This window comes from Xenopus laevis, chromosome 6S (genome assembly GCF_017654675.1).
Source record: "Xenopus laevis strain J_2021 chromosome 6S, Xenopus_laevis_v10.1, whole genome shotgun sequence".
Taxonomy (NCBI): domain Eukaryota; kingdom Metazoa; phylum Chordata; class Amphibia; order Anura; family Pipidae; genus Xenopus; species Xenopus laevis.
The window spans coordinates 59,600,191-59,888,548 of NC_054382.1; the positions used below are offsets into that span (position 1 = coordinate 59,600,191).

General features: G+C 39.6%; 2 protein-coding genes and 3 long non-coding RNA genes across 5 annotated transcripts; 1 reads left to right on the plus strand and 4 right to left on the minus strand.

Annotated features, from left to right (window-relative positions):
* Nucleotides 1–18,323: 18,323 nt before the first annotated feature.
* Nucleotides 18,324–78,399, minus strand: sdha.S (succinate dehydrogenase complex subunit A, flavoprotein (Fp) S homeolog). Its single transcript, NM_001087301.1, is given in 15 exon segments — nucleotides 18,324–18,714; nucleotides 22,426–22,536; nucleotides 24,681–24,811; nucleotides 25,921–26,032; nucleotides 27,395–27,513; nucleotides 30,770–30,941; nucleotides 33,541–33,736; nucleotides 33,850–34,018; nucleotides 59,051–59,175; nucleotides 60,363–60,511; nucleotides 60,704–60,868; nucleotides 61,718–61,861; nucleotides 63,801–63,962; nucleotides 71,711–71,800; nucleotides 78,299–78,399. Coding segments are annotated over 15 exon segments (1,998 nt in total). The 5' UTR covers nucleotides 78,368–78,399; the 3' UTR covers nucleotides 18,324–18,630.
* On the minus strand, nucleotides 54,708–57,928 carry LOC121395077. Its single transcript, XR_005962235.1, has 2 exons — nucleotides 56,342–57,928; nucleotides 54,708–56,306 (listed from the first exon to the last, which is right to left on the minus strand). It is a non-coding gene; the product is annotated as an uncharacterized LOC121395077 (long non-coding RNA).
* A 65-nt stretch (nucleotides 78,400–78,464) lies between the features above and the next one.
* On the plus strand, nucleotides 78,465–110,467 carry ccdc127.S (coiled-coil domain containing 127 S homeolog). Its single transcript, XM_018269375.2, has 3 exons — nucleotides 78,465–78,598; nucleotides 103,979–104,095; nucleotides 109,625–110,467. Exons 2-3 carry the CDS (start codon nucleotides 103,981–103,983, stop codon nucleotides 110,308–110,310), a joined length of 801 nt encoding a protein of 266 aa, XP_018124864.1. The 5' UTR covers nucleotides 78,465–78,598; nucleotides 103,979–103,980; the 3' UTR covers nucleotides 110,311–110,467.
* A 14,562-nt stretch (nucleotides 110,468–125,029) lies between these two features.
* Nucleotides 125,030–152,617, minus strand: LOC121395078. Its single transcript, XR_005962236.1, has 4 exons — nucleotides 152,069–152,617; nucleotides 150,231–150,362; nucleotides 126,444–126,598; nucleotides 125,030–125,300 (listed from the first exon to the last, which is right to left on the minus strand). It is a non-coding gene; the product is annotated as an uncharacterized LOC121395078 (long non-coding RNA).
* Nucleotides 152,618–166,217: 13,600 nt separating this feature from the next.
* On the minus strand, nucleotides 166,218–227,662 carry LOC121395079. Its single transcript, XR_005962237.1, has 5 exons — nucleotides 227,474–227,662; nucleotides 173,214–173,367; nucleotides 168,724–168,823; nucleotides 167,807–167,836; nucleotides 166,218–166,825 (listed from the first exon to the last, which is right to left on the minus strand). It is a non-coding gene; the product is annotated as an uncharacterized LOC121395079 (long non-coding RNA).
* Between the last annotated feature and the right edge of the window lie 60,696 nt (nucleotides 227,663–288,358).

The following is a 288,358-nucleotide window of genomic DNA, read 5'->3' on the forward strand; positions in this document are numbered from 1 at the left end:
AAACAGCATTTATAAGGTTATAATTTAAAGGATATTCACAGCTCTCTTGTATTATAACTTAATATTTTATAACTGTTTAAAAAACCTGTACCTGACCAGAATACCAGCTGCTGCTTAAAAAACTGTAATGTGATTTTTGTAAAAAATATACTGCACAATAACTTCTGGGGGGCGCAGTATTTTTCTGATATTGATACATTCCTGTGGAAATATATATATAAACAGACCATTATTACTTAAAACACAGAGGCACAATATTCTTTCCATACTCCGTTTTCTCCAATATTGCCAGTCATGCTGAGTTGGAGGCAGCACAATCATTTCATAGGCTGCAGTATACTCCCAGCCTGTGGAAGGTTTGCACTCCCTCCAGACTAGTGTGACGAGGTAGGAGAACGTTTTGCTGCTCTTTTTTGAAAGGAGACTTCAGGTACTGGTGAACTAAAGGTGACCATAGGCCAATTCCTGTGCGATCCAACAAATCCATCAAATTATTTTGAGGTTAGTGGGCACCGAACAATTGTGCATCTTATGATTTTTCATCCAACATCGGTCAAATAATCGATCGATCAGGATACAAAATTTTCATAATTCACATTGAAATGTATCCATTGTCCAATTGTTTGCAGGGCCAAGCAGGCAGTTACCCACCGTTTTCCTAGCATTAACTAGACTATATCTCTTCAAATGGTCTATTTAGATGATGGACTAATCATATATTCAAAAGCTTGGTCTTACGATAACAAAAGATCTTTTAAAAATCTTAATTTCTATGGCCACCTTAAGGGGCAGCCACCTTAAGGGGCAGCTTGATGGTAAAGAATATTATGCCTTTACTTTTATGGTAATACACATTTATATCCATTTTAATAGGAATGCTTCAATATAACTGCTCTACATACACAAATAATCTCTCTAAATTTTCCATTTTGCCATTAGTTTATATCTTAAACTAAGCACTAAATCTCTATACCAAGGAGAAACAGGGTTCAGCATTTTAATAATTTCATGTTACCATGGTCATTCCTCCATTTCTATATGAGAACAAGAGACGAGATGGACAGAAGAATAGTATGTAATGCAATACATTTTTTTCCACTTCCTTAAAGGACCAGTAACACCATTTTTAATTCTTAAAAAAAAAAGACTTACCTCCAATATGCTGATCTTTCCTGCTGTTTGGATAAGACATAGGAAAAAACTAAAACCTGCATTGTCCCACGGCATCCAAGGGGTCTCCGCCATCTTCTTGCTTGTTCTCCTTCTTCTCCCCCTACGTGCACACTGCTATGTCTCTCTTCTGGGATCCGACTTCCGGGTTTGTGACATCACTTCCGGAAGTTTCCCCTTCACAAACAGCCTCTCTCTAAGCATCATCTCTTGTCCTGGTTGCGCAGCCGTACTGTTACATTCCCTCCCCCCAGCATTTCACTCTCTCCCCGTTCTTTTGCCCAGATGTTCTGTTCCATTCCCTCCCCCCAGCATGTCTCTCTGTCCCCACAGAATCTCTTGTCAAGCCTTTCCGTTCCAGAATTTATTTCCCTCCCCTCAGCCTCTCTGCTGACAGCCTGTCACCTCAGCCTTTCTCTCCCCACAGCCTTTCCCTCCCTTCAGCCTCTCTGCCGGCAGCCTGTCACCTCAGACTTTCTCTCCCCACAGCGTTTCCTTCCCTCAGCCTTTCCCTCCCTCAGCCTTTCCCTCCCTTCAGCCTCTCTGCCGGCAGCCTGTCACCTCAACCTTTCTCTCCCCACAGCATTTCTGTCCCCGCAGCCTTTACCTCCCCTCAGCCTCTCTGTTGGCAGCCTTTCTGTCCCCTCAGCCTTTCTCTCCCTGCAGCGTTTCAGTCCCCGCAGCGTTTCTGTCCCCTCAGCCTCTCTCCCCATAGCAGTTTACTCACCACTGCCTGTTCAGATGCTCTGCCTCGCACGACCTTACTTAGCTCCTGGTCTGCTCTGTGTTCTGACTTCTGGTTCCTTACTTCCTGGAACATCATCTGGAGCGCGCAAGATGTGGTGAACTGGTCACCCTATCGCCGTTTTCCAATGTATGGCAAAAACGCTATATTAATGTTTTAGGGTATGGCTATTATTTTTAGCATATAGAATGAATTTTTTTTATATAAACATTATTGATGTTACTGGTCATCTAAGGACCTAATGTTGTGTAGGGGCAGAAAGAGACTTCCACAATGGTGCTGTCAAGAGTGTGGCAACAAATAGGACATAGTGAGTAGTGGAAGCTTTCCCCATCTCTAGGTCTGGTGGCAACACATAGAGAAGAACTAGTGCTGGAGAAAATGTATGAAAAATATCCAGTTTAATATGCAGAACATGGCAGAGCTCCAGCCACAATATGATATAGTGAATTCCTGAGCCAGAGTCCCACATGTAAAAACATTACCATTCTGCTGGGAGGCTCTTATTCTTGTTACACCTGTGTCACCCAATCCCTTAAAAGAGACAGGAGACCTCTCTGATTATCACCCCTCTGGCTGGCAGTTTAGAGCAGGAGGTAAGCTGGCCTGCCAGGTTGATGTGCATGCACCGGGAGGTACCTGAGTTAGGAGGGTGTGGGGGAATTCGAATTGGTTAGTCACAGACAGGACGAATTTTGGGTTGAAACGTTGTATATAGTTGTATATGTCAGAAATTGAGCGCTGCAGGATGGTTAGTCGTCCTGTCGCCTTTTCTGAAGAGGAGCAGAAGTGGAGTTTCTGTAAGTTCTTTCTTAATAAAGGCTTTGCTATTTTAAATCTTAATTTGTCTTGGTGTTTTTTTTTCCGTTCTATTCTAACGTTGATGTTACTGGTCCTTTAAGGAAATAAAGGAGATGTGGGGCTCTAACATCAGTAGTGAGAGTAAGGGAGAGAGATTGAAGTGAAAGGTGTAAAAGTAAGTCTCCCATCATCTGAAAATGTGTGATACATTTAGAGGTGTGACCCATAGGATTGCCCCAAAGAAAGATACCCAGGTCATATGGGGTAATGCCTTTCCATCCTGACCAAATACTTCTCAGAGTTCGCAATGGTACAGTGAGTGCGTAATTGTTTTTAGAATGGCCGTTGTGAGATTAAGGACTTCCAAACTTTATTACAAGGTGCATGAAAAATATTGTTGGCAGTCTATATGGCTGTCCGCTCCCAGTCATGTAAATCATGTCTGAAGTGGAAAGTATGCCTGCAATGGTGGTGGCATGGGAGCAGTTATTCAGATAAAGATTTTGGCCCTTCATTCCTGTACTGACATGTTCCATTGATAATTAAATTGTGGCAGTGGCAGTTTAAATGCTTTTTAGTAAACTTATTACAAATTCCCTATTTCAGTCTTTAGCAGAGTAGGAAGGTCTGGGCAGACAGTGGCATAGATATTATCAACCACAGATCATACATAATCTTGTCTGCCAAAATAATTCTACTTCACCTACAATGTGTTGCACCTGACTATCCATTCTGACTAACCAGGAAAATACCCACTGGCCTCTTCCCCCTTTCTGAAACATTATTATTATTTCCCCATGTTCTAGTTCTAGACTCTGATTACGGTCGGGGAAAAGGCAGAGAGAGTTTTTCTAAATACAATCAGATAATAGTTGCCTATACTTCCTTTGCCCTCCAGAGTCACCCTCCACAACCCTCTCCATCATGGCAGTCCTCCTTCAGATCCAGGTATAATCCTTCATCTCCAGCCTACCTACCATCCTGCTTGCCTTGCCAAGTAAGTGTCTCTCAGACACTTTTTACACTGACACACTTATTTTTAAATATACATTATAGGAGTTTTCCCATAATAGTGCCTGTTCTTTAGATACAGGTGTGTTTTAGCCTCTCCAGCCTGCTTGCTCTGCCAAGTAAGTGCCTCACACTGTTTTTACTCCATCACACACTTATATTTACACTTAAACACGCATTCATTTGGGGGTTGTTTTGCATGCTTACAGCGCTGATAATTGTACACTCACCTAAATTTAATTTGCTGTAGGGCCCAGTAACATCTAGTTAAAACATGTATCCACTAGGTAAATTATGGGGTCTCTACTGGATACATATTCTGTAATTCAAAACCTAACATCAAGGGAGATAAAATGTTGTAAATTGCAAATTGGAGGGGATTTTCATACACTGCATATCATTTAAACCGCTAATTAGCAGTAGAAAAGCTTGATGGTTTGGTAACTTGGCCTTGAAAGAAATATTTACTCATTTTGTGTTCAGCTGAATATGTAGTTTGTTTCTCACCCTCTTAAAATGCAGTAAAGTGTTTGTTTTCCAATAGCTAATGACTTCCATGCCAATTTGTATGTGCCATTTTGATTTTTAGGTCTCTATATGCCAAATTCTTTGGTAATCCTATGCTTACTGGGCATCAAACTGTTTGGTGTCCATATTTATGATGTTTATTTTGGTGCATAATGACATATGGGAAACACTTTACTGTAAAATGCAAGGATTGAGTCAATTTAAAGTTTGCCAATTTCTCTAGTAGTGGTTTGTGAATTTGGTAATGTACTGCTGGAAGACAGAAACCTCCATAAAACTATACATATTCAGTATTGACCTGTGTGAGAGACACAGGATGTTCCACATTAGTCACATTTTCAAGTATAACATGTTTGATTTGTATCGCTATATAATGAAAAATATATTTTTAAAAATTTTCAGTATCTTGTTACAGAAGTGAATTACTCTAAAACTCAGATTTAGAAAACTGATAAAATCGATCTATATTTTTTCTTTGTAAACAAAGTCCCCCAAGAGAGTGCCCCACGATTTGTTCAACAATTTTCATGAGTGCAAATTTGATTCAAAATTCTGCTGGCCATTAAGAGTTAAATGAGCTATAAGTTAGTGCTAGGGGTTTCAATTGAATGAGATCCCCTCAGAACTTCTAATCTACGAGGAAATTGGATATAAAGCATATTAACCCCAGAAATGCCAGTATAATCACTAAAGAAGGTCGATAAGAAGCAGGTTAACCCCAGATGAGCCAGTTTAATAACTACAGAAAATATGCATATTAACCCTAGACCTTCCAGTAAGAACACTGTAGAAATGACCAATGAGCACCCAATTATCCTCAGACATATTATAAGATCACCGCAAAAATGGGCAGTGAGAACAAACCCACACATGCCAGAAAGATCACTGCATAATTTGATAGCTTGAAAATATTTCACACTTACCATAAACTTTTCTTTGCCAGTGCTCCCACACTGCTCTCTCACCCCTCCCACTGCCTAGCAAAATCTCCCATAGCAAAAAAAAGACTGTTCCACAGTGAAATGCACAGCCATCTTTGATTTTATAGCCCCTCCTTTTCCAATGCTGATCCTGGAGCAGACAAGCATGTAGGTGGGACAAAGATCTGCTTGTCTGGGGACCTTCCCAGTCAAGCAGATCTTAATGTCTATGGCCAGTTTTAGTATGGGAACTTGTCTGATAGAAATAGAAAAAGTGTTTGGTGATACCTTTTATTGGCTAACTGAATAAGTAACAATTGAAAGCTTTCACAGCACACAGGCCCCTTCCTCAGGCAAAATACAAATGAAAGCTGGAAAGGCACTTTATATATACTGTTAGATCACTGAAAAAGAGTTTGTGGGCAATAAATTAGAAAGTTACAGATAGAGAGAACTTGTAGAGATAATAAAAGTAATTAGAGTGGGTTGTAAATAGTCCAGGGGTCTGGATTCAGTCAGGTCACATAGTTTGAACTAGACCGAGACAGAATAGGGTTAACCTTACACAACAGTGCACAATTAGAAATTAGATAAGAAAAAAGTGAAGATACAGGTAAGGGTTCCACTGGGTGGGATAACATATGGAACCAGAACTTATCCACTTCACACGTCCATACCAGACTGTAACAAGCCCCCAAGGTTGAGCACTTTAGCTTTAGTCAAAGAAGTAAACACTAGTACAGTCAGCACCTTATTGTGTTTTTTCTAGGTGTCAAAATGTTCTGAAAGCTTGCAATGATTATATTAGTAAGCCAATAAAGGTATCACCTTTATACCACTTTTGTTATTTTTTTTTTTATTCCAAAAGGGTTGCCCTGTATCTGGCCATATTCTAGGGTGTGCTGCCACTGGGTCATCTGTGTTGCCATGCTTGATGTTAAACCTGTGGGAGTTCATCTGTTGGCACAGTGTTTGTCCTGTTTCTCCCACATAGAGTCTTGTAGTGGGGCATTTCAAACACATTATTAGGTAAACCACGTTGTCTGATTTGCTGGTAAATTAACCTTTTATCTAGTGTTCCTGTTGTGCAGTATTGGTACCGGTCTACTGCGTGTATATGTGCACAGGTTTCACACCTTTTTTGCAGGCAAGGAGATGTGCCATTTTCTGCAGGGCCTTGTAGAGAGCTATGTACAGTACTATAATGTCTTTTAGATTGGAGGGCTGTAATGTGCCTTTCCAGCTTTCATTTGTATTTTACCTGACGAAGGTGCCTGTGTGCTCTGAAAGCTTGCAATTGTTACTTACTATTCAGTTAGCCAATAAAAGGTATCACCAAACAACATTTTCTGCATTTTTTCAATGGCTAACACGATACAACATCTTAAAACTAGGAAATGGTAGAACATTTTAGAGGCATGGAGCAATCAGGGAGAATGCTTTTAAATTTCACACTGCTCTTGAGATAAATTATATAGACAGATCTTAGTGTAAATATTGGGTGGGAGATGAGGGCAGATTTATAGAGAGGAGCAGTGGAAAGAAGGACTTTGAAGGACAGGATGTGAATGTTGCACTGTATGTAGCGAGGAGAAAAGTTTAGATGCAGATGAGATTATACTGGCAGCAGCAGTAGGGATCCATTACAGTAGGTGGGGATGATATTCTAGGAGACTAGCTAGTAATAGTCTATACTGGAGAGAATAAGAAATTGCATAATTATTTTAGTAGGACAGGAGGATAGAGAAACAACATGTCTTGGTCAGGGATGCAATGTTGGCTGAGGTGAGGGAGGGATATAAATTAACACCTGTCTTGGGAAACTGAATGTAAGGTGATGTTTTGACCAGAATGTTAAAAAAATATGAGGCCCTAAGACAGACGTCAGTGGCATAACTAGAGGTCCTGATGATTAGTTACAAAAACCAAGATAAAGCAGAGGGGGAAATATACCCATCCTTTTTAAAAACCTGAACTTTCAGAATGTGTTTTTAGCCAGGCATATCTGATTCCATACATTTTAAGTAAGCCATGATAGTCTGTCTGTATTTGCTTGGACCTGATGTTTCTTTTTTTACATAAACAAGGTTTTACATTTAAATCTGTTTCAGTGGAGTGACCTGTGCTGAAACCAGACTGAAAGGGTTTAAGAAGATGGTTGCAATTCAGGAAGATTTGAAACGGTTACATAAAATACAGGAAGCTTTGATGGGAATGGGAAAACTGAAAACTGGCTTGTAGTTATCAAGGAGGGGGGTTCTTAAGGACTGGGAAAAATTGGAGTATTCTAGATAAATATAAGGATCACAAATAACTTGTATTAGAAGTATCTAGAAGATACCTGTTAAAGTCTAGCTTGACAAGGAGTTATGGTGTAAACGCTATGCTATCCTAAATATTCTCAAATTCCAGGTAAGTGTGTTGCACAGTGTTAGCTAATGAAAATTTTATAGTTAATTGATTTACTTTGCTGTAATTATAATCTTAGATATACAACAAAGACATTACTTTTACAATGCTTTTATGTTTCATATCAAGTTTTACCCTTTAAATATCCTCAAAGGGAGGCTTTAACAAAAAAAAAATGCAACTGTCAATCTAATATGGGACACTGCAGCCAACATCGTTTGGTTGCACATTCCTTCTGTGATGGTACTTGGTCCCAGCAAAACTGCATAAGATTAACCCTTCCTATAGTTCATTTTGCTTTTGGGGGTGAGGTGGGAAGGGTTTATGGGCTGATATTCTCAGTTACCACTATTTACTTACAAAGAGACCCAAAACAACTTCTAATAGGGAAATATATTTTCAACATAACATAAAATCAAGAATTCTAGATCCCTTATTCTCTGCATCTTTTCACCAGTGAAGGAAATGGTTGCTAAATCTTTAAATACTTCATTGATTTCAAACTTAAACACAAAATAAACTAGATTCTTGTGAATAAAAAACACAGAATAGTCAAAACAAATTTCAGAGGAACTGTCTGTGCCCTCGTATTTAAAATCACTATAATGCAATGTTAGAGGAGGTGAGACTCCTGCATGTGCCGAGAATTCTTATCAATAAAGACACAGACTATTAACTCACCACTTCAAGACTTCTTTCTATTTAACCTATCTATATAGAAATATTCTATGGAAAGTCTTTTATCAGATATGCACTGATAAAACCCAGGAGATCTGGAAAATTATAGAAGGCATTACCAGTTATGATGTTCTTGTTTATATACCTGTATTCTATAATTCACAATATTTCCTTTTTCTTGTTTACCTTGCTTGATCTCAAGACAATTAGTATTTTGCAAATGGTACCATACTGTATTCATTGTCCTATACTTTCTTTTTCCTTTCCTCCTCCCCATTCCCCTTTAATACAGCACGTCACTTAATTGCTTTGATATATGTACCAGTTCATTTAGCATGAATTTGATGTCTGTATTATTCTTGTGTCTGGAAAACTACTAATAAAAAGAAAATTAAAAAAAGGCATTAGTTCATCAAGTTGAACCACTCCAAATCATCATCAGAACTGGTATATTGTTTATAACTCATTGTATAACTTTAAGCAATATACAGCAGTATTATTATTGCTAGTATGTTTAAATATTGGAATCTAAATTGCAGAATCTAAAATAGATTTACAGATTATATTCTAATTTGCAAGAAAGCAAACGGTAGCACCCCAAGATTAGTTCAACACAGAAATGGGAACAATCGCTTAAACACAACATAAATGGTTGTTTTGACTTTTTTTTTTAGAACATTGATTTTCAATTTATTTTCTATGGGGGGGCAGATGCTTATTAAGTAGTATTGTACATTCAAAGAGTCCATCTGTTGTGTGGCACTTTTGTTGAATGGAGGGTGTTAATGGTTATATTTTACTGGCTATTATCTTTTTCAATTTTTTATACCTATAGTAAAAAGGTATGGCTCAAGAGCGGCTGCTCCTATTCTGAGTGAAAGGAGAGCAAGTGAAGCTGTGAACTCACAACATGCAACAAGGTGTTGTTTGGCACAAGGCTTTTTGCTGGACCATTGAGGAAATTTATTCACTAGGAGGCAAGTTTCCTGGTAGCAAGGACTGGCTTCTAGCTGTTGCCCTAAAGTCTTGTGAGTGATAGGCAAGACTGGGAACTCCAAAGGACTGTGAGTGAAATTTGCTTATTGGATTAACTTGCCCAAGTGGGACTGTGGGTCCATTGTGAAGGATGGTTTGCTTCATTAGCAAGGCTGTTAATATGTTGCTGTATTGAGACCTCAGATGTTATGAAACAACATTTCTTGTTTAAGCTTCTGGGTGAAAACCCTATTGGGTTTATTGAGTTATTAAATGATTTTTACCAGACAAATTACAGAACAACCTCTTATATATGGTTATGTAACACTCTGTTCTTGTACATTCAAATTTTTTATATTATACACAAAATTTAAATGGAGACAACTATTTGTCATCAAGCTTGTGTGTAAAGAAGGATAAAAGAGGGTCAGCAAAGTAAAGTTAGCTACATTATATGATCAGTAATGTTTCAGGGGCTGCTGCTGCCCTCCCTCCTGCCCCGCGGTTTTAACTTTTAGCAAGGCAGGAGCGGCCCTATGTATGATTACAGATCCAATCGTTTTTAATCTGCACAGTGGGTTAAATTTGTTGGCTATATGCATCAAGATCAAACTGGAGTAAAACTAAAAGAATAATGAAATGTAGTATTTGGGAACAATGCACATTTCATTCTAAATAAAAACAGGAATAATCAAATTTGTGTTATTCCTTTACAGAAAGTGAAGAAAAGGAAATATTAGACTGTTCCAAAAAATAGCAGTGGACGAATTCCTCTTTACAAACTCAAACATTCACTGTATAAACTGTAAAAATGTTTCAAGATGTTGCTTTCCTTTGAATCACTGAACTAATATTAGATGAGATGTATAACCACTTTCTGAGAACTGCTGCACATCTGTGCTGCATGGAGTCGACCAACTTCTGCATTTCTTGGTTTTGCCACAGAAACAGCATTTTTGTCACCCCACAAGTCTTCTATTGGATTTGACACTAAAAAACTACTTTTTAAGATATGAATGTACATTAAAAGTTACCTATAGGTCATGTTGATCATTTTTTGCTGAAAGTTATTGTTAGTTACATTTTTCTAAACCTGACTGTCCCATCTCAGCCTGTCTCTGTCCTGTTTCTACGGTCTCCTGCTGCACAAATATGGCAGCCCTTTCATATAATTGGAATGGTAGCTTCCATTTTCTTCCACATCATTCAGGTTTTGGTTGCCATTTGAAAGCGTGTGAGATAATTTTCGCCACTCCTTATATGTTTTCCCCTCTCCAATCTTTTTTCAATTTTAATCAAAGTACACTGTTCTTCTGAACAATGTCTGGAATAACCTCTATTTTTCAGAGAGAAATGCACTATAACCAGCATGCACAACATTTGCTGCCGTCCTTCCTTAAATAAGGGCCATAATGGACATCTGTTTTTTCACAGAATGGTTGACCTCACTAATTGAACTAGACACTGCTATTATTTGGAACAAGCCTCAATTAATGATTCAATTACACACAATCAGTAGCATGCATGTCATGACTATTGGGTCTGTTGGTTTTTTATTACTCTACATCTATATAGAAATATAATTTAGATAAAAAATGCCTCAATCCTCTTCCAGGGAACTCAACTCAACTTGAGAAAGGGCACGAAAGGCCCGAAACATGTCGTGTATGAAATTAAATCAAATGTGAAAAACTGGCGGTGCAAATATTTGGGTACCCTTGTAATTTTGCTAATTTGAATGCATGTAACTGCTCAATACTGTGTGTCTGAAACTAATTATACTTTATTGTTTTCTTATCTACATGTTCCAAGAGTGACTTTGTATCTAATTATACTTCCCTTTAGAGCTGAAGGATACATTTTCAATTTATAGTGTAACTGAATACCAAACTCTGCCATTGGAGGTCACTGTGGGATCTAGCTATCTAAACAGATGTACTTACCGTTGTTTCGTTGTGCTTATGATTAAGGGCAGCTGTGCCCAAAACGCACCAAGCTAACCATACAGCGTGTTTTTAATATAGACTAATAAAGATTTTGGCTTTTAACAAACAGTCCGATGTGCGGAACCTCACCCTTTTTCCTCTTACTACTCAATACTGATTACTGGCAACATCAAATTGATTGGATTAGCACGTTAAGCCTTGAACTTCATAAGCAGGTGTGTCCAATCATGAGCAAAGTTTATTTAAGGTGGCCAATTGAAAGTTGTGCTTCTGTTTGACTCTCCTCTGACATGTGACATAGGATCCTCAAAGCAACTCTCAAACGATCTGAAAACAGATTGTTCAGTATCATGGTTTAGAGGAAGGGTACAAAAAGCTATGTCAGAGGTTTAAACTGTCCGTTTCAACTGTAAGTAATGTAAAAAGTAAAAAGCCCTTTCTGCACTCACGCAAACACAAAGGTCGCTTGTTGTATGTAAAAGCTCATTTCGAAAAGCCACAGTCATTTTGGAACAAAGTGCTTTGGACTAATGAGACAAAAATGTAGTTATTTGGTCATAATTAGGGATGGGCGAATTTGACCCATTTTGTTTCGGCAAAAATTTGCCGTCGGCAAAATCTCGCTGCCGGCCATTAAAGTCTATGGGTGTCAAAAAAATGTTGTCACGCTTTTTTTTTTTTTGACGCAATACGATATACAAGTCTATGGGCGAAAAAATTCGCCCATCCCTAGTCATAATAAAAAGCGTTTTGCATGGCGGAAGAAGAACACCGCATTCCAAGAAAAACACCGCTACCTACTGTCAAATTTGGTGAAGGTTTGCCGTCGGATGCAACCCAATATCAACAAATTCTTCAGGATAATGTTCAAGCATCAGTCACAAAGCTGAAGTTATGCAGGGGTTGGATATTCCAACAAGACAATGATCCTAAACACGAAATCTACAAAGGCATTTATGTAGAGGGAGAAGTACAATATTCTGGAATGGCCATCACAGTCCCCAGACTTGAATATCATCGAAAATCTATGGGATGACTTGAAGCAGGGTTCTATGCTCGGCAGCTATTAAATCTAACTAAACTGGAGAGATTTTGTATGGACGAATGGTCAAAAACACCACCATCCGGAATCCACACACTCATCAAAGGCTATAGGAAGCGTCTAGATGCTATTACGTTTGCAAAAGGAGGCTCAACTAAGTATTGATGTAATATCTCTGTTGTGGTGCCCAAATGTATGCACCTTTTCTAATTTTGATATGATGCATATTTTCTGTTAATCCAACAAACTTTGTCACTGCTGTTATACTACTGTTTCCATAAGGCAGGGATCTCCAACCTTTAGTACCCGTGAGCAATATTCAGAAGTAAAAGGAGTTGCGGAGCAACACTAGCATGAAAAATGTTCCTGGGATGCCAAATAAGGGATGTGATTGGCCATTTAGTAGCCCCTATGTGGATTATCAACATACATTGAGGCTCTATTTGACAGTACATCTGGTTTTTATACAACCAAAACGTGCCTTCAAGCCTGGAATTCAAAAATAAGCACCTGGTTTGAGGACATGGAGAGCAACATTCAAGGGGTTGGAGAGCAACATGTTGCTCACGCGCTACTGGTTGGGGATCACTGCCATAAGGCATATTATATATTAAAAAGAAGTTGCTACTTTGAAAGCTCAACCAATGATAAACAAAACTCCAATGAATTAAGAGGGGTTTCCAAAATTTTCATATGACTGTATATTAACTGCTAACTTTAGGACATTTTGGATTTGCCCAAATGTGTGCTTTTGAAAAATATATGGTTGTTTTGGTGTGAAATGTATTTTGTGAATTTACCCGATATAAAATGCAGCAAAAGTGCTGATTTTCCAATAGCAGAAGTGACCTCCAGCACTATTTGTATGCACAAACTTCATTTGACAATGTACTTTGGTGATTCTATGCACAAAAAGTTAGATGGACCCCAGACATTTTATCTCGGTGCAGGGTACCAAAAAACAAGACTGTTCTAATTTCTGAAAGTTGTATCAAAGCTTGAACATATGGAGGCACATTTAACAAGGGTCAAATTTCAAATTCATGAGTTTTTTAAAACTCCCATAAACTCCTATGAACTCAAAATTTGACCAAGCGACATTTTTTATAAAAATCTAATTTTTCAAACTCCTGTGAATAGGATTGACCCGAAAACTCTATTAGAATTTTAAAAACTGGATTACAATTTTAAAAACTTGGTTCTAGTTTTTTTTCTCTGAAAAATGATACTCGGCTCACCCAGATAACGGATTCCTCCAGTGGGTCAGAGGGTAGATCTGCTGCCTGCATACCCTAGGTTGGAGTAACACTTTTTACACACACACACAGTTACACAAAGGAGGAACTGGACACATGCATACAAACTCTATGAACACAGCCTTGGTTATGACCATACCTTTGTATGTTATCAAAGTGTTCAGCAGACCCCTGCTGTGCTTATTTAGAAAGTTTTCTCTTGGTACCTCATAAAATCTGCGGTAAATTGTAAGCTTTTCAGAAATTTCATAAAAACCTCTATGTTTAACATGGCCTTGCAGTTTGCAGTAGAGAGACGTACTTACCCATTTTGGAGTCGTCAGAATGTGAAAAAAATTGTTTTGTAGGGCCTCCCTACTGTTAAAGGAAAAATAATCCCCCCTACCGAATACCCTAGATAGTCCCCCCCCACATAGTTCATTACCCCTGAAAGTGCCCTAACTTTGCTCTCGTATCCCTGCAAAATAGCTCATGGGCGCCATATTCCAGATCTCCGGTCTTCTTCGGGTCTCTTCCTTCCCTTCGGCAATTTCCGGCACTTGGCGCATGAGCAGTTGCTAGAACCGCATGCTCCAACATGGCGCTTCCTTACAGAAGACAACGAAGATACGGAAGATGGTATCCATGAGCTCTGCTGTGCTTACTCTGCAGATTTAGATTAATCTAATCTCAGGATCTCCTGATAAAAAAAAAAAACCTTGCACCAAGTGCAAATTAATTACTGCTGGGTTAAAAAACTGCCATGAAATAATGTATGTGTGTATATATATATATATATATATATATATATGTATATGTATGTATGTGTGTGTGTACACTTGACAAATATGTTTTGTGCACGAGGATGTGTTGAGGGAACAACAAATTGCACAAGTCTCAAATAATATCTGCATGACAACTGCACTGGGTCGCCTTGATAAAGCTATTAAGCGAAATGCGCATTGGCGAGTCGCTATCTTCTTTTAATTTAAAATTTATCTCTTTGGGTTACTACGAGTGGTTTGGGTCATCCATTGCTGCTACTATCTATCTTATATCTTTCAATACTCTTCCTTACATTCTAAGGGGACGATGATTTGTGGCTTTCCAGGTATAGCATAGCCTCTTACAAGATCAGGGTGAGCTAATTACAAGGTTACAGTCTCGGTTTACCTGTCCTGCCTTCATCTTTGTGGTGTCCAAGCCTTAGAAAAACGAACAGGCAGTTAGATTTGGGACAGTTCAACCCTCTAATTTTTTCATTATATCCTCTACTTTACTGTATGATAGTGGCACTTTCTTTGATCCCGATCCTAACTACTGGTCATAATTTAATTTAAATTGGATCTCCTTTTTAGGCAATTATCTATTTAATAATTGACTCTTATTGCAGTGCACTTTATATTTATTCTATCTGAATTAATCAATTTCTTTTTAGAACATCAACTTCTTAAACTCACACTATTTTGTATAATTAATTGGTATTTACCTATGAACTGTTGACATCCTGTATTACACCTGAGCCTAATCATGAATTTCAAATGAATTGATTGTTAATTTTTTAAACTTTCTTAACCTGACTATCTTCCCATTTGATATACGCACTAAAAGCACTTTATAATTATAATTAATTTATGAATTGGCCTGGGAATTGATTGGGTTACATAAAACTGCTGATGAGTTAAAAGACCGGCACTGATTGTACTTTAATTTATGTATTGCTATTATTATTCATATAATACTGAAGTAATTTATAACTAGATAGAAAATTAGAGGTTACCAACGGGGTACTTTTCTATTCGAATTTCTTGGGTCCTGTGTTGTCATGTAATCTAATGTGGATTTTATAGTTTTTGTATTGCTTAATACAAACTTTCTCCAACTCTGCAGAATAAATAATCCTCCAAATAGAATCCCAGTTTATCTGTTTAAATCTAGCTCCATGATCTTTGTTTCTGCAGCTGGAGTTGTTAACAGTAAAGGGGATGTAAAGGCAAAAATAAAATCCAATACAAATCTCTACACAGTTGCCGACTGCTCTACATGGAAACAAACAAAGCTGCTTGAGTTCTGCATGGCTGGAAAGTAAGGTGGGGGCTTCCCCTGCTGTTCATAAGTATGATTGTTTCCCTGCAAAGCAGTTAGGGACTGTCTGACAATTCCTATCCACAGCAGTAAATGAAGGGAGAATTTCACTGCATACAGTTACATTTTTTATAAGAAACCTATTTTTTGCCTTTACATGCCCGATAAGGAAAGTCTCCTTTATAAAGACTGGCAAAGCTAGCATTATTCACACTGGAAAATAGGCACTTTAAAGGGATACTGTCATGGGAAAAAAAAAGTTTTTTTCAAAATGAATCAGTTAATAGTGCTGCTCCAGCAGAATTCTGCACTGAAATCCATTTCTCAAAAGAGCGAACAGATTTTTTTATATTCAATTTTGAAATCTGACATGGGGCTAGACATATTGTCAATTTCCCAGCTGCCCCAAGTCATGTGACTTGTGCTCTGATAAACTTCAATCACTCTTTACTGCTGTACTGCAAGTTGGAGTGATATCACCCCCTCCCTTTCTCCCCCCCCAGCAGCCAAACAAAAGAACAATGGGAAGGTAACCAGATAGCAGCTCCCTAACACAAGATAAGATCTAAGAACAACACTCAATAGTAAAAACCCATGTCCCACTGAGACACATTCAGTTACATTGAGAAGGGAAAAGCAGCAGCCAGCCAGAAAGCATTTCTCTCCTAAAGTGCAGGCACAAGTCACATGACCAGGGTCAGCTGGGAAATTGACAAAATGTCTAGCACCATGTCAGATTTCAAAATTTAATATAAAAAAAATCTGTTTGCTCTTTTGAGAAATGGATTTCAGTGCAGAAGTCTGCTGGAGTAGCACCATTAACTGATGCGTTTTGAAAAAAACATGTTTTCTGATGACAGTATCCCTTTAAGGAGAGATATGACTATATAAGGAAACCAGATAATACTAATGCTTTTCAAGAAAAGGTTGAATGGCAATTTAGCAAGGTTAAAATCACAGGGTTACTTAAAATAGCTTAGTACAAAGTCCTGGTTAGCAGCGTCAGATTTCAAATCAGTGCACCCTTAGGCCAGACTGCGATCGCACCCCCAGCTGGTGATTGCATCTAACCAGCCGTGCACATGCACTAGGACCACTGACGATCAACCTGTGCATGCGTCCCATCACCCTCTCCCTAAAAAATAGGAGCCATAACGAAGATACAGGGATTTTTAAAGCTGGAGCAATCCCTGATATGATTCTACCAATATGGCAAGTGTGTGGCATGCTGTCCCTGAAATTTTGCCGCTATAGGCCCGGGCCTTTGTGGCCTTGCCACAAATCCAGTTCTGTTGGTTAGATTGCCAATTCAGGAGACAGTAAAAAATTGCTCCTCCCTAAAGCAAATTGGGGAAGATTCAAACAGAGTGTTTTGCCTTCCTCTGCATAAACTAGCAGTTAGGGCAAGGGTACACCGTGTGGATCCTCCTCCCTACATTTTGTACACAAGCATATGCACTATAATTCACCATTAAACAGGCACGGTGTCGGCCTGTGGGGAGCTACACTAAATGGATATTGACGAGAAAATGTAAGCATTTGCGTTTCCATGCCAATATCCTCTCAGAGTAGCTCCACACAGGAAAAACACCATCCCTGTTAATGGAGCAATAAGAAGGAGTGCATTATAGTGCATCCTCTTTGCTCTGCCTGTGTACAAAACACATGTGGAGAGTCTGCTGTATTCCCTTTACCCTAAAGCTGGCCATAGACGCAAAGATCCAATCGTACGAATCGAGGATTCGTACAATATTCGGACTGTGTGAAGAGTCCCGACATTTTTCGTTTGGCGGAGATCGGTCGTTCGGACAGGTTAGAAAATTTCTGTCGGCTGCGGGTAATATCTCTGCATGTATTGCCTATTGTACGATTTTCAGAGGGAGAAGGTCACTAGCTTTGTCGGACATACTTTGATCTTTATGGTTAGTGGCTGGTCGGGAGATGGGAAAGTCCGATCGTACGTTGATTCGTACGATCAGATCTTTGCGTCTGTGGCCAGCTTTAGGTTATATTTTTAGATAGATAGGGTTAAACTTGTTACTATGAATGTGTCATATTTACCTTGGGGCAATAGGTGTTTGCCTTATGGATGATTTCCTTTAAGGCTACACTAGGTCTTTTCCTTCATAATGTGTTGTGGATATAGTGTGAGGAAGATATCCTGTCCTGAATCATTGAAAAATTACACACACACCCCCCCCCCCCCACCATTGAGGTACATGGCCTCTGCCAAAAGAGATCATCCTCAAAGTGAAAGTATTTTTCACACACTATTTTCAAACAATCCATTAGAAAATAAAAGTGGTGCATTTTGGATATATTTTCCTCTCACTGTGGGGGTATGGCTATGTACAGGCTCTGTATGTCTTTTATACATAGTTAATTATTTACCTGCTATCTAAATATGTTTCAGCTCACATATTACAGGTATGGGACATATTATCCTGAATGCTAAGGACCTGGGGTTTTCCAGATAAGGGGACTTTCCATTATTTGGATCTCCGTACCTTAAATCTACTTAAAAATTATTTAAACATTAAATAAACCCAATAAGATTATTTTGCCTCCAATAAGCATTGATTATATCTTAGTTGGGATCAGTTACAAGGCACTGTTTTATTATTACAGAGAAAAAAGCAATCATTTCTAAAAATGTGAAATATTTGATTAAAATGTAGTCTATGTGCAATGGCCCTCCCGTAATTTGGCGCATTTTGGATAATTGATCCCCTACCTGTAAATCTTTGGTATCTAATAGACATCCTGCAAGTCTGCATATTGTCATAATGGTTTTATTAGTGGTATTCTTTTTCTGAGTTTTAAGTTTATTGTTCCAGTTTTGCGACAGCAGATTTTTTAAGTGCATATTTATTTTTACATTTACAATAGACACAAACAAAAGATCTGTATCAGCAAGGTGTCTAATGTACAATAGCCATGCAAAATCCACAATATTAAAAAGAAACTTTGCAGAATTGAATGCATTTTAATGCCAATACTGACTGGATTCCTCAGCATCAAAGTTTCTGCAATGCAAGATTGTGTTCAAAATAAATGATTTCATATTAAATGGATTAAAAGTAATTTAGTAGGAACGAATTGCCGGCGGGACAGATGCACAGTCTTCATTTAAAGTTGCATCGATTACAGGTCTGTATTCCAAGCTAACCTGTAACAAGGTGAATAACATAGATTAGAAACAGCGGTGTTTCAACTGAAATCACTAACAAATAAAGCTTTCTGCATTTATTTATTTATCTTGTGAAACAGGGCTGTTGAGTCGTTCTACAGTCATGTTCAGAATAATAGTGTGTATAAAAAGTGAATAAAGCTTAAACTCCTTATAATAGCTTTTATCTCCATAAATGCAAATGCATTGGGAACACTGCACATTCTATTTCAAATCAAAATATGAAGAAAATGGATAAATTTGTGTTATTCCTTTACAGAAAGTGAAGAAAAGGGATTATTTGGCTGTTCCAAAAAATAGCAGTGTCTGTATTCTTCTTTAAAAAAATCAAACATTCACAGTATAAACTGAAACATGTATCAAGATTTTGCTTTACTTTGAATCACTGAACTAATATTTAGTTTTATAATATTTAGTTGTATAACCACTGTTTCTGAGAACTGCTGCACATCTCTGTTGCATAAGGTTGACTAACTTCTGACACCTTTTACATTCCACAATTCTTCTGCATTTCTTGCTGTTGCCTCAAACAGCTTTTTTGATGTCACCCCACAAGTTATCTATGGGATTAAGGTCTGGTGACTGGGCTGGCCACTCCATAAAATCAATTTTGTGGGTCATTGTCTTGTTGAAACACCCATTTCAAGGGCATTTCCTCTTCAGCATAAGGCAACATGACCTCTTCAAGTATTTTGATGTATTGAAACTGATCCATGATCCCTGGTATGTGATAAATAGGCAGTATGAGAAACATCACCATACCATGATGCTTGTGCCACCATGTCTTCATAGTATAATGTGGCTTGAATTCAGTATTTGGGGGTTGTCTGACAAATTGTCTGAGGCCCTTAGACCCAAAAAGAAAAATATTTCTTTCATCAGTCAATAAAATGTTGCACCATTACTCTTTAAGCCAGTCAATGTGTTTTTTGGCAAATTGTAACCTTTTCGGCACGTCTTTATCAACAATGGGACTTTGCCAGGGCTTCTTGCTGATAGCTTGGCTTTACATAGGCTTCTTCTAATTGTAAAATTACTCACAGGTAACTTTAGACCTTCTTTGATCTTCCTGGAGCTGATCATTGGCTGAGAGTTTCAGGTTTTGGTTACCATTTTAATGCATTTAAGATAATTTTAGCTGAGCAGCATATCATTTTCTACACTTGTTTATACGTGTTCTGCTCTCCAAATCAACATTTTAATCAAAGTACTCTGTTCTTCTAAACAATGTCTGAAATGACCCATTTTACTCAAATTTTCGGAGAAAAGGCACTATAACCAGCATGCAGAACATTTGCTGCCTTCCTTCCTTAAATAAGGGCCCGTAAATGAAACCTGTTTTTTCACAGAATGAAGGACATCACTAATTGAACTCACTTAACACTATTTAGAACAAGCTAATATTATTATGAACACTGCTATTATTTGGATCAATTAATGATTCAATTACACAGAATCAGCAGCATACATGTCATGACTGTTGAGTCTGTTGGTTTTCCATTACTCTACTACACATACTAGTCAATGTTCCCTCTTAATCTTGGCCGTGTGCACAAAAAATTACATTTGCGCACACTTTTTAGAATCTGATGTGTGCACATCAATTTATTGTGTGTGCTGGCCTCAATTTATGTATGCATGCAAAAGTGCACAGCTTAGAGGGAACACTGTTACTAGTAATTTGTCATGTACAAATATAATTTCTACCAAAAACAGTGATTGATCAGGTTAGTGATGTTGCACTGCTATTATTCTGAACACAACTGTATATTCAGCAGCTCTATGTCTTACAAGATAAAGCGGATGTGTTAAGACAGAATCAGGACAGACACACTGAAAATACAGGGGTCCCCAACCTTTCTTACTCGTGAGCCACAGTCAAATTTGTTGGGAAGCAATACAACCTTCATAAAAGTTCCTGGAGGTGCCAAAAAAAGATGTGACTGGCTATTTGGTATTTTGGTTCTGTTTGGCAGTATATCTTGTTTTTATTCAACCAAAACTTGCCAAAAAGCCAGGAAAAATAAGAATCTGATTTGGGGACACTTGGAGCAACATCCAAGGGGATGGTGAGCAACATGCGGCTCACAAGCCACTGGTTGGGGATCACCAGTCTAGATATTAAAAAACAGATTGCAGAATCTGACTTATATGGCATAGAGCTGTTCAACATGGGAAGTGAAAAAGTAACTAAATGGGAAAAAGGACTTATGCCTTAAAAACTTAATAAAGTTAAAGTTATACCAATAGGTGATCTAAGTAACATATGGAAGTGCCATTGGCCACTATGTATCAGGTGTGCAGCACCACATCTATATATAAAAAGTACATCCATAACAGAACAAAATGTACCTCTCTTTGCCATGGGCTTTAATTACTAATGTTAGAACAAGGCCCTATTGCACATACCATGAGAGATGGAATTGTGAATAGGAGTGGGTCTGCATTAAAAGATAAGTAAAAACACAAAAGCTGAAATAGGCAGGCTGAGAATCATCCCGTGTGGGCATTAGCCTCCTGTCCTATTGGCACCAAGCAGACACAATGGTTCTGGGTGCAGGCAGGCCAACTTCATCACCTGTATGGTATTAGCCTAAAACTCCCTAGAACAATAGTTTTTGTCTGCAGTGGTCAGTGAACCCCATTTGAAAGCAGAAGGAAGGCAAATTAATTAAAAACTAATATAATTAATGAAAACCAAATACAAAGTTAAGCTAGGAAGAGGGCATTCTGTAACATACTAAAAGTTGAAGGTCACCGCCCCTTTAATGATTGTCCTTGTGCTGAACATATCCTTTACCTATTGTTTTAATCATGTAAAATGTATAGTTTATTACTTATTGAACTAACAGGAAAATTGAAGTAACATTATGTTTGCTCTTTGCAAAGGGAGACCAATATATAACCCTTTGCTTTGTTGTGAACAGCCTGCACACCTTTTCCAAGTACTAGTATTGGGTGCTGAGAAACTAATGGCACATTCATGTGAATAGAAATCTAGGGTGAATATAAACATTATAATCACTACTACCTGTGCCAATATTCAAAATTATGTTTATGCAATTACCATGATAGCAACCCTGCACAATGATACGTGTGCACGAAAATGTTGGGGAGATAAATACGACGTTTTTAATTTCTCTATCAAACCCTAAAATAGTCACAAATGATTTAGAAATAAAGCACTCATCATGTGTAATTTTCTGGTCTACAAACAATAGACTATGACTGAACATTGAAACTAGAAAAAGTGGCTAATAGCACATTCTGTGTTTGTTTACCTATGCGATTTCTGCTTGTTCAAGTGAATGACAGCAAAACCCTTTATACAGGCTATTGTGGTAATCATTTTGACCATGTCGGCCAGATGAGAATTGTCTCACTGCCTCCCCTGCGACTGCACCAGATGGAGTTTGTGATTAACAACATTAGCCTATGGAAGGGTATTTGTGTGAGGCACCGGCAACAAAATAAAGAATATTCTTAAAAATGAACAAACATACATCACAGGCTGCTTTCAAATGTAAAGTGTGCAGCAATGTACTATCCATTAACAAGAGGCTATACTAATGGCCTGGCATGATTTATATGTAACTCAGCCTTTGCTGAGAAGATACAAAATGGGGAGAGAGAAAAGCAAACCTAACAACAGATTCCAGAAACTGTTTATACATATTGTTCACAACATACCTTTCCTTTACTATCAACATATGATAGTGTGTGCTTCCTCCAGTGCTCGCTAAAACTTTTCTTCTGTTGACCTTGAATTGGTTTTGAATAATCATACTCATCAATCCTCGTCTATGAAACATTGCAAAAAAAAGATAAGCAGAAAATAAGATATTGTTTGTAACCACAATTATATTTGCGTACTGACTGGATTAAAACAAAATAAAGTATTCCAAGAAAACAAAAGCAGGAATCTTGGGAAGGAATCTATATTCCTTGTGAGTTTGCCATTTTCAAGGCTAAAGCTCAAGCAATGGATTCCTACTGTTTTCAGTACAAATGAGAGAAGGGTCTCTTCAATCAAAATATGCAGCTGGTGGACTTCCTCAAAAAAAAAAACCCATTCAGAAAAAATCTGCACTGCTATGTAAAGACCCAAGAATGGTAAAATGTCTGCAGTCTAGACCTTACACCATTATCATAATAAAAATGTTTGGTATTGAATGCAGCTCACAGGTGGTTTTGGAGGTCCCTTGTTGTCCTTACAGCAAAAGCCCCTTTTTCTAAAAGTGTTGACTGTGAAAGTTTTGCCCTGAGGAACCATCCATTTTAAGGCTGAGCCATCCACTTACTGAGAAGCTTATTCAGTCTCGTTAATGGATGATCTATATGCTCATCAATACACTGGACACCTTACATTGCAATGTTTTGCTTGTGCTTAAATGTTGGTTTTTAAGGGTGTACACATATTTCTGTATGAACTTAAAGGGATTCTGTCATGTGAAAACATGTTTTTACAAATATGCACCAGTCAACAGTGCACCTGAAATAGTGCACTGAAATCTGATTTTTTAAAAGAGCAAACAGATTTTGTGTTTTATTTGCATTATAAGGGACAGTATACCTCCCCTTACCCCACATTCAAGTTCAATGAAAAGTTTTTCAAATTTTGAAATCTTTCTTTTTTGGTCAAAACTCAGTAGAATTTAAAACCACAAACTCGAATTTGGATGTGAGATTTAGCACATCTTGACCCTGGAAACAGTTCTAAATAGACTATTCTCCACCTAAAACCTGCCGAGTTCATATAGAAGTCAATGACAGAGGTCCCTTGAACTATTTGAAGATCTTAATAGTAGTGATGAGCCAATTATTTTTGATAAGTTTAGAAAACTTAGAAAGCTTAGAAAACTTAGAAAGCTTAGAAAACTACGCCCCTTAGAATAGACTCCAACTCCAAAAAATGTCACTCGTCAAAAAAAAAATAAACACCATTCAATGTTTCGAATTTTTTCATAAATAACACCATTCGAATTGTGAATAAAATCTAATTTATTAAGAGTTAAACAGAGCAACCATTTTTGGTCCTTGCGAGTTAGATGATACCTTTACTCTGTTATGTTAACAGAAATCCATTATGCAGGGAGATTATCTACACACTGGTAATCTAATTATCTACCTTACGAGGACCAAACATGGAGTAGCTTCAATTTACCTTTTAGCTCTATTTAGCTCAAGAAATAGCAAAATATATATATTTGTACTGGCCATTACTATGAGCTTTCCCATCATTTTGCATACTTTCATTTTAGGGATATTTCCATGGGAAGCTTTTCTTTTACCTAGGACAGTTCTTATTTAAGGACAATCTGAGATTTTAAAATTACACTTATGTAAAAACATAAGATTTGAAATACCCACAATTAGTGCAGAGCAAAATTTCTCACCAGGTATAGATTGCATGAATAAAAGCCCACTGACTTCACTGTATTGTGTAAAGAAAAAGTTGCAGTTGAATGAAAAAAACTGCGTAATGCGTTTCACTACCTTTTTGTGAAGCAAAATGGGACAGATTTGTTAATTACTACCCACAATCTAAACAAAATTAATAATTTTCATTGTGCTTTTGAGGGTGTGGAGTGGTATGCACGAATGAAATGTAATCTTATTACTATTCATAAACAGATTACATTTCAGCAAATATGGGAAACACCTATTCTGTACATTAGCCCCCAAGACCATGGCTGAGCGCTTCTCTCTATACAACAGCATGCAAATTGAATAAATCAGGAAAATACTGTGTAGGCTATATTGAGGCATTTTATAATTTTTGGTGAAAATAAAATATGATTTGCTTATTCATTCAGTAGTATGTGGTAATTATTCTGCATTATTTATTATATTATTATTGCCTATATGACAAAGGAGATTTAAAGAAATATTCTATATATGTCCCATCCAGTAAATGTTTCCCATCTCAAAGTATATACTCCTACCTTGTAATCTTCTCTTGCATGGGCACCACGACTTTCTTTGCGTGCCTCAGCACTATTAATTGTTTGCAGTGCACATAGCATTAAGTTTTGTAGCTCTAGTGTCTCCACTACATCAGTGTTCCAAACAATACCTTTATAGAAAAATCATAAATAAGTATGTTACATTTAGCATATGTTATGTTCATCTTTTTCTGTCATCGTATATTTTTTGTACGTTAATCTTAAATTATTTGTACAATAAGCAAAATGTACAATAGACAAAATACAATACATGAATTTTGATTTAAAAAAAAAAAAAAAATGAATAAAAACCCCTAATCTACATAGCCATATGATGGCGACTGTGAGCTCCTCTGTGCTGACTCTGCAATGAGAGGTAAATAAAGGATTAGAGGCACTTACAGGTGTTATCACCTGTGTGGGGGGAGGGGGAGCAGAGGACTATGTAGGGTAGGGATTTTTATTAGTGGGGGGGGGTTGAATTCTCCTTTAAGGTATATTAGAAGAAAATATAATATACTTTACTCTGTAATAGTAATGCCTACTGAAAACATTTGTATTTATCATTATACTTTCTATGGTCAAAAGAATCTGCACATACTATATTGCCAGAGGTATGTCAACACCCATTCTAAAATCTTATGTCCTCAGTCTGAAGTCTCACTTCTGAGTTTGACGTCTCTGCACGTAAGCATTGCTTTAGCTGGAGTGCTCTAAAGGTTAGTAAATGTATTGCAGAGAAGCAGAAATGTGTCCTCTATAGAGTTATAAATCTGGAATGGAAGAACGGAATGCAGAACTGAATACAGCCATGACCTCAGCTCAACAACTTTGATGAATTGAACAGTGAACTACAAGCAGATGAAAACTAGTTAACTGCAGGAGGGGTCAACCACTGGTATAAGATGAAAGGAAACTATTGCCCATTTACACAATATTTGAACTCATTTTGCACATGTTGCAGTATTAACCAAACTATACATGAGAACAAGGCTAGAACCCTTAGAATGTAACCTTTTGTTAGGTATGCACTCTTCCAGGCCTGTCAGACAGATTATGTGAACACCCTGCAGTAAAAGTCCCCAATTACATCAGGTCTATTATGCAGCATGAAGGAAATAAGTGATCCAAGAAATCTGTCAGACTAGCAGCATCAGGAGTCAGGAAGGAATCTTTTCAGTTTAAAAAAATACAACTGCTTTGAATGCAGTTTTTCAATACCAAATATACATTTGGTTACCTCTATCAAATGTCTTTAAGTCATCCATTGCAGAATTGATGACACTCAGTTTTTCACAACCTTCCTTCAACACAGAACCTGTTCGGAAAACTGCAGCATGAGTCTGCATGGTCTAGAAAAGAAAGCGGGGAAACATGTAAGTCTGTGGTAAAGTACTGGCAATTTAGAGATGATTTATGAAGAACAAGTTATGAAAGAATTTCATACAGTGGGTGAGTTAATCACCTTTACTGGCGATGACCCTGTATCAAATTTTCAATCAAAATCTGACACCTTGCAAGAAGAAACAGGTGCAGAGAGGGTGAGTAACTTGATTTCAGAAACAGAAGCATAGAATTCTTGATTAATTATTCTTCGAATGTCTCTTATTTACCTATGAAAGTTACATTACATTTTCCTTTTGTCATAGTGCCCTTTTAAATTAATTACATTTCACATATGCAGTTGCTGAAAGAATGATAGACTATGGCTGCCATAAACATAGCATAAGCAAAAGAGCATCTTGTCTAGTGTAAGCATTGCGCCTTATAATTCTGTAGTGAATCACTCTTCTACGACGCTAAAAAAAAAATATACAATATCCTCAAAGTAATGCCAAACGAGACAATTTAACTGTTTGTACAATTCATTCTTAAAATGAATATGAAAAAGAAGTGATTTTTTCCAAATGACTTTCAAGCCTAAGAAATCCTCTTGTTTGGAACATTTTCTTGGTTCTTCTATGAACACCAGGGAAACTTCAGCTAAAAGAGAAACATTTCTATGGCTTTAACAAAGTTTAGGTCCATAACTGGGGAGGACTTGCAGATTTATGTGGCCAAAAGTACAATGGTAATAGCAAAAAAGAGCTGGGTGGCTTTACCCGTCTTGGCTACCTTGCCAAGGAAGGGAGAGTAAATCCCACTGAGATCCACACCAAAACTGAAAGCTTTCGATTAATCAGTGGATGCAATAACTTGAGATCCAATATTTCAGTTTAGGATTTTGTTGAAGAGGGAAGAGCCTTTGAAGATAGACACAAGGGATCCTTCATGACAAAAAACAACCAGAAATGGCCACTCAAGGTCTTCACCTGGACCAAGCACTGTTTCTAGTAATACATTTTGTAGCCTGAGGGCAAAACAGTATTTTATCGCTCATCTGTCTGTTATCTCTCTTTTTTTTGTACAGGTATGGGATCCATTATCCGGAAAGCACTATATTTTCAAGCACTCAGATTCTGCAGATACAGATAAATGGTTACATGTGGTACATTGTCCAGGCATCTAGCGAATATTATGGTAGGCAATTAACGTGCATTGTGCAATATGGGAAGTTACTTTTACCTTACTCATCTATACACCTATCCTTCCCTCATGAAATACACTCAACCTCACAACTAGTTTCTTCTCACTGGAAGTGCAAGAGTTAGTACTTCCAACTGTTTCTTAGAATGCTTTGTGAATAGCAACAAGTACCTTCAACGTAAACCTACCTTCTGCATGTTGAGTCTAAGTTCTGAAGTTCTAGTGCTTCCATTAGCAAAGCGTAATTTGTCCAGATTTGCAACGGATTCCTCTCCTGCATTTTCCTTAATTGATGGCAACGCTTCACCTAAAAATAAAAATCCCAAATCCCATTAATAGACATAACATATTTATGACTGATGCATTTAACTTGTTATTCATGAATTGATAAAACTGGTAAGTTTGCTACATCATTCGTTGTCATGCCCCAAGGCTGTCACAGAGGCAATCAATCATTTACAGCTTACTGTCTCACTCACAGTGTTTTAAATTAATAAAGCTATGAATTAATGCTATCTGAATTTCATGCTTTAAAAGCAAATAAAGGGATTATTTTGCATATATTGTGTTGGAGGCCATGAGCACTGACAAGGTTTCAGCACTAACTTCATGTTCAGAAACATAATTGGTTAATAGAATCTGCAACTACAGTTCAAAGCAAAAGCTTGAGCACCACTAGGAAATTATTATATTAAGCAATGTTGAAGTGCCACATTCTGGATAATTTGATTACTTGGCTTTCATAGATTCCCCCCCACCTTGCTTCCCTGACCTCAAGCAGCTTTGTTTGCTTCCCTATAAAGCAGCCAGCGATTGTGTAGAGATTTGTATCTGCAGACCCAGTGCAATCTGCATATTCTGATTATTAATCAATCTTGCTGTATCCGCTTCTATGGCAGATATTATTTGATTTGTGCTGTTTTGATAATTTATGACGATCGCTCAGCTTAGCCTCCCTCTTGATCTTGCAAATATGTTTAACATTTTATGTTTCACAAATAAATCATTTAAATTAGGCTTCTGGTGCAGTAAGTTCATGTTTATCTTTAGTATACAAAATACAGCATTTCTACATTATTCTATTTAGACTTTAGTTCCCCTTTAAAAGATAGACCACAAATTAGACATAAGGAGGAATGTCAGACAAAGCCGATGCCATTTAGTTGATGCAGGCCACACAGTGACTTAAAGGGGTGGTTCACCTTCAAAACAACTAGTTCGTTTCAGATAGATCACCAGAAATAGCTTTTTTCAATGACTTTCTATTTTCCTCTTGTGACCGTTTTTTCTAATATTGTACTATAAAGTGTCATTTTTTACCTTATCTAGCAGCTCTGGGAGCAGGGGTCACCGACCCTGTATACGGTTATAAATTGATACATTTACTTGATATATTTGTTATCTTTGTCCCTGCTGAGCAGAATCTCTGGGTTTCATTACAGGCAGCTGTTAGAATTGATACAATAGTTGCTAATACACCAGAGATGCTGCTGAGAAATGTATCAACTAAATGTTGCAAAATTGTAACAGTTTAGAATTTCCACCTGAATTACTTAACTGACAGACTCAAACACCAGATTTAGATTTTGGAAAAACAGTAAAAAATAAATGGAAAGTATTTGAAAAAAAGTCTTTATTTCTCAGAAAAATCTAAAAACAACTGAATTGAAAAAAGTGTTTGGAAGGTGAACAACCCCTTTAAGCTGGCCATACATGGGCCGATAAAAGCTGCGGACAGACCGAGCCGGCAGCTTATCGCTATGTGCATGTGGCCCTCCGACGGGATTCCCTGATTGATATCTGGCCTAAAGTCGGCCAGATGTCAATCGGGCAGGATAAAAAAAATTCAGTTGGATCGTGGCCGCATCTGTTCGTAGATGCGGCGTCGCGATCCGACTGCCTATATTGGCAGCATTATGATCTGATCGTTGGGCCCTGTGGCACACAATCGGATCTGCCCGATATCGCCCACCTTGATCTCTACGTATATGGCCACCTTGAGTTAAGTTTTCAGGTTTTACAACAGGAGCCTAAAGCCAGGAGTGGTGTAGGTAGGATTAAAAAGCTATTTAAATGTAAAGCAGTTTGGATAAAATGACCAAGGACTTTAATGCCCAGGGGTTTAAATAAGGAATATAAAAGTAGGCAAATAGATATATTTTTGGTTCTGGTTTTAACTTCTACTTTTATTCTTTAGTGGCCACCAAAATCTAGTGGAGCAACAGAGTCAAGTAAGCAGTTTCATTACAAATTATTCAAGTAAAAGGGATGTGCCATGACTTTTGGTGGAATCATGTGATATGGATTTTTACTACTATAAATATAATTCTATAATTACCAGTACAGGACAATGTTGTATACAATATAGAAGGAAGCTTTGGGTGTATCAAATGATATATCAGCTGAGAAAGGATCAGTAAGATCTGAAAAGTTGCTATGTCTGTGCTATGTGTCAAAATAAAGGCGGTTTTACTACTACAGAATGGGAGTTCTGCAATCCTAGATGTGGTTTCTGTAGGTTACTGGTAACCAGGTGCAAATTTGCCAGGTGTTAAATTAATCCCACTTCCTAAATAGTGGCTTAATCCAGTACTACCAGAATATACTGGCGCTGTCTAGTTGATGTCATCAATGCCCAATTAAACCCACATCCATTGTATCAAAAGGAACCGCTATGATGGGCAGGGGCAGTAGTGGGCTCAGAAAATGTGGCATAGGAGCAGTTAATGGACACTCTGGGTCAGATTTACGATACATTCTACCTCAGCATGAAACTAGGCCCAAAATACTTCTGCCTTGCAGTGATGGGGTCATTTGTTAATTCCAGCATGGAATTGAACTCTGGTTTCCTTCAACACATAAAAGCAGGTAAATTGGCTCCTGACAAAATCGCCCCTACTGTGTAAATGTGATAAGGACCTCTGACTGTAAGCTCCATTATATCTCTGTAAAGTGTGCTGGCGCTGTATAAATAACAGGTAACAAAAAAAAAAAAAAATATGCAACAGGGAAATCAAAGTTCATTCTTCTGAAACCAAAAAGTATTAGAGCATTTTTCCGATATGCAAACTTAAAGTGAACTTTGACTCCACTATTGGGGCATATTATTTTATACAACACATTCATTCCTACCTCTATTACAGGTATTTATAGAGCATTCTGGAAGAGACAAATTGCATGAAGCTACTTTCCAGCTTTACAAACAAGACCCTCTAGCTAAAAGATAGAAGAAGTGCTATCTAGGGGTGACCTAGTCAATACATCAATATAGTGAGCTGTGAAATGCAGATGTGTGTCTTTAGTCGACATGGCTGTCCAACTGAAAGCCCTCTGTCTAGCCATTGTATAAAACAAGCTACACAGAACTACCATAAGAAATAATTTTAGTATTCAAATGGTGTAGATAATACTAAAAGCAACAAAAAGGAATAACTTGCATGAAACATCATGTTTACATGGTTACAAAACATACAAGACATGCTGCTACCATGTGAATCAATTGTACAGGATAATTAGCTGCACCTCATATAATTCACCATATCAATTATGATTCTTATACTTACCAGGCTTGCACTCCTCTGCAATGCTAAGAGCACATGCACGACCAAAGACCACCAGATCCAGAAGAGAGTTTGCGCCCAATCTGTTGGCTCCATGTACTGAAGCAGATGCAGCCTCTCCACAAGCATAAAGCCCTGGCACCACTCTATCTTCACCATTTACATGGGTAATCACCTGGAAGAAACCTCATATCACTGAATATTTAGCTATTATACCATTATACTATTATAAGAACCCTTATTCAAAAAAATCCCTGGTCCCAAGGGTATCTGAATTTGGCTTAGAGAAAGAATAGTAAAAACTGTAGAGGGGTTTAAAATCAGTCTGGTGAAGTATAGCTTCAGTTCTTTTAGCTGATGTGTCAGTGTATGCACTGCCAAACTGGTCTAGAGAAAGAATAGTAACCGCAGAGGGGTTTAAGAAGGTCCATCTGGTAAATCATACCTTTAGATCTTTTAGGTGATGTGTCAATGTATGCACTGCAAAATTGAGCAGCAAAGCAGTGTTTCAGTTGTATATATCTTTAAAAAACATGTTAAAAGGAAGGTTATATTTTTCACGAAGAGCCACAAAAGGCATGAGTGTCCCAGGGTCAACTATGTTACAAATATACTTGATCTTATTTGCAAGCCAGAGCTAGGCCCAGAGATGGGTAAATTTCTAATTGAACCTCAAGGGAGAATATAGAAAGTATTGAGTACTTGAGTATGTATACCATCAGAACCTAGCCGCATGAATAGGGTGATATTATGGGTGGATAAAAAATACTGTGAAACCAAAGTGTAAAAAGAAATATCCTTTGTCACTAACTAATAGAAGTGACTTGACAAAATGACTTTCAGAAGCACATTTTTCCTATATTCATTTTTCTTAATAAAAGTTTAAGTTACAGAAAAAAGACCCAGAGCTGCTAATCTAGAAGGGCAATGATGCACTGTGTGATAGCATGCATTTTTTCTGTATGCAAGATTTTTTAGGTTGGTTGGTATCAAAATGGTGCAATTTGCCCTGCACAGAGTCTCATGGTAATTGCCCATCTGAAAAAAAATAATCTCCTAGTGCTTCATGTGCATATTATGCATATGCAGCAAGACAAAGAAAAGTCTAGCAAAAAGTATAAGTGGGAGCACTTACCGGTCCGGGCACAGCTCCAATGTGCTGCACAAACACTGCAATCCCACACAGTCCAGTTCAGTACAAAGTTCATAGAAAACAGAGCACCAATGAGGCCGATGTTGGTCCATTAAAAGGTAAAATGTATTAAAAAATCTTTACAAAATGACAAATGAATGCCTACGACATTCGTAGGCTGCTCGCTTAACGTGTTTTGTGGCTACCAGTCACCAACATCGGCCTCTTTGGTGCTCTGTTTTCTATGAACTTTGTACTAAGACAAAAAAAGGTCAGGTTCGGGCCATATGCAGCTAACCTTTTATTGAGCATCCCTAACTAAATTGTTATACATATTTGGGGATTAGCTCTGCTTTAATCAATACAGAAAAACAGAACACCATTTATGATACCTTGAATATGAACACCTGTCACTCTGGCATAAGGCTGAAGCAATGTATAGTAGAAAGTAGTCAGCACAACGATTGTCGGATTCAATCAAGGCAGTGCACGTCACTTCAATGGCCACTTTCCATTAGAATCATCATGGGTAGAAGAAATTTGAGACAGCACCATCGTATTTTTCTTGTTTCTTAAAAGCCTTTAATTGTGCATAGGGGCATCACAGCAACGTTTCAGGCCTTGCAACCTTTTATCAAGCTTGATTTTCTTCTTCTTCTTCTACCCATAAGAAGGCTGAAGCATCCACTTAATAATCACTCAGAATTCCTTCTCCGCCTCTAACCCACTTGACCCCCTCCCTCAGGAATATTTTTTGGCTGTTCCAAGCTAAGGCAGTGGACATTCTCATCTTAGATTACAAAGTGAACACAGTCCAGTCTAGCGACCAATGAATAGATGACATTTCTGGTTGCCATAGAAACTTTGCTGTAGATACCTGCTATTTTTTCTCCTATCTTTCTCTCTTGAGCTCAGCTTAGCCATTACAACCCAAGCAGAGCTTTTTATCAAAGTTCATGATGTGCATGAACTTTACATAGCATGTGTGCCGTTTGCAGAAATAAAGTCACTGTCAAAAGGAAAATGTGACAGTGCTGGCAAACAGAGGGGATATATGGATATATGCAGTATATATACACAATGGGGGAGATGTGCCCAACTTTATATATATATATATATATATATATATATATATATATATATATATATATATATATATATATATATATATATATTATTCTTTATAGTTTTGTTTATTTGCCCTTTTCTTCTGACTCTTTCCCACTTTGAAATGACCCCATCTACAAAACAAATGTTCTGTAAAGCTACAAATGTATTGATAATGCTACTTATTACTTTTATTTCTATTCAGGCCTCTGCTATTCATATTACAGTTTCTCATTCAAATCAATGCCTGGTTGTTATGCCTAGCAACCAGATTGAACGAAATTGCAAACTGGAGAGCTGCTGAATAAAAAAAACTAAACTCAAAAACCACAAATAATAAAAAATAAAAACCAATTGCAAATTGTCTCAGAATATCATACAAAAAGTTAATTTAAAGATAAAAAACCCCTTTAAATGTACTAGCATGTCAATCAGACATGCCGGTACTGTGTCCTATACCAAAGACGCAGAAGTTCTCCAGAAGAGACACAAATTTAAGACTAAATTTTTTAAAATATTTTTCCATTCACTTTACCTGCCCTTTGTAATTGGTGGGGATACCCCCCATGTTATAATGAACTGTTGGCAGGACAGGAATGGGTTCCTTTGTTACATCAACACCTGCAAATATCATTGCTGTCTCAGAAATTCCTGGGAGTCGGGATGACAGCTGACTGGGTGGAAGGTGGTGAAGCTGAAGATAAACATGGTCTTTGTCCTTCCCACAGCCTCTGTCATGTAAGCAAAAATATTTGGTATAAAAATATCAGAACAATACTTGGTTACAAAACAAAGTTGTAACCATTATGTTTTTAGAAGAAAAATCAATATTGATTATTGGTACCTTCCTTCTCGCATTTCTATAGTCATAGAACGGGAAACCACATCTCGTGAAGCCAAGTCCTTTGCTACAGGGGCATATCTTTCCATGAACCTTTCACCTTCACTGTTGATAAGGATTCCTCCTTCCCCACGGCAACCTTCTGTTATTAAACATCCCGCCCCATAGATTCCTGCAAAGAAATGAAATGTATGAAACAAACCAGCCTCAACTAACTATCCCACTAGACAAATACAAGAGGTCCTCTGCACTCAACCCTTTATCGATATATTTAGGACATTGAAACATTTTGTGTCTTAAGCTACTAAAGATGACACCCTTTAAACAAAACAGGGATTGTTTGTCCATATATTGCAACTTACTTGCTGCTTTCAAAGTAAAACTCCCAAACTTGGTTGCCCTTTTATTAGCCACCAGTGGGATACTGTGCCCCACAAACGACTGCTTTCTAAACGAAGGTCTGTTGGGCTTAATGAAGTCGTTTGCACATAGATAGGAAACTGGCTACAGGATTGGATACAGAGGGTGGTTGTTAATGGTACATTCTCTACTTGGAGTAAGGTTCTTAGTGGGGCCCTCAGGGCTCTGTATTGGGTCCACTTTTATTTAACTTCTTCATTAATGACTTAGGGGTGGGTGTTGTAAGTAACATATCAGTGTTTGCAGATGACACACAACTATCCAGCCTAATTAATTCCATCCAGGATGCGGCATCTTTGCAACAAAATCTTGACAAACTGGCAATCTGGGCAGCTAAGTGGCAAATGAGATTCAATGTTGATAAATGTAAAGTCATGCACCTGGGATGTAAAAGTATCCAAGCCACTTATACCCTTAATGGGACTGCACTAGGCAAATCCATTATTGAAAAGGACTGGAGTCCGTGTAGATGATATACTTGGCTGTAGCAAGCAATGCCAGTCAGCAGCATCAAGGGCAAATAAGGTCTTGAGCTGTATTAAAAGGGGCATAAAGAATTAGTTAAGGGATCAGAGACCTGTCAAGTTAGATGGCAGGTAGGGAAAGTTAAAGGGACTGTTAATAGTTTAACTTCAGACCCTCCCCTAACCCCACACCCACCCCCCAAAGCAGGTACAATAATTCCATATCTAATAGACCCTTTATGGGTCTCCTATTTCAGCAAGACGGCTAATGGAATCACTTAATATCATGTCCTGGAATGTCAGGGGATTAAATACAAGGTTCAAACGTGCACTGGTGTTTGATTATGTTAAGCGTTTTAATCCACACATTCTTATGTTACAAGAGACCCACTTAGTGGGCCAAAGGCTACTGGCTCTAAAAAGACCTTGGGTAGCCCACACATACAATGCAACCTTCTCCTCACATGCCAGAGGCACCTCTATACTGATAAGACGGAACATTCCAGCTGAGTTAATCAAGCTCACGACAGACCATTATGGCAGATTTGTAGTAGTATCGCTACTGATAGGAAATCAGCCCATAAACCTAATCAACTTTTATGCTCCCCCGCCCCTTACTTCATCACTGCTTGACACCCTTATGAGGAAACTGGCCAAACACCCAGTGGCACCCACCTGTATAATGGGGGACTTTAATGCCACAATGGATGCTGTGAAAGATAGGCTCAATATTGTCTCAACCCACAACAACAAACTGGCACAATGGGCAGAGGCCATGCAGCTAACTGATGTTTGGCGCTGGAAACACCCTGAGGAATCAGTGTTCTCCTGCTATTCCCCCACACATAACACCATGACCCGAATAGACCTGGCACTAGCCACAGGGGACTTACTGCAACAAGTCCGCACAACCCAATACCTGCCCCGAGGCATATCTGACCATGCCCCACTGCTTGTCACACTAGGCATGCTTTCGCCCAGAGCACCAAAACCTTGGAGACTAAGCCCACTATGGTTGGCCAATGACACGGTTGCCGAGTCGGCAGCGGGGGCCATTACAGAATATTGGGAAATAAACGCTGAATCAGCAGAACCCCCCATTTTATGGGATGCATTTAAAGCCACAACAAGAGGCACACTTATTGGTGTGATAGCAGGGGCTAGGGTCAAAGCCGCAGAAGAGATCCAACGTGCACAAAATAATCTCTATAAGGCGGAAACACTATACACTGCCGACCCATCAGTGTCTAATTTAGGGAAATTTAAAACAGCACAAGCTGACATAGAGCGAGCTAGAACCAAAGCAACCCGCAAAAAACTACTCTATGCTACCCAGCGAACTTTTGATAAAGGGGAAAAAAACGGGAAACTATTGGCCTATCTAGCCCGCACACAAAGCACCTCAAATGCAATACCCAGAATACAGACGGAAGCAGGAGACATAGTAACAGACCCCAAAGACATAGCTGAGGTGTTCTCAAAGTACTATCGGGAATTATATACTTCGCAGGCCAACTATGACCGGCATCAACTGAGAGCCTATCTAGACAGAATCCCTATCCCACGACTCCCAAAGGAAATGAGGCAAATGCTAAATACCACAATAACTGTGGAAGAAGTTTCACTAGCCATAAATTCAATGCCAGCAAACAAAGCCCCGGGGCCAGACGGGTACCCGGCAGAATGGTACAAAAAGTATGCTGATGAAATACTTCCACATATGCATAAGACAATTATAAGTGCTACAGAGCAAGGGATCCTTCCGCAATCCTGTCGGGAAGCTACAATAATAGTCATCCCTAAGGAAGGCAAAGACCCACTGTCCCCGGGATCATATAGACCAATATCCCTATTAAACGTAGACACCAAAATAATGGCAAAGATACTGGCAAACAGAGTAAAACAAGTGATAACAGAAATTGTACATGCCGACCAATCGGGCTTCATGCCAGAGAAATCTACAGACATAAATATAAGAAGGCTGTATACTAACATACTAGCTACCCATACGGAGACAGGGGGCAGAGTAGTGGTGTCTCTGGACGCAGCTAAGGCCTTCGATTCAATTGAGTGGGCATATCTGTGGGAGGTCTTAACGAGGTTCGGATTTGGCAGCCAATTCATCAAATGGGTAGGTCTTTTATACCAAAACCCTACGGCACGTATTAATGTCAATAATATGATGTCAGGCAGTTTCCAGCTGAGCCGGGGCACCCGGCAGGGTTGCCCCCTCTCACCACTATTATTTGCACTGGCAATAGAGCCGTTAGCCATCCTAGTACGCACGGCCCACAATATTATGGGAATGCAATTGGGGAGAGTGGAGGAACGTATTTCCCTATATGCGGACGACGTGCTGCTATATTTGAATGATCCTGGGCCCTCCCTACAGGCTGTACTAGCAATAACAAAAGAATTTGGAAGATACTCAGGATTACAAATAAATTGGGAGAAATCGAATGTTTTCCCAGTAGATGAAAGTTTGGTGCCTGGTAATCACCAGGCACCAAACTTTCATCTACTGGGAAAACATTATCCCCCAACACCACTGAAGTGGGTAAATGAATTCAAGTACCTGGGTATTAAAATCACAAAGGATAGCTCCAAGTATGAGGAACTAAACCTCACCCCGATCACCGAAAACATGACAACTAAACTGAAGCAATGGGTAAACCTACCCCTAACAATATGGGGCAGAATAAACCTCATAAAGATGGTTTTTCTGCCCAAATATTTATATATACTCCACAACTCTCCCATATATTTACCCAAAGCAGTATTTACTAAAATAGAGCAGATTCAGACATCTTTCATATGGGGGAACAAGTCACCGAGATTTGCGAAATCCAAATTGAAAACTCCGATAAATGAAGGAGGACTGGGATTTCCAGATCTACAAGGCTACTTCCTAGCTTCCCAACTTTTCTATATTGGCTGGTGGCTAACACCAGACCCAAACAATCCCAACCTACAGCTACAAGCCACCCTAGCGGGTTCAGTAGAGTCGTTAAGACATATACCATATCGGAAATTGAAGGATCTGCAAGTAAAACACCCAATATTAGCTACTCCCCATAAGGTCTGGACAGCGGTAATGCGAGCTAGCCATCTCAGCAACCCGCTGCTCTCACCTGACTTACCACTATGGGGCAACTCACACCTACCCCATTTCCGGCAACTTCTACAATATATGAGATGGCCGAGCATAGGGATAAAGACACTTGGAGAGGCAGCACCGGAGGGACAGCTGCTTAATAGAGACCAAATGCTACAGACTAGGCCCGGGATACAAATTAGCCAAATAAACTACTTACAATTCAGACACGCATTTGTAGCGCAATTCTTATCCACTAAAGTGGAAATAGAGGTGCCCCCTGTGCTGGAGACCCTCAAATCCCCAATCCAAAAAAAGATGGTGACTAAAGTGTATGGGAACCTGCTCTCCACATTCCCTTCCCCATTTGCTCAGGCATATACAGTCTGGCAACAAGATATCCCTAGCTTAACCTTGGAAGAATGGGAAGAAGGTACCTCTAAAGCATATCAATATCTAATCGCAACAAGGGACAGACTTATCCAGTTTAAGGTGTTACACCGGTTGCACATAACACCTCTTAGACTAAGCCGAATGGGAGATATGGAGAGGGCACACTGCCCCAAATGTCAACTGAGGGAGGCGGGATACTTACATATGATGTGGGATTGTCCGAAAATCCATAAGTATTGGGACAAAATAATGACATATGTACAAGAGAAAACTACTTTCCCCAAAATAATGTCGCCACAGGTGTGCCTCCTAGGTATAATCGATGAGACTATTCCCTTAAATGCAAAAAGGGACTTATGGAGATCCTTGTTATTCTATGCTAGGAAAGCAATACTTATGAAATGGCTGACACCAAACGCCCCATCCCGCCAGTTTTGGCTAGACATAATTAATAAACAACTCCCACTAATACAGATGACCTACCTTGCTAGGGGCTGCCCAGGAAAATATGAGAAAATATGGGACGAGTGGACAGAGGCTACTTCCTGAGACCCATTACAGAAAGTTTGTGTACCCCTGACATTGAGGTTCTTCCTGATAGTTAAGTTACCCAGATGCATTACCAAACAGGGTAAATGAACATAAAGTGTACCGGCTGTGAAGTTTATGTGACAGATATAATGTAATAAATGGTAATTGTCTTTTGAAGATGTACCTGACAACCCCCCCCCCCCTCTTTCTTCTGTACCCCCCCTATTTTTCTTTTGGTTTGGAAATCAATAAAACAAAAACTGTTAAAAAAAAAAAAAAAAAAAAAAAAAGGGGCATAAAGTCACGGGAGGAGAGGGCTATTTTTCCTCTGTATAGAGCACTTGTAAGGCCCCATCTAGAAAACGTGTACAGTTTTGGTCTCCATCACTCAGTAACTACAGGACATTACTGTATTAGAGAGGGTACAGAGAAGGGCAACTAAGCTGGTAAAAGGTATGGGAAATCTTACCTATGAGGAAAGACTGGCCAAATTGGGCATGTTCAAGCTGGAGAAGAGGCTCTTAAAGGACATTGAAAGGTTAATAAACATGCTTTCTGGGCAGAGTTAATCCAGAATCTCTGTCCCAGAGTTGGGTGACGTCACCAATATTCCTTCTCCTTCTCTCCCCACTGCCTCAGGCACACATTGAACATTCTGCACATGCTTCTAATTTTAATAGATCTTCCTTCTGTGCCTCAGCTCAATTTGTAAGCTTTTCTTCCTGGTCCTGTGCAGCCCGCCCACTAGCCAATAGGAATCAACGTGTCTGGTCTCCATGACAATGCTCAAGTCCTTTCAGTGCTACACAGAGCTGCAGGCTAGCAGAGAGCAGGGAGCTCTATATTATCACGAGAGCTGCGAGGTGGGTAACATGTAGCGCTGCAAGGAGCCAATATTACTCATATTTCTTTGCAAATCTTCTGTAAGACATATACTAAATAATAAGGAGGGGGTTTTGCACATGCGCAGTAACTGAAGACGGAAGGGAAACCTTTATTAAGATGGCAGATCTGTTACCTTCAATAGCCTGCAACTTCAGGGTTTAGTTTTATTAAAAAAATTAACATGATTTTATAAATTAACATAGCAATTCTGGAGGGCTTTACGAGGACTACAAAATGAGACAAGAAGTAATTTTTGCCTTTCATTCTCCTTTAAGGGGAGATATGATAACTATGCATAAATATATAAGGGATCATATAATAATCTCTCATGCTTTATTTACCAGTAGGTCTTTCCAGTTGACACAAGGTCACCCATTCCGATCAGAAGAAAAGAGGTTTTGCCTAAATATTCGGAATGGGTTTTTTACAGTGAGAGCTGTAAAGGCTACTCAGCCTGTACTAAAGGTACAGGCTGATACATTAGATAGCTTTAAGAAGGGGTTGGATGGCTTTTTAGCAAGTGAGGGAATACAAGGTTGTGGGAGATAGCTCATAGTACAAGTTGATCCAGGGGCTAGTCCGATTGCCATTTTGGAGTCCGGAAGGAATTTTTTCCCCTCTGAGGCAAATCGGAGAGGCTTCAGATTTTGCCTTCCTCTGTATCAGCAGTTAGGCAGATTAAAAAAAACAAAAAAAAAAAACTAAAAGGTTGAACTTGATGGATGTGTGTCTTTTTTCAACCTTACTTACTATGTTACAACTATGTAAATATGTCTGCCGTTGGGGATGATAATTATGGACTTCCAGTGCCGCCCCTTGTCCCTGAGCTGCAGGCAGCCACTGGCAAGTACCTGGATCCCTGTGGAGCTGAGCAGAGGCTTCTCCCCCTACCCTCTGAGCCATCAGATTGCATGCCAGATGACCCCACTACATAACCATGTGTTTGCTACTTTGAAATGTGAGTGCAACAACCCCCTTCCTGTTGAGCTGCTCCTGGAGTGTCTGGATGTCCGCCTGCTGATTTATCTGCCTAGCCTGCTCCCAGGTTTGAAATTTGCACTATTCTACACGCACATTGCACACTCCACACACATATTTTTTTTTTAAAAGGTTTTATTTATTGGTTTGTACAACAAGGTATTCGCCGATGGGCGCAATACAACATTCCTTCTCCACACTGGAGACCGAACCATAGTTTTGCATTATTCCAACAAGGCAGAGTGAATGAATGAACAAACCGTTTTTTTTACCCTTTTAACTTATAACAAACACACAACAAATAGGGGGGGGGGAGAGGCCGTGTAGTTTACCCAGTGTATTCAGCCATACCTGTCCTGAGTGCTAATTTACCTGTTGCTTTGTGCTGTAGCAGAGTCCATAGTGTCTGCCCACGGGCCCCAGATTCTGTCAAATTTGTCTGGACAGCCTCGACCTAAATAGGTCAGCTTATAGAGTGGGAGGGCCTCATTTATCAAAGATTTCCAACCTTTCAAGGTAGGCGGGTTAGGTAGCTTCCATGCCAAAATAATGGATTTCCTAGCATAGAAGTACAGAAGTCTCAACAGGGAGCGCCTGTGCTTGTCTGGCTCTATGTGTTCCACCAGACCCAGGAGACACGCCTCTGGCGAGCGCACCTTAGGCAGGTCTAGAGTTTGTTCAATGAACGTTGTTACTTTTGCCCAAAATGTATCAATTATCGGACAGGTCCAGAAGGCGTGTATAAATGTGCCCGGACTGGCTCCACATTTGAAACAAAGGTTATTTGGCATAAGGCCCATTGAGTGCAACCTCGCCGGTGTGAGGTAAGTTCTGTGTATTGTGCGGTACTGTATCAGTGTATCATTACTACTAATAACGGAAGGCAAGTATGAGTGGGTGATGTCGTCCCAGTCTTCTAGGTCTAACTGCGGCATATCAGTTACCCACTTAGCGTAGCTATGTGCAAAGGGATTTCCCCTTTGCTTGTTGAGAATAGAATAGATCCGGGAGGTTAGCCCTTTCTTGACAGGTGCCCTGAGCCCTTCCTCAAGTGTTGAGAGGGATACCCTGGGAGGAGCAGGGAACTGGCTATTTGCTGCATGTCGGAGCTGTAGGTATCTGAACCACATATGTCTAGGAAGATTAAATTCCGTTGCTAAAGTTTCGTAAGATTTAAAGTTTTGGTTTTGGTACAGTTGTCCCACATATTTAATTTTGTACTTTGCCCACAGTGCTGGGTCCGGAATGGACATAAAATGACTCATGCGGGGGTTACACCATATAGGTGTGAAGGGAGAAACAAGGTTTCGTGCCTCTGTGTCATACTTGAGGGCCGTTTCCCATATCTTCGGCAACATACTTATAGTAGAAGGGGGGCACCCCCTTTGAGTGGACCCCCGTAGGGGAACGTTAGCAAGTGATTCAATTGATCCAGCTGCCTCCGCTGATATGAAAAAGGCTGCATTGTCGGCCGGGGAGGAAAACCACCACGCTACATAAACCAGCTGTGTGGCTAAGTAATACAGGAAAAAGTGTGGCATTGATAATCCACCTTTGTTTTTGGGGGCAGTTAATGTCTTGAGGCTTATGCGTGGTTGTTTATTGGCCCATATGAAGGAGCGAGCCATCGAATCTAGCTTGGCAAACATATGAGCTGGAAGAGGGATTGGGGAATTATGAAATAGATATAGTAATTTGGGCAATACAACCATTTTTATAAGATTAATTCGACCCAATAAATTGAGTGGGAGGCCTGCCCAATGAGTGAAGTTGATGCATAACTGCCGTATAGTTGGGTCTATATTCAGTTCTCTGAATTTGTATGGATCCTGACTGACCCAAATTCCCAAATACTTGAACACTTCTACCTGTTTTAGAGGTACATTAAGTAAGAGTGGGGATGGTATTGGCTTATTTAGAGCCATGTAAGTGGATTTTTGCCAGTTGACTCGGAGCCCTGAGGCCTCCCCAAATTGATTCACAAGTTTAAGCAGTTCCGTAATGGATTGCCCAGAGTCTGCCAAGTACACCAATGCATCATCTGCATAGAGGGATATACGCTCCTCCATCTCCCCAAAGCGCAGACCCTTGATTTGTGGGCTTGTTCGGATTACCGTTGCTAGAGGTTCTATGGCCAGCGCAAAAAGGTAAGGGGAAAGCGGACACCCTTGCCTCGTTCCCCTTTCCAGAGCAAAGGGCCCTGACACAAGCTTGTTAGTTCGAATTCTTGCTACTGGGCTGGTGTATAGCAGTTGAACCCACTGTTTAAATTTAGGCCCAAAGCCCATAGCTGTCATCACCTCCCACAAGTATCTCCATTCTACTGAATCAAATGCCTTCCTGATATCCAGAGAGACCACTGTCCCAGGATAACCCCCCAACCGGGCTAGGTCCAGGTTAGTGTATAATCTGCGTATGTTAATGTCAGTAGCCCGGCCTGGCATGAACCCCGACTGATCAGGATGTACCACTGACAATATTACCTTAGTAAGTCGGTTAGCTAGCACCTTTGCCAGAATTTTAACATCATTCGATAGAAGTGAGATGGGCCGATAGTCAGCACAGTCCGCTGAGTCCCCCCCCTTTTTGGGTATCAGGACTATTAAGGCTTCTCTAAGAGATGGTGGTAAAATTCCCATATCCAGAGTTGTCTCGTACAAATGAAGCAGCCTAGGAGCCAGTGAGTCCTTATTTAGTTTGTACCATTCCATAGGAATGCCATCTAGCCCTGGTGTTTTCCCAGTAGGGAATCGGGATATTGCATCTTTAATTTCAGTTAACGACAGTGGTTCTTCCAGAAATTGCCTGTCCTGTATTGACAATCTTTCCAGGGGGACGTTTTTAAGGTACTCCCCTGGATCTAACGTGTGCTCATTTTGTGTAGATTGGTAGAGTGTTTGATAGAATTGGGCAAATGTGTCATTAATGCTCTTAGGGTTGTCACACAGATCCCCTGTAGGGGAGCGTATCTGCGTGATAGGGACTGGAGCTGTGGTTTCCCGTAAGAGGAACGCCAATAGCTTCCCCCCCTTGTTTCCTTTCTCAAACAAGAGATGGTTTGAGTAGAGGAGTTTCTTTTTAGTTTTATCAATCCAGTGTAGTTGATGGTTTCTATGGGCCTGAGATACCTGTTGGAAATTACGGGGTGAGGGGGTCCTAGCAAACTCCCCTTCTGCAAGTTCAATATCCCCTTCTAGCCGTACGGTTTTTGTGTTAAGTTTCTTCCTATAAGTGGCTATCGCTGACATACAGGTGCCTCTCAGAAAGGCCTTAGATGTCTCCCAGACAATAGGTGAGGATGTAGAGTCCTCATTCAATGGCCAGAATTGAGCTAGTTCAGTTATCATTTGATCCCGAACCTCTTTGACTTGGAGCCATCTAGGGTGTAGTCTCCACAGTGGGGAGCAAGTGTCACCTTGGGAGCATAGGCTAATCATTAAGGGGGCGTGGTCTGAAATACCACCCGGGAGGTATTTGGATTCGGCCACCTCTGCTAAAAGGGGTCTGGATATGAGCGCCATGTCTATTCTGGAGGCGGCCTTGTGAGAAGCAGAGTAGCAAGAGTATGTTTTGTGGCTGGGGAATTTGTGCCTCCAGGGGTCTATGAGGTTGTAAGTCGCACACCAGTCAGCTAGGGGACTTACAGCTGTATCTGTTGAAGCATGTCTATCTAGAGCAGGGGACAGAACTAGGTTGAGGTCTCCCATTAGTATCAGCGGGGCGGGGTCCCAGTTGCTAAGTTTGGCCAAAATTTCAGACAGAACGGCTAGATTAGCTGGAGGGGGTAGGTATACACAGGCTATTATGTATGCGTTGCTGTCCCATAGACATCGTATAAGTACATATCTGCCTTGTGGGTCTGTACAGATTTGCTGAATACTGAGGTTGGCCGATTTACCTATAAGGATGGCCGCCCCGCGAGAGTAAGTAGAGTATGAGGCATGTAATACCTTGGCGACCCATGCTTTTTTAAGAGCCAGGACTCTACTACCAACCAAATGCGTTTCTTGTAACATGACAACATCCGGGACATATTTTTTAAGGTATTGAAAGACAAGACCACGCTTAATTTTAGAGTTTAAACCCCTGACATTCCAGGAGATACGAGATAAGAGACGCCATGGCAGTTCATGTGACTCTTTGTTGCCTTACAGGGTGTCTTCAACCCAACACACCCTGTTCTAATCTTGCATTTACTCATCCCAGTTACAAAAAAACGCATACAAAGTTGTATAGCCCACGGCCTCTGTGGGGGGAGGTGAAGGGGGGAGGAAACATTGAAGTGTAAAACTAGCAAGTAATAGAAATAACATTGCATAATAACATTGACAATCCCAAACCCACCCTGCCCAACCTTGTAACTTGGCGGGCTTTTTCCCTTAACTGTAACGGTAGCGTGGAGACTTCTCCACTCAAAGGTACCCATGAACTAAACAAAAGGTGTAACATTGGCATTGCCATCAGGAGGTGTCATACTGTTCCTATATGCATGCTTGCCAGTTGTAACTTAGCCCACCTACTCCCTCCTGCAGAAATGACCAGACATCTGAATGACCTTGTACAGTACAGCATTCTGAGATACATTCCAGAGTCTTACCAAGAGGAGCTCCTATCCCCCTTCAACACTACCCAGTCACCGGGTCGGGTTTAGGTCCACCCGTCTCCATATTTGTCAAATCAATAAAAAGTCTGCCCGGTGTGGGAATCGAGGATGCTCTGACCATGACATTCAAAAAAAAAAAAAAAACAGAAGGGAGACACCCCAAACAGCTTTGGTATCTGTGCCAGGACAATTACTGTCGCGGAGGAGAGCAGTCATGTTGTGCAAGCTTCGTGAACTAGTGCGAAGGGCTGGCCCGAGGAGACTGGTGTGGACGGTTGTCCAACCACTTATTGGCTTCCTCCACAGAAGTAAAGAAGAGGGCCTGCGCTCCATCTGTGATCCGAAGCTTTGCTGGATACATCATCGCATATTTTATTTGTAATTCCCTTAATCTTCTCTTGACACCCATAAAAGTGTTGCGTTTCTTTTGTAGACCGGACGAGTAGTCAGGGTATATTGCAATCCTGCTGCCTTCATGAAACAGGTCCCGTTTGTCTCTTGCCAAAGCTAGAATTTTGTCCCGGTCTCTATAATTCAATAGACGCAACAAAAAGGGTCTGGGGGGAGCCCCCGGAATGGGGGGCCTCCCTGGGACTCGATGAGCCCGCTCCACCACAAAGAAGGAGGACAAATTATTCTCTCCCAATGTGTCCTTTATCCAGCTCTCAATGAATGCCACTGGGCTGCTTCCCTCTGTTCTTTCAGGAAGACCAATGATTCTCAGATTGTTTCTCCGCTGGCGATTCTCGTAATCCTCGAGGAGATCTGCCTGACTGCGTACCTGCTGGGCAAGTTGCTGAATCTGGTTAGGTATTGGGTCACACCTGTCCTCCAGCCCAGATATTCGCCCCTCTGCATTAGTCACTCTTTCTCGAACTGTCTGCAGATCCGCTCTGAGTAGTGAAACATCCACTTTCAATTCTTCAATTTGTGTGGAGAGGGCTGTTCTGGACTCTGCTATGGCAGTGAGCAGAATCTGTATTCCAGGGTCCTGCTGTGAGGAAGATTCAGGTTCCCTTGATCCGTCGTCCATATCCCTGGGTGGGGAGCCCGGCCCTTTGTCTGACTTCTTGGTATAATGTTCAAGAGTTTTCTGTTTAGGGCCGTTTTTGCCCATATTAAGATCGCGATGTGTTACGCTAGGGATCCCTCTGTGTAAGACCGGTCTGTAATTTGCGTGCAATGCCTTGAACACCAAGTTATGTGAACATCAGTGCATCATGCCTGCTGTAGTTTAGAGTCCTCCAGAGCCCAAATGGGCGGTATTCCAGCAGATAGCCAAAACAAAGCTACTCAGACCTGCATAGCAGCCAGATTATGCGGCAGGATGGTACTCATTAGCAATGAAAAGGGTGGTTGCTAGCAGCATTAACAGTGGCTATCTGGTAAACTTAGACTGTCCAGACCTTTGTATCAGGTTGGGGAACCAATAAATCTGCTGTGCTATGTATGCAATCGCTGGACAGAGTCCTAGAGTGTGAGAGCCCTCTATAAAGCAGGGAATTGTAGGAGCTCTTATGCTGGAGTCTTGCCTTGTACTGGCTGGGCGGGTGGGACCTGAGAGCTGCAGCTGGCTTGGCTCTATGCGTGCATGGTATGCTGCTGAATCTCCTGCACAGTTATCACGCGCGTTGGGGGGAGGGAGGGCGCCCCTGTGGGCCCAGTTGGTATTTCCCTAGGGCAGGGGAGTATGGAAAGACTTCTCCCCCTTACCTGAAGCTTTGTCACCGAGCCCAGTGAACTGCCGTACTGTGCGCGATCCGATTGGGCCCGCCGTCGGGTAGCCGAAACTCGAGTCCCCGGCTTCCGGTAGTTTGTAGGCCGCAATTGCGTCTCGGCCGTCCAGAGCCTCAGAGAGCTGCTGCCTGCGGGATTTAGGGTAAGGAGGGTGTCGGAACCCTAGCGGAGGCAGTTTGGGTAGTTTGCACCCACTAAGACACCTGGATGGCAGCAGGTTTACCACTTTGGGCCAGGAGCGCCCTCCAGATACGTGTTGCTGCTTATGCGGCTAGCCACGCCCCTCTCCACACACATATTTAACATTCTTTTATTATATTAGATTTCGACTTACACAAACACACACCTACACCCTAGTCTTATAAGTACACATGCACATACATACACACCCTCTCACATAAATACACACACTTTTTTCCCCAAGTATCTGTCTTTTTCTCATTTTCCATTTTGGTTATTGGTTTTGCTTTATATGTTTTTAGCATAGCTTTGCAGTTTGTTTGTGTGTGTGTTTGTAGAAAGACATGTTTGCCCAGTTTTGATTCATCTGAATGTGTACTCTCCAAAAATATATTGCTTTCTGGGGTCTTTTTGCTTTTAGGGGGTCTTACGATGCATAATACGCAAGTAGAGAGTTTGTTTGCAGAAGCCAAATTTGCAGTGGAGAAAACTCTAATGCACAATTATATTTTTGGGCCCCTACATGCCACATACTTTGATGCATCTAAGAATATTGGGCATCAACGGTTCAGTAGACCTCTGTAAAACATATGTAGGATGTTTTACCTCTGTATGCAAGAAACTGTGCAAAATAAATTTGCAACATTTTGTAGGCGATTTTCACAAATGTCATAAATATGGGAAACTTTAGGAAAGCTTGAAGTTTGGTAAAGAAATATGTACCCATTTTGGATTTATCAGAATGTGTAATTTCCAAAAATATATGGCTTTCTTTATGTTTTTAGGGGGATCTAATGATGCATAATATGCAGGCAGAGTGGTTTGTTTGCAGAAGTCGAATTGGCAGCCGAGCAAATTTATATGCACTATTTTCATTTGGGGTCCGCACATGCCAGCTGCTTTGGTATATCTATGCATATTGGGCATCAAACTGTTCAGTAGACCCTTGGTGTTCATATTTAGGGTGTTTTACCATTGAATGTAAGAAATTGGGTGAGATAAATGTGGCCAATTGCAATATTTTTATTTTTCGGAAATGTCATTAAAAACCGCTGCATTTAGTGTAGCTTTGCAGTATGGTAGTTTGGAGTAGAAAGACATAATTAATTACCTATTTGGATTTGTCAGAATGTGTACTTTCCAACTTTCCATATCTATGCATATTGGGCGTCAAACTGTTCAGTAGACCCTTGGTCTCAATATTAAGGGTGTTTTCCAATTGTATGTAAGAAATTGGGTGAAATAAATGTGCCCAATTGCAATATTTTAGCGTAGCTTTGCAAATGAGTAATTTGGAGTAGAAAGATAACCATTTTGAATTCGTCAGAATGCGCACTTTCCAAAAATATATGGTTTTTAGGGGTCACCATAACTTTTTGCAGCTTTTATCCCAGATTTAGGAAAGGTGTGCAGCTTGGTGCTTTGGAGTAGAAAGGAATGCAGACCCAATTTGGATTCAGGGGAATGTGTACTTTCTGAAAATATATAGTTTTCTAGGGTGAACCTACATTTTCTACCTTCCCTCCAAAAATGATGTAAATGTGTTGATTTTGCAGTATCTGGAATTACATAAATGCTGGCTCGAATGGAGTGTCTACATTTTGGGGCCCCTATAAGCCACATGCTTAGGTGAACCTATACATATTATACATGAAACTGTTAAGCAGACCATAGGCTTTCATATTTAGGGTGATTTATCTTGATACCTAATAGTATGTGGAAAATTAGATGCTGCAGAATGGAAGTTTTGAGGTAATTTTTGGAAATATCACCAAAATCACCAAATTTAGGAAAGGTTTGCGGCTTGGTGCTTTGGAGTAGATAGACATGCATACCCAACATACTTTTTTCTACCTTTGCCCCCCCCAAAAAATGATGTAAATGTGTTGATCTTGCAGTACCTAAAATGACAGACCATATGAGGGGTTCTTCATTTTTGGGTCCCTATATGCCACTTGCTTAGAGAGATTATATATATATATATATATATATATATATATATATATATATATATATACACACACACACACACATACATATATATATATATATATATATATATATATATATATATACACACACACATATATATATATATATATATATATATATATATATATATATATATATATATATATATATATATATATATATATATACACACACACATATATTATATATACATATATATATATATATATATATATATACACACACACACACACACACACATATACATATATATATATATATACATATACATATCTTATTTCACACATACTATTAGGTATCAAGATAAATCACACACACATATACGTGTGTGTGTGTGTGTGTGTGTGTGAGATTTATCTTGATACCTAATGTTTCTGATATATGTGATTGTTCTTTGTGAAACATGATTTTTTTCATTTTACTAGACACTTAGAAGCCTATATCTTTTTGCAGTAGTGGAATTACGCCAAAATTCTAGCATATTTTGAAAGCTCAGGCTGTCCTGAAAATTTGTTTTCCTGGGTAAACGAAAATACCCCCCCCCCCCCAGGAAAGGCCCTAAAAGTGAAATGTTCAAAAATGGTCTGGCAATAAAAGTACCAAATCAGCCAAATTGGCTGGCAGCGAAAGGGTAAGGCATTTTTAGTAGCTTTAGACACAAAATGTTCCAATGTCCTAAATATATTGATAATGGATTGAGTGCAGAGGATCTCTTGTATTTGTCTTATGAGAATTTTGTGGTCACAATCTAATTGCATCCTCGCTTTTAAAAATTAGTGGTGAGCACAACTCAAAAGTTATACAGGAGCAGTGGCCAGCTCCATGTTGTAGCTCCCACCCTTTCCAGCTAAAGTCAGGTGATCCCACTGGAGGCTAATAAAAGGGCAACCAAGTTTGGGAGTTTTACTTTGAAAGCAGCAAGTTGTGGGTAAAACTTAGTTCCTTTATAAAATGTATAATTAAGCAATAGAATTCTTAATGAATCAGATGCAAGTTGAGTGTAGGAACTGGCCACACCTGGAATGACTGACGTAGTTGGCCAGCTTAAATATAATGAAATATATGGACAAACAAACCCTGTTTTGTTCAAAGGGTAAGGCATATTTAGTAGCTTAAGGCACAAAATGTTTTAATGTCCTTAATATATTGATAATGGGTTGAGTGCAGAGGACCACTCATTGTACCCCCGCTTAATGTTTTAAAAAATTAGTGTGAGCACTAGCTATCTCCACTAGACATAGATACATACAGGTCATATTTCTCAATAGAGCATTTATCACCCCTCAAAGACTAGCCAGGTTATATCCTGGTGTCTCTGACCAAGGTCCGAAGTGCCTCAATGCTGTGGGGGCACCCTCTATGTTCTGAGAATGCCCAATGATACAGGGATTCTGGCAAGAAAAGCTAAACTATGCTAACTATATTATATAATCACCCAACCTATGCCTTCTGGGTATTACAGGAACTTTCCCCATACCTAAAATGAATCTCTTATACAAAGTCTATGGATGCCGTGGATTTTTTGTTGTTGCCCCTGTAAAGCTGGTCATAGACGCAATGATCCGATCGTACGAATCGAGGATTCGTACGATATTCGGACCGTGTGTGGAGAGTCCCGACATTTTTAGTCTGGCGGAGATCGGTCGTTTGGTCGATCGGACAGGTTAGAAAATTTCTGTCAGCTGCGGGTAATATCTCTGTGTGTATTGCCGATCGTACGATTTTCAGAGGGAGACTGTCACTAGCTTTGTCGGACATAACTATCATACGATTGCTGTCAGGGGCAGAACATCAGCTGATCTGTTCTTATTTGAGCTGAATGGTAATACTTTGATCTTTATGGTTAGTGGCAGGTCGGGAGATAGGAAAGTCCGATCGTACGTTGATTCGTACGATCGGATCTTTGCGTCTGTGGCCAGCTTGAGGGTTGTGTCTTTCCTATCTGCCTTTTCTTTTTTCCCCTTCTTCTTAAACGCTTGCATTTTGATACATTATGAATATGGAAATGTTTTATTTCCATTTACTAAACCCCTACTGACAGACATCTAGTAGGCCCTTCTGGCACAATCTCTCAAAAAAACATTCAAAATCCAATAATGGCAGCAATAAGGGTCAACTTAGTTAAGAAATGCATGCAAAAATTTAATACTCATTGTGAGGTCATTTATAGACATAGAACAGACCAATAACAAACAGAATTTCTTATACATATCCCTTGACTATGTAGGGGAAAAGTCTTGCAGGCCTTGCTTGGCCCCCCTTAATGGAGTGAACAGTTTCTAGGTGCCCATGAGGCCCTTCTAGAAACTGTTCAAGGTTATGTGTAACATCTGTGAGAAGGTTCGTATTACTGTTACAGTATGTTTTTGTTCTCAGTAACAAGGTGCAATATCTTTGAAGCTCGCACATAGTGTTACTCCCTTTATTTTCACATAACTAGCTAATCACACTGACTTGTACTCCTCCTCACTCCCTTCCGTACTCCTTTCACATACCATTCCCATGAAGTTCCCCACCAGAGGGTATATAATGTGTGGTCAATCTTTTGTTTCTCAGTTCTGACCTACTTGTGTATCAGAACCCACGGAGCTCGTGTATGTTTATTATATAAATAATAAACTTGGATTATTCCTTTTACCTCGGTGATCTCCGGTTTTTGGATTATTCCCTATCAAATGGTGGAGATAATGCGGGCAGGCTCAAGACGCTGACTTCACCCATCCACAGTGAGGACCCGGAGAACTAACGGGACAGGAGTGGCCACACAGGGTAAGCATACCTTGTTCTGTCTCCTTTCTTCTCCGGTTCCAAACGGACAGGGTGTTGCTGTGCAAGCAGCCTAACCCAAGGTGATCACTCGAGGTATCTATGTTTGTCTTAACCATGTGTCCTGTATGAATGTGCATGTGATTGGGGACTAATTGCAAAGTGAAAAAGTTCTAACTTTTCTATACTCTTGCTGCTTATAAGAATTGTACTAACTTACCTGGTCAGACCCCAGTATACCCCAAGATAGTATGCGTACTTGAGGGAAGAGGGCATTTTTTTTTTTGTTGAGATGAAATAGGCTCACTAAGGCATTTGGCCAGAATGAGTGTAAGACTCCGTTAGGAGCATCTCGCCCTAGCGGGGAGGATTGTGAACAGAGGCTGATCACCTCTGCGCGTTCACCAAGGAGAGTGAGCGCAAGACAGTCGCTAGGCAGAGTGACCGTAGAGCATTCACCAGGTAGTGTGATTGCTGTTGAATATGGCAAAGATGTAGTGGCTTACTTGCCTAAGTGGAGTACACTTACAGAGAGTTAGTCATTTGCCATTCCTCCCAACGATACATGGGATCACCAGACAAGAGTACAAGCATTTAAGTACATACACAGCACAGCAGTGATATATCAGAAGCTTTAGCCCCACAGACTTGAGTGGTTGTAACTCATAAGGCATACATAGAGCCGTCAGCCTCCCCACTCTATGATGGGTTGTTTTCCCGTAATAGCTAAGAGCAAGAGAGAGGCAGCAAAAGAGGTAAAGGGTCAAGTATGTGTCCTAGAAAGTCAGGAAAGTGCCTAAGAATCAAAGGAAGCTAGAAAGCAAAGAGAGGAACAAGAAAAGTTGATAGCAGAAGGGTTAAGTTAGATAATAGAGAACAGTGAAAAAAAATTGACACCAAAAAGACAAACAGCTCAGAGATAAGTTCTCTGAAAGTTATAGCTCAGATACAGACAAGCAGGCTGTCCCCAGCCCCACAGCTAAGCTCTACCCCGCCCGTACAATACAAAGTAGAGAAAAAGGGGGGCGACGGGGGACGCTGCAGAAGTGCGTCTAACTAAAAACACACAGATCTTAGAAGGATTTTTCAAGATGTTCCACAGCCCCATACTAATCCACACAAATTTGCACAGGAACTCTTGTGTGTCAATGGTGCTCATAAGCCTAATTAGACCAATATATTATTTGTACTCAAAGTGTGTGGTCCAGGGGATTACCAAATGTTAGACAAAATGTATTGAGATACTAACCCTGTTGACCCAGCCCAAGTCGGAGTCTGTTTACATGCTCTGAAAAGTACAGTAAGCACCAATTTTTTTCTTTCAGAAGCTTCTTGGGAAATAGTTTTCAAATTTAACCAAGATGCCAAAGAGTCTGCTGTCCAGTATGCTATTACCTTTGTGGTAGGACTACTAAATGATCCTCAAAGTAACCTCAGCATACATAGTCTTGCCTGGAAGCATAAGAAGTTAGAAAAGATAATTGTCGTTGCCACAAGTTGAGAACTCCTGTCTTAAGCCCCAGCAGGTGTTACTCGTTCAGCAACAGTCTAACAACTTCCAGGATAATTCCCAAAACTCCAGAAACAATAACTAACAGACAGCAGAACAGGTCAGATAACCGTGACAAAAAGACAGTTGTTTGTGTTAATTGTAATAATCCAGGGCATTATGCATATAAGTGCATATCCCCAAAGAAAGCCCTTTCCCTGCAGGAGATGCAGCCCCTTCACATTCCAATGCATCCCTCATAAATCCTGCTTGAAGGTGCGACGCAGCCCCGGTACCAGTATTTCCAAACACTTCTAATCACCATCCAGACCTCCTAATTGAAGTGTTTATTAATTAAAAGACCCTAACTTTGTTTACTGAATACTGGTGCTGCCCGCTCAGTTTTAAAGACTCACTCAAACCTGCCATTATCTGGTAATGTAGTCACGGCAGTGTGAGTTGGAGGAAATCCTCTCCCTATGGCAGAAACAAGCCCATCGCTAGTGTCCATTGGTCCTGTATCCACAAAAGCTGCCTTTCTTTTAAGTGCCTCCATCCCTGACAGTTTCATAGGTAGGGACATCCTTTCTAAACCAGTGTGCACCATATACTGTAATCCGGATGTATTTGTGCCTGTCCTGCCTCCATAAGTGTCTGAGATGACCAATGCACTAGATACTACTAATCTTCTGTCACTAAAGGAAATTTCTGAGGAGGAAGATTCTGTACCTCCTAAATTACAATGTGTTTCAAGTGATTTGTGGGCTTTCTCACCAACAGATGTTGGGTTCATGTCATCCATCCCACCAGTGTCCATACAAGTAGACCCAAAGGGCCCCCCCCCAAAATCTCACAGTACCCACTGTCCAGGGCAAAGGTATAGGGGATTTGCCCTGTAATTCAAGGGTTACTTGATAAGGGAGTGTTCAACCATAGGATTGGCCCTGTAAATATGCCCATCTTGCCAATTAAAAAGCCCGGCAAGAATGAGTGGCGGTTTGTTCAGGATCTCAGAGCAGTTAACGAAGTTGTTATTGCAGCCCATCCGGTAGGGCCAAATCCGACTAACAAAACAGGTTGCAGTCATTAAGTACTAAGCCCACACTGGGTCCTCTGACCCTGTAGCACAAGATAATGCCTATGCTGATGTAGCTGCAAAGCAAGCAGCATTGTGTTATAAAATGTTTAAAGCATGTGTTGTAAAAGAACCTTCTCTTCCTGTTCCCTCTAGCGCTGTATTAGCTGCCCTTCAGGACCAAGCAGAGCCTGAGGAGAAGGAACGTTGGCTTAAAGCCGGATGCACACAAACTCCAAGTGGTGATGTTTTTGTTTGGCATTTAGGTGATTGCCCTGTTGCACCCCGTGCTCTGTTACCATATTTGGTTGCTGCCTCACATGATCTCACCCACACTTTTTATGGGGGGATATGTGATGTAGTGTCAGGAATGTGGTTTGCCCCCGGGTTCTCATCTATTGCAGCCAAGTATGTATAATTATGTTTTATTTGTTTGCAATATAATCTAGGTAAGACGATTCCAACACCTATCAAACACTGACCTAAACCAATGTAACAATTTCAGATATTGCAGATAGATTTCCTACAGTTACCTACATGTTGTACCTATGAATATGTAATTGTTTGTGTTGACCAATTCCCTGGGTCCATTGTAAAAGCTTCAGATGAAGCTATAGCTAATGAGTTAATTGCAGAGATTGTTGGCAGTTATGGACTGCCTGAGGTATTATCCTCTGATCAAGGTACACGTTTCACGGGACAGGTGATGTAATTAATCTGCACAAAGACATTGGGATTCATCAAATGTTACACACCATTTCATCCCCAAGCTAGTGGGAAAGTCTAAAGGGTGTTATTAAAAGCAGGCTAAGTAAAGTATGTGCAGAGACTAAACTTGTGTGGCCAGATGCCCTTGATATAGTGCTTATGTCTGTCATGCACACTCCCCAAAGGCTAAGTAAACTCTCCCCATATGAAATATTGTTTGGGAGACAAGCACGCTTGGCTCAGTACTTTCCTTCTACTCATCTTCTTTGCATGAACTATGGACGAATGACTGAATATGTTTCTCAGTTACATAAGGAACTGACCAAATTGTGTTCTCGAGTTTATTCTTCATTACCAGATCCAGCGGATGTTCTGGAACCACATGATCTCATTCCAGGAGATTGGATCCTCATAAGGAGACACAGTGCCAAAGATCTTCAACCTCGCTGAAAATGACCATTCCAGGTACTCCTAGTCACAGAAACAGCTGTAAAGGTTGAAGGGAAACCGAAATCTCAACTTCCACCTGCGGTGTAAGTGGGGGGGAATTGTAGGACATAATAACGCCTCTTTCCCTCCACCACCTAAGTCCCAGGGACCCTAACGTGCAGTGCAAAAGACGTAGGTCCCCATCGGGTGAAGATCCTCAGCAGCACCATCATGTCTCTGTGTGCCAGATGCTTTGGCCCAAAGCCAGATAAAAGACTTATCATCTGTGTCTCCGTACTGCACATCATTATCTTCGTTGCTGTGCTGACGATAGCACTCATAAAGCCTGCAGGCAACGACAACTCACAAATAAACAAACAGCAGCCTCACCAACTTCGGAGGCTAATATGTCGTCAACCGATCAGGTTAAGGTTGTCAAAAGAGACTTTTCATAACTGTTTGAGCCTAATGATAATGCTTTTGTTAAAATGTATGTTATAGCAGCATCCACACTATTACTGATTGATGGATATGTACACATTATCCTTTGTCAGCTCGCAGTATAACATACGTAGCAGAATCTCTATCCTGTCAGGATATAGTTAACAGGCCTTGGGGTAATTTGACACTTCTCCAGTTTCATAAAACGGTGTCGCCCAAGGATATTGGTAAGTTGGTACACTTATGTTCTGATGGCCTTTGTATCAACAGTTCCGCTAATCATCTATACCTCCTTACACTTTACCTTCACCTTATTACTTTGTTTGTGGTGAATGTGCCTATCCGTGGCTACCAAAAGGCTCCCATGGGGTATGTATGATTGCTAAATTGCTTCATCCCACCTGGTATATGGAAGCTAAAGATATTAAGATAGCTCAGATTCCAGCACACTTCCTAATGAAGCGTGCATCTTTAAAGGTAAGGCAAGAGCTCTCTTTAACTTCCCCTGAGGTAAATGGATGTTGCATTAAGAAAGCCTTTAGCCTTATGTCTAGTATGTTGTTGCTTGATAACATTACTAATGAATATGACAACAGTTTGAAGATAGTAAGTCATGAACTCCAACAATTGAAGAAGGAAGTTCTGCCGCATTGTTTAGTGTTATATTATCTTCCAGCTAGTCAAGGAGGGTTAGGTACAGTTGTAATTACATTGATGACAAGCACCTGGTAAAGGTTTAGCAGAGGAAGGACACCTTTTTAACCAATCACAAGGAACAATCCATCTTCCCCTGGTTGGACCCATCCACATGGTTCCACGATATCAGTGCTAAGATTTTCCATACCATTCTGTATGTCCTCGTTTGTGTTGGTGGCCTTATCCTAATCATCTATTGTCTTCCTAACATCATTTGTTGCTGTTGTTCTTGCTGTACCTCCTTATTGTCTTACTCTTTTCTAAAGGCAAGTTCTTCTAAACCTGTTCTGTTCTATCCTAAGAACACTAAAAGTCTAAAATTGACTTCAATGAACCACCACAGTGTATGAACACTATATACCAGATGTATTCTCATATAGGTTGTATGCATTGCATTTATAAGGTATGCTATGTTTAATTGTTTGTTTTGTATTATTGTTGTCAGAAATACTGACAAAAGGGAGGTGTTGTAGGGGAAAAGTCTTGCAGGCCTTGCTTGGCCCCCCTTAATGGAGTGAACAGTTTCTAGGTGCCCATGAGGCCCTTCTAGAAACTGTTCAAGGTTATGTGTAACATCTGTGAGAAGGTTCGTATTACTGTTATGTTTTTGTTCTCAGTAACAAGGTGCAATATCTTTGAAGCTCGCACATAGTGTTACTCCCTTTATTTTCACATAACTAGCTAATCACACTGACTTGTACTCCTCCTCACTCCCTTCCGTACTCCTTTCACATACCATTCCCATGAAGTTCCCCACCAGAGGGTATATAATGTGTGGTCAATCTTTTGTTTCTCAGTTCTGACCTACTTGTGTATCAGAACCCACGGAGCTCGTGTATGTTTATTATATAAATAATAAACTTGGATTATTCCTTTTACCTCGGTGATCTCCGGTCTTTGGATTATTCCCTATCAACTATATTGGACCCACTTCACCAGTTTAAAATATCCCTTTATTCCATAATTTATTATTCTCATTGTCACACATAAATAATATGTGATTAATGAAGTAACCTAATGAAGTTTCTTTATACTTGTTTTTAAGAAATCCAAAAATAGAAATCACACAAAAAATAAGTTAACATAACAAAAAGGAATAGAAGAGAGTACATATTTCTGGTGTACAACTTTAAAGGAAGATTTATCAAGGGTCGAATTGAAAATTTGAATTCTAAATTCGAATTTTCTTATGGTCAAAACTGTCAAATTCGACTACGGAGTTATTGTAAGTCGAATTTGATTTTTGAGATTTAGCATACTCTGGCCCTTTAAGAACTCAAATTCGACTATTTGCCACCTAAAACATGGCGAATTGCTGTTTAAGTCAATAGACGAGGTCCATGGATCAATTTGGAATTGTTTGCAGCCTTCCTGACATTTGAGTTGAAATTCGAATTCGATTTGATCTGAGTTTTAAAAATCAGATTTTTTTTTTTTAATACATTTCAATTGGTCACATTTAGAATTTATGGGAGTTTAGGGAAGTTTTTAAAAACATGAAATCGAAATTCGACCTTTGATAAATATATATATCTGGAAGGTGTACTACCTCATTTAACAGAAGCAACTTCTGCAATTATGCATCAATAGTCAACCAATATAGCGAAACACTTAAGGGATAATCAGCAACTAGTGATGGGATGGGTAAATCTCTCCACATTAAGCGGATAAAGAAGAAGCCTCAGAACAGGAAAAAATATTTTAACCAACGCCTTCCTTGTCTCACGTCTAGTGAGTATAATATACCACTGGGGGCACTAGGACTCTAGGTCGGTTGCTATACCACCACCTCCCTAGTTACGAGCTCACACTGTGGGAATCACTGCACACATCACCTTATGCTCATAGAGCTAATGGGATTGGTGGGGATTTTACGATTTGACTGTTCTAAATGTGTGTTATATTTAATCACGGATTGTTTTGTTAAATAACCAACAAATTGAAGTCAATGGGCGCTTTTTCTCTCAACATTTTCTTTACTATACATTAAAGTTTATGGGCTTTTTTTTTTTTTTGCAATATTTCGCACATCTCAGCAACCTAACTTATTAAGAGACACCTGCTTTGCCAATACAGGTAATACATGTTTATTTCTCTACTGCACCAACATATTCAAGCACAGTTTTAAAAACAGACTGCTGTCATTCACTCTGTCATACTTCAGAGTTGTTAGAAGTTTAAATTCCCTAACACTGGCACACAAACACGAAGATTTCATCTGAAGTCAGGTTATCTAAGAGTATGCTAACCACTGTATTGATCCCTATTTACGATTGCCGACTGTAGAAATACTGATGTTACATGATTATGTAATGGACAGTACCTGTAGGGTGAAACTGTACAAATTCTAAATCCTGGCATGGAAGCCCAGCTCTAGTAACCATTGCAGTACCATCTCCAGTGCAGGTATGAGCAGAGGTACAGCTGAAATATGTACGTCCATATCCCCTGAGAAAGAAATGGCAAATATAGTGATTTGTTTACAAGATATCAAGATGAGTTTAACAAGGAAAGCTGAGTGCTGCACCACTCAGAAAAATTGACGTAGTGGGGAACTGCAATTCTCCTTTTGAGGTCACTTCAAACATTTTCCTTTCGCTCCATTTTTATCTCCTCTTTTTGACGTACATGACCTTTCGTTTTTTTGGACATTTTCTGTATCTCCTTCCCCCATTGTCTTATTTGGAATACATGTGCTATAGACTTTCCAGCCCAATCTCTGTCCAGGCTCATCTCCTTAATCAGAATGGAGACTAAAATCTCTGCCTCCTATGAAACTCCACCTGGATGAACCAATGCTACCTTAAACTGAACCTAAGAAAAACTGAACTGATCATCTCCACATAAACCTGGTCCAGCTCCCCCTTTACTATTTTGAAAGATGTCATGCATTTCAACCTGGTCAGCTTTGACTCCAAGCTCTCTTTTGTGGACTGTATTAGCACTTATTATTGGTCACTTTCTTACTTTTTCCATTTCAGCTAAGATGCCAATGGTGCTCTCATCCTATCTGGCTTAGACTACTGTAAAGCTGCTACTTACTGGCCCCCCTATCTCCCACCTCTCCCCTCTAGTGGCTGTATTAAATTCAACTGCTTGAATTATTCTCCTCTCATCCAATAGAGAGCAGGCCCAGTGACTGCTGAAATTATCAACTTCCAATAAGAATACAAAGAACATCTTGTAAATGCCTTATTATTAGCCCTTTATGCCACTGAACCACTATACCTCTTCTCTTGTGTCGCCTTACATTTCTGGCCACTTAATCTGTACCTCCCCTCTTAAACCCAGTTCTGGAACTGGAAATGCAGTTCTGGAAATACAGCGATAACCACTGTAAACTGTAGCAGTTAATATCCTCCTATTTGTGTCTAACCCACTTTGATTATAAGCTCTATGTGGCAGGTACTTCCATCCTATGTCTCTAACACTTGAAATTCATCATGAAATACCTATGGTTTTTAAATATAAGGATATACTGTATGTCACATCAGAGCTTTTTTTTTACTTTTGTCACCTTGTGCCTTATGGTTATGGAACTCCTTAGCGAATTTGAACATCCTTATAATTTACATTGGGAAGAACATTATAGTGTAAAGAACTGACAAATTCAGCAGTTAGGATTTGTACTTTACCCAGTGGCTATAACAGTGTTCTTGGCCCTGAAGCGATGTATGGATCCATCTTCCATACAGAGGGCGATCACACCACGACATTCACCATTTTCCATCAAAAGATCCAGGGCAAAGTATTCCACAAAATAACTGGTGTCATACCTAAGAGACTAAGAGATGATACAAAAAAAAAAAATAAACAATCCATCCTCTGAACAGTATGCATATCCTTTCCATTAAATCCCACCCATGGTTAAAGTTAAAATATACATAACCCAATTAGTTTCACAAAAATCAATTGTTTTTTTTTTTTTATAAATCCTTTAATGTTTTTTTTCTTCATAAAACTATGATTACCTTACCCTTCCATAGAGTGTGTGCAGCAAGGAATGCCCTGTTCTGTCTGCCACACAACAACAACGGTGAGCCTGTCCTCCTTTTCCATATTTAAGACTCTGTCCTCCAAATGCACGCTGGTAAATTTTCCCCTGTTCAGTTCTGCTGAAAGGCATTCCGTAATTTTCCAGCTGAGCCACGCAAAAGAATACAAAACAATATTAATATTACTTAATTTAATGGTGTATTGGCTATTATTACTATTATTGATGTAAAAGTCCATGTAAGTAATATCAATAGATAATGTCAAAAAGAACATTGTAGTGGCACAACAATCCATTTTTAATGTGCAGACACTGATAATATTGCTTGCATTTTTTTTATGTCCCCACCTATAAAACATTTAACTTTAGTTTACATACAATCTTCTATTAAAAACATATACACACATAAACGTAACTAAATTAACTAATTAACTAAAGCTGAAAAATTAGGCAAAAAATACTACAAATAATATTGCATGAACAAGAGAGACCTAATTAGTACAATATAAAATGGTCAACATGGGTACAATATGAAGAACTGATATGCCAAAGCACACCAAAAACACATGAAACATGAAAAGGAGATTGACAGAATTACACTGTAGGAGATGACCAAGGAATGCAGCTGCCAGTACGAAACAGATTAAAAGAACATAAAGAGCAATGCCTCAGCATAGACTGCAGTAATGATCACCCATGCAGCAAGTAGGCATACTGTGGCTGTGTCACATGTTCTAAAGTTCAGTAAGTGGTAGAGGCAACTTTGGAAAACAAAATGCTGCGTATGTTTTACCATCAGTGATTTACTTTACTTTACTGCCAATGGGAAAGCATTTTGGGGAGCTTTGTTGCCCACCGTAGTGCAAACTTAAACCCAGTGAGAAATCTCTGTGTGCCATTACCCTAAGAGATATGTGCTTGGCATGCAAATAGTAGTGCACCGTGATGTTCTACATAAGGAACATTCATTTCGAAAGACTTTGCATTGGTACTCACCTCGATAACAGAGGCTGGTGCTTGTTCGGTCATATAATGGATGGCATCTTGATCACCAAGCCAGTCTGATCCCTTAACTGTGTCATAGAAGTGCCACCTCCAGTCATCATCTTCCATATTACCCAGGGCAGCATTAATTCCACCCTTTATGATGTTAAAAAAAAAAACATTATTGGAGCAGTTAACCTTGACACAACTTTCTTCAATTGGTTTCACAATATTTTACTACAATTTATTGTAGATGAAGATACAATAGCCTATCAAGTTCAAGCCCAGTGCTTAAATCCTTAGATTCCCTATCACAGATCTGTATTATTAAAGAGGCTGATCTTTACTAGCAAAATCTGTAGTGTGCCAGATGACATACACACATAGGGGCAAATTTAGTAAAAAGGGCGAAGTGACTAACGCTGGCAAAAATTCACTAGCGTGACGTCATTTCGTTACTTCACCCATTTACGAACGTGTGCTGGCGTAAATTCGCTAGCGAAGTGGACCTACTCTAGCGCTACTTCGCACCCTTACGACCAGGCACAGTTGTGCTATGGCGAAGGGACGTAACTATGCTAATTCACTAACTTGCGCATTTTATTGAACGTTACCTCTTGCGCCAGACTTGCCTTCGCCACCTCAGACCAGGTGAAGTGCAATAGAGTAGATGGGGCTTGCTTCAAAAAAAGTTGAAATTTTTTCAAAGTCCCAAAAAACGCAGGCGTCTTACTTTTTTAAGGATGATAAGCTAAAAAAGATCGTAAATTTTTTTGGGGGTACCCTCCTTCCCCCTACATTTCCTAACATATGGCACCTAAACTATACAGTGGGCACATGTATATGGCAAAATAACAACTCTATTTTAATTTATGAAGGTTTCCCAGGCTTGTGTAGTATAATGTATTTGCTGCTACATATATGTCTATTGTACTTTAACTTGACGCGTATGCAAATTAGGCATCGCAAGTGTAACTTCGCTTTGCTTGGAAGTATACCTAAAGTATACCTACAGGGTTTGTAGCTCTTTAAAAATATGTTTGTGTTTTAATCAACAACCAAAGTTACTAAAATTGGATTGGGAAATGTTTGAGCGATGTGCAGTACCTATGTTATGAACCCAAATAAAGTCAGTGTGCTTAAGTTCCCTCCTTCTCATAGCTTAGGAAAATAAATGGAAAAGATCGAACAGAGCAACATGAAAATACTATTAAGCCGGAACTTCCAGTTTTTAGCAAGAAAGACAGCTAGCAGGAGACTGCAACAAACATGTAAGAGGCTGTCGAGTACACTTTGTCCTTTTCTCCTCTTTAAAACACAGTACACAACCAGAAGAGGGATTCTACCTCACTACTATGGATAAAACATTAAAGATTATTAACTTTGTCTGGGATTGAATGGTTATTTACTTAAAGGAAAATTATACCCACAGAACAATGTAGGTCTCTATAAAACTATATTGAATAAAACAGCTCATATGTAAAACCCTGATTCATGTAAATAAACAATTTTCATAATGATATATTTTTTTTAGTAGTATGTGCAATTGGGTAATCATAAATGAAAATTGAGATTTAAAAAAAATAAGGCCCCTCCCCTGGGATCCTAGGATTCGAGGTGCACAGAAATAAACCAAACAAACCATACATGTTAGGTCACATGTCTTTTGCTTCCACACTTCTTCCTGTTACAATTAGAGTTGCAGTATTTCTGGTCAGGTGATCTCTGAGGCAGCACAGAGAATATCATAAAATGGTGGTTCAAGGCAATATTTACTTAAATTAAACCAGCTTGGTAAGATTCTTTAAAACACCACTTAATTTGATATAAACTATATGTTGCTTAAATCTTCATTTTGATGGTATAGTTTTCCTTTACAAAATGTTACTATTCCTAATTAACTAATGAATTGTATGACATAATACATGCACGTTAAGTATTGTTACTTATCAGAACCACGAGGAAAGTTGTCATTCATTGTGATAGTAGTTCTACTACACACTCAGTGGTACTCCGCAAATTAATTTCTCCTTATCCCTGTAACAGCAATACATTTTAACACTATTTTATTCAGTTTCCTCAATATATCACTTACCTGTGCGGCAACAGTGTGAGATCTTGTAGGAAACAGCTTCGTAATGCAAGCTGTATTAAAGCCAGCTTCAGACAATCCAAACGCAGCCCGTAATCCAGCACCACCAGCACCAACAACAACTGCATCAAAATCATGATCAACTACAGGATACTGTGTTGAAATCTGGTGATATAAAAGAAACATAATAAACCATGATCTTAAATAAACTTCTAGATTTTTCACAAATACAACAAATCACTGACTCAAGTATTAAATTACAGGTAAAACAAAACATGACACGATTAGTGATGAGCAAAATATTTTGCCACATATCACTGTGAAAAAGACACCTATAGACTCCAATGGGTGAAAAGAATTGTTGCGTATATTTAAAAAAAAAAGTCAACCTTAGATTTCAATGCATTTTTCTGTGAAGCGAGTCAGATCCATCACTAACGATCATCTCTAAAATAGAGATGGAAAAGAACAGTAATAGCCAAGAGAAGCTTGCTAACAATTAAAAAAGTAATTAGTGCTGTGTATAACAAATACACTCTAGGATACAACATTTTTAACATTTAACAAAGATGATAAACAGGAATCAAATTTAAGATTCATTTGACTCTGTTGAACTATATAATAAAAACCTCTAATATAAAATAGCCCACAATAGACATATATGATGTGCATTCATATCTAGTTGATCTTGAATCATACATTAAGTTACACTGTTTGCTCATTTTATAAGCTTGTTTCATTTATGGACTTCTTTGATATGCCGGATTAAAGGGGTTAAATTTTTGTATGTTCTAGAATGGTCAATTCTAAGCAACATTTCAATTGGTCTTCATTTTTTATTTATTTTTATATAGTTTTTGAATTATTTGCCTTTTACTTCTGATTCTTTCCAGCTTTCAAATGGGGATCACTGACCCCCATCTAAAAGACCAATGCTACAAATGTATTATTATTGTTACTTTTTATTACTCATCTTTCTATTCAGGGCTCTCCTATTCATATTCTAGTCTTCAAATTCAAATCAATGAAAGGTTGCTATGGGAATTTGGACCCTAGCAACCAGATTTGGCGAGCTGTTGCACAAAAAGCTAATTACCTCAAAAAATACAAATAATAAAAAATGAAAACCAATTGCAAATTGTCTCAGAATATCACTTTATACATCATACTAAAAGCAAATTTAAAGGTGAACAACCCCTTTAAGACTGATACACCTGATAAGCTATAGCCACACAAAATGTGCTTCTAAACCAGCACTTAAAAACTTTCTTTGCTTGATTTTTCCATGTTCTACACTATATTGCCAGGTTCTCCAGTGGCCACTTACCACTGGCAAATACGACAAGAATTTAATTGGAACAGCATCACTTAATCTTGTTAAATTAAAAATACCTGTATTGCATTGACGTTTCAGGCCTCACATGGCATTTTATCAAGCACTACTGTCCCTGGAAAAGGTGTCTTGGCACTTGATGGGTGACGAGCAAAAAACGGAAAATTCTGGGGAGTCAGGCTATAGGCAGCAATCATACCTTATATGTGCTGGAGGCTTAAGTATATTATTTTTATGCAAGGTGACACAGGAAAACTGGTTGCTTAGTAGCAGGGTTCAGCACTAAATACTGTTTTTTAAGCATCTGTTTTTGCATAATTCTGGTTTCCATGATGAAAGTTGCTGTGCGAAACTGCAATTGACACACTAAACCTCTCTTTTTCTTCACTATTATTGTGCTCTTAATCCCTGTGAATGCTGCCACTTCAAATTGTATATATGTATATATGCAGTGTTGTAATATTAAATATTACATTTGAGTTTGTCCTTGCTGCTCTAAAAGAACCCACACAAAATTTTTTGCATAGGTATGCCTTAAAGGAGAACTAAACTAACAGCACAGGAATGCTACACATTGTGTTATGGGCTTCTAAACCAGCACAATGCAACCACCGCTAAGCTTCTAAACAGCACACTGAGCATGTAAATCACATGGACACTCCCTATCCTTTAAACTGGTATAGTAAATTGATTATATATAATATGGCATTTCAAGCGATATTAATTTTTAGGGTTTAGTTCTCCTTTCACTCACTGCAAGCTCAAAAGAAACATTTGAAATGTTAGCAATTTGGCTGTTGGCAGAAAGAAAGCTTGTTTAAATGTAACCCTTTTTGCTGTTGAAGGGTTTGGTGAATTAGGGTAAACTAACATGACTGCTGTGGAACAATGTTTGTGTGGCACTTTTTTGCTGTCTCTCAAGTCTGAGAGTGGTGAGTTTGAGGGCATTAGTCTGTTTTTGGGGTGCTGTTACACTAGTCAAACTTATGTGTAAAGGGGAGCAAGAGACTGAGGGGCATATTTAGTAACACTGGATACAGACATCACCAGTAAAGATTCCCATAGCAACCATCATTAGGTAAAAGCATCCTAAATATGAATGGCAGGGGTCTACTGAACAACTGATGCCTAATGTGTCATATAAGCAATCATTTTTGTCATTTCAGCTACTACAATTTAACACATTTACTGCATTTAATGTGGGGTATAGCCATAAAAAGTGCTGTACCCAATGCATACATATATTTTTGGAAAGTGCAGATATTCCAGAATCCAAAATGGGTAAAAATGTTTTTCTACTTCAAACTATAAACCTTTCATAAAGGTGTAAATTTTGAGGAAATTTATGGAAATCGCCTCAAAGCCTCCATTTTGCAGCACTTCTCTGCCACATATTACTAGGAGCCAAAATAAAATATCCTAAATATAAATGCCAGTTTGATGCATTGGTTTATCTATGGCATGTAGAAACCTTGACATATATCTTGTAGATCCTGTTTTTAAAAACATGTTGCCTGTTTTATGTGTGGTAAAAGCTGCAGAAAAGTGTGCTGACCCTGAAAACCACACTCCTGCATCCACAATGGGTAAATATGTATTTCTACTCCAAACTAGCAAAATGCAAAGCCTTGCTGAACTTCGCTGTTTTTATTACATTTCTCAACACAGAGCTTCCTTTTTACAGCATGCCATCTCCTACAAAACATTATGTACCAAAATTAAACATACTAAAAGTGAACACCAAGGGTCTACTGAGCAGCTTGTTGGCCAGTTTACACAAATTAACAAAAGCATGTGATATGGAGGAACCTTAAAGGAGAAGGAAAGGCAAAAATCATTACCTATCTACCTGTAATGTACTACCCAAGACCTCCTAAATCGCTATAGTTGCAACTCTCATACGACAATCCAATTGCGTAGAATCCCTGTCCCTATTCGGCTCGCATTTTCAGGCACGCAGGCGCCACGTTGGTAAGGTAGTAAACGTTTCCTTTTCCTCTATCTGCTTATTGAGCATGCGCAAAATAAAAAAAACTTGACCCCAGGAGTGCTGCGCACTACAAGCGCTTGATGATAACGGTTTGCTGTCCCCACTATAATTTAACAAAAATACCCGTGCTTCTCCTTAGTTCCCAGATGCTTGTTATCTGATTGGGTGGGGGCGTGGGCATAAGGGTCAATGATGATGCGCGCATAGCATCATTTGCATGCACGTCATCATTATCGGGAGAAAGGCAGCTCCTGAAGACATGCGCATTGAACAGAAATTCTGCCCAATGCGTCTCAAGGCTGCCTCGGGCAGCAGGGAGGAAGATGACTGCAAAAATCGTGACGTCACCCGAGTCAGACGCTGCAGTCTTCTGAGAGTGTAGTTGCTTCTACATGAGACCAGGAAGAAAACTTTAAAAACAGTCAGTATGTTCTATGTCCACTATGACTATGGATACAAGGCTATTTATGTTTTGCCTTTCCTTCTCCTTTAAAATTAAACTTGTACTTATAAAATGTCATGTTTAATATTGCTACGATATTATATTATATTTTGGGGGTTATTTATCAAATTGCAAAAAGTTCTCACTATTTTCTGAAAACTACTCCGACCAAATCCGACCCTTCCCCTACTTAATAGAGTTTCACAAATTTTCTTGTGCACAAAGTGTCACGATAAAATCATCAAAAAAACAAATCATCCAATTTTTTTTTGGATTTTGCGATTGAAATATATATTTTTTTTTAAAATTGCCCGATAGCGATTTTTTCAGAAACCCAGCACAACTCAAATCTTCCAACTGTTAACAGGACATCTGCCATTGACTTTTACATGTTCTCGGCAGGTCTGAGTTGAAGTACTTTTTTCATTGGACTTTTAACACCATCCATGTAAAGAATAAAATAAAGGGATATGGTCATGTGTTTTTCAAAATTCATCAGTTAACAGTGCTGCACCAACAGACTTCTACCCTAAAATCTGTTTTTCAAAAGAGCAAACTGATTATTTTTTATATATTTAATTTTGAAATCTGGCATGCGGCTAGATATATTCAGTTTCCCAGGTGCACCCAGTCATGTGACTTGTGCTCTGATAAAACTTCAGTCACTCTTTACTGCTGCACTGCACTTCTCCATGCATATAGCCACATAACAGCTCTGTGGTAGATACAAGAACAGCAATCAATAGTAAAACTCCATGAGTAGAAGAAACAATTGCCTGCTGGCTCTTTCTAAAAGCACATGACCAGGCAAAATGACCTGAGATGGCGGTCTACCCACCAATATAACAACGACAAAAATACACTTGTTGGGTTAGGAATGACATTTTACATGGCACAGTGAATTATTTGCAGTGTAAAAGGTATAATTTAGAAATAAAAACGACACCATAAAAATTACGACAATCCCTTTAAGTGTGGAAAAATAGAGAAACGGGTGATCACGTATGAAAAATCGTTAGATTAAAAAAATATATATATTAATTAATTATTGTGCATGAAGAACCACTCATAGGTGCTAAATTCTAAGTTAGGTGAAATGCACGTTAGGCGCCTAGCTCAATAACAAACTAATAAATCTTCTGTTAGTTCATCTCTTTTGGATAATTAAAAAATTGGCATTAATGGAGTTGTCGGCACATTCAAAAACCTGTACTTAAATTTAACAATGTTGATGTGTGGATAACACAAAACAATACGTTTTCTAAATATGAACTCCAGAGGTTTGATGCCTAATATGCATAGATATACCAAAGTATGTAGCCTGTAGGGACACTAAAAAGAAAAAAAGTGCACATAATTTTTCTCTGCTGCCAATTAATCTAGGTATGTTATGTCTAGAGCTGTGTTGTAAGACACCCCTAACAGTACCCCTGAAAATCTTATTTTTTATTAAAGTACACATTTTCAAAAATAATGTAGGTAAAAGTTGTCAGCACCTTTAAGTGAATGAGTGTTTGTATGTTTACCATGATTGGTGTGTATGTTTGTTAAGGAGGTTCATAATTTCATTGTAAAAAATGCCATAACAAGAAAATTTAGTAGAAATAGATGTACAGTGGTATGAAAAACTATTTGCCCCCTTCCTGATTTCTTATTCTTTTGCATGTTTGTCACACAAAATGTTTCTGATCATTAAACACATTTAACTATTAGTCAAAGATAACACAAGTAAACACAAAATGCAGTTTTTAAATGAGGTTTTTTATTATTTAGGGAGAAAAGAAATCCAAACCTGTGTGAAAAAGTAATTGCCCCCTGAACCTAATAACTGGTTGGGCCACCCTTAGCAGCAATAACTGCAATCAAGCGTTTGCGATAACTTGCAACGAGTCTTTTACAGCGCTCTGGAGGAATTTTGGCCCACTCATCTTTGCAGAATTGTTGTAATTCAGCTTTATTTGAGGGTTTTCTAGCATGAACCGCCTTTTTAAGGTCATGCCACAACATCTCAATAGGATTCAGGTCAGGACTTTGACTAGGCCACTCCAAAGTCTTCATTTTGTTTTTCTTCAGCCATTCAGAGGTGGATTTGCTGGTGTGTTTTGGGTCATTGTCCTGCTGCAGCACCCAAGATCGCTTCAGCTTGAGTTGACAAACAGATGGCCGGACATTCTCCTTCAGGATTTTTTGGTAGACAGTAGAATTCATGGTTCCCTCTATCACAGCAAGTCTTCCAGGTCCTGAAGCAGCAAAACAACCCCAGACCATCACACTACCACCACCATATTTTACTGTTGGTATGATGTTCTTTTTCTGAAATGCTGTGTTACTTTTACGCCAGATGTAACGGGACGCGCACCTTCCAAAAAGTTCAACTTTTGTCTCGTCGGTCCACAAGGTATTTTCCCAAAAGTCTTGGCAATCATTGAGATGTTTTTTAGCAAAATTGAGATGAGCCTTAATGTTCTTTTTGCTTAAAAGTGGTTTGCGCCTTGGAAATCTGCCATGCAGGCCGTTTTTGCCCAGTCTCTTTCTTATGGTGGAGTCGTGAGCACTGACCTTAATTGAGGCAAGTGAGGCCTGCAGTTCTTTAGATGTTGTCCTGGGGTCTTTTGTGGCCTCTCGGATGAGTTGTCTCTGTGCTCTTGGGGTAATTTTGGTCGGCCGGCCACTCCTGGGAAGGTTCACCACTGTTCCATGTTTTTGCCATTTGTGGATAATGGCTCTCACTTTGGTTCGCTGGAGTCCCAAAGCTTTAGAAATGGCTTTATAACCTTTGAAATTGAACTCAGGTGTGATAAACCACAGTTAAGTTATTTTTTAACAAGGGGGCAATCACTTTTTCACACAGGCCCATGTAGATTTGGAGTTTTTTTTCTCCCTTAATAACGTAAACCTTCATTTAAAAACTGCATTTTGTGTTCAATTATGTTTTCTTTGACTAATAGTTAACGGTTTTTGATGAGCAGAAACATTTAAGTGTGACAAACATGCAAAAGAATAAGAAATCAGGAAGGGGGCAAATAGTTTTTCACACCACTGTATGTATGTATAACTTTATTTATAGAGCGTAAGTAGCACTGTAAATCTTACAAAAGTACACACAGAGAAGACAAGCAATTCAGAGAGACAGTGCCATGTGATAACAAAGACAGTAGGAAACGGATTCCTGTCATGAAGAGCTTACTATGGGTAGATAGCATACAGACACAAATTAGTTCACTGACAAACTCATTTAACTATCAGTATTACCAACATTACTAGAACGAAGCACAAGCACTCAATTTAGATAGGGATTTATTCAGTGAATGTAATCAGCCAGCTTTGTCTGAAAAAACGTTTAGTGTTTTAATCTTATAAATATAGTACAGGCATGGGACCACTTGCCCAGAAACCCATTATTCAGAAAGCTCAAAATTATAGGAGGGTAATTGCCATTTTAAGCAAATAATTCTACTTTTTAAAACTGGTTTCCTTTATCTCTCTAATAATAGAACAGTACCTTGCATTTGATATTAACTAAGGTAGCATAAATCCACATTGGTGGCTAACCAATCCTATCGGGTTTGTTTAATGTTTTTTTAGTAGACTTAAATGACAGTATATGTAAATATGGAAAAATGGTTATATGGAAATACCCCTTTAACCCCTTGACAACCATAGCCACAGATGGCCACCTGTTGCAGATAAAGCTTCACTTTTACAAAGCAACTAGCTAAAATAAATATTAAAGTAAAACAAAACAACAAATTTATATCTTTTAAGATCTGTTGAACCATACAGTAGCCTTAAGGGCTAGTCCACACGGGGAGATAGCGACGCGTTTGCGGTCGCGGCGACAAAGCGCCGCGACCGGCGCAGGCGACAGTTTTGTATGGGCGCCTATGTAAAAACGCCTGTGCTAACCACACGAGGCGATGCGCTTTTCAACAGTCGCATGAAAAAGCCTGGCGAGGCATTTTCAGGCGACTGTTGAAAAGCGCATCGCGTCGCTATCTCCCCGTGTGGACTAGCCCTAAAGGTTCATGGTGCTTTCAAGTACGGAAAAACATCAACATCAGACAGCATATGGTTTGGGTTACAAAAGTAACATAACAATTAGTGGACTGAACATGGATACAAATTGTTTATCAAAAGAGGAAATTTACCGAATCAGAAACTTTTGCTGAAGTGTCCTTCCTTCCATATACTGTGAAGTGAAAGTTACGCCTTGCTGCTATAGAAGTTGCTGTGCAGTTCTGGAAAAAAAATAGGTGTTACTTGTGAGAGTTCTGAAATAAATGTTCACATGATTTTCTAGTTGACTTAATGCATGTAGATCCAAAGATCCAGAAAACCCCAGATCACAAGCATTCTGGATAACAGGTCCCATACCTGTAATATTACAAAATTTAAAATGAAAACCTAGTTGCTAACAGGTTGCTTGCATAAATGTTACTTGAGTAACAATGTCTATTTAATTCTAAAATATCCCTTTAAGAGCTATTAACTATGTCTTTTGTCTATTGGGTTTATTTAATGTTTTAATGAATTTCTAGTAGACTTAAGGCATGAAGACCCAAATTACAGAAAGATCCGTTATCCGGAAAACCCCAGGTCCCGAGCATTCTGGATAACAGGTCCCATACCTGTACTAGAGAGATATATATATATATATATATATATATATATATATATATATATATATATATATATACACACACACTATTTTTGACGCAACACCTCTGAAAACAAGTGGAAATCGCCCATGTAGTTCGTAGTTCTATCCTAAATAAACAAAATATTGATTTTGATTCCAATAGGGATTAATTATATCTTAGTCTGGATCAAGTACAAGGTACTGTTTTATTATTGCACAGAAAAAGGAAATTAGTTTTAACAATGTGGATTATTTGGATAAAACGAAGTCTATGGGAGACAGCCTTTCCAAAATTCAGAGCTTTCTGAATAACGGCTCCCATACCTGTACTATATATATATCTTTCTGTTTAGGTCCTGCCCCACCACTCACTATAAGAATTACAGAGCACATCAACAATTTAAAAAGAGTTTTTTTGCCATAAAAGTATTTGCCCGATGCTTTTACATCATCTTTCTTACCCTCATGTTCCTGTATGATGGGGCTGCCATATTTGTGCAGCAGGAGTCAGTTAGCATTAGAAACTGACAGACTGATATGGGACAGTCAGGTTGGCAAAACAGTCAGGTTTAGGAACTTCAAGTAATTCCTTACAAAAGCAGAACTATCAGCAAAAAATGATCATCGTTACCTATATGTAACTTTTAATGTTGATTAATATTTTGAACTTTTTTTAGTGTCAGTATCACTTTTTTTTAAAAAATTTGGGTAGTTTATTGAGTGAATAAAAGCAAACAGTTTACAATGAAAAATCAAAATAAAGGAAAACATTATGTAACATGTCTAAATAAAACTGAGTGTAAAAAGCATAGCATGCATCTAACATTTTGTCATAGATACATAATTTTTTGACCTTATTGGGGTCTCCCCCCGATGAGGAATTTAGACCTAGTAGGATATGTGCAGTTTTTTCACCATTTATCTTTCCTGAACCCTTTCGACTTAAACTGCTAGAGGTTGTCTTGGGGGTAAACGTCGGTCCAGTCTCACCAAATTTTATCTAATTTGGTGGGGACTCCACTTTTTAATTACATTAAATACTCAGTGTTGCAGGTATCCTGCATTATCGCTTTCCATGTAGAGAAGGTAGGAGGAGTCACTGCTCTCCAGTTTTGGGTGATTAATCTTTTAGCTAGTAATAATGCCTCAAGGAGGAAAAGTGACTGATATTGATTTAACTTCAGGTCTTGTATTATGGTATTATGGTGTTCTGGCCATGGTCACCTGAAGTATTCCCTCTAAGGTATCTATTACTTCCCTCCAGTATGTAGTAAGCTTAGTGCAGCTCCACAACATGTGTAGCAAGGTTCCCCTGTCCAGAGCACACCTAGTGAAAACATCTGGGGCGTTGGCATTAATGTAGTGAAGTCTGACAGGGGTGTAGTAAGCCCTGTGAAGTATATTGAATTAACCATAGTCTGTGGTTGGGGAATACTGAGGGGATTCCTGCACTTCTTGCCATTCCTCATCTAGGATCGTGCCCACGTCCACCTCCCATTTAGATTGTAGCCCATCTAGGTTGTTTACGTGCACTGCTTGTAGCAACTTCGCATATAACATAGTGACCAGACCTTTTGTATGTCCCCTCTCCTAAGGGGGAGTGTGTGAACAGTGATATGTCGCGGTGCTTGTGTGTGACATTGAGAGCACGGCTGAGCTTGTGAAAGGTCAGCCATTGGTTATGTGGAATCTGGAATTGGTCCTTTAATTGTGCAAAGGAGATTAGTTTACCATGGCATACATCACCTAAGTATTCACACCACCGTCCGGCCAAAGACTCATTGGGCCTAATTTCAAATAGCAGGGGACCTTTTTACCCATAAAGTGGTCACCGTACCAGAGGCCACCCCTATGCAAATTAGGGGTGGGAAGGGGAAAAACATTTTTTACTTCCTTGTTTTCTGACAAAAAGTCACGCAATTTCCCTCCCGCCCCTAATTTGCATATGCAAATTAGGATTCGGATTCGGTTCGGCCAGGCAGAAGGATTCGGCCGAATCCGAATCCTGCTGAAAAAGGCCGAATCCTGGCCGAATCCCGAACCGAATCCTGGATTCGGTGCATCCCTATAAGAAATAGAAATTCAATTGTTAAACAGAACCGCATTGCAGATTGCAGTCCAGACCTCCTCTGGATTCTGGACATGTTTCTTCCTGGAAAGTGATGTGAAAGAACTGAATAAACACTATGGAAGGAAGAGTGCCGCATACAGGCATCCGTAGCAAGGAAGTGGTGATGTGCACCTGACTTTACCCCTACCCTTCAGCACCTGCACCCAACCCGTTGTGCTTCAGTAGTTACACACAGGAGAAGAATAATGATTTAGATGTGTGTAGAATCTATTATGCAAATGGCGAGTACAATATATAGTGCATATCCTTTCTTAGCTTGTGTTTAAAGGGTTCACCATTTTGCATGTTTCCATTAAAATCACTGCATGACCTAATTTAATTAAAATTTGGCCCTGTACATACAGTATAGTGGATAAAGTGGACATCTATATGAAGGCCCACAGCCTTCAATATAAAAGCAAGCGCTCGTCAGACCCCAGACTGCAGGATTTTGCATTACAATTAAATTCAGTTTGCCTAAGTGTGCTTTAGGATATTTTGTTATAACAATTTTTAATATCTTTCCAAATAATTTTAAACAAAAAAAAAAGCAAGCAAATTTTTTGATATTGCACTATAAGTGCAAAAACAAAGTGACTGCTTCTGGAAAATTCATAAATTATAGCATATTGATTCTTCATACATTCTAATTTAGTTTGTCTTTATCTTCGGTACAAGGGCTTGCAAGGGCTAGGAGAGAAATGCTTTCTGGCAGGCTGCTGTTTTTCCTTCTCAATGTAACGGATTGTGTCTCAGTGGGACATGGGTTTTTACTACTGAGTTTTGTTCTTAGATCTACCAGGCAGCTGTTATCTTGTGTTAGGGAGCTGTTATCTGGTTACAATCCCATTGTTCTTTTGTTTGGCTGCTGGGGGGAAAAGGGAGGGGGGTGATATCACTCCAACTTGCAGTACAGCAGTAAAGAGTGATTGAAGTTTATCAGAGCACAAGTCACATGACTAAGGGGCAGATTTATCAAAATATGAGTTTAGAGAATAATAAATAAAACTCATCTATGATCTATGCATTCCTATTTTTAAAATTGTATTTATAAATAAATACACACAAATCTATATATCTATATATATTCTGATCTAAACATTGTTTCAAACAAAATATCCATAGAAGAAGACTTTGCCATCTCCATTGGCCGGTATACCTCTGTGCATGATTCTGCAGGGTTTTGTTTGTAAGGCAGCCTTTGCCCTGAATGTCCTACCAATGACCCTGGCATAGTAACTCAAAGATAAAAAAATCTTCGTCATCCCACATATACCGACACCGTTATGATACTTTGAACTATACACCGTGAATTCTTATTACTGCCTTACATTTATGACTTTGCTTAATTGATTATTTGAAGAAAGCATGGCTATTTAACAGGTCCTATTTAAGAGGCCTATTAATTCTGACACCTACTCTCACAGTCTCCTTGCTTACTCACTCTACCAATCTCCCACAGTTTGAGTAACATAGTCCCTACACTGTCCAGGAATCCATGATGGCATGAATCCATTTGGCAAAATCAAATTCAAAACACTATATGTGGGAGTACCACATATAGTGGGGGCTGCAACACTTCTCCTTTGTACAAAAGCCACCTCTGTGTAGCCTTAATACACAGGACTTAATTTATTCATACTGGGAAAATCTGACCATGGCAACCAATCGGGTGTTTGCTTTCATTGAGGGCTTCTTTTGCCCACTGCACCTATAGAATATAAGGAAGTAAAACTATGTTCCAGTTTAGGTACTTGGCTATGCACAGAATCCTGTAGTACAGTTAACAGTTCCAAAACGCAATGTCAAGATACTAAAAACAGGAGTGATGTCACAAAAAAAGTAATGTTTCAGATACCTTTGACCGTTTAATCCACAACGGTGACATATTTGCTATGGACAAAAATATTCACACTTGTAAATTGTTATGAAGACTTCCACCATGGTGGTCCCCAGCACTAATTGATCAACTTTCCACATCAAAGAGGTTACCTGAAAATGTTCATAACTGAAATCATTCCAATGTTATGTAATAGATACATCGCATCACACATTCTGCATTAGTGGTGCTGGTTCTCCATTGACCCGGCACAGTCCCTCAGCAACAGCAAATTTATATTCACGGATCCGCACACAGATTTGTGTGTGTTAAAGTTGCCATAGCTGAAATCATTACACTGTTTTGAATCCACTCATACTTGTTTATATCCATTTGCTACTTGAATGCATGGAAAGTGCCTCCTGTTCTTACAGGCATTTACTTTATATCTAGCAACAATACCTCATTATACCTGCCCTGTGCTCAGCACCAATATCCAATCACAGGTACGACACCTGTAAGAAAGGGGAACTTGCCATGCAGGCAAGTACTACATAAACTGAAGACAGTAGTCAGTGAGCCCACTGGGGAGCAAAGATATTACCTATGAGATGTAAGTACCAAACATCTCTCTCTGCTCATGTTGTGGCTGTGGACTTCTGCATATGTGGACTATAGTCACTGTTGTAATTGTAGCCAAATCTGTGCGAGTACTGACTTATTGGTTATTTATGCAGCAAACAAATGTCTGCTTTTTGATAGGTGTCACAATTCTGCCTTCAAATTAAAAAAATAAAATTAATTTTAAATCCAGGTTATGCAAGGCTCTGTACAGATAAGCAAGGGGTTCCTAAAGGAAAGTGTGAAAAGATGGAGATGCACCTGGAAGGTGTCAGAATAAATCTATGCAAAGTTTTGTCCCCTGTTGCATCTAAAAAGAAAGCAGAAAGAGAACGGATAGAGGAATGCTAAAGTAATGCAAGTTTAAAGGAGAAAGAAAAAGGTGAAAGAAATCAAGGGTGGCAGGGGCGTAACTATAGAGGAAGCAGACCCTGCGGCTGCAGGGGGGCCCAGGAGGTATAGGGGCCCCATGAGGCCCTAATTCATATACAATTTCAATAAATATTGGAGAAACAAGTCAACCTCTAAACATTTTGGGGGCCTGAAAAATAATTTGCTGTGGGCCCAGTAATATCTAGTTTCAGGGGCGTAACTATAGAGGAAGCAGACCCTGCGGCTGCAGGGGGGCCCAGGAGGTATAGGGGCCCCATGAGGCCCTAATTCATATACAATTTCAATAAATATTGGAGAAACAAGTCAACCTCAACATTTTGGGGGCCTGAAAAATAATTTGCTGTGGGGCCCAGTAATATCTAGTTACGCCACTGAAGGGTGGAATAACTTATATAATAAATAACTAATGTCTAACAGTGGTCAAGTTGAAGAGGGACAAGGCCTCAAAGGAACTCCTTTACTGGTGTTAGGGCTAAAGCCTCTACCCCATCTATTCTGCAGGGTCTGTTAGCCTGCAACTCCTGTGGGCACAAAAATTTCAAGATAAAAAATGTAATTTATTTGAGATCCTCAGAGAAAAAGGTTACGAAACAATGGACTTAAAAGAACAGCACTGGCAACCCCCCAATCTTTTAGAAAATTACCCTGCAATGGAGCAGAAAATACCAAAAATCAAAATGTCCCATTCACCTGTCATAAGATCTAGTTTTTCACTGAATGTAAAACCTCATGATTCACAAGAAATTGTGACTTCAGAAAACGGTGTTCCATTAGAAAAAAAACAAAGACATCGACATCGCAGCAGTTCAAAACCTTCATCACTACACTAGGGAGACAGAGGAAGTCTGAGGGTCAACTCTGAGCCCCAAAAACTATATTAGTGTTAACTGGGAACCTTACTCCACTGTAAAATGCAAGATTAATTTTATTTAAGTAAATCCCTAACCTAGGCAACATATGAACCTCAACTGGCTCGCACGAACGATAACCAGAAACATCGGACCTCAACACGTCACACGGAAATATACAGTAAAACAAGGAGGTGACCTTCATCTCAACCAGGCCAAACGTCAAATTAGTCCCGCCTCCGGCGTTAATTTCAGAAGTTACTAGGCTTTTGGCGATTTACTTCACGCCGCACCAAACTTGCTTACCTGTAGTGTACTGGTTAACTGCAGTGCTCTGCTAAGAAGCCTTGACGGTGCCACTTTCAGCAAAGCCATGTCCCCAATGCAGCTCTAAACTCTTTGACTGAACAAACCACTACGCTTTCCGTACAGACGTAAATAGACCACCCCCTTTTCTCTATTTTTGTAAAGGAAATGACAACCTCTAAAAGGACATGCGCGGCATCTCTCGCTACTTATTTTTTCTTTGAGCACACGTATAACTTTATTTGAACTGAGCAGTAACAATTTTAAAGGAAGAGAAGACATTTCGCAGAAACGACATAGGTATGTTGATACCACGAAAGTGTCGTCAGCGCTAGAAACGTGTTTTTTTCCTATTTGTTTACAAAACATGTCTTTTTCTGTATTAAGTACCTTTACATATCTAAATTTCTCTTGTCTTCACATAAATTAACACGCATGTCGGCATTGTCCAAATCTGTTTCCATGTTCCATTTGAAGAAAAGGGGAGATCATTGTGCAAAAACAAGTTTCAGTGAGTTGTGAAATGAATTACATCACTTAGTAATGGAGTAATGGCCAGTGTCTGTCTGGGACACCATGGGTCCCACCCATAAACATTTGACTAGGGGCCCACCAAGTAGTCTTAGACCAGGGGCCCACTCTCACTACTATTATACTCACTCAACCTCTATTCCCCTAGTCTCTTTTCTTTACATACTATATTCCTGGTCCTTCACATGGCAGTGGGCACTAATGGGTTAACCCCCCCTCGTCATGAGCGGACAGGAAATTACATCAAAATAAAAGACCTCCCTTACCCCTGACTCGTCCTCCTATTTTTTCCTGTCCCTCGTCAGGAAACTCACCCAATCCGGTGGATACTGGGCTCTGTCCACTGATGCTGGGGGACCTGCGTAATGCCTTGTGTGTCCCTGCAGGGCCTGCTCCGCGCCATGGCCTTTCGTTGCCTAACCAGCGCAGTAAGTCGCAATGCTCCGGTTGCCTGAGGAGCGCATGCGCAGTAAGTCGCGGTTCATCCTGAACCGCATAGACGGACCGCATGGGCGGAAGTGACGTCACTATTGCGGGAGATTTGAAATCGGCGCATAGGAAGCGGTTCTCTTTGGATTTTCCCCGCTACTCGTTCAGAGAAATAACAGGAGAACAGCTAAAGCCTCCAGTTTGGGACTAAGTCACTGCAGTAAGTGCATCCCTAGGGAATTAATGCTGCTGACACCAGCTAAACAGGTATGAGAATCTAACTTGTTACTCTGTTCCCTAACAGCTATGAGCTCTGGGAGGCGATCTCATTCTACGTCAAGGGGGTGAGTGGACAGTGAAAGCTGAGCCTTTGCTATCATCATACTAATGTTGATGTTATTGTTGCAGGAGCTCCCCTGGTAAAAGGAGAGAGGAAGAGGTCAGAAGTAAATCCTCTAGGAAGGAATGCCTTTCCTGCAACAATCCTGCTTTGATAAATAAAAAGTTATGTCAGGAATGTCTGGACCAATTAGCAGGACCTTCCACCTCACAAGAGATGTTTATGGAATGGATGAAATCATCTTTTGATCAAACTGTGAATGATGTGGTTGAGAAAGTAACTGAAAATGTTATGTCCAAAGTGGTTGCTCTTAAGTGTGACAGGAGACCAACCGCAACCAGTCACAGTGTATCTCTATCAGAATCTCCCATTTCGAGTAATTCAGATTTTTCTCAGGATGAGCAAACAGATGACAGAGAAGAAGTTTCTTTCAATGTGGATTTGGTGGAACCCCTCATTACTGCCATGAGGGAAACCTTAAAGATTGGTTCAGCGAAAACTTCGGAAGCAGAAGATTTGATGTTCAGAACCTCCGCCAGGAAAAATGAAGTTTTTCCTGTGCATCAAGTGATCAAAGATATGATTAAGGAAGAATGGAGTTCACCAGATAAGAAATTCTTTCTAAATAGAAGAATAAAGAAGATGTACCCATTTAAAGATGAGGAAGTAAAAGATTGGGACTCTGCTCCGAAAGTGGATGCTTCCATTACTAGGATAGCTAGGAAGACCACGCTGCCAGTTGACGAAGGGGTGTCACTTCGTGATGCAATGGAAAGAAGGCAGGATACTATTCTGAAGAAGGCCTACTTAGTGGCTGGGGCTTCTTGCAAACCAGCAATAGCCATTACATCTTTGGCTAGAGCTAACAAAATCTGGATCCAAGAACTAGAAGAAGCTCTGAAAGTAAAGACCAGCAGAGATGACATGTTAAAGATGTTAGAAAAAGTTAAAGCAGTAAATGATTTTGTATCTGAAGCCTCTCTTGATGGAGTTATGTTCGCAGCTAAAGGGATGAGTTTAGCGGTTGCTTCCAGACGTTCTCTTTGGCTAAGGCACTGGATGGCTGATACGCCTTCAAAAGATAATCTTTGTTCTCTTCCTTTTGAAGGTAACCTGCTGTTTGGACAGAGGTTAGATAGTATAATTTCCAAAGCTTCCGCAGGTAAATCTTCCTTTTTACCACAGGACAAAAGAGAGAAGAAACAAACAGGAGGTTTTGGCAATAGAACTCCAAGAGGGTCCTTTAGAGAAGCAAAATCCTACAGACCAGGCAAAGGGTTTTCAAGACAGAATTATTGGAAAGGAAAAAGTCAGTATTTTCAAAGAAACCAAAAAGATGGAAAACCCGATAAGACCAAAAAACTTATGAAGGTGCGCGAGTCCAGCAGCACAAGGTTGGGGGAAGACTACTCGACTTTCAAGCTGTTTGGGCTCAAACTATTTCAGACGATTGGGTGATTCAAATTGTGTCTCAAGGCTATTGTCTAGAACTCAAGAGCTTGCCTCCGCCAAATTTTGTATCTTCAAGAAAACCAAAGAATCAGGAAGCAGAAAGGGCTCTGGAATCAATCATCTTCCAATTATTAGAAGGGAAAGTAATTGTACCAGTTCCTCCAAGCGAGATAAGACAAGGGGTTTACTCCCCTTTATTCCTCAGGAAGAAATATTCAGGCGAATTCAGAGCTATCCTGAATCTGAAAAGGTTAAACAGATATTTACAGATAAGAAAATTTCGCATGGAGACAATTCGTTCAATATCCCAGATGATAAGACCGAACGATTGGATGGTAAAAATAGATCTAAAGGACGCCTATTTGCATGTGCCAGTATACCCAGCTCATCAGAGATTCCTCCGATTTTACATCCTGGGAAGACATTACCAGTATGCAGCTCTACCTTTTGGTTTAGCCACTTCGCCAAGAACTTTTACGAATGTTCTAGCTCCTATACTGGCTCTGATCAGGTCCCTGGGCATCGAAATCTTTGCCTATTTGGACGACATAATGATAAAAGCATTGTGTCTTCAAACCCTAGTTCGTCAATCATTGATAGTACAAAATGTTCTACAACAACACGGATGGATTTTGAACCTAGAAAAATCTTCTCTCATTCCCACCCAAAGGCTAAATTATTTGGGTTTAATTCTGGATACAGTAAGCTTCAGAATTTTCCTTACTCCGGAGAAAGCTGTCGAAATCCAAAAATTAGTGACCAGTTTCTCCAAGTTTCCAGCCTCGACAGCACTGACATGCCAACAACCCTTGGGAAAATTAGTGGCAACAAAAGATGCAGTCGATTGGGCCTTACACCATATAAGACCCCTTCAGTCGGAATTTCTGAGACAATGGAACAGAAAACACGAATTCCAAGTCATAGAGATCAGTCAAGAGGTAAGGCAAAACCTTTTGTGGTGGAAGAATCTTCAGAATATGCTGAAGGGAAAGTCTCTGAAGACCCCGGAATGGCTACATCTAACAACAGATGCGAGCAAGATAGGATGGGGAGCCCATACAGGACAGAATTCAGTTTGGGGCAGATGGAAATCCTATCAGATGAGGTATTCATCGAATTGGAAAGAGCTTATGGCAGTCCGTCTAGCTCTTCTGAAATTCAAGAAAGTGATCAGAGGGAAAGCTGTCATGGTCAACTCAGACAATATGACTACGGTGAGATACCTGATGAAACAGGGTGGCACGAGAAGCAGATCCCTAATGCAGAGTGCGCAACTGATTTTCCAGTGGGCAGAAGTTCACCTTACAGATCTGACAGCTCTTCATGTTCCTGGGAAAATGAATGTCTGGGCAGACTGGCTCAGTCGGAATCCTCACCCAGGAGAATGGGAATTGGATCAGAACACTTTCAATCTTATAGTGGCGGTTCTGGGCCAACCAGTGATCGATCTGATGGCGACTTCAAGAAACAAGAAAGTAACAGTATTCTGTTCCAGATTCAAGAACAAAGGGGCCTTAGTTCAAGACTGTTTCAGAGTCCAGTGGAACTTCAATCTGGCCTATGCATTTCCACCCATTCCTTTGATTCCCAAACTCCTCAGGAAGATCAGGGAGGACAAAGCAGAGGTGATTGCTGTTTTAGCATGGTGGCCCAGGAGGAATTGGTTTCCTCAGTTATTCAACATGAAGCAAGCTCCTCCATTCAAAATCCCTGCACATTTGAGGATGTTACGGCAGGGTCCACTGTTTCACCCAGCACCAGAAAGTTGGAAGTTGACGGGCCTGGCGACTGAAAGGCTGAATATGAGATGTCTAGGTCTTTCAGAAAAGGCAATAGATACATTGCTGGCAGCCAGAAAACCATCAACATCACAAAAATATTACAGAATCTGGGAAACCTATCTCAATTGGTGCACAAAGACCAACAGGGCTTATGAAACCACCTCTCCAGAGAATATTGTTGAATTTCTCCAAGAAGGTTTGGAAAGAGAATTGAGTGTGTCTACACTCAACGGGCAAGTGTCAGCTCTGTCTGCCCTTTATGGAGAGGCATGGACTTCTAAGCCTTTGATTGTTCGATTTTTTCAGGCTCTGAGACGAATTAGACCAAAACAAAAAGAAAGAATTCCTCCTTGGGATCTGTCTTTGGTCCTTCAGGCCCTAACAAAGGAGCCTTTTGAGCCATTGGAAACGGCCCCTCTAAAATTCGTTACATGGAAAATGGCTTTTTTATTAGCCATAACTTCCGCCAGGAGAGTTGGAGAAATTATAAGTATGATAAGATTTTCCTCAATCTATTATTCCATCTATTAAGCCACTTAGTTCTCATTGAAATAGGGAATGGCCATGCAACAGGCCAAATGTCTAGCAGCATGAGGGCCCCTGACTCCTGAGCCCACCAGGACTTTTCCTGGTTTCCCGGTGGGCCAGTCCGACATTGGTAATGGCATCACTTAGAGCTCCATCTATAAGCATATAATTTGCAGAACATTTGTAGTATTTGTGTATACTGATATTGATCTATATCAGTGATCCCCAACCAGTAGCTCGTGAGCAACATGTTGCTATCCAACCCCTTGGATGCTGCTCCCAGTGGCCTCAAAGCAGGTGCTTATTTTTGAATTCCAGGCAAGTTTTGCTTGCATAGAAACCAAGTGTACTGCCAAACAGAACCTCAATGTAGGTTGACAATCAACATAAGGGCACCCCTAGTGTTGCTCCCCAACTCCTTTTACTTCTGAATGTTGCTCACGGGTTCTAAAGGATGGGGATCCCTGATTTATATGTATAGTATTACCTATTATTTATATGATTTTGCTTCTCTAGTCTAGAGGGATGTTCTTTTGTGCATTGATTGTTTTTTTTTTGGGGGGGGGGCAAAAGAGCCCTGCTCATGTCCTCTTGCATGAGCTTTTTCAAAAGCGGAAACAATCTCAACCTTGACAGTCAACCTTCATAGTTTAAATCCTCCATCTCTTTTACCAGTTTGGTTGCACGTCTCTGCACTCTCTCCAACTCATTTATATCCTTATTAAGGACTAGATCCCAACTGCACTGCATACTCTAGGTGAGACCTTACCAAGTACCTATAAAGAAGCAAAATTATGTTTTCCTCTCTTGCGTTAATGCCCATTTTATTTAAAACAGTACTTTATTTGCTTTAGTATCCACTGAATGACCTTACCTTGCTACCCACAAATATCCCAGATCTTTCTTAGTTAACGACAACCCAACACACTGTAATTTTCTGTATAATTAATATTTTGGTTATTTATACCAAAGTGTATAACTTTTATACCAAAGTGTATAACTTTGTACTTATCAGCCCTGAACCTCATTCACCAGCTTGCTGCCCAGTTTTCCAATTTAGTCAAATTGCTTTGCAAAGTGCCCGCATGGAATTTATAGTTTTGCACAATTTAATTGACAGAATACTTTTATTGCCCACCTAAAGATCATTAATAAATTAAAAAGCATTTAGCACCACTCTTTGTAGTCTATCTTTCAGCCTTTTAAGTACAATTAATATGTTCCAGGCCAATATTGCTTAATTTAACCAGTAACCTTCTGTCTGGCAAAGTCTTTATCACACCCACTGCCATTATCTATTACACATGCAATAATGCTGGCATAGTATTGGGATTTACAATGTAATCAAATATGTTTTGCCTTATTACCCCTTTCAATGATTTCCTACCACTGATGTAAACTAGAAGGCCTATAGCTTCCAGGATGAGAACAGGCTCCCATTTTGAATAGCAGCACCACATCAGCAATTCACCAATCTCTCACAATATGCCAAAGCTCAAGGAATGCTGAAAAAGGAAAGAGGTTTGGCAATCACAGAGTTAACCCCTTTTAACACCCTGGGATACTACCTTTATTTACCTTTATATGTTCTAGCCTCTTTTAAATTATCTCCTGAGTCACCGATTCATCAATACAGTGCCCTCCATAATGTTTGGGACAAAGACACATTTTCTTTGATTTACCCCCTCTGCTCCTCAGTGTGTAAAATTTTAAATCAAACATTTCAGATGTGATTAAAGTGAATATTACAGAATTTATTTAAAAGTTTTGCATATCAAGGGGCTAATTACCGCTTGTAAGCACCGCAATGGGAAGGCCTAGGCCCTATTATTAAAGGCCATAATACCTTGCAGCCCAATATACAGCTCCAGACAACCTGACAAAGAATATAAGTTGACTCTACAACGCTACAGTACCTTATATAATACCTAGTCACGCTTCCACCTACATGCCCCAGCCTAAAGGCCCAAGCACAAACACAAAATGCCATAATATTTTGCAACGCAATAAATAAAGCCCAAACAACCAGGCAAGGCATAAAAATTCTGCAATACCTTATTGACCAGTAAGCCACACAGGGGGAACGCTTAAATATAGCCACTGTGGGGACATGACCAAGATGACGCCGTGAGCAAACGTGCCTGCTTAATGCTCTGAGCACCAAGTACACATACCCTGCTATTTACCCCGTCACTCCGCTAATCAGGATATTGTTCTTACCCGGAACCCTTGGCAAAGATGAGGAGGAATAACCCCAAGCCAAAACCGGAGACTGCCTCTCGCCTCGAGCGCTTTGCGCGCGAACAACCACACCCGCCATCTCCTAACCAGGCCATTCAGCCATCCTCTCCTCCAGACCCAACCCTGGACCCATCGGCAGCACCTCCTGAACCCACTCTGGGAGACATATTATCCGCAATTATGGAGAGCCGCGCATCCACCACAGCACAACTTGAGGAAATCCAAATTGACCTATCCTTGCTGCGCCAGAGGGAGCGCACTACTGCCCTAGAAACCAGGGTGTCGGCAATTGATGATGCCATGCCCCCGCTTCAAACGGATCTGCAGGCCATGAAAACCCAACTGAAGGCAGCCGTTGATAAAGCAGACGACCTAGAAAATAGGTCAAGACGCAATAACGTCAGAATAATAGGTCTGCCTGAGCGGGTGGAGGGAAACAACCCTACATCGTTTATAGAAGGCTGGCTCCAAGAGACTCTAGCCCCAAACACCTTCTCTCAAGTCTTTATTGTGGAAAGAGCCCATAGAGTCCCAACAAGACCCCCACTACCGGGTGCCCCCCGCGCCCTTTTCTCCTAAAACTACTCAACTACAGAGATAGGGATGCGGCCCTTACAGCAACCAGAGTGAAAGGTCCGATCCGCTACCAGGGGACAACTGTATCCCTATACCCTGACTTTTCCCCCCAGCATCCAAAAACAGAGGCCTGAATTTGCAGGGGTAAATGCCCGCCTTAGAGAGGCGCAAATCAAATACAGTATGCAATATCCTGCGCGTATGCGCATTCAAGATAGCGACCGCACGCACTTCTTCAACTCGCCTAGAGAAGCAGAAGACTGGCTCAACCAACAAGGTGTTTGCCGGTCTCCCAACCAGAATCCCAGACCTGACTAGACAGCGATCTCCTAGTATCCCCAATTCTGGTCCAGCCTACAGGAATCTCTACAAGTTGTTGTTTCCGTTACCCATTCTGGCACCCTATCGACTTTTGCAGTTTGAGCCAAATGCATTAACACCAAATTTACTCTACAGGGCTGCGAATGTCCCAGCCAAGCCAACTTGGATACCTGTGATGTAGATCTGACCATCCGATGACCATCACCTAACTTTGGATAGAACAAGACTCATCAGTACATGTTCTGAAGACACTATTTACTACCCACAACAAAATGGAGATACAATTGACTTGAAGGGGCTTATTAACAAGCAAATAATCCTACAGTTTACATAATGCCCCCCTCTTTTTCACCCCCCCCTTTTTATTTTTTTCTTCCCTGGCCACATTGAGACCCCATTGTGGGCTATACCTGGCCTTTTCTACGGGGCAACTGCCTAATATTCCAACTCGGTGCCTGACAGCAGGCAGTTACTAAGCACAACAGCCACCCTAGACTCCCGGATAGGGACTGTTTTTTAGCAGATGTCTAGGGGATAACCCCAACTATAGTTCTAGAGTGTTATGGGTAATGGACTCACCCACGTTTGGGGGGTGAGTAGGGAGGGTTGGGGATGTATATATGTTGGGTTTGTGTATCAATGTACTTCGCAGACTATTTACTCTATCTTGAATGGCAAGGTATCTAAGCATGATGCACTTTATATGTTTTTCTTACTGATGTACCTGACTGGATGGACACTTCCTCTGGCTTGGCATATACCTACAACTATACGTTATGGCTAATATCTCGATCCTCTCCTGGAATGTGAGGGGCCTTAAAGGAATTGTTCAGTGTAAAAATAAACACTAGGTAAATAGATAGGCTGTGCAAAATAAAAAATGTTTCTAATATAGTTAGTTAGCCAAAAATGTAATGTATAAAGGCTGGAGTGATTTGACGTATAACAAGTCAGTCAGGAAACTACTTCCTGCTTTTCAGCTCTCTTGGTTTACACTGACTGGTTACCCTGGCTACAAGGCAGTAACCAATCAGAGACTTGAAGGGGGGCCACATGGGTCATATCTGTTGTTTTTGAATCTGAGCTGAATGCTGAGGATCAATTGCAAACTCACTGAACAGAAATGTACCATCTGGCCCCCCTTCAAGTCGCTGACTAACTCAGAGTTATAGAGATGAAAAGCAGGAAGTTGTATTCTGGCTGTTTTATTAGACATCTGTTCACTCCAGTCTTTATACATTACATTTTTGGCTAACTAACTATTTTAGAAACATTTTTTATTTTGCACAGCCTATCTATTTATCCAGTTTTTATTTTCACACTGAACTATTCCTTTAACTCCAAATTTAAAAGGAGCTTGATGTTTAATTACCTCAAGAGATATCCTCCCTCTATCCTTCTCCTCCAGGAGACGCACCTCATCGGGCAAAAAATTCTCGCACTTAAGAAACCATGGGTGGGATGGCACTTTCACTCTACCTTTTCATCTCATTCGAGAGGGTTCTCCATATTAATTCGCAAGGGCCTGCCATTTGAAATACTGAAGCTCCACTTATACCATTATGGCAGATTCCTGATTTTACATGGACTTATCACCAACAAACCCATTCTATTGGTCAATCTATATATGCTGTCTCCATTTGCAGTGTCAATCCTAGATATAATGATAACCAAACTTTCTGAATTCCCACCTAGCCCCCTTTGTATTTTGGGTGATTTTAACTGTTGCTTGAATCCATCTCTGGATAAACTTAGCCTTGACCCCCACACATTTACTAAGCTCACCACGTGGGCAGAAGCTCTACAACTAACTGACCCTTGGAGGTGGAAATACCCACTCCAAAGAACCTTCTCCTGCCATTCCCCAACGCACAAAACTTTTTCTAGGATAGACCTGGCCCTAGTATCTCAAGAGCTCTTAACTATAATTGACCAAATCCGGTACCTACCCCAATCCCTGTCTGACCACTCCCCACTTCAACTTACTTTACGCTGGAATCCAGAGGCCTCAGACAAACTATGGCGCCTAAGCCCTCTCTGGCTTAAAAACACTATAGTGGCCGAAGCGAATACTCAGGCCTATGGCGACTATTGGGTCCATAATGCGGGGTCCACCTCCCCCCTGACTCTATGGGATGCTTCTAAGGCAGTCATGAGAGGAGCTCTTATGGGGGCAATCTCACAAGCGAGGAATGACACTTAAGACCAGATTAACACAGCAGAGACTGAACTCCGTAACGCTCTGGGAGCGCATACACTGAACCCGACCCCTGCCAATTACGCTAGTCTCCTAACCGCCCAAAACTCTCTTTTCAGAGCCTCCATATCACTAACTAAGAAAGCCCTGCTGTACCAGAACCAGCGTATCTTTGACCAGAGCGACAAAAGTAGCAAGCTTTTGGCATTTCTGGCTAAACAACAGACAGCATCCTCCGCTGTCCCCCGCCTTACCCTAGATGATGGCTCAGTCTTCGCAGAACCCAAGCTCATAGCACAGGAATTTGCCACCTTCTACCAAAACCTCTACTCTACCACAACAACACACTCCAAAACCCAACTCCTCCACTTTTTGGACTCCATCCCTATCCCGTCCCTCTCCCCTAGCGACAAAGCATTCCTAGACGCACCTATTACACCCCGAGAAGTTGCTGATGTAATCGCCTCCCTACCCCCAAACAAGACACCAGGACCAGATGGCCTTCCTCCGGACTGGTATAAAGCCCTCTCAGAACAATTGGTCCCGAAATATCTAGAGATGCTGCAAAGTGCTTTCAATAGCAACTCTCTACCCCCATCACTTACAGAGGCCCTTATAGTTGTCATCCCCAAACCGGGTAAGGATATAACTCGCTGCTCTTCTTACCGCCCTATATCCCTCCTAAATACAGATGCTAAAATCCTGGCTAAGATCCTCACTTCCCGCCTCCAACAGGTAGTCCCGGACCTTATCCACCCTGATCTATCTGGCTTTATGCCTGGGCGCTCCACTAACATCAACCTTCGAAGACTCTTTACCAACTTGCAGATAGCCCATACTGAAACAGGCACCAGAGTAACATAGTAGCATAGTAACATAGTAAGTAAGGTTGAAAAAAGACACATCTCCATCGAGTTCAACCTTTTTTTTTTTTTTATAAAAAAGTAGTAGCCTCTTTGGACTCTGCTAAGGCTTTTGATTCGGTGGAGTGGGATTACTTATGGGAGGTCTTAGCCTGCTTCGGACTTGGCCCTCGCTGAATAACCTGGATCAAACTTCTCTCTAACAATAATAACGGCCGTATTTCCCCCCCTTTCTCATTAACAAGGCAGGCTTGCCCCCTCTCCCCAGTTCTATTTGCCCTAGCAATAGAACCATTAGCAATACTGATCAGACAGTCTCCTCTAATTAAGGGCTTAACCTATGGCTCTATTCAGGAAAAAATCTCCCTTTTCGCAGATGACCTCCTTATATATTTGGCAGATCCCAATGATTCTCTTACTGCCTTCCTCGACCTAGTCAACCGATTTGGCTCATTCTCCGGACTACTAGTTAACTGGGAAAAATCAGTTTTATTCCCCATTGACGCTGACCAACCTCGATCTCTACCAAACGAAACCCCGCTCGAATGGGCCACCCAGTTCAAGTACCTAGAGTAATAGTCCATGCAGATCTCACCAAATATACTACCCTAAACCTCAACCCAATTCTAAGCAATCTGACCAATACCTTAAATCGATGGACTAAGCTCCTTCTCTCTTTCTCTCTGGGGTAGGGTCAATGTCATTAAAATGATTTACCTCCAAAAAATTCTCTACCTTCTCCATAATGCGCCAATATTTATCCCAAAAAGTACTTCAAAAGTATTAACCAAATCTTGATCCCCTTTCTCTGGAACAATAAAACACCCAGAATTGCTTGGTCAAAGCTGTGTGCCCCATGTGACGAGGGAGGACTGGCCCTCCCCAACTTCCATTGGTACTACATAGCTTCACAAATATACTACCTCCACTGGTGCTTTAAACCTGACCCTTACAACCCAAACTCGCAGTTACAAGCCCTTTTACTATCCTCGTGGGAGAGTGTTCGCAACTTTCCGGAATCCCAGGGATTCTGGCCCTCTACCGATGACACTAACTACCCCACATAAGGCTTGGCTGATAGCCCTCCCACCTATCCCACAATGCAACAAAAGTGTCACCCAAAGCAAATCTTGCTTTTTAAGTATCTTCAACTACGACATACCTTCCACTCCCAATTCAGCACTCTTACTCCCCAGCAATCTTGCCTGGTCATAGAAGATATTCTTCATGATCCCAACCCAGCAAAACTAGTATCCCGACTCTACCAACAATTCCTCTTATCTGGCCCCAAACCTTTTCACTTAGCACAAGAATGGTGGACTAGCAATATTGTAGGCCTTGAGCAAGATAACTGGGATGAAGCAACAGAACACATATACACTGGCCTGATATCGTTGAAAGACAAACTAATACAGTATAAAATTATGCACCATGTTTACATGACTCCTATACGACTCAAACAGATGGGCCAAATCCCTTTTGACTCCTGTCCCAGGTGTGACCAACAGGCTGCGGATTTTTTCCATTTAATCTGGCAATGCCATCACATAATGAGCTTTTGGACACAAATCGTAAAATACCTAGCAGATAACCTTGGCTTCCCGAGAGTAATTACACCTGCTGTTTGCCTTTTGGGGGTCCTAGAAGAGATAATCCCAGCTAAGTATGCTCAAATCCATTTTCGTATCCTACTTTTTTATGCAAAAAAAACTGTAGCCCTCCATTGGATGGGGAACCGCTTACCCTCTCTCAGTGCTTGGATACATTTGGTTAATAGTGTAGTACCCCTATATAAACTCACTTACGAAGTTAGGGGAACACCAATGAAGTTTGATAAAATCTGGGGCTCGTGGAATGATATTGACCCAACCCCTCCATAGTAAGTCTCAGTTAAGTCCACCTCTTATTATTTAGTCCATCATGATCTAGATCAGTGATCCCCAACCAGTAGCTTGGGAGCAACATGTTGCTCTCTAACCCCTTGGATGTTGCTCCCAGTGGCCTCAAAGCAGGTGCTTATTTTTGAATTCGGGCATTGGAGGCAAGTTTTAGTTGCATAAAAACCAGGTGCACTGCGAAACAGAGCCTCAATATTGGTTGACAATCCACATAGGGGCTACTAAATGGCCAATCACAGCCCTTATTTGGGTCCCCAGGAACATTTTTCATTCTAGTGTTGCTCCTCAACTCCTTTCACTTCTGAATGTTGCTCACGGGTTCTAAAGGTTGGGGATCCCTGATCTAGATCATAGATATCCTTGAGGGCCCCAAACCTAGCCTTCAGCTGCAAAACTCCATCTGTGATTGAGACTGAGAGTATCCATCTCAACTGCTCAATAACTGTATTGTATTATGCTTGGTGACAGCCTGTGCCTTATATCCATTCTGCCAAACTCATATAGATTATTCTGCAAACGTACTTATCTGTTGTATGTATGATTGATGTGTGTTTATAAAAAGAAATAAAACTTACCTTTAAAAAAAAAAAAAGTTTTGCATACAGTTGCATACATTTCAATTTCACCATGTAGAGATGACAACACTTTTTTTATACATAGCCCGACTCATTTCAGGGCACTATAATGTTAGGGACAATTGGCTTTACAGGTGTTTACTCAGGTGTGTTGCATTGCTTCGTTAGTGCAGGCATAAGATGCCTAGGCTTGCTTCTACCAATTGGAGTGTGTAGTTGCCATTGTTCAACATGAGGAAAGCCAACAAAAGTCAAGGAGGCTAAAAAACAAGAATAAACCCATTAAATATAATGGTCAAACTTTAGGATTACAAAAATCAACTGGAATATCATTACTCATCAGCCTGAAATATCATTAAAGGGATACTGTCATGGGAAAAAATTTTTTTTTTCAAATGAATCAGTTAATAGTGCTGCTCCAGCAGAATTCTGCACTGAAATCCTTTTCTCAAAAGAGCAAACAGATTTTTTTATATTCAATTTTGAAATCTGACATGGGGCTAGACATATTGTCAATTTCCCAGCTGTCCCAAGTCATGTGACTTGTGCTCTGATAAACTTCAATCACTCTTTACTGCTGTACTGCAAGTTGGAATGATATCACCCCCCTCCCTTCCCCCCCCCCCAGCAGCCAAACAAAAGAACAATGGGAAGGTAACCAGATAGCAGCTCCCTAACACAAGATAACAGCTGCCTGGTAGATCTAAGAACTACACTCAATAGTAAAAACTATGTCCCACTGAGACACATTCAGTTACATTGAGAAGGAAAAACAGCAGCCTGCCAGAAAGCATTTCTCTCCTAAAGTGCAGGCACAAGTCACATGACCAGGGGCAGCTGGGAAATTGACAAAATGTCTAGCCCCATGTCAGATTTCAAAATAGAATATAAAAAAAATCTGTTCTTTTGAGAAATGGATTTCAGTGCAGAAGTCTGCTGGAGTAGCACTATTGACTGATGCGTTTTGAAAAAAACATGTTTTCTGATGACAGGATCCCTTTAAGAAGAAAGAACGGTGAGCTCTGTAATCACAAATAACTGGTGGGTAGGCCAATGAAGACCTTCACTGCTGATGGCAGAAAAAAACCTCAAATGCCCGTCCACAGATCAGAAACACTCCTCAGGAGGCAGGTGTGATGGTCTGAGACTGCTATCCACAGAAGACTTCATAAACAGAAATAAATTAAAGAGGCTACACTGCAAGATTCAGACCACTAGTTATTGGACTGCACTTAAAGGGGTTGTTCACCTTCCAAACACTTTTTTTCAGTACAATTGTTTTCAGATTGTTCACAATAAACAAATACTTTTTTCGATTGCTTTTTCTCTTTTGTTTTTTACCATTTTCCCAAAATGTAACTTTAAAATTTGTTTGTGTCTCTAGTGTTTCAGTCTAGCAGCTGTGACTTAGTAACTGGAGAACAGTTTGAAGGGAGATATATTTCCTCTAGGTTCATGTCTTGCTCTCATATGTACAGCAGTCCTTAGTGGGTTAATTTCCCTAGAAAGTCTCACCTGGGGAATAATTAGCAGGCTAGATCTGCTAGCTAGAAGGGGGAGATCCACAGAGTAAGGGCAGGACTACACGGGCGATTCTGCCGCGATCCGACACACTGCGCAAAATCCCAGACGTAATGTCGGAAATAAGGTAAGTAATTCAAATTTCGCATTGTGTCAATGCATTGATGCGATGCAACGACTGCAGACAATGCACGCTGCATCAGTCGTGTTGCATCGCATCAACAACGATCCGAGAGTAACATTACTTACCTTGTTTCCGTCGCATCCGACGAGGATGTTAGTTCTAGGATAAAGTTTCACTGGACAATAAATTACCTGTGCAGAAGTAATACTTTAGATCGTTAATAAGGTCCTGGAATAAGATTTGAACAAGAAAAGGAGGCAAGGCAGAAGGTCAGAACAATCCTGTTTTGACTACAAACTGATCTAACCAGTGGCCCAATTGATGTTTGAAGTTGCAACCCCAAAATGAGAGTATAAAGGGGATTAGAGACAATATTAAAAGATGATATATCTTTTTTGGTAGAGGAACAGACTTAAACGTGAATGAACCAAAAGAAAAAGGTGAACTGTCAGTTCTAATAAGAAAGGGCTCTTCAGTATAAGTGAAATACTGGGTAGCTTGACAAAAATATGTCCATTAAACTGCTACAGAGAAGCACTGAGCAATGTTCTCTCTAATTCCTCCTTAGATATGTGCACAAAAAAAACATTTTGTGTGCATTTTTTTAAAACAGTGTTGTCAGGTCAGAATAAATGCATAAATGTGTTTTCTCACAAAATTATTTTTGCTTACCACATTTTGTGTGTGGGCTGACATTAAAATTTGTGTGTGCAGGCACAAAACACACAGCTTAGAGGGAATATTGGCACTGAGGTCTCAAGTTGTCTGCACCTAGTCATCCAGTTTGGGTCATTCACCGGCCTCAAAATAAATTGGCACAAATACCTCATATTTACCATAGCCATATAACCCCAAATCCACACCCCCGATGTCCCCCTGCCTGCCATGGTCAACAGATTACAGTAGATGGTGGTTGACGTACACGTAAGGGGTTATTTAATAAGGCGCGATTTTATCCCGGCGTCCGTTTTGATGTCAAAAACCTGAAAAAGTTGCAGTAAAAAAAGATGCAATTTTTTCACGATTTATTATGCCCCGAATCTGTTCCGAATCCAAAAATACTCCTGAAACCCACCGAATTCATGTAAAAGTCATTGGCAAATGCCCCCATAACCATTTGAAGATGTTTTAACCCTCACAAAATGTTCAGAGTTTTCAGGGTCTGTGTCACGATCGCCGCCCAGAGCAGGTCCTGGAGCTCCGGGCGGCGCGTCCTCCCCTGCCGACGTCGCTCCCAAAATGGCGGCACCCATGGCCGCCACGTGGGTAGCGGCGCTGGCGCGATGACGTCAGCGCGCCGACGTCGGCGCAAGGACGTCAATGACGTCACAATGGCGCCAAATTCAAAATAAAAACGCCATATAGACGCCAGAATGGCGCCCAAGTATAGGAATACTTTCCCTAAGTGTATCCTGGGTTTCCTGTGAGCTTATTTGCTAAATCTTGTTCCTGATTGATATTCTGACCCTTTGCCTGGACTTTGGACTTTGCTGATTTCTGCCTGCCTGTGAACTCTTGCCTGGATCCCGACTACTCTTCTGATTAACCCTTTGGACACCGCGACCTTGCTCCCTCAAGAGGGCTTCCTCCTCGATCCTGACTACCTCCCTGGAGGGACCTCCCGGCTCCCTGACATTATACTTGGGCCATGGATCCTACTGAGGAAGCTACGCCTGATGTCGGACGAGCGCTCCGTGGACTGGCATCCCGCATGGAGGAATATGAAGCCCAGCAGTACCGCATAGGACAGGCACTCGATACCCTTCTCTCCCGAGTACCTCCAGCACCTCCTGCTTCCCAAGCGGCTGTAAATCCTCCAATGGCGGACGTCTCGTCTAGCACAGGTTTCTCGTCTGGTGAGCCTCGTATTCCGCCTCCTCCTCGCTTCAGTGGGGACCCACAGGCCTGCAGAGGTTTCGCTACACAGTGCCAGATCCAGTTCGAGTTTCAACCCTCGCACTTCCCCAATGAATGTTCCAAGGTGGGGTATGTGATGTCTCGTTTGGTGGGCAAACCGCTTGAGTGGGCAACATCTCTTTGGGAGAAGAATTCTCAACTGACTTTTGATGCCAAGGCTTTTCTTCAAGCATTTCGTACTGTGTTTGATGCCCCCGGTCGGGTCACAAATACCCCTTCTCGTCTTCTGCAACTCCGACAGGGAAACCGCAGTGTCAGTGACTATGCTATTGACTTTAGAACTTTGATGGCTGAGACTTCCTGGAATGACGATGCCTATAAGGCCGTATTCTATCAAGGTCTGTCTATTCGCACTATCCATTAAGGTGGACACTCGTCTCAGAGAGCATCAAGTAGAGAGGGAGCGTTGTAAACAATTTCAACCCTTGTTGGCACCTCGCTTCCAGAGACCTCTCTTGCAAACTCCAGCTGCTCAAGCTTCTCCTTCTCCTCCGGAGGAACCGATGCAAGTTGGAAGGGCTCGTCTCTCCGAACAAGAAAGACTCCGTAGACGAATGGCTGGCTTATGTCTGTATTGTGGTGGACAGTCTCATTTTGCGAACTCTTGTCCGGTGAAGCCCACGAGTTCCGTTCCCCGAGGTATATCTAGGGTAACTCATATAGGGGGCACTACTCCGAAGTCTCAAGAGAACACTCACAGGTTTCTCCTTCCTTTACAGATTCGCCTAGCCACTAAGACCATTGTCGGCTCAGCTTTCATTGACTCTGGAGCTGCTGGGAACTTCATGGACGCTCTTTTCGCCAAACCCATGGAAGTTCCCTTATTCCCATTGTCCACTCCGCTTCGTGTCACTGCCATTGACGACAGACCCCTGGAGGCTGAATTTATCTCTAAGACGACTGGGGAATTGCCTGTGCAGGTTGGGACGCTGCATAAAGAAAGACTTTCGTTCCTAATTATTTCCTGCCCATCCGTTCCTGTTGTTTTTAATCTCCCTTGGCTGCGCCTGCATAATCCCACCATTGACTGGTCCGCAGGACAGATTTCCCGTTGGAGCCCATTTTGCCAGCAGCATTGTCTTCCTGCTGAACCCCTCCAGAGGGTGAATATCTCTATGTCTGATCTGAAGACTCTACCCTCCTTCTACAGGGAATTCTCTGATGTATTCTGTAAGAAATCCGCAGAATTCCTTCCTCCATATCGACCATACGATTGTCCTGTCGATCTCCTGCCAGGAACCATGCCCCCTAGGGGTCGCACCTATCCTCTTTCTCCGGCTGAGACTTCCGCTATGAAAGACTATATTCAGGAAAATCTCCAGCGGGGGTTTATCCGCCCCTCTACTTCTCCTGCCGGGGCAGGTTTCTTCTTAGTGGAAAAGAAGGATGGAGGCCTACGTCCTTGCATTGACTACCGGGGCCTTAATAAGATCACTGTTAAAAACCGGTACCCCTTGCCTTTGATTGCTGAACTCTTTGACCAATTGAAAGGGGCTAAGATTTTCACTAAATTAGATCTCTGTGGGGCGTACAACCTCATCCGCATCCGTGAAGGGGACGAATGGAAGACGGCATTCAACACTCGGGATGGGCACTATGAATATCTCGTGATGCCCTTTGGCCTCTGTAATGCCCCCGCTGTCTTTCAGGAGCTTGTGAATGACATTTTCCGGGATCTCTTGGGAAAGTCTGTGGTCGTGTACCTGGATGACATCCTAATCTTCTCGGAAGACCTTGAATCTCATCGCTCCCAGGTGAAAGAAGTGCTCTCTCGTTTGAGGAAGAACTCTCTCTTAGCCAAGTTGGACAAATGTGTCTTTGAGGTGTCTAAGATTCCTTTCTTGGGTTATATCATCTCCCCAGGAGGTTTCGAGATGGATCCCGTTAAGGTGTCAGCAATCCAAGAGTGGCCCCTTCCCTTGAGCACCAAGGCTATTCAAAGGTTCATCGGATTTGCCAACTACTACCGGCAATTCATCAGGGGGTTTTCTTCCCGTATTGCACCTATCCTTACTCTCATCCGAAAAGGGGGTAATCCCAGGTCCTGGCCTCCAGTTGCTATAGAAGCTTTTCAGTCCCTAAAAGACGCATTTTCTTCTGCCCCAGTCCTCCGTCATCCGGATCCTAAGTTACCCTTTTGCATTGAAGTGGATGCATCTGAAGTAGGTGCTGGGGCTATTCTATCCCAGAGACATTCTGCCGATGGGAAATTGCACCCCTGTGCCTTTTTCTCCAGAAAGTTTTCCCCTGCAGAACAGAATTACGATGTAAGGAATCGAGAACTTCTGGCAGTCAAACTTGCTCTCGAAGAGTGGTGTCACCTCCTAGAGGGTTCTTCAATCCCGGTCACGATTTACACTGATCATAAGAACTTGGAGTTCATACATTCTCTCAAGAGACTGAATCCTCGTCAGGCCAGGTGGGCCCTGTTCTTCTCCCGCTTCAACTTTGTTTTGACTTTTCGCCCTGGCTCCAAGAATCGGAAAGCCGATGCTCTGTCTCGAAGTTTCTCGAAGTTTCACTCCGGTGGATCGTACTCCTGAAAGACAAGAACCTATTATTCCTCCTGTCGAGATCATCGCTTCCTTGTATCCTCAATTCGCTGATCAAATTCTGGCTGGTCAATCTTCTGCTCCTCCTGATACCCCCATTGGGATGGCGTTTGTTCCCTCCGAGTTACGTCTGCCCATTCTTCAACAGACCCACTGTTCCAAGTAAGCAGGACATCCTGGTCCTGAAAAGACTCTTGAACTCCTTCGACATTTAGTCTGGTGGCCGACTATCCGAAAAGATGTCAAAGACTTTGTTGCTGCTTGTACCGTTTGTGCTACATCCAAACCTAGCCATTCTCGCCCCAGTGGGTTATTACAACCATTGCCTATCCCATCTCGTCCATGGACTCATTTAGCAATGGACTTTATTGTTGAACTTCCCCCCTCTAGTGGTAACACTGTGATTTGGGTGGTGATTGACCGCTTTAGTAAGATGTCCCATTTCATTCCCCTGCGGAAGCTTCCCTCTGCTGTGGAGTTGTCTCAGCTCTTCATCCAGTATATTTTCCGTCTGCATGGTTTTCCTGTGGAAGTGGTCTCTGACAGAGGTTCTCAGTTTACTGCTAAGTTTTGGCGTTCCCTGTGCAAAGATCTGGGTATTACTCTCCAGTTCTCCTCCGCTTATCATCCCCAGACTAATGGAGCAGCTGAACGAGTAAACCAAGCTTCTTGATTCTTGAGGAATCACGTCTCCCTTTGTCAAGATGACTGGTCTGATCTCCTCCCATGGGCGGAATTTGCTCATAATAATGCATGCCACACTTCCACTGGAAGGTCTCCGTTCATGTCGGTGTATGGTCAGCATCCTCAAGCCTTCCCCCAAGACTTTGTGTTGTCTGACGTCCCGGCTGCTGATGACCATGCAGCCCACATGTCTGCTATTTGGGCTGCAACCAAGTCGAACTTAGAGAAGAGCGCTCTGGTTCACAAGACGTTTGCAGATCGTAGATGTAGACCCTCTCCTCCCTACAAGGTTGGTGATAAAGTCTGGTTGTCTTCCAGGAACATTCGGTTGAAGGTGCCATCTCCTAAGTTGGGTCCGAAGTTTGTGGGTCCATTCTCCATCTCGGAGGTGATCAATCCTGTGGCTTTCAGACTTCAGCTTCCCCCTGAGATGCGAATTCCCAACGTGTTTCATGTCTCTTTGCTGAAACCCGCTACCTCCAACTGCTTTTCTGTGAACCAGTCTCCCCCTCCTACTATTTCTGTGGATGGTCAACAAGAATATGAGGTGGAGAAGATCCTTGACTCCAGAATCTCCAGGGGCTCTCTTCAGTACCTCATCAAGTGGAAGGGCTTTGGCCCTGAAGAATGCTCCTGGGAAGGACACTCTGATGTGCATGCTCCTCGTCTTGTGAGGGATTTCCACTCTAAATTTCCCCAGAAGCCAAGTCTTGGTGGTCCAGAGGCCCCCCGTGAGGGGGGGGGTACTGTCACGATCGCCGCCCGGAGCAGGTCCTGGAGCTCCGGGCAGCGCGTCCTCCCCTGCCGGCGTCGCTCCCAAAATGGCGGCGCCCATGGCCGCCACGTGGGTAGCGGCGCCGGCGCAATGACGTCAGCGCGCCGACGTCGGCGCAAGGACGTCAATGACGTCACAATGGCGCCAAATTCAAAATAAAAACGCCATCTAGACGCCAGAATGGCGCCCAAGTATAGGAATACTTTCCCTAAGTGTATCCTGGGTTTCCTGTGAGCTTATTTGCTAAATCTTGTTCCTGATTGATATTCTGACCCTTTGCCTGGACTTTGGACTTTGCTGATTTCTGCCTGCCTGTGAACTCTTGCCTGGACCCCGACTACTCTTCTGATTAACCCTTTGGACACCGCGACCTTGCTCCCTCAAGAGGGCTTCCTCCTCGAACCTGACTACCTCCCTGGAGGGACCTGACAGTCTGATGCTGGCTTTTCTGCAAAAACGCTAAAAAAAAAAATTTCGTGGTTTTTGGGAGTCAAACTCGAAAAATTTTAGTTTTTTGTGCAGCAATCCGAAAAAGTCACGTTTTTTTATCAGTTTTTTGAGGTTTTTTTTTATTGATAAATCAGGGCAAATTGTGGATTCTAGTTTGGTCTGACTTTTTTTTTTTTTTTTATTCCAAAAATCAGAGAAATTCGGATTTTGTTAAATAACCCCATTTAGACTTCACACAATATATACAAAGAAATCTTGACCCTATAATTGCAATTCTAACCTCTGACCTCCAGGTCTGGGCACATCTTCCCCTTTTGCAGCGGGGCAGAGATTATTGTATTGCCCACACAAAACCTCAATTATAATCCCAAAAAGGTTTTTTAAAAAATATATATCCAACTTCACATGGAATCGCAAAGTCCCATTTGGGAGAGCTGAAAAGCAGGAAGGGGACTTAGCCCTACCCAACCTTCAGCTATACCACTTTGCCATCCAAATGTATTATTTGCACTTTTGGTACCATCTGGATCCGTACAATCACAATATGACACTGCAAACTCATAGATGTATCCAGGCCCAGATTTGTGGCATGGTCACAAAGGCCCCAGCCTAGGGCAGCATGTACTCCCCTGTACACGTGGGTGCTAGGACCAAAATCTGGCCCTGGATGTTTGCCCTCTACCATTAAAACACCCACAGAGCTTTGATCCAACTACTAAAGGTGCTTATAAACAAACCACTCAGTGCCACCTGATTTACCAAATCCAATCTCCCGTACTCTTGCAATCTGGAGGACTTTACCTATTGCCCATATCTAGGAATTGCAAGAGCCTTTTTTCCAGAGGGAACAACCCCAACCATGACCGTCTACCCTCATAATTTAAATCTTCCATCCCCATAACCAGTATAGTTGCACGTCTTTAGCTCATTAATATCTTTCTTGGACTGGCAGACAAAACTGCATTGCCTTACCAGGGACCTATAAACAGGCAAAATTATGTTTTCATAGACAGTACTTTATTATATAGATGACCACAATACTATACTGAATAATGGACTTCCAAAATGCCCTGGTATGTCATAACCATTCCTCATAAACCGATGTTCACCTTTGAGTAAACTTTTAGTATGATGTAGAGAGTGATATTCTCAGATTTGCAATCGGTTTTCATTTTCTATATTTTGTGGCTTTTGAGTTATTTCGCTTTTTATTCAGCAGCTCTCCAGTTTGCAATGCAATGTCAGCAATCTGGTTGCTAGGGTCCAAATTATCCCAGCAACTACACATTGATTTGAATAAGAATATGAATAGGAGACACCTGAATAGAAAGACGAGTAATACAAATTAGCAATAACAATAAATGTGTAGCCTTACAGAGCATTTGTTTTTAGATGGGATCAGTGACCCTTATTTGAAATTTAGAAAGAGTCAGAAGAAAAAGGCAAATAATTAAAAAAACTATAAAAAGTAAGTAATGAAGACCAACTGAGAAGTTGGTAAGAATTAGCCATTCTATAACATACTCAAAGTTGGTGAACCACCCCTTAAAACCAGTCAAAGGTGAACCACCCCTTAAAACCATGTATGTCGACACGTAATACTGATGTGATGTAAAACAAAAAGTGGCGTCCACTTCATATCATATGTAAGTTTATTGTAGTGTTTTTGTTTGCAAAATAACAAAAGTTTACCTTTAAAATAACTTGCTAAAAGTTAATTTAAGGTGAATTACACCTTTAAGTTAAAAGGATTGAAAAACCATACATCTACTTCCTTGTATTGTGTAGTTTGATGTAAAGTAAAGCCAGACTAACAAAATTTTCATTAGTGCTGCAATGTTTTATATTGTTTAGGAAATGTAGGCCCCCATGCACTGCCGGCAGTCACAGTTTTTATATGCTAAAACATATTGCTTGCTATGTGCAACATCACCAGTGATATTTGTCTCCAATGTTAATAAATATGCCCCTAAAACCCAACAAAAATATTTTGCCATCAATATAGATTAATTCAGTTTAGTTAGGATCAAGTACAAGGTTATTTTATATTATTACCTAAAAAAAGAAAACAATGTTTTCCTTAAAGGACATGTAAATCCCTCCCACAAAAATGTAATCATTGAACAGCCTCTTTGAAATCTTTAGATAACTGCCACTCTGGTTGTTAAAAGATTATCAGTAAAGCTGCAGCATTCCCTTAATCACTTAGAAACCCTTCTCCTCCTCTAACCCACTTAGCCCACTCCCTTTGGCTGTTGACTTGTGAGCATGCTCAGTTCTTTTCAGCTCTGATTACTAAATACATCCTCCAGTCTAACAGCCAATGAAGCGATAGCATTACTGGTTCCCACAGAAACTTTGCTCTAGGAATATGATCCTATTTTTTTCTCCTAACCATCTCTCCTGAGCTCAGCTGAACCATGTGCTCAACCCCAGCAGAACTTTTTATCAAAGTGTAATGCGTTGCTTGAACTTTACAACATACATGTCTCAATGTTACTGATAATGTGTCAGAGGGAAAATGGCCGGCAGGTGAAAGCTGCTATTTGTTTTAGGAAAATGTGATGGAGCTGGCAAATGGAAGGGGTTTTATGCAGTATAAATAATGTGGCTTGGGTGGGGAAGATATGCCCAATTTATACACATGTGAGGAAATGTAGGCTTTACATGTCTAGAGTCTATGGCAGATTACCTTCCCGTAATTCAGAGCTTTCTAAATAAAGGGTTTCCAGATATGGGACCCCATACCTGCATAGCCAAAGAGATTGTTCAGGGTTTCAAATATAGAAGAGATCATACGCAAAGGCAGTTAGTTATGTATACTATGTTATAGTTATGTAGTTGTTAGGTTGAAAAAAAAATAAAGTCCATCGAGTTCAAACCCTCTAAATTAACCAATATACTAATTGTAGATTTTAGTATCATTAAAGCCTTTGATTATGCTTATTAAGGAAATCATACAAGCCACTAACAGAATCTGCATTAACAGAATCTGCCTTCACAACATCAGCCGACAGAGCGTTCCACAACTTCACTGCCCTCACCACGTTTTGTTCCTCTAATGAGGGTCAGCAACCTTTACTATCAAAAGAGCCATTTTGCCCCCTCTTCCACTAAAGAAAAATAGTCTGGAGCCGCAAAACATAACACCGCTTATAGATTTTAAAAGTTTTAACCTTTTTTTAATTTTAACTGTTACAACAAAAAAAGTGCAATGTGTAGGCCTACTTTGAAATAAATTAAACACTGAGTAGCCCTATTAAATGCTAGTGTTCTCATCTGTTTAAAGGCGAGGGCTATATGCGTCACATCCATGTCTACAGCCATGAGACTATATGAAGGGAAGTTTTAGATATGGGATCGTTAAATTGATGTTTTGTTTGACTTGTCATATTTACCTATGCTAAAAATAAACAGTTTCTTGGTTGTTTAATTCTCCTTCCTCTCCTCCTTCCTTAAAAAGGAGACTAGAGCATGCATCTGCCTGTTTAGTAGGCAACCGTACTGTTGTCATGAACACAAAATCCCAGTGTTTCCACAGCTATCCCAGCAAAATGTGCCTTTTGTGCTGTAATTTCCTCTGTTTCTTAAGTAAATTGCAGTCAGGTGAAAGTGAACAAAAGAGGAAGAATTTCAAAATTTGCAAACAGAATCTTCTTGAATAAAGAAAGTGCCTCAATGTGTAATCTGCCACATACTGTAGTACCCATAGTAAAAATGATTTACTTATGCTGTACAGACAGAAATTATTGACAATCGCTTGACTGGGCTTGTACTTTACAAACTGAAATATATATTTAAATATTTATTTAATTTGTTTTAATACATTTTGCAGTAATTGTTCTGTAATTTTGGAACTTAACCTGTATTCCTTATATTTATTGTCTTCCTTATATTTATTGTCTTCCTGTATATATATCTACAGCAATGAATAACTTAAATGACCCCCCACAGTGGAATATTGACCCAAATGAAGATGGAAGGGAAGGAAGTAAATGGAATTATGCTCTCTTGGTTCCCATGCTTGGACTGGCTGCTTTTCGTGAGTCTTGTTTTTTTTGTTTGTTTGTTTTTTTTTTTGTAAGTTTTTATTTAACATTTTAATTTTTCCAACAGTACAGAGGGGAGACCCCCTTAGTCAACTAAGGGATAGAAAAGAAGAAGAGAGTAGAGAGAGAGTGAAGAGAAGGAGGGGAGAGCTGGGGGAGGTTACCAAGCTGAAAACAGACCTAAAGTCCTCCTGCATCTTACTAGTTTTGGGGCCCTGTTGTGGCAATGTGTTTGCTTCCAGTCTTTTTCCCCAGATGGCATCAAATTTATCAGAGCATCCATGGGCCAGGTAAACCATTTGGGTAGGGAGTTATTGATGAGCTTTTTCCAAAAGTTTAATGCTGGCGGCCCCATGGATTTCCACTGTAGCAGTATTGCTTTTTTTGCATAATAAAACAGTTGCAAGTAACACAATTTGGCTGAGGGTCTCAACGGTAATGCTTCTGTAATACCTAGAAGACAGAGGCTTGGTGACAGTACATTGGGAAGTGCTAAACTACTCTCAGCATATGCGAGAACCTCCCGCCAGAAACCTTGGATTACTGGGCATTCCCAGAAGACATGGAAGAAAGTACCCACAACATTAAGGCACTTGGGATACTGGTCTGAGACTCCGGGGTAAATCCTGGCTAATCTTTGTGGGGCGAGATTTACTCTGTTAAGAAATTTGGTCTGTATGTACCTGTCCCTACTAGAGATAGTAAGTTTGGGTACTAAAGCTATGGCATCTTTCCCTAGGTCTGGGATGTCATCACACCAGTATTGTTTGATTTTGTTCAGTTGGGTTGTGTTTGATTTCATCAATATAATGTAGATCTAGGTTAGCGCTTTTGTCAAATCTGGTCGGCGGAGGTATAGTTCCACCTTGGTTTCTGTGACCTCAAATGGTCATACGAGGAATTGAGATTGAAAGGCATGCTTTAACTGAAAGTATCTAAACAGCATATTTGCAGGGAGTTGGAATTCATTTTGAAGTATATTGAATTGTTTACAATCCCCATTGACTATAATATCTCCTAGTGTTTTGACTCCTGCGGCCGCCCATCTAGCAGAATCTGGGAACGAATTAAAGTGTGGGAGGTATTTATTTCGCAGATAGGCGTCCATTTGGACCAGACTGGTTATTTGTTCTGGGTGATTTTGAGTGCCGCCTGAAAGGTTTTCACTACTGTTCTAATTGGGGGCTTTGTTCTGTATAGTGGGGAGATACCCCTATAGAGCAATTTAGTTAGGGCCTCTAGAGAACCTACAATAGTGGCTTCAAGTACAAGTGCTCGGTTGTCTAGTTGTGGAGCTAGCCACCAGTGTGCAAAGACCAGCTGGCTGGCCAAAAAGTATTTCTCAAAGTTAGGTAGGGCCAGTCCACCACCCGTTAGCGGGGTTTAAAGTGTTGGTAGGGCCAGTCTGGATCCATATCCGTGTCTGCTTACCATATCTAAGCTTTAAAAGGTATCATTACATAGATAAATTGGCCCCTGCATTGTTTACATCTCAAATTCAGACTGTAATCTTCTGTATTGTTCACACATGTAATCCCCCCTGCATTGTTCACACCTGTGACACCTCTATTGTTCACATCCCTAAAACCCTGTACTGTTCACACCTGAGACCCAGACTAAAATTACCAACATTGTTCACCTGTTCAAGCTCATACAAACTGCTGGAAGGGCACCAGCATTGTGTCATTGTATGTAGTACATATAAGCATGATCCTGATAGGTTTCCCTGTCTCCTGCTCTGTTCTACCTTCCCTATGCTCCCTGTGTGTGCCATACTCTGCCCGTGTGTGCTCTGCTCTGCCTGTGGAACATAAGCATGGTTCAAGGAAAAATATAGAATCAATACAGCTCCAGGCAGTAATTTTCAACTGCAATGTGTTTTATTCAGCAGTGCAGGCACACTACATGTTTCGGGCGGAGCCCTTTATCAAGTGTGACCCTTGTGACACTTGATAAAGGGCTCCGCCCGAAACATGTAGTGTGCCTGCACTGCTGAATAAAACACATTGCAGTTGAAAATTACTGCCTGGAGCTGTATTGATTCTATATTTTTCCTTGAATTATGCACATGGGGTGTAACACAGACACCTACTGAATCTTACAGCAATAAAGTGAAGAAATTGGAGGCTGAATCATACCTACTCTATTAACATAAGCATGGTATTTGTTCTGGGGGTTTGTTATCATTTGGAAATTATTGTTCAGGGCCCCTAAGGTGTTAAATCATGTGCTGGGGTATCTGTGTTATCCACAGGGTACAGTGGAGGAACTACAGAGGGGGCAGTGGGTGTTATTGTACCAGGGTACCGTATATACTCGAGTATAAGCCGACCGAGTATAAGCCGAGGTACCTAATTTTACCTTCGAAAACTTATTGACTCGAGTATAAGCCTAGACACAACTACAGCCCTGTCTCCCAGCAGCGCACATTCCGCCAAAGCGCCCCCCCCCCCAGCGATCAACCGGACTTCTTTGCAAAGTTGATCATGACAGAGAATTGCCAAACAGATTATTGTGTGCATTGTCCCACTGTCCCACTACCATGTGCAGAGGGTGCTGTGCGATATTGCAGTCACTGTTATTCTTTCATATAACCAACAGAGGGCGCACTTTTATTCTTTCATATAACCATATAACCACTACCATGTGCAGAGGGTGCTGTGCGATATTGCCATCACTATTAATCTTTCATATAACCAACAGATGGTGCTGTGTGATATTGCAGTCACTGTTATTCTTTCATATAACCAACAGAGGGCGCACTTTTATTCTTTCATATAACCAACAGAGGGTGCTATGTGATATTGCAGTCACTTATTCTTTCATGTAACCAACAGATGGCGCTGTGTGATATTGCAGTCACTGTTATTCTTTCATATAACCAACAGAGGGCGCACTGTTATTCTTTCATATAACCAACAGAGGGCGCTGTGTAATATTGCAGTCACTGTTATTCTTTCATATAACCAACAGATGGCGCTGTGTGATTTTGCAGTCACTGTTATTCTTTCATATAACCAACAGAGGGCGCACTTTTATTCTTTCATGTAACCAACAGATGGCGCTGTGTGATATTGCAGTCACTGTTATTCTTTCATATAACCAACAGAGGGCGCACTTTTATTCTTTCATGTAACCAACAGATGGCGCTGTGTGATATTGCAGTCACTGTTATTCTTTCATATAACCAACAGAGGGCGCACTGTTATTCTTTCATATAACCAACAGAGGGTGCTGTGTGATATTGCAGTCACTGTTATTCTTTCATATAACCAACAGAGGGCGCACTGTTATTCTTTCATATAACCAACAGAGGGCGCTGTGTGATATTGCAGTCTCTCCCCAAGCGAACTGTTGGTATAGGAATGATTAAAAGTGACTGCAATCTGAGCTACTGCCCACTGACTCGAGTATAAGCCGAGGTAGACTTTTTCAGCACATTTTGGATGCTGAAAAACTCGGCTTATACGCGTGTATATACGGTATATCTTAATATGACTTTGTATTTTTCACATGCATTGAGCACGTTTTTATTTGGTGTGTTACCACAATTAATGTGGACATGGTCTTGTGGTAACATGGGTGTGGTTTAAGTGGGTGTGGTTTAAAAACAGTGAGTGGCTAACACTGGGTATTATTGGCCCTTCACCATGTAGGCCAGAAAAATTCCAGCCCTCGGTACCACAGAAGTTGGACAGCACTGATCTATAGGAAAGATTAAGGACTTATCATAATTGACTTTAAATTGCCAAAGTTTGTTAGCAACCTTTCAGGGCTTGGAAGGAGCCCCTGGAATCTGCCAGATATAAAAGCATATCATCGGCGTATAATGATACTTTCTCCTCCAAATCTCCAAGTGGAGCCACACAATTTCTCTCCCGTATCGTGATAGCTAATGGCTCAATAGCAAGGGCAAAAAGCAGAGGTGATAATGGATAGCCCTGCCTTGTTCCCTCCTCAAATTTACAACTGCCGAAAGTGCACCGGCCACCAAGACTTTTGCTTGAAGTGGTGCATAGACTGTCTCGAGTTCTGTAGCTATTGTCCCTGTGAAGACTGGGGTATCTATAGTGTCTAGGAAGGCTCGCATACCATCGGGTATCTGAGTTGTTTGAAAATCATAGAGGGTTTGATAGTAACATTTCTGACTTAGCAGTGGTCATGGAGCCATCCTCCAGTTGTAGCTCCTTGAGGACCCAGTAGGGTGTTTCACCCCTGGCTAACATGGTATGTAGTTTAATATTTTTGTCACCCTTGTCATACCAGTGGGCAGCCCTGTACAACTCAGCTTGAGTGAATTTTTCTGTATACAGTAGGTTAACATCTCTTTGGCACTCATTGAGCCTATGCGCACTGAAGTCATTGACCTCCTCCACTAGGGCATTCTCAGCTTGCGCCAGTTTGTCCTGTGCTTGTAGTAGGGATTCCTCACGTGTCTGTCTAGCTTGTTTGATTAGAGAGATGTGCATGTCTCTAGTATAAGCTTTCCCTGCACCCCAAGACAACGTTAGCCTGCGATGTGTCCCCAGCATAGAGTCAGCAGGGGGAAAGATGTTCCAACACATATTTATGGGATATTCATGGGAGCCGCCACCCACTGGGGCTCCTTGGGTGTGCATCAAGCTCCGAGGTGACCCTCCAACTTCCCAGCCATGTATCTGAGTTATCTCCGTGCCCCCCAGCTCAAGAGTCAGAAAGGAGAGAAGAACAGAGCATAAGAGAACATCCCGAATAACTCCCCCCCCCCTCCCGGTATCCTCCCCCTAACTAGAAGATATATTTTCACAAACATAATATAGATATCAATACACACATGCACATGAAAAAATAACAGTGCTTACTGCTTTTGAATTAGGAAACACTTAACAAGTGTACAAGACTTTTGTATCACCGTCACAATTACCTGCTTCACTACTCTTCACAACCCATTTTAAAACAGCACCTGTCTTCTCTTACTACAAGCCTTCTCATCCTCTTAATTATTGCAACAGTTAAGGTAGACATTAAGTTCAGTTGGGCAACATTCAGAGAATCCAGAACTACCATCCTTTGTAGCATTTGCATGATTTGGCCTTCAGATGAGATGAAATTTCCATTGTTTTTATATGGTTGATTGCTCAGGACTACTGCAGTGACATTTTTTTTAAATGTTGGTTTTGGGGATATTAGGCAGTTGTGTAAATTGCAGGAAAATATACACTTTGGAAAACACAGGCTCTACTGCATTTTTACTGTAATTTATCCACATAATCCAAATTTTTAACAATGATTTTCCTTGTATGTAATAACAAAACAGTAACTTGTATTTGATCCAAACTAAGATATAATTCATTCTTATTGGAAGCAAAACCCAGCCTATTGGGCTTATTTAATGTTTACATGATTTTCTAGTAGACTTAAGGTATGAGTTACAGAAATATACGTTATCCGGAATCCCTAGGTCCAGAGCATTCTGGATAACATGTCCAATACCATTAGTTATATTTATGTTTTACTTCTTTTTATGTTTTATTTTAAATCAGGTTGGATCTGGTCAAAGGAATCCAAGAATGAAATTTCAAAAGCAAAATCAGAGTGCAGCATGAAACTGGAAAGTGCTCAAAAAGACCTTGAAGCAAAATATCGAGATACTATCGCAGAAAGCCGTCATATAATCGCTCACTTGGAAATCGAGCTAGAGAAGGAGAAAAATCGAACTCTCAGCTATCGTAGAGCCATTATTTCCCAGGGGCAGAAACTTGTGGAGGAAAGAAAACTATTTGAACAAGAGAGAGAGGCACATAGTCTGGAGAAACAAGCTGTACAAGAATCTGGTGCAGCAGGAGCTTTATACAGGAGCTACACCTTGAAAGAGGAAGAATGGCAAAAAAAGGCCACTAGTCTGCTGAAGGAATTTGAGGAGTCACTCAAGAAGAGGCAGAATATATTTTGTAGCCTGGTAGTACCGAGAAAGGAACGCTTAGAAATAGAAAAGAATATGTTAATAAGAGCTGTTACTGACCCAGTTGCAGCTGAATTAGACATGGAAGTGGGATTGGTCGACATATTTAAACATGATACTCACTGTGCTTCCTTTACAAACACCAATAAGCGTAGAAATGGTAGGCTAATGTGGCTTTACCTCAAGTATTGGGAGCTTGCAATAGATCGTAATAAGTTCAAGAAAGTTGAAAAAGCCATTATAGGAGAAACAAAGCGTTCATCCTAGTTTTACATATTTTATATTTTTAGAGAGATACATTTGGGAATGGAAAAGTATTACATTTGAGATAAGGAACAATGAATTTAAAGACTTTTTATTGTGTCTGGACATTAACAGATGAAAAATCCATAAATGGCTATTAAAAATGATCTGTTCACCAACACTGTAAACGGTTCTAATCTGATACATTAGTATATTAAAGGCATCTGTTATAATTGATACAATAGTTGCATAGATGCTGCTGAGAAATGTATGAACAAACCAAATGTAACAATTCAGAGTCTGCTGTGAGAAAGAAGTTTAAAGGGGTGGTTCACCTTTAAAGTAACTTTTATTATGTTATAGAACAACCAATTCTAAGCAACTTGTCATTATTTATTTTTTATTGTTATTTGTCTTTTTCTTCTGATTCTTTGCAGCTTTCAAATGGGCGTCGCTGTACCCTTCTAAAAAAACAAATGCTCTATAAGGCTACAAATGTATTGTTATTGCTACTTTTTATTGCTGAGCCTTCTATTCAGACTCTCTCCTATTCTTATTCCAGTCCTTATGCAAATCAATGCATAGGTAAAAAAATAGAAAGCAGTTAGAAAAATTTAAATATTTCTGCTGTATCTGAAGACAACTGAACTTCATAAAATGTATTTGGAAGGTAAAATACTCCTTTAAAGTGTATTTTTAAATTTGTTTTTTGAAGATATAAAATGCCAGTAACACAGGGAATGGAAGTACCCTTTTTTGGTTTACTTGGTTTAAAATACATACTGCATATTGGCAGGTTGTGTGTGTGACATATTTATTTTCATATTATTTCACTTAAAACTTTTTTTTGCATATCGTAAAAAAAAAAAAATATATATATATTGCTAAGCAACATTACAACATGCATTATGCACACATTACGCAATTGTTTGTAATTTTTATTACAATTATTTACATTTGATATATTCCTAGCTATGACTCCTCAAATGAAAGCCAGAAAACCGACTCCTGTTACATGTGGAGGTTTTGGAAACCACGACCAAACTCACCTCTCAATGTTCGTGCTTTCAGACAATTTCTAGCTAAAAATAAAAAAAAATCCAAAAACTTCTAAAAGTCTGAATTAATTTAAAGCTGACATGTCACCCAGGTAGAAAAAGCTGTATAATAAAAGTACTTTTCAAATTAAACATGAAATCCAAATTCTTTTTTTTTAATTAAAGTATTCATAGCTGTAAACTCACTTAAAAAATTTCAGCTGTCACTCTAATATTGCCTGCCCCTCCTCTATGCCTTAGGCATAGAGACGAGACAGGCAATTACTTTCACTTTCCATTCAGCACTCCCCACATTCCCCCAGTTCTCTTAACTATTGCATTGTGTAACCAGTGCATTGGAATCAGACATCAGGTCCTCCATTCTGATGCACAAAGATGATGCCTTAACAATGTCCACAATATGGCTCCTGCGTCCATGCTATAATTATGAATTCCCAGACCGAAGGAAACAAGATTCAGATAATTTATACAGTGTAATTTTGCTTGACAAATGTAATAAAATAGGATTTGGAATATTTTTTTTGGGTGACCGGTCCCTTTTAAAGTAGTTCAGTTTAGATCAGCGTGGCTCCAATTAACTTCTATAGATCCTCAACATCTTTAGAAGTTTTTACTTTTTCTTTAGAGGTTTTAGTTTTTACACTTAATAAACCTCACATTTTTAAATCTTTTTAGAAATATAGGAAAACCGACTGTTTTGGGATTTGTGGGAAAATATGAAATTTGATTGTTCGTTAATGGGCTCCTAAAAGTCAAATCCAAAAAAGAAAAACAAACACTGCTTTTCACTTTAAAACCACTGATAAATGTTAATACTGCAAAGGTGCTTAGAATTATATTTTTTGATTATGCATTAGATCAGTGTTTAGGAGGAGGGCCCCTTTAATTTCTCCAAATAACAATCAGATAAAGCAAGTACACATCATCACAGTAAAATATACTAATTTAGTATCATTTAAAGACTTTTTTTTCAGTTACTTTCTATTTGTGACTGTTTGTCTAATATTGAAGAGTGCATTTAAATTTTTCACCTTCTTATGTCTTTCTGAAGCAGCTCTGGGAGGGGAGGGGTGACGACTCTATAACTGTCCTAAATTGATACATTAGTTGATACATTTCTTGTTTGTCCCTGATGAACAGAATCCCTGATTTTCATTAAAGGCAGCTGTTAGAATTGATACAATATTGCTAATATTACACAGATAGAACTGAGAAATGTTTTGACTAATATAGCAAATTGTAACAGTTCAAGGTCTGCACCTGGATCACCAGAGACAGGAACTTTAAACTTCAATTTTTGAAAAATGTTACAAAAAAATAAAAGATGGAAAGCAATTGAAAAAAGTATGTGTTTATGGTGAACAATTGGAAAAACAACTGAACTGAAAAAAAAGTGTTTGGAAGGGAAACAACCGATTTAGTGTAAATAATTTTACCCATCAATAGCAACAAATAAACATACAAGATTAACAGTTGTACCCAGTTTGCAATTCTAATTGTCTATTACACAGGGTTGACTGGATTACCAGAAGAAATCCCAGTTGGCTTAGAAGTCCAAGGTTCTTGAAAAAAGTTTGCTGCTGGTTTTTGCATCTGACAAGTTTTCACCATTGGCTGGGTTGGCTGGGACTCTTGAGATCAGGTTCTTCCTTTGGGTCCCCTGTCCAATATTGAAATTACAAAGTTATTTTATTTTACTGTTCTGTGCTGATGTAGGTGTGTATTTTAAAAGTTGTAAAATCTTGGCCTTTTTTAATTAAATATTTGTTTGCATGAGTTGTGTAAGACTTTCTGCACTTGCTCCTGAAATTCCTGAATGTATGCTTTTACTTTCAAATAGAGTGTTTTCTATTAGTAGTATTGAACAAGAAGCTAAACAATTTAAAAAACATGAAAAAATAAAAAATTAATCAATTGCAAATGATCTAGATTATCATTATCATTTGCTGTAATTTTTTTTCCAGTCTGAAAGACTGAATATTGTTTTCACTCCTCTATACCAAAGATTCATCACCTGTGGAACACCTGCACTACCCCCAGGTGACATTTTCTTAAAATACCTTTCCCTGGCCAATTCCATGCCATACTACCGGAGAGTACTGCCCCAGTGCTCCCATTAGAAGGCCCTCCCCACCCATCCCCCAATCTGGCATCTTTTTGTCCTTTTGCTTCAGTTTATTTTTTGCTCTCATTTGAAGCAAGTTTTGCTTTTTAGCCTTGGGAAAGCTTTAGGCCAGCCAAACAGCATCATATTGACTGGGGGTTTGGCCCCTGAGAACTTTTATCCCCTTAAAGGGGATGTAAAGGCTATACAATCCCAGTTTTACTTTCGTTAATGAAAAATAAATCTCCGATATACTTTAATTAAATGTGTACCGTTTTTATAATAAATCTGAATGTATGCAGTGAAATTTCTCCTTTGTTTTACTTGCTGTGACAGCTGCAGATAGGAAACTTTGGACGGTCCCTAACTGCTCTGCAGGGAAACAATCATAGTTTCAAACAGCCTGGGGGAGCCCCCCCCACACCTAACTTCCCAGAACTCGAGCAGCTTTGTTTGTTTCCCTATAAAGCAGCCTGCAACTGTGTAAAGATTTGTATCCACAGACCCAGTGCAGTTTGCATATTCTGATTATTAATCAGTCTTGCTGTATCAGCTTCAATGGCAGATATTATTTGACTTGTGCAGTTTTGATCATTTATGACGATCCCTAAGCTTACCCTCCCAACTGAAGCCCAGACCACACTGAGCATGTGCGTGGTCTTGCAAAGATGTTTGACAAAGTAACAAGATGACAGCCCCCTGCAGCCAACTTTGAAAACATAAACATAACATTTGTTTAATTAGGCTTCTGGTGCAGTAAGTTCATGTTTATATTTAGTATACAAAATACAGCATTTCTAGAATTATTGTATTTTAGTTCCACTTTAAGAATATTACCTCATTTGTATTGAGTCCCCCATGCTTCATCTTCTGGATCGGGTAGGCATGGTGGTGCTATAGCTTATATCACTTATTTGTCTTTGATGTATGTGCCCTACTGGCCAGCTTATAGCTTGTCAGTTGGCAAGTGCTCTGTCCCCCATCTGTGTGCCTTACCAGCCTGCTTAAAAAGTGTCCGGCAGCAGTGATGTGTGTAGTCCTTATACCCCTTGTGATTTTTGCAGATGGGAGAGGGAGGTGGCAGTTAGCTAAGGTATCTGTTAGTTTCATAGGTTTCAGCTGGCCCAACCCATTGGAGTGGAGGGAACTAGCCCCTGCTGGAGCCTAAGAGTTGCCCTGGCGGAGTGGGGTTAGCAGATATATATCTATTGAGGTATGTTTAGTTAGTGGTCTGAGCCTTTTGGCCTCATTTTCTTTACCCCTATAATGGGGTATCATTTTTCTTTAAATTTAGAAATTTAGGTTTTTAGAACAGCTGTCTCCATCACAAGTCTTTTCCACGGTTGAGGTATTTTACAATTTCAAAAAAATATTCTGTTTGTGTAGCGTACACCTCCTTAATGCTGCAGCTAAGACTTGCTTAAATGCAGCAGTCAATACTGGCTTAAGGGCACAACCAAGTTATATGTATGAATTGCATTTAAATATGGTAGCTGTTGTGGACATGGGTTTTGTAAAAATGGAGCAGCTGATGCCAATTCTAACTTTTATACAAAGTATTATCAGTATATACAGTATTGTCACCTGTGGAGGTTTCTTTCTTTGGGGTTTATCTGGCACATATTACATTCTGGAAATCATATTTCCTTTTGTGGAACTATTGCACTCCCATTTAGGGATATTAGCTTGCTTGTCCCAATAGTAAGACATGAAGTTGGCCAGTTAAAATGGAAAACTGTATCATACTTACAGCTTACAATTGCTTTGTAAGCCTACACATGTATTGTAATTTCTTTTATTTTTACTTTTTATCACTCATCTTTCTATTAAGGCCCTCTCTTATGCATGTTCCATTCAAATGAATATACTTCCAGTGAGGGCACTTTTTTGCCGCCCCTGGAAAATTGCGGACTGCTGCCGCCTTAGGTGAGTTTCTCAACTTGCCTCATGGCAGCAGTGCCCCTGCTTCCAGTGGATGTGAGGGCATCCACTGAGATAGAAAAATGCTTCATATTAAAAATGTGCAGTTGTGGTTTTCTCTCTGTGAAGTACTGTATTGGCTAATGGTGTTAGAAAGTTAAACAAAAGTTAAACAATTAAAGTTACCAGGAACATATTTTTGCCACCCCTGGTAATGTGGGGTGCTGCCACCTGATGTAAGATGCTCACTTTGCTTCATGGTAGCAGTACCCCTGGCAAGGACATCTTGCAGCCTAAATAGCATAATGTAGCCTTTTGGGTCTAAAGACTAATTTTTTAAAGATCGTTTTTAAAAAATCATTTTTTAAAGTAAAGGAGGAAAGCAGATCTGCTCTGATGCACATACCCCAGTTGCTCCATAGACAGGCCTGAGGTCAGTCTGTCTGGAGCTACATGGAGCCGATATTTGTGCGAATATGCATATATTTGTGGGTTTTCGCTGATATCTACTCCATGTAGCTCAGGGGTGCCAAAAAGGTAGTTTGGGATCTACCACTAGACCTTTAGACACTGTCAACAAACAGCTTGTCTAAATCACCCTTCTGTTTCATGCTTTTTATACAGATTTGTACAGTGGTGCTTCGCCAATGAGGCAAGTTGAGGCTGTCGCCTCAGGCGGCAGCACCCCACTAGGTACCAGGGGCAGCAAAAATGCTGCTCCTGGTACTTTAAGAGCGAATTTCTGGTGTGGGGGGGCAGCAGCAACTGCTGCCTCAGGCAGCGGAGGGGCCAGGATCGCCCCTGGATTTGTATTATGTTATGGTTACATAAGAAATCAGTTAGTTAAATATTCATTTTCTCATAAATCATTTATATCCGTTATAAATCAATATTTAAGTAATATTTTCCATGGAACAGAATGCTAACAAAACGTTTATGGATGTAGATCATAATGGCAAATCATGACTAAAGTAGACCTCATATTAGTAAAGTATGGGCGCTCCTGATGTAGCTCCACACAGGCTGTTGTCTGGCCCATCAATGTGCAGATAAGGGCAGATTTGCTTTTCTCCGACTATAAAAAACGCCTGTGGAGAAAAGCAGACAATCCACTGTGTGTGCCCAGGGCCTTACCAATGCAGATTCAAATTAATCAGAAAAGAGTGTGAAGTGTGATGGCTAACCATCAATAACACTCATGTATGCTGAATTTGTAGGTGCAACATGTTAAGAAAAATATGTTCCTTCCAAGGTTAGCTTGCGTTGATTGTGCTATGTACTTCCTTTCAAAACTAAATTGTGTCCATTGTGTTATGTATTTTGTACTTGAGCTCAATTCTTCATAACAGACTGAAATGGAACATTGACATATAGGGGCCGATTTACTAAGGGTCGAAGTGAACTAGAGGGAATTTTTGAATACAAAAACTTCGAATTTCGAAGTAATTTTTTGGGTACTTCGCCAACTTAAACCTGCCGAATTGCTATGTTAGCCTATGGGGACCTTCTACAACATATTGCCAGCATTTTTCTAGGTGTTTAGAAGTCGAAGTAAAATCGTACGCTCGTATGATTAAATTGTTCAGATCGTACGATTCGGAGTACGATCGGAGTACGATCGTAGGATGTTAAAAATCCTTCGAATTCTACTTTGAATATCAAAGTATGCAATTCGATGGTCGAATTTTGAAGTTTTTTCCACTTCAAAATTCGACCCTTGATAAATCTGCGCCATAGTGTATTAACTTTTGGCCAGATTGTAATGGATCTAGAATCTGATGTTCTCATAGAATTCTATGCTCCTTGGTGTGGGCTTCTCATAGAATTCTATGCTCCTTGGTGTGGGCACTGTAAGTCATTTGAGCCTAATGATCTGGGCAAAAAATACAGATCAACACAGGGCCTTATTATTGCAGTGATAGAGGTGGTGATAGAGATTTGGAAGGCTTAAGCAAGTTTATTGAAGAACACTCAGTTAAAATAAAGAGAAAGGGTGAGCTTTGAAGAAGATTGGAACAGCTTTTATTTTTTTTGTCATTGACAAGTTTAAGTGGAAGGTAATCTTAGAATTACCTTAAAATGAGGTTGGAATTGGCATTCTGAGACAGTCTGCAATTACTGTTCATCTTGTATGTGTGTATAATGTCATTAAGTTATGCCTTTACTTAAGACTCTCCTGTTCATTTTCCTGTTCAAAAATGGATAGGTGCATACCGTGCATACAAGTCAATCCGTTTAAAATAAATACTAAATGCAAATATTCTTAGAATACCATAATGCACTTCATACAACAGTTATTTTCAAGACATACTACCACTTTAAAGATACTTTTACTAGGGCCAACATAATTTTAATGTAATAAGCACTTTTATAAGTGGGTGAGACAACATTTTTCACTGTTGGAGTTTTTCTGTGAAGTTACTGATATTCTTGTTTCCTAAAAAAAAATACTTTATTTCTTTCAGCTGGCCATACACTGCTGTCAATAGCAGAATATTTTGTTAAAAAGTAATAAAAGAAAAAAGTCAAAATATTTGTGAAATTTGCATTTAGTGTACTACTTTATTTTGCACCAGAAACCCCCAATTTATTAATTTTACTCCCTTGGCCATCCATGTAGTGTTTTGACTTTGCCTTTCGTGCAAACATGTTTTTGAGAGTCTTTACCTGTGTATCTGTGTGATCAGCTTTGTGCAGATACACACTGGATGATGTCAATATGGAAACATAAAAAGGCAATTTATAATGCAGCGTGCAAAGGGCAAATAAGTCTATACCCTGCACTGCATAAGCTGCTGCAAGTTCTATGCTTTTTACACAGAGACCTTGTGGCTTGCCTTTTGGGTAAACACTTTACCCTCTGTGTCTATATTGTGAATTGGAGGCAAAGCTTTATGTAAGAAAAGTAGTTAACTTCCCCACCACCCTAAAAAAAAACAACTAAATTAGGTGCAAAACTAAGGGCTGAACTCCACGATTGTTTGACGGATAGTGTCGCTGTGATAAAACACAGACAACAAGTTGGATGTAGTTGCATGGGTCAAAATATAATGGGACTGATAGACAAATCGCAGGTATAAACCCATTCCATACAACACGACTGTCGGATGTGAATTCCACATGCTATGTCTTCATCCGACTTGTGTGTAGTTTATACCTGCATTTTTTTCTATCAGTCCCGTTATATTTGTACACATGTGACTACATGCGACTTGTCATCTGGGTTTTATTGCGGCGACACTAAGCGTCAAAAAAAGTTTGTGAAGTTACGCCCTAACCGATACTGATTTATAATCAGAAAGTCCGTAATTTTTCTCTCTCAATTGTGGAAGCATTTCTCATACTTAACATATAAAAATTCATATATTTTTCGGTTAAGCTGCTTTGAAAGCTGTCTGTGTATTCTTGAAATATTGCATTTCTCTCATTGTTTGAATGCACTTCACTGAATGAAATGTAGGTCTTTTCTGAAGTGACTTGCTACAGTAAGAAAAGAGACCGGTTCACTGTGAGACCTACTACTCACTCTCTTACAGTGAAACAGCCCCCATTCCAGCTGCACAATAAATTATTATTACTGCATCTAACAGCACCATTTAATTGTGAAATTGTAGGATTGTTTCAGAATTATTTGCCTTCCTCTTCTGCCTCTCAATTCATCTTCCAGTCTCTCATTCAATCCAGTGCCTGTTTGCTAGGGTAAATTGGACCATAGCAACCAAATAGTTGGTCCCCGACTGGAGATCTGAACAAAAAGTTAAACAACAGATTGGCATAAAATGTCAGTCTACATCAGGGGTCCACATTCAAATGTAAACATGTTGGATAGCAATATAAAAGTTTTTGGTGGTGTCCAGTGTTTGAATTGGGATTTAAAGAGTAGAGGGATGGTACGTGCAGCGCGCGTAGTGCTATGAGGCGATTCTGTGGCCTGCCCACAAATATAAGCCACGCCTGCCATTATTATAAGCCTCCCCTACCAATAGTTTCTAGTTACAGCCACTTTAATTTAAAATCATTTCGCTATTTCCATGTTTATTGACAGCACAACAAATTAGTTTAACAGCAATCAACATGTCACATTAACACTAACACTAACCTGGCACAATTGCAATTTCATGTAGAACTACCCCCAGAATTCATAGCACAATGGCACAACTGCAATTTCATGTTTAAATACCCACAGAATTCATAGCACAATGGCACAACTGCAATTTCATGTAGAACTACCCCCAGAATTCATAGCACAATGGCACAACTGCAATTTCATGCCTAAATACCCTCAGAATTCATAGCACAATTGCAATTTCATGTATAAATACCCACAGAATTCATAGCACAATGGCACAATTGCAATTTCCACATGCAACTGTCAGCAGTCTTTAAGTGGAGTGGAAAAATAAAAATGAAATGAAGAGGAAGCTACGTGTTTTTTCTATACATAAAAACATAAAAGGGATATGATATTTAAGCAAGATTTAAAAACATGTGATTCAGGTGAACGTTGCCTTTCTTAAAGAGTTAGCAAATTGCATTGGCTAAATGAGAAAGCCAGTTCTATAATATATTCTGGTTTGGATGGAATTAATGAATTAGCAAAATTGCAATTTCATGTATAAATACCCACAGAATTCATAGCACAATATCAACCACTGCCATTTAGCTGTTGCTAAACCACAACTCCCATCATCCCCTCCCAACACAACGGGATGATGGGTGCTGTTGGGTATGAGTGAGACAGATATTCTTTCATGCAGCTAACTGTTAAACTAAAGAGCAAGTTAGGGCTTCCCCTATCCCAGTACGGGCTCCCAGCAGCAATGGCTTCATGCAGCTCCCCTCTCCTTGTGCTGTCACCCACCCTCCTTTCTACCGATCTCCCCCACAGCGTACCTGGCTCCTTCTAAATGGCTTGTGCCCTTGAATTCCTCACTCTTTGCTTTTTTTGGTGGGCCCACGTAGCTGGTAAGCAAAATCCTCTCCCCCCTCCTTTGTCCCTTTGCTGCCTGTGCTCACTGCTTCCTCTTGCTGCTGATTGCAGGACATCGGAGCAGCCAGAGACAGGATGTGCTAGGATTAGCTGCAGTGGCAAAATGAAGGCACGTGCACTCGCCCCAGTAATGCTGCAATATGGGGGTGGCCCTTAAGTACTTTCTAGGAGGAATAACATTGGTGGGAACACCCACCAGCAGAGCACGAGTACAGGTGCTCATGCAGTCCATTTTAAAGGAATGCGCACACTCTTACCAGCGGTGGGAACATGCAGCCAGTACAGGCAGAGAGCATGAGTACAGGTGCTCATGCAGTCCAATTTTAAAGGAATGCGCACACCAGTGCTGCTGAGACCCGGGGAAAAAAACACTCCGGTATGCTGACCCTTACCATCCCGCCAGAGGGGATGGAATTTAGTGATAAAAAAGAAGTGGCGGGATGCCATCCCGCTGCATCCCACCCCAATTCCAGCACTGGGCCAAATAAGGGCTGTGATTGGCTATTGGTAGTACACATGGTTTTTATGCACCTAAAACTTGCCTCCTAGCCTGGAATTCAAAAATAAGCACCTGCTCACTGGGAGCAACATTTGAGGGGTTGGGAGCAACGTTTTGCTCACAAGCCAATGGTTGTGGATCACTGGTCTACATCATAATAAAAGTTTATTAAGGTGAACAAGTGAAAGGCAACTAATGTAGCAGATTGTAACTGTTCAGAATCTGCACTGCACCTTGATCACTGAGCTTGCCAGACTGAGACAGAAAATATTAAAGTAATTGGAGAAACATATTATTATCTGTGACCGATTGGCAGTGAAGGAACCACACAGCGGATAATGCAACAGAAGGTGTAGCTTAGCCTTTAATGGCAGTTTGTTTAAGGAAGTACAGACTGTCGCTTTTCAAGGCTTACACAAAACAAAATAAAGCATAAAATAAAATCCTACTCCTGTCTGGAGACTAACTAAACAGAAAGGTTCCCTTTCTAACCCGCCGGTCAGCTATGCTGATTCCGACACACACAAAATAACAAGGGTATTCACCTTCTGAGTACACGGCAGCTTTTGTCAGAGCACTTTCGCTGGAGCTCCCATCTCCTCTCACTGGGCTCTCTGTCTGCTCAAAAACACAAACTTTTAACACTCAGCAGCTAGGTTAATTGGCAGCCCATGCACCTGCTTGCCTGACAGAATTAACCCTAGAGCTGCTGGAAGAAACATTGCTTCTTTTGCCTACAAATTCCCCCACTCTGCCACATATCCCTGAGCATTTTCTGACTGACTCACCCCATACTGTATATGAGAAGACTGGACAGACATTGCCTAAAAGCCAGACCCTAAACAATGCACCAGCTATGGCCACATTCGCAATGCCATGTATAAAAGTTGATTAAAACCAAAGGGAACACCGACAACTGGCCTAAAGAGATAATGTGAACCTCAGAGTAATAGACAATGATTGATATTATTTAATAAAATTCCGTAAATAGACCCAAGAACTGCAGCACAGGAGTAGCAGAATACAAAGTATTGCTTATCTTAAACATAACCCTGTCATCAAACCATAATTTTATGTAGTGAATTACCTATTGCAGATCACTGTATCTTAAGCAAGTCTACAAGTCTGAATAGTATATTTCACAATATAAATAAATAGACATACTGGCAGTGTCAGTGTCATTTAGACATAAATATATATACAGTCATATGAAAACATTTGATTTAAGTCCTAGGCATCAGCAGACAATAATAAATATAATTTTTCTGTGTAATTAACTTATGATAAAAAAATTATGCTGATTGGAGCAACATTCCAGAGGATATATTTACAAAAAAAGATCCTATTTACAAGTTATTCTGAATTGAGAAAGCCAGTTGGATGACTGGTGAAATTTCTTCAAGGAAAAAAAGCAGCAAGTCCAGTTGATTTTACTTATCTCTACAGATATACCATGACCTGGATGAATGAGACTTTTAAACATTGCTAAGAAATATTTTGCAGATTTTCACTATATTCGGCAATGGCTAACAAACAACATTCTATGTGAATGTTGCTTTAAATATTCATATTTGCTAAAGTTTGGAAAAAAAAATGCATTTGCTTACCCACAAGCCAGCCATCTGGCAACTCTCCCCAGGTGAAGAGACTGTGGAGAACTGACTTGCGCTGCATAGTGGCTTCGTGGATACTTCTGGGAAACCTAGAAGCTTGGATAGTCCACCTGGACACTGATGGCGTGTTTCCAATGGCAGAAATTGTGTGAGTTGAACATGAGTGCAGGTCTGCAGGCAATGTGAAAAATGGCAAATATGTTAAAAACCATGCTTTACATTTATCCACTCTGCCTTGGCTGATTGTAAAGAAAAGAACCCTTACCACTAGTTTGAATCCGGCTGAAGGTGGGCTAGCTCATGGTGATGTGGCATGAAGAGACCTAATGAATCGTTGCATGGACCAGCACTACAAGCAATTTGCCCATCCAGGGAAATGCCTGCGATCACATGTTCTAACTTCTGCCTGACAAGGGCATAGAGTTGGACTGTGGCAGTGAGGTCATACAGGGAGAGATTTTCCCTCCTGATAACATGAGGCTTTATAAGAGTTGGTGTAACGATCTGTTACCTGGGATCCCGGAGGAGGACAGCTGGTCCTAGGCAGACAGATGGCAACTGGAATTCCTCTACGGCTCCGGTCTTCAACGACGCCCTTTTGGGGCCCCGGACTTTCTGCGGCGGAGTCAGCAAAGGAGCCAAGCGTGTTAGCCAAAAGCGAAGTATCCAAGGATCAGGCAAAGGCGTAGTCAATTACAGGCAGTGGTCGGTTTCAGGAAGCAGAGAAGCGAAGTACCAAGGGATAAGGCAAAAGCGTCAAGCAGTGGTCGGTCCGGGCAGCGAAGGTACAAGGTTAAATTAACAGGCCAAGGGTCGAATAAACAGGAAAGCAGGCAAACGGGGCTTGAGCAGGAACTGTGGAAACAGAAGCCAGCTTGGGCAATGTGAGGAGGAAGAGGAAGGTATTTAAGGGGACAGGAACCAATCAGGAGCAAGCTGAGGAAGACAGACAGATCAGGGACCAATAGGAAGCCAGGCGCCCAATTTAGAGGTCATAGCTCCTCAGTGTTTTGGCGGGAGCATCCATTTTGTCGTGCACCGGTGTTTATGCGCCGGCGCCTAAGTTGACGCGCTCTAGCGTTTATGCGCTGGCGCGCTGCCGGTGTTACAGTTGGTCTAAGATATCTAAAGATGAAGGTGACCAAATGCAATGTATTCTAAGAGGTCAGGAACGCCTAATCCCATGCTGTGAGAGAGAGCGAGAAATTACACTAAAGTTACAGTACATCTGTTTATGAGCTGTGAGCTTCCGGTAGCGAAACCCAAGGCCACGACACAGATTTCAGCACAGAAATGGACACGGACACCGACTTTCACGTTTAAACTGCAGCTTTGCAGTTCTTTTCTAGTTTAGACAAACAAAACCTTGAATACATTTGTAATACATTTTGTCTGTTCAAGTGTTTTTCCATTACAGCGGCGGAGTAGGTGGACATACTCCTACCTACATACCAAACCAATCCTACCCCTTTATTAAATAACACACTGGACTATTTGAATGTTTTAAATGGAATGCAGTAGCTTGTTTATTACCAAAATGACATACAATACATTAATAGCAAACATTTTATTATCAAACATGTAGAAAAGTTCAATACCCAATAAATCTTACATCAGGTAAAACTGACTTCAATAACTACTTTAAGCTGTAAAGTGAATGACAGCCTGCAATCACTCCTAGACCGGAGTCAGGTCTAGGAGTGATTGCAGGCTGTCATTCACTTTACAGCTTAAAGTAGTTAACCTATCACTCATGCCAATTTCACCAGGCCCGAACCTCCCTTTGGCCCCAAGCCTGACCTATTCCATACCCCAAACTTTGTATCCCCTCTCACCAGCTACCCCCACTCCTCTCAACTCTGCAACTAATACTAACTGGCTAGTGATTTTAAAGGTAAAAGTGGCCTCCAAATGTATTCCTCCCTTCCTTCCAGCTCCTTCAATCCCCATAATCTATATCCCTTAATCCAGGGATCCCCAACCAGTGGCTCCGGAGCAACATGTTGCTCACTAACCCCTTGGATTTTGCTCCCGGTGGCCTCAAAGCAGGTGCTAATTTTTGAATTCCAGGCTTGGGTGCAATTTTCAATTGCATAAAAATCAGGTGTATTACCAAGTAGAGCCTTCTGTAGCTGCCAGTTCACACTGGGGCAACCAAAGAGCCAATCACAGCCCTTATTTAGCACCCAGGGACTTTTTTTCATGCTTTTGTTGCTCACCAACTCTTTTTACATTTGAATGTGGCTCATGGGTAAATAAGGTTGGGGACCCAACTATTTAGTCCTTATTCCTGACCCTGTCCTGGCCCTATCATTCCTCATTTAATTTCATGCCATCTTGAAATCTTAAATTACAGATGAGAGGACCTGACTTTGATTAAATACAGATTAATACATTTTGATTAACATTGAGATAAAAGAGAGGCATTACCCCCCCTCAAAAAGAGATCATCTGATATACAGGTATGGGATCTTTTATCCAGAAACCTGTTATACAGAAAGCTCTGAATTATGGAAAGGTCATCTCCCTTAGACTCAATTTTATCTAAATAATACCTTGTACCTTGTACTTGATCCTAACTAGGATATAATTAATCCTTATTGACAGCAAAACCAGAATATTGCGTTTATTTAATGTTTACATTATTTTCTAGAAAACTCAAGCACTATGGGTCTCTACATTCTTCCCTGTTAGACCATTTTGTCCTGACAACGGTTTTATAATAACAAAAGGGACCATCTCTAAATAAGAAATAGTGCAAAAGTATTACAAAACAGTGTCATTCATATCCTCTTCTGATATTCTCTCTTGTTCCTTGGTACAGTGGATTCTGTAAGGAAAAACAACAGGTAAACAGTTCTCAGTGTAGATTTTCAAATATCCTTAGAGCTTAAGCAGGGCAAACAGTTGCTTGCTATCTATTTACAACTATATCATGAGTGGCTATCTTTGACTATCACCCATGCACATGCTTAGAAAAGAGTCTTGGATGTCGGTTCTAAAATTTCCAAGCCACACTGCTTTACTTAAAAGGAAATGTTGGGTTCTTTAGACAGATTAAGCATATCATACATGCAACATTACTTTAATAGTGCAATATATCTGAATGAAGATGGTGGTATTAAGCCATTTTGTATTCCAGTTAATCTTATACAACCAAATCCCAATGTTTGTGGATGACATGCACTTGAAAGATGATAAGGAATAAAGGGACCTACCCTGCAGGTCTGAACAATTGTACATTGGGTACAATGTCCTCAAGGGAGCCAAAAAAAGAAGCTAAGTGGTACTGTATGCAATATACTCAAATGAATCTAACACTAAGGCAGGGTTCTGGACACAACTGTCCTTTAGGCAGGCCAAAGCAATTTAAAGGTACTGGAGGCAAAATGTCCACAGAGGAGTCCAGTTCTTAATCTCAGGCAATAGGTTCCTGAAAATATCATCCATGAACAAGTCATGGGTGGAATTCAGACCAGGTCCCCAAATTTGGCTACAGTATCCTCATAGGAAATCTTTATTTGGCGTGAAGTTTGTCTAATCCACTCCCCATTAGGAAGGGGCACACTGAAGCTACAGTGGTTCTTTTCAAAGAATTTCCCACATGAATTTCTTGAGGATGGTGTGGCCAAACCATTACTCTCTAACAGTGTGAAAAAGGAAGGTGAGATGCCTTTTACTCTTTGTATAAATTTGTATAAAACAAGCCTCCAATTCCATTGTTGTGCATTTTGCACAACTCCTCCTAGCTCCATTCCTCTAGATGTTCTAGCTCATTGTAGACCCATTCAGGGGCATAGGGCATGTGTATGCCCCTAAGCTCATGCACCCTCAAGATAAGCTCTATTAGCGCTCCTTTGGAGTGCTAATGGTTTGCTGTGATGAAGACTAACTCTGGACTGGATGCCTTTGGTGGAAAAATTGTTGTCATAATCCTCTGAGCGGTGAGCAGTCTCTGTGGTGAATAACTTACTGTCCTTCGTAGTCAGGCTCCTTAGTGAAGATGACATAAGCTTTTGAGAAGAATGTAAAAAGGTGTGTTTGTGACCTCTTCCATATTCAATTGTCCTTTTCTTAGCCAGACTAATAGTTGATACTTCCCCTCCAACAGAAACTTTTTCTGGTGACCTAGAGAAGTTAGAGAGATGTGGGTAATTGATGCATGGTGTACAATTTAATTGTGGAAAGCATATGCAGTTGCTGTACACACCAGGCCCCTCCAAAAAGTTTTGGTGGTGGGGGTCGGCACATTGTAGTTCTTTCACTGATTCAGACGCTCTCTTGTTTTGGCATTTCTCTGACTCACTAACATATGGATTGGAGAAATTCTGTAATTCCAATAGTTAAAAAGGAATTGCAATCTCAGCCTGGCAATTACAGGCCTGTACGTTTAATATCACAGTATTACATTCAAGATTAGGTTCTGGAGAATAGCATTGTAAGTAATCATCAGCATAGTTGTATGAGGGATAGGTCAAATAACATATTCTATTGCTTTTTATTTTATTTTTACTAAAAACGTGTATAGTGGGGTTGCAGTAGATGTGAATTTGGATATTGTTGAAACCGTATGTGGATATTGTTGTCGTTGTTTGTACATTGATAGGAAACCGGCTAAAGTATTGTGTACAGAGGGTGGTTGACAATGGTACCAGTGGTATAGCTACAGGGGAAGCAGACCCCCTGGACACCTACAATTCTTTTCTTAGTGGAGTCCCAAAAGGTTCTGTATTAGGTCCACCTTTATTTAATTTGTCAAGTAAATAATGTATCAGAGTTTGCAGATAACTGCACATAACTATGCAGCCCACTTTATTTGATCCAGGACATGGTATCCTTGTAGCAATATCTTAAATAAATAGCAATCTGGGTTGCAATGTGGCAGATGAGATTCAATGTGATGTATGTTATGATGTAGTTTTTATTTCTAAATTACACTTTTTACACTGCAAATAATTTACTCTACAATATGAAATGTCATTACTGAATCAGCAAATGTATTTTTTTAGTTGTAATATTGGTATGTAGGCAGTCATCTCGGGTCATTTTGCCTGTTCATGTGCTTTCAGAAAGAGCCAGCACTTTAGGATGGAACTGTTTTCTGGCAGGCTGTTGTTTCTCCTACTCAATGTAACTAAATGTGTCTCAGTGGGACCTGGATTTTAACTGTTCATATATCTACCATTCAGTTGTTATCTTGTGTTAGGGAGCTGCTATCTGGTTACCTTCCCATTTTTCTGGTGATATCACTCCAACTTATCTTAACTCAGAGCACAAGTCACATGACTGTGGGCAGCAGGGAAACTGACAATATATCTAGCCCCATGTCAGATTTCAAAATAAAAAAAAAAAAAATCTGTTTTCTCTTTTGAGAAACCAATTTCAGTGCAGAATTCTGCCGGAGCAGCACAATTAACTGATGCAATGCAAATTAAATTATTTTCTTTTCCTCTGTAATAAAATAGTACCTTTTGGTAACAAAACTATCCTATTTGGTTTGGAAACTTGATTGATTGCCATGGGTTACTGCACAGGTGCAAATTTACCCACAACCAGTTTACTTCTAAAGCTAAACGTTTTGTTTTGGGTGAGCTGAAGAGGTATAGGGCCCTATGTGGCCCTAATTCATATACAGTTTCAATAAATAATGGTAAAACAAGTCAACCTCTAAATATTTTGGGGGCCCGAAAAATAATTTGCTGTGGGGGCCAATAATATCTAGTTACGTCACTGCAAAGAGAATTTTCTGTAAAATGAACCTGGTTCCATATCTATGGGGGGGGGGAACACATTTTTTGGAGTAAAAGTAACGATAAAACCTCCATATCTACAAACAGAAGTGTGCCAAAATACAGACTCAACATCCACTTTTCATTTTTTAGTGAAAGAAAGTTTACAGACACTTTTGTGAAACCGTTGTTTAAAATTACAAAAATTGAGAACGTTTTTAACTACATTTTTTCTCAACATTTTTAAAATTGAGTAAAGCACCCCCTGTCCTCACTCTGCATTTCTTCTTTTAATCTCCATTCACCCCTCTTTCAGTGGCAGTATAGGAGATTTAGAATATTTATGGGGATTAACAGCCTATTGTTTTCTGCCTAACCCTAGAACAGCAATAGGTGTAAAAAACATTATTAGCATTTTTATAAACAAGTAAAATCAATAAAAGTAAATTTTTGCCATTATGTATAAAAAAAGTTGCGTATTGATTAAAAAAGGGACAAACACTTCACATTCACATTATTTCCAAGTAATCTGAAACACACAATCATAATTACAAGGCATAATTTTGCCTCTTTATTAGTCCCTGGTTAGACCTCACCTTAATTATGCAGTGCAGTTTTGGGCTCCACATTCGTAAAAAATTTGTTAGTATACCTCGAAAAAAACATCAAGACAAATTAAACTTTACAATCACAAAGTCTTTATTAAGAAATAACTTACCGAAACTCTTCTTGTGCTCCTTTTCAGAAAGCGATCGGGCGATCCATCACACGGCGCTCGATTTCTCCTCCCTGTCTTCCTTATAGGAGATAGCCAGGGAGAAGAAATCGAGTGCTGCAAGATGGATCGCTGCGGTGTTGCCTTTTCTGAAGAGGAGCGGAAGCAGAGTTTTGGTAAGTTATTTCTTAACCCTTTAAGTGCCAGCAGAATTTCACATTTTGGTTACGCGAAATGCCAGCCGTTTTTGAAACATTTTGTGCTCTCTCACTTTAGGGGCATTTTCTGAGGGGAAACCTATAGTTTACCTAGGAAAACTATACATTGTTTTTTTCGGTAGAAACTGAGCTTTCTAAATCTGCCTGAGTTTTCATGTATTTCCACCTGTGCAAAAAAATTTATAGTGCTAAATACCAAAAAAAAATGAAAAATTACCATTTTTCATCGTATATCAATTTATACCAGAAAAATATTTCATTTTACGGATGAAAATCCAACTTATTTGGAAAGCCTTATGTCTCTTGAACGTGCCAATACCAGATATGTATAGTTTTAGGGAGATTTAGGATTTCTGTACAGCAAAAACTCCCGGCAGTATATTACCAAATTTTGAAAGCACTAAGGCAGAAAACGGCATGCTTTAGATTCCAAGGCAAAAAATCCTGAAACCGTAGGTTTACCCCAGAAAACCATACATTTTTGAAAAGTACACATTCTGCCGATTACAAAATGGGTAACTATGTCTCTCTACTCCCAACTACCAAACATAAAAGCTTGGCTGAACATAGCGGTTTTTCAACAAAAAATTCAAAATTCTGAAAAATCATTTCAAAGGTTTTATTTTGCTGCTCCGCATATCCCAAACTATATTAGGTACCAAGAAAAAGCACCTGAAATATGATTGCCAGGGGTCCACTGAACAATTTGATACCCATTATGCATAGGTTTACCAAAGTATCTGGCATTTAGAGACACCAATATGTAGTTAGCACATCCAAATTGTTCAGGACTTTACTTCAGCTACTGAGAAATCAACACATTGACTGCATTTTTTGTGGGGTAAAAACACAGAAATATATGTTTACCCCCCAAACCCATATATTTTTGGAAAGTACACATTCTACTGAATCTAAAATGGGTACCCATGCCTTTCTGCTCCAAACTACTGAGTCGCAAGGCTTTCCCACAATTGTCGGTTTTGGTGAAATATCTGAAAATTTCCTCAAAGCTTCAACTTCCCAGCACCATATCGCCCATGTATCATTACGTACTAAGAAAAAGCACCCTAAATATGATTGCCAGGGTTCCTCTGAACATTTTGGTGGTCATTGTTCATAAGTTTACCAAAGTATCTGGCATTTAGAGGCCCCAAAATGAAGTTAGCGCATACAAGCAGTCCCGTGGGTAACTTCAGCTAATGAAAGATCAACACATTGACTGCATTTTTGTGGGGTAAAAACACAGAAATATATGTTTACCCCCCAAAACCCATATATTTTTGGAAAGTACACATTCTACCGAATCTAAAATGGGTACCCATGCCTTTCTGCTCCAAACTACTGAGTCGCAAGGCTTTCCCACAATTGTCGGTTTTGGTGAAATATCTGAAAATTGCCTCAAAGCTTCAACTTCCCAGCACCATATCACCCATGTATCGTTACGCACCAAGAAAAAGCACCCTAAATATGATTGCCAGGGTTCCTCCAAACAGTTTGGTGGCCATTGTTCATAGGTTTACCAAAGTATCTGGCATTTAGAGGCCTCAAAATGAAGTTAGCGCATACAAATAGTCCTGTGGGTAACTTCATCTAATGAAAAATCAACACATTGACTGCATTTTTGTGGGGTAAAAACACAGAAATATATGTTTACCCCCCAAACCCATATATTTTTGGAAAGTACACATTCTACAGAATCTAAAATGGGTACCCATGCCTTATTGCTCCAAACTACTGAGTCGCAAGGCTTTCCCAAAGTTGTCGGTTTTGGTGAAATATCTGAAAATTGCCTCAAAGCTTCAACTTCCCAGCACCATATCACCCATGTGTCATTACGTACTAAGAAAAAGCACCCTAAATATGATTGCCAGGGTTCCTCTGAACATTTTGGTGGCCATTGTTCATAAGTTTACCAAAGTATCTGGCATTTAGAGGCCCCAAAATGAAGTTAGCGCATACAAACAGTCCCGTGGGTAACTTCAGCTAATGAAAAATCAACACATTGACTGCATTTTTGTGGGGTAAAACACAGAAATATATGTTTACCCCCCAAAACCCATATATTTTTGGAAAGTACACATTCTACAGAATCTAAAATGGGTACCCATGCCTTTCTGCTCCAAACTACTGAGTCGCAAGGCTTTCCCACAATTGTCGGTTTTGGTGAAATATCTGAAAATTTCCTCAAAGCTTCAACTTCCCAGCACCATATCACCCATGTGTCATTACGTACTAAGAAATAGCACCCTAAATATGATTGCCAGGGTTCCTCTGAACATTTTGGTGGCCATTGTTCATAAGTTTACCAAAGTATCTGGCATTTAGAGGCCCCAAAATGAAGTTAGCACATACAAACAGTCCCGTGGGTAACTTCAGCTAATGAAAGATCAACAAATTGACTGCATTTTTGTGGGGTAAAACACAGAAATATATGTTTACCCCCCAAAACCCATATATTTTTGGAAAGTACACATTCTACAGAATCTAAAATGGGTACCCATGCCTTTCTGCTCCAAACTACTGAGTCGCAAGGCTTTCCCACAATTGTCGGTTTTGGTGAAATATCTGAAAATTTCCTCAAAGCTTCAACTTCTCAGCACCATATCACCCATGTATCGTTATGCACCAAGAAAAAGCACCCTAAATATGATTGCCAGGGTTCCTCCGAACAGTTTGGTGGCCATTGTTCATAGGTTTACCAAAGTATCTGGCATTTAGAGGCCCCAAAATGAAGTTAGCGCATACAAACAGTCCCGTGGGTAACTTCAGCTAATGAAAAATCAACACATTGACTGCATTTTTGTGGGGTAAAAACACAGAAATATATGTTTACCCCCCAAACCCATACATTTTTGGAAAGTACACATTCTACAGAATCTAAAATGGGTACCCATGCCTTATTGCTCCAAACTACTGAGACGCAAGGCTTTCCCAAAGTTGTCGGTTTTGGTGAAATATCTGAAAATTGCCTCAAAGCTTCAACTTCCCAGCACCATATCACCCATGTGTCATTACGTACTAAGAAAAAGCACCCTAAATATGATTGCCAGGGTTCCTCTGAACATTTTGGTGGCCATTGTTCATAAGTTTACCAAAGTATATGGCATTTAGAGGCCCCAAAATGAAGTTAGCACATACAAATTGTCCGGTGGGTAACTTCAGCTAATGAAAAATCAACACATTGACTGCATTTTTGTGGGGTAAAAACACAGAAATATATGTTTACCCCCCAACCCCATATATTTTTGGAAAGTACACATTCTACAGAATCTAAAATGGGTACCCATGCCTTTCTGCTCCAAACTACTGAGTCGCAAGGTTTTGCCAAATTTTGGCGGTTTTGGTGAAATATCTGGAAATTGCCTCAAAGCTTCAACTTTCCAGCATCGTATTGTCCATGTATCATTACCAGCATAAAGCATCTTAAATATAAACATATGGGTCTACTAAACAGTTTGATACCCAATGTGCATAGATATACCAAACTATGTGGCGCACAGAGACCCCCAAATGACAATATGTATAGACATTTTCACGGCTGACGCGCTGGCTGCTGCAATATAACCACCCGGTGTGTGTATTATGCGACATTAGCCCACCTAACAGTACAGAGACCCCAGAAAACCATATATTTTCAGAAAGTACACATTCTGACGAATCCAATATGGGTAAATAAGTGTTTCTACTGCAAACTGCCAAACTGCAAAGCAATGCTGAACATAACGGTTTTTATCAAATTTCGGAAAATCGTCACAAAGCTTGAATTTTACCCCATTATATGCCACACATTTCGTAACGTATCAGCATAAAACATCCTAAATATGAACGCCAGGGGTCTACTGAACACTTTGATGCCCAATATGCATAGATATACCAAACTATGTGGCGCACAGAGACCCCCAAATGACAATAGTGTATATACATTTTCACGGCTGACGCGCTGGCTGCTGCAATATAAGCACCTGGTGTGTGTATTATGCAACATTAGACCCCCCTAACAGTACAGAGACCCCAGAAAACCATATATTTTCAGAAAGTACACATTCTGACGAATCCAATATGGGTAAATAAGTGTTTCTACTGCAAACTGCCAAACTGCAAAGCAATGCTGAACATAACGGTTTTTATCAAATTTCTGAAAATCGTCACAAAGCTTGAATTTTACCCCATTATATGCCCCACATTTCGTAACTTATCAGCATAAAACATCCTAAATATGAACGCCAGGGGTCTACTGAACACTTTGATGCCCAATATGCATAGATATACCAAACTATGTGGCGCACAGAGACCCCCAAATGACAATAGTGTATATACATTTTCACGGCTGACGCTCTTGCTGCTGCAATATGAGCACCTGGAGTGTGTATTATCCGACATTAGACCCCCCTAACAGTACAGAGACCCCAGAAAACCATATATTTTCAGAAAGTACACATTCTGACGAATCCAATATGGGTAAATAAGTGTTTCTACTGCAAACTGCCAAACTGCAAAGCAATGCTGAACATAACGGTTTTTACAAATTTCTGAAAATCGTCACAAAGCTTGAATTCTACCCCATTATATGCCACACATTTCGTAACGTATCAGCATAAAACATCCTAAATATGAACGCCAGGGGTCTACTGAACACTTTGATGCCCAGTATGCATAGATATACCAAACTATATGGCGTACAGAGACCCCCAAATGACAATAGTGTATATACATTTTCACGGCTGACGCGCTGGCTGCTGCAATATAAGCACCTGGTGTGTGTATTATGCAACATTAGACCCCCCTAACAGTACAGAGACCCCAAAAAAACATATATTTTCAGAAAGTACACATTCTGACAAATCCAATATGGGTAAATAAGTGTTTCTACTGCAAACTGCCAAACTGCAAAGCAATGCTGAACATAACGGTTTTTATCAAATTTCTGAAAATCGTCACAAAGCTTGAATTTTACCCCATTATATGCCCCACATTTCGTAACTTATCAGCATAAAACATCCTAAATATGAACGCCAGGGGTCTACTGAACACTTTGATGCCCAATATGCATAGATATACCAAACTATGTGGCGCACAGAGACCCCCAAATGACAATAGTGTATATACATTTTCACGGCTGACGCTCTGGCTGCTGCAATATGAGCACCTGGAGTGTGTATTATGCAACATTAGACCCCCCTAACAGTACAGAGACCCCAGAAAACCATATATTTTCAGAAAGTACACATTCTGACAAATCCAATATGGGTAAATAAGTGTTTCTACTGCAAACTGCCAAACTGCAAAGCAATGCTGAACATAACGGTTTTTATCAAATTTCTGAAAATCGTCACAAAGCTTGAATTCTACCCCATTATATGCCACACATTTCGTAACGTATCAGCATAAAACATCCTAAATATGAACGCCAGGGGTCTACTAAACACTTTGATGCCCAGTATGCATAGATATACCAAACTATGTGGCGTACAGAGACCCCCAAATGACAATAGTGTATATACATTTTCACGGCTGACGCGCTGGCTGCTGCAATATAAGCACCTGGTGTGTGTATTATGCAACATTAGACCCCCCTAACAGTACAGAGACCCCAGAAAACCATATATTTTCAGAAAGTACACATTCTGACGAATCCAATATGGGTAAATAAGTGTTTCTACTGCAAACTGCCAAACTGCAAAGCAATGCTGAACATAACGGTTTTTATCAAATTTCTGAAAATCGTCACAAAGCTTGAATTTTACCCCATTATATGCCCCACATTTCGTAACGTATCAGCATAAAACATCCTAAATATGAACGCCAGGGGTCTACTGAACACTTTGATGCCCAATATGCATAGATATACCAAACTATGTGGCACACAGAGACCCCCAAATGACAATAGTGTATATACATTTTCACGGCTGACGCGCTGGCTGCTTCAATTTGAGCACCTGGTGTGTGTATTATGCGACATTAGACCCCCCTAACAGTACAGAGACCCCAGAAAACCATATATTTTCAGAAAGTACACATTCTGACGAATACAATATGGGTAAATAAATGTTTCTACTGTAAACTGCCAAACTGCAAAGCAATGCTGAACATAACGGTTTTTATGAAATTTCTGAAAATCGTCACAAAGCTTGAATTTTACCCCATTATATGCCCCACATTTCATAACGTATCAGCATAAAACATCCTAAATATGAACGCCAGGGGTCTACTGAACACTTTGATGCCCAATATGCATAGATATACCAAACTATGTGGCGCACAGAGACCCTCAAATGACAATAGTGTATATACATTTTCACGGCTGACGCGCTGGCTGCTGCAATATGAGCACCTGGTGTGTGTATTATGCAACATTAGACCCCCCTAACAGTACAGAGACCCCAGAAAACCATATATTTTCAGAAAGTACACATTCTGACGAATCCAATATGGGTAAATAAGTGTTTCTACTGCAAACTGCCAAACTGCAAAGCAATGCTGAACGTAACGGTTTTTATAAAATTTCTGAAAATCGTCACAAAGCTTGAATTCTACCGCATTATATGCCCCACATTTCGTAACTTATGAGCATAAAACATCCTAAATATGAACGCATGGGGTCTACTGAACACTTTGATGCCCAATATGCATAGATATACCAAACTATGTGGCGCACAGAGACCCCCAAATGGATATATAGTAAATAAAATTTACAAGGCAAAACAAAATAAGGCAGTAAAGAGTGAAATGCAAAAAAATCCAATAAAACCACAAAAATCAATGTTTTTTTTCCAGACTAGTGTTATCGGCCGTCAGAATCACAGTTTGAATATTTTAGCTGGGCCAAACAGGTTATACGGCTAGAAACAAGTGAACACAACATACGCAGAGCTGAAAATGCAATAAAATGGCTAAAAATTCAATAAAATGGCTAAAAATGCACCAAAATACCCAAAATTGCAATATAATCACCGAAATAACATAAAAAAGATATTGCACAGTACGGTTAGCGAATACGCTATTCGTAATGGCAATAAAACATTTTTTTCAGCCAAAAAAAGAAACGATGCGATAAGAATAAAAAAAAAAAAGCCACAATGCCATGTATGTGCGTGTGCGTGTGTACAAATGGTAAATTACATGTTATGTGCGCGTGTGTGCGTGTGCACATGTGTGTAAGTGCAGTGAGTGTAAGTGACCCCCCCAATCCCCAAAAATGTATGTGTAAGTGTGTGTAAGTGTGAATCTAAGTGTGTATTACTGTAATAAGTGTGTGTTGGTGTGTTTGTGTGTGTAATTGTTGCACTAACCTGAAAAAGTCGCTGGAGACTGTTGCAGGCGATCTGGAAGGGCCCCAGGAAGAGATCTGCGACGTCCTCTGTGTGCCTGTGCTGTGGGGGCGGAGATATCCAGCGCGGTGTAGGCTGCAGCAGCAGGACACGTAAGTTACACGTGCCTGCTGCTGTTTTTGGGCCCCTGGGCGATCGCGCCCCAGGGGCCACTCGATCCCCTGCTCTGCTCGTTGCCTAGGGGCAGGGGATCGATGCGGAACGGAGCGAGCGGCTCTAACAGTCGCTCTTCCGCTCCAGAACCCGGAAGTGCTGCAGAACGTAGAATCTACGTTCTGTGGCATTTCAAGTTACTTTTCCACAGAACGTAGATTCTACGTTCTGTGGCACTTAAAGGGTTAAAAAAAGGCTTTGCGATTTTAAAGTTTAATTTGTCTTGGTGTTTTTTTTCTATGTATACTAACAAACTTTTTTACCTTTTGATGTACTGATCCTTTAAGAAGGATTTTAATAAGCTGATGATTGCGAGACTTGCAACCAAACTGGTTAGGGGGATGGAAGACTTAAATTATGAGGGTAGACTGTCATGGTTGGGATTGTTTTCTCTGAAAAAAAAAGATGAATGCGAGGGGATATGATTACTCTTTATAAGTACAATAGAGGGTATTATAGATAGCTAGCAGGGGATCTTTTTTTCATAAGAAGAATCATTGTACCAGAGGCCACCCCTTTAGATTAGAGCAATAGAACTTTCATTTGAAGCAGCATTGGTAATTCTTCACAGTGAGGACAGTGAGGTTGTGGTATGCCCTGCCAGATAATGTTGTGATGGCTGATTCTATAAGGAGTGGCTTGGATAATTGACAAGCCAGAAAAATGAAGGCTATTGTGATACAAAAAATCTACAATTCGCATAGAAATTGGTAAATCTAGTCATAAACCTGAGTCTATAGATAGTTTGTGTATGTATGTGCTCTGGGGTTCATTTGGATAGGTTGAACCTAATGGAATTTGGTCTTTTTCCAATCCAAATTACTGTGTAAGGGACAGGTTTAGCTGAGAATCACCTTATGGCAAACTGACAGGCTTAGGAAGATCTAAAGACAAATTGAATTCCCCTTGATAAAGGCTTTCACGCTGAAACGTAGGGGTGATTCTTATTCAAGTACACTGTGAAGGTGGTGGAGCATGGTGGTGCAAGTATCGTGTTATGGTGATGTTCTCATAATATGATGTTGGGCCTATTTACCAGGGATCATGGATCAGTTACATTACATAAAAATACTTGAAGAGGTCATTTTGCTTTATGCCGAAGAGGAAATGCCCTTGGAATGGTTGTTTCAACAAGACAACAACCCCAAACATACCATTAAACAAGACCAAGACCAGACCAAGATTGATGTTATGGAGTGGCCAGCCAAATTCCTGGACCTTAATCCAAGAGAAAACTTGAGAGATGAAATAGAAAAAATGGCTGTTTCTGAGGCAAAACCAAGAACTGCGGAATGTAACAGATGCCAGAAGCTGGTCAATTCCATGCAACACAGATGTGCAGCAGTTCTCATAAACAGTGGTTATACAGTTAAATATTGGTTCAGTGTTTCATTACATACATGTTTCTGTTTATATAGTGAATCTTTGAGTTTGTAAAGAAAAATGCAGACAATACTATTATTTGGAACAGCGTAATATGGGTATATATCATTTATGTGAGGGTATGGAGGGTTGTGTATATGGATGCTGGTTTTCATATGGATGAGTTGAACTTGCTGGACTTTGTCTTTTTTCAGCTTGATTTAACTTTGTAACAATGTAACAAAGTACAGTAGCATGGAAATATGCACTTCAAGGATTCGACAAATGGTCATAAAAATAAAAAAAAATCTTTATTTGAAGTTTACGTTAAAATATTCAACTGCATTTGCGCTATGTGTTTTGTGTCTAAAGGACACTTAAAAATAGGCTAATAGTTATGCAATGGAAAGTAAATATTTGTGTGTTACACAGCCAATCAAAAACTTGCGGGACCAAGTCTTAAAGAGTTCCCAATACAAGATCTATAAACATAAAAACTTTTTACACACAAACCACACAGGATACAGTTACAAGAAACATATACAGTTGTGTTCAGAATAATAGCAGTGTGTTTATAAAAAGTGAATGAAGCACAAAATCCTTATAATTGCTTTTCATTCCATACAAACAAATGCATTGGGAACACTGCACACCTGACAAATTATCAAATGTGTGTTATTCCTTTACAGAAAGTGAAAGAAAAGGGAATATCTACACTAACTATAGAATTTAGTATTACAAAAGCCTTTGATATTATGCCTGTCCAAGAAATCATCCAAGCCATTCTTAAAAGAAGAATTAGCCATCACAACATCACCAGGCAGAGCATTCCACAACCTCACTGTCCTCACTGTGAAGAACCACCTACGTTGCTTCAAATTAAAAGTTATTTTCCTCTAGTCTGAAGGTGTGGCCTCTGGTGCAGTGATCCTCTTTATGGGTTAAATCGTCCCCTGCTATTTGTCTATAATTTCCTCTAATGTACTTGTAAAGTGTAATCATATCCCCTCGCAAGCGCCTTTTTGCCAGAGAAAACTACCCCAACCTTGACATTCAACCATTCTCCAGCTCATTTATATCCTTCTCCAAGACTTTAGCCCAAAACTGCACTGCATATTCCAGGTGAGGCCTTAGTGGCCACAGAATGACACTGCCCGGAATTAGACAACTTGTTACCTACAAAAATTCCTTGATCCTTCTTTGTTAAGGAGACTCCCAACACACTGCCATTTAGTGTATAACTTGCATTTACATTATTATTGCCAAAGTGCATATCCTTGCATTTATCAACATGGAACCTCATTTTCCAGGTTGATGCCAAGTTTTCCAATTTAGTCAAATCCCTCTGCAAAGTGGCAGCATACTACTATATTACTGCACAATTTTGTATCATCAGCAAAAATAGAAACTGTACTTTCAATGCCGTCCTCCAGGTCATTAATAAACAAGTTGAAAAGCAAAGGACCAAGTACAGAGCCCACTAACAACACTGACCCAATTAGAAAAAGTACCCTTTACCACCCCTCTTTGTAATCTATCTTTTAGCCAGGTACAAATACTATGTTCCAGGACAACATTCCTTAATTTAACCAGTAACCTTCTGTGTGACACTATCAAATGCTTTAGTAAAGTCTAAGTAGATCACATCCATTGCCATGCCAGAATCGAGGTCCCTGCTTACCTTCTCATGAAAAGAAAGTTAGTCTGGCAAGATCTACAGCATTACACAGAAAACCATGATGCCACAAAGTCATAGTAGTATGATATGTTATGAAGTCCAGTATCTTATCCTTTATTAACCCTTCAGAAAGCTTTTCTACCACTGATGTCAGAATAACTGGCCTATAGTTTTGAGGCTTAGAACAGGATTCCTTTTTGAATAACGGCACCAAATTAGCAATTCGCCAGTCTCATCGCACCATGCAAGACCTCAATGAATCCTGAAAAATTAAGTTAAGAGGTTTGACAATCACAGAGCTAAGCTCCCTAAGTACCCTGGGATGAATACCATCTGGCCCAGACTTTTGTTTATTTTAACGTGTTGTAGTCTCTTTTAAACCTTGCATCATTAGTTGTATTACTAAAATTGGGACCATTAAGAAGAAAATACCCTTTTCCATATCTTGCTTGTTTGATTTTTTGCATGATTTATTGGCCTCCCTGGTTACATGCTGTTCAATAACTAACCCCCCTTTAAAGCTGAAAAGGCAAACAATTCAAAAACGACAAGAAATAAAAAATGGACACCAACTGAAAATTTGCTAAGAACAGGGCTTTTTATAAAATGTTACAAGTTAACTTAAAGGTACCTCGAGAAAGTTCATGATAGTGTGGGCACAAAGCACATTGTTTAAATTAACTCTAGCTAACCCCAGTCTAGGAATGGTATGACCAATAGTTCAAGACTGCACTCTGGTGCTGAGGTAACCTTGGGCAGTAGGCAAGAAGATTGAACAAGAATTGACAACAGGCATTTGGGGCAGGCATACGTGGTTTTTGGGGGCTAGCATCTCATCTGAGAACACCCCATAGAATGTAACAAGATGGAAGTCACGGTATTTGCTTTGCTGTTTAGTTGATCCCAAGTGTGGGATCCCTTTATGCCTGGTAGTCAGTGTCTTCTACCAATGTATGTTACACAGTGCAACAATTGTAGAAAATATGAAAAGCTGAGATTTTGTTACAGTTGCCTCATTGATGTTGGACATTATTGGTCATTTCATTACAGCTCTTAGATTATAGCCTCTTTTTAGGAGGTAGTTTTGGGCTATGATTTAACAATATACTTTATTTTTTGTGTTGAACTCCCAACAAACAGGGGTCCTTTTCTTCTATGGGATTCACATAGGATGTGGTAAAGAATTTTATTTCTACTCTTAGTTTGTAATGAACTTAAAGGTGAAGGCTATGTATTAACAATATACTCTCTGTTTTTTGTTTTGAACTCAGGCACACAGGGCCATTATCTTCTATGGAATTCACATAGGAACTGGTAAAGAATTTAATTTCTACTCTTAGTTTATAATGAACTTTACGGTGAAGTGTCCTATTTTTAATATTTATCCAGCAACTTCAAATAGCTTCTTGGCATCCATAGCCTGATTTTATGTAACCGTATTTAGGAGCTGTACCACTTCTTGGTGCAAAGTACACTGCCTTTATTCTTGTCAAACTGGCCTGTGAATTAACCTCCCTATAACTCCCTGAAAAGCACACGTTACATAGGATCCTTTTCTCATAAGTGAGTGCTTTTTTGTAAACTCTTAATTTTTCCAAAAGATTACATACAATTACAAAACGTTACATAAAGCAAGAACGGAGGGTCGATGGATTTCAACCTTTTAGTTTGTATAGTTTCCTCTTTTGTGACAACCATTACCTTCCAGCATGGGTACCCATGCAACTTTCTGTTGACTGAGTATATCTTTTCTTTTTCAAATAATATGGAAGCAAGTACTGTAAGAATCTTAACAGTGGGCAATTAGATTGGTCTCCCTAATGACATATACAGTACCTACAGTACATGTAAAGAGCATGTGGGTGGATAAAGGTAACCTTTATACTCATGTTGCATACGTTACAAATACACCACACGTGTTCTGTAGGAGAGAAAATGCAATATCAACTGCAGTTATGAGCACTGAATCTCATTTGCCACTTAGCTGATCAGATTGCCAGTTTGTCCATACTTCCCTGCAGGGATGGTTGATGTAATCACCCTGCATAGTTTTATGCCGTTGGTGTATACAGATATATTGCTTAATGCTCACCTCCAAGTCATCAATGAATGAATTAAATACATATTTACAAACCTTTATCTCTACTTCTATGAACAGATAGTTTCCAGATTTTGTCTTTCACACAACATTTTACCAATATTTTACCAACATTTTCTCTAAATGTGTCTTTAGCTCCTCCTAAAACTACCTGCCATTAGGTGACTCGCACCTGTACCTGTGCCTATGATTGTGTTTCAGATACAGATAAGGCCACTTTGGGTTGTGTGTTTGACACAAAAAAACTAAACCCAGATAACTCACTTATCCCATTTAACACAGAAAATTGCGTCACAAAAATCAAGTTATGCATCCTATAACTTTAACTTCACTCTACATATAAACAAAAATATTTTGCAGTTCTGAAATAACAATTTCACATCAACTCAAACATTAAGGGGCACATTTACATTAGAATATCGAAGTCGAAGGATTTACCGCAATTTGTTCGATGATCGAAGGAAAAATCGTTCGATAAAATGATTAAATCCTTCGAATCGAAGGAAAAGCCTATGCGGATCTTTCCCATAGGCTAACATTGATGCTCGGTAGGTTTTAGGTGGCAAAGTAGGTGGTCAAAGTTTTTTTTAAAGAGACAGTACTTCGACTATCGAATGGTCGAATAGTCAAACGATTTTTAGTTCAAATCGTTCGATACAAAGTCACAGTAGCCAATTCGATGGTCGAAGTAGCCAAAAAAATACTTCGAAAATTCGAAGTATTTTTTATTCTATTCCTTCACTCGAGCTAAGTAAATGTGCCCCTAACTGTGAAAATATCATATAACGTTTTCAAATTGAAACAGTGGGTATATCAGCTTTTATGCATCACTTTACAATTCATAGTCTGTTAACCATTTGACTGAACAGCTGAGCCTTTTGAGTTGGTGGTTATGGACTTTTTAACAATAGTTGACAGTCTACCCTCATAATTTAAGTCTTCCATCCCTCTACCAATTTAGTTGCACGTCTCTGCACTCTCTCCAGCTCATTTATATCCCTCTTAAGGACTGGAGTCCAAAACTGCACTGCATACTCCAGATGAGGCCTTACCAGGGACCTATAAAGAGGCATAATTATGTTTTCATCCCTTGAGTTAATGCCCTTTTTTTATGCAAGACAGAACTTTATTTGCTTTAGTAGCCACAGAATGACACTGCCCAGAATTAGACAACTTGTTATCTACAAAGACCCCTAGATCATTCTCATTTAAGGAAACTCCCAACACACTGCCATTTAGTGTATAACTTGCATTTATATTATTTTTGCCAAAGTGCATAACCTTGCATTTATCAACATTGAACCTCATTTTCCAGTTTGCTGCCCAGTTTTCCAATCTAGACAAATCACTCTGCAAAGTGGCAGCATCCTGCATGGAACCTATAGTTCTGCACAATTTAGTATCATCTGCAAAAATAGAAACAGTACTTTCAATGCCCACCTCCAGGTCATTAATAAACAAGTTAAAAAGCAAGGGACCTAGTACAGAGCCCTGCGGTACTCCACTAACACCACTGGTCCAATTAGAAAATGTTTCATTTACCATCACTCTTTGTAGTCTATCTTTTAGCCAGTTCTCTATCCAGGTACAAATACTATGTTCCAGGCCAACATTCCTTAATTTAACCAGTAACCTTTTGTGTGGCACTGTATCAAATGCTTTAGCAAAGTCTAAGTAAATCACATCCACTGCCATCCCAGAATCGAGGTCTCTGCTTACCTTCTCATGAAAATAAATTAAGTTAATCTGGCAAGATCTATTATGCATAAAACCATGCTGGCACAAACTCATAGTATTATGATTTGCTATGAAGTCCAGTATCTTATCCTTTATTAACCCTTCGAAAAGCTTTCCTACCACTGACGTCAGACTAACTGGCCAATAGTTTTGAGGCTGAGAACGGGATGCTTTTTTCAATAGAGGCACCACATTAGCAATTCAACAGTCTCTCGGCACTATGCCAGATCTCAATGAATCCTGAAAAATTAAGTAAAGAGGTTTGGCAATCACAGAGCTAAGCTCGCTAATTACCCTGGGATGAATACCATCTGGCCCCGGACATTTGTTAATCTTAACATGTTCTAGTCTCTTTTGGATTTCATCATGTGTGAACCATGCATCATTACTAGAATTGGGACTATTAAGAAGGAAACCTTCACTTACTGGTTCCTCATTTGTGTAGACAGATGAAAAATATGAGTTCAGAATCTGCGCTTTTATTTTGTTTTCATCAACCAGCTGACCCCCCTCTGATAGTAAGGGTCCCACCCCTTCCTGCTTCATTTTTTTACTATTAACATATTTAAAAAATAATTTTGAATTTTTTTTACTGCTTGCTGGAATATCCTTTTCTATATCAATTTTAGCTTGCCTTATAGCTTCTTTGCAAGATTTATTGGCCTCCTTTTACCTTATAAATGATTCAGCTGTCCCAGCTAACTTGAAAGCCTTAAAAGCATGTCTTTTCTTACCCACCTCAACACCAATGCTTCTATTGAACCAAAAAGATTTTGCTTTGCAACGACGTTCCTTGCTTATAAGTGGAATATACTGACAAGTATATTTATTAAGCAGCATTTTAAAGACTTCCCATTTTTGTTCTGTGTTTAACCCTGTGAAAAGCATTTCCCACTTAATATGTTGCAGAGATGCCCTTATACTGTCAAAGTTTGCACGTCTGAAATGTAGTGTTTTAGTTACTCCCTTATAGAATTGCTTCTGCAACAGAATCTCAAAGGACAAGGACCAAAAGAGAGTTATTCCTAGTAGGTTCTTGAACGAGCTGGATTAAAAGTTGTCATTCAGCATATTTACAAAATTACTAGCTTTTCTGTTTTAGCAACCCCATTACCCCAGTCAATGTCTGGATAATTGAAGTCACCCATAGCAACAACTTGACCCAGCTGTGAAGCCGCGTGTATCTGCAAGAGTAGCTGGGCTTCATACTCGATACTTATACGAGGTGGTTTATAGCATACACCAATGATAAATTATTTCTGTTACCTTTTGCCCAGTCAAAATCTCTACCCAGAGTGATTCTACACCCTAACCCGTGCCAGCTATTGTTATTTCTTTAGCGCATGGCTCTAATTCAGGGTTTACATACAAACACACTCCTCCACCCTTTTTAATCCCTCTGTCCCTCCTAAAAAGGGTGTAACCATTTAAATTCACAATCCAGTCACATGTTTCATCCCACCAGGTCTCAGTGATACCAATTATATCATAATTATTAGAGCATGCAATTAATTCTAGGTCTCCCATTTTACCTGACAAACTCTGTGCATTTGCCAGCATACAGCGTAGGTTACTACTTTTACTTTTGAAATTTGCATTATTTATATGTTAAGTTAGTATTATTCTGTTTTCCCTGTAACAGAGGGACCTTCTTAGCTGGTAAACTGTATGCCCCCCTCACTCCTCCCCCATGACCCCTTACTAACCTCACTGCCCCGTCTTCCCTAGCTTCCCCATAATTCTTTATCTCATCCACCCCCCCTCCCTGCCTAGTTTAAACACTCCACCAACCTCTTTCTTTCCCATAGCACCGTGGACCCCCTTCCATTGAGGTGCCAACCGTCACGACTGTATAGGTTGTACCCCAAGGAAAAATCAGCCCAGTGCTCTAGGAACCCAAACCCTTCCTTCCTACACCAAGACTTGAGCCACGCATTTAGCTCCCTAAACTCCCGCTGTTTTCCTAAACTTGCACGTGGCACGGGCAAAATTTCAGAAAAGATGACATTGGAAGACCTTTCCTTGATCTTAGAGCCTAGATCCCTGAAATCATTCTGTAAGGTCTTCCATCTACCATTTATTTTGTCATTAGTACCGATATGCATTAAGACAGCTGGGTCATGCCCAGCCCCACCCAATAATTTGTCTATCCGATCAACCACATGCTGAACCCTGGCACCAGGTAGACAGCAAACTGTTCGGTTGTATCGATCCAGACGACAAATTACCGTATCCACTTTCCTAATAATTGAGTCCCCTACAACCACAATCTGCTTAGGCCTGACTGTACTCTCCTCCCCACCACTACTAGAGTAACTGGTCTCCCGGCTGTTAGAGAGATCAGCCCCATCTAGAATTGCCAATCCAGAGTTCATACTCCCATCATCTTCACACAATCTGGCAAATTTGTTGCGATGTATAAGCTCCGGATCAGCCTCCATTTTCCTTTTTCCCACCTTAGATTTTGTAACTGTCACCCAGCTAGCTGCCTCAACATCCTGCTGCTGTTCTGTTCCCCCCAAACTATCTGACCCCGCTAGGTCCTGCTCAGTGAGCAAAAGACTCCTTTCAAGATTGTCAATCGACCGCAGTGTTGCAATTTGTTGCTCTAGTGCTCTAACTCGAGCCTCCAAAGTGGGAATTTGCTCACCACAGAGGTCAGTATTTTGGATCTCTTGTTCCAAATCTGCATACATATGGCAGACTGTGCACTGATTCAGACCTTCAATCTTGCTGGCACTCATTATCTCAGTTACAGATCAAAACAGGAATAAAAAAAATAAAAAAAGTTTGTTTGTTTAAAACAAACTTTTGACCTAGTTTGAACCTAATTTAGTTTGAAACTCCTGTATTTGTAACTCCACTTACAGATCCCCCACTAACGCCTGTATTTGTAACTCCACTTACAGATCCCCCACTAACTCCTGTATTTGTTGCTTTAGTTTCTTTATTCCAGTCAGCAGCCTGTTTCAAACGCATTTTTTTATGTGCAAAAATGCAATTTATTTGGAAAGTTACATGTCTCCCGAATGCTCCAATAGCAATGTATAGTTTTATGGAGACATATGTCTTGGATAGGTCAAACATTCCCAGCAATACACTACCAAATCAACACACCTTACAAGAAATCAGCATACTATATATTTCAAGGTCAAAAATTTCACTAACAGTGAGTTTACCCCAAAACAATCAACCTGACCTATATGTAACTTTTAGGGGCACATTAACTTAGTTCGAGTGAGGGAATAGAATAAAAAAAACTTTGAATTTCAAATGATTTTTTTGGCTATTTCGACCATCGAATTGGCTACTTTGACCTTTGACTTCGAATCATACGATTCAACTAAAAATCGTTCGACTATTCGACCATTCGATAGTCGAAGTACTGTCTCTTTAAAAAAAACTTCGACCCCCTACTTCGGCAAGTAAAACCTACCGAGGTCCCCATAGGCTTTCTAAGCTTTTTTTGGTCGTAGAAAAATCATTTGATCGATGGATTAAAATCCTTCGAATCGTTCGAAGTCGAAGGATTTACCTTCGGCAGTCGAATATCGAGGGTTGATTAACCCTCGATATTCGACCCTATGTAAATCTGCCCCTTAATGTAGATTAATATTTTGAAAAGTCAGTGTCAGTATTACTTTAAGGCTACTAGAAAATCATGTAAACATTAAATAAACCTGATAAGATGGTTTAGATCCCAATAAGGATAATTATACCTTAGTTTGGCTCAAGTACAAGCTACTGCTTTATTATTACAGAGAAAAAGGAAATAATTTTTAAAAATTTTAATTATTTGATTATAATAGAGTCTATGTAATAATTTAGGGTTTTTAAAACTTAAAAAATTATCCCATGCTTTTTTATAACTAAAATGGGTTCCACTGTTAAGTCAAACGTAATCATTCCAAAATGTATAAATTTTTGTATAATGAACGAATTTGTAAGTCTAAGAAACTTTACAATATATATTAATTTAAATTATTTTAGTTATTTATATATGTAATTGCTATATGTCTGGTTCTTTCTATTCTCAGTGCTCCTGGATCTGCTGTCTTCAATGTCTTCTGCTTCAATGTTTCAAGAGTAAAAAAACTGCAGTGCAGAAAGAAACACATGTTTACAATTGCAAATGCATTTACAATTACTTGTAAAACCACTGTAAAGGTTTAATGCATAAATATTGGAAAGCTGCTTAGAATCACATTTTTTTTCATTGTGCAAAGAGAAGTTCTTCTTTAAGAATTTGATTTTAGCATTTCTGTTTACATTTATATAAATCTGCAAGGCTACTGTTCAATAAATGATTACACAAGACATATGTACCCTGGGAAAGTGCACAAATATACTTAACTTGAGAACACTGGAACAGAAAACTCAGTTTCTTGACAGTTCAGAAAAAATAATAATTTGCCCACATTGCAATATAAACATTTATACTGTAACTCTCGCATGAGCCAGCCTTTGGCTTTTGTTCAAGACAACATCAAATAAGACCAGTCGACACACATAGGGGCACATTTACTTAGCTCGAGTGAAGGATTAGAAGGGAAAAAACGTTGAATTTTGAAGTTTTTTTTGGCTACTTCGACCATCGAATTGGCTACTTCAACCTTCGACTACGACTTCGAATCAAACGATTCGAACTAAAAATCGTTCAACTATTCGACCATTCGATAGTCGAAGTACTGTCTCTTTAAAAAAATTTGACCACCTACTTCGCCACCTAAAACCTACCCAGCACCAATGTTAGCCTATGGGGAAGGTCCCCATAGTCTTTCCTAGCAATTTGTGATCGAAGGAAAATCGTTCGATCGATGGATTAAAATCCTTTGATTCAAAGGATATTCGAAGTCGAAAGATTTAACTTCGATGGTCGAATATCGAGGGTTAATTAACCCTCGATATTCGACCCATAGTAAATGTGCCCCTAAGGGGGTTATTTATAAAAATCCGATTTTTTTCTGATTATTTGAATAAAAAAAGTCTGACCAAACTAGAATCCATGTTTGGACTTAAAAAAGCACATTTTAATTGGATTGCGGACAAACTCTAGAGTTTTTTTTTCACAAATCATACAATATTATCGGGCTTTTTTCTGAAAAGACCAATTTTTTCAGATTTTTGCCTGAAAAGTCTGAAATAGTCCCATTTTCGGGCTGATTCCAGCGCAGACCACAGAAACTTCCAATTAGGATAGGGACCTCTCCCACTGACTTACATACGGAAGGTCTGAGATGGCAGATTTTTGGATTCTGACTTTTTACAACCTCGGGGTATAATAAGTCTCGATTAATTCTAATTTTTTCCACTAAAAATTTTGATTTTATAGTAAACAAAATATTTTTTTTGCGTTTTGGCATTCAGACTTTAATAAATAACCCCCTAAGTGACACAATATCTTATCTTGTGGACCAAATTTCTCTTTAGATTGCACAATGTTAATTGTTCTGTTTTCAGCTCCTTGGCTGAGCACATACATACACAAAGGAAGGGATATTTGCTTTTTCTTGCACTTGTGGATTAGTTTTCTTTGTCTTTCCAGTCAGTCTGCCTCCCTATTCAATAAAAAAGTTTCCAAATCTGTTCCATGTGTAAGCAAATCAAAATTTTACCAAATTACTCTAACAAACTGTTTTACGTTCAAATACAAATATATTTTTTGACAGGTGCCTCTTCCAAGGGCAATCTACATAACTACCATAGTCTATATTAAAAGTTGGTTTTAAAAGACAAGCCATACCAAATTTACTGGAGTGCCAATGTATTAGGGATCCCCAGTAAACATAATCACTTACCTTAGATCAGGGATCCCCAACTTTTTTTTACCCGTGAGTCACATTCTAATGTTAAAAGAGTTGGGGAGAAACACAAGAAAGAATAAAGTTGCTGGGGTGCCAAATATAGGATATAATTGGTTATTTAGTAGCTCTATGTGGACTGGTAGCCTACAGGAGGCTCTGCTTGGTCATAAATCTGTTTTTTATGCAACCAAACCAAAAGATGGCGCTCGTGAGCTCCGCTGCACTGACTCTGCAATGAGGGGTAATTACAGGATTAGGGGCAATTACTGGAGTTATCACCTGTGCGGCCGGGTGCAGGGAGGGTGGACTGTGTAGGGTAGGGGGTAGCGGGATTTATTACTGCATATGGGGAGGTTAAAAGTGATATAAGCTTCTAACAGCCTGATTCACTGTGAAAAAGTCCTCATGCAATAGAACAGAGGAAAGCACACCGATATTTTGATGGTTAATTCATTCCCTATCAAATGTCTGTGTGCTTACCCTTATTCTATTGCATTTTGAAACAATGTAGCAGAACTCAGCTCTTTTTCAGCCAAGGTTCTATTTCTCACAATGCTTTGCATATTTCTTCACAGGGCACAATGCACCACTTTACATGTGTAAATAGCTGAAGGCGTCTCTGCACTCCTTTTCAGAGCTCAAATTGAACGCTGCATGCATTAAGCACGGCTCAATCTAAGAGCAGCTGATGGGGGTACATGGGTGTCTGAACACATGCCCCCTTACTTGTACATCATTGAGAGCATCAAGAGGTGGAGCATCGGGCCCTGTCCTTACCACCTGCCCAAAGAACAGTGAATTGCAGCGGACAGACTAATTCTGCTTTCAACAGCAATTGCATTTAAAATATTTGGAAAGTTTATTTCTTTAAGCAATGCGTAATTTTTAGGCATAGTGCCATTTAATAATAAAAATAATAATTCTGTTCTGCTACTTACATACATCTGTTTCTGGTCCTGTTACTTATTACATGCTTTCCAATATTATGGTCCATTCCAAAATAGGCTGCAACTCTGTGTACAAAGATCCTTTGGTATGATGACACTTTGGAGAATTTTTTATAGTGATTGCTGAAATATGAAATAAATACAGTGGCTTGTTATTGTTTCCAAAAAGTCATGAAAATGCATTAACCAAACGTCCAGATTTTAAATTGTCTATTTTGCCCAAGTACTACCATTATTTTATCAAGCACTTTGGAATCGATCAACTGTTGACTCTTATGAGATAATGGTTTAAACTGTCAAATAGTTTTATTCTAATTGATCTAAAATAAACTATTTGATCACACTGAAGACTGCTGTAACTTCAGGCATTAACTACTATAGTCCTTCAGTCAACTATATTGGTACTACAGTATGTATTTGTCACTGATGATTAACAGATTGCTGTTAAGTAAGTGCAAAGTTTTAAAAAAAAAAAAATTACTCAATTTGCCCAGTTGCTTGTATCTGTAAACAACCATGAATGATGATAACATTGTCTAGCTTTGCTGACTTTCATGTGAGCATTAACCTTCCATGGGGACTGTGGATAGCATTATTTTTTTGCAATGTTTTCTGGGCTGCTTTTCGAAAGCAAGTTTTGAGACTGTTGGAAATCAAATATTATATATTATTATATTAATTATATTATTATAGTAAGGTTAAATGTATTATAGAAGCTAGTGTTACAGCACAGATTTTAAATTGATTCTCATACAGAATGCTTTTGTAACGTTATCTGGAACCTTGAACAGTGTTGGATACACTCACATGTACAGGGAATCCCTGTTGATTCGAGTGTTCACCGACGCCCTTCTCGGGCCTGGGGCTTTCTGCTGCGGAATCCAACAATAAATTAATTATTTCTAATCTGGTGATAAAGGTGTATTCATAATCTATTTTAATTAGAATTAATGATATAGAGCGGGGTACTTTTTTCCTCTTTGATATTGTCAATCTTAATTTACTGACCTAGGTCAGACCTCTGCTCGAATCTGTAGGATAAAATTATAACCAATTACCAAGGGTATCTGTTGCGTGTTTGTTGAAAATATGTACAGTATCTGAGATTTAGAGGAAGTAAAGAAGAGGGGCCATATTTGTTTATGCAGAACATTTCAAACCCTATTTCTGATAGTGTTGATGCTGGGAAATGGTCAAGGTCTGGTTTTTCAACCTCATCTGTATATGTTTATAAAACTTCAATGGAAATTTTAATTCAAACTCATACCATTTTATGTGGAAGAATGACATTTTGGGCATGCTGCAAAAAGTCATGAATATTTTGCTGATAACTGAAATAATGTGATTTCCCTAAGAATAAACTACTTCAGCTACATTTCCGTTATGACATTGACAAGTACTTCAACACAAACTTTCTGGAGCTCTGTAAATAACACACACAGATGATCTTTGCTAGTAACTCTTTGGCTCTCAAAGCTTTACAGGTGCACATTGCAGGACCAGTATTAGGTTCCAAAAATTCCTTCATTACAGCTTTGTGGTAGTATACAGAAAAGGTTCAGTGTTCTGGGTGTGAATGTGAGTTTGAAAAGGGGGCCAGATACACCACCTGAGAATCTGTTTATTTTTTTCTTCACCCTGCAATGAAACTAAGACATATGAAGTGCTTCATAAATAAATAATTCCAGAATCAGTTTATCATTTTCTGCTCATTATTTTCACTCTTTTTAGCTTTAGGAAACCATTTTGAGTGGTTTAGAAGACAAAAGGTTGCTTTATTTATATGTCTGTTTTAAAATTTTAACAAAAATGCTTTTATTTCAGTTTACCTTTTAAAAGTGACCCAGATGTCTTATTTCTGCTTCTATTTTCTTGTTTTTCACAGCTATCTTTAAGATTTAGATCTCCTTGGAGATTGGAAGAGTTGGATACATGTGATGATATATTCCTGGGCAAAATAAAAAATGGATTTTTACTATATTGCAACATGACAATGCATTGTGTGCACCATATAAAACGTAATCTAGAATTTGATGTCTTAGGATAATAGCACAGGAGGTGATTATTTGCCCGTGTGGAAATTGTGCAAACTGCCTGAAAAAAGCCTGTCCATAACAAGAACATCAATCACAACAGGTAAAAAAAAGCAGCTTCTTCAGTTCAACTGCCTGGGAAGTTCTCCGCATATATACAAGCATGGACACACAAGGGAGGCATAAGCAAAAAGCACGGACGCACAAGGGAGGGTTAAGCAACAAGCACGGACACACAAGGGAGGGATAAGCAACAAGCAAGGACACACAAGGGAGAGATAAGCAACAAGCACGGACACACAAGGGGCAAGCTTGTATGGGGTGCCGTTTGTCCCAAATACATTCTGTATACAAAACTATCCCTAATACACAGAATGAATGTCTCTCATGGTATATAAGTATTTGTGACCATACTCAGATAAAAAAATATACAAAATACTTATTTCTATTAAAGAATGAGAACAAAATCTGGTAAGTGCACAAAAGGATGTCAATATATCACAAACTCTATTCTGTACAGTTTAACAAGCAATCTGTGTCACAAAAGTATAACCTCCATGTAACGGACGCACTTATGTGCAAAGTTACTTACAGAATTATGTTAAAACAAAGTTGGACATAATATATAATAGTGTAACTAACTAGTGCATGTCAAGCTAGATTTGAATGACAAAATAGATATCTGTGACAGAAAGCAAGATTTTATAGTACAGGATTCATTCTTTCCACAAAATGACAGTTTTGTTTCACAAAACAGATAAAATAACCATTCTGTGAAGCAACACTGTCAGTCACATTCCTGAACCAATAAGAACAAAGCTTATTGCCATATACAAACAAGATGAGAAGTGGCCAGCTCTGCTCCACATGGCTAAGGCAAAGTATCTGGTCTGCTATAGAGAGCGCCCTCTAATGTCCCCTGTGCTGCATAGTAATAAACATGAACAAACCTTTCCTAAAAGAGCTGTTAAACACTACAGGTTCATAAATGGAAGTTTTTACAAATGGCTGAGAAATATAATGCTGCACTTATAATGATTGTAGAGAAAGAAATGTATACAAAACATAAATATGATCATTTTAGGTGATATAGCTATTCTAATTGTAGTAACCTGCTTGTGTGGCCATTTTGGTTAAGGGCATTCCTGCTGTTTTGCCATTATTTTATGACTCACTCCTGTTCCTCTTCCTGTCTAAGCTGAGAGCAATAATGGGACAGGCCAAACCCACCTGCCGTGTTGTATTAAATGTACCAGAAGTTACTGTGCTTGTCTGGCTGCTTTGCCTAACTCTCAGAGTCAGTTATCAGTTTTGTATATGATAGTTAGACTCCAATGTCTCCTCCTAGCTGTAATCTTGCACCATAGCTTGTAGTAGTCTCTTAATAATGTGCTTAGCTATAGATCAACTACTACATAATAGCTGTAGCCAGAGACTTGGGACTGATCATGCACACATACCTCCCAACTGTCCCTTTTTCAGAGGGACAGTCCCTCTTTTGACAGCTCAACCTGAGGTCCCTCATTTGTACTGGAAAGTCCCTCTTTTCTCTGCACTGAACAGCCAGAAAAAGAAACAAAGTTTCTAACTTAATTGGCTTTTGGCAGAGAGGCCAGTACAGCTAACAGGTGCAACTAAGTTACTTTGTAACAATTTTGAGATAAGAAAATAAGTAATTTTAACAGTTTAGATAAGGAGAAATATTTAAAAATTTTTATAACCTGCCAAAGTTTGTAAAATGAACATGGTAATTAGGGGGTGCGGACACAAAATGGGTGTGGTCAAAGAAAATTGCTGCACTACGTGCAAAAAAAATTTTTGTCTCTCTTTTTATTTCCAAAGTGTTGGGAGGTATGGACGTCAACTACTACATAATAGCTTTAGCCAGAGACTTGGGACTGATCATGTGCACAGTGCATACCTCCCAACTGTCCCTATTTTTGAGGGACAGTCCCTCTTTTAACAGCTCAGCCTGCAGTCCCTCATTTTACTGGAAAGTCCCTATTTTCTCTGCACTGAACAGCCAGAAAAAGAAACAAAAGTTCTAACTTACAAGAAGTCATCTGTAGTATGGGTACTTCAATGTGGTAAACAAATTACTCACCACGTAAGGGAAATAGCCCAGATGCACTACCCTGAGCCCTCAGCATAGGGGGCGGACGAACCGAAATGTAAAAAGGAGCAGGCACTCAATGAACGCAGACTTCCAGCAGGCACCAATTCAAAAGTGTAAAGGTGCAACTAAGATACTTTGTAACAGTTTTGAGATAAGAAAATAAGTAATTTTAACAGTTTAGATAAGGAGAAATATTTTCAAACTTTTATAACCTGCCAAACTTTGTAAAATGAACATGGTAATTACGGGGTGTGGCCACAAAAATGGGTGTGGTCAAAAAAATTTGCCCCCACTCATTCTGTATAGTATGATGTGTAGGTTATATTAGCAGCCACTCCTGAGTACTGTGTGTAAACAAAAAGGGGTCATTTAGGGGATCATAATCTATTTATATAGAAGCAACAAGCTATACAATGCTTTATATTTATTTATAACAAAAGACTCTAATGATGCCAACCCCTTACCTGCCTAGTGCTTAACCTTTTCACATCAGAGTGGGTCGAGGGGGGCACAACACTAGAGCAGAGAGCACAACTGCGCCCTAGTCACATGCATGTCCAGGGCCGCCAACAGCGGGGGGACAGGGGGGACAAGTGTTCCGGGCCTGAAGGGGGGCCAAGAAGTGCTGCATTTTTCAAAGAGCCGGGTCCCCTTTACGAGCGCCCGAGCCGTACAGCCATTTCGCATATTACCGAATGCGGAAGTGCCGAAAAGAAGAAGCTGAAGTCCCGAAGTGGCGAAAAGACCCCGAATTCACAATAGGAGGTGAAGTTGAAGTCCTGAAGCCTTTTGTTTACACACAGTACTCAGGAGTGGCTGCTCATATAACCTACACATCATACTATACACAATGTGTGATGCACATGATCAGTCCCAAGTCTCTGACTAAAGCCAGGGGTGCTTCGCCAATGAGGCAAGTTGAGGCTGTCGCCTCAGGCGGCAGTGCCGCACTAGGTACCAGGGACAGCAATAAGAGCGAATTTCCAGGGGAGGGGGGGCAGCAGCAACTGCTGCTGCCTCAGGCGGCGGAGGGGCCAGGATCGCCCCTGACTAAAGCTATTATGTAGTAGTTGAACTATAGGTAAGCACATTATTAAGAGACAACTACAAGCTAATTGGTGCAAGATTACAGCTAGGAGGAGACATTGGAGTCTAACTATCATATACAAAACTTATAACTGACTCTGAGAGTTAGGCAAAGCAGCCAGACAAGCACAGTAACTTCTGGTACATTTAATACAACACGGCAGGTATGTTTGGCCTGTCCCATTATTGCTCTCAGCTTAGACAGGAAGAGGAACAGGAGTGAGTTATAAGATAATGGCAAAACAGCAGGAATGCCCTTAACCAAAATGGCCACACAAGCAGGTTACTACAATAAGAATAGCCATATCACCTAAAATGATCATATTTATGTTTTGCATACTTTTCTTTCTCTACAATCATTATAAGTGCAGCATTATATTTCTCAGCCATTTGTAAAAACTTCCATTTATGAACCTGTAGTGTTTAACAGCAGCTCTTTTAAGAAAAGTTTGTTCATGTTTATTACTATGCAGCACAGGGGACATTAGAGGACGCTCTCTATAGCAGGCCAGATACTTTGCCTTAGCCATGTGGAGCAGAGCTGGCCACTTCTTATCTTGTTTGTATATGGCAATAAGCTTTGTTCTTATTGGTTCAGGAATGTGACTGACAGTGTTGCTTCACAGAATGGTTATTTTATCTGTTTTGTGAAACAAAACTGTCATTTTGTGGAAAGAATGAATCCTGTACTATAAAATCTTGCTTTCTGTCACAGATATCTATTTTGTCATTCAAATCTAGCTTGACAAGCACTAGTTAGTTACACTATTATATATTATGTCCAACTTTGTTTTTACATAATTCATTCTGTAAGTAACTTTGAACATAAGTGCGTCCGTTACATGGAGGTTATACATTTGTGACACAGATTGCTTGTTAAACTGTACAGAATGGAGTTTGTGATATAATGACATCCTTTTGTGCACTAACCAGATTTTGTTCTCATTCTTTAATAGAAATAAGTATTTTGTATATATTTTTTATCTGTATGGTCACAAATACTTATATACCATGAGAGACATTCATTCTGTGTATTAGGGATAGTTTTGTATACAGAATGCATTTGGGACAAACGGCACCCCATAAGCTTGTACTACTGCTTCCCATACTGTACCTGTTCTGTGGATAATTGGAGAACTGCAGTTTCCAGTGCTGCCATTTTCGAGTATAAAATTCACTAAAGAAATTGTAGGAAAAAGATGATGATTTCAAATGCTTTCACCAATTGTTTCACAGTTTTATTTTACTCATGCTTTTGTATTCCATATATATTATGTTTCTGCATCTGTGAAATGAAGGTATGTAAAATAATAGTTTGTACTAATGAACAATTTTAGTTTAATAATTTTGTAAGCATGTTGTAAAATGAAATGCATGACAAAATAAAATGCAATGAAATTATTTATATATATAGTATCTTAATTAGACAATGACGACAGCATTGTTTAGAAATTAATATTACTAAATATTAATAAAAGTCAAACTTATTAGTCATATGTTCAAATGACTAATAAGAGTTAATCCCACTTAAGTGTTGCTGTCTGACACATTAATTGCTTTATGCACAGTTTTAGCTGGGGCTATAATATTGCAGCTGATATTTTCTTATACAATGATAATTTCCAAAGCTGATTAGTATGTTATAAGAGTGAATGCCATTTAATGCAACATAATAAAATGGATGCCATTATGTCCTGATTTACAACAGACAATATATACTAGAGCAACAGAGCTTGTTGTTACAGGCATGCATGAATAGAAGTTTACAAAGGAGTTGTAATGTTAAAACTAATTAGTGAAAAGGCAATTAATATGGTGAAAGAAAAATACATTGTAGTTAAATATAGACACATAATAATCCATCAAACATAAATTAAATTAAGTCATTTAAGCCTAATTTAAGACTAAAATTATCTACCTGCTGGGTTTTAAAAGTGCCAAAACCAAGACACAGACATAGTATATTAAATGCAGTAAAGTTAAATGCTGATGGGAAGGGGCGCATGCGCGAAGCTGAACAGGCGAGATGTGTCTGTGAGTAGCTCCGCACCCGTACTGCATCTCTTGCAATAAAAAGCAGATCAAACCGCTCTTCACCTATTTCGCTGTGAGGTAGAAGATACTAAACCTGAGACGACGGGAGAGATGGGTCCTCCGACAACAAAGAAGGGCCAACAGGCACTAACGCCACCAATGTTTCAGCGCCGATCAACTGAAGGCGTGCAGCCGCCATTTTCAAACACCCGCGCTGAGCTGGAGCAAAGTCAAGAACAGCAGCTCCATAAGGAGGAGGTGCAAGCAGCCCTCCAGGCCGTGCAAGAAATCTTTAAAACAGAATTAGCGGCGGCGGTGGCAGATTTTACACGCCAGATTAAGGATCTGGGAGAGAGGGTGGATAGCCTTCAGCGGCGTTCAGACTCCTGCGCAGCAGCATTAAGGGACGACCAGAAGCAGCTGAATGAACACCAGCAACGGATCCTTCAACTTGAAAGTAAACTGGAAGATCTGGAGAATAGAACAAGAAGGGGAAACCTGAGAGTGCGAAATGTACCAGAAGTGGTAACAGACCCCTTGGAGATGATCAAGGGGGTATTACGCAAGTACCTACTGGACCTACCCGACGAACACCTACATATAGAGAGAATACATCGGGCCCTGGGGCGTCCACGAGACCCTAACTTGGCCAGAGATATTATATTGAAGCTGCACTATGTGGAGGTCAGAGACTTGGTTCTGCGAGCCACGAGGTCGGTGAGTAGAGAAACGATACCCCACCAGATGCAATTTTATGCTGACCTAGCCCCAGTAACTTTACAGAAACGTAGGCTGATGAAACCTGTTACAATGCTACTGCAAAATAGAAATGTGAAATATAAATGGGGATTCCCCTTCTCCCTGCAGTTTATTTGGGGAGGCCAACAGTATTCAATACAGACACCAGCAGAGGGATTGGCACTTTTGGAAGGGAGTGGAGGGTCCCCCCTACACGAAAACGACCCAGTACCAGAAATGTTACGTCCAGATCCAGAGTGGTCACAAGTTTCAGCCTCTAAACAGTTAAAACGTCCTGCTCCACATTCACCCTTAAGAGAGCAGAGATCAGCACGATCAAGGACTATTATAGAAGTAAATCACCCAAAATAATGCTGGACTGTATGTAAAGTGTAATAAGATGCATATATGCCACACAGTCTGATGCTATATCGAGAGTTCCTTTTTTCTTTTTCCCCCCCTTTTTTTTTTTTTTTTTTTATTATTTATTGTCTGATGCCTGCAAGACAACATAGCAGCCATCTGGTTGATCTGGCTAGCTTAAGTATAGTAATTAGTCTGCATCTAGATTGGTCGTAAGATCCAGACTTTAAATAGTTAAAATGTCCTGCCTCATCTTTTCCTTTAAGGGAGTAAAGACCAGCATGATTGGGGACCAATATAGAAGCAGAACACTTAAAATAATGCTAGATTCTATGGAAATTGCAATAGTATGCATTTACATAATTTGATGTTATGCTGAGATTTTTTTTTTTTTTATATATATGCTGTTTGGTGTTCACAATATAAGTCCTCAGTGATTGGATAGATTGGGTCAAATCAGTAACTATATAATGCTATCCTAGGCACTGAGGATGAGTTTTTGTTTTTGGTGGTTTGACACTGTAAGCCGCTTGACAACTATGCAGATAACGGGATTTTGCTCACCCAATAGAAGTACCACCACTATGCCCTCCCATGTGGAGAAAGACATAGAAGTGGAATGTCAACAAAGGGTACTTAGAAATGGCGTTCAGCCAAGAGGTTTTTTTGTAAGCCTAATGTACTGTCTTTTGTTTTTTTTTTGTTGTTTTGAATGTTTTGTTCTTCTTAGTAGTTTTTTCTTTTATTATTATTGTGTTCAGGCGGCTGGGTGACCAGGGACAAGATGTTGCGACACTAAAGTTTTTAAGTAGAAGGGTGTCCTATACACAGGATGTCAATCAAAATAATTTCACATAATGCTCAGGGACTAAACTCTCCAAGTAAGCGCAGGGTAGCATTCCAGATGTACCAACGTCTCTCTCCAGACATATGTCTGCAAGAGACACACTTTACTAAACGATCATTTCCTAAATTTTTTCATAAGGATTATGGGATGTATTACTTGTCCTCAGATGTAAGCAAGCATAGTGGAGTCGCAGTCTTTTTTAATAGGCGATTCCCATTCGTAGTTTCCGAAATTAAGATTGATGATAAAGGTCGATACATAGTGATACAGGGGACACTGTATGATAAGACGTATATGATTCTAAATACTTATGCACCGGTAGAGTCTCCTTTTGCCTTTTTAGAAGCTATGGCTGAACAATTATCATATTCCCTCGCTGAAAGAGTAATTTGGGCTTGGGACTTTAACCTCCCGTTTAATTACATGCTCGATAGATCCTCCGCCACCTCAACATCTGGACACAAAAGAAATACGCAGAAGGTTAATAAATTCCTTCGGGACTATGAATTATGTGACACATGGAGAGAGGTAAATGGAGATAAAAGAGATTATACATTCTTCTCCCATCCCCATAATAATTACTCGAGAATTGATTACATTCTGATAAAATCTTCAGATGCAGGGGCATTGCTGGAATTTAAGCACCTTCAATGTGCTTGGTCAGACCATGATATGGTAATGTCTGTTCTGGACTTGCAAGCTCCCGCTCTAATACGCCCAACGTGGAAACTAAATGAGGGTTTGTTAGCGGACCATGAATGTGTCTCGTATATTATACAGGAATCTGAAATGTTTTTTAAAGAGAACTGTAAAGCAGATGTGTCTCCAGCGTGGGTATGGGCAGCCTACAAAGCCTTTATTAGAGGATCTTTAATCAAGTATGCCTCTAAGAAGAAAAAAGAGAGGGCGCAATTACAACACAGGTTGGAGGTGGAGCTTGCGGGTCTAGAGCAGACTAATAGACAGCAGTTTACAGCTAGCAGAAGAAAATTGATTGAAGAGGTGAGACAGAAATTAAGGGAATGCCAGCTGAAAGGAGCCGAAAGGGCTATTAGGAGGACAAATTTCACATTTTATAAGTTTGCAAATAAGACGGGGAAAATGTTGGCCAACTTGTTGAAGGCGGGTCAGCGTAGACCGGCCGTCAACAAGATTAGGCTGGAAAATGGTCGAATCACATCGAACCCGGACAAAATTGCAGGAACATTTGCAGCTTATTATGAGCATTTATATTCACAAAGGGGGGGAGAGAACTCAGCCCGAATTGATACCTTTCTAAATAAATATGGCCCAAGCCCGTGTACCCAGGAAATGAGTAATATATTGGACGCTGAGATTACACATCTGGAAATTAAAGAAATCATTAAATCTCTGAAGGTTGGCAAAGCCCCAGGGCCGGACAGGTTTTCATCTTTATTTTATAAAAAATTTCAAGAACAAGTAAACCCGCATTTATGCAATTTATATCAGCACATAGCAAAAGGGAATTGTATCCCTCCAGAGATGAATGAAGCAAAGATATCGGTTATACCTAAAGCAAATAAAGATATGCTAACTCCAAAGAACTATAGACCGATATCATTGCTCAATGTGGATGTTAAGATTTTGGCTTCAATATTGGCTTCCAGATTGAATAAAATCCTGACCAATATTATACATAAAGATCAAATTGGTTTTATGCCAGGTAGGCAGGCGCCTGATAATATATGGAAAATTATCAATCTGACAACATATGCAAATAGATAAAATACACCTCTATGCTTGCTTACATTTGACATCGAGAAAGCATTTGATACATTTAGTTGGCAATATTTGTTTAGAATTCTAGAAAGTTTAAAGGTTGGCCCCACATTAATCAACACCCTTAATGTGTACTATAATCTCTCTACTGCTAAATTGAATCTCCCTGTCACTACTCCACCGGTAGCTATTCCGATACAGCGCAGGACAAGGCAGGGTTGCCCGCTGTCTCCGGCACTATTTGCCTTAGCTATGGAGCCACTGGCAAGGGCTATCAGAGAGAATGAGAACATTAAGGGTGTGAAAGTGAGGAGGGATAAGGAATATAAACTGTCATTATTTGCTGATGACTTAATAGTACATTTGACTCTGACATCCTTACCAAACTTAATGGAAACTTTGAGTACTTTTGTGAAAATGTCAGGACTCACTATAAATACAGGGAAATCTGAAATGCTTCCCTGTAATATTCCTGGGCATATTCTGAAATTGATAGAACTTAATTTTGGATTCAAGACCTCCGACTCCTTACAATATTTAGGAGTGAAATTGACCAACAGTCTACCCTCTCTTTATAAAATTAACTATAGCCCCATGTTCAGAATTTTAAGACAGAACATGCAACAATGGGATAAACATCAATTGTCTTGGACCGGAAGGATACAATGTATCAAGATGGTACTGATTCCAAAAATTTTATATCTGTTTCGATTGCTACCAATAAGAGTTCCATTAAGGAACTACATTCTTTTCAAACCAATATAAACAGTTTTATTTGGCAGAATAAATACCCTCGTATATCAAAACAAATTTTATATTTGCATAAAAAAAATGGGGGGCTTTCAGCACCTAATATTGTAAAGTACTATCAGGCAGCCAGGATAGCCCAATGGGTTCCTGCACATGCTGGAACGTTAGCACCCCTGTGGGTACAGATCAAAAATGATTTAATTTACCCATACTCAATTCACCATATATTATGGATGTTTAAATTACCTTTTCAGAAGTTTGTGGATCCGTCACCTATAACGATAGATATGTTAAAGTTTTGGCAATCACTAGCAAAGAAATACGGTTTTGTTTCTTCACCTTCACTTTTAAGCCCATTGATAGATAACCACGAGTTCCCCCCAGGAATGTCCAGGAAACTCTTTGGGTGGTGGGTAGATAAGGGTATCACCACTTTATTATCTTTAACACGGAAAGCGAAACCGCTTACACTGACACAAATAAAAGACACCTATTCACCTCCTCCTCAGGAATTATTTAGAGCTATGCAGTTGTTACACTATGCAATTAGACAAGTAATAATGTGTGAGCACAAAATTTTCACGGCTTCATGTTTTGAGTCAATATGTATTAAAACTCCACTTGCACCAGGAGCTCTTAGTTTAACTTATAGAATGCTTAATCAATCACCACTAAGTAAAAAGAAACACCCATATATGGTTAAATGGGAAAAGGACCTTAATGCATCACTTACAATGCAACAGTGGTCTCATTGTAGCCTGGCAGCGAACCAGGGAAATGCATGTGTAGCGGTCAAAGAAACTTCAATTAAAATTTTACATAGAACATATTTGGTACTGGCCAGATTACATAAAATATACTCTACCTGTGAACCTTGTTGTTTTAGGGGCTGTAAAGATAAGGGGACTATGGTCCATATATGGTGGGAATGCGAAATTGTATCGCGATACTGGGACTCGGTGGTCAAACTGCTCTCAAATATATTACATACAAAATTTAGGAAAGATCCTACGGTTATATTATTAGGAAATAAACCAAAATACTTGACAAAGTCAGCCTATAAGCTTAGCCAATACATACTCATGGCCGCCAGACTGATTATAGCCAGTAACTGGAAAAAGAGAACAATCCCTTTAAGATCCTTGAAAGCAAAGATAATCTACATAGCAACCAATGAAAAGCTTAATTATAGGTTGCAGAATGACATGGGAACATATGATAAAATCTGGATGCCCTGGCTGATTTACGAAAAGGATCCCCTATTGTCTTCAGTGTTACATATTTAAAGGGAGAAGAGGAAATAAGGGATAATGGAGAGAGCTTGAAACAGAGAAGGGAAGAGGGAAACCCAGCCGCCAATTAGGGGGAATAAATATTTTTTGTTTCTATTCTGTGTTTTTTTTTTTTTCTCTTGTAATAAATGAATCTAAATGTTAAGCTTAAGATTAAGTGTAGTATCAAGCACTGTCTGGAAATAGGTATACATATTTGGACATGGTATATTAAGCTGTGAATCTTTTTTTCTTTTTGTTTTTTTAAAAAAAAAAAAAAAGTTAAATGCTGATTACTTTTGAACTTCTACTTGGTTGCTAGGATTCTATATAACCTAGCAACCTCACAGGGTAATTGGTTTTTGGCTGTTGTGCTAAGTGACATTTAAAATCTGGAGAGAAGCAGAAAATCAATGCAAATGAATAAAAAACAGTAAAAAAATAAATAGTGAAGACCAATTGCAAAGTTGCTAGATATAGGAAATTGTATAACACATCGAAAGTTAACACAAAGTTGAACCACTCTTTTTTAGAAGAATAAAAGGTGAAATCACTGGGGGTGTCAACTCCCCCCCCCTCAATGATTGTATTCACTTAGTCAATAACCTAGGCTGGTGCTCCTGTTAGCAATCCTCTTCTTCCACTTTGTCTTTCTTTAATACCCAGGGCTGACTCAAAATGAAAAAGCTGACTTTTTTATTAAAGTTCGGCTTTTCACTCTACTGTCCACGTGTATCCACGCAAAGGCAGAAGTAGCTGGAAGAGGATTGGTCTGTGGTGCTTGCTGAGAGGAACCCAGCCTAGTACAATTCTTTCCAACAGGAGTACAGGCCTGGTTTATCAGGTAAGTAAATACAATCACTGGGGGGAGGGGGTTCCACCAGTTATTACAAATATATAAAAAAAATACATATATACATGTCAATAAATCATAAATAAATCATAAATGGTATATACGTTTCATAGAGATATAACAACATGGCATACATAATAGTATACACCTTTGTTTATCATGACTTCAATTTATAGAGTTTGTATGAAATTCATACTTTTTCTTATTTCAGGAGCTAATCTGGGCAGAGAACGTTACAATCCTTGCAGTCTTTGGACTCTACACAATTAGGGGGTAGATGTTTCTGGAGAGCCTAAGAAAGCCTCAGAAAGATTAAAGGGGATCAGCTACCCTAAGAAATAATAAATAACTTTATTACTTTACTTTCACTATATAATTTATTTAAATCTTGTTTCCTTCAGACTTGGAAATCACATCACATCAAAAAGTCAGGCACCATTTTGTGGACACTTATTAAGACAGGTTTTTGTATCACCACCAAATCTTGTGTATGTGCCACAATGGGGGGGCCTAAAGTGTATGCTATGTATAGGCTACACTATTATAGACCATCAACAGGGTCGGGACAGCAGAGGGGGGCCCTGGGACAGCAGCCCCAGTGTGCCCCTGACCATCAATGAGAGGAGTGCAATGACATCTAGAAAGTGCTGTATGGAAAGTGAAGCTAATTTACTGCTACACCTATATTCCTGAGGCATAGAGACAGGGCAGACAATATATGATTGACAGCTCAGATTTCTAAAGATATGGATGTTTTATTAAAAAATAATTTGGGTTTTGTGTTTAATTTGCAAAGGACTTTTGTTATATAGCTTTTTATGTGTGGGTGACAGGTCCCCTTTAGACCCTAACTTGATCCTTAGCAAAGTCGGGGAAAAGGGACCCCATGAAAGAGACAACTCTTACAGAACATGGTACTCTTATAGAACACTTTAGGTGTGTTGGATATACTGTGTGAGCTAATAAGAGCAGCATTGTTCTCCACCCAGGAGGCAAGGTGGTTCTCCCAGTGAAACTCATCAAGTGTAGGGTCTCAAGAGGGTAGGTACACTGGGGGCAAACACCTGTGTTATGAGTAATATCCATTGTGAACTTTATCTGGGATGTAAATCTATGCATTTAAATATTTGGGGGCAGATTTACATATGGTTGAATATCGAGGGTTAATTAACCCTCGATATTCGACTGCGGTAAATCCTTCGACTTCGCATATCACATGATTTACCGCAATTCGTTCGATCGAATTTAATACATCGATCGAACGATTTTTCTTCGACCAAAAAAAGCTTGCAAAGCCTATGGGGACCTTACATGGTCAATGTAGCCAAAAAAAAACATTCGAAATTAGAAGTTTTTTTATTCTATTCCTTCACTCGAACTGATTAAATGTGCCCCATGGTGTACAAAGGAAGTACCTCTATTCTATGTTATGTCTTCAATGAATCTGCTGTTCCTGGTTAAAGGAACAGTAACACCAAAAAATTAAAATGTTTAGAGGTAATGAAAATATAATGTACTGTTGTGCTGCACTGATACAACTTGTGTGTTTGCTTCAGAAACCCAACTATAGTTTATATAAACAAGATGCTGTGGAGCCATGGGGGCAGCAAATCAAAGCTGAAAAGGAGAAAAAGCACAGGATACACAACAAATAAGCTCTGCGGTATACAATGGCATTCTTCAGAATCTGTTATCTGCTGTGCTTTAATTGCTTAAAAAAATAAATAAATGAACTGTTTGTGTTTTTTTTATTCTTAACATAAGATCCAACTGTAAATATCTGAAATGATCCAAAGGAGAACAAGAGCATACCTGATTCTCAGGAAAATTGTCATCAAATACATTGGAGGAGGGTTCTTCACAAACAGCCAAACTTCTCACAAGTTTACCTTTAGCTCCTGACTAAACAATACAGAAAGAAAAAATAAAGCTATGATATGACACTACACAAGTGGACAACCAATGATAAAATCACAAATACAGTAAAACAGAACAAAGAACCAAATGAGATAGATCAACCAGTTGGATAATATATCTCTATGGCACAAACTGTAAATGTGATTAAAAAAAAAGAAAAAGAACCCCTCATCCACCAGTGCTGAAATTCCACAATGTTATCAAAAAATATACTGAATAAGGTACCACTCTTGATTAGGATAAATGCCACTCCCAACTTAACCTCGATATTGCAGTTATCCCGTTTTTGTATTAAAGTGCTAGTGCATTTATATTAATAAATATATAAAAAACTAAGTGGAGTGCATTTGATAGTACCTTAAAAAACTATGTACATAAAAGTACTGGGTATAATAAAATATGACCCTTTAATAAATAAGTCCAGACAATTAATAGTTTATAAAGTGCAGTGCTTTTAGTTAATTCAATTCATAAAGTTTTCAATAAATCAATTAATTCCTTAATAGATTATGAATTAATAAAGTGCAGTGCTAATAAATAGATTGTCCCATAGTGATTTGATTAAATGGTAAAATTCATTGTGACCAATTAAGTATTTCAGGATAAATTAATTCCATTGGACTCAACTGAAAATAGTGAGAAAAGGAAAAGGAGAAGGTGGAGTTGTCCCCAAAACATCTGCCTAAATCATTTCTAATCCTGGGACACCACAAAGATGGAGAAGGGTAGGATAACCAAGACTGTGGTCTCACATTTAAAATTTGTCCTAACTTGTGAAGAACTGTCTTAACCTCAAAAAACCACAAATCAATGGTCCCTTAGGAATCCCAGTGGGGGACTGCAATAGAAGAAAGAGAAGGAGATTGAACCGATTGCCATTTTGAACCCCAGCCCACCCTGCCTGACCAATTTCTTGTTTAAATTAGAAGGCTTTTAAGCTAAAATGTCTTAAAAAATAAATCACATCTGTGGAATATCTGCTGTGTCTAAAGCATGTCTAAAATATGTCAGTGCCAATGATTTACAGCATGTACAGGGTGAAACAGTCCTCATGCTCAGCCTCAGAGATAACAACTAAGACTAAAGTATTAACATTGTAAAACATTGCAAAAGGTAGGCAGTTAATAAATATGCAACTTCACTTGATGCAGCTAGCATTTAAGAAGATTTTTTCTAGAAATATTCTACCTATTCCTACATAAATCATGTGTGGTATGAGCAATTAAATAAATGTAGATCCATATTAAGATTAGTGGTCAGCCATCCATTCAGCTTTTAAACAAAAGTGAGCAGCTCTGAGCTAGCTTACTAATGAACACCACTGTTAAACAAACATAACCAGACCTCCCACAGAAATGCTCTCTGAATGAGCACTAAGGGATGCGATTTTGCACCACTTAATGTTCTTGTGCGGAAATGTTATTGAAATCACAAGCATTACTTTTACATTTTACACTTTTAATGTTTAGCGCTGCTCGCAATGAAAAAACATTAGCTGGCGAATATTACATTGCACATTATTGCTAAGCAAAGGTTATCATTAACACCTGCACCTGAGTTTCATAAAATATTTTGTCAAAATAAACGATTTGTGATTGCAAAATCTTACTACATAACACTGCAAATGTTGAGGTCTGTAATCGGTCAAAAAGGAAGCAAACATGGTCGCTAACGTTCACAAAGGTATCTGCGAACGTTTTTTGCGACACATATAACATTTCCCCATTACAATTAAATTACCCCAATGTATGTTTAGTCATCTAATAGTATAAACAGAATAAAAATAAAAAAAAAATAAATGTGTCAAATAATTATTTACCTTGGGTCTCATATTATGTTGGTTCTGTATCTGTAGAGTAAAACAGGTTAAACAATCATAAAAGAGCTACCGACAAATCAATTCTCTTTGTGTTACTTATTAACACTGTGTTAAGTACCAATGTGTATGTTATCTCTGTATGAAAAGCATGATCTAACAAATTGTGCTTTGTTTTTGTTTGTAGTTCAGTTTATAAAAATGCTTGCACAAGTAGAGAATCAGATGGCACACACTCGGGCAATCGTGCTAAATAATCGAAGTTTGTGGAGATCTCAATAAACTTTGATTATTTAGCATGCTTGCCCGAGTGTGTGCCATCTGATTCTCTACTTGTGAATGGATAACGGAAAACAAAGTTTGCAGCAAGGTTCCCAGATTGAGCACCATCAGTAAATACGCACGGATTTTGCAACACTATATCCAGTATACCGGTAAGCAAAAGACGTTCTCCACACTGCCCTTTCAGTTTGTCAAAAAAACTACACAACATGTTTTGGGTCATTACATACCCTTTCTCAAGTACTTTCTTGAGAAAGGGTATGTAATGACCCGAAACATGTCATGTAGTAGCCCTAAATAAATACAACCACAGCGTTTTTTTTGATAAGTGCTCTCCTCATTCTTTAATTTGTTACTACCCTGTATATCCAGTATATAAAAATGCTTGGACCATAGTGAAATATTGGTTAACACAGAGGAGTCATTCTAATGAATTAATTAATTTAGGAATTATTTTAAACAGATATTTATATGAATTGGAAAAATAAAATTTTATTAATAATATGCAATTTAATTTAGTGATTGCAATCCCATTAGTAAAATAATGCAGATATGATACATGGAAATGAATGTAATATGACATCAGCTTGATCCTTTTGTTTTAGTTATAGCCGGATCTCTCTTTTAGTTAAACATACCTTCTCATCCTTTTCTGCTTGATTAGTTTTTGTAGAGGTCTGTTCTTTTCCTGATTCTTCGGTTATTTCCAGGCTCAATTTATCTTGCTCAGACATTGTACTACATGGTATTAATTAAAAAAAAAGAACGATTGATGGCCTGCAACAACAAAGTACATTATATATATGTATATATATATATATATATATGTGTGTTCGTCTGGGTGGCACACCGTATCACATCGATTACCTGGGTGCACGGTAAAAAATCCATACAATGTTCAAATGACCAGCAACTCCAGGGGTTTCTGTGAAAAATTCTTTATGTGGTTATATATGTGCAGTACAGCCAACGTGACGTTTCGGTCCCCTCTGGGACCTTTCTCAAGGGTCAAATCATATATATATATACACACACATATACACAGATGCAGCCACTTTGGTTTGTCTGTTTGACACAGAATAACTAAACACAGATATCCCATTTATCTCATTTAACACAGAAAACTGTGCCACAACATCCCATCTAATTAAAGCATTCACCATTGTGAACAATGGTGCTTTGGTATGCTAATGAAAGGGTTAGATGCATTAAATGAGTTAAGATGACTTTAGATAACACAGTTTCTTCAATTAAGCCTGAGTCATGACGCATTTAACTCACAAATCCAAGTGGCTTCATCTGTATATATATGCACACAAAGAATGATGAAGGATCAACACACTTGTTTAGTGGTTAAAGTTTGATAGAATTCTGTGTTACAGATAAACACTTCATTCACAAGAATCAATGAGTGTGCTGATCCTTCATCATTCTGCATTTAATATATTGCTATACTTTAATATATTGATCGTGCACCTCAGTCTCATAGAGAATTGTGTGTGGACACCACCAGCACTATTATATACATGAGCAAAATAACTGCACTCACAGGTCTTTCATAATGGTGAAAAAAGAAAAACGTTTATCCAAAGTTTTGGCCCCTATTTGTGGGCTTTCTTCATATATACATATGAAACTTAGTGATTGGTTACACTAGGGGGCCGATTCACTAAGCTCGAGTGAAGGATTCGAATGAAAAAAATTCGAATTTCGAAGTATTTTTTGGGTACTTCGACCATCGAATTGGTTAAATTCGTTCGAATACGAACGAAATCGAACGAATCGAACGAAAAATCGTTCGACTATTCGACCATTCGATAGTCGAAGTACTTTCCCTTTAAAAAAAACTTCGACCCCCTACTTCGGCAGATAAAACCTACCGAAGTCAATGTTAGCCTATGGGGAAGGTCCCCATAGGTTTGCTAACCTTTTTTTGATCGAAGGATTTTCCTTCGATCGTTGGATTAAAATCGTTCGAATCGTTCGATTCGAAGGATTTAATCGTTCGATCGAACGAAAAATCCTTCGATCGATCGAACGAACGTTTAGCGCTAAATCCTTCGACTTCGATATTCGAAGTCGAAGGATTTCAATTCGAGGGTCGAATTTCGAAGTATTTTTAACTTCGAAATTCGACCCTTAGTGAATCTGCCCCTATGTGTATTGTTCTTTTTTCCGTCTTCACAGGAATTTTTTCTGCTCTTTGGTGAGGTGTAGATCAGCCATAGTCGAACGACGGCCCCAGACAGGGTTTCGGGTTACGTGAGGCAGGACCTGTAATGATGTAAGACTGGGAACAGTTAAAGCCTATTTGCCTTTAGCGCTGTCCATCAGACCAGGGAGACTGAATTCTCCGCCCCCTTCCAGCAGAGACTATACATTGGTCTTTTCAGCAATAGATTCGAATGTGACAAGGGTGCACTCATAGCGCATACAGTGAACACCGCACAGGTCGGAGTGCAGAAAGAGTGGAGGTCTCTCCTATTGCTGAGCGGTGGGCGCAGTCTGACATTATGGCAAAAGTTGGGTCCGTACTGACCCTGATTGGTTGCGACCTTTAATAGTCACGTGGAAGTCTCGCTTGTGCTGTAGAATGCTGCAAAGGTCAGTATAGTGTTGGGATGTAACATGTGTGGTACAACAATTGGCACAGATCACACAAGGCAACTCGAAAGGCTTAACAATGTTGCAAACAGGTAACAGGTCCTGCATTTAGTACGTTTCCTCCGTACCTGCATTGGAGGCGACACAGGGCAAAGGTAATTTGGCTGTCAGCCCCCACCACGGAGGTAGGTGAGGGGGATACTTCCTGACCTTAATATATAAGGTCGTAGGGAGATCCTTTGATTGTTTTTATTTATTTCACTCACAGGGTATGTTTTTCCCTGTCACAACAATCACGTAATTTGATACTGGTTGTTTAATTAGCATTGGGAGTCACTGTAGTATTCACCTATACGTGATAGGTGCACTCCTATGACACTACCACTGATACAATGCACACAATTGGCTCAGTTCCCTGACACTATCACTGATGCACTCAGTACTATAACCACACCCACTTTTCGTGATGTCACTGGCATGGTTTTGGCGCCATTTTTGAATCCTGTGTGTGTATATAACTTCATGTTCACGTTAGGCTCTGCCCTTCCTGATGACGGCTTGAGTTTGTAAGCTGAAACGTTGAAATAAATCTCCCAGCTTTTTTTCACTTATCAAGACCTATGTGTGCGGAAGTTTTTTTGCTTTATAGATATGAATATTTGTTCCAGCACCTAGGCATCACCATGGCTATCTGAGTGCACCTATCTAGTTATATGTCTATATATATATATATATATATATATATATATATATATATATATATATATATATATATATATATATATATATATATATATATATATATATAGAGATATATATATAGAGATATATATATATATATATAGATATATATATATATATAAAAATCCTTCCTTGCAATCGGCACTCACCAAACTTGCAGCCAAAGGCCGGGTGTTCACCACATGTAGTACAGTTCCCAATTAGAAAGCACTCACAGCATGTCGCTCACATCAGCATAGAGTTAAAATAATATGCTTTATTTTAGTTACATTTAAAATCTATTGACACGTTTCAATATGATATGAATTCAAAATAAGCATGAACTCTATGGGGCAGATTTAGCAAGGGTCGAATTCAGTCAAAACTGTCAAATTCAACTAGGGAGTTATCCAAAATCGTTTCGAGTTTTTAAAAAAATTAGAATTAGATTTTCGAGATTCATCATCATACTCTGGCCATTTAAGAATTCGAATTTGACTATTCGCCACCTAAAACCTGCTGAATTACTGTTTCAGTCAATGGGAGAGGTGCAGGGATCAATTTGGAGATATTTGCAGCCTTCCTGACATTTGAGTTTAAATTTGTCCGATTAAAATAAATTTGATTTTATTAATACATTTCGACCAGTCAAATTTAGAATTTATGGGAGTTTTAAAAAATTCACATGGGAACATCAATTCAAAATTTGTCCCTTGATAAATGTGCCTCTACATGTAGTAATAAAGGTTTGAGGTTATGCCAAAGCACCTTTTAGTTTCAGTTATGGAAAAATGTAAATTTCTTTTTTCTTTTAATATTAAGCTTGAATCTTGAAGTACTTTTTTACAGTATAGTTGCTGAATTTAAAAAAAATTAAAAATTATTTTATTTTCGAATTATAAATTTATGGGAGTTTTTATAAGCTCCCATAAACTCTAAATTCGACCCATGATAAATCTTCCCCTTAGGGGCAGATTTATCAAGGGTCAAATTTCGAATTGCAAAAACTTCGAGATACGAATTCAAAAATAACAACCGAAATTGAAACAAAGTTTTTTTGCCCAAATCGGTCCATTTTCGATCGAATAGGTCTGTTTTCCAATCGAATTAAGATTCGAATAGTATGTAATGAAGTAATAGCACATTCGATCGAATTTGATTCAAAGTCCAGCAATTGACTTCAAGTGTGTTCTAGGAGGTCCCCCATAGGCTAAAACAGCAATTTGGCAGGTTTTAGATGCCGAATGGTTGATGTTGAATTTTTAAATAGACAGTACATAATAAATTTCAAAATTCGAATTTTTTATTTTTTTTCAAATCAAATCGAATTTGGACTATTCTCGAGTCGAAGTACAAATTCTAGCTCAAAGTTCAAATTTTTTAAACCTTTGATAAATCTGCCTCTAAGTGTAAAAAAGAATATAAATTTTTTTCTCTCTTGATGTATTATTTTTGGTAATAAGTAAAATATGTTTTATTAAAAATTTAAAATTTTTGTAAAAAGTTACTCGCAATATTTTTTGTTATATTAATATAATATATTAATATAATATATTAATATATATAATATTATTTATGGTCAAAGTTATTTTCAGTTTGTTGAAATGTTAGACTGAAAAAAGACAAAGTGATACATATACATTAGTCTAGGAAAATTTTATATGTGCATTTATGCGCCATTTATAAAACAGTCAAAATTGATAAACTTACATTTCTACTTTAATACAAAGTAAAGATTTGTTATAGAGTTATAGTAAATAATAACATTCCATAAATTGGAAACTTATGAAAACAAATCATGTACCTTTCTTGGTCCTTGATGGCTTTGTTGCTGTTTATAAACCTTCTCACTGGTAAAGTCCAAACAAAAGATCAATAGCACTCTTCGTCCCATGTCCCCATCTACAGTTCAGTGTGCCATTCTACAGTGTGATTTCCCAAAAGCTTGAGAGCTGTATCTAGAAGCAAAGAGTAAATAATACAAATAACACAAATATAGTTCCATAACAGAAAGGATTGCATTTTAATGTGAAAAAATAATGACCAGCTTCAAGCTAATCGCATTCACAGCATGATTTGGATTCGCCTGTCTCTGACTGCCTGCTTTCCTCTAATGAAGGCTGCAACCGGCTGTTCAAGTCATAGCTCCTACACAAAGATCTAAAATTAACAAATGCATTATGCGCTGAAGATTACTCACTGCAATGTATTTCTTTAATATAAAATTATATATATATCTGCTTACATACAATTTTGTATATTAATGTTCTAAATTCTGAATGCTGGGTTTATGATTTTAGCAATTTTTTTTCCCCCTGAATAGGCCTATTTTTGATCGAATAGGTCCGTTTTTAATCGAATTTGAATCGTACGAATTGAAGTAATAGTGCATTCGAATAATACAATTTCCCCAAAAAACTTAGATTTTTCCGATTGACTCCAAATAGTTTCTAGGAGGCCCCCCATAGGCTAAAACAGCAATTTGGCAGGTTTTAGATGGCGAATGGTCGAAGTCGACAGTAGATGATAAATTTCGAAATTTGAATTTTCGTCCATATGACAAATTTATCCACAAATATACATTTTTGTAAGCAACTGTCTAACCTTCATTTATGAAAAAAGTTTCAATTGTTTTATAGGACATATTGTTTAGCGTTTTTAATAAAAATATTACATTTTGTTTAGGATTAACCAGTAAACCCCCGATTCTCTAAAGAATCGTTAATGAAAGAATGGTAACAACAGTGAGCCAGCAAAATGCGATGGGTGCTGATTCACTCTGCATCCCCAGGCAGCAACTGGCGACGCTAATTTGTGGGGATGTAGAGTAAATCTGTGCCTATTGCTTGTTATTACCTATCTGCTATTAGAATTCTTAAATTTTGAGTTTATTGTTAGTAAAGTGTTAATGAAAAATTTCTTTATAAACAACATTTTTTGTGAAAATGTTCTCCTGTCCTTGAATGAGTTCTCCCTGGTGAGCTGTACTTAAAATCTTGACTTTAACATCAGATGAACGCTGCACTCTTGAAAATGCAACATAAAGTTGACCATGACCAAACACAGGCTCAGATAGGTAAATGCCGACTTTATCCAATGTTTGTCCTTGTGATTTGTTGATTGTCATGGCAAATGCAGCCTTAATGGGGAATTGTCATCGTTTAAGTTTAAAAGGTAATTCCTGGTCAGAACTGGTAAGGTCAATTCTGGGAATCAAAACAGTATCACCGCTATGGGATCCTGTAAGCACTTCTGCCTTGATAACATTTTGTCTCATGGTCTTCACAACCAACCGTGTACCGTTACATAAACCTTGCTTAGTGTTAAGGTTTCTTAACAGCATGACTATTGTTCCTACTTTGAGTATAAGATTGTGTTGTGGTAATCCAGCAGGGTTGATAGTGTTTAAATATTCTAATGGGAAATTAAGTTTCTCACTTTCGTCTTCAGAATCAATACAGTCAGTACTCAGAAAGACACAGCTTTGTCCAGGAAGTAATGCAATCACTTGGTTGTTTATCATGTCAACATCAATATTTTTTGGAGATAATATAGCCCGTTTTGCTTAAAATGGCCACCCACGCAGGTACGCAACCGGTTCCCCTCCTAGAGTGACGCTAGCGCCGCCCTTAGACAAACTTGCAAAGGAGTAGCAAGATGGCCGACGCTTATACAGACTTTAGTGGGCGGATGACAAAGTCGCAGAGGAGTAGCAAGATGGCCGACGCTTATACAGACTTTAGTGGGCGGATTTGGCAGTGGGCGGATGACAAAGTCGCAGAGGAGTAGCAAGATGGCCGACGCTTATACAGACTTTCGTGCAGGTACGCAACCGGTTCCCCTAGTGTGACGGTGAGCGCATCTGCCTCCCTAGATCCTAACCTTCCAGCGGTCGCCGCCTGAGTGAGCAGGAAAGAAGAGGCGGCGGGAGGCAGAAGGAGACGGTGAGCGCATCTGCCTCCCTAGATCCTAACCTTCCAGCGCATCTGCCTCCCCGATCCTAACCTGTTCTGATCCTAACCTTCCAGCACATCTGCTAATCGAAGGCTGCATCTATGTCTTTCGGCTGAAGTTGCGCGCGCATCTCATAGATCCTAACCGAAGTTGCGTGCGCATCTGCCTCCCCTCCACTCGGGACATAGATAGGCCTTCGATTAGTATATAGGATAAGCTTGGCACATTATCCAAAATGTTAGTATAAATACAGTAAATATGAAATTTCCTTGAAGATTAGTTGCTTCATTAGGGTTGTGGGACTTTCATCTTAGTACTTAAAACAGGTCATTGGTCATTGGATATAATTGAATTCTCACTCTTTCAGAAAGTCATGTCGACTCTGAGTTGGTCACAAGAAAGTGTGGAAGCCAGCAATTGAAGCCAGCAATTTATGGTCATCAAAATCCCAAAAAAATGTTTTGAGTTAAAGTACAGCATAAGTGGCAAGTGTTTCAATTTGAGACATCCAAACTGGCCTTGGTGTTCAGAAGAGGTCAAGCAGCTTCCTTCTTTACTGTCTTAAGGTAAATGGTGTAGTGTTCAAAATGTTAAAAGAACATTTTACCAGAGCAATGGCCAACTCCTGGTCAGCAGGTATTCTAGTGGACCAGATGTTGAGACAGATCTGTAAATATCAGTCAGAAGGAAGACAGCAAACACCTTTATGATTGATTACCAAATGAATATAATATCTGGAGTTCTTCACTCTTTACACCCCAATTAAACCTTCATTTCATTGTCCAGTATGTTTTCATGGGGTTGTTTATTTAATTGTTTTGGTTTCATTTTGTCCAATACTTTGATTTCCCAGTTGCTATATAGCGAAGTATGTCAGTAGTTTGGGGTGAATCTAAACCCATTTCGCTTCAAAAACGCAAAATGAAAAATTTGCCAAACACATTGAAGTCAATGGGCATATTTTCTAGTTCACAGATTTTTTTTTTAAATATACATTAGAGTCTATGGGTGTTTTTTTTTCTGTGAAACATGGTAAAATGATTTGTTTACCCCTAACTGCGGGATAAAGGGGTGAGAACAAGTTTCCAGAATATGTAATACTTTGTAGTTAGAGTTACCTTAGTTTGAGGTTGGTGAGGTTTGATGAGTTGCCCCTGAACCCACTGCCACTGTATAAATAGAACCCTTGGGATTCCTATGGGGCTTGCTTCTGTGGATAGCGACTCTGTAGCTGGACACTCTGTAATTAACCAAACACTGAGTTGGCTCTGTCCATCTTTTCTCAGTTATTGGTTAATTAATCATGCTTCTTGAGAAAGTGTAGGACAATTTATCTTTGAACCAGAAAGGTTTTTGTGATCCTGGCTGCAAACAGGATATTATCCAAATAATCTTGTCCAAGTAATCTTGTCCAAATAATTATAGACAGAAAATTCCTACTTCCTTAGTTTGGCTTCACAAGTTAATAGAAGCTAGTTGACAGTTCCTGGAGCAGTAGAAATGCCAAAAGAGAAGAGCTTGAAACGGGTTGATAATCTTCAAAGACTTTTTACAGTTTAGTTGGGTTCAGATAGTTCACCAATAGTTATGAGAAAAATTTTTATGCAGAGTTTTGCTGCAAAAATGACGCCCATAGACTCCAATAGGTGTGAAAAATTGTTATGTGACAAAAACAATTTGATGTTCTGCATTTTGTAGAATTTTCAACATTTTGTGAAAATTTGGCGAAATGGGCCAGATTCGCCCATAACTATTCACCAAAAATAAAAAGTGTCAAGTTTCATTTTCACCTTCTTATTGTATGTCTTTCTGAAGCAGCTGGGGGTCACTGACTCTGTAACTGTTCTAGATTGATACATTTAGTTGATACATTTTGTATCTTTGGCACTGCTGATGAGAATCCCTGAGTTTCATTACAGGCAACTATTATAATTGATACAATAGTATCAAATTGTAACAGTTTAGAATCTGCAACTAGATCACTGAGCAGGGAGTCTAAAACACCAGAGACACAAATATTAAACTTTTAACGTAAAATTTGGAAAAACTGTAAAAACAAAAATTTAATAATCTGAAAATAACTGAACTGAAAAAACGTGTTTGGAAGGTGAACAATCCCTTTGATACACATGTGCCAAATGACATAATACAAGAACACCACTGCTTATTTACCAGAATACTAAGATAATCAAACATGAAGGTAAACATTGTTTGAAAGAGGTTAGCTGTGTTTATAATATAAGTTTCATCATACTGAAACAAGAAAGTTTGTAAATATAATCAATTAGAAATTCTGGCTGTTTTTTTAAATAATCAGGTAAAGCTTCACTATTTACATTTCAGCATCTGTCTCTCTTTATTTTCTCTTCATGCAGTAATCTAGAGTCTGATTTTGACTGACAATTAAGTCTAAAATATCTTTTGGAGGTCTCTTTCCTAGCAGATGTATAGTAGCCAACTCAAATAACTGATTCCAAAACAAATCCTGCATGCAACGAAAATTCTGGTTTTAAAAAAATAAGTTCTAAAGCATCTTCAAGGCAAAATGAGGACCCCCAAAGGCTATATTAGACCTAACTGTCATTAAGAATCAGACTCCCAACTAGGGTTGAGGGAAATATTTTGTTTTGCTGAGAAAAAGACACCCATAGACAGAAAAAAAATGTTGCTTGGTAGTAAAAAAAAATGTTGCACTTCTTGAAAAATTGTCGCGTAAAAAAACGCAGATTGACTTTTAGTGACACGAAATGGGTCAAATTTACCCATCACTACTACCAACTCCTGCATGAAGAGAAAAGATTATACTGGTAACTGCAGAGTCAACTCTGAAGTTTTCCTTCTTTTCTGAACAAAGATCTCATACTGGAGGTTGAGAAGGTTGTGCACATATTAATTAAGTTAGAAACTTTGTTTATTTTTCTGGCTGTTCAGTGCAGAGAAAAATGGGACTTTCCAGTACAAATGAGGGACTGTGGGTTGAGCTGTCAAAAGAGGCACTGTCCCTCTAAAAACGGGACAATTGGGAGGTATGATCATGGGGAGGAGTGAGGGGGCACATAGTATACCAGCTAAGGTGATCCCACTGTTACATGAAAAACTAACAGTAACCTTAGATCTATGTCTAATTTACATAATAAAAATATCAAGTATCCTCGGTTCTCTGCTGGCATATTGTAAGGTTTAATAGGAGAGGTGCAGTCGATGGCATGAACTGAAAATTATGATGTAATTGGTATCACTGAGACCTTGTGGGATGAAACATATGGATGTGGATTTAAATGGTTACACCCTTTTTAGGAGTGACAGAGGAGTTAAAAAGGAAAAAGGTATTTATCTTTATGTAAAGCAAGAATGAAAGCCATGTACCTGTACTAAGGAAATTACCAGGAATAGCCCTGGGGAGTGTGTGAAAATATTTTGGCTAGGCTACAGGCAAAGAAAAGTATCACTGGTGTATGCTACAAACCACACAGCAGTAATGAGAATAAGGTCCAGCTACTATTACAAATGGAAGAGCCTTTACAACTAAGTCAAGTTGTTATTATGTATAGCCTACTCAGTTAAAGCTAAGAAGGTTTGTAAATATGCTCAGTTACATTTTTTTCTATTTCTGGTAGTTCTAGAACCTACTAGGAAATAACTCTCTTTTGGATCTAATTATAATTTATAATACAAAATTCATGTCTATCATTTGTATGGGTAGTATAGGGAATAGTAATCACAACATGGTCTCCTCTGAGATTATGTTGCTGAGATAACTCTATAAGGAAGTAATTAAAATCCTAAACTTTAGACTTGCAGACGTTTGCAGTTTATGGGCATCTCTACAATGTGATGTCTTTAAAATGCTGCTTAATTAACATATATGTGAATATATGCCCTTTGTAAGCAAGGAACAATGTTGCAAAGCCAAACCTTTATGGCTTGATAGAAGTGTTGGTTGAGGTTTTTAAGAAAATGAGCTTTTAAAGGGGTTGTTCACCTTTAAATTAACTTTTAATATGATGTGGAGAGTGATATTCTTAGACAATTTGGTTTTCATTTTTTATTATTTGTGGTTTTTGAGTAATTTGGCTTTTTATTGAGCAGCTCTCCAGTTTGCATTTTTAGCTATCTGGTTGCTAGGGTCTAAATTACCCTAGCAAACATGCATTGATTTATTCAAAGGAGGTCAGTTGGTTGAGGAGAGCAGGGGAAAAAGCAGAGCTTCTTTTTGCAGTGGTCATGAAATGCAGGTGTTACAGTGTGTAATTTTCCCTTTTAACTTCCATTTTTTCCAAATAAAACCCACTATATAGCTTTGCCTGTCCAAGAATATTAAGAGATGTAGTTGAGCACTAGATTGGGTCTACAGAATGAATCATGGAAGCACCTAAAGTGGAAGGGGGTAGAATCTAGTGCACACTGAGGGTAATGGGTAAAGGCCTAACATCTTGACCATGTAATAATGTTACATCAGTGAGCATAAAGTACATTATACAACAAACAAAAAGCACTTGATAGAGGCACCACAAGCACAGAATAGATAGTGACTGCCAAAAGGCATCATATATTGAGAGACACTTAGGCACAAAATAAGCATAAAAAGGGTCATGGGTAGTGGCACTCCAGGGACATTATACATTATAAAAGACAGTGTTTAATGTACAGGGAAGGTGGATTTCATACTTGAAAATAATAAAGGATAGGATTTTGTATGCAGTGGTACATGTAATGCATTTGTTGCATTTCTTACACATAGTGGAATCCTTTTTTGTTTGAGGGAAAACATGCACACTGCAGATAAACAGCAGCAGCTACAGCACAGATACTTGCATTTGTTCATGATGGATCCCTTATTCTACTCTCCCATGTTACTTTCTCTTTCCTCTCTTGATTTATATCCTGCCTATACTCATCTTTTTAGTTGAAATGTCCTCTCTTTTCCTGCAGCTTTTAACCCCTTTTACCAGTTTATTTTCATTACCAGTCCAGATAGACTCTGAAGTCCATTTTTTTTCAAGGAGTTCAACAAGGAAAGCTACAAGGAGAGACAACACAGAGGACTACGTTAAGGACATAACACTGCTACCAGCTAGAAACTGCAATGGCAAAGTTAATTATTTTTGCTGTGTTTGCATGCATGGTGCTCCCTAAGGTAGTTACTTCCTTCAACCGTCCTATTGTCTGTCAGTATTCTATTTACATATCTTCTTCTCTACTCCCTTCCACATACTCCAGCTCCTATACACTTTACAACTACTTGCAACACCTTTGTCCTCCAGTTACTTTCCCTCTTTTACCTACTTTTGCTAGCTGCAGGGGATATCTCTCCAAACCCTGGACCCTGCTCCATACCAACATATACGACCTTGTTTTCCTGCCAACTTGCGCAAATCTTCTCGTTCCTCTACTTTCTCTAACCCTATTCAGATTCCGACTCTTCCTTCTTCCTGTCTTCCCTTTTCTTGTGCGCTTCTTAACACCCGTTCTTTAACTAACAAATCCACATTAATCCATGATCACTTTTGCTCTAATTCACTTAGTCTTCTTGCACTAACAGAAACCTGGCTCTCACAGAATGATACCGCCATTGAGGCTGCACTCTCTCATGGCGGTCTATCTTTCTCTCACACCCCCCGAACCATTCGACGTCGTGGGGGAGTTGGAATTCTCCTCTCCTCTGGCTGTCGGTCCAAACCTTTTCCTATTCCTCCAGCCTTCTCATTTAACTCTTTTGAGGTGCATGCCATTAACATCTTCCACCCTCTCTCTGTGCATGTAGCTGTCATTTACAGACACCCATCAGCCTCCTCCTCTGCTGCCATCCTTTCTGACTTTGACACCTGGCTTTCTTTCTTCCTCTGCACTGACAGCCCTGCACTCATTCTTGGGGATTTCAACTTCCACATTGATGATTCTTCACAACCCTGGCCCTCTCGTTTTCTCCGCCTAACCTCCTCCTTTGAGCTCCAGCAGTGGACAAACACCCCTACTCATAAGGATGATCACTTTCTGGATCTAGTGTGTACTAAAAAACTCTCTCTCTCTGGTTTTAACAGTGAACCCTTCCCCCTTTCCGATCACAATTTGGTTACATTTTCCATCTCTCACTCTCCATGCCCACCTGCTTCTTCACCCACTGTCTTAGTCCGGGATACATGTGACATTGACCTTCCAGCCTTAGCTCAGTCTTTTAGGACCAGTCTCATTTCCCTTAAGGAAACGTCTGATCCTGATATCCTGGTAAGTGAGTATAATCACATACTATCCTCAACCATTGGCTCATTTGCCCCTTTACAGGCTAAGCGTTCACGTGCTCTGAACCCACGACACTGGCTGAATTCACATACCAGATACTTACGCTCCTGCATGAGATCTGCTGAATGTATGTGGAAAAAATCCCGTACGCAAGCAGACTTTATTCACTATAAATTTCTATTGTCCTGCCTCAATTCTGCCTTGTCAAAAGCCAAACAAGAGTACTACAGTACCCTTATAAACAATCACAAATCCAACCCACGACGCCTATTTTCTCTATTCAATACTCTTCTCCATCCCTCATCAACAGTATCAGTCAACCAGACACACTCTCCTCAGGATTTTGCTGATTTCTATAAAGACAAAGTAGAGTCCATCCGCAATCAGATCCCTAAAGACAAAGTAGAGTCCATCCGCAATCAGATCCCTACCTCTACTAATGTAAACCAGTCCCTCCTTCCTAAGCCCCCTTCTGCATGTCTTAATTCCTTCCCTCCGGTAACAAAGTCTGAAGTCTCCAAGCTTCTTTTGTCCTCCCCGCTCACAACTTGCCTTCTTGACCCTATGCCTTCTTCTCTGCTCAAACACTGTGTTGCAGAGCTTACCCCACTACTTACTCACATCTTCAATTCTTCTCTAGCTTCTGGAACCTTCCCTTCTCCTTTCAAACAGGCCTGTGTAAAGCCTATTCTTAAAAAGGCCACGTTTGACCCAGCCTGTCTATCAAATTACCGTCCTGTCTCCCTTTTACCACTTGCCTCTAAACTCCTAGAGTGTATTGTGTTCTCCCGTATTACTAACTTTCTACACACCCATGATCTGTTGGACCCTCTGCAATCTGGTTTCCGGCCTGGTCACTCTACTGAGACTGCTTTGTGCAGAGTTACAAATGATCTTCAGGTTGCCAAAGCCAAAGGTCACTTCTCCATCCTTCTCCTCCTTGACCTATCATCTGCATTTGATACAGTTGATCACTCTCTCTTGATGCAGATTCTCTATTCGCTTGGCATCCGTAACCAGGCTGCATCTTGGCTCTCTTCTTACCTTTCTAACCGATCATTCACTGTCTCCTATGATAACAAAACCTCATCTCCAGTTCCACTTAATGTGGGGGTGCCACAAGGCTCCGTACTTGGTCCGCTGTTGTTCTCCCTGTACACTCTGTCTTTGGGAGATCTCATCCATTCATTTGGCTTTAATTATCATTTGGATGATACCCAAATACATTTATCCACCCCTTCATTAACAGCTGAAACAGAGGCTCAGATCTCTAACTGCCTCCTGGCTATCTCAAATTGGATGAACCAGCGCCACGTCAAACTCAACCTAACAAAAACTGAACTTATCATCTTTCCACCTAAGCCTGGTCCTACTCCCCTATTTACTATCTCAATTGATAGCATGCTCATTAATCCTGTCAACTCAGCTCGCTGTCTGGGGGTAATCTTTGACTCCTCTCTCTCCTTCTCTGATCATATTAACACCACTGTCAAAACCTGTCACTTTTTCTTACGCAATATTGCCAAAATCCGTCCCTTCCTTTCACCTGATACATCCAAGACGATCATGCATGCTCTGATCCTATCCAGACTAGATTACTGTAACCTTCTACTAACTGGCTTCCCTAACTCCCATCTCTCCCCTCTACAGTCTGTATTAAACACTGCTGCAAGAATTATCCTCCTCTCATCCAAAAGGGTACAGGCCCATCCGCTGCTGAAGTCCTTATCATGGCTTCCTATAAAACAAAGAATAACTTATAAACTCCTCCTTATAACCTTCAAAGCCCTTCATTCCTCTGCACCTAACTACATCTCATCTCTTGTCTCTCTATATGTTCCTGCGCGAAACCTCCGCTCCTCTCAGAGCAACCGCTTGGTTGTACCCCCCACTACTACTGCTGTTTCCTGTATCAAACCCTTTTCTCATGCGACTCCTTATATTTGGAATGCCATTCCTGAATTGTGTCTGTATGTTACCCTCCCATTTAGACTGTAAGCCCTACGGGGTAGGGTCCTCTAGCCTTTTGTTTCCTTGACACTGAGCACTTAATCTGCATTGTAATTTAAATGTAAATATATTTATGTGAATTGTGTTCTAATAATGCACTTATTGTTACTTTTTATTCTGACCCCTTGTTTGTTACTACTAATTTATTGTTTTATTGTACAGTGCTTTGCCCTCAAGGAGCGCTTTACAAATAAAAATATACATACATACATACATATTAATGCCATTCTTGCATTTTGGTGCCCCCCACCTCAATATTTCTGTATTTTTGTGGGGAAAGAGGAGTAAAGAAAAAGATGTACCTTGGTGCTAGCCTGGTCCTTTCACAAATAACCTGGGCATAGCAACCTACTTCCCCTCAAGTTGTAAGTCCCAGTCCTGCCACTAGGGGATTGGCTGAAGGAAGTTTCAAATTTCTTCCTTCAAGCCCAGCCAATCCTCTTGTGGCAAGACTGCGACTTACCACTTTAAGAGAAAAACACAGTCAGTAAAGCTTTTTCTTTGTCAGTTAGGATTGGGAAGACTTACTCTCGCAGTCAGACTAATTGCTAGCAAGCCCAGATGATAGGAAAAGAAGCAACCAATACAACCAACCAATATACACTCCAACAAATATCTGTACTCACTGCACTTTATTATTATACTCCATAATTTTTCTTCACATTGCACTCACTGCACTTTATTATTATACACTGTAATTATGTATTATAATGTAGAAATCTAAGTGTGTCTTACTACCCTATGCTGCATAAGAAATTTGTACTTTTAGTACAAATGTCAATTAATTCCTACTTGACTAAAAAAAAAGATGGATATGCCATCCATGTATGAAAAGAGTGAAGTCAAAATATGCACCATTATAGAATAGCTAAGGGTGGCAGTTACCTAGCAACAAAGTTAACACCACTAGTGTCTGCATCGCTTACATTATAAAGAACGTCCTCAAATATAGTAAAGATAGAGGGAGCAGTTCAGTGGTTGCTTAGCAACAAACTTACACCACTTGTACATCTACAATGTGGAAAATCAAATAACATCTTAAAAAATAATCTACAAATTCCATAAGTTTAAAAAACATCATACATTTATGAAAACATAAAAATATCAAGGCAGAGAAATCAGTAATCTAATAATAATTATTATTCATATAACAAATAATCTATGGTATAAAAAATGCCATTGATTAAAAACAGACATTTCATTTCATAAGGAAATAAGTCAAAAGTTACGATAATTTTCCTCTAAATTATTGATCACATTTTGTTCAGTACAAATGACTGTTATTTTCATTAGTTTCACATACTTAAAGGAAAACTATACCCCCCAAACAATGTAGGTCTCTATAAAAAGATATTGCATAAAACAGCTCATATGTAAAACTCTGCTCCATGTAAATAAACCATTTTCATAATCATATACTTTTCTAGTACTATGTGCCATTGCGTAATCATAAATAGAAAATTGCCATTTTGTCCTGCGCCAGGGCCCCCCCCTCTAGTTCAGTTTCTGTGTGCACACAAACACATCAAACCAGCTATACTTATGTTACATGAGCCAATTAACAGACAGAGTTGTGTCTTTTGCTTCAACACTTCTTCTTACAGTTAGATTTGCAGTATTTCTGATCAGGTGATCTCTGAGGCAGCACACAGACCATCAAGAAATGGTGTTTCAAGGCAAGAGATGTAAAAGGGCAATATTTACTTAAATATATATTCCAGTTTGGTAAGATTCTTTAATATGCCACTTAATTTGATATAAACTATCGATTGCTCGAGTATTAATTTTGGGGGCATAGTTTTCCTTTAAGTCTGCCCTATATCCCTTCTTGAAAGTGCCTAATGATACCTCACTTTTAAAGACCTTCAGCCTATTGAGCATGTTTACTAACCGGATATAAATATCCCTGTTTTGTTTTCCACACTGTCAGGAGCGTCCGATGGCGCTTCTGTCTCCGTCTGTGCCGCTTCCAAGATGTCATCGCCATAGCTGCCACGTGAGTAGAGGCGCTGGCGACTCGTCACCGTCGCGATAGGAATTGCTACCTTGATTCCTGGGTATTTGTAAATTGTTCCCGATTTCCTTTCTGGACTTTGACTGTTGCCTGAACCTGTTTCCACAATCCTATCTACAATTTCTCTAAACCTAAACTATACTAATTTGCACCATTAATTGATACTGAAGAATGTATCAAAAGTACAAGTAGTAACCTCCGCTGTATGCTGGCAAATGCACGGAGTTTGTCAGGTAAAATGGGAGACCTAGAATTAATTGCATGCTCTAAAAATTATGATATAATTGGTATCACTGAGACCTGGTGGGATGAAACATGTGACTGGATTGTGAATTTAAATGGTTACACCCTTTTCAGGAGGGACAGAGGGATTAAAAAGGGTGGAGGAGTGTGTGTAAAGCCTGAATTAAAGCCATGCGCTAAAGAAATAAAAATAGCTGGCACTGGTGAGGGTGAAGAATCACTCTGGGTAGAGATTTCGACTGAGCAAAAGGTATCAAAAAGAATTATCATTGGTGTATGCTATAAACCACCTCATATAAGTGTCGAGTATGAAGCCCAGCTACTCTTGCAGATACAAGCGGCTTCACAGCTGGGTCAAGTTGTTGCTATGGGTGACTTCAATTATCCAGACATTGACTGGGGTAATGGGGTTGCTAAGACAGAAAAAGCTAGTAGGTTTGTAAATATGCTGAATGACAACTTTTTATTCCAGCTCGTTCAAGAACCTAATAGGAATAACTCTCTTTTGGACCTTGTAATAACTAACAATACTGAACTCATCTCTAACATTTGTGTGGGTGAGCATTTAGGGAATAGTGATCATAATATGGTCTCCTTTGAGATTCTGTTGCAGAAGCAATTCTATAAGGGAGTAACTAAAACACTAAATTTCAGACGTGCAAACTTTGACAGTATAAGGGCATCTCTGCAACATATTAAGTGGGAAATGCTTTTCACAGGGTTAAACACAGAACAAAAATGGGAAGTCTTTAAAATGCTGCTTAATAAATATACTTGTCAGTATATTCCACTTGTAAGCAAGGAGCGTCGTTGCAAAGCAAAACCTTTTTGGTTCAATAGAAGCGTTGGTGTTGAGGTGGGTAAGAAAAGACGTGCTTTTAAGGCTTTCAAGTTAGCTGGTACAGCCGAAACATTTATAAGGTACAAGGAGGCCAATAAATCATGCAAAGAAGCTATAAGGCAAGCTAAAATTGCTATAGAAAAGGATATTGCAGCAAGCAGTAAAAAAAATCCAAAATTATTTTTTAAATATGTCAATAGTAAAAAAATGAAGCAGGAAGGGGTGGGACCCTTACTATCAGAGGGGGGTCAGCTGGTTGATGAAAACAAAATAAAAGCGCAGATTCTGAACTCGTATTTTTCATCTGTCTACACAAATGAAGAACCAGTAAGTGAAGGTTTCCTTCTTAACACTCCCAATTCTAGTAATACAACTAATGATGCATGGTTCAGACATCAAGAAATTCAAAAGAGACTTGAACATGTTAAGATTAACAAAGGTCCAGGGCCAGATGGTATTCATCCCAGGGTAATTAGCGAGTTTAGCTCTGTGATTGCCAAACCTCTTTACTTAATTTTTCAGGATTCATTGAGATCTGGCATAGTGCCGAGAGACTGGCGAATTGCTAATGTGGTGCCTCTATTCAAAAAAGGATCCCGTTCTCAGCCTCAAAACTGTAGGCCAGTTAGTCTGACGTCAGTATTAGGAAAGCTTTTCGAAGGGTTAATAAAGGATAAGATACTGGACTTCATAGCAAATCATAATACTATGAGTTTGTGCCAGCATGGTTTTATGCGTAATAGATCTTGCCAGACTAACTTAATTTCTTTTTACGAGAATGTAAGTAGAGACGGCAGTGGATGTGATTTACTTAGACTTTGCTAAAGCATTTGATACAGTGCCACACAAAAGGTTACTGGTTAAATTAAGGAATGTTGGCCTGGAACATAGTATTTGTACCTGGATAGAGAACTGGCTAAAAGATAGACTACAAAGAGTGGTGGTAAATGGAACATTTTCTAATTGGACCAGTGTTGTTAGTGGAGTACCGCAGGGCTCTGTACTAGGTCCCTTGCTTTTCAACTTGTTTATTAATGACCTGGAGGTGGGCATTGAAAGTACTGTTTCTATTTTTGCAGATGATACTAAATTGTGCAGAACTATAGGTTCCATGCAGGATGCTGCCACTTTGCAAAGTGATCTGTCTAAACAGGAAAACTGGGCAGCAAACTGGAAAATGAGGTTCAATGTTGATGAATGCAAGGTTATGCACTTTGGCAAAAATAATATAAATGCAAGTTATACACTAAATGGCAATGTGTTGGGAGTTTCCTTAAATGAAAAGGATCTAGGGGTCTTTGTAGATAACACGTTGTCTAATTCTGGGCAGTGTCATTCTGTGACTACTAAAGCAAATAAAGTTCTGTCTTGCATAAAAAAGGGCATTAACTCAAGGGATGAAAACATAATTATGCCTCTTTATAGGTCCCTGGTAAGGCCTCATCTGGAGTATGCAGTTCAGTTTGGACTCCAGTCCTTAAGAGGGATATAAATGAGCTGGAGAGAGTGCAGAGACGTGCAACTAAATTGGTTAGAGGGACGGAAGACTTAAATTATGAGGGTAGACTGTCAAGGTTGGGGTTGTTTTCTCTGGAAAAAAGGCGCTTGCGAGGGGACATGATAACACTTTACAAGTACATTAGAGGACATTATAGACAAATGGCAGGGGACCTTTTTACCCATAAAGTGGATCACCGTACCAGAGGCCACCCCTTTAGACTAGAAGAAAAGAACTTTCATTTGAAGCAACGTAGAGGGTTCTTCACAGTCAGGACAGTGAGGTTGTGGAATGCACTGCCGGGTGATGTTGTGATGGCTGATTCAGTTAATGCCTTTAAGAATGGCTTGGATGATTTTTTGGACAGACATAATATCAAAGGCTATTGTGATACTAAACTCTATAGTTAGTATAGGTATGGGTATATAGAATTTTAATTAAAAGTAGGGAGGGGTGTGTGTATGGATGCTGGGTTTTCATTTGGAGGGGTTGAACTTGATGGACTTTGTCTTTTTTCAACCCAATTTAACTATGTAACTATGTAACTATGTAACTATGTTAGCAACTATTGTATCAATTATAACAGCTACCTTTAAAGGGGCTGTTCACCTTCCAAACACTTTTTTTCAGTACAGTTGTTTTTCCAAACTATCAAGTTGCAATACTATCCTAAATATATCAGTTTTTATTTCAAAAAAACAAAAAAAAACAAAAACCTCAAAGCCTCCTGTCTCCTATAGGTCATTAGGCAACCAAATAAAAAATCCTTATATTAATGCCATGGGTGCATAGATTTACTTAATGGAAAAGTAAAGTCTAAAATAGAATAAGGCTAGAAATGCTGTATTTTGTATACTAAGCATAAACATGAACTTTCTGCATCACAATCCTAATCAAACAAATGATTTATGCTTTCAAAGTTGGCCACAAGGGGTCACTATCTTGTAACTTTGTTAAACATCTTTGCAAGACCTAGACTATGCACATGCTCAGTGTGGTCAGTGTGGCTGCTTGGGGATCGTCATAAATTATCAAAACAGCACAAGTCAAATAATATCTGCCAAAAGCCAATACAGCAAGGCTGATTAATATTCAGAATAGGCAACCTGCACTGGGTCCTGTGTTGTCATGTAATCTAATGTGGATTTTATAGTTTTTGTATTGTTTAATACAAACTTTCTCCAACTCTGCAGAACCAGTGGCTGCAGCAAAATAATCCTCCAAATAGAATCCCAGTTTATCTGTTTAAATCCGGCTCCATGATCTTTGTCCCTGCAGCTGGAGTTGGAAACAGTAAAGGGGATGTAAAGGCAAAAATAAAATCCAATACAAATCTCTACACAGTCGCCGACTGCTCTACATGGAAACAAACAAAGCTGCTTGAGTTCTGCATGGCTGGGAAGTAAGTATGATTGTTTCCCTGCAGAGCAGTTAGGGACTGTCTGACAATTCCTATCCACAGTATAACAGTATAACAGTAAATGAAGGGAAAATTTTACTACATACAGTCAGATTTCTTATAATAACGGTACACATTTTTTAATTAAAGCATATTGGAAATAGGTTTCTTTTTCATTAAAGAAAGTAAAAATTGGATTTTATTTTTTTGCTTTTACATGCCCTTTAAGTATGTGATTGGTGTGGATGAAACATGAATGAATGAGTTGCATGATTGTGAAGTCAGCGGCTATACTTTGTTTGTCTGTCTGTTTGTTAGGCAGGATTTAAAAGCTAATGTGATGTTAGAAAATGAGGGGGTAGCAGTCTAATGAGTGGAGCTCTTCTTGTAGGCTATGCACCCCCTAATTTAAGTGAAGAGGAAGATGCTAAGCTCCTGATGGAAATGGAAAAGGCTGCTAGTTTGGGCAAGGTAATGATAATGGTGGATTTTAATTACCCAGATATTGACTGGAGCAACAGTACTGCCAGGTAAGTTAATGGGAACAAGTTATATACTTGTTGCATGACAATTTTATGGCTGTTGAGGAGCCAACCAGAAAACATGCTCTACTGGATCTAGTGATCTCTAATGGCCCAAAACGTATAACAAATGTGCAAGTAATTGAACCCCTGGGTAATAGTGACCATAATGCAATATCATTTACTGTCTGGTGCAAAAAACAAATATACACTGGGAGAACTAAAACCATGAATTTCGGTAAAGCGAATTTTAGAGCCTTGAGGGATGCCCTTCAGAGCATAGATTGGGATATTATGTTTTCAGCTAAAAACACAGAACAGAAATGGTTGTCATTCAAAATGATATTAAATTGCTACTGTTCTCAATTTATTCCCTTAAGGAGTAAATGTAAAAGCACTAGAAATCACCCTATGTGGCTTAATATAGAAGTAAAAAAGTTAATAGGAAAGAGGAGACAAGCATTTAAAAACTACAAGTCTGTTGGGACAAAAGCTGTATTTAATGAATATAAACATCATAATAAATGTTGTAAAACAGCAATCTGGAAGGCAAAGATAGCGTATTGCGGCTGAGGCTAAGTCTAACCCCCAAAAAGTTTTTTTAAGAATATTAATAGTAAAAAGATACGGGTTGAGAGTGTTGCTCCTTTAAATAATGGTACCAGTATGGTTGTAACAGGTACAGAAAAGGAAAATGTGCTAAATCAGTTCTTATCTTCAGTGTATACAATAAAGTTGGAGTTCCCAGGCTCACTAATTGCTGCACTGTTGGCTCAGCTCAATCTAGTCAGTGGCTGACTCAGGATATGATTCATAAAGCTTTAATAAATATTAATATAAACAAGGCGCCAGGGCCAGATGGCATACTCCCCAGGGTTCTAAGAGAGCTTAGTTCAGTTTTAGATAGGCCCCTATTTCTGATTTTCTCAGATTCACTTTCATCTGGTATGGTACCTATGTACTGTACAAAAGCTGATGTCATTCCAATATTTAAACAGGGATTACGATCTCAGCCTGGCAAATATAGGCCAGTAAGTTTGACATAAGTGGTGGGCAAATTACTTAAAGGCCTGTTAAGGGATCACATTAAAAATTTTGTCCTAGTGAATAGCATTATGATCAGCAATCAGGATGGTTTTATGAAGGATAGGTCATGTCAAACAAATTTGCAACCCCTTGTTTGTTGCAGAAGATTCCAAATAAAGAAAATTGATCCCAGAGTGCACAGTGCTTTTCAAAGCACTGCACTCTCTAGGTTAAATTTTCTTTATAAGGTCTGTTGGGCTTAATGAAGGCGTTTGCACATGGATAGGAAACTGGCTACAGGATTGGTACAGAGTGTGGTTGTTAATGATACATTCTCTACTTGGAGTAATATTCTTAGTGGGCTCCCCTCCCTCAGGGCTTGGTATTGGGCCCACTTTTATTTAACTTGTTCATTAATGACTTAGGGGGAGGGTATTGTAAGTAATGTATCAGTGTTTGCAGATGGCACAAAACTATCCAGCCAAATTAATTCCATCCAGGATACAGTATCCTTACAACAAGATCTTGACAAACTGGCAATCTTGGCAGTTTGAGATTCAATGTTGATAAATATAAAGTCATGCACATGGGATGTAAAAACATCCAAGCCACTTATACCCTTAATGGGACTGCACTAGGCAAATCCATAATGGAAAAGGACCTTGAAATCCTTGCAGATAATAAACTTGGCTGTAGCAAGCAATGCCAGTCAGCAGCATCAAGGGCAAATAAGGTCTTGAGCTGTATTAAAATGGGCATCGATTCACGGGAGGAGGGGGGTCTTTCTTCCACTGCATAGAGCACTGCAGTCAGGGTTGGATGGGAGGGTCAGGGCCCACTGGGGCTGACACAGTCCCCGGACTCCCCCCCCCCCACGGCGCGTATCTGCTTCGCTCATCATGTCTTCCTTATGCGATCGGGTGGGGGGGAGGTAAGGAACGCTGGCTAGCAGAGCTGGGCCCAGGGTTGAACTGCGGGGGCTAAGAGCCCACCAGGGCTGACATATCAGGGCCCCACCATGGCCCCCCCAGTAGCAGAGCCCCCACTGCTCCCCCCCTCCCAGTGGCAGGGCCCCCCCGTCGGGATCCCTCTGTCTCTCCCTCCCCGCCTGCGCGTACCTGCTTCAAGTATCCTGCTTTTACGCGATCAGGCGGGTGGAGGTCAGGAGCACCAGCTATCCTATGTCCATTGTCTAGTGATCCTGTCTGGGCTGGTGGGGTCCATGAGGGCTGGGTTTTTTCCCAGTTTCCCGCCAGCCCAGTTCAACACTGTGTACAGTTTTGGCCTCCAGTGCTCAAACAGGACGTTACTGAATTAGAGAGGGTCTAATTCAGAGGGGTTGTTCACACTGGAGAGAATGTGCTTAAAGGGGCAATATAATAACTATGTATACATATAAAAGGGGATCATATAATAGTCTCTCTAATGCTTTATTTACCAGTAGCTCTTTCCAGGTGATGCAAGGCCACCCATTCCAATTAGAAGAAAAGAGCTTCCTCCTTAATATTTGGAAGGAGTTTTTTACAGTGAGAGCTGTGAAGATGTGGAATTCTCTCCCTGAATCAGACATTCAGGCTGATACATAAGATAGCTTTAAGAAGGGGTTGGATGGCTTCTTAGCAAGTGAGGGAATACAGGGTTACATGGAAGATAGCTCATAGTTGATTCAGGGACTAGTCCGATTGCCATTTTGGTGGCAGAATGATCCCCCCCCCCCGAGGCAAATTGGAGAGGCTTCAATGGGATTTTTGCCTTCCTCTGCATCAATTAGCAGTTAGGCAGGTTAAAATAGTTGATTGGTTGAACTTGATGGACGTGTGTCTTTTTTAAACCTAACTTACTATGTTACTATGTTACTATGGGACATGTAAGGGCTCCAAAATGGCAATATCCCTATACTGTATGAGTTATCATTTCTGTAATTTCAGTTTCTGCTAAATCAAAATATTTACTGACTTTTATGTATGACCCCAGGAATTATGATGGCAATTATGATGGAATTATGATGGCAACAATCACCTAAAAAAATGCAGCATCTTATTTCCCACAGAGCATTAGGTACCAAGAAAAAACATTCCTAAAAATAAATGCTAGTGGTCCACTGAACAGTTACATGCCCAATGTACATACTGTCGGTTTAACAAAGTACATGTCATGTAGTGAGCCCAAAACATACTTTGTGCGTACCAATTCCATGGCTTACATTTACACTAATTCAAAAATGTATTCTATGCTTTCTGACTGTGAGGTTTAAGCCACTTGCAATAACACAGGAGGCATTCTTGCTGTAAGGGATCTGTGTTTAGTCAGTATAGTATACTCCAAACATGCTGCAGAACCTCCTACATCAACAAGTTTCACATTACAGAAATAAGCATTATTCTGTAGTATTCTGCAGTGCCACCTACTATGTATCACATTATATCACAATAAACATATTGCCAGTTTTATGTGCGGTAAAAGCTACAAAAAAGTATGGTGACCTGAAAACCACATATTTTTGGAAAGAACACATTCGGATAAAACCAAAATATGTTAATATTTCTTTGTCTCCACTACCAAACAGCAAAGCTTTTGTATATTTAGAGATTTTGTTGACATTTTCAAAAATCAGCTCAAAACTTTCCCTTGGGTCCAGTGGCATAGCTAGAAACAAGAAAGCAGTGCACTCTGATCCCCATCCTCCTGCCCACTTCCTGCCTCCACCCACTAACAGTCTGACTCTGCCCACTGCACCTGCCCGACTCCACCCACACAAAGCACAGACTCCGCCCACTATCCACCCAGTGACGACACTCTCTGCTTCCCAGCTGCAGGTAAGAGAGTGGCTGGGAAAAGGGGTTGGGTTCTTGTTGACTATAGAGGATGCATTCCAGGCCCCCCTGTGACTGCGGGGTCTGCTTCCTCTATAGTTATGCCACTGCTGGGTCATTTCAGTAACCACATATAGTTTGAATGCCAGGGGTCCACTGAACAGTTTGATGCCCAATATATATAGGTATATCAAAGTAGATGACTAAAGATAGTGGACAATATTTTTGTATGACAAGCAAATGTGTAAACTAAATATAATCCTATTTTGGGTGCACTTTCTTAAATAGCGATTAACCATTTATAATCCAGGGCCCTGAATTTTCTTTGCGTATGAAAGATAGTGGGAACTGAGATTTACAGTGCAATTCCTCCACCTAGTGAGCCCTGAGTAGCACCCCTCTGGGGGAATTTCACTAGGAAAATAAAATGCACAGATTGAAGTAACTTTATATAAAGAATAAAAGAACAATGGGGTTAATAAGTGCAATTCAATGATATTCCTACACTGGGGAACTGTGGATCTGTCTAGAACCTAGCACAGTCTCTCACTGTACTCCAGGTGAATTCACATGAAATCTCCCTTTCCCCCAGAGCTCTTATTCCTCAGGTATCACTACCTGCCCCAATGTACTTCTACTTTAGGATATAGGCTGAGGCTCCCACATGGCAGGCTCACAAGAAATACCTGTCCTCACACCAGGGACACACAAGGATTGCAACATGCATCCACAACTGGTTTAGATGCAGGGCAACTTCTCCATTTAATTTTAAAATCAAAGCTGTCCAAGCTTAACACAAAAAGTCTCACTCTTTACTGCAGCTCCTTTACTCTCATGCTACACTTTCACTCTCCAAGGATCTTTTTCTGGCTGGCTGCTGCAGCAGGGGCTCCTTTATATGCTCCCTCTGTAACCCTGTGCATTTGACTCCAAAGCAAGGCACTCCCCTGTGTCCTCCTCCTCCTGTCCCAGAGATGCACTAGGGCTCCCAGCCAATAGAGTTTTCTTCAGGCGAGTACAGCCCCTTTGGATGCTCAGATGGAAATCCCCTGCTGATGCTGTTTTCTCCAGTCTGGATTGCTTTCACACTCTTTGTCACTCCAGGCACAGTATGTGGCTTCCCCGTGCCAGCCTGATCTGAATGTCTGCTTTTAGTGAAGCCTCTCAGCTTTCCGGGCCCACCAGTTCTCTAGTCTCTCTCTCTCTCTCTCTCTCTCTCTCTCTCTCTCTCTCTCTCTCAAAAGTAAACAGTTATGACCCATGTGCCCCCCCTCAAGTCTCTGATTGGTTACTGCCTGGTAACCAATCAGGGGAAACCAAGAGAAGTAATATTCTGGCTATTATGTTATACATCCAATCACTCAAGCCTTTATATATTACATTTTTGGCTAACTAACTATATTAGAAACATTTTTTATTTTGCACAGTCTATCTATTTATCAAGTTTTTATTTTTATAGTGAACAGTTCCTTTAAAATCCCATAGCATTGAATGGAGAGAGATGTTATTTCAATCTAGAGGACTGTGGTGATCTCAGATTTCACCCTTTGATAAATATACCCCTAAGTGTGAGGTAACCAAAATAAGTGAGAAGGGAAAACAAACTTCATCCTTTGTTATAACTGGTGTTGTTTTACTGTAGACAGCGTCAGACCCAGACACAAAGCACCTTCCGCCCCCCTTCTTTTAGCTGCGCTGGGGCCAAGGAACGGAGGTCTGAAGTTGCTTCCATGCAAGGACCAGGGGGGGGTTTTCCTGGTGTCCTGCCGGCCCAGTCCGACACTAAGGGCCGATGCATCAAGGGTCGAATATCGAGGGTTAATTAACCCTCGATATTTGACTGGGGAATGAAAATCCTTCGACTTCGAATATCGAAGTTGAAGGATTTTGCGCAAAAAGTTCGATCGAACGATCGAAGGAATAATCCATCGATCGAACGATTAAATCCTTCGAATCGAACGATTCGAAGGATTTTAATCCAACGATCGAAGGATTATCCTTCGACCAAAAAAACTTTAGCCAAGCCTATGGGGACCTTCCGCATAGGCTAACATTGGGTTCGGTAGCTTTTAGGTGGCGAACTAGGGGGTCAAAGTTTTTTCTTAAAGATGTTCTATGTGAGTGGACATCTAAGGCCTTGGTTCGTGGTAAGCATGGCTTGTTTCACCTGTTGCCAATCTGGCCACAGGTGATTTGTGTAAGCAGACTGACTATAAAACCCCCTACGTCTGCCGCCTGTCCTGACCCTTACCTTTGACTATTCTTTCGGATCCTGCTTTGTACCTCAATATCTGTGTGTTTGACCTTGGCCTGTGACCTCAACTACTCTTCAGCTTCCTGATTCGGCATGCTCAAGCAGAAGCAGAAAGTCCTTTAGCACAGGGGTGGCAGTACAGATGGACTTATTGCAACCATGCCTAATGGTTAAAAATTTAGTTGTGAGTATAACTTTCATTTGTTTTGCTATAGTTTATACAGGAGCAGGGGCCAGTTCCATGTTATAGCTCCCCTCATTCCCAGCTACAGTCAGGTGATCCCAGTGGTAGCCAATAAAAAGGACAACCATTTGTGAGTTTTACATTTTTGAGCAAGCAAGTTTCTTAGTCCCTGTGCAAAATGTATAATGAAGCAGAAGTATTCTTAAAGGGATACTGTCGTGGAAAAACATGTTTTTTTACTAAATGTATCGGTTAATAGTGCTACTACAGCAGAATCCTGCATTGAAATCCGTTTTTCAAAACAAGAAATGGATTTTTTTATATCTAATTTTAAAATTTGCTATGGGGCTAGACATTTTGACATTTCCCAGCTGCCCTCAGGTCATGTGACTTGTGCTCTGATAAACTTCAGTCACACTTTACTGCTGCACTGCAAGTTGGAGTGATGTCATTACCCCTCCCTCCTACAAGCTGCTGTAATGTAAATAGAGCCTTGTCTGCTGAGCCTGTCAATTGAACAATAGGCAGGTATCAAGATAAGCTCCCACTGACACCACTTCAGAAGGACTGAAATAAGATAGTCCTGTGATCACTGCCTCCACTTACGTTTCAACAATAAATAAATAAATATATATATACACACAATTCATTTTGGGCACTGGAAAAAATATTTTATATAGATAGTTTATTATATTTGTTTACAAAAAAATGAATGGCAGAAACACAGGAGTACACTCCCAGGACTGATGACAGGGAATAGAAAAAAAGGATAAAATAAGGAGGACATACTTGAAAACCAGGGAAACTTAAGAGGAAGTCTAGGAAGGGTTAAAATAGCTCAGGAGAAAGGAGGCAGTAAGTAGTTAATGAAAAAGAAGTCTTGCAGGCAGGAACGGAGAAGGTGTGTGTGAGGTGGATAGCAGAGGGAACTCACAGCTCCTTTACCTCATCTAGTAACCAGTAACTAGGAAGGCAGCAAGGAGAGAAAGTTCCCCCCTCCAAAGGAAAGCAAAGAACAAACTTACAGAACTGCAGGAGCTTTGATAGTGTCTGTGGGAGGAGGGGCTGCTAGTGCAGCTGTAGAGCAGGACTTAGGAAAGTGAAAGTAATTGCTTCCCTGCAAACCATGTGACCTCTCTCCTCCAAACATCACACGCATGGGCAGAGAGGGGAGGGGGAGTTTACAGCTAGATTCTCATGTCGTAGTGCGACCTGGCTTTTCATTACAGAGTGGCTGCCTCCAAGCACACAGGTAATGCTGTGCCTGCTGTTAGAGCAGCACAGGATGAATGTGTAATGAGCAGAAATGGAAGCCCCCATGACAAAATACAAACTAAAATAACTTATGGATGGATTTGTGGATTAACATTTTATTTGCCAGACAGTGTTTATGGATGTGTGTTTTTTATAAAAATGCAAAAAAAAAAAAAGTTTAAAATGACGACAGATTCCCTTTAATGAATCGGGTAAAAGCAAGAGTGTGAAATCCTGCTAGAGTAATCCCTGGGTCAATAGCAATTGAGATAATGGCAATAGAGACTGGGATAATTACTGTATGGTGAAAACTTGCACAGTATTCTCTGAAGTTGCTGACTTGCTGTCACGTATGGTTCAGAAAACCCTTAACAGACGCCAATGTGCTAATCACGGCTCATGCTTTTGCCTATAACAGCCGCCTTTCTTTTTGGGAGGAGCCCTCCCCTACTCAGATGCCGCCAGGTCTTAAAGTGAGAGAATCAAGGTGAGAGTTCTGAGCAGACAAGGGAACATTAACATGTAACAGGAAGAAGGGGGTTAGAGCAAAACATAAGGGTATATTTATCAAAGAGTGAAGTTAATAGTGAAGTTCCGCCACTAGAGTGAAATTCCACCACTTTCCATTGATTTCTATGGGATTTTTAAAGGCGTATTTATCAAAGGGTGAACTTTCACTTTCACCCATTGATAAATATGCCTTTCAAAATCCCATAGAAATGAATTGTGAGCTGCGGAATTTCACTCTAGTGGCGGAACTTCACTCTTTGATAAATTTACCCCATAGTCGTAGAACAGGTCAAAACCATCAGACAGTGCAGTATGGTATCAGGAACCAAAAGCTTAGTCAAAGACAAACCAAACAGTAAACACAGTATAAAGTTAGTATCCGAAAGAATGGTCAATTTAGTACTTGGTCCAAACTAAAATATAATTAATCCTTATTAGAAGCAAAGACAGCTTATTGGGTTTATTTAATGTCTTCATGATTTTCTAGTAGGCTTAGGGTATGAAGATTCAAATTACAGAATGATCTGTTACACAGAAAACCCCAGGTCCCAAGCATTCTGGATAACAGGTCCCATACCTGTACATAAACTTAGAATGTCCTCACCTAGATGAAATTGGACCCTATACAAAAAAACACGTGGGACCCCAGTATGAACCTTCCTCCAAGTTGAGAATACCATTCACAATCACTGTTTATACATTATACTTTAGCAGTTTAGCCAGTTCCCTATCCATGTCACCATATCACCATAGCTCAGTTTTACCGAAAGTATAGGCCGTACACTGAACACCAGAATGATGCCAGGTGCTTTTAACAAATTCGATGTAATAGCAATAGCTACAGCACAACTGTTTCAAGGGCATCCCCATTTCATGATCCCAATGATGCCAGAATTCTTGGGGAGCTCCCAGTTGTCATATTCTTAGTACTTAGTATAGTTTTTGGGTCTTGATCATACCTCCCAACATTTTGGTAATAAAAAGAGGGACAAAAAAAGTTGGCACGTGTAGCATGCAATTTTTGACCATGTCCATTTTTGTGGCCACACCCTCTAATTACCATGTTAATTTTACAAAATTTGGCAGGTTATGAAAGATTGAACATATTTCTGTGTTTTTTTCCAGTTATTACAGTTTTGTTGCCCTTTAAGCTGTGAGTCGACCTGTTATCTTATATTGTTAAAATTACTTATATCCATCTCTCAAAATTGTTACAAAAGTATCGTATCTGCTGCTGTTCTGGGCTCTCTGCCAAAAGCCAATTAAGTTAGAAACTTTGTTTCTTTTTCTCACTGTTCAATGCAGAGAAAAACTGGACTTTCTCTAGTCGGCCCTCCTGTTAGTGCAGACGCTTGGGTTATGTGTATCTTCACCTCTGGAGGCAGGACAGAAAGATTAACTCCTGACCCCTCCCCTAACGTATATAGTCTGGCTCCACCTCCCATCCCCAGTTCTTTGTACTGCCTTGGAGGTGTAGGACAGAAAAATGTGTTTATTTTTTATTCTTTTTATTCTTTTTTAACACTAAAATTCCTAGCTGAGCAATGGAGACATGCTGAGCTGTCTCCCAACGTGTGGGATTCTCCCTCTTTGCTGGCAGATTGCAGTAAAAGGAGATCCCCAGAATGACGGTGAAGGGAGATTGGAGCATATTCAGCTCTCTCCCAGTGTGTGCTACAATTCCATCCTTGCTGGCAGATTGCAGCAAGCAGAATGGGCCACATAAAGCACCAATGGAACACAGAGGACAACTGCATTACTGGAGACAAGGGGCAGCTGGACAAAAAGTCAGAAATCCCAATTTATTGGTTACTTACACTGGTGACTAGTACAGCAACCATAGGGTAATAGGTATGCAGTGCTACCTCTCAAAACCTTCACTGTGACCCTACATGATCGGTCGCATCATTCTACACAAAGGAGCGTTAACAGCCCTCTCCTCTAGCGAATTGGCACCATGTTCAGTGCGCATCTCAATAACTGGGGTGAACAGAGAAGTGCCACACACCTGACGTCACGGCGCGAGAACAGCGCCAATAACGTCAGTCAAAGATGAGTCTGTGGCACTATCAAAAGCTGAGAGGGTACTAGGAGTCCCTAGAGTACTAGGTACTAGGAGTCCGCCAAAAGAAAACTCGATCATTTCCAGTTTTCAAAGCTACAGTATATCTCAAACTATAGATCACGAATGGTCTCAACCAGATTGCAGATCGACATTAACCAAACGCTTCTATAATACTTACCCCGTTCCTGAAGAACAACGCAAAATATGGGATAAACCCCTAAAGTTAATTCAGCAATTGCACGTTTATCTAAGCAAACTACCCTCCCAACGGAGGAGGCAGCTTTTAAAGATCAAATGGACAAAAAGTTAGAGTCAGCTCTAAAAACAGCATATACACAATCCACAGCAATTTTATACGCCCAGCAACGGCTGCAGCAGGACTAGCTTGCACAGCAAAACACTGGGCCCAAGAGCTGATATGTCAACCACCAGAATCAACACTACAATGATCTGCTGAGGTGGATAAACTCCACACAACTCTGGCATTCCTAGCAGACACTGCTTTAAAAGTGGCTCAATTGGCAGCGAGATCCACAGCTAGTACAGTGGTTGCCAGAAGAGCATTATGGCTACATCACTGGTCAGGTGACACAGCATCTAAAAACAAACTTCTTAACCTAAAATACTCAGGAGACTCTTTTTTTGGCAGCAGAACTGAAGCAGATAATTACAGATGTCACGGGAGGTAAGAGTACCTTCCTTCCTACGGGAAAAAAAGGACGGATGGAACCCACTAATAGGTTCCACAACAAAAGACAGTGGTCAACTCCAAATAGGAACTATCGTTCCTTTCGTTCCTTTCGTTCCTCTTCGTTCCGGAATACCAACTACGACCACGGAACACGAAAGGGCAGACAACAGTGGCAACATCCAGCTAGACAAGCTAGGAAGCCTACTTCCCAGAAGCCCACATCATCCTGACTGCCTTCAGCAGGACTCAGAGGCTAAAGTGGGAGGCCGATTGAGTTGTTTCCCACTGGGAAACGCATGTCGAAGATCAATGGGTCTTACAAATAATACAGACTGGTTATAAAATTCCATTTGCCACTATGCCCCCAAAACGATTTGTTCCTTCAGTGGTCCCCCCATCCAAAAGGGAGATCTTAAATCAAGAAATCACCACTCTTTTGCAAGCAGTTGTTATTGTCCCAGTACCGGATGCACAAAAACTCAGAGGCTTCTATTCCAACCTGTTCTTGGTAACAAAAAAAGGGCTCCTAAATTTAAAAAAAACTAAATGAGTTCATCTACAATTCAAAATGGAGTCAGTACGCTGAACCATAACCTTTATGGAACACAACAACCACATGACTTCAATAGATTTAAAGGATGCCTACCTACATGTGCCAGTCCATCCAAAGTCTCTACAATTTCTACGATTTGCAGTCAAAAAACAAAACTTCCAGTTCACAGTCATACCCTTTGGCATCTGTACAGCTCCAAGGGTCTTTACGAAAGTCCTAGCACCCATAATAGCTCACCTACGGCACATGGGGATCCACATCCTACCTTACCTGGACGACCTACTTCTAAAAGCTCAGTCGGCGACGCAAGCAGCGGCAGACACAGACATCTGTATCCAAGTACTGACACAACATGGCTGGTTCATCAACCGACGCAAGAGTTCACTAATTCCATCACAGAAAATTCAGTTTCTAGGACTGATTTCCTACTCCAAACATCAGACTGTCCAACTCACGGAAGAACCTTCAACAGACAATCCCATATCTCCAGTGACCAGAGAAAGCATACTCCATTCGCTAAAGAAATCACAATAGCTGGCACTGGTGAGGGTGTAGAATCACTCTGGGTAGAGATTTTGACTGGGCAAAAGGTAACAAAAAGAATTATCATTGGTGTATGCTATAAACCACCTCGTATAAGTGTCGAGTATGAAGCCCAGCTACTCTTGCAGATACAAGCGGCTTCACAGCTGGGTCAAGTTGTTGCTATGGGTGACTTCAATTATCCAGACATTGACTGGGGTAATGGGGTTGCCAAGACAGAAAAAGCTAGTAGGTTTGTAAATATGCTGAATGACAACTTTTTATTCCAGCTCGTTCAAGAACCTACTAGGAATAACTCTCTTTTGGACCTTGTAATAACTAACAATACTGAACTCATCTCTAACATTTGTGTGGGTGAGCATTTAGGGAATAGTGATCATAACATGGTCTCCTTTGAGATTCTGTTGCAGAAGCAATTCTATAAGGGAGTAACTAAAACACTTAATTTCAGACGTGCAAACTTTGACAGTATAAGGGCATCTCTGCAATATATTAAGTGGGAAATACGAACTAGTGTCCAAACGAACTATTGCTAGATGGCTAGTGGAGCTCATAAACAAAACTTATGAGCTGGAACATAAACCAAAACCTTTTCAAGTCAAGGCTCACTCGACTAGGGAACAGAGTACTTCTTGGGCTCTTCAGAACTTGGCTACATCATAGCAAATATGTAGGGCGGCCACTTGGGCATCCCCCAACACTTTCATTAAGTTTTATAAACTACATGTTCTTGCTTAAAAGTCGGCTGTGTTTGGCCTTAAGGTTTTACAAGCAGCTGTGGCACAATAAAGTGTGATAATACAGCCAATTTGATGCCACAGTAAATATTTAGCAAAAATTTAACTATGTATGTGATGTAACAAAAGTACCTCTAAGTGGATTATTCCTTCCTTCACAAATCGTTATTTTTGACATTATACAGGTTGTATTTTCTTGGCTTCCACCAAATGTAGTTATATATCTGCCAGGAGAAAGCAACCTACATAATACCAACTATAAATTTTGTGGAGGAGGAATAATGTTCTCAGCAGTTTTTCAAGGTTTGGGCTATGGCTTTTGATTCCAGTGAAAGCATAAATAACAAATAAAAAAGCAAACAAATACAAAAAGTATTGTAGAAGTGATACCTATTTTGGCTAACAATAAAAATACATTGCAAGCTTTCGGAGCATGCAATGTGAAAGCATGAAAGCACACCTTAACACAATCATATCAAATAGCATGAGGTTAGTCTTGTCCCTGCACCAAGCTTCACCCACAAATCATAATTTATCCTTTTGTTGAGTATTGCCATCTTTAGGCATGAAACCAATTTGATTTTCTTTGATTAATAGGTGGATGTCTTTTACCCGTTGCCTGATTAACACCTTAGGGAGGATAATAACATCTGGTTGTAGCAACATAAAGGGCCGATATGGTTTGTGCCTAGCACGGTTCTTGTTTGGCTGCTGTCATAGCCTGTTGGAAGAGGGCCAGGCTATCTGAGTCTCTATTATAATACTTGATCAGTAAGCCAATGTTTTATGAAAAAAATAATTTGCTGCTTCTATTTTTCCTGCAGTAAAAGTGACATAGGTAAGTAATGCCTAAATTCTTCGGGTAGTTAAGGAAGGTACAGGGCATTCAGGACGTTGTGGAAGGATGGGGTCAATTGGTCACTTGTGGGTTTGTGTACATAGGGTTTAATAAAATTCTTCTTTCTGGGATTATAGCATTTTTGTAATCCAGGTGCTGACTGAACAGTTCTAATTTGCTATACTAGTTGATACATTTCTCAGCAGAATGTTGGCAATTATTGTTTCAATTATACCAGATGATTTTACTGAAATTCAGGGATTACGTCTAGCAGAACCAAAGAAATGTATCAAATGATGTAGCAAATTAGAACAGTTTACAGAGTCTGTGACCATCATATCAGACCTGCTCTAGGGAGATACGAGAAGATGAAAAAAAATTGTATTGAAAAAATGTTTTGTAAAGCTCACAACGACTTCAAAGTCAAACAGTATGGCTTGCATGGCGGTCTGAATAATGTTGCATAAGGTTTTACAGCTGAGTTTTAGAAATATTCAAGCCAAGTGAGAAAACGTCAATTTTTTTTCTCAGGAGTTACTCATCTTGCATTTTGTCAGGAGTGTGTGTGTCACGCGCTTGTTCAGTGTGCTTTGGGCAGCCCTTAGGAGGCTAAGTTTAGGGGCTATCACAAATTATATATAAATTTATAGTATAATTTATTTATAGTCATATAAACTGATACTACATGGCTAATTATTAAATTATGATGCTAATTTTGCTGGTTTCTGAGTTGCCACCAAAAATTATTTACTTTTCAGCCTAAGCCTTACTGTATATTGTGTCATTTATATTATAAATATGCAGTATCTTGTGTGTTGGCCCCTAAGCTCAGTAACTGACAAGCACAGAGCATGTGTAGTGAATCAGCAGAAAAGAAGATGGGGTGTTAAATGGTCCCCTTTGAAGGCACAAATCTTTATTGCTAAAGGACTGTGATAGCATTGGGCTTGTATAGAATTGTTAGTCAACTAAGGACCAAGATTAAGATCCCATGATTACATAGTTACATAGTTAGTTAACTATGTAAGATTAAGATCCCATGATTGAGCAAAAGATTTTACTGCTCATTCACTATAACATTTTAATAGAGGCTAATTCCAATCAATTACATGTTGAAGAAACTGTCAAATTACTGGACCATCCAAAGCTTTAGGATATTTCAAGTGGATGATACACCACTCATAGAAGGCATGTCAGTGTTTAGAATAAGAAATGATGTAGAAGTCTTTCTGGAGTATTGAAAGGTTTCTAAAACTTCTTGAGAAAAGCCTTGCCTCTCAAATATCTTGCTATCCATCTCCAATCTGTTCAGTTTGGCTAGCTCCTGACAATATATTGATCTTGTCTGAGGAGGTCTTCCCTCTGTGGAAGGATACAAAAATCTCCCTGAGAGTAGATTCGGAAACCAGATTTTCTTTGGCCAAAATGGTGGAATGGCTATGACTGAAGCAGGATCCTATTTTTTTCTTTTGAAAGAATAATAGGAGTTGAAGGATAAAGGTATGCTAGACTGAAAGATCAAGTTATCAACATCACAACCATGAATGTAGGCTTGTTTTTCAACTTTATGAAATATTAGTATATTTGAGAAGGCCCCAATGATCCAATATCTGAAGAAATATTTTCCAGTTTAGAAAATTTTTGTCTGCTTGATAGGTCTGCTAGGGTATTATTTTTTCCCATAGACTTTAATGCATTTTGCATATTTTTGATGTGTTGCAATTTTTTGGCAAAGCAAAACAGGACAGATTCTCTCATCGTTAATTAAAATTAAATATACACTGCTAAATACAGCTAAAGTTAGGGGCAGATTAACAAATATGCTACCCTAGACTATAGCGTAGTAATTAGTCAATCTAGCTTTTTCAATGATTATTTTTATTATTTGTATTTCCTTTTTTTTTTAAAAAAAAAACTGCTGGGTTTGGGTCCAATCTAAGGAGATGGTACCTGCTGCCTAAATTTCTCCCAGCATGTACTATCTGTGCACCCATCCTGACCAGACCCAGTCCAGTCAGCACAAATAAAAGGGGGTCACTGAATCTAAAACCAATAGGAAATTTTATAACATAGACCATTTTAATATGTTCAATAACATAGTAAAAGTTACCTTAAAGGGCATGTAAAGGCAAAAAAAAAATAAAATCCAATTTTTTTCTTTAATGAAAAAGAAACCTATTTCCAATATGCTTTAATTGAAAAATGTGTACAGAAATCTGACTGTATGTAGTGAAATGTTCCCTTCATTTACTGCTGTGGATAGGAATTGTCAGACAGTCCCTAACTGCTCTGAAGGGAAACAATCATACTTATGAACAGCAGGGGGAGCCCCCAACTTCCCAGCAATGCAGAACTCAAGCAGCTTTGTTTGTTTCCATGTAGAGCAGTTGGCGAATGTGTAGAAATTTGTATTGGATTTTATTTTTGCCTTTACACCCCCTTTACTGTTTCCAACTCCAGTTGCAGGGACAAAGATCATGGTGCCAGATTGAAACAGATAAACTGGGATTCTATTTGGAGGATTATTTTGCTGTAGCCACTGGTTCTGCAGAGTTGGAGAAAGTTAGTATTAAACAATACAAAAACTATAAAATCCACATTAGATTACATGACAACACAGGACCCAGTGCAGTCTGCCTATTCTGAATATTAATCAGTCTTGCTGTATAGGCTTCTGGCAGATATTATTTGATTTGTGCTGTTTTGATCATTTATGATGATCCTTAAGCATCAGAGACCACACTGAGCATGTGCACAGTCTTGGTCTTGCAAAGATGTTTAACAAAGTTACAAGATGGTGACCCCCTGTGGCCAACTTTGAAAGCATAAATCATTTGTTTGATTAGGCTTGTGGTGCAGAAAGTTAACGTTTATGTTTAGTATACAAAATACAGCATTTCTAGCCTTATTCTATTTTAGACTTTACTTCCCCTTTAAAGAAACAGTAATCAAAAAATGAAAGGGTTTTAAAAGAAAGACAATATAATATACTGTTGCTCTGCACTGGTAAAACTGGTGTGTTTGCTTCAAAAACACTACGCTGAAAGACAATATAATATACTGTTGCCCTGCAATGGTAAGGCTGGTGGGTTTGCTTCAGAAATACAACTATATAAACTATCCTATATAATAAAGTTGAAGTGTCTCTGTGTCCAGTTCCTGTGTCCGTGGGATTGCGCTACTGCGCATGTGCCCCACGGACCTCTAGCGCCCGTTAATTTAACGGGCTTAATGTCTAGTAGTTTATATAAATAAGCTGCTGTGTAGCTATGGGCAGGGCCGGCCCCCTAGGCAACCCAGCTGGCAAGTCCCGCCCCCCGTGCGAGCGACAGAGGGGAGGAGTAAGCCGTGCTGGTGACAGTGATAGGAGGGAAGGACAGCGACGGAGGGGAGTACAACTGAAAGGTGAGGATTAGGGCTAGGAAGAAGAACATTTTAGAGGTAGCTGCCCTGCGCTCCCTATTATTGCACCCTAGGCAGCTGCCTCTTCTGCCTTCCCCTAGTTCTGGCCATGGCTATGGGGACAGCCATTCAAGCACAGGATAAACAGTAGATAACAGATACATTCTGAAAAATCCCATTATATACTACATAGCTTATCTGTTATCTGTTGTGTATACTGTGCTCTCTATTTTTTTTCAGCTTTGAATGGATGCCCCAAAGGCTACATAGCAGCTTGTTTATATAAACTATAGCAAAGTTTCTGAAAAAAACAGTTGTACCAGTGCAGGGCAACAGGAAATTATATATTCATTACTTTAAAACACTTCATTTTTTGGTGTTACTGTTCATGTAATCATACCTGTACATATTACAAGTATTTTTGATAAAAATAGACACAAATAGAAAGCAAGGAAGTATTTGCTTAATGTGCAAGCTTTTCAAAGTACATCAGCTATAAAAAAAAAGCTAAAGCTGTGGATTGAGAGGGATGGGGAAATTTTGGTTTTAGGCAACTCTGAAAAAAAGAGAAATACTTCTAATAATTCTTGTATATGTGACTTAGCTCAGCTCAAATAGTCAGTGACTATCATAAGATATGTTACTTACCGTATATACTCGAGTATAAGCCGAGTTTTTCAGCAGCCAAAATAAGCTGAAAAAGTCTACCTCGGCTTATACTCGGGTCATTACGGTACCTAGTTGATCAACGCGACGTTCCCTCGGCAGCTCGCACACTTCCTGATTATGCGCATCTCCTAGCACAGCAGCCTCCTATAGCACCGCCCTCTACTCGAAGAGCCGCTCCTTAGCGACCCGTGATTGACTGCCTACGACCACGTCTGTCATCACTCCGCCGTCAGCCGCACGTCAGGGAAGGGCGGATCATTTACGGTAGCTTGTTTGATTGCGTGTTTTGGCTCGTACCCCTGCAGGGCAAATAATAACAGCAAGCCCCATCATGTTGCTGTGCAGTGTCAATGCAGCTGCAAGGAACACTTTATGCTGCGCAATGAGGGAGCTGCCTTATTAAAAAGGGAATGACAGGCAACAAAAGTGTATCTACTAAGGAGCGTATAAGCCAATGATTTTCTGCTGGATTCATTGCAGTCATCTCCTGGAAAGCCTACACCGTGCCCTCACCTCCCTCCCTTTCCTCTACTGCATGGATGTAAGTTATTCCCCTTATTGTATTCTCCCTTGCTGTGAACTGCTGGAGCAGGCATCCTCACCCTATGGCCTATATGTACTACAACTCCCAGCACTGTGTAATCTGTCTGTGCCACTGCTTTGGCCTCAGTCTTTTGGGCTGTGTGTAGAATAAAGTGCATGGAATTGCTATTTAAATATATATGGAGAGGACTGCTTGTTTTTCCATATGGAGCATGGGAGGAAAATTACCAGTAGCTGCTGCATTTCTCACCCTAGGCTTATACAAGAGTCAATAAGTTTTCCCAGTTTTTGTAGGTAAAATTAGGTACCTCGGCTTATACTCGGGTCGGCTTATACACGAGTATATACGGTAAATGTTTAAGCAAAATAAATGTGAACAAGTGCACAGGGCCTGATGAAATACACCCATGAACATTTAGAGAGCTTAGTACAACTTTAGCTAGACCATATTTTCTGATTTTGTTTTCAATTTCACCAAGATGATGTTTTGGAAAAGAAAAAAAAAATCACATCAAATACATGTATTTTTTTTTATCAAGCTTTATATTCAGTGCCGCATAAACTAAGATGTGTTGGTACTGGTAATGGTGCTTGTCGTTGGATTAAAAGATTGTGCATATAGGGTGGTTCTCAAGTAATGTATTTATGTCAGCTGATAACACAACTAGAAAAATATGTTAATTTGAGTGGCAAATGAAATTCATTTATGCATTTGGATTTGAAAATATTCACCCATTTATTGTACAGAACTATGAAATATGTTGGCACTTTTTTATATTATGTGTTGTTAATATAATATATATGTAATAATATGCAAGCAAGTGAGGTAAACCCTTGGTAGAAAAGGATGTGGGGGTATATGTTGATAATAATCTTAACTGCAGTAAACAATGCCTGTCAGAAGGGCCACAAAGATATTGCTATGTATTACAAGGCGTATAGATTCATGGGAGGAGATGGTAAGGCCCATCTAGAGTATTCAGTCCAGTTATGGTCTCCAGTACTTAAAAGGGATATTAACGAAACAGTGAAAATCCTAAGAGGAGGTACTAAGTTGGCAAAGGGTATGGAAAGTGTCAGTCAAGGATTGGCCAAGTTTGGATAGTTGCCTATGAGAGTTGTGGAATTGTCTTCTGGAATCGGTTGTACGAGCATTAAAATCAGATAGTTTCAAGAAAGGGTTGGATACCTTTTTAGAAAGCAAAAAAATTACAGGCTTACTAAAACTACCTTTTAGTACATAGGTTAGTCCATATTACCAAAATGGCAAAACGGAGACAAAGGCTCAGATCTGGCTTTTCATCTTCCTCTGCAGGAGGCAGTTAGCAGTTAGGCAGGTTCACTTAGACAAAAAAGCAGAGTTTGTCATGAGAAGTGATGAGGGAATCTGTCCCGTTTTGCTTCGCCGAAAAATTCTCAAAACTCCAAAAAAATTTGCGATATGATGAAAAATGTGCAAATTTATGCAATGGGCATAACCTCTAATCTGTTATGTTACTATGTTAGTGAGCTACACAAACATAATCGAAATAAAATAGGACAAAATGTATTTAAAACACACTTTACTCCTATTGTTACAAGCAAACCAGATCAGATAGCGGTTGTAGTAATCTTACTAAAATTTAACCTTTAATAAATATTCCAAGTAGGTTGTTAAAATCCTAGTCCCGCTACTCTTGTTGTGCAGTGAACATTTAACTGGTACAAACAAGCAGTTAACTGTAATTTGCATTGTGTTATTCCATGAGTGACACAACATCCAAAAATACATTTGTATTGAAGTGACAGAACATAAATATGTTTGTATTCTTGTGTTCTCAAATGGGGGCTTTTTATGGGTTCTTTCATTAACAGAGTTGTCTGTACTGATGGGACCATAAGTACCATTAAGCACTGAAAGCTGCATTTTTGCCTATAATTGTTGTTGCTGCTGAGGCAGTTGATTTTATTATTACTATGACAACGCTATGATTCTTCATCAAAATATTAGACATTGTTCCCTTGCTTTAGCTATTTTAGACACAAATATAGACCACAGGCTTCCATGCTTTGCAATTTATAGTAGCAATTTTGTTGCTGCATTCATATTTTTCTATTTTAAAAAATGTATGTAAAAGGGGGGCCCTTTAAAAATTTTTATTTCTGCTTATTTTAATTGTATACCTATACATGGATATAACCCATAGGTATTAATCTGGGCCTCCATCAGAAACTTTGGAGCCCCATGCGAGTTATTTATCTGGAGTACTCATGAACAGAAGAGCATAGTGCCAAAAGTTTTGACCTTGTGTGTAGCTATTAGCGAATGTATTCACCAGGCATGGATTTGCAGTGAATTTCTACACTTAGCCAACTGTGAATGTTTTCATTAAACAAAAATGTGCTGTGTAAAAATTCACTGCAACAAAAAAATTGTTGCACGTCTAAATTGTCGTGCATCTAAATTTTGGTGCCCATTGACTTCAATGCGTTTTGCGAATTTTTCAGAATTTTGAAAAACATTTTTGGAGATTTGCAAATTTTTCAGCAAAATGGGACAGATTCACTCATTACTACTTGTGTGCACTACACAAACAATGTGAAACAAACCCCAAATTATTTTACTGAAAAACAAGGAATAACTTGAGGAAAAAGAAACTGTGGGGGGGGGGGGAAGGAAGAAACCGGTAGAGAGGCAGATTATAGTGAAGCATTTACCAGCAGACCCGAATGACTATGAAGATTCTCATTTATCCAGGTCATGGTATATCTAGTATAAGTAATTCTAGAGCAATCTAGACAGCTGATGTTACTACATAATAAATAATTCAAATAAATACATGTACATGTATGGGATCAGTTATCGGGAAAAGTCCATCTCCAGTGGACTCCATTTTATCCAAATAATACAAATTTTAAATAATAATTTCCTTTTCTCTGTAATAATAAAATAGCACCTTGTGCTTGATCCAAACTAAGATATAATTAATCCTTATTGTAGAACCAGCCTATTGGGTATATTTAATGTTGACATGATTTTCTTAGAAAAGATCCCTTGTCTCTTTTATTTTTAAGTTGTAGTTCAACATATCCCTGTATACAAAATTACACTCACAGAATAAAACAATTAGTATCGCAGATAAATTTCTTATCTGTCCTTGTGTTTCGCTCTCTGTCCTACTCCATGTGTGTTCAGTGCTCAGAACCAGTTCCGTGCTGGCAATCAGTCCCTCTGTGGTCCAGATTTCGAGCTCTCTCAATTCACACTTGTTTTTGGAGTAGTTTTGGATGAATGGACAGACTCCTCGCTCTTATCCAACACGTTTCGCGGACTCCGATTGACTTTCTCAAGGACTTCTTGTCTCCTACATCACTTCCTTCCTATTTATTCTGGTCATCATTAACCTTTACCATAACATTTTTAAACCATTGTATTTAATTTGTAAATCCAGTAAGTTTCCTGTCTTCTCAACCTATTAACCCTATCTCCACCTCTCTCATCCTCCTCTACCATTTCTATAACCATCACTCTTAACCCCTCTGAACTTCCATTGTGACATTCTCTACAGTGATTTGACAGTGAATGGGTTTTTAACTCTTTTTTTTATATGTCTTAAATGTTCTAAGAACCTAGTTTTCAGTTTACTAATCTTTCTGCCTACATACTGCAAGCCACATACACATTGTATCAAATATATTACAAACATGATTACATGATTTTTTGTCACATTTGTACATCCCACTAGGTATCTCATTTTTCCATAGTCTCTTCTGTGGTTTTTGTTTTTTTTGTTATATCACTGGGTGCTATCATATTTTTAATGGTTCTCGCTTTTTTATACACAATTTCTGGTCTCATTCCTATCATATCTCCTAGTACTGGATCAGTTCTGAGTATATGCCAATGTTTTTTGAACATCTGCTCTATTTTTCTATGATCTTTACCATACTGTGTAATAAATCTCAGTTTCCATCCATCCATATCTCTTTTCCGCTCTTTGTATTTCAACATATTTTTCCTTGGGATTTCTTTTATTTTTTGTAATGCCAAATCTAATTCCTCTCTAGGGTGTCCTTTCTCCAATAGTTTCTGTATTACAACCTCTGCTTCCTCCTCAAAATCTATACTGCTTTTACAGTTTCTCCGTACCCTTCTTAACTCACCATATGGTATATTTCTCAACCACCTTTTCTTATGATGTGATGTTGTGTGTAAATATCCATTTGAATCTACCTCTTTTCTATTGTTTCTCACCATTATTTCATTGGTTCTAGAGATATAAAATCTCACATCCAAGTAATTAATTGTTTTCTTATCATAGTTCATAGTGAAATTTAAGTTCCAATAATTTTGATTAATCTCCCTTACAAATTCATTTATTCCATCCACAGGGCCCTGCCAGATGAATATCAAATCATCAATGTATCTTTTATGCACTTAGTATTGTCTTTAAACCAATTAGATTTGTATAGTACTTGTTCCTCCCAGCTGCAGAGCGGGGAAGTGAATATTATTCAAACAAACGGTGTTCTCTACTAACCTCATCTCCAGGAGAGCAGCGGGGGTTAAATTGATGATTTTCTTGTAGACTTAATGAAGCACAGAAAGATCTGTTATTCAGAAAACCCCATTCGTGTCCCATACCTGTATATGGAAATACCAGCAACTCTGCCTTATTTGTAGTGCAGACCATTTTATACCTTGTCAGGTACAGTAAACTTGTGTACATTTTCTGATGGTCTGTGTGCTCCCTCAGAGATAACCTGACCAGATATAATGTAGCTTTAATTGTTACAGTAAGAAATGTGGAAGTAAAAGACAGAACTATGTTCATTAACTGGCTCATGTGACCTATGATACCGTATGTGTGCCCTTGGTTTATTTGTGTACAAGAGAATCGTATGATACCAGGTAGTGACCCTTCGTACTTAAAATGACAATTTTCTATTTGGGATGGAGTATACTACTAAAATAGTATTTTTTATAGGAAAAGGTTTATTTACTGTAGATGAAGCAGGGTTTTCAATATGAGCTGTTTTATGTAATATATTTTATAGAGATCTACATTATTTGGGGACACAGTGTTCCTTTAAGTTGAACAATATTTTATAGCTCACAATGTCTGCCCATTCCGTGCAGCTGTATATCACTATGAAGTTCCACCTGGTAACCCACTGCCCTTCCTATGTTGCTGAGCTTCTACTGCCCACCTACCACATCCATGCTGCTCAGGTTGATAGCCAAACTGAACTACCTGCAGCCTTTAATGACCTGTACCTCAAACATTTGCTAAATTACAATTTTCTGCTCCCTCTCTCAGCAACTTGCTCATCCAACCTGGTAATAGCAATTGTAGCAGACAATAGAGTCCAACCTGGCAATCTGTTTATGCAAATAAGATCCACAAACAGGCTGCCACAAGTATATATTATATTGGAATGCCACAAGTTATCGAATATAAAAACCTAAATCATGCACATATTTAGCAATAGGATGCTTACGCAAGCCTCACCAAATACTGCTTTAAGGTGTAAGAGGAACTGAAGGTTATAAAATGTTTGTTGTATGTTTAAAATATATGCCACTCATTGTACTGTACCTGGGCATTAAGAGGCACTGGCAGTTTCATGTTTACTTTATTTTTCTTCTAAAGGAAGATTGTAGAGGAAGGGGAGGGGTAACGGCCATTTTGCTTGCCGGCTGTAGAAGTGTTATAAAGAGTTGTTATAAAAGATAAATCTGGCTTAATGGAACTGTAAAGTCTCCAGTTACAGTGGCTAGCCTGGTATCTGGTAGCACTTCCCTCTTTAAAGGGATACTGTCATGGAAAAACATGTTTTTTCCAAAACACATCAGTTAATAGTGCTGCTCCAGCAGAATTCTACACTGAAATCCATTTCTCAAAAGAGCAAGCAGATTTTTTTATATTCAATTTAGAAATCTGACATGGGGCTAGACATTTTGTCAGTTTCCCAGCTGCCCCAATCATGTGACTTGTGCCTGCACTTTAGGATGGAATTACTTTCTGGCAGGCTGTTATTTCTCCTACTTTATGTAACTGAATCAGTCTTAATGGGACTTGACTTTTACTATTAAGTGCTGTTCTAGATCTTCCAGGGAGCTGCTATCTCGTTACCTTCACTTTGTTCTGTTGTTAAGCTGCTGTTAAGCTCCAACTTGCAGTACAGCAGTAAAGAGTGATTGAAGTTTATCAGAGCACAAGTCACATGACAGCTGGGAAATTGAAAATAGGTCTAGCCCCATGTCAGATTTCAAAAATGAATATAACAAAATCTGTTTGCTCTTGAAAAATGGATTTCAGTGCAGAATTCTGCTGGAGCAGTACTATTAATTGATGCGTTTTGAAAAAACATGTTTTCCCATGACAGTATCCCTTTAATGATTGTTTAATGAAGTTAAAAGATAAAATAAAAATCTCTGTGATTGTGCTTCTGCACAGTACTTTTACAAATACTGTATGACTCCATTTGGTTTTATTAGAGGAGAAGAAATGCAAATAATCTCAGTTATTATAAAAGGAATGGTATTTGACATTTCACATTAAAGCCTTTTTGTATACTCCCCCACTCTTTATGCAAGTTAATAAAAAGTGAGTGAAAGCTTTACAACCGATAATATGGTGCTAAGCAGTTTCTATTCTCCCATCTCACGGTTTTGGAAGATAATTACTTTTGTCATGTAGTTTTAATCATTTACTTCATCTTACATAAAATTAAACTGAAAAATATCTATCAGGACAATCTGTACAGTTTAATTTATTTGCACTTAAGACAGACTGAAGTGTCATTATATATTCCATGGTTCTTTCCTGCGACGAGTACAAACAATTATGCTTAAGTAGGAAGTATGAACATACAACTACAGTAAACTGCATAATGCTATATAATACACAAAAGCCATGAATATCTTGTAAATTATATCCTTATAAACGGTGAGTAGTGATGTCATCAATTATAAACGGTGAGTAGTGATGTAATTTCTGTCACATGACTCACTAGAATTTGTGTATTATAATTAATAAAGTACCCCCAGTTGTAAAATATGAGGATATTATAAGTTACCTCGGAGTTCCATGACCTGTATAAAACCACTCGGCCTTCGGCCTCGTGTTTTTATATGGTCATGAAACTCCTCGGTAACTTATAATATCCTTATATTTTACAAGAGGGGGTACTTTATTCACTATATATTAGCATATTGATCTTAAAGAACTGTTTCCTGAAATTTAGTGTCTTTGTTTCCCCAATGTATATTTGACCAATACAACAAATACATATATATAGGTTAAAACATTTATATAGGGTTAAGCCACATTACCATGTAACTAGGACGTCTGGTCCTTCTTGCCTTTACTGATATCCTGATCCAAATCTCCATCCTCATTTTCCCATACAGTATTATGCTCACATTTTTATGTAACCCACATTCCACATAACTGCTCTCTGCCCCTCCCTCCATGCCTAGTTTAAAGTCTTTTCCAACCTTCTAGCCATCCTCTGCCCCAAAAGAGCTGTCCCATCATCATTAAATGCAGACCATTTCTGACAAAGTACCTGTAGGCGATTTTCAGCCTAATTCTCCAAAAACCAAATCCCTTCTCCATATTCTTAACCATACAGTATTATCAATAATCTACTCACTGCACCAAATCCCAAAATCAAACCCCAGGCAAACAACAAACATTTGGCATGTAGATCCTTGCGATAACTTTCTTTTTATTTCTAGTACTACTCCTCACAACTGTACTAGAGCACCTGCCCCTTGAGAGTTAGCTTTCTTTATTCAAGCAAGTTATTCACCCAGATAAATATTTTGGTGTGTACAAGTCACCCTGCCCTTCTATCCTACTTCCCTTTCTACTAAGATTTACTTCCATTGTCTCTTCTTTATCCATTAAATCAGGGGTCAGCAACCTTTATTATCAAAAGAGCCATTTTGCCCCTCCACTAAAGAAAAAAAAGTCTGGAGGCGCAAAGTATAACACAGCTTAAAAACTTAACTTATATAATTATTAAAATGCTAGTGTGCTTATCTGTTTAATGTGACTTCTGTTTCTGAAACTCCATGAGATTTTTATTCAGCGTGTTTAAGTGATTTGTCATATCCACCATGAAATAAAACGTTTCCAGCCAATCAAGGTCTCCCAGTTCAGGATATCTGAGGCCTTTACTTTCCAAGAAGGATTTCACATATTCCAGACAAGCATTGAAGCGTTTCAGCACGTCTCCCCTTGACAGCCATCAAACTCTGTTGTGCAGCAGGAGATCCGAATATGCGATCTTGACTTCATCTAACAATGAACAAAATTGTTGGTGGTTTTACCTAATTATTTTGTTCACTATCTTCATAACGAGGTTCATCACTTCCACACATTCAGGGGGAATGTTTGAGTGCACAGCGGTGCAAGATGCAGTGAAACGTCATAAGCTCTCAATCCAGTGACTTTGTAAATTCACAAAGCCCTTATGTGCTCCTCTCATACTGGGTGCACCATCAGTAGACACTGACACCAGGTGAGTGGTTTTATTCCTTTGACTTTTAGACAACTCAAAGCAGCCTCACAAATGTCTTGTCGCCGCGTTTGGCCCTTTAGCGGTACGAGTTCAAGCAGTTCTTTCTGCATCCCATCAGAGTTCACATATCTGCATAAGAGTGCCGTCTGCTTAATATCATTTACATGACTTGACTCATCACAGGCAATTTAATATGCTTGAGCTGGATTGATGTCATCAATTTGCTTACTGGTGATGTTTTTTTGCCATTTTAATGGCCCTGTCCTTGACGATCTTTGCAGAGAGAGCAATTTCTTTAAGTTTCTGAATAATTTTCGGTTTGTTTTTGAATTTGGAGCATAGATGCTCTGAAATGTTTATGGACGATTCTTTCATGTATTCTCCATCTGTGAACGGCTTTCCCCCTCCTTACGATCTCATGGTCTACCACAAAACTAGCAGCTGTAGTTGAGTTTGGAGAGTTGATCTACTTCTTGAAAGTATGTTTGCTCTGCTCAACTTTCCGGAGTAGTAATCACTCTTTCGCTCATCTTCAGTTGGGTACTTATTACAAAATGTGCTTGTTTTGAAAATGTCTTTCAACGTTAAATTTTTTGTTGTTTGCTAATTTTTCGCCACATATCAAGCACACAGGCAAGCAAGCATCATTGGCTGTGAAGGCAAAGGAATCAGTCCATGCAGAATTAAACTCTCTATTTTCTTTTGAGATTTTTCTTTTTTGGGATGTATTCATGGTTAGCTTACCTGGTTTACAGACTCAGTATGGCTGTCCCACGGAGGTTTATTATAAGCCTGTGGCGATCGGGAGCTGTGGACACACATGAGTGACTAGTCAAGGGGCCCTTGGCAATAAAATTGCCCTATAGCTGCACTAGTGATACTTGTGCAAATGTGCTGCGTTTTGTTACAAGGCAGGAAAAGTCACGGTACAGAATTTCAGTCACGGGGGGCCTGCTTTGGGACTAGTGGTCCAAAATCCAAGGGGAAAGTAGATCGGCGTGTCCTTGAGCCTTGGATTAGGATGGATAGAGATGTGAGAAAAAGTGGTTTGCAGCCAGTGAGGCACCCTCTTTTACAAGCTCAGTGTAAGAGCAGGCTTGGGGCACAAGGGCTGTATCTGCAGGTGAGTAGGCGTTTCCCTTTTATTCTGTAATATGCTCTCTAATATAATTTATAATTTATATAATCTCTAGTAATTAATAAATGGTGAGGAGCGAATTTTTTGGCACACGGTCAGTTTCACATGCGACAAAAACAAAACTGACGTGCAGTAGACAAAATTGTCTCCCATAGACTAATATATTTTGCTACAAAAAAAAGTCGCTGCTGCAACAAAAATTTCGCCCATAGACTTAAATGTGTTAAGCAAATTTTTCAATGAAGCGAAACAGGACTGATTCGCTCATCACTGTTAATAACACTAAGGAGGTAATTTTTATAAGAGTGCATGATGGTTTTGTGGACAAGAGCTAATAAAGCAACAGCAACACTAAAAAATTGTGTTTTAAATAAATGGCAATATAATGTACTGTTGCCCTGAACTGGTAAAAATTGTGGGCTCAGGTGCTCAGCGTCCTCCAGGCACCCCCTCCCTCCCGAAAGGTTATGCAAATATTTTCTTAGTGGAGCACTAAGCCAGTGGCGTAACTAGACCCCTAAGGGCCCCGGTACAGAAATTTACACCTGGGCCCCCCTAAAAGGGTTGTTTACCTTTGAGTTAACTTTTAGTATTATGTAGAGAGTTATATTCTGAGTCAATTTGCAATTGTTTTTCATTTTCAACTATTTGTTGTTTTTGAGTTATTTAACTTTTTATTCAGCAGCTCTCCAGTTTGGAATTTCAGCAGTCTGGTTGCTAGGGTCCAAATTATCCTAGCAACCATGCACTAATTTGAAGAAGAGACTGGAATATGAATAGAAGAGGCCTGAATAGATAAATTCATCATTAAAAAGTAGCAATAACAGTAAATCTGTAGCCTTACAGAGCATTTGTTTTTTAGATGGGGTCAGTGACTCGGATTTGAAAGCTGGAAAGATGTAGACGAGGAAGGAAAATAACTCAAAAACATTAACAAGAAATAATGAAAACCAATTGAAATGTTGCTTAGAATTGGCTATTATATAACATACTAAAAGTTTACTTAAAAGTTACATTCAAAAAGGACATGTAAAATTGAGATTTCACTGTATTATAATGATATAAGGGATAATGTACCTTCTACTGTAAATGATAAGGATATTAGAAGTCACTGAGGGGTTGTTCTGTGACCATATAAAGACACAAGGCTGCAGGCTGAGTTATACAGGGAACTCTTAGTATGTATTATAATATTATTTATAAGGATATATATAAATAATTAAAGACACAAGGCTTCAGGCTGAGTACCACTCATGTATTCTAAAATTTACTATTCAGGCCTGGGCAAGCACTAGAGAGGGAAAAATTCCTTCCTGACTAAAAATGGCAATCGGACCAGTCCCGGGATCAACTTGTACTATGAGCTATCTTCCATAACCCTGTATTCCCTCTGAAAAGACATCAAACCCCTTCTTGAAGCTTATAGTATGCATAGCATACCTTGTTATCCAATGGACTCTTCTCCATTCTATTCTCTCCTTGTTCGATCTTCCACTTTTCCTCTTTACTTGTTCCCTTGATTTAAAGGACCACTTCTCCTTTTTTTGCCAGTTTTCCACCTAGCCAGCTTTAATAATTTAACATTTTTTCTTCATATTTTGTTCTTGTTCCCATCCCTCAGTGGTTCTTCTCTGTTCCCCCTCCTCTACACTTTTTCTCTTCTGCTGTCCACAACTATTCCATTTTCTTTCTTGTATGCAACAATTTATCTACCCCTCTTTCTGTACTTGCCTTTTTTAATATACCTCCTTCTCTCCACTACTTCCTCAGTAGTCCCTTTCCCACATGAAATTTTTGATAACGTTCTCTTTATGCAGTCACAGTCTGCAATACTGGCAACAACACTCAGACGCACACAGGCACACTCAGACTTAGCCACACATACACTCAGGCACAAATGGACTCAGGTACACAGACTCATGCACACATACACAGACACTAAGGCAAGCATACACACAGGCACGCACAGACTCAGGCACACACAGACTCAGGCACACATACACACAGGCACGCACAGACTGAGACATACACAGACTCAGGCACACTTATCATCTCCTTTTTTTTTAGCGGTTAGTGCTCCAGGATCGAGACAATTACACTTGCAGCTGGGCGGCATGCTGCCCTAGGCCCAGGCCTTTTGCAGTCTCGCTGCAAATCCGGGCCTGGGTGCTCTTGCGTCAGAGACACAACAATAGTTTATATAAACAAGATGCTGTATAGCCATGGGGGCAGCTACTCAAGCACTGGATACCCAGTAGATAACAGATAAGTTCTAAAGAATCCCATTGTATACTACAGATCTTATCTGTTATCTGCTGTGTATCCTGTGCCTTTTCTTCTTTTTAAGCTTTGAAAGGCTGCTCCCATGACCACACAGAAGCTTGTAACCAGTGGTGTAGCTACAGAGGAAGCAGACCCTACTGAGCACAGGAGTGTAAGGGGCCCAGTAAGGCCCTAAGTCCAATTTTCTCAGACTCGCTTTAATCTGGTATGGTACCTATGGATTAGCAGAAAAGATGTTGTAATTCCTATATTTAAAAAAGATTGACAATCTCAACCTGGCAATCATAGGCCATTAACTTTCATCCATGGTGGGGAAATTATTTTAAGACTTGTTAAGGAAACATTCAAAGTGTTGTCCTGATGAATGGCATTATGAGCAGTACTCAGTATGGCTTTATGAAGGAAAGGTCAAGTCAGACAAATTTGTATTTCATGATGAGTTAAATAAGATGCTGGACAGCGGGGAGGGGTGCAGTAAGTGTGATGTATTTGGATTTTGCCAAAACTTTTGATACTGTGACCCACAAAGGACTGCTTTCAAAACGAAGGCTATTGGGCTTAATGAGGACATTTGCACATGGATAGGAAACTGGCTACATGATCGGGTACAGAGGGTGGTTGTTAATGAGTTAGTTCTTAGTAGGGTCCCTCAGGGCTTCATATTGGGTCGACTTAATTTGTACATTAATGACTTAGGGGAGGGTAAGTAATGTATCAGTGTTTGCAGATGACACAAAGCAATGCAGCCCAATTAATTCCATCCAAGATTTTGACAGGTTGGCAATCTGGGCGGCTAAGTGGCAGATGAGATTCAATGTCAATAAATGTAAAGTCATGCATCTGGAATGTAAAAATATGAGAGCCACTTATACCCTTAATGGGACTGCACTAGGCAAATGTATAATGGAAAAGGACCTTGGAGTCCTTGTAGATAATAAACTTGACTGTATCAAGAAATGCTAGCCAGCAGCTTCAAGGGCAAAAAAGGTCATGAGCTGTATTAAAGAAGAACTAACCCCTAAAAATTAATATGGTTAAAAATGCCATATCTTATATAATGAACTTATTTCAACAGCCTAAAGTTTCAGCTTGTTATCAGCAATGATCCAGGATTTCAAACTTGTCACAGGGGGTCACCATCTTGGAAAGTGTCTGTGACACTCACATGCTCAATGGGCTCTGAGCAGCTGTTGAGAAGCTAAACTTAGGGGTCGTCACAAATTATCAAGCAGAAAATGAGGTTGTCCTGTAATATAAGCTGATGCTAAAGGGCTGATTATTAAATTCTGATGCTAATTGCACTGGTTTCTGTGCTGCTAAGTAGTAATTATATGTATTAATTACTAATCAGCCTTATATTGAGACATTTCTATTCTATGTTTTCTGTATATTGTGAGTGAGTCCCTAAGCTCAGTAAGTGACAGCAGCACAGAACATATGCAGTGAATCAAGAAGATAGGTAGCTACTGGGGCATTTTTGGAAACACAGATCTTTACTGCTAAAGGGCTGCGGTTGCCTTGGGCTGGTACAGAAGCACAAAACATCATGTACAACATTTCTACCTACTCCATTAGTTAGGCTTTAGTTCTCTTTTAAAAGGGGTATAGATTGGCAGGAGGAGGTGGTTGTTCTATTACTGTACGGAGTGCTGGTAAGGCCCCATCTAGAATATGCAGTACAGTTTTGGTCTCCAGTGCTGAAACGGAATGAACGGCTAAATTTGAGAGGGTCCAGAGAAGGGCAACTAAGCCGATAAAAGATATTTTTTTTTACAGTGAACTGTGAAGAATTGGAAAAGTGGAATTGTCTCCCTGAATCAGTCGTGCTGGCTGATACATTAGATAGCTTTAAGAAAGGGTTGGATGGCTGTTTAGCAACCAAGGGAATACAGGGTTATGGAAGATAGCTCACAGTACAAGTTGATCCAGGAACTAGACTGAGTCAGGAAGGATTTTTTTTCCCTCTATGGAAAATTGGAGAGGCTACAAACAGGACTTAATTTATGGTTTTAATTTAGTGAGAAAAAGGTTTATCACATGAAAAGGTAAGAAGTAACCAATGTGGAGCGTTCCAAAGTAAATGCTTACCGCTATAAACGGTGGGTCCAGGTGCACTTGCCCCAGACCATCAGCAGAAGGAGTATGCACGGAAATATCAATGCAGGCTGGCACATACCGAACCATAAACAGTTAAGAAACAGGAGTCTGATATTAAATAGTAAAAAGATATCCATTCTGAACTGTTAAGAATGGAAATAAAATGGACACTTTACTTAGGCACGACTTTGCTATGTTTAATGTCACTTTTCTTGGTCTCAATGTTTACTGTGTTCATATGCATATTTTCCTCAATTAGGCTGCAATTGTAAATCAATATAGCTATTTGGGTTTTGTTTTATCAGGTTCCGAGAGGCGGTTTATGATTGGTTTGTTAGCCCCTTCCATACATCCCCTTGGCTTTTACTCCTTTAAATACTTTGTTAGTTGTACCATATGATCAGCCTATGAAGAAGTGTCCCCTGGTGACAAAACGTATCAGGTTTCTATTTTAATTTTGGAAAATAAAATTATTTTTTTTTACTATTTAGTATCCGGTTCCTGTTTTTGAGCTGTTTATGGTTTGGTATGTGCCAGTCTGCTTTAGTGTTTCTCTTCCTAACAAACACAAACTGTCCCTCAGAAACAAAGAAAGGTTTTCTACTATTAGTCATGTGACTTCTTCACCCATATTTCAGCAATGCAAATTACATCATATTTTTCATCCAGTGTCATTACCTTCCAATTTACCAGCCATGCCTTAGCATTTGCAAAGTTACATTTGATAATGAAACCAGCTTTTAACTTGTGTAAATACAACTTCTGATGCCCCCATTCAAATATTCACACCCTTTCCCCCTTACTATGCCCAAATCCCATCTAACCTATCTGCAATAGAATTACTCACTGCTCCTTTCACCATATCTAGTTTAATCTAAAATCTTCTCGCTATTCTTTCCCCCAAAACACCTGGACCATCATCATTAAGGTGCAGCCCATTTCAGATAAAAGGTCTGTAGCTTATTGAAAAATCACCCAGTTCTCAAATAAATTGTCCTCCGTACACTATTTTCTTATATTTCTTATAAATGAATCTCTCTATGTTCCTGCTGCCTTCTTAGTGTAGCACATAGAACAAGTGATATCTCTGATAATTACATTAAAAGTCCCCAGTTCCTCTAAATTTGTATTTGGTATCCATGTGTACCAAGACTGTGAGGTCTTCCCCAGCCCCTGTCCATATTCCTAACAGCAGAATTCCCTATAACCACAACCTGACTTTTCTTCCTAGTGCCTTTCCTGTACTAGGCCAGATGTTCCCAGGGCAGGATTTACCATATAGATGCTCAAGAGCCTGTGACCAGGGCAGCGGCACTCAGATGCCTATATGGTAAATAAAACTTTTACTAATCAAAATAGGATCCACTGGCAGATATGTTATGATTAATCTGGTGGTGGAAGGGGGCAGGTGAGGTGTATTGGGTACCTGGCTGGTCTGCGACAGATGAAAGTGATGTAATGCACTCATTTCTATACTGCATGTGTGCCAATGGGCGCACTGAGTACCTAGAGTGGCACTGGGCAAAAATACTGCACTGGCTGTCCCTCGGGGTATTCAGCTGCATACATGCCTGTTCAGATCCATCCTGCCCAGTATCTTCACCCAACAATACAAATCTTGTTGTTGTGTACAAGCTGTTGACCAGCTACACTGCTCTTCTGTCTGTTTACGGGGATAATATTCCATTACAAAATTCTGCTGTGACCTTCTTCTTCTGCAGCTTCTAGGGCTCATTCTGTGGCCAAAAACCTGGTTACATAGTTACATAGTTAACTTTGGTTGAAAAAAGACCAAAGTCCATCAAGTTCAGCCCCATCAAATGAAACCCTGATCCCTCTATACAAAACTACATATACCCATATCTATACTAATGTAACGCTAACTTGGGCTATACAGTCCAAAAGGAGTTTATGTCCAGCTAGTGAGAGGAGCATGGGTTACATGTGAAGTTACACTTCAGGCTAGGGCCTTCACTAAGTGGAAGATTTCAGGAATGGTGTAGTGTGACTACATCTCGCAGGCTACTGTGCAGTAAAAAATAGGAATAATGGACACCAGGAAGTTTTTATGATGAAACAAAAGAGTGACAGTTTATTTGTACATGACAGATATTCTCAGGTTTATTTACAGTCATGAGGTATATGCAATATATTGGCAGGCTGAAACAGGTTGGATGACACAGCTGAGGAATGTGACTCCCATAGGCATTGTAGTCAAGCAGTAAGGAACATCACAAGGCAGATATACCTTTAAGTGGTCCAGATCCCACCCAGCGGAATGGTCAGGGAGAAGGAGTCTAAGCGCGACACCCTATCAACTGTGGTCCCTTCACTAAAGGCAATCTAGGAGCCTTGGGAAGCTACAGATCCTTGATGGAGCAGAACACTGCTTTTGCTATCTGTACTCTATCTCACTCTCCTAGAGAGTCTATGACAGATATAACCTATATCTAGCTAACCTCGTTCATGGGGTTCCCTGGTCCCCAACTAGACTAGACACTAGAGGTACTGGTCCCTCTAGGGCAATGGGCTTTTGCCCAGCAACTAGGGAAAAGGAGGAAGGGTATTTAAAGACATAGGGGCATTTTAACCCTATGAGTCCATACACTATAGATTTTAGTATCACAATAGCCTTGGATATTATGCTTGTGCAAAGCTATTGTGATACTAATATCTATTGTGGCCAACTATAGTTCATTACAGCAGCAAAATTTATTAAGTAGATTTTATATAAGAATGATGGAGACTGTAGGTTAGAAAAACCTAAATGGCTACTGCTATGTCAGCTGATCAGTTAGGGAAAATCTGAAAAAAACTCTCCTCCATTTTTGGCATCAGAAATTGAGAAATGTCTCGTTTAGTACTACAAATACTACATAAAAGGTGACAATGTATACCGATGATACACTCTTGTTTTTAGGAAACCTGTATTCCACTTTCAAAGCTGCACTTTACATAATAAATCATCACTCCATAACTGGTAGAAACCAGGTATTTTTCCACTTGATGATTTTCAACCACATTTTAATGAACTTCCAGCAGAATTACAATGGGTACCAATTTTCAGATATTTAAGGGTAACCATACTCTGGGATATAATATTTTTATAGCTATTTTGATCTCTTCTCTCTCATTTTGGTTTTTTGGTTAACCAAAAATATCCATATCTTAACAGTTCCTTTTGGTAACTAAAACACATCAATCAATAAAGGGGCATTACTGCAAAGTAGATATCTACTCCCCAATAGCATGTTTTTCAGGTATCTGGAATCTGCTCTGACAGCAACATTTGAATAAGTAGAGAGAGACCTTTATCCAGAAAAATCAAAGAAAGGATGTAAACTGAAAGATTGTCTAAGCCCCTATCCAATTTCTATTATGTTCTGTCCAGAGCCGAATTTGTCATTTTCTAAAATCTTCAAGATATAGGAATACAGGATATTCTATTAATAAACCCAGAAACATAGAATGACATTTTTTAATCCATATATGACCACCACTTATGTGTCAAAGACAAGCTTTTACATATAACATCATTAACGCCACATACTGTAAATTACATCTAATAAAGCATACAATACCTAATATTTAATGCATATTTAAATGCAGACACCTGCAAAGTTTCATCATATGGTATGGCAATGTCTCCAAATTCACCAGTTTTAAAGCATGATCAAATTACCTTTAAAATGAGCCATTAGTCTCAATAACACTTGATAAATAAAATGTATAAATAAATATAGTAACTTGAATGTATATTTTTAATTTTCAGCAGGTACTTACAAAGTTATCCTTATTTATGTTGTAGCATCAAAGTACTACATCTCAGTTTTAAAGTATTAAAAAAGCACAGATGTTCTAAATAACAAGGGTACAGATATCTTGTGGTCATGTAAGAAAAAATATTATTCCACAAATTTAAATTCCATCTCTGGAAAACAGAAATCATTCTAAAGCTTTAATTAGAATACCTATGTGTGTGTGTGTGTGTGTGTGTGTATGTGTATATATATATATATATATATATATATATATATATATATATATATATATATATTTAGATATATATATATATAAATTGATATACTTGAATAATAAGTCACAACAATCAATAGACAAACCATTATAGATACTCTATCCCTGTAATGAGCACTAGAAAAAAGAGGCCAAAACTGGAGTATGCGTGTTTGTTTAGTCAAGTTTTGATTGATCTTAAACATGTGTAAACATTTGTGTTTACAATGGTCTTGTATTTGCCTATTTTACACGAACAGTTACAGTCATACATAAGCAAACTTTTAAGATATTTACCGGAGTGTTAATACACCTGGCACAAAGTTTGGGAAGTGACTCAACTATATATATATATAGATATAGATATAGATATATAGATATATAGATATATAGATATATATATATATATATATATATATATATATATATATATATATATATATATATATATATAATGTAGTAACTGACCACCAATTTTTCTGCTTCATAAGTTATTAATGCATTTAAACTCTATTACTCTCATTTAATAGACCGGGGATAGAATGATATAAATGGTGAGAAATTTCTGCTGCTGCTGCACAACTCATATATAGCGAATATCTCTGTAAAGTGTATAAAATACACAATAAAGGCATTGTTAATGAAAGGAAGATAGGATTTTTCTCTACAGTGCAGGCATGCCTCTCAAGTAAAAAAACCTAGCTATTTCTCATGATAATACAAATGCCCACATTCCTAAACAGCCACTACTGCAGCTTAAAAATTACAATCTGCCTAAAACATTTCTAACCTTCAGTAACACATCATCCTATAGTTTTATGTCACATAGGAAAGAAAATAATATACAGTGCTTCCTGAGATGCCGCTAACAAGTCACATAGTATACCTCTACAAATCAAACATAATATGAATTTATGGTGTATAATATTTTTATTATTATCCATTAGTTATTTAGCACCAATAAATTCCACAGCGCAGAAAGAGAATATACATCAGTTCTAACCCCAATGGAGCTTATGATCTTATGTAATAATTCACAGTTTTGGAATCACTATGGAATATTATGCCCATAATACCAATATAGGTCAGATTCCAGATGTACCATTAAATTAGGTCAGCTGTAAACATTTTGAATGGACATAACATGCAATCGTCATAGCAAAACAATAAAATATGTGTTCTCCAATTTGAGAACAGACACAGACTCTATTTTTACCTTTGGTATAACTGGAACATCCAGATTTCTGATACTGCTGCAGACAGAAGATATGGTGCAATGTCTAAGTGTCTGCCTCTCTGAATAATAACATGATGATTCAAACCCTTTTGCTAAGATTCGGTTTTCCTGGTACGTTGCCTGACAGGAGCTGTTGTGGATGGGAGGGGGGCTTCAAGTTTGCTCTCTAAAGGAAAGTACTTTTTTTTTCTTACCTTCACTGTCTCCCCTCCAGCACAATCTTCATTGTTGTCTTTTCATTTCTTTGTATTCCTGTCCCACTTTCACTCTCAATTACACCCTTTCTACCATGGTAACCTGTTCTTTGCAACCCTGATATCACTATCTTGATACCATGCTTAGATTACATGTATTTTACTGGATTTCTTCCATTTGCTGTTCCCTCCCTTCTGTTCTACTCCACTGACATGCATTTACATGTACATTTTCTCTTTAAATTCCATTTAAAATGTTCCTTTTACTTCCCGTATTGCTTGTTAATTTCATCTACTGATCTGTATCTCTGCTAAGTACTATAACAGAGCTTGCACATGTCGCTTTTCACTTTAGTTATAGGCATATGTTGAACTTGGTGTGATAAGTGCTTGTGTTTAGGGCTTGTACTGGGATACTTTGTTGTTAGATCCCTTTTTGTTGTATTACCCCTAACTTAAGCGAAGGAGCATGGTGTCAAAATATCTTGGGAGCAGAAAAGCAATCCACTCAACACTGCCTCCATCCTCCAAAAATAAATGTTTTCCTATTTTTCACTATTAAAGAAGCAATTTTGCTTTGTGACTTCAACAGTCACAGTATTGCTTATGGCACATAGTGGGGCACGCTATGTTATGAGTCAGAAAAAAAAAATAATGTAGGGTTTCCCCTAGGAATTACAGAATCTTAGGGGTCATTTTGCAGCATTACGGGGGGTAGCAGCTACTAGGAAGAACCACTGAAGTGGGAGTGAGATGTTACACTTGAGGTAAATAATGGAGGTAGGCATGCCCTTCCATCCACTTGGTGGATGGAAAGGCATGGTAGATGGCACACCTTGCCCAAAACAGATTTGTCATCTCAGGTGAAGATGCTGGTGGGCGGAAACAGCTCTAACTGGCATGTATGAAGTAAGCTGACTCTCAGAGCACCATAGGGGGCAGATACTCTAGTAAAGGAAGGGGAGGATAGATTTTGTCCTCACTACTTATTAACCTGAGGCAGTATGTAGTTCAACATTCAGATTAACATTTCCACACTCAAGTAAAAAACACTGAGGGTGAAGTGTGTAGAAATATTAGGGCAAGGGAAACTAGAACACAAATGAAAAACTGCAATAAGTACAAGAAGAATATTGCAATAACAACCATGTTAAATAAATACACACAAACATGTGTCTGCATGGGAAATATTATGAACAGGGACACATGCAGTTGATGCTGGTGCAAATTATAAAGACTTTGGAAGCTGCAGAGGTGGCTGGGTATTGGTTTTAGTCCATTAGCTTACCAGTGATGCTACCATGAGGATAGGTTTGTAGACTACACAATTATGTCTGTGCTCCCATAAAAATGCTTGGGACTTGAGGTTTTTTTAGGTAAAGGATTTTTCTTTAAATTGGATCACCATACATTAAGTCTGCAATTTTTTTTTTAACATTAAATAAACTCAATTGGATTGTATTGGCACCATTATAGATTTATAGTTATGTATAAATAGAATCCAGTTCAAGACACTGTTTTATTAATTAAGAGAAAAGGGTATAATTTTAAAAATTATTATTTGCTTAAAGGGCATCCCGTACATATGTACTCTACAAATAAGAGAATGGAGATGCTGGATAGATACACCAAGTGACCAGCAGAGGGAGTTCACCACAAAGATGTCGATGAAATAACAAAGATGATGAAAGCTTATGCTAAATATATCCGAACAGGAAGAAAAGGGCAAGTTGTAGTCATAAATGATTCAAGGTGGATAATTGAAGAAAATGGCAGCCCTGTTGAAATACTGTGGAAAAAGTTGTTAGTTTGGTGAAAATCTTAATAATGACAAATAAATAATCAACATAAATGGAGATTGTGTTACACAAATAATTTTGAGGAGCCAATCAAAAATCATTCTGTACTAGATTTAATTATCTTTACTAAGTCGAGTCGATTTAATAGCTCTAAAGTCTTTACAGTGCCATGATGTCCAGCCTGCTTGGGACAATGAGTCTATTGCAAAATGGGGCGACAGAGTTCTGGTGGCACGAAAAACATTCCAAGGTGTATCTTGGTGAAGACACCACAGTTCTGACTCCGCTTCATGGCTGTAATGAGACGCATCCACAAACGCATTGACCTGTGGTGCGATACAGCGCCTAAGTTCCCCTTCCTCAATTGTTACACTTTGTAACAATTTGGTTTGACACAGTGCTTATGACCTAGGGGGATCAGTAATACTTTGTATCGGATATTCTGCTTAAAGTAAAAACACTCAGTTCGTAGCTATAACTAATACACCTTATTTCTTTATTCTGTTATTTGATTGTTTATTTGATTTTTCGTATGTTTTATGTTTATTAATTATCTCTTTAATCACTTTGGTTGAGTTGTAACCATTCACGTAACAAATTGTGTTTTGTATTATGTAAGGTGATACTGTTTCATATGATGTCTTTCCCACGTCACTTCCCCCTGCTTTCGGTTGCTTTTTTGTGTTTTCCCGCCACATCTGGTATTTAATTTGTTTGCTTGCACCATTTTTTCACTTTGAGAAAGGCTGTTATATCAGCTGAAAACGTCAGCGCATGTCCACAGAATAAATTGATTCTTATCGTTTCTAAGACCTGCGAGTGCGATCTTCATTTCCTCCTCTACATTTAATCTTCAACAAGGACTGCACCCAGGCACAATCCATGTCGATATCGTGAGTGCCGGTTTCTCTTCACTGTATATATATATATATATATATATATATAAAAATATAAAAATAAATATATAGATCCATTCTGCAAATATTGACAGCACTCGAAGGATATTCACAACTCAGCGATAATCATTAGTAGGTGAAGGTTTATTGAAAATTCAGTGTTCAAACAAACAAACATTTATACAGTTCAAAAAATGGCGCCAAAAGGGGTTGTCCCAAAGCGCCTATCAATCATCATTAACAGTAAAGCCAAAAGTAATGAACTGCACTTATGTGCCTGTGAGGGAATATGTATATACTTTGTCCCAATATGACCCTTGTGCCTGGAGTGCGTCCTATGATCTCCAGGTTTCATTCATGTGGCAAAGCTTTCTAATACAAACCCGTCCATAGTACAGTCTCAGTGGGCTGGAAGTTAATAACCGCTGAGGAGCTGCAGAGAGAGGAGACGCCGGCCGCGTTGCCAGGCTTTTACTGCTGTGGATAGAAATTGTCAGACAGTCCCTAACTGCTGGGCAGGGAAACAACCATACTTATGAACAGCATGGGGGCCCCCATCTTACTTCCCAGCCATGCAGAACTCAAGCAGCTTTGCTCGTTTCCCTGTAGAGCAGTCGGCGACTGTGTAGAGATTTGTATTGTTTTTTATTTTTGCCTTTACATCCCCTTTACTGTTTCCAACTCCAGCTGCAGGGACAAAGATCATAGAGCCAGATTTAAACAGATAAACTGGGATTCTTTTTGGATGATTATTTTGCTGGAGCCACTTGTTCTGCAGAGTTGGAGAAAGTTTGTATTAAATAATACAAAAACTATTAAATCGACATTAGATTACATGACAACACAGGACCCAGTGCAGCCTGCCTTCTGGCAGACTTGTGCTGTTTTGATATTTTATGATGATCCCTGAGCAGCCCAGACCACACTAAGCATGTGCACAGTCTTGGTCTTGCAAAGATTTTTACAAGATGGTGACCCCCTGTGGCCAACTTTGAAAGCATAAAGCATTTGTTTAATTAGGCTTGTGGTGCAGTAAGTTTATGTTTAGTATACAAAATACAGCATTTCTAGCCTTATTCTATTCTAGACTTTACTTCCCCTTTAAGGGACTATTTGAGAATATTTACACTGGAAAAGAGGCTCTTAAAGGTGAGATATAATAACTATGTATAAATAGTTAAGGGGTCATACCATAAACTCTCACTGGATTAAAGGAAATGTGGTTCCATTATTATATTTGAAAATGTTCTATTTAAAGTGAGAGCTGTAAAGTTGTGGAATTCTTTCCCTGAAGTTGTTGGACAGGCAGATATATTAGTTAGCTATAAGAAGTGGTTGGATATATTTTTAATAAGTGAGAAATGAAAAGCGTTTTAAGCACAAAGATGATCCAGGGATTGGTCCAGATGACAAATTGAAGTGAGGAAAATGTCTTTCATCCTCTAAGGAAAATTATAGAGGATATAGAAGGGGGTTTAACCTGCCTATGAATCAATTAGCATTTAGGCATGTTTCTTTTAGCCAAAAAGGTTTAACTTGATGGATGTTTGTTTTTTAGCAATACAATTTTGGCATATGTTGCAATATTATGGGCATGGCTTTCTGAAGGCTAATGAAGGTAATGGTATACATTCATAAGGGGCATAATGTTAAATGAAGGGCTAGATACTTACAGTATTACCTGTGCCACATGTTAAATGAGGGATGCAGTAGGAACTTTACTAGCTTAGTTGGTAAAAAGGGGAGTAGGAGTTAATTGCACTGGGTAAAATTTATGATGTCATTTGCACTGAGAAAACATGGTTGAATTAGTTACACAACTGGGCAGTGAATATAGAGGAGTAATCATCATATGATACCATTGTTTCTTCTGCCTCTAGTTTAACACCATAAATCTTGGTTACAAACTGTTTGGCATTCTGAATATGATGAACTGTATTGCCTACCAATGAGACTAAGATGTGGGGCTCTTTCTCCTTTGAAAGCTAATGGCAGGGAAGGACTACGCCCTATGACTGAAATCAATGCCTAGGTTGAGAGACCTTTATTTCAGGTAATGCTTTTATACCGGGAGTCTTTAGCAATTGAGTATTATGACCAGAGGTAAATAGTTAGGCCATATGGGTTTTACCTTGACATGGTATGGTGGCTTATCAATTTTATCATCATAATTTTGTAGCTAAAAAAAATCCTGTCTTTGTAAATACATGCATCTGCACAGATTACTTATGTGACAGGGGACCAGGGAATGTGCTTTGACCAATCTCTCTTCTTTTTCTCTATGCCAGTAGTTAATTTGGCCAGACCAGTAGCACTTCCATTGTATTTTAGTATTTAGCCATGGAGTGCTCCCACATACATGTAATTTTCTCATACTGCTGTTCTTCTGATATGGCACCAATGGATTAGAGGAAGGCTGATGTAATTCAAATATTTTAAAAAAGGCATTATGTCTTGCCTAAAATTTATCAAAAGATCACACTCAAGGATATTTTGTGGATAATGGTGTGATAAGTAGTAATCATTATGTTTTTATAAATTACAGATTGTATGAAACTTAATTATTTTTATCATGAACCAAGTAGGAACCTTTACAGTGCGGCTGCATTAGGTGTGCTTTTTTGCTTTACTTACATTTTGCAAAAGCTTTTGTGAGAGAGCTACAAAAATGTTTAGCCAAAAAATGTTATCCTCTACTACAAGGAGTAGCTTCATATGAAGAAGGGGGTACATTTCACAAAAGATGACGCTTTGGTAAGGCTCTGTTAGGGATGGCTGTTATGATTTGCAGATAGGTGCCAGGGTGCTGAGTAACTAAGCATATTTATTGAACAAAAATATATGCAGCCTTATGCAGAAAAATATATACAGTGAAAAAATACAAATCCAGATGTAGGCAGGAAAAACCAAATCCAAAAATATGCTGAAATTCAAAGGCAGGAGGTAGACAAACAGAATCAGATTCAGGTAAAAAGATCAAGACAGGCAGAGTTTATGCAATGTCAAATATCAGGCCATGGTCAATTCCGGGAAGTCAAAAACAGATCAATAAGGGGTACAAGGGAACAGGAATGAAACAAGGATTACTGAGATATTGTAAGGAGCAGGAAAAACTGGAAATCAGGACTCAGGAACAAAACGAATTCTGGATAAAAGGTTTCAGGAACAAGACAGGAATCACGAGGCTTGGAGTCAGCAGTTTTAGCTAATAATCCAGTAAAGGGGGGTTGGGGGAACAGGCTTAAGTAGTGCTCTTAATCATAATTTCTCTCAGCTGGATCGAGGGCGTGCACTAGGACAGACTGACCTGGAGGCAGCAAAGCAGCAGTCCTCTTAGAACCAGACCAAAACCCACCCGCCTCCTGTGGCTCGATCAGGAGGAGTGTCTGGAACACACCAGGTCCCCGTTTCAAAACAGGGAGTTCCTTACAGGCTCCATATAGAAAATGTAGTTCAGTTTTGGTCTTGAATATTTACAAATAATTTTTCTAAACAGAGATAACTTAAAGTAATGTAACCAAGCTGAAATGACTCAGGTTGGCCAAGTTTACGCTGGAACAAATGTGCTTAAAGTGGTATATAGCATTTATAATAGTGATGATGCTAATTATTTAGTGAAACTGCAGAAAAAATACACCATTACAAATTTTGCTGAATTAAAAAGTCTCCATAAGAAAATACACCCATTGAATTTAATGATTTGGTGTAAGAAAAAAATTGTTGTGCCCGTAAAACATTGTCATATGTAAAAAAAAAAATTTACCACCTATTGACTTCAATGCATTTTGAGAAATTTCCGGTGTTTACAAATTTTATCGCAGTTTTGCAAATTATTTTGCGAAACAGACAGATTATCTTATCACTAATTTATAAATATATCACAGCAGGAGGCTGATGGACCACGGTGATAACAGGATGGGTTATAATATGGTTCTAGACCAGGGATCCCCGAACTTTTGAACCTGTGAGCAACATTCAGAAGTAAACGGAATTGGGGAGGAACACAAGCAGGAAAAATGTTCTTGGGGTACCAGCTGGGATTGCCTATTTGGTAGCCCCTATGTGGTTGTCAACCTACATTGAGGCTCTGCTTGGCAGGACACCTAGTTTTTATACAACCAAAACTTGCCTCAAATCAATAATAAACACCTACTTTGAAGCCACTGGGAGCAACATCCAAGGGGTTGCATGTTGCTCACAAGCTACTGGTCAGGGATCACTGTTCTAGACCATAGTTTGGGGCTAGCACTGGAACAAGCTGAAGAGCTGGCACTGGAAAAATCTCTGAGCCCTCCTTTGGAGTACAATCAGGAAGAGGGCTGAGTAAAAAATTACATGCAGCATCATCAGTTCAGTAATGTGCGTAACTCAAGGGATAAAAAACAATTTTATTTTGTAGATCCCTGGTAAGGCTTCATCTTGAGTATGCAGTGCAGTTTTGGGCCCCAATCCTTAAAAAGTCTATACAGGTAAATAGGCAAAAAGAGTGCAATGACATGCACATCATGTTTATGGGACACAGCAATAAATAAATATTTTATATAAATCTCAACAAGCTTTAAGATAATTGTTAAAAACATATAGACATGTGAGTCTACACTTGTATTGGTAACTGTATTATACTGCTAATCCAGTATATATTTACAATTTACAACATGTCAGAGAAAAGCAATATAATTTAACAATTTAGAATGATTTTATTAAAATGCTGTCTATGGGAGATGGCCTTCCTGTAACCCCCCCAAATAAACCCCAGTTCATATTCATACTCATACCAACATATACACATATATATATATATATATTATATATATATATATATATATAAAACTATATATATAACTATATATATAAATATCTAAACTAATGTTAGACTATGGTATCACAATGTAAGATTTTTGATATACAATATATTATATCCACTGTACAAAATAGGGGTGTGGAAGCACTCTAAAGGCTAAGTAATAGTATATTTAAGTATAATGGAAGTGCTAGTTTTAATGCACATTCCCTGGGACCCTGTCTCAAAAGTAAGTTTACAAAACAGGGGTTTTTAGTTACAAAGTTATGATCATAAAGTTGAAAATCCACAATACCACGTCAAGGTAAACCCCTACATGGCGGTCCCTAACTTGTTTGCCTTTCGGCCATAGTATAAAAAGTCTTACTGCATAGTAGCATTCAGTGTAATCAGTGTCTGTTGAACCTTTGGTTTCAGTGAAAAGGATCTATCCTCCCCTGCCAGTATGCAGCTTTTAAGGGAGAGGAATTGTCCAACCAACGCCCATTTTTAAAAGTATAGGGCCCCATTAGTTTAAGGGGGGGGGGGGTATGGGGTGCTATTAAAAACCACATGAAGCTCAGCCACAGGTTCAACAGACACTGATTACACTGAATGCTACTATGCAGTAAGACTTTTTATACTATTATACTTAAATATACTATTACTTAGCCTTTAGAGTGCTTCCACACCCCTATTTTGTACGTTGTATTGTTGCCGGAAGCTGTGGCTGAGCTTCATGTGGTTTTTAATAGCACCCCATACCCCCCCTTAAACTAAGGTTTGATTTACCTTACATCATACTGGATCATATGATGGCTCCTGCTCCCATCTTGCTCCCAGGCTGCTTCTGTCTTCATCTCTCCCCCAGGCTTCCTTCCTTCTCCAGGCTCCTCTATACTACTGTCCACTATTCTTTTATCCTGGTTTGTGACACCTGCACCCACAGCTCCCCACTGATATGCAGAGATAAAACCCCACAACTTGCCAACATCCAGTTGAGAGAGTTTCTCACATATAGAAATTAGTTATATGGTTACAGTAGCAACACACAGCCCCCTTTCATCCCCAAGAAACCCTTTGTTGTAAAATTTGGGTGTGACTTGGAATGTAAAATACCTGGAATAACTGACTCTATAGTCAACCCACCCTCATATACAGTGGATGACACATAAATAGAAATATGACCACAAACACATACATATAACATTAATACCCAAAATCGATATTTCTTACATGAATAGCCTTGGTTATTAAGCTTGTTCAAAAAATCATCCAATCCACTCTTAGGGGTACATTTACTAAGGGTCGAATTTTGAAGTGGTAAAACTTTGAAATTCGACCATCAAATTGTAGAAATTCTATAGTCAATAGAGTGAATTTAGCCGTGTTCGATCGAACACGATTCGAACAATTTAATTGGTCGATCGAACGATTTTCAAATGGTCGAATATTCAAAGTTTTTCAAATTAATTTTGGCCTATTCAATGGTCTAAGTACCCAAAAATTACTTTGAAATTCTAAGTTTTTGAATTCGAAAATTCACTTCGAATTCACTTCATAGTAAATGGGCCCCCTTAAGTCATGAATAGCTATAACAACATCACCCAGCAAGGCATTCCATGACCACACTGCCCTCACTGTGCATGAAAAACCGCCTAAAATGCTTCATATAGAAGTTCTAGAGGGGTGGCCTCTGGTACATCCAAGCCACTCTTAAAAGCATTAACAAAATCAGCCACCACAACAACATCTGGTAGGGCATTCCACAACCTCACTGCTTCAAATGAAAGTAAAGCATAGGCAACCCTGGAGCTGAATCAGGCTGCTGAGGCATAGCCAACCCTGGAGCTGAAGCAGGCTGCTGCTGGGTATACGGCTCTGGAACTGGTACTGGGGACAATGGTCACAAATAGCTAAACCTAGCAGAAGAGCAAATGAAAACCATATATGCTGTGCAAACCGCAACAGAGACATTTGCTGAAGAGGATCAGTGTGCTACTGCAAACAAGTAACCTCACATTGTCACCCTCTGAGAGGCAGCCTCTGGACACAGAAAGAACCAGGCTTAGAAAGGAATTCCTGATGGGATATGAGAAGAAGACAAGGAACATGAATATTACAATCTTATTTCTAAGAGTATTCTTTGCATTAATAACCTTTTAATTCCAAGAGTCCAAGATAGTTTAAAATTTAAATTCTTCCTGGCCACTCACCATGGCTGGTGTCAGAGTAAAAACAGTTTTCCCAGGAAAGGTGTTAGAAACCCCAGGCTTCAGTAAGGATGCATGGAATGCATAGTAGATATGCCAAGTTATAATTAGGTTTAACCGAAACGTAGCAGGATTAATCTGTTGAGCAAGAATGAAGACCTAATACGCATTGGCAAGTTTCTTACCATGGCAAATGAGCTTGAGATTGGTAGTGGGTAGTGTGGTAGAGTGCCCAAGGAAAAGTGTAAAAAGGTGTGTTTTACCTTTGATTTCTCCCCAATAGGAGATGAAAGCTGCAAGGGAGATGTTACTAATCAGAGCACAGTCTCCCTGTTTAATGGATATTGCTATCTGGCACTGGCACTGGATGCTATAGTGTTCTAGAAGGAACAGGCAATCCATTCCAGTGGTCCAGTTCGCATTTTGGAGCTCACCTTCCACAAGAAGGCTATCCTGTGGAAAGGGCATTTAAACTTAATTGGAAGTTTAGAGAGGGTCTCTCAGCAGGGCAGAGCAAGTAGGAGACCTGGTTGTGTAGGAGACCTGGTTGTGTTAGGAACTCCCAGAGGAGCTGGGAGTGCTGCCTGATACTGAGTGAAGCAGAGGGAGCCGTGGCTGTGATTTAGAGCCAGATTTTGTTGTATGTATGGGACATTGAGGAAAAGCCAGGAGGCTAAGAAGTTCACTCAAAGACTGTGAGTACAGGGGTGACCCCAACCTATGTTTTGACTGGTAGTCCTCAAGGGGCCCATCCTAGTCAGGGACTGCTCCAAGGTAGTGCCCAGAGGGCTAGTTTTTATTTTATGATGTGTTTGTATGATACAATGGTCACCCCTGTGTCTGTGGATAATGGACTGTTTGTTTGTTTAAAATGGGAAAATAAACTGCTGTTTTCCTTGAAGAAGCCTGTGTCAATGTCTTTATGCTCCTTTGTCCTATGCTGCCTGCCTACCATTGACTAATTCCCCCCAAAAGTTACATGTGCAAGCTGCCAGTTTGCAACAGTAGCCACCATTCCTGAAGTCCAAATCAGCATTTCTTTTATGGTCAGCAAAAAAACTTAAATTGCATTGAGTTAAGGCATTATTTCTTGCAAAGTTTAAGGTTGACAAAAAACCTCCTATTGTATCAAGGAATGGTAAAATGCATGAACAGACTATATATTGAAAACTAAGGTCCTTTGCATATAGTTTACCTTCTTACATGTGCTGTAGTTGTAAGAATGCAAATAAACATATTATATACATTATATTAATGATGGATTTGGGAAAAAAAGATCACGAAAGATTACTTCAACAGCATAACAGAGGGAGTGATATCTATTAACCTGCCCATGCGGAAAATATTAAGTAAGACTTTGCAATTGGTAAAATAGGCTTTTGAAGCATGTACAACATATTGAATATAAGAGCGAAGCAGCCTCAGTCAGTAGACATTTGCTTGAATATCATAAAAGCAGTTGCATGTTCCTTTATTTTTGATAAAAATGTCAAGAATAGGGGGAGCTATAGAAACAGATTTTATTACTTTGAGAAAGTGAGTGGATTTTCTTTTTGAATTCATTATGACTCAGGGGTCTAAATGAAAGTATACCCTCCAATCTTATCTTGGCTAAATGACAAGGCTTGTAACATGGAAGCACACATCAGGTAAATGAATCATGCATCAGACATGACATTCACAAAACTTTATGACAGATTGTTGCATATATTTTTGTGGATAAAAACAATGCAAAGACTACACTAATCATTGTTTCTTTTTTGTTCCAGAGAAGGTTTATTGCTCCTATATAATTTATAATGATCCACTCTGCCTCTACATACTCTAAGGGGCAAATTCACTAAGAATCGAAGTTGCGCCAGGCGCAACTTCGACGCTCTTCACCGCACTTCGCCAGGCAAATTTTCGCCAGCGCTCCGCAAATTCACTAAAATGCGAAGTTGCGCACAGGGGTAGCGTAAGTTTGCGAAGTTGCGCTAGCGTTGATTCGCTATATAAAGTGAAGTTGCGCTAGCGAAGGCTAATTTGCATACGGCGCGAAATTCAAATTTCAATGGAGGAACACGTATCTGCACTACAAATGCCTAGAAAACCTTCAAATCTGCAAATAAAAATTTTATTTTGCCCTACAGATGTGCCCACTGTCTAGGTAAGTTGCCATGAGTCAGGAAAAGTAGGGGGGAGGAAGGGGAGCCCCAAAAAAATTTTGATCTTTTTCAGCCTATCACCCATCATGTAGAAAACACGCCAGCGTTTTTTGGGACTTAGAAAAAATTTTGACTTTTTTTGAAACAATCCCTATCTACTCTATTGCGCTTCGCCAGGTCTGAGGTGGCGAAGGAAGTCTAGCGTAAAAGGTAGTGTTCGCTACACTGCGCAAGTTAGTGAATTTGCGTAGTTTCGTCGCTAGCGAAAATTCGCCTGGCGTAAGGTTGCGAAGTAACACTAGCGAAACTACGCCAGCGTTCGTTAGTGAATTTGCGCAGTAGCGAAAATGCCGAACGCTAGCGAAAAAACGCTAGCGTTCGGCGCTTCACGCCTTAGTGAATTTGCCCCTAAGAGTTGAGGTTCCTGCTTACATCCTCATGAAAGGCAATTAAATTTGTCTGGCATGATTGGTTACTCATAAAACCATGCTGGAGCAAACTCATACTATTATGACTTGCAATGAAGTCAAGTATATTATCCCTTAATACCCTTTCAAATAGCTTTCCTACCACTGACATCAAACTAACAGGCCTATAGTTTTGAGGCTGAGAATGGGATCCCTTTCTGAATAGTGGCTCCATATTAGCAATTTGTCAGTCTCTCTGCACCATGCCAGAACTCAATGAATCCTGAAAGATGAACTAGGTTTGGCAATCACAGAGCTAACCTTGTTTAGTACCCTAGGATGAATACCATCAGTCCTGGAACTTTGTTTATTAATTTTTTTGTATATAGGCTTTCCCCCCCCCATCAGTTAACAATTACCCCCCCCCCCTCTCTCCCTCCTTGTATACTTACTACCTTCGATTCCTGCTGGGTTGATGCAGGACTTTGCCTTCCTCCAGAGTCCAAGCAAATAAGTCCAATGTTATAGTCCAATATTATAGTCCAATGTTATAGTCCAATGCTGTAGTCCAACGATATAGTCCAATGTTATAGTGTCATGTTATTGTTCGATGTTTTAGTCCAAAGTTATAGACCAATGTTATAGTCCAATGTTATAGTCCAATATTCTGCTTACCGCGGGTTGTGTTTTAGCTTATGGGGCAATGGCTACCCTAACGGGCCTATCATACTGCTTTGCGGTGTTCACCTGCGTCCTCCTAGGTGGCAGACCAATGATTGTATACAGTTCTATAAAACTTGTAGGAGTACTTCTTGGGGTAATTCTGGGGGGTATGTTACTTTCCCTCATCCTTTACTGTCTGTCATCCAGCCAGTTGTTTACCTCGTGCGGGTTGGTGAAGAAGAGGGTTCTGCCATCTGCTATGACTCTCAGTCTAGCCGGGTACCTCATGGCGTATTCAAGTTTGGCCTCCCTGAGTCTTCTTTTGGCTTCAAAGAACTTTGCCAGCTGCTTTTGTACCTCGGTTGAGAAATCTGCATATATCAATATTGTTTGCGCTTGGTACCTGAGTGGGCCTTTGTTGCGGGCTAGCTTTAGGATGCAGTCCCTGTCCCTGACATTTAACAGTTTTCCTATTATGGGCCTGGCGGGGCATAGATGGGATTCTATGGGCCCTTTCTATTGTGAATGTAGTAGATAAATTGGGCTCCCCCAGTACCTCTTTCAGCCACTTCTCAAGGAAATGTTCCGGGGCAGTACTCTCCTCACGTTCCGGCATCCCCACGAACCTGAGGTTGTTCCTGCTTAACCTGTTCTCCAGGTCATCCGCCTTGTACTGGCACTCCATGAGGGCTTTATGCAGATCTTGGACCACGCCCTGGTCTCCAACTCGCCCGTGCACTCGCGTAGCTACTGCATTTCCTGCTTTATTATGGACAGGTCGACCTTTATCTCTTGTATTTTGTTGGTGATTAATGTGGTACATGCCTCTCGTATCTCGTGGACCAGGTCCTGTAGTGTCGGCTCTGTTGGTGTTGATGATGCGGGAGGGGAGACTGCGCCATGCTGTGTATCTGTTGCAGGTTTGTCGCCATCTTGGGAATCTCTTCTCCCCATTGCATATCTTTCAAAGCGATTTGCTGCTTCTGAAGAATGTTTCTGTGCTCGGTTCTGCCCCATTATGAATCATTGTGGAAGAGGGCCTCTCTGGTTTGCTGTTCCGTGGTTCTGCCGGTATAGCACGGTAATTACAGGATTATAGGCCTGGGCAACATTCGGCAAGTGCAACTCCTCACATGGGCTGCTGGCCATGCCCCCCCCAACTTTATTTATTTTTACATGTCTCTTTTGAATTTCCTCTTGCATGAACCATGCATCTATTGTATTACTATAATTAGGACTAGGACACCTTTATTTATTGATTCCTTAGTGTAGACCGATGAAAAATAGTTCAGAATCTCTGCTTTCTTCCCTGTTCTCATAGACCAACTGACCCCCCTCTGATATTAAGGGTCCCACCCCATACTGTTTTGTTTTTTTACTATTTACATATTTTAAAATTAATTTTGGACTAATTTTACTCCTCACTGCATCTCTATTTTAGCTTGTCTGATAGCTTTTTTGCATGATTTATTGGCCATCTTGTCATTTCTTACCAGCTTCAACACCACCACAATGGTTTTGCTGACAGCGTTCCATGCTTACAAGGGGACTGTATTGACATGTATATTTATTAAGCAGCATTTTAAAGACATCCCACTTTTCTTCTGTGTTTAACCCTGCGAACAGCCTTTCCCAGGTAATATGCTGCAGAGATGCCCTTATACTGGCAAAGTTTGTAAGTCTAAAATTAAATGTTTTAGTTACTCCCTTATAGAGTTGTTTCTGCAACATAATCTCACCCACAAAATGCTAGAGATAAGTTCAGTATTATGAGTTATTACCAGGTCCAAAAGAGAGTTATTCCTAGTTGGTTTGTGAATGAGCTGAAATAAAAAGTTGTCATTAAGCATATTTGCAATCCCACTATCTTTTTCTGACTTGGCAATTCCATTACCCCAATTAATGTCTGGATAATTGAAGTCACCCATAATAATAACTTGAACTAGTTGAGAAGCTGCCTCTATTTGTAAGAGTAGATGGGCTTCATTCACATCACCAAAGATCATTTTTATAACCTTTTGCCCAGTCGAAATCTCAACCCAAAGGGATTCCACACCCTCCCCAGTGCCATCCATTCTTATTTTTTAGAGCACGGCTTTTATTCAGGTTTTACATAAAGACAAACTCCTCCACACTTTTTGATCCCTCTTTCCCTCCTAAAAAGAGTGAAACCATTTAAATTCACAGCCAAATCACATGTTTTATCCCACCAGGTCTCAGTTATACCAATTTTCATAATTTCTAGTATATGCAATTAACTCTAGCGCTCCCATTTTACCTGACAAACCCCGTGCAATTGCCAGTATATATCTGAGGTTACTACTTTTTCCTATAAGTACATTATTCAATGGAGAATTAGATATAAAGGGTACTATCAGCCAGTTTATTTTGTAATAGAGGGCTCTCCCTAGCTGTAAACTTTATGTCCCCCACACTCCTCCCCATGACCCCTTACTAATCCCACTGTCCCATCTACCCTAACTTTCCCAAAATACTCTGGCTTACCCTCCCCCTCACCTAGTTCAAACACTCCTCCAACCTCTTAGCCATTCTTTCCCCTAGCACAGTGGACCCTCTTCCATTGAGGTGCAATCCATCACGACTATATAGATTATACCCTAAGGAAAAATCATCCCAGTGCTCTAGGAGGCCCCTTCCTTCGTACACCAAGATTTTAGCCACATATTTAACTCCCTAAGCCCCCCCTGTCTTCCTAAACTTGCACGTGGTACAGGCAAAATTTCCAAAAAATTACATTGGAAGACCTTCCCTTCTTAGAGCCTAGATCCCTAAACACCTTCTTTTATGGTCCTCCGTCTAACATTAATTTTGTTGTTAGCACCAATATGTACTAAGACAGCTGGTCATGCCCAGCTCCACCCAATAATTTGTCTACCCAATCAACCATATGCCGAACCCTGGCACCAGGAAGACAGTCGGATTGTAGTGATCCGAATCACAAATTACCCCATCCACTTTCTTAAAGGGGGACTCCACAAAACATAACTTAAACTTTTTGAAAAGTAAACATAATTTGAAGCAACTTTGCACTATACATCAATTAAAAAATATGCAGACATTTTATGATTTTTAATGGTTTCTGACAGTTCCCTAAGCATAGCCCTCTGCTCTCCTGCTGAGCTGGCTGACTACTGTAACTCTGTAACTTTGTATCAACAGCCAGCTGTCCTTAGACTGCATCCTCCAAACAATCCGTCCCACAATTCCCTGCACATGTGATTTCAATAAGGGGTAATGTGGGATATATATATATATATAGTGAGCAAGAGACTCCTCTCAAGATTCCCAATAAACCACATTGTTGTAATTTGTTGCTTTTGGACTCTAACACGAGCCTCTAAAGTGGCAATTTGCGCACAACTGTCACAGAGGTAAGCAGCAAATCTGCATACACATGCCAGACTATACACTGGGTCAGCACTCATTATGCTAGTTATAGATTAGAAAAAACAGGAATAAAAAAAATTTGAATTTAGAACAAACTTTGTTTTTACCTTGTTTAAACCTCCTTTCGTTTGAAACTCCTGTGTTTGTAAATTCACTTACAGATCACCTACTAACTCCTGTGTTTGTAATACCACTTAAGGCACTCATTTAAAGAGTAACTATCTATTAGAGCAAGCTTCACTGGCGTTCCAAGGGTTCTATTTATACAGTCAGGTGCACTTATCAAAACCCACCCACCTCATACTGCAAGAAATGTAACTGCAAAGTAAAGCATCTACTGGCAAACTAGCTGTAAACACAATCACAATCAGCATCTGAAACTGAAAAGCTTTTAAAAAAATAATCCACATTAGTTAAATATACAAACCCTTTTCTAAAATAATAGTTAATTATGAAAATGTATCTTTCTTTCTCGATTTGTTTGCTTCATGTTGCTTTTTACCAGTCACCAGCGTGTTAGTAAGCCAGTCTTTGACAAGCTCTATAGATCAAGCGAGAATGGGAGAAATATCTGTGGATAAGTTCTCATAGTAGCTCATGTGAGGAACAGCAAGAAACTGAGGTATATTAGATATGGTTAAGATATGGTTATAATTAGTTAATAGGCAGTTGATCAGGATCCAGCTTTAATGCTGTTGCCCAAGTTGTTGATTTCCACACATATTTTTTCTCTCTCCTCCATGCATACATTTTGTAATTTTTTTGCTGGCTGTTGTGCTCATGGTGGATATAACACATGCTATTTTTAATGAATTGTTGGATATGTTGATTTTATTTTATCACTTTTGTAGATAACTTTTAGGTTTTAACCATTCTATTCTTCAACCTAATATATGGCAGATTGTGCACTACTGTAATGGGTTATTTTTCAACCACGCTTATTTTGTTGTTGAATTTGTCTAGATTCTCAGTTTAACCCTGATGCACGCCAGGCTTCATTCCTCTCTATATAATATAGCTTTGGAGGATAAAGTTAAACAATAATTCTTTTTTTTGGAGGGGGGGGGTTTACACTGTTTTTTAATTAAGTATACTAGAAAGTTGAGTAGGATTCCACTTTCTACTTTCAGTATTTGGGTGGACAGCACCTTTAACTGTTGCTATCTTAGTTACAAATTCTTGATTCCATCATTTATAAAAAGTCTAAAAATAGTTACATATATTCATTTGAAAATGTATCTGAACAATTTGAATTACTTGATTTTTTCCCCTAATATTAATGTTTTCTTGTGTTACTGTAGGTGAACACACCCACATGGTGACTGTTAGATATAGCCAAGTTCTGTCATCAGCTGAAAAATACATTGGTTTTAAAAAGCAACCCACACACACCTTTTTACCCATAAAGTGGATAAAAAGGGGACCTTTTTACCCATAAAGTGGATCACCGTACCAGAGGCCACCCCTTTAGACTAGAAGAAAAGAACTTTCATTTGAAGCAACGTAGAGGGTTCTTCACAGTCAGGACAGTGAGGTTGTGGAATGCACTGCCGGGTGATGTTGTGATGGCTGATTCAGTTAATGTCTTTAAGAATGGCTTGGATGATTTTTTGGACAGACATAATATTAAAGGCTATTGTGATACTAAACTCTATAGTTAATATAGGTATGGGTATATAGAATTTTAATTAAAAGTAGGGAGGGGTGTGTGTATGGATGCTGGGTTTTCATTTGGAGGGGTTGAACTTGATGGACTTTGTCTTTTTTCAACCCAATTTAACTATGTAACTATGTAACTATGTAACCTACTTTTTTGTACAGCTCAACAAAATGCAGATGCTCCATTTATTGAACAGTAATTTTTTTTTAAAAATGGAAAGACAGAATTCATCACAAGGACATTTTCTTGACAATTTAAGCTCTCTAAAACAGTCTAAAAAAACTAATGTGAGGGGACATGATTACACTTTACAAGTACATTAGAGAACATTAGAGTACATAGACAAATAGCAGGAGATCTTTTTACCCATAAAGAGGATCACCGTACCAGAGGCCACCCCTTCAGACTAGAAGAAAAGAACTTTCATTTGAAGCAACGTAGGTGGTTCTTCACAGTGAGGTTGTGGAATGCACTGCTGGGTGATGTTGTGATGGCTGATTCTGTTAATGCTTTTAAGAGGGGCTTGGATGATTTCTTGGACAGACATAATATCAAAGACTATTGTGATACTAAACTAAATAGTTAGTATAGATATGGCATATATAATTTATGTGAAAGTATGGAGGGGTGTGTGTATGGATGCTGGGTTTATCATTTGGAGGGGTTGAACTTGGACCTGGACTTTCTTTCAACCTGATTTAACTATGTAACTATGTGCTGACTTTTCTAAAAATAGCCTAAAAATATTGCAATTTCCCACATTTATTTCCCACAATTTGCTTTAGCACAGCTTTGCAGTATGGTAGTTTGGGGTAGAAAGACGTAATTACCCATTTTGGATTCAGCAGAATGTGCACTTTTCAAAAATATATGAGTTTGGGGGGTCTTTGTACTGTTAGTGGGTATTGTGGCACATTATATGCAGTCAGAGGGTTTTGTATTATATGCAGTCAGAGGGTTTTGTTCACAAAAGGCAAAATTGTCAGTCGAGAAAATTCATATACACTAGTTTCATTTGGGTCAGTACATGCCATCTGCTATGGAATATCTATGTATATTGCCCATTAAACTGTTCAGTAGACCTTTGGCATTCATATTTAGGGTGGTTTCTCATTGTATGTAAGAAATTGGGTGAGATAAAAGTGACAAATTGCAATATTTCTAGGCGATTTTCAGAAATCTCGTAAAAAACGCTGCCATTAGCATAGCTTTGCAGTATGGTAATTTGGGGTAGAAAGACATAATTACTCTTTTTGGATTTGTCAGAATGTGCACTTTCCAAAAATATATGGTTTGGGGTTTTGTACTGTTCAGGGGTCTTGTGGCATGTCATATGCAGTCAGGGGCCTTTGTTCACAGAAAGTGAAATTGTCAGCTGAGAAAATTCATATGCACTATTTTCAATTGGGGTCCATACACAGGGCCTTTTAAGGCCTTTGTGGGCACTGGGCAAAGAGCCAATTGGAGGGCTCCACAACCCTGGTGTGTGCAGCGTGCCAAAATTTTTGTGAAACCACACTGACTTTTTGGCCACACCTCCAAATGTTGCACCCATTTAACAAATTATTATTCAGTCATGCTAGTATTAAATGGATAATCAGAATATTAAATGCAGATCTGACAGTATACTACATTTACTACAAAAAAATGGATATTTAGCATATTTACACTAGCTGTTCCAGTATAATCACTGTAGAAATGGCCAATGAGCACTCCATTAATCCCAGACAAGCAAGTAAGATGACTAAAACATGGACAATGAACAGAAAGTCTCTGCGACATTGTCTGTGCTTGTGGCAGATTGGCAGTAAGGCAGAGCCAAGAGAAGCAACTCTGAGAAAACATAAATCTGATTAAGTAGTGAAACTGTGGAAGTGGAGCTCCCTGTTTATTAAAGGGGTTGTTCACCTTTAATATAACTGTTAGTTTAATGTAGAGAGGGATATTCTGAGACAATTTGCAATTGGTTTTAATTTATTATTATTTGCAGCCTTTAATTATATAGCTTTTTATTCAGCACAATAGTTTATGGACTGCCTGGGGACTACTCTGTGACCCCCATTTGAAAGCCATGTCAGAAGAAAAAGGCAAATAAATTAAAAACTGAAGGATGGACACAGTCGCTATTACATGTATAAATACATATGGGGCCATATGCTCAACACGTTTCGTGGCCATACACTCAACGCCATACGCTCAACGTATTTCGTGGCTACCTGCCACTTCTGGCGGCACACTGGATGGCCGCTGAGTCAGCAAGTGCTCCCACTATCTTTTTGTTTTGTCTCTGGACTCCATGTTCATGTGTCTTTTTCAACCTAAGTTACTACGTCATGGTCTTTTTGAATTTTCCTTAGCTTCACCAAGCTGCACCAGCTTTCTACAAACTTATTGAACAGAGCTCACTCAAAGCCTCAGGTGGCAACTAACTTATTCAAACACCTATACTGGCTTTTCATACTAAGGGGCAAATTTACTTACTTCCGAAGTTGCGCCAGCATTGTCTTCTATGCAGTTCGCCGCACTTCGCCAGGCGTAGATTCGTCAGGGCTGCACAAATTCACAAAGATCCGAAGTTGCGCACAAGTTACCGATCGTTTGCAAAGTTGCGCTAGCGATGTTACGATCAGTGGTTGAAAGTTGCGAATTGAAGGCTTATTTGCATACAGTGCGAAAAAGAAGTTTGAATGGACATGTACTGTATGCTGCAGCAAATAAATAACACTACACAAGCCCAGGGAAAATTAATAAAATTATATAGAGGTGTTCTAATGCCCTACACATGTGCCCACAGTATAATTTAGGTGCTATATGTTAACAGAAGTAGGAGGGATGGAGGGTACCCTAAAAAAAAAAAATTGATCTTTTTCAGCCTATCACCCTATAAACAGTAAAAAAATGTTTTTGGGACTTAGAAAAATTGTAAACTTTTTTTTTTTTTTTACAAACTCCTATCTACTCTATTGCACTTCGCTTGGTCTGACCTGGCGAAGTAAACTCTGGCGAAAGACGCAATGTTCAGAAAAAAAAAACGTAGTAAATTTTCGTACTTTCGCCCCTTCGTCAGAGAGCAACTTCACCTGGCGTTAGGCTGGCGTTGGGCTAGTCTATCTGCTTCGCTAGTGAATTTTCACCAGGAACACTTTTAGTAAATTGGCAAAGTGGCAAAATGACGTAACGCTGGCGAATTTTCGCTAGCGCTAGCCACTTCGCCAGTTAGTGAATTTGCCCCCATATGAGCACAATTTACTTGTGTCAATAGAAACACAAATTGTATTATTTCCAGACCCAGATTTGTGGCAAGGCCACAAAGGCCCAGGTTAGGATGGCAAAATTTTAGGGGTGCATGCTGCCCAGTCGCATTTTAAGGAGCACTGGGGATGCACAGCTCCCCAGGGGGTTAGTGCAAGTGAAGGCAGGTGGGAGCTAAACCATGCCACCTAGGAGCCTGATTGTTTCTAATGCAGCACAGGAAACAATATTAGCATACAATTAAAGGCATACTGTTCTGATTTAATGGGGTCATATCTTATACTGCATTACTCATGGCAAATAATTCATTCTACCAGTTAAAATTTTATTCTCAAACCAATAAATGTATTTTTTAGCTTTAATAATGGTAGATAGGCAGGGTAAGGGATGATGGGATAATTGCCTCTAACTATATATTATTTGGGGTGTCTATATTGTTGCATTTGGTATCCCTAAACCCAGAACAAATGCCATGATTCCGATTATGGTTCAGACTTCTTCCTATAACAGCTGCCTTTTGCTTCCTACATTCGAGCAATGGGAATTAGGCAGTGGCACCTTTAAATGTTTGAACTTTACACCAAGCATGATGCAAGGCCGGGTCAGGCCAGCCAGGCGCCCTAGGCAACCCAACCGGACAAACCCCCCCAGAAGGGAGAGAGGAGACAGAGGGGAGGGACAGAAGGGCAAGCGTCTGAGAGGAGTTAGGGAGGGACAGCGATGGAGGGAGGGGAGAGGTGAGTGACGGAGAGGAGAGAAGGGGACAGTGATGGAGAGAAGGGTGACAGGACACATTCGTCAAACTGAAGATGAGGACGAGTGTGGCGTGCATCCCCACTACCCCACTAGCTCATCACGTATCCTTACAAATACCCTTGGTATCTTACGGTATAATTTATATAGATTCTAGAGAAGTCACTGTAAAATTGTTCACTACAGTATATTACAACTGTATATATAAAATACTTACAGTTTTCTGAACAGTGCTGACTGACGTCACAAGTGCTTAGTGATATATTTAGTGTGACATGGTTCACTGAAATTTGTTGTATTATAAACAATATTGTACCTCATGGTGGTGTAACTATAGAGGAAGCAGACCCCACCGTTGTGTTGGGGGTGTAGTCACGGGAAAGTGGTCTGGTTCCTCTATAGCTGTAAGAAATCCCCCCTCCCCAGCTGCTCTTTTACCTACCCTTACACGAATAGGTGTGAGTGGAAAACCTCAGTGGGTGATCAGGTCGAGGGAGAGCTAATTGGGGCTGCTGTGCATGCTGCCCCCTCCCCCCAAAGATGCTTGTGTGTTCTTTTTATGCCAAATGTACATCCTGTTGTAAAATATGAGTGTATATGAACTGTATAAAAACAGCTTTTGTCCTTGTGCTTTAATATGGTCAAGGAACTCCTTAATGACTTCTATCCTTATAATTTACAGCAGTGGATACATAACTCCCTATTCTTTTTCAAAAATGTGCATGCTAATTCAAATATTCTGAAGCTAATGGCACATAGACCATTTTTCAATAGTGTATTTTTGGTGGTACAGAAATGCCTAAAGCCACCCGTGCCAGTTTCTACTGCTGTAAATTGAAACTTCAGACAGTCTCAAAAACTCATATTTCTAAAAAAACAAACACCTTTACTAGTAATGCTAAGCAGTGCTGTGGGCTAGGGCTGTAGCTAGGACAACAAAACACCCAAAATACCTTTGAATTGCTCCTTTCATGAATCATTTTGGGTAAACTAATATAACCCTAATTAGGTTACTGTCTCTTTAAATATCAATTAACCCTTTGCAAACCAGGGCCCTGAATCCCTTTTGCATATGAAAAGTACTGGGAACTGGGATTTACAGTGCAGTGCCTCCACTTAGGGAACACTGAGGAGCACACCTTGGGGGGGGGGGGGGTTCCACTAAGAAAAATAAAACACACAAGTTTGCAATAAAACGAATATATATCTTTATGCAAAACTGTAGTGAAAGACATTGGGCATCTAATACACAATGCGCTTCTGCACTGGGGGACACTTGAGACCTACTGTCCCTAACTCACTATTAGATATCACTCTGACTGTCTCTCCAAGACAATCCTTTGTATTATCACAGTCCCAATCCTCTGGAAGGGGTTAATGCCCATTCAGTTCAGTTCAAATGCTATGTCCCTTTCCAAGAGCTCTAATGTCTCCAAGTAGCAGTAGCTGCACCAAGGTATCTTTTCCTTTGGAGGTAGTAGCCACAGATCTGTCTCTGGCTGCAGCTGCAGGGGTTCCTTTATAAGCTCTGTCTGTAACCCTGTGCATTAAACTCAAATTAATTGCTACAGTATGTTAGCCTATTGGGACCTTCTAGAAAATTTTTCTAAGTTTTTAGAAGTCGAAGTAAAATCGTTAGAATCGTTCAATATGAAGGATTTCATCGTTGATTGAACGATCTTACTTCGACCGAAAACGGCCAAGTTTGATTAAAAAAAACTTCAACTTCGATATTCGAAGTTGAAGTAAACCAATTCGATAGTCGAATTTCTAAGTATTTTCCACTTCGAAATTCGACCCTTGATAAATCTGCCCCTTAATTTAGTAGGTGTAAACCATATATATAGTGAATAAAGTACCACCTATTGTAAAATATAAGGATATTATAAGTCACCGAAGAGTTCCATGACCATATAAAAGCACAAGGCCGAAGACCGAGTACTTTTATACAGGTCATGGAACTCTGAAGTTAATTCTGATACCCGCATATTTTCCAACATGGGGTACTTTATTAATGATAATACACAGGTTATAGTGAGTCGTGTGACAAAAAATTACATCACTAACCTCCATTTATAACTGATGACATCAGTAAGAGCCATTTATAAGGCTATAATTTACAGGATAGTCATGGCTTTTGTGTATATTTATATATGCATATATATGCACTGGAAGTTAATTAGAGGGGTTGAGTGTGATTGACTGTTGTACTTTTTAACCAATATTAACTATGTAACAACATTAAAATATTAGGATAGGTAAAGGCCTAAGACACTAGTAACTAGTTTGCAAAATGTTAGCACACTCAAATGTTTTGGCACTGTGTCCCTTGATTTCACATACATTCTGAAGATCAAATAATGCAAAAGCATTTTTTTAAGGGGAAGTGATTTTCTTAGACACTAATTTTACTGACGTCAAATGCATAGCAATCTCTCATGTTTAGATAGAGGAAAATGACAGAAATACTAAGAGGGCTGTTTGCAATTTTTCAAAGAGTTTTCCTCAGGTTTTTAGCAGAATTATTTGTCTGCTTGCCACCCACTGCAGAATGCAGAATCTATGAATAAATTACATCAATGCATAATTTAGCCCACACGTGGGTGTGCTATAGAAGTGTAATAACAGTGTGATACAAGCATATGCTGCTTCTTGCTTGTGTTCTGAGACCCAGTTAAAGTGAAAACTCCTAGCAACTCCTGGCCTCTGTACATAAATTTCACCTTTAGCCTGTTGTCACTCTGAAGGATACCTGCCAAACAGTTGGTAAAGGATCACATAATGAATAGTTGTCAATTGATAGAAGTAGCCAATGATCAGGACCACAGATGCTTCTTGCAAACAAATGAACTTTATTTACTTTATTAATTATCATATCATCTGGTGATATCAGTAGTATTTTTCTTGAACAGCATATGTAGCATGTTCTGCACACGTTGCTGTTCAATAGGGACAGGAAAAGGGAGATATGTACTGTTCAATAGGGACAGGAAAAGGGAGATATGTAGGGTTCCCATTCCTAATCATCACTTAGCAATTATTAAGATGTGAAAATTAGGGAGCACTGGCAGTCAAAGGCATCAGCAGAGCCATGTTTTGTGGTGCAGACAGGTCTGCCTTGCGTCCCCCTCCAGTGCTGCACTCTGCAATTTAGTTCGATTTTTCATTAAATGGAAGCATATATTGCACCTATAGTCTCTGTAACTGAACAGACCACTGAACCCCACTGCGAGTTTTTTTTAAAAAAAATATTTTGTTTTCTTTAGATACAATATACAATAAATCAATCTGCCATTGTGGTCACCTGTCCTCTTGTTATACTGTTAATAATAATTATTTTGGACAGTAAAGTTTCACTATGAATGATTATAGCCTATTTATACATTTTTAAACAACATCAGGAACATCAGAAAAATCATTTAAAATCAGATGCATTTGTTTTGATACAGTTATCAAAATGGTTTCACTTGCATTGTATTGTTTTAGTGTATATCATTCAAAGCAATAAGCCGTCATTTTTCTGAGGTAATGCAATAAAACTTGCATGTTTGCTTTGTTTCTACTGATTTCTAGCAATGAGTAGTCACAAACTGACAAATAACTGATTGGTTACAATGTGTCAATATGCTTGGCAAATGAATCATATCTAACTACATTGTTTTGTTGTATAAAATCATAGGTGTTCAGGTCTAAATGTTATAAAATTTACAAATAGTGATGAGCGAATTTATTCGCCAGGTGCGAATTCTCAGCGAATTCCCGCAATTCGCAAAACTGCTGGGAAAATTAGCCGACATTAAAAAAAATGGACGTCGGCGTCAAAAACGAGACGCCGGCGCCGTTTTGCACATTTTTCGTCATTTCGCTAATTTCGCTGGAAATTCGCAAATTTTTCGGCAAAGCAAAATGCCACAAATTCACCCATCACTATTTACAAACACTAGTTTCTCTTATTGAACAAATTATAAGTTATAATGCATCTACTCTGAGTTCACTGTATAAAACCATTGAAACTGAGGTCACCTTCCTTTAAGAGAACATGTAACTCTTATGCGAATGACTTATAAATGTAGCACATGTTTGACTTTAACATTTTGGATTACAGCACATTTCAATAAAACCTTATGAAGGTTAGAATGTCAAAAATTCTTCCATGGACCATTCGTCACATGACCGTAATAATTCACACTGTCAGATTTTTGTTCTAGTCTATGTATCTGCATAATTCTGAGACAGTTGCCATAGTATTGTCAAATATATTATAGCTCGAATATATAAAAAAAATCACTGTGCATCTGTCAAAATCTAAAATGTTTCTGGGAAAGGCAGCTGGATTTGTCAGAGCATATGTTGATGCTCCCAGATCTTAGCATAGTATTTATTCCTTCAGCTGGCACATGATAAAATGTCTGCTTTATAAATTAGAACTGTTTAGAGATGCAATTCTGTTGCTTGGCACATGATGCAACAAGTGGATTGTGAGATATGTGAACTTGTCCACATTTTTTAGCTAATGAATGCTTTGTTGAATTGTAAAATAAATATTTTACATGTATTATGTGCTAATGAAATAATTTGATAATGTAATAATTATTGTTCTGTGAGGGATAATTTATCTTGAACCCTGAGGTATTCTGAAAAATACCACAATCACAGCACCTGATACAAAAAATGCTCCAAGTTGTGGCAAATACATTCGTTTCAAAAGACAGGTGAATGCCTTTTCAGTAAGTAAGAAAAAATAGCCTTACTGAATGTCAGGAGCCTCCAGTGGAGGAGAAGTCCAGACCAAGGAGGAAGCTCTTGGCCAAGAGCCCAGAATGTGGGAACACATCACATTTTTCATACCAATGCAGGACCTGAGTCCATTTTGCTCTCATGGCAGTGCCTCCACCTGATGGGATCCGTGAATACACCTGTGGGCAGCACCATTAGGAAAACATTCAAACACACAAAGTACTGTGTAACAAATAACGTTATGTAGAAGAAAGGCAAAGTAAAATACATTTACATATTAATTGACCCACTGCCCTGGGAATGTATGCAGTCCAAATCTTGGCCCTCCGTACCAGGCAAAGTCCCACAACTCTTTGGCAGACAAAGAGTCTTGGTCCCTTTTCCCCAAAAGAGTACAATTGTCCCCAGGTAGCACTACCTGCCCAAATACCTTTCCCACTGGACAACTCACCCGGGTAGGTTCCTCCAGAGCTGGAACAGGTATCCACAGCGAAAAAGTCCTTAGAAGCTCCAGGCTCTCCTAGCGGAGCACACAACTTGCTTTAAACCTTCAGGGTATAGCTCCCAATGCTGTCTACAGCGCTAGCACGCAGAATTCCTCCTCTGCAGAACTAGAGTTCCCAGTACTCTCCATAGCATGAGCACAATAGAAATCCAGATTTGAAAATCAGAAGCTTCAGACCCTCCTGGTCTAGCTCCCAGGCATGTGGCTGCCACACCCCAGCCTCAGATGCCTCCTGCTTCTACATCTTGGCGCCCAGATTCTTACTCTCACTCTGAAGTAAAATCAGCAAATCCACACATGAACACATGGCATCTCCTATTTATAGAAAAATGGTGCAGCAGCGACACCTTGTGACACCCTCTGGTATCTGCTAGCATGCTGCACAGGGACAAGGCTCAGCCCCTCCTAAGACCCTAGGAGACCCTGTAGCTGCCCAAACAGGGGATTTCCCACCATGTGGTTTACATTTTGAGGAACAGAGGGGAATTAACCCTCTGTATCCCTACATACTCCTGTTGACCGTCCATGGTGATAGAAGGAGGGGGAGACTGGTCTGGAGAAAAGCTATTTGAGATTGCTGGTTTCACCAGGGAAACATGGAAGACATGGGGAATTTGCATCTCAGAGGGAAGTTGCAGTCGTACAGCCACAGGATTAACGATTTCCAGGATGGGAAATGGACCAACAAATGTTGGGCCCAACTTGGGAGAAGGAAATCTGAGAGTTTCTTGTAAACAGCCACACTTTGTCCCCTACCTTATATTGAGGAGCAGATTTCTGTCTACAGTCAGCATAATTCTTCTGGACCAAAGAACTCCAGATTGGCCTTGGTAGCAGACGAAATGGCAGACATATGAGCCATCTGATCGTCTGTGGCAGGAACATCTGACAAGAGGAAATCCTGGGGAAAGGCTTGAGGATGCTGTCTGTATACTGTCAAGAATGGAGACTTCCCCGTGGAGGTATGAAATGTGTTGTTATGACTGAATTTTGCCCAAGGGAGAAGATCAGACCAATCATCCTGACAGAGGGAGACGTGATTTCTCAGAAATTGTTCTAGTGCCTGATTCACTCACATTGGTTTGCAAATGGTAAGTAGATGAGAATTGAACACAATACCCAGAGTCTTACATAGTCAAAGCCAAAATCGAGGTATGAATTGGGTACCTCTGTCAGAGACTGTTTCTGCTGGAAAGCCATGTAAACGGAAAATGAACCGAGTGAATAGTTGGGAGCGTTCTACCGCTAAGGGAAGTTTCCGAAGAGGAATAAAGTGTGCCATCTTACTGAAGCGGTTGACAACCACCCAAATGACGGTGTTTCCTTTGGAGGGAGGTAGTTCCACAATGAAATCCATGGCAAGGTTAGTCCATGGAGGAGAAGGAATGGGTTGCAGTAGACCACTGGGTCAGGAATGGCTGGGCTTGGAGGTGGCACAAATAGTGCAAGCAGCAACAGAGTCTTTGACGTATTTCCGTATGGTCGGCCACCAGACTAGTCGATTCAAAAGTTCTAAAGTCTTTCCAATGCCAGGGTGACCAGCCTGCTTGGAGCAATGAGTATGCTGCAAAATGGGGAGCTGGAGGTCGAGTGGTACAAACGCCATTCGAATAGGTGTATCTGGAGGAGCAAAAGACTGACTTGACAAAATTTGATTGGCGAACTGAGGAAACAAGGAAGCAATGAGGAATAACAGGATCCAAAGTCTCAGTATGGCGACCTTCACCGGTAAAACTTCTGGAAAGAGCATCTGCTTGGGACCAGGATGATAGGTCAGAACAAAGTTCCCACCTCGCCTGTTAGGGATTCAGACTTTTGAAAGTCTGAATTCCAGATTTTTATGGTCAGTGTAAATAGTGACAGGATGAGGGGCACCCTCCAATATATGATGCCACTCCTCAAGAGCAAGCTTTACAGCCAAGAGTTCACGAGCTCCAATATCGTAGTTCTGCTCCGCTGGGGAGAATTTCTTGGAGAAATGAGCACACGGGTGTAATTTCCCATCAGCCGAGTGTCTTTGGGAAAGAATAGCACTGGCTCCAACATCGGAAGCATCCACCTCAATGAAGAAGGGTAACTGAGGGTCAGGATGACAGAGGACCGTTGATGAAATTAAAGCGTCTTTCAGGGACTGGAAGGCTTCCATGGCAGAAATAGGCCAGGAATTAGGTTTACCTCTCATTCAAATAAGAGCAAGAATGGGGATTATGTGGAGGAAAACCCCTTGATGAAAGCTATTTGAGATTGCTGGTTTCACCAGGGAAACATGGAAGACATGGGGAATTTGCATCTCAGAGGGAAGTTGCAGTCGTACAGCCACAGGATTAACGATTTCCAGGATGGGAAATGGACCAACAAATGTTGGGCCCAACTTGGGAGAAGGAAATCTGAGAGTTTCTTGTAAACAGCCACACTTTGTCCCCTACCTTATATTGAGGAGCAGATTTCTGTCTACAGTCAGCATAATTCTTCTGGACCAAAGAACTCCAGATTGGCCTTGGTAGCAGACGAAATGGCAGACATATGAGCCATCTGATCGTCTGTGGCAGGAACATCTGACAAGAGAAAATCCTGGGGAAAGGCTTGAGGATGCTGTCTGTATACTGTCAAGAATGGAGACTTCCCCGTGGAGGTATGAAATGTGTTGTTATGACTGAATTTTGCCCAAGGGAGAAGATCAGACCAATCATCCTGACAGAGGGAGATGTGATTTCTCAGAAATTGTTCCAGTGCCTGATTCACTCACATTGGTTTGCAAATGGTAAGTAGATGAGAATTGAACACAATACCCAGAGTCTTACATAGTCAAAGCCAAAATCGAGGTATGAATTGGGTACCTCTGTCAGAGACTGTTTCTGCTGGAAAGCCATGTAAACGGAAAATGAACCGAGTGAATAGTTGGGAGCGTTCTACCGCTAAGGGAAGTTTCCGAAGAGGAATAAAGTGTGCCATCTTACTGAAGCGGTTGACAACCACCCAAATGACGGTGTTTCCTTTGGAGGGAGGTAGTTCCACAATGAAATCCATGGCAAGGTTAGTCCATGGAGGAGAAGGAATGGGTTGCAGTAGACCACTGGGTCAGGAATGGCTGGGCTTGGAGGTGGCACAAATAGTGCAAGCAGCAACAGAGTCTTTGACGTATTTCCGTATGGTCGGCCACCAGACTAGTCGATTCAAAAGTTCTAAAGTCTTTCCAATGCCAGGGTGACCAGCCTGCTTGGAGCAATGAGTATGCTGCAAAATGGGGAGCTGGAGGTCGAGTGGTACAAACGCCATTCGAATAGGTGTATCTGGAGGAGCAAAAGACTGACTTGACAAAATTTGATTGGCGAACTGAGGAAACAAGGAAGCAATGAGGAATAACAGGATCCAAAGTCTCAGTATGGCGACCTTCACCGGTAAAACTTCTGGAAAGAGCATCTGCTTGGGACCAGGATGATAGGTCAGAACAAAGTTCCCACCTCGCCTGTTAGGGATTCAGACTTTTGAAAGTCTGAATTCCAGATTTTTATGGTCAGTGTAAATAGTGACAGGATGAGGGGCACCCTCCAATATATGATGCCACTCCTCAAGAGCAAGCTTTACAGCCAAGAGTTCACGAGCTCCAATATCGTAGTTCTGCTCCGCTGGGGAGAATTTCTTGGAGAAATGAGCACACGGGTGTAATTTCCCATCAGCCGAGTGTCTTTGGGAAAGAATAGCACTGGCTCCAACATCGGAAGCATCCACCTCAATGAAGAAGGGTAACTGAGGGTCAGGATGACAGAGGACCGTTGATGAAATTAAAGCGTCTTTCAGGGACTGGAAGGCTTCCATGGCAGAAATAGGCCAGGAATTAGGTTTACCTCTCATTCAAATAAGAGCAAGAATGGGGATTATGTGGAGGAAAACCCCTTGATGAACTGTCGGTAAAGCTGGCCATAGACGCAAAGATCTGATCGTACGAATAGAGGATTTGTATGATATTCGGATCATGTGGGGAGAGTCCTGACATTTTTCATCCGGCGGAGATCGGTCATTTGGTCGATCGGACAGGTTAGAAAATTTCTGTCAGCTGCGGGTAATATCTCTGTGTGTATTGCCGATCGTACGATTTTCAGAGGGAGACTGTCACTAGCTTTGTCGGACATAACTATTGTACGATTGCTGTCAGGGGCAGAACATCGGCTGATCTGTTCTTACTATTTTATATTTGATCTGAATGGTAAGACTTTGATCTTTATGGTTAGTGGCAGGTCGGGAGATGGGAAAGTCCGATCGTACGTTGATTCATACGATCGGATCTTTGCGTCTGTGGCCAGCTTAATAGTTGGCAAACCCTTTGAATCTCTGTATAGCTTGGGTGCTTAAAGGGAGAGGCCACTTCTGGATCACAGAGATCTTAGCGGGGTCCATCTCAAATCCTTCTGGGCAGATGACATAGCTGAGAAAAGGAATTTTGGGCACCTCGAAGACACATTTCTCCAACTTGGCAAAGAGGGAATTTTTCCTTAAGCGAGAGAGTACCTCCCTCACCTGGGAGCGATGACTTTCCAAGTCTTTCGAGAAGATTAAGATGTCACCTAGGTATACGAGCACTGATCTCCCCAAGTAGTCTCAGAAGATGTCGTTCACAAACTCCTGAAAGACAGCGGGGGCATTGCAGAGGCTGAAGGGCATTACCAGGTAGTCATAATGCCCATCTCTGGGCAGAATCACTGCAGTGGCAGGGTTTTCCATGACCGAAGAGGAGGATGGCAACCGAGAAAAGAGAGTGTCCAGTAATTGCCTAAAGCAGACCTATTGATCTTCACAAGCTTCCATGTGGGACGCCAATCCCTTCCGACATCAGGCGTAGCTTCCTCTGTGGGGTCCATGGCCCAATTATAATGTCAGGGGCCTTCCAGGTCCAGTAGCGGAGAAGGCTAGTCCAAGGAGGAAGATCTAGGCCAAGGCAAGCAGCAATAATCGTAGTCAGGGTCAAAGCAGGGGTCAAAAGTCTAGAATCAATCAGTCAAACAATATAATAGCACCCAGGAACACCAGAAATATGAACCTATAATTGGGCAATGAACTGGTGTCCTGGGCGTCTTTTATTTAGAACTTTCACGGCAAGTGGAGTGTCATAACGTCACAAGCTTACGCGTCGACATCATGACGGCAACACCACAACCCACGTGGCACCACCATCCTGGATTTTGCGATGGAACGGACAGGGGACGCTGAGTGCTCCGGACGCTCGTGACACTGAAATTAACTTTGGTCTGACTACCAACTTGAAATCAGGAAGTCAAATTAGAGAGCCTTTAAATACTTTCGTTTTTCCCCCCCTTCCTCTGGATAAAGTATCGGTTAGTTAGGCTTTACTATGCCACTATGATCTTGGATCATTAATCTGTGTAACCCATTTGTATTTCAGAATGCATTGCTGCTTCGGGATGTGTTATCCCGAAACCTTGGGATCTGGGGTGTTCCAAATAAAGGATCTTCCATAATCTGATCACCATACTTTGCCTGCTAAAAATTTAAAATATTAAATACAGTAGGATTGTTTTGCCACCAATATGAATTCGTGTAACTTAGGGTTAAGTACAAGGCACTGTTTTATAATTATACAAAAAAGGGCTGTTCCTGTGCCTTCCAGCCTGATTCCTTAAAAGACATGCTTCTCATAATTTGGAGCTTTCCGAATAACTGACCTCTAGAAAATGGATCCCATACCTGCACTGTGAAATATTAAATGATTGTTGCTTTAGTCTATAGAAGAGTGAAAAGCACTGAAGTTCTGGGTTTTTATTTATTGAGTGTATTATATCCCATTCAAAATGCTTTTTTTTACTCCTGTTTTAGCAGCAATATGTTTATGATATCTTTAGATAGACCAAAAGCACCACTTACTTGATTCAGCAGGGTGCATTCACTTCCTTGGCTGCTCCCAAGCCAAATCCTATACATCAACTTTGTGTGGAAGCAGCACACCTATATACTGGCAGTTGCCTTTTTAGTCCATTTATTGCAGAAAAAAATAGCACAACCTTTTGGAGAGTGCCCCCTTCATCAGGTGCAATCTGAGGAAGAGGCCACTCCCTGAAAGCTTGTGCTATTTTTTGCTGCAATAAATGGACTATAAAATCAATTTCTGGTGTATACAGATGCAGCCACTTTGGTTTGTCTGTTTGACACAGAATAACTAAACACAGATATCCCATTTATCTCATTTAACACAGAAAACTGTGTCACAACATCCCATCTAATTAAAGCATTCACCATTGTGAACAATGGTGCTTTGGTATGCTAATGAAAAGGTTAAATGCATTAAATGAGTTAAGATAACTTTAGATAACACAGTTTCTTCAATTAACTCTGAGTCATGACGCATTTAACTCACAAATCCAAGTGGCTTCATCTGTAGGTGTGCTTCTTCCACACAAAGTCACATCTTTACATAAACTGCACACTGCTTGATTACAACAATATATGTTATGTGTTTTCTTATCAAAGCTGTAGTCATCCTATAGATTTTTATTTTTTTTTTTTATAATTTGCCTGTCATCATTGCACAGTACACGGTAACATTAGTTTGGCATATTTGGGGCATATTTATCATGCTGTGTAAAACTTTGGAGAAGAACCAGTGATGTTACCCATAGATATATAACACAAAAAATATGTGATTGTTTCTCACAACATAGATCCAGTATCAAATGTAAACAGGTCACTCTTCTTGTGCCAAGACATTATGTGGCGTCTGAACACAATCACAATGATATACAGTTTATGCTAATGAAACATGTTCAAGTTTATTGTAGTGACTTCACCTTAACAGGTAAATTGCAGCAATTTTTTTCTTCTCACATTTTCTGATATAGACTGCTGTCCCTTGCTCTATTGCTGTCAAAATGGCCAATGTATTTCCTGCTTTATTCATCTTTCACTACCAACAACTTTATTCTCATTAGCGGAACTACCACGGGTGCAACTGTACCAGGGATCACACCCCCTTGGGTCCTGCTGACGGTTTAGAACACAAAACCACCTAAAAAATTGTCTCGGGAAGGGATTGGGGGGTAGTTTGGGTAGCTAGAGGCCAAACTAATTATACATTAACTATTTACTCAACAATTCACATTTTGCCTTCTTAAAATCCTCCCTTTTAAAAATCAGACCCTTCCTCCTGTCTGCCAATCACCATCACTTTCATATCACATTTTCACCATACATAAAAGCTAGTACCTTTAAGACATTTCTTCTCCCATTCTTATATAACACATCACTAACAGATCAGCATGGTTCACAAAATCTTCAGCAGTCTCTCTCAAGACCTGCCATGGCACAAGCTGCAAAAGAATATTATGTTATAACAGCCTAAAACTAAAATTTTGCACTAGCTATAAACAAAACATTTCACAATTTTCTGCAATACTTTATACCTTGTACCTCCCAGTTATATCATCATCCATACTCATTGAGCAAATTCCAATAACCTTCAGTGCACACTTAGCTTAAACATTTGCAATACAACCAACACATTATTAACTCTCAACATATTACACCATAATGCTAAATGGACATCCGTTGTTGAATGGCCAGCCAACTCCATATAATGGCTTGCTGAGGAAGAAACAACATCATTAGCTTACCCAATCAGAATGGTCCTCAGTACATTCAACTTTGTCCATGGAATCCCCCTCCTGGGAGACATGCTCCTCTAGTTCCTAGTAGTTCCTTGCCAGGGGCCCAATCCTCAATTAAAGGGCACCCTGAGCCTCCTGGTTGGGCCTCTTCCTCCTCCAGAGTTTCTGACTGGGGCTCCTCCTCTAAGGCAGTTGCAAGTTCTGTAACCTCATCAGGCCTAGAACCCCCCAGGTTGTTTGTTGCTGTAGGTGGCCCCAATTGCCCCTCAGTTTTTAATGCCCACCAAATATACGGTAGCGACACTGGAGCTAAGATGGGGACTTGGGTTCTCCTCCGGGCTTTACCAGTTCTTCCTCTAGGGTGGAGTGAATTAGATACAGTTTGAGCAGATCTCTGTTTAATTGTTTGAATTTCCCTCTATCCTGCCTGAGTTCTACCAGATAAACTGGACAATTCTGGTGTTGGCTGAGATACAACTATATAAGGATCAGGCTCCCACCTTAAACACAGCTTGGAACCTTTTTGTGCTTTAGTGTTCTGCATCAACACTTGATCCTCTGGCTTTAACGGTGGTGGCTCCACCTCCTTGTGGCCCTCACAACCTTCCACAACCATCTAGTGGGCCTATCTACCGAACAGCAAAAAAAAGGGGGTATACCCTGTAGTGGCATGCACAGTGTTGTAAACCCACACTACATCCAGCAGAATCTCTAGCAACCTATCATGGTACTCCTCCCCCAGTGTTTGCAACAAATTTAGCAATGTCCAATTAAAAGGCTCACAAACTCTGTTGCCCTGTTGTTGATAGGGGGTTATGTGAGACTTGCACACTCCCTGAAACCTGCAGAGTTCAGTGATCAGCTGTGACTCAAAATTTGGACCCTGGTCTGACAAGAACCGTTGAGGGCAATCGTATGGCCGTATAACATGAGTTATATATCTATCTAGCTGTAGTCTGAGCTGTTTGATCATTTGTCGGCACTACCACAGAAAACTTAGAGAAATGTTCAACAAACACAAAAGCATACCGATACCCTCCCAATGCCCCTGCTATTGTGAAACCGTCTATAGCCACAAGCTCAAATGGCTCCCTGGTCTAGATGTGTAAAGGAAATCTGGTCGAGCCTTATGAATAGCACATTGTGGGCACTGCTGGTACAGTTCCTTGATGACCGCACATAGCCCTGGAGCAAAGAAGTAACGGCAGACTAGCTGCTTAGTCTTTTCCGCCATGAAGTAGACCCCAGTCTCATGCATAATGCGGCACATCTCCCTCAGCTGGGTGGCAGGGACTGCTAGGCCTTCTGCCCCTCCTTCTCCCATTTACTTTGGTAGTATAGCAGCCCATGGCACTCTTGCAGCCTGCCCCAATGCCGCAGCAGCGCAATAGCAACTGGAGCCATCAGGGCCCTCACTTGGCCAGGGAGCCACTGCCCCTTCCTCACCCAATTAAGTACCTGTTGGAGTGAGTGATCCTTCTTTTGGGCCTCTTTCCACTCACCCACAGAGTAGAATTCTTGCATGGGGCCTTCCACCCCCTGCCACCTGTGTATCAGAGGCCTCCTGCCTCCCTCTGGCTCTTATTTTCAGCAGGGGAGTTTCAACCTCTTCTTGATCCTCATCCCACTGCCCAACTAGTACATCTGTCGGGTTAAGGGACTGCGCATCTGCCTTTTGGTCTCAAGTGAATCACAGTCAAACTGTAGCCTGGCCACCCAACACTGCTCCAAGGCCCCCAGCCGTGCAAAGCCCAGGTAGGCCAATGGGTTATTGTCTGTGTAAATGTCCACATGATGCCCTACTAATTATTCAGTAAACTTCTCAGTTCTTGGTAACTTAATATTTAATATTTAGGTCATACATTTAAAAAGGGAACAAAATATTGATGCTTTATTTTATTCTTATTTTGTATTCTTTTATGATGTTTGAACATCACATGAATGCAGACTCTGTATTATCATATAATCTATTTAAATGTTTCAATTTATGTAACCTGCAAATAACTTGCTGAAAGAAAATCAGATGGTTTATGTTTGAAATTAATAAAAAAGATTGAACACCAAAAAGGGAACTAAATCCTTGTCCCCTCCAACCCCCTGTACTGCTCTCTCAATTGTCTTCCCCGCAGCATATAATTCTTCAGAAATTCTTCTGTCTGCTGACCTGCAGTTCTAAAGCACCACCTTCAGTCCTTTAATGAATGACAGTTCCTGCCTTAAGGACTCACTCTTTTCGCTAGTAATCCCTTATTCAACCCTCATAATCCTTTGGCCAAACGTTTTTTTTTACTGTTTTATGGCTCATGTCTGTGTGTCCATTTACTGTGTTGTGGAAGTAGGCTGGGCCCAAAACATTTTGTAGCATGGGGCCCTGTAATTTCTGATGACGGCAATGGGATCAAATATATAAAGTTTAAGGCTCTCCTATTGACTTGTGTTTGTGTTTAGGTACAAATCCAACATCATCTCTGTTTATTATAACAGGCAGAAAATAATTCAGTCTCTCATCCAGAATTGTTGATATAATTTTTATATCTTTGTTCAATTTAATAAATCTGGCTTGTGAATAAGGGTGGCCTGGGCAAGAAAGGAGTCTAGGATTTTAACTGTGTTTCCTGAAATGTCCCCATGGAACCTTCTGATTTTGTGAGGTATTGGAGGTAGGATCAGGGGCCTTCTAAAATGATTAGCTAAATGTTGCTTAATGAATAGTACACAGTTTGGAAACTGCTTTACATGAGAGGTTAAGGGATAGTTAAAGGGGAACTCCACAAAAATATAACTTAAGCTTTTTGAAATGTAAACACAATTCAAGCAAGTTTGCAATATACATCAATTAAAAAATTTGCAGACTTTCATGTTTGTAATGGTTTGGAGCAGTTCACTAAGTCTAGCCCCGCTCTCCTTCTGATCTCTCTGACTACTTTATTGAGCTGGCTGACAACCGTTACTTTGTATCAGCAACCATCTGTCTTCAGCCTGCATCCTCCAAACCCTACAATTCCCTGCACAAGTGATTTCAATAAGGAATAGAACATCATAGTGTAATGCATTGTGGGAGATGTAGTTCCTGCATGCTGTCTGTAAGCTGTGGAGAAGTTGTTACAATTTATAACATCAGTGTTTAGTCCCTCCTTCGCTGCCAGGATTTCAAATTATTCAGAAAGAAAACAACTGTTAAAGTTGTCCAAACACTTTTTTCAATTCAGTTGTTTTTAGATTGTTCCCCAGAAATAAAGACTTTTTTCAGTTACTTTCCATTATTTATTTTTTACGTTTTTTCCAAAATCTAAGTTTAAAGGTGAATGTTCGTGTCTCTGATGTTTCAGTCTGACAGCTCAGTAATTCAGGTGCAGACTCTGAACTGTTACAATTTTGCAACATTGAGTTGATACATTTCTCAGCAGCATCTCTGGGGTATTAGCAATTATTGTATCAATTCTAACAGCTGCCTGTAACGAAACACAGAGAATCTGCTCACCAGGTAAATGTATCCATTTAGGACCCCCCCCTCCCAGAGCTGCTTCAGAAGGAGAGAAATGACACTTTACACTTCAATATTAGAAAAACCATCACACATAGAAAATAGAAAGTCATTGGAAAAAGTTGTTATTTCTGGTGATCTATATGAAAACGACTAGTTGTTTGAAGGTGACGCACCCCTTTAAACAGATGGATTTCAGCATAGAAAATGGCATTTATTCATACTTTTCTAAGAAACCGATAACGGTGATGGGTATATTATCAAATTTGGTTTGGAAGTCAGAGTTCCCATTTAATTCCTGAGGTTGGATAACTGTTCTCAGTTAGGTGGTGGAAGTTGTTTTGTTTTTCTAAATTCTTAATTTGGCTTGAAGACACAAGTTTTGTTGGTTGGATTGCATAATCTTATTTGATACTGACTGTACTTATGATATGACTAGTGATTTGTTGGTCAAAAAAAAAATATAAGTGTGCACCCTATCCTGACCTGTCCAACCCAAGCCCAGACCCTAACCCACCCAACACTACTATTTATAGGCCCGTGCCTGAATTTCCCATCTCTTACCACATGAAAGGGGGTGGGCCAGGTGCATGCCTATAAATAGCCAAAACAAGGAAGCTGGTACAGAAAGGTCTTGGGCAGAGAGAGCGGAAGGATGAGTTCAACCTGAATCTGCCCACGACCTGAAGACAATATGCAAAAGTCTGCCCGTGTCAAAAGTACAGTACTTCTTTGTAGGTTCAAACTCTCTCCAGACATAGAGAAGATGCATGGAAACTTGAGTTTTCTTAACCCTATTTTAACTCTTTCATTTATCATAGGATGTACATCATCAATATCTTACCATATACAGGTCTGCTACATTCCATTGCTCACTTGTTCTGAACTCCTTCTGCTGGCCATTTCAGGTGTCTAGCCAGCACTGCCATAAGGCTAATAACAGGAGTGCATTTGAACTAATCGGTCTACCATTGTCCTAACATGTGACCGACACAGTGCCTTGTGGGAAAAGACTCAATTTTGCAGACCATGCTATGGAAGAAGCACATAGTTTTGCATTCTCCCTTATGGTAGCATGACTGGTATGTAACCCTATTTTAACCCATTCATGTATCATAGGATGTACATCAACAATATCTTACCATATGCAGGCCCTGAATTCCCTTTGCTAAATGAAATGGTACTGGGAATTTCTCTCAATGGCAGTGCCTCCACCTAGTATGATCTGGGCATATACCAATGGGTAGCCCTACTAGGAAACAATAAGTAAACACAAACACGCTGTAACCAATATAACTTAACAATATATATATGTACATATCTATATATCTATATCTATATCTATATCTATATATATATATATATATATATATTTATATATATAACATAATGTTACATAGTCATATAAGCCATAAAAACCCTGGCCTTGTGTCATGTCTCCAGCACAAGCTGTCATCATGCTGCTACATTCCATTGCTCACTTGTTCTGAACTCCTTCTGCTGGCCATTTCAGGTATCTAGCCAGCACCGCCATAAGGCTAATAACATTGCATTTGAACTAATCGGGCTACCATACTCCTAACATGTGACCAACACAGTGCCTTGTGGGAAAAGACTAAATTTTGCAGTCCATGCTATGGAAGAAGCACATAGTTGTATATTCTCCCTTATGGTAGCATCGCTGGTAAGCAAAAGGACTTAAAACTACACCAAATCACCACTCTACCTGCCAGCACATAAAGGACATTGATATGTATATAGTTTGTGCCAGCATTTATGTGTTTCAGTTGTTGATCAATGCAGTCTTTTTGTGTTACTAATTATCTTTCTCCATACTCATTGCATGTTATGTTATTTGTTACAGTTTCACCTATTACACTTGCAGAAGCAGCAAAGGTCCATGCCACCTTTGCAGAGAGGGGAATGGAGGCAAAAATAGAGAGGGAAAGGCTAGAAGCAGAAACAAAAGAGAGCATGTTTAGAAGCTGAGAGAGCACACTTAGAAGCAGAAATGAAAATAGAGAGTGAGCGACTTGAAGCTGATGCAAGAATGAAGAGTGCATGCCTAGAAGCATTTCTAGAAAGGCTCACCATAGAGAAGGAAGCTGTAATAGCCTAAGCAGAGACAATCATATACCCTAATAGTGAGAGACACAGCATGGTGCCCGATCTGGAGATTGAACCCCAAGACCCACTACAATGCACTAGGGAGTACATCCACCAGAACTCCAAGCAGGACACAGATTCTCTTTCAGCACAACAACCAGGTCAACATGCTATTGGTGAGCCCAACCAAGAATGCCGTTCAGGACAGCACATCAGCAGCAAGTCACAAGTGTACCAAAGAGACTATGCTGATCAAAGTAATGTCCCTTACAGCACCCACACCAGCCAAGTAACCAAGCCTAAGGGTAACCCCGCATCAGCTTCCTCTACGATGTTAAAGTGATATGTTGCAAGTCATCCTAAAGGAGAACCTCCAGACAGGAATGATTACACAACACCTTCTCACTATTACACTAATCCACCCATGTATCCTGTATTCCTTGACACAGCCTGAAGTGTTAACCAAAAGCTGCCTTACAACTTACATGAGCGGTGGATGACACATGGGTCTAAATTCAAAGAGGTGCACAATGTCCCATTTCCACCTTTCAATGTGCATGTGGACTTTGTATGCCAACAAGCCAAGATGAGGAATGACCCCAGTTCTGATCTCACTCAGCCACATGCCACTCATTCAGTATGTAATGCCCACAAAGCAGCAGTAACAGTACACAAAATGTATGCCTGCGTAAACAGTATGCTGACAAACACATTTGAAAATGGACACCCCTCCATTTTTCCACCATGCCACAACCAGTTCCTAATATAGGAAAAACCTTACAACACCAGCCTGGTACACACAGCCCTAAACATTTCTGGTGATAACCTCACTTGTGATAGTGATCAAAACATTTCTGGTGATAACCTCACTTGTGATAGTGATCAAGATCATTCAGGATGCACAGTGTTCCAGAGAACAAAAGAGGATAAAATCTTTCTAAAAATAATGGAACTAGTTAAAAATTATTCAAACAGCTGAGTCACCCCTCTACCTTTTAGGCCTTAGAGGTAACTCTGCCCAATAATAGAGAGGAAGCCCTATAACATTTCTCTTCTCTCAGAAGCAACCTTCAAAGAAAACCAGAAATGAGAGACCACTTCTTTTCTTTCATGGGGAAATATTTGAGAATAGCCATGCAGAGATAACTCGCACCCTCAAAGACTCAGAGAAGTGCTGGTACCTACCAATATTTGGGGTATGCCACCCAAAGAAAACAGGACCAATTAGAATGGTCTTTGATTCCAGTGCCAAATTCAAAGGTAGATGATGTTAAGACTCTATTGCCTGTTTTGCTGACATTCAACAAATGTTTCATTGTTTTCTTGTTATAGAGACAGACAGAAACTTCTTGAGATTTTTCTGGTTCAGAGAAAACAATCCTTTCAAGGCCATCACAGAATACCGCATGAGGGTGCACATCTTTGGCAACAGTCCACCTGCAGTTGCCATCTATGGGCTCAGATGCTCTGCTCAAGAAAGTGAGACAGAGTATGGGTTAGACATCAGGCAATTAGTAGAAAAAGACTTCTATTTGGATGACTGCTTAAAATTGTTACCTTCAAGTGAAGCTGCAATCAGTCTTCTAAAAAAAGGTACAGGAAGCACTTGCTTGCTCAAACCTCAGGCTTCACAAAATAGCTTCCAACCACAAAGTAGTGATGGAAGCCTTCTCTTTTCAAGATTGTTCAAATGATCTAAGAGACTTAGGGGCCGATTCATCAAGCTCGAGTGAAGGATTCGAAGTAAAAAAACTTCGAATTTCGAAGTGTTTTTTGGGCTACTTCGACCATCGAATGGGCTACTTCGACCTTCGACTACGACTATGACTTCGAATCGAAGGATTCGAACTAAAAATCGTTCGACTATTCGACCATTCGATAGTCGAAGTACTGTCTCTTTAAAAAAAACTTCGACCCCCTAGTTCGGCAGATAAAAGCTACCGAACTCAATGTTAGCCTATGGGGAAGGTCCCCATAGGCTTGCCTAAGTTTTTTTGATCGAAGGATATTCCTTCGTTCGTTGGATTAAAATCCTTCGAATCGTTCGATTCGAAGGATTTAATCGTTCGATCGAAGGAATAATCCTTCGATCGTTCGATCGTAGCATTTGCGCTAAATCCTTCGACTTCGATATTCGAAGTCGAAGGATTTCAATTCCTAGTCGAATATCGAGGGTTAATTAACCCTCGATATTCGACCCTTGATGAATCGGCCCCTTAGACTTGGGAGCTGACTCTTTACCAGTGCAACGGAGCCTTGGGCTGCTGTGGGACTTAAAGTTTGATACCCTTGCCTTCCAAGTGAACAGGGAAGAAAAACCCTTCACTCACAGAGGTGTCCTGTCCACAATAAATAGCCTGTATGATCCTTTAGGATGCTCCTGTCACCATACAAGGTAAAGCACTTTTAAGAGACTTAACCCTTGAGACATCTGATTGGGACACTCCTCTGGCTCCCGAAAAAAGGCATTTGTGGGCAGAATGTTGAAGTTCGCTAACAACTCTTTTCCAGCCTTCATGTAACATGCCCATATGCTTCGCTACCTTCCACAAAGGTAAAAAGCTAGAAACTTGTGTAACAGCTTACCCTGGTGGTCCGCTGCTCCTCTTCAATGTGCACCAGTGACTAGGGCGTGGCTGCGCACCTCTTCTGTATTTAAAGGCGCACACGCGCTGGCATCAATGATGCAAAATTTAAAATATTTAAAGTGCCACAACACAATTGCTCACTGCTGTTATAGGTTTTCACATTGTGTGTTCCTGCTGCCTCTGTGCTATCTATGCTTCTGTTATTTCGTGTTCTGATACTGTGACCCTGCCTGCTACTGACGATCCTGACTTCTGTATCCTGACCCCTGCTGGTATCTGACTTCGCTTATTCTGTATCCCTTCTGATTGATCTCCTGCCCAGACCTGGCCTGATCTGACTACGCTTTCTGTCTACGCCTTGTACCGTGACCATCTGGCCAAAAGACTTTGCATTACCGTCGTGCCCCTTTGCTCGTTCAGAACCCCTCGCTTATATATATATATATATATATATATATATATATATATATATATATATATATATATATTCTCACAAAACTGGAGCACTCATGCATGAAAAAACCGCTGCCTGGGTGCAGTAATCAAAGATTATGTAGACCAAAAATACTGTACAAAAACCGCACTCACAGGACTTTATACAGGTGCAAAAAAGATCTATTTATTTTTTACGACGTTTCGGCTTCTATTACTGAAGCCTTTCTCAAGTGGTGTGCACAGTGCAAACAACAAACAGTATTTAAACACAGAAATGGCGCCAAGACCCATCCCGTGACGTCATAGCCTCATGTGGGCGTCACTAGGTGAAGGTGTATAAACATAGCATAATGAAAACTCTTTCCCCCTATGAGGGAGTGCTTATAGTGTCTAGGAAAAAACAGTTCAGTGGTTTTATACACGATTGCCTCCAAATGTGCTGAGGATCGTGTGCAACATAGTGCTGAAGGAAACCTTCTCCGTGACCCTGGTGCGCTAAGAACTGATCATCACTTACCCCAGAGACCCGTGAGTAGCAGAAGGAATCCGCCCTGTGTCGCCTTACTTGCGAGGAGGCGCCATCCACAGACGCGGCCAGACACCCCATCCCGCCACTTACAAGACCCGCCAGGTTTCCTGCTGCCGGTGCACCCCAAACTCCCGTAGTGTCTCCATATTAGGATCCGCCTCCTTTCAAAATGGAGGGCGGGGCCTTCACGCACCATCTGGGGGCCCTGTAATCGATGTACAGGATGCTCCATTCACTGTAACTGCTCTGGCCGCGTCTGTGGATGGCGCCTCCTCGCAAGTAAGGCGACACAGGGCGGATTCCTTCTGCTACTCACGGGTCTCTGGGGTAAGTGATGATCAGTTCTTAGCGCACCAGGGTCACGGAGAAGGTTTCCTTCAGCACTATGTTGCGGTTTTTGTACAGTATTTTTGGTCTATATATATATATATATATATATATATATATATATATATATATATATATATACATACTACTGTGTTGTACGGCAGTGTGCAGTTTGGAACACAATATAACAGAATGGATGTGTAGTTATGAAACCTGAAACATACAGTTTACATTGATGTAATATAACAAACACAAAATGAGTAAATGTGTAAATGTATAAAAGTTATATATAATGCACATCCATGTTGAAATATGTTCCCTTAAGAGAAAAAAGTACTGGCAACGGAAAAGGGACAAGACAGAAATATGTGACTACATCAGTCTACAAAAAGACTGACTTCCCATTGCCTATTGAGTCCCCCTGGTGTGATCATATCTAAGGTGTAAATCCAATAGACAGCGAAGAAGCACGCACTCCATGGGCCAATAATTGTGATTAAAAGCCTTTATTCAAACAGCTAAAACAATAGAACCTTACGCGTTTCGTATCCGAGGATACTTATTCATAATAAGTGTGATATAAATATCACACTTACTTATATACTTATATGAATAAGTATACTTATATGAATAAGTATCCTCGGATACGAAACGCGTAAGGTTCTATTGTTTTAGCTGTTTGAATAAAGGCTTTAAATCACAATTATTGGCCCATGGAGTGCGTGCTTCTTCGCTGTCTACATTGAGTTACTCCCCCAGCTACGGGTTCAGGGCGCTGCACCCGGGCCACCAAACATCTTCGGTGAGTTTCTATACATACAAGATTGCTGAGATTTGAACTGTTTATGCCGTATACTGGTTGAAGCTACACCCTACATCGAGATACCCAGGGTTTTTACACCTGGGTCTGGCTCTGTGCTGGGTGAGCCGTTAAGTTAATTTAATTTATTTATTAATTGATTTATTTACATTTACTTTGGGGACTGAGCCGGTAATTTCCTCTAAGTAAATCCAATAGGCCTCCCTCTTTAGGAGTCGCTTTTCTATAACTCCTTTTCTGACTCCGGGAGTTATTAAATAAATTATCTGGAAAGAAATGCATGTTTTGCCCACATGTTTTTCTAATAGATGTTTTGCTACTGCTGAGCTCATATCATGTTTAGAGACACATCTCAAATGTTCAGAATTCCGTTTCCTTACCGGCCTCCTAGTCTTGCCAATGTACTGTACGCAAAACACATATGATAATAAGATAGACCACATATTTGGTACCACAATTTGCATAAAAATTGATCTTATAAGTCCGTGTGCCCGTCCTAGAGGAGAATACTTTTGAGGGCTTAGTAAAGCCACATGAATAGCAACTTGGTCTCCCACGCCTATAACATCCCTTGACATCCAACCAACTACATTTAACAGTGTTGTTAGCCTCTGAAAAGAGGCTAGGAGACAATTGTACACCTAAGCTCTTTCCCTTCCTAAACGTAAACCCTGTTTGAGTAGGTAAAAGTTTTTTCAAAACGGGATCTTGTCTCAAAACACTCCAATGTTTCCGTATTATTTTTTGAAGGCGGGGAGTGTCACGTGAATAGGTCGTAATAACCCGAGGGTACCTTGATCTAGTGTGTACTGCAGTCGATTGTCCTGTATACCGTATATTGCTCTTATGGGGACTATGATATCTGGGCTTAATCTTTAGTAACTCTTCATGGTTCGCCGTGGAAGTTAGCTTGGGCATATCCCCTTACCAGAAACCGATCCCAAAGGGACATGGCTTCCTTATTGAAGGAGTCCCAGGTGGTGCAAATCCGTCTCAGGCGCAAAAACTGCCCAGTAGGTATCCCTCTTATCACATGGTTGGGATGACTACTACTAGCATGTAGGAGAGTGTTCCTAGTGATTGGTTTGTGGTATAACTCTGTGTGCACAGCATTATCTTTAGTCCATATCCATAGTGAAATTAATACCCCAACCTGTGTTGTAACAATAGCTAACAAAAGCCTGCACTGTGCTAGGGTTTCCATCCCACACAAGAATAAGATCGTCAATATACCTAAAGTATGTTTGTGAAAGGGGTTTCTGTCGTCATATATACATTCCCACAAGCCCATAAAGAGATTTGCATATGAGGGTGCAAACCCCGCCCCCATAGCAGCACCCTGCTTCTGCAAGTAAAAGATGGAATTAAACATGAAATAGTTGGTACTTAACAAATATTCTAATGCTTGTACAAGGAACTCATTCTTTGTGTCGCCATACAGGCGAAATTGTTTAAGCCAGAAGGTGATTGCTGACACACCCATGTCATGTTCAAGAGAAGAATATAATGAGGTTACATCTAAGGTAACCCAAATATTGGTTGTTTGCCAGCTCACCTTCTGGATTGTATTGATGTAATCTATACTGTCTCTCAAATAACTGGGTAGTGAGGTCACGATAGGTAATAGTAGTAGTCGGTCCACATACTCAGAAAGGGGTTCATTAAGAGATCCGATACCCAAAACAATTGGTCTGCCCCGTACATCCACTAGGCTTTTGTGAACCTTAGGTAGCCAGTGGAAAATGGGTATACGAGGACTTAATCTGTTAAGGTATATAAACTCATTCTCATCTATAATTTGGTGGAATTTAGCCCAATCTAATAAATGTACAAGTCTACTGTGGAACTCCCTAGTGGGATTGCGGTCTAACACCCGATATGTGGTATCATCTCGAAGTTGTCGTAGGGTTTCTGACAGATAATATTCCGCACTCAAAACTACCACAGATCGCCCTTATCAGCATTCTTGATGACTATGGATTTGTTAGCAGCCAAGTCAGACAACGCCTGACGTTCCTGACTACTGAGGTTATTTCTTGTCCTATCCATATGCCCAGTGGTTTTAAGTTTACATAGATCTGAGGTAACCAATTTCTGGAATAATTCTATATAGGGGCCTCTGCTTTCTATGGCATAAAATCAGATTTTTCTTTTAGACCTGTGTGTTTAATGGGACAATACAAGTCGCCTCAAATGTAAACATTGACAAATCCTGTGCAGAAAGTAAAAGACCCCCTTCCCCAGACAAAGTGGTGTTTAGTTCATATTCATTAGGAGAATCAGAGGTGTAATTAATACTATCAATGTCTGCATCCAAATCAATCTCATGGGACTGGGAATCAAAATGTCTCAAGAGAGTAAGTCTGCGAATGAATTTATTAATGTCTACAATAGTATCAAATGTCTGCATGCTTCTATCAGAAAGAAATTCAGGCTCAAATTCAATACTCTAAATTCCACGTCTGTGAGCATATAACTAGATAGGTTGATAACATTATTCATATGGGGGAGTCTCTCACTTATAGCCCCCATGATCTGTCAGGATTTAGACTCCTCTGTTATTCTCCTTGTTTCCATTTTCCCTCCATGTCCACTCCACCTCCCCTGAGTTGTCGATGTCCGGTTGACTCCTGGTTTTCACTCGTTATCTGTTGAACGGGGTGCGTTTCTGAGGTTTCCCTCCTGAAGCTTCCTCTGTTTCGCCGTGGGATAATTCCCCTTCGGTATATAAAAAAGAAGAAGATGAAGCTTCACTATCTGATGCTTGATAATCTGTATCCCTGAAGCGCACTTTATTCTCCATCTTCTTATTAATACGTGAAGTGTTCCTTGAACAATATTTGTTATGGGGAGATTGGAAGATACTACAATAATTCCAATCATAAATACGATTGAGCTCATAGTCCTTCTTATCTCTGAGAAACTTCTAGATGTGTTCTGCCCTTGGTCTGTCTCTACAAGACACACTAGGGGAAGTCATGCCAACAGTAAACATTAGGCAGTCATGTTCACTTGTATGACCATCAGAGCTATCCATACAGAGGTCATTGAGTCAATGGACACTTCAAGTTTCATAAATGCCCTCATACGCTTCATCACAGTACGAGGTCCTGTGAAACACATCCGCTGTGACAGAGGCACTAACTTTGCTGGGGCAATTAAAGAACTGCAAAGTTCCTCAAACATCAATGTTATGGATGTGGAGAGATACCTAACTGATCAGGACTGCATCTGGACATTCAACCCAATCCACTCTTCTCACATGGGAGGAGCTTGGGAAAGAATGATTGGCATAGTCCAATGGATCCTCAATTCCATCTTCTTGCAAGTGGGAACTACAAGGCTCACCCATGAGTCTCTAGCCACTTTCATGGCTGAAGTCTCAGCTATCATAAATGCTTCTTGCTTACTCTTGCAACTCTGCTTACTCAGAAAACTGTTACAGTTACATCTCTGCTTTGCAACCATGGAACAAATGGTAGACTGCAAAACCCAACCTAAAATCTGGTGATGTTGTTCTTGTGAAAGACTGTCAGTCACAGAGAAATGAATGGCCCTTAGGTTGTCACCAAAACATTTCCAAGTTAGGATAGAAGAGTCTGCAAAGTTGGGGTCAAAATCTTCAAACAATTAGAAAAAATTGTTCCTCAGGCCCGTTTCCAAACTGACTTTACTGTTATCTCCTATAGATACCAGATGGGAAGTGTCATGTCTCCAGCACAAGCTGTCATCATGCTGCTACATTTCTTTGATCACTTGTGGTGAACTCCATCTGCTGGCCATTTCAGGTACCTAGAAAAGATTCACCGGCACACAGGTACTGCTGGCAGGGTGAAAAACCCTTGCTTTAAAATTTATTAGTGCGACATGCAACGTTTCGGGGACAACCCCTTTATCAAGCATGATGCTTGATAAAGGGGTTGTCCCCGAAAGTACCTGTGTGCCGGTGAATCTTTTCTTCGTACAGTTGTGGGGTTACCGAAGCCCTTTTTACCGAGCACCAGGGTCAGTATATCCTCGAGAGGGCCTGGGTGTGCGTGGGCAGTTTTGATTTTTTCCACATTTCAGGTACCTAGCCAGCACCTCCATAAGGCTAATAAAAGGAGTGCATTTGAACTACTCAGGCTATCATACTCCTAACATGTGACCAACACAGTGCCTTGTGGGAGCTAAGACTCAATTTTGCAGTCCATGCTATGGAAGAAGCACATAGTTTTGCATTCTCCCTTATGGTAGCATCGCTGGTAAGCAAAAGGACTTAAAACTATACCAAATCACCACTGTAGCTGCCAGCACATAAAGGACATTGATATGTATATAGTTTGTGCCAGCATTTATGTCTTTCAGTTGTTGATCAATGCAGTCTTTTTGTGTTACTAATTATCTTTCTCTATACTCATTGCATGTTATGTTTTTTGTTACAGTTTCACCTATTCCATTTGTCTAGTAAAATCTACAGGCTCTACTCACACTACAGTCTCTTTATTGGATTGTGGGGAGGTTTTGCTGCATGCTGAACTACACTATGCCCCAGGGTAATACTTAGGGAGGACAGAACACCTTGTGTACCCATATGGTAGTCCCAATCTTGGCACCGTCTTTTCCAGGCAAAGTCCCACACACCACTCCTGGTGGACAAAGTAAGTCACAGTCCCTTTCCAGGTAGCACTACCTGCCCAAATACCTCTCCAGATGGAGAGAGGTAGATGCTACCTTGTAGCAGGCCCTGAATAACACCTGTTCTTAAACAGGGGACACACAATGGAGCCTTTAAATCAGGCCTTCCTCAGGCAGAACTCTCACCGGATCTCACATATAGGTCAGGCATCCACAGCTACTCAATCCTCAGACTAGGCTCCCAAGCTTTCCTAGCTGAGCATGATGAACCAGAGCAACCCCTTTTTTAATGTCTTTGTACCTCCTGGAGCAACTCAAGTGAAAACGATACTTGACCCTTATTGGGGCAGTAGTAGGTCACAACTGTAAAGTGCTGGAACTGGAGGTCTTTATTTGCAAAACAATACGAGTTTATCATTTTGTGCAGAAAGTTTATTAGTACAGTCAAAAGGTGAATCAATGGGAAAGAAACGCAAGGAAAAAAGTTTTTTTAAGTGCCTTTATACAAGCTAAAGGAATGTACAAAGCCATATAGCAACATTTCATTGTTTATACTTGCGACTTGAATAAGGGCACATTTAGGAGCACATTTACTTAGCTCGAGTGAAGGATTAGAATGAAAAATACTTCAAATTTCGAAGTGTTTTTTTGGCTACTTCGACCTTTGACTACGACTTCGAGTCGAACGATTCGAACTAAAAATCGTTCGACTATTCGACCATTCGATAGTCGAAGTACTGTCTCTTTAAAAAAAACTTCGACCACCTACTTCGCCACCTTAAACCTACCGAGCACCAATGTTAGCCTATGGGGAAGGTCCCCATAGGCTTTTCTAGCAATTTCTGATTGAAGAAAAATCATTCGATCAATGGATTAAAATCCTTCGAATCGTTCGATTCGAAGGATTTAATTGATCAAATGAACTACGGTAAATCCTTCAACTTCGATATTCGAAGTCGAAGGATTTAACTTCGATGGTCGAATATCGAGGGTTAATTAACCCTCGATATTCGACCCATAGTAAATGTGTCCCATAATATCTGAAGGAAGATGGAGTGATGCTTATTTTTGGGGGCAGCATTATGTTCTGGTGTTGAATTGCTATTGTGGTCCTGAGCTCCTAAAACCTTTTAGTACAGTATCTTTAAAGGGGCAGTTCACTTTTAAGTTAACTTTTTGTCAGAGGGCCTATCAGCTCCCAGTGGGAGTAGTCAGGACCAAGGAGGAAGCTTTAGGGTTTCAAATCCAAGTTTGAGGTACAAATAGGATCAGGCGTAATCGTAATGAAAGTCCAGGCAAAAGTCCAAAAGGAAGGCAGAATAATATCAAGGTCAAGGTTCAGGCAGGGTCAAAGTCCAGCAATCAGTTCAGTAAGAATTATAAAGCACCCAGGAATGTTCTAAACAAAACCTACAATCGGGCATTGAACTCGTGACCTGGAAGGGTTTTATTTAAAATTTTCATGCCAGGCACATGACGTCATCACGCCGGCGTCAGGACAACACATCAGGGTACCAGCCCCGCCGCTACCCATGTGGTAATATGGGCGCAGCCATTTGGATGTGCCGTCGATGAGGAGAAACGCTGACACTTTAGTATGTTATACAGTTCAGTACACTACGTTTTTCAATTTGTCTTCTTTTTCTATTTCTTTCTATACTTTTTTAAATTATTTGCTTTCTTTTTTCCTGACTCTTTCCATCTTTTAAATAAGGGTCACTATCATCTGCAGCCAAAATTTTATTGTTGTTACTTTTTATCTTCCTATTTTTATACTTCTCCTATTTATTATCCAGTCTCCAATACAAATCACTGCCTGATTGCTAGGGTAGTTTGGACCATATCTGCTGAAATTTCAAGCTAGCGAATTTCTGAACAAAAAGCTCACACCCCAAGTATATTATACACTGAGTTAATTGAAAGGCAGTGGGTATTGGTTTAATACAATAAGCAGCAATGAGGACTGTCACACCAAGCACACTATATAGTGAAAGTAGAGGGCACAGTCATCTAAAGTACATTATAGAGAGAGGCAGTAGATACTTCCATCCAATGCATATTATACACAGCAAGAGGCAGTGGGGGCTCACAAGAAATGCACATTATACACAGGTCAGTGGCAGAGGCAGTGGGGGCAGACCCCACCATTTAGCAAGTCTTGTTTATCTGTATGATTGTTGTGTTCATATTACCTTAAAAAATGTACTGACTATTATTTAATGAAATATGTTTTAAGAAAAATTAATTGCATTTAGTACACTGTATTGTTGGGTAACAGTGCTACCCTGTCTGAAAGCAGTTCCATTATGAAGGCTCTTTCTTATTTAACAAAAAACAAACTCACCAAAACTCCTATCCATGAATTTGGCTTATTTACTAATATTTCAGTTAAAAAAATTTGAATCGAGTTTATGTAAAAATAAACACGAAAAATTCAAGTTTCAATTCAAATAGTACGACTTTATCGGAAGGCAGAAGACCTACAAGCCTAACACCCCACCACACCCTAGCCATGTACTCTTCTGCTTAACCCTGTTAAAGAATTTAAGCCACCCAAAATGTATGCTTTGGGGCAAAATTCTTTCAGTTTACCCTTAGTCCTGGCCCTAAAATCCTGCACTAGTTCTGTGCTCCTCATCTCCCCGCCACTACACATGCCGCACTCTCAGGGGGCAAGTTGGCTTGCCTGGTTGCCTAGAGTACATATCCCTAGCCCAACACTAAACTTAATGTACCTGTTAATTTGGTTGCTATGGCTCATGATGCAAGGTGCTGTCTTGGATAATGTCCTAATAGTTCTTGAAACTGCTGGTTCAGAGGGGTAGGACAGGGGGTCCCAAGGCCAGTAAGTAGATTTTGAAGAGTGTTCAAAAGGAAGTAGGTGTGCAGCAGAATGGAACAGTTTTCCACACAACAGCATGGAATAAACTGTATCTCTCTCTGCTTCTGGATTGAATTTTCAATTGTCGCATTGTTGTACTGGACTGGTAGCACTGATTCATTAACAGACAGTGATAGATGTGGGACTGCTACAAGAGGACTGGCAATGCCTGGGGACTGGGCTACAGCTTACCGCTAAATTTGAGCTCCTGTTGAGCGATTATAATTTGCTTTTGCATTTTCAAGAAATATTAGGCCTTAATTAAGGGTCAGATTTCATGTGACACTATGTCACCTCACTGAATTCAGACGCATGGACTATATAGAATCCACTCTTATACATTCTATTATCTATGTCTATTTGTAACTTCCTAACAGTTTAAATGCTGTGCCTGTCCAGCTTTCATTTGTATTTTGCCTGATGAAGGGGCCTTGGCACTCCGAAAGCTTGCAATATATTTTTTATTGTTAGCCAATATAGGTATCATTTCTACAATACTTTTTTGTATTTGTTTTTTTGCCACCGGCTGATGCAGTATCACCATTTTTGTTTTGTGTTTTGCATAGAGGAATTGTTGCTCATAAATCTTCAGTACACTGCTACCTATACCCATAAACCTGTCATGTGCTTTGAAACGTCACAACTTCCTGTAGCATCTGCAAACAGAGATGATCAGGATTTGTCACTGATTGAACTATTGATTGAGCTATTATCAACAAAGGACTTGGACTATGGCAGCAAGACTTTAGGGGCGGCATGCCACCAAGCCACATCTCATTTTTTCCAAAACACTGGGGACACGCAGGAGATTTGACAACTCATTCAATCTCCTGTGCACACATTTACCATACTCATACAAAAACCTGCACATGAATGGGGGTTGGGGGCTAGGAGTCACTTGACTATCTGGCCTAAGGGTGCCCACATCATAAATCCGGGCCTGATTATTGAGCAACAGTAGAGTAATAAGGAAGTGATGGTCACAATCCACAGGTCTCTGCACTCCAAACCTGACCCTAGAGGCCTGCAGCTATTTGCACAATACCCCATACAATGACCAAAGTGCAAATTAATAGAAAAAAATGTGTTTTGTTTGCACTTTGCACACTGCTTGGCGCATTGTAAAAAAGCCATAAACATTGTAAAGATTTTCCATAATTTGTTCTTTATTCTCGCAAGCCAGCTATTTTAGTTATGTTGACTGTTTATAATTTATTAATAAAATAATTAATTAACATTAATTAATTAATTATAATATTTTATTATCTCTGTGTTTTATAATGGGCTTATCCCTTTTACCTTTATATGGATTATCAGACAAGCATTAGCAGTAGTGGGTAAAACAATAAAAAATGTAGTCCCTCTCATCATTTGTTAAGTTTGGCATCTAGCCCTGGAAGTACACCCTTTATTGTTAAAGGGGACCTGTCACCCTAAGAAATAATTCCAAATAATTTTTTATCATGTTAGTTGAGCAAAATAAAACTTACTTACACTACATTTATTATTTAAATTTTGTTTCCTTCAGTCTTGGAATTAAACAATCACAGCACACAGCCATTTTGTGAAAGCTGTTATTAACAAGTTGTGTATCACCCCGAAATCTTGTAATACCCATACACATTGCCCAACACAATTATGCCTCAGGCACAGAGGCGGGGCAGGTAATATTTGATTGACAGCTCAGATATTTAAACGCCTTTATAACAGGTATGGATGCTTTAATGAAAAAAAAACAATTTGGGTTCCATGTTTGATTTGCTTACAACTTTTGCTATAGAACTTTTTATGTGTAGGTGACAGGTCCGTTTGGTGTTGAAAGTATTCACTATGTTAGTTGGTAATGCTACTCATTTAAATTTCCTTTGCTTCTAATGTTATTTTTAAAGGGTCTGGGTGATAAGTTAAAAAAAGGTAATTAAAGCAATTTGCAAGAATCATTAGCATTGCATTTCAAGGAATGGCCTGCCTTTAACTATAATAATTTGCAACTGCGTATATAATTTTGCAAAGTGACAAAAAGATCTTTAAAAAAAGAACAAAGGAAATATAAAGATAATCACATTTTTCTGTTCAATGAATTAATATTCACACATATATTTATTTCTAGCTGCTATAAATAAACCAAAAGAAAAACATTCTGCATATCAGTAGCAGAGGGCAACTGTCATTTAATATACAGTATATTTAATATATACAGTATCACAGCATTCAGTGCACCTGTTCTACCACCACTGTTTCTATAGCAACATTTCTTTGTAAGAGAAGCCATGCATAATTTCCATATATGGTGGGGGGTATATTAATTGAAAAAATGTTTTGAAACAATACTTAATATCTAAAGGTTCAGACAAAACAATTTTTACATTGGTACATCATAAATCTGTTTAGTAGTGCATTATAGAGCAGTTATTAACCTGTTCACTGCTAACTTCTTTGATCTTACCATGTCATGTGTTGCCAGACAACATGCAAAGAAGCATATTTTCAAGGGAAAACTAGAAAAATAGAAATCGTGAAAAATTTGTAAGTCAATAGGCGTCAAAATAATTTTGAAGCGCGACAATTTTGACTCGAGCAGCAATTTTTATATGTGTGACTATTTTGTCCAAATGCATTAAAGTCCATGGGCATTTGAATAATTTTGACTTGTGTCGATTTTAATGCATGCACTAATTTTGATGCACATATTTTCGCCGCAGTTTCACGAAATTTGCTGCGACTCCATGCCTGCCATCCATCAGTAGTGCTAGATTACATATACCACCACAGTCATGCCATTAGTCACAAGCATGGTTACATTTGTATTAAAGGAGAAGGAAAGGCAATTAATACTTGGGGGTGCCAAAAGTTAGGGACCCCCAAGTGATTGTATTTACTTACCTGACACTCCGGCCTGTGCTCCTATCAGTATAAAACTGCACTGGCCCAGGGTTCTTCCATGGAGCACCATGGCACAATTTTCTTCTTGCTTCTTCTTTCCGCTTGCGGCTGTAGTGCACAAAAGCCAAACTTTAATGAAAAAGTTGGTTATTTAGTTCTACTGCACATGCACCAGAAAATTTGAAAAACGAAGAAGAGAAGACAATCCGTCTATAGTGCTCGCTGGCAGAACCCCGGGTTCAAAGCTGTTTTCTTCTAATAGGAGCACCAGATAAATAAATACAACAACTTTGGGTGCCTAACTTTTGGCAATACTTGGTGTTGCCAAAAGTTAGGAACCCGGGGTTCTGTCAGCACCAAGTATAAATTGCCTTTCCTTCTCCATTAAGTATTAATAAAAGAATAGTTTTCACCAACATAGAATATTCCTAAAAAAACGATTCAACATATAATATGGATGCAGTTCCAATCTGTCCTCTAAGTTGTTCATCCAATTGTGGTGCACACAGTAAATTTTGTGTAAAACTACATAATTTTGTTCTTATTCTTATCCATTCACTTCTCTGCACACACAGTTTTTGAAAGGTTTAAAAAGTTTTACACAAAAGATGCATACCCTTATATTCCCATAACCTCAGTACAATACAAATATTCCTATCCGCACATTGTTTATCATTTTTTGTATTTACGTAACCCTTTCTTGGCACAACAGCAACAATCCGACAAACCTGCACACTCTGCAGAAGTTTGGGAGAGGCTTGGAAATTGGAATCCTAAAGCACAGTGCCTCCATCCAGTGGGCCACTGAGGAATACACATCAGTGGGTCCCATTACTCGAAGAAAGAAAAAGGCATCTAATATATTCTAGGGATGCACCGAATTCGCTATTTTGGATTCGTCTTAACCCCCGAATCCTTCGCGAAAGATTCGGCCGAATACCGAACCGAATCCAAATCCTAATTTGCATACGCAAATTAGGGATGGGAAGGGGAAAACATTTTTACTTCCTTGTTTTATGACAAAAAGTCATGCGATTTCCCTCCCCATCCCTAATTTGCATATGCTCATATATTCAGTCATTCAAACAGTGGTAAAATACAGTATTTGACATTCTGGCTGACTAACTAGCACAGTCCTTTGAATATAGCAGCCCCACAGTTTAACTCCTGAGGGGATAAATAAAAACAAGGTTCAGTACCACGCATTATGCCCCTTTCTGGGAGCTCTCTACCCCAGGTAGCACTATGCTCTACCATAAACGTCTCCTTGGATAAGGCAGTTTCTCCCAAATAGCAGAAATATACACAAGAACAAGAAGGGAATCAGATGGCACTCACGCAAGCAAAATGTGCTAAATATGTTTGGTTTATTGAGATCTCCACTCAAACTTTGTATATGTGGATCATTTTCTGCAGCCCTTAGTGGCAGATATCAAATGCTGTATACTTGTATACCTCATACAGAGGGAATTATGTACATTGAAGAAGCTTTATTATAATATGGGTATGAAACAAAATTGGTATTGTTCTTGATTGAAATGTTCCGATTTGTTCTAAAGCAGACTTGGTGCAACCTAGAACAAAACTGTGGGCACTTTTTATGGACGTTACATTATAGATTCTAATGTTAATATTTTTAACTGTTTCCATTTTACTTTTGTGAGAATGGGGGTAGATCCTCCGAAATGTAAAAGTGTAGAGATCTCAATAAACCAAACATATTTAGCACATTTTGCTTGCATGATCGCCATATGATTCTCTTCTTGTTATGGCTGTAATTGGAACCCCTTAGTGAAAAAAATCCCAGATAGAACACCACCTAAGTCACCACACGGAATCAGGATTTTTGTAAAATTGGAACATACACAAGGTTTGTCCTCACACAGAAGCCACCCACTTACAAAAAAAACCTCCCTTTTGGTGGTTCACTTATTGGGGTGTTCACAGGGGTTTGCACATTGGATATCACAGGCACTTCTGCAGTGCTGATATTTTTCACAGTGGCTCATGTGGTATGGCATAGTGCAGAGAGACTGGAGAATTGCTATTGTGGTGCCGCTATTCAAATGGGGATCCCGTTCTCAGCCTCAAAACTACAGGCCAGTTAGTCTGACATTTGTGGTAGGGAAGCTTTTCGAAGGGTTAATAAAGTATAAGATACTAGACTTCATAGCAAATCATAAAACTGTGAGTTTGTGCCAGCATGGTTTTATGTGTAATAGATCTTGCCAGACTAACAATTTATTTTTATGAGAAGGTGAGCAGGGACCTCGATTCTAGGATAGCAGTGGATGTGATTTACTTAGATGTTGCTAAAGCATTTGATACAGTGCTACACAGAAGGTTACTGGTTAAATTAAGGAATGTTGGCCTGGAACATAGTATCTGTACCTGGATAGAGAACTGGCTAGAAAAAAGATTACAAAGGATGGTGGTGGTAAATGGAACATTTTCTAATTGGACCAGTGTTGTAGTTGTAGTGGCGTACTGCAGGGTTCTGTACTAGGTCCTTTGCTTTATCAACTTGTTTATTAATGACCTGAAGGTGGGCATTGAAAGTAATGTTTCTATTTTTGCAGATGATACTAAATTGCGCAGAACTATAGGTTCCATGCAGGATGCTGCTACTTTGCAAAGTGATTTGTCTAAGTTGGAAAACTGGACAGCAAACTGGAAAATGAGGTTCAATGTTGATAAATGCAAGATTATGCCTTGTGGCAAAAATAAAATAAATGCAAGTTATACAATTAATAGCAGTGTGTTGGGAGTTTCCTTAAATGAGAAGGATCTAGGGTTTTTTGTAGATAACACATTGTCTAATTCTGGGCAGTGTAATTCTGTGGTAACTAAAGCAAATAAAGTTCAGTCTTGCATAAAAAAGTCATTAACTCAAGGGATGAAAACATAATTATGCCTCTTTATAGGTCCCTGGTAAGGCCTCATCTGGAGTATGCAGTGCAGTTTTGAATTCCAGTCATTAAGAGGGATATAAATGAGCTGGAGAGAGTGCAGAGACGTGCTACAAAATTGGTTAGAGGGATGGAAGACCTAAATTATGAGGGTAGACTGTCAAGGTTGGGGATGTTTTCTCCGGAAAAAAAGTTCTTGCGAGGGGACATAATTACACTTTACAAGTACATTAGAAGACATTATAGACAAATAGCAGGGGACCTTTTTAACAATAAAAAGGATCACCGCACCAGAGGCCACGCCTTCAGAATAGAAGAAAATAACTTTAATTTAAAGCAACGTACGTGGTTCTTCACAGCGAGGACAGTGAGGTTGTGGAATGCACTGCCAGATAATGTTTTGATTGCTGATTCTGGTACTTTTAAGAGTGGCTTGGATGATTTCTTGGACAGACATAATATCAAAGGCTGTTGTGATACTAAACTCAATAGTTTAGATATGGGTATATATAATTTATGTGAAGGTATGGAGGGGTGTGTGTATGGATGCTGGGTTTTCATTTGGAGGGGTTGAACTTGATGGACTTTGTCTTTTTTTTAACCTGATTTAACTATGTAATTATGTGGTCATCTCCTAGACATCAACAATGGGAAGGTAACAAGATTACAGTGTACTGATGCCTGCATTGTTAAAAATTCTCCCATATAGTGTAGATATGAGAACAGCAATAGTAGGAGAAACAATAGCTTTTCTGAAAGCAGTTTAATTGTGAATGTTGGCTCTTTCTGAAAGCACAAGATCAATTTCAATAACCTCATATGGCTCCCTACATACCAATATATAAAATATTGTCTTTTGGATTAAGAATGCAATTTTAAATGGTAGAATGAATTATTTGCAGTGTACACAATGTAATTTAGACATCTTAAAAATGACAACAGTCTTATTATAAAGCTTAAAAGGTTTGAGATAAAATATGGCAAAGATACAGACAAAGTAGGAGATTCTGTCTTTTTACTCTCAAATCTCAAATTGCTTTGCCTCTCTTAAGAAGTTTATCATCAAACTAATCCACAGTAAAAAAGGAAGCTTCAGTTGTGAGTTCTTTCTGTTTGTCATGGTTCCCTTTTGTAATGGGCAATACCAAATCCATTTACAGAATGAATTACTGTTCCTCCTGAATCTCTGTTTGGAGATTGAATCTTGGGAGGTGGCAATGTCAGGTTTTGTCTGCTCCTGGGCATCTCAGGTGTCCTGCTTCTTCTTTTGTGCTTATGCACTAATTGCAGTTCTGGTATACTCCTTGGCAGGTGGTCAATGTGCACTCCTTTTGTCACCAGAGTCCTTAGCTCAACAATGGCAGGTCATACATATGTCCAACTTGATGCAATCTGCATTCACTATGCATTTAAATAAGAGGCACATGTCAGTGCAAATGATTCTGAATGCTGGTGCATTTCTGGTGCTTGCTATTTTGATTGTATTATGAACATGTTACCTTCCGTATGACTCATATTTAAACCTGATTGCTCGGTAACCTCCAAAAATGGTAATTTGTGTTAGTATGTAATCGATTGTGCTTAATAGATGCATTACATCAGTAAATAATTGTAACCATTTTTACAGATGCATGTATTTCCACTTAGTCACTTAGCCTGTTTGCCCCAAGGAAACAACAGTGTTGTATAAGGATTAGCCATTCAGCTACTGCATGTTTGAATTAGTTTTTTAAGTAAGCGGGTATTTATACCTCATCAGCAAATTTTATTAGAACCAGTTCAGAGACCCTTCATTAGGCTGTTCTCTGCAAAAAAATGCCAGAGGCTTATTTTCTGACAGGCTTGGCAAAATGAAATAGTAGCATACAGTTAAAAACATATCTGTCCTAGTTATTGTGGGCTTGGTCTACAAAAATTATGAGAGACCATTGTAAGGCAAGTAATTTTCCGTCCAGCAAAAATTCTCATGGCATTTCACATATGTATTTTGCAGTTAAATAATTATGCAAGCCAAATATTCAGAGCAGGAAAATTGTGTTAAGTTGCCTATTGCACATATTTTTTTTACTTATTTCAGAGCACATTTATTTGGAAAATGCAGTCACAATCTGAAAGGGTGGAAATTGCCTTTTGGATTAAACTCAAACAGTACCACACAGTAGCATGTGCAACTGTACCAATTCTAGTTAGTATAACTAAAGATGAATTTATGTCTCTTCCTTCTAACATTAATAGCCCTAATATTTGTAATACAAGTG

Bases quoted from the DNA above. Each gene is read 5' to 3' on its own strand.
- ccdc127.S (XM_018269375.2), top strand. From the start codon at position 103,981: ATGAATAACTTAAATGACCCCCCACAGTGGAATATTGACCCAAATGAA. The intron at 104,096-109,624 runs GTGAGTCTTGTT...ATTTTAAATCAG, and splicing joins GCTTGGACTGGCTGCTTTTC to GTTGGATCTGGTCAAAGGAA.